Raw genomic sequence first — 288,358 nt, 5'->3', positions numbered from 1 at the left:
CACCAACGCTCATTCCAACGGCAGGCTGCTGGGTTGAAGGGGCCTCTGGTTCACACAAAATTTGCATCAGAGAAAGATTTCCACGCAAAGTAAGGAAAACTACTGCAAATCCACAAAGCTGCACACCTGGTTTCACAGCAGTTCTTCTATACTCACAAAGTACGGAAATCGCACTGTCTGCTCTAGCCGTAAGTTTTGACTCTAAGAGACCAAGGGGAATCTTGTATCCACATGCAAATACTTACGGCCCCAATCCTACAATTTATAATGCTCAGGCAGACTGCTGTGCTCAAGTGGAACACCATTAACTTTAATGTGGATTCCAGCCATGCATTTTAAATTGCTAGATCAGAGGCTGAAATTATATGCACTTGGGGGCAGGTGTTGTCTACTGCATCTTCTACAATGCTGAGCAGATTGTGAGCATTTAACGAAGGATAGTAAAAACATTCAGATACCACAATAACAACAATAACAACAGCAATAATAATTACGATGAAAAAAAGAAAAGATTATAATGATGTCTACAACAATCAGTTTCATTTTTTTTCAAGAACAAGAATCATACCAGCTTGCATTGGAGTAAACTAAGATTTGTGAGCCATGATGCAGCAAGTTGAGCCCAGTTTGAGAAAATTCTTCCTGGAATATTGAACTATTTTAGCAATTATGAAGCAATTTTGCACAGAGTTCTTTAAATAAGAATTTTTTCTATCCTTCATGCAGCTGTCAAATTGCAATTCATAGATAAGCAATGGCCTTTTTCGGGGCTGGAGAGAGTCTGCTCAGATTCACCTGATTCACAGCTCCTAAGCCTGGCCCGTTCACTTTCCCTGGGGCTCTGGATCGGCTTTGACCAAACTCCAGGGGCACGTGGGCAGCGCCGGGCCAAATCCCTCCCCTCCTCTAAACAATTGAGAAGCAAGAATTTGTAGTCATTCCCTCTTGTTTTAACCAACCTCACTATTAAAATCAGGGTAATTTTAATTCAATTGATTTCAGCATAACTGTATCTTTTTATCAGGTCTTTCTCTGGGAAACTCAAGGGGCCTATAATATTCTACAGTTTCTCCCCTGTAGGCATCTATACATTAAACCCAAGTAATTTTTCAGTTATTAATTTTGGTAAGCTCAAAGCTTACCAGATAGCTCAAGTTCTTGAGGTACAACATTTGCTCTAAGCATCTTCTGGATCTATTCCTGATTCCGTTTACCAATGCTCTTCTCAAATGGATGCAGCCAGACCACGACGCAGCCCCAGTGCCACACTTCCAGTTAGGTTTATCCTCTTGTTCCAATCTGATACTCCTATGCTTGCATATAAGGAACAGCTCAGAGTAAGACGTCTCTTTTTGTGACTGTCCTGGCCACAGTTTTATTTATTACTAATCATCTTTCCTTCCACAAATTCTAGATCATTGTAATGCTACACTTACCCTCAGTGCGCTGAGGAAAACTTCCAATACATCAGGTATGACTCTCATTCCTGCACAATTACCCCAGAAACTTCCATGAAGGAAGTATCCAGAAACTTGTAGAGTATCTTTCTGAAATAACTGTGTCCTTAAGAGAAGAACTGATGTTTTTCAAAGCTGGTGTTAAACTAATAGATTTTGATAAAGATCTTGGGAAAGATCTGTAAATTTGTGACCTCCAGTCTGGATGAATGTCATGTACTCAACTTTGGGCTTCAGGAGAATATTGCTTAGAAATATAATCTAAGACAAAATAGAGAAATCCCGTTTGGCCTGTTCTAGAGTTTAAATCCAGAGAAACCTTTTCTTCTCCACCAATACCTTTTAGCTTATACATTTACTGGAACTACTAATATGGATTACATCAAGTCTTCCAGAACAATTAAAATTTGAAATCCTGGAAGACCGGTTTTCTAACCACATCCAGCCACAGCAGACTGTGATACCTTACAGACATTTTAGGTATGATTGCATTAGGTCTTTCTCAAGTGTGGGATGTAAAAGGTTTCATAAGTCATTATGAAATACTAGAAATTACTTAAATCTCTTAATATTTGACCTGGAGTTTGTATTCCCCATTTGAGCCCTGGGAATAGGCATGAGGACTTACATGGAGAGGAATAAGCCCAAATGGTAGCGAGCTATAATTTAAAGCAAACCAAAACAAAACAAAGCAACAGGACATGCTGCTAAACTTCATATTCTTGGCAAGGACCATGACTCAGGAAGCCACTTCCCCGAGGATGACAGGTGCTAGCACTGCTCACTCTGTAGCAGCCCTCTCCAGCCACTCAGACTTTTGCTTCAGTGGTGTCTGGGCTTGCGTTTATTCTAGCTGAAAGCTGTAACGTCAGGTTGCCCACCAGTTCATGGGTTTGGGATTTTCAGAAAAGCCAAGTGTATTCTGTGAAGATGTTAATTGCAGGCTGGTTAGTATTACTGTGTTTACTGCATATCAGTTGTTATAAATGTGAGAAAGAACAAATTTTTACTTAACTATCTGTAAATAGGGATAGATTATAGTTCATAGATTATCTATGGGAGTAAATTCCTTGAGGACTATTTTTGAATAATGTAGAGTATTTCCATAGGAACAAGTCTTTCTTTAAAAGCCATAATGTTGCTACCTCAAAAAGCCAGCCTAACTCCAGCATACATCCTAACCTTTGAAGAGAGCAGCATGACCTTAAAGGACTGAAATTATGTCTGCCTGCCATTAAACAGACTTCCATAAAAAAGCTAGTTTGATAAGGGCAAGCTACAAAGAAGGCTGCATTTCTATAAGCACAAGAGCAGTACAATACAGAAAAAGAAATTTCAAAAACAGTCAGACAGTGAAAGAAGAAGAGAGACACCCCTCTCAGTTACCAACTTGGTCCATCTAGTAAGTGCTATAGATTTAGCTACATTCCAGTGTTTATTGCATACTTTCACTGTAAGTATAGTTAGCTGTAAATTTTCTCCTTTATTTAATGACAGCACTAATTTACAGAAGGTGGGTCAGTATTTGGATTACTCCCTCCAAAACACTCAGAATCAATTACCATCTGAACTACAGACTCTTCCCTCCCTCTCTACAGAACTACATGTTCTTTCCTCCAGATTACTAATGTAAAAGGAAAACAACATAGTCTCATACTGATGTGATAGTTGTTTACTAGTAACGTTCAGCTACGTTATTTTCTTAATATTTAAAATCTTTTTACATTTTCTGTCTTCAAGAATTATTTAATGAGGTATGCAGCTATATTGCCCTGCAATATATTGCCCTGCAATATATTGCCTTGGTGAGGTCATGTACGTTAAGTATTGGGAAAGATATATCCATTGTTTCCACTTAAATAGCTTGCAAATAGCTCGTGAAGGATACTGCTCTGTTCAGATGGTTGTCCAATATTAAGGTTATAAACAGTTTGGAGAAGGTTTCATCTTTCCTTTCATGTCTCTGTGTTGCTTCAGTCTACTAGAAACTTGAAGTGACTGCATTAATGCAAATGAGGGTGCTTATTTACTTCAATGTGTTTATTCAGAAAATAGTAATTGAGCTATAATGTCCTTGACATACTTTTAACTGTATGTGAACAGGAGGGATACAAAATAAAAGCTAACTAAAGCAGTAACACTTCATCCTCAGCCCCCACCACTTCACTCATGTAATGGTGAATAGGAGAGTAAGGAAAAGATTCACAGCAGGTGAAGAAAACGAGTGCATCTGTTCTTTGAATGCTGAAGGATGATTCCATAAGTTTGGGAAAGGCCAGAAGGAGAGTAATGTATCCAAGATGCATCCAGGTGATGATCTGGCTGGAATTGTTAAATAAGAAGAGCAGGCAGGAAGGACTACAGTCTAGAAAATACTGGGAAGATAAACATGGCAAAAGGGGGGTATACAGGGCAAGGGAGAAAGAAGTGTTAAAACTTGCAGTCAGACTGTGAACCAGTGACAGAAAATGAAGTACTTGTGTGATCAGTGATTGAGAATAGCATGCAAATTGGCAAGGGATTGAAAGGAGCTCAGTTTTGGCCAAGTTAAGTTTAAGCTGCTGATCAGATATCTGAAGAAAAGAAGAAATAAATACTATGTGTGATCAAAGAAGACTACTCGTGGGTAATGGAATACTTTGAAAGAACTGCAGGTTTGTTTAAGGTTAAATACGGTAGTTGAAGCATATTAGGCAGATTATATCATTCAAAGAAAGGTCACAGAGTGAGAGTACTCAGGGACCAAGGATCGTTCCCCAGAGGGGAAAAGGGGGTATACCTAAAAGAAATCTGAAGGTGGTGCTTGGAAGGAGGAATAGACACAAGAGAAGACAGCACCAGAGAAAGAAGAGTCAGCAAGAGCTTCAGATGTGGAGCATATTCAGCAGCATCAGAAGGAACAGAGACATACAGGTAGGGGACAAGGCATTTATCTCAGTGAGGTGGTTGTTAGAGATCCTGGTCAGAGGCAGGAGGGGCTTGAGTTGAATCTAGGGCATCTGGAGAGGAGAACACTTCACAGCCCCAGGCAGGAAGCATGTGCTCAGCAAGGTGGCAGGCAGTGGCCAGGAGACTGCAAAGTACTGAGCAAGCAGCTTCTAGAGCTAGCCTTCTGCTGACATCCTACTCTTCACGTTTCTCCATTTTTAAAGCATGAAGTATTGCACACAGGTTCTGTACTCATACTTTCAAAGTGCCTTTATAAATGCATTTCCAGATGTGTTTTCTGACTGTACTCTCTGTGCTCTTCTTCCTGCTGGCAGAACCATGGACTGAACCCACCTGGTCCAGAGCCCTCATGGCCTGACAGGTCCTCCTCTGCCCAACATGGTCTTGTGGCAGTATCTTAACCATTTCTTGCTACTGACTTACTCTAAAAGTCACTCAAAGACCAATGTTGTGTTTCGCTGGTTTCTTGATCGTATTTTGAAACATCCTGGGATGCTCACTCAGTCAGAACATTTAATTAATTATACACAATTTGGCAACTTGGATAAGAAATATTGTAACCTACATTATTTGAGTTTACAGTTTGGTGGGAAGTGTCCTCATTCTTTTAATCTCTGTATTATAATTTCCATTGTATGAAATAATTGGGGTAACCGTATTTATACACTAAGGAGTGTTTCTACAGAAGACATTCAGCCTATGAAGGTGTCGTCACGCTGTCCATTTGAAAATTTTTGTTCCACAGGTTTGCTCATGAGCTGTTAATTGCAAACAGGGTTAATTTGCTTTTAAACTCTGTTGTGTCACAGCGCCCTTTCTTTCCATTATTGCCTCTGTCATCAGCTAGTCTGCCTCACATTCCCCCCAGTTTTGCCCTTCTGCAAAAGGGAATGTCAAGTGAATCAGATGTGTCACTTCCAAATTGAACAACTTTGTGAGAAGATTACTCATGTGAAGTGCAGGACATCTAACACACAAAACCACCTGTCCATCTGTGGCTACAGAAACAGTGAGTGAACAGCTAAAGCTGGTGCTGAAGAGATCCAGCCATGCCATGGAAAGGACAAAGACTAAACTTGGAACAAGTGGTGTTTCTGAAATGCTCAGAAACCCCTGACACTGAGAGGCTTGAAATTTAACACTCCAGAACACATTTTGTTAAAGCAGAAGATTCCTCAGCTATGTACATATGGCTCTGCTCTCTGGGTTGTCCTCTGCTCAGAACAATAATTCAGAATATGGGACAGAGAAAATGTAGAACTAAACAATGGAACTTGCTGAAACTGACAGCAAAACACCTGTTCAGTTACAGAGAAAAGGAGCTGCCTTTCCAAACACATGTATTGCTGACATCAGCAGTGGCATAAGGGAGAAAACGAATATAACCTGGGAACAGCGTTCCACTAATCTGCTATCCTGTGGAAGGGAGCACTTGTGTATCTATGTATGAAAGAGAAGTGGTGGTGACCTAAAAAGTAACTAGCAGGAAAAAGTAGGATATAGCAGAGTTTGCTTTCTTTCACTGCTTCCTTCCTGCAATTTCTCCTTCTGTTCACTCAACAAATAAATTTCAAAACAATAATAATGTATTTCAAATACAAATTAAGCTGAAGAAGGAATTATGGGATAGTATCAATGAAAACAAGCCTCACAGAGGAATAACACTTAAGAAATAGGAAAAAAGTCACAAAAGCCAAGCATTTTGAAACCTGAATTTTGCCAAGAGATGTTGTTCTCTGTAATAAGAAATACTATCATATAAATATTTTGTAAAGAAACAAAGTAATTTACTACTATGTACTTCTAGAATTATTTTTTAATGTTCATAACGCTCCTGTAGAAACACAGGATCCAAGATATCAAAAGAATATGTGAGATATGGATTGAGCCTACACCTGAGTATTCAGAAGACTTATGGCAGATTTACTACTGCAAAACAAATTGCAAAATCACTTCCTCTATTACATAAAAACCATTACTGTATGTGAATTATCAGAATAATGATCAGTGGGAAAATCTCTGACTTAATTAGTTGCATTTATGTTTGACCCAGCTTTCACTGTGAAATTGTCTGAATCCAAGCTTTGTGTTTTACAGACTTGAAGGCTATGACAAATTATCACTGTGATTCTTTTATATAGCAATCTGCACTTCATTTCAAAACATGAGGTATTTTAAAATAAAGCCAATGCCTAACATTATGCTAGCTTTCATGCAACATCAAAATCACACCATGCTCACAAATAACATTGATTTTTCTGCTACCAAGTTATTATGTCATACTGTGAGTGAGGGAGGCATCCTTATTCTGTAGAAGGCAGTGGAAGCATTCAGGTGGATTTGCACTGGACCCTCTCTCAGCTCCTCCCCTTGGTATGCATGTGTTTAGCTACCTGCAGGCTTTACACTGTCACCCACCACCTTTGTTTCCCAGTGCCTTCCAAATCAAATTTCAAACAATGGTGAAATTCCTAAAGGAAACTTTGGAAACCTTGGCTTCAGTAAGACAACAGTTAAGTCAAATGTCTGTTTCTGAATATCTTGATCTTATTAAAATTTACTGACTTACTGTCATTTAGGAATATTTTTGTCCATGGCTGTTACTCTGTTGTGAGACAGTGTGAATTTGACCACTGCTAAGGTTGATTAGAATTACTTGAAGTTCTCACACATGAGGAAGAAAATAAGGTTCCTTTCTCATTTTATTATTCCTTGAGCTCTTTAAACAGTGTAAAAGATACATGTGGAATTAAATTCTCATTAGGTAAAAAATGATGCATTCCCATAGCACTGTTTTCTGGCTGCTGGATTAACAGAGACAGCTAGATGAGCTGCCTGCATCCCACATCTGGAATTCAGCAGCAACATTTCATTCAGTGCAACCAGCTGCTTTCTGTCTGTCCTGAAGGTCACTGCAAATGCCTTAAAAATAAAGCTTACCATTACTATCCAAGGTATAATATTTATAGCAAGAAATACCTTGACTAAAGGCATTTAGTTTAGAAGAGGGCATTTCATCTTTGTCCAAACACTAGCTTGTGAGCTTACATTGAGAGCTTCAGAGCTTTTAGTCTTTTACATCCATCTCCTGTTACCCGCCTTTTTAATATCAGGTGCTTATATCCTGAAAAATATTCTGTTGAAACAAATTTGCACTAGGACCCACAAAGGTACAAATGTTGCATTCTTGAACTGTCACCAAACTGTCACTTGAATCTTTATTATGTAATCCTACAGGAATACCATGTTTTTACAGCTTATCTCTTTGCCGAACCAAATTAATGAAAAGATTACCCTAAACTCCAAATATCTGGAAACATCACTGAAGAAATTTCATTTCCTCAGCATTTCATTTCTAGTAAAATTGGCTTGGTTGTACCACTCCGCAGCTGTGATTTGTGAAGTAAATGGCAAGGCTAAATGTGCTGAAAATCTGACATGTTCCCTGAGCAACAAAGGGGCTGAAGGCAAATGTTACAGTATTACTGACAACACCAGTAGTGCTTGTTTAAGCATTTGCTTTATAAACAATAAAAAGCAGCATTAAAAAAAAAAAAATGAAGCAGGCCCCTCCGCTTTTTTTTTCTCCATTGATCAGCTTTCTTCTGCTCTTTTTCTTTATTCTCCTTTTAATTAAAAGCTCATATGCAGTAGCTGCTTATTAAGCTGGATACTCCCTTCACTTCCTTCCAGAACACCCTTGCCCTTGAAGGCTTTCTCCTTGATATGTGGGAGATTTTTATTATTACTTACCTTGAAATATCACCTCCAGCTCCCAGAACTGCACAAAGAACAAACCAGAGGCAAGTTTCTACCCTGAGGACCATACAGGCTGGCCTGTAGCACCACAGAAGAGGTACATTGTTGGTAGGGGAGGGTGCTGGGTTGGTTCGTTCATAGGGTTTTGTGTGGGTTTGTATTTTGCCCCGTTCACTGGCAAACTCAGGCTAAGGGACCCATGAGACCTGAAGACCCATTGCCAAAATGACTTGATGTACAGCTCACCTGGCTTCAGAAAGTTTGGGAAGGACCTCAGATACCCAAAGCCTTTGTCTCCTGGTCTAACCCCAGAGATTTCTTTTCAGATTAAATACTTCTCTGATTTCTCATTTTCCTCACTTTATATTTTCCACTTAATTGCATTGCTTCCACAAATAAAATATTTTCACTTTAAACTGTCTTCCTTCTTACATATTTTGATAAGGAGATGCTCTCCACTTCTACATAACATAGTTATCTGTAATAAGTTGCAGGTCCTGCCCTCTGAATTCCTGCAGTGAGAGCACCAGGCACCGCTCAGCCAAATCTTCTTGCAACTCCTTTGGTTCTAAATTAGGTTCTCTCTCCTTCTCTCTATCTCTTGTCTATTGTCTTTCCTGCAGTCCTTGATAGCAGCTAAATCAAAGCAGCTGTAACTGTATCTTCAGACCCTGCATAAACCCCCTATCTTCCAGTTTCTGTCCTGTGCTGGTGATTCTGCTTGCAGAGGCTGCTGAAATCCTCAGGCTTCACAGTGTGACTCTGGACTAGCTCAAACACCAGTAAACTTACAGTGTTGTGTTATGAAAATGTAGAAAAGTGAGAGACTGATCTGCATCAAGCATCCTCTGTTAGTTTTTATCCTGCTTCCATCTCCCATCACTTCTGTCAATATTCTGTCTCCATATCCTTACAGATTTTATCCAGCTGGCAGTCATGCCGGAGGACAAGGGGGAAAGCCTGTTGTCTTTCTCCTAAAGAGATATAAGCCTGGCAAATTCTGGGGAGTTTTCCAAAGATAACTGACAACAGAGTTTTGAACATCATTTGAAATTACAGAAGGTAGACTTAGTCATTACAAAGTAGCTATAGTGGCTAAACTTCAGACTGTCCAGACTTCGTAAAGAAAGTATGACTACTTTTTCCCGTGTGAGTTTTTAAAAAACTTTCTTTCTCTTAAAAAAATACTTTCTCTTGATTTCACAATCAAGAGAAAGTAGTGGCAGCCAAATGTCCATTGGTGGCAACTGCATACCTGCCTATTTGTACTCACGGGAATAATTAGATTAAGCTGGAATGGTAAATGTCAGGAGTGGGGAGAGGTGTACAGAATTTTAGCTGGAAATCCTAAGGATAAAAATATGCTTGCTGCCATGAGATAGATTTTTAATGCCCTGAAGGCTTCACAACCATAATGCCCATTTGAAGCAGCTGAAATTAAAAAATAAATAAAGCTTATGTTTTAAAGCGCAAGAATATAAGGTGAAGGATAAGATATACAGTCCTTGAGATGCACCAAGTCTTCAGGCTGAAGAGCTGCATTAAGAAGCAGCTGCCCTGCTCAGGGTTGGAGCCATGGCCCTGCAGAGGAGCCACCCCAGGGACTCGCAGCACCAGGCGGCGTGGCTCACCCCATGCAACGCTCTGCACCGGAGGCACCTGTAACAGCTCACAGCTGGTGGGAAAGTGATTTCTTATTCTTTATTTTTTTTAAGAATAAAAGTGAGGGCTTCTTTTCTTTTCTACCCAGTGGGAGGATGTTTGAGCAAAAGGTTTTGAAGGGCAATGTTAAAAAAGATAAGAGGAAGCAAAGAGCAAAATGTTGGCTTCTCCCATTCTGGAATGTCCTGTCACAGCATCTCACATTCTCTACCAATGGAGAAGTAGCTACAGCACTAATGCAAACAGTAATTGGAGTGGTAAGGAAAGCACAGACCTGACCAAATTAGCTTTTACCCCAAAAATGTTAAACCCTAGAAAATCAGACAGCTGACAGGTATAAAAGGGCTAAATCTCAACAGCAAATCACTACCAAGCATGCTGTGTGCATGTGGGATTAGCAAATGGCAAAGTAAGGAAGAGCTTCCAACACTCCCAGTTGTAGAACACAAGAGCAAAATCAGGAAGAAAGAGGAGAAAGGCAGCTAGAAAAGTAGCAGCTGCTGTGTATTTCTGAGCATGCACTCCAAGACCCTCCTGGCCCATCTCAGTTATTTGACTCACTAGTTATTAGTGTCCAGAGACATCAAAAGACTATCTGTTTTTGATATAAGTGATAGTCTCTTCACCTCCAAGGACGTGGCTGGTGTGATGTTTAGGATGACATACTGACAGCTCAGCAAGCATGGCACTCGTTCTGGTGTGTGACAGGAATTGCCTAATACCGGTAACAATAATATGTTCCATCAACTTATATATCCCATAAACGTAGTTCAACTTCTGACTGGTGCTGTTTGTGTGTGAGGTCTGACAGTGAGCTGCAGTTCTCCTCCCTTCACAAAGGATCCCTGGATTCTTATTCAGCAATGATGAACTAGAAATCCCAGAAATGATGAGAAAGGAGGGGGGACCAAACCGCAGGAATTCATGTAGCAACCCAAGTAGTAAGACAGCAAACAGGAGTCCTTTGTGAATCTCTAAATGTAGCATTTTTTTTCTTGTGTGCTTAGTGAACATCAAATATGATGATCTCAACTTGAAGCAATCTCTATTTAAAAATACATGTATGAAATACATGTATTAATTTGGATTAATGAGTGGAAAACCTACTGGGAGGTACAGAATTCGTAAACAACATGACAGCAAAAAAAAACCCCAGGGTTTTTAGTAGAATCTGAACAGTTAGAGAAAGATAATACCTGTGTGCAGTCATCTTTCTCACTAGCACTTTCTTACTGAGGCACTGAAGGGTGACAGAAACAGACTGGTTTACACTGGGCTGCCAGCATATCCTGATGGAGACTACTTAATAATACTACATGTTCACAAGGGCGGGGTCTTTCTAATATTAGCCCACTTCTAGTTCTGATTCTCACCATCACTCCCTGTTTACGTGTGTGTAACATGCTAAATTATTGTCACTGTTCCCGATGACTGTGCTTTTCTCAGGTTCTCATTTGTAATGATTGCCAAAGCGAACCACACTTGTTAAGCTCTACTAATCTTGCCTGAAAATCTCCACAACCTTTGCCTTCATTTCTTTACTACTCAGGTCAGCCCTAATGATTTCAACTATTTGAAAGTGTACAGTAATATTCTACAACACATTTCTGTCTGTGGGAGTCCTAGTAATATAAAATCACTGTGCTGTCTTTGGTTTTGCATTGGTTTCTGCAAACTGAGAGATATTTATTTTTATTTTGTGTGCCATGCAAAAGTGGAGGCTATAGTCCAGTTGAGACCTTGCTAGAAAAGGATTGCTTTAAGTATCTGACATAGTCCTGGTTTTATATATCACACTGTGAGGTTTGCTCTTTTTTACAGCATCATGGCACTGTAAATTTGTGTTCAACTTGTGACCTGCTAAAAGCTGCTGATCCTTACCTGTGGTACCACTGCCTGTCTCACTGCCTGCTCCCCTCCCCCCAGCTGACAGCATTGCAGTTCATTTCTTCAGTCAATGGGCAGAGACTTCCACTTATCCTCATGAATGGCAGCCTATTTATTTCAGTCCATTTATCTCTGTTCACTGAGATCCTTTTTGAGTTCTAGCTCTGCCATCTAAAATATTTGCAATCCTTCCCAGCTTAGACTTATATGAAAACAGAGCAGGCATCATCTCTTGTTTATCAACCAAGCCTTTATTCAATAGTAGCCAACACAAGACCGATGCCCATAAAATCCCACATGATATGTGTGGCCGAGCTGATGGTGAACCAGCGATCACTGTCCCTAAGGATGGCAAGACCTGAATCCTGGCTTTGAGCAGTTTCCCCAGACAACACTGCCAGTAGTCTGCTTATGAGCATGCCATGGGGGACAGTGCAAAAAGACACTCTAAAGTCAAGATACATCACATCTCTGCTTTCTCTTTTTACCACAAAGCCACTTATACTGTCACTGAAGGAAATTAGACTGGTTTGACATGATCTTTCTTGATAAATCAAATTGGCAGTTACTTACAACTTTGTGATCTTCTTGGCATTTTCCTAGAGTTTGTACATTAGCAAAATGCAGATAGTGCAGTTTGGCTATATCTCAGCAGGAGTGAGTCAAGGGACAACTTCCAGCATCCTTCTGTTTTTCCTGCACTTACCTTCTCTGTCAATATTATCACTCAAAAAGGCCCTTTTACTGCATCCCTCCTCTCTGTTTGAAGAGGCCCAGACAAAGGTGTGTGGCCAAAAATCGTAGTGTGACTCCTTGCTTCTTTTAGCTGAATGTGCTCACCCACATGAGGGGCACTTGTACCACTAAGGGCATCGCTGTTCTGCATGGAGAGGCTTTTGTGTGTCACTACTTTAGAAAAATGGCAGCCCACACTCTGATCCTTTACAGTGTTAATAGTTTGACTGATGACTTCATGTAGGTTGGGATTGAACCAGCTGTGCAAATTCTTTTCTGATGGCCTGGGGGTACATGCGGGAATGAGGGAACAGAACATGAGGAGAAAGAATAGGGTAATGAAATGTTTAGGCACATGAATGTGACAGCTAAACATGTGGGTAATATAGTGCGCCATTAACAGAGAGATTACAAATGCCTATGCAGGGCAAATGACAAGATAAAAATGGCCAGATCTGTATGTGAAATCTAGAAGTGCATTGACTGCACACAGCCATAACTCATACCCATATAACTCATGTTCATTTCTTTGTCTATTTAAAAAGAGTTGGCCTCAAATGCACAGCCTTTATCTTTCTGAAGAGAGGAGAAGAGAAAAAACTCCTTCCAAACCCTTGTGGTCTTGTGTTCTACCTGTAATGGCAGATAAACCAAAGTGGGCCAGGAGATGCTTGATCTGGCTTCTTTGTTAAACAGAGGTCTGATCCCAACAGCATAAATGCTAACATGTCAATGGCAGATTACATTTACACTGCAACTGGTCAGTGAAAGGCCATGGGCACAACCTGCAGGGTTGTGGGCTTCCCAGACACACCTCGTGTCTTCTTCCAAAGGATCACAGCACCAGAGCCACTGTTGGTACCACCACACCAACAAGAACAAAACAGCATGGCATGCTCCCTGCTGTCATTCCTTTCTTTAAAACTTACTCTTGAAAGAGATCATTAAAATGTGATCCTACTCCCTTAAATGAACATTCTGGTTGTCTTGTCATACTACAGTGCTTTCAACTTCTTCCCATCATTAAACCATTTGCATGAAATACTGAACTGATTAATGTGGCATTTTCCACTAAACTGTTTCAGGAAATGCTGCACCTTACCAGTGGGATGCTTTTGAATAATGTAATCTCCTTACTATAATTAAAACTAAGTTCTGAAGTTAGTACCTTTTTTCCCTGGAGACGCTCATCAAAATGTCAAGTGTTCTTTCCAGTGGAACTGCAACCCTGTAGTATAAACAAATATATTTATCCACTGTTCCTTGCAAGCAGGAAACCTTTGTGTCTATTCTTTGTCACTTCATTTTTTAACATGATTAAATAGTGCCTGAAATAATAAACAGTCTCTATGCACAGAATGGCACAGTATTTTAAAAAGCTTGAAGAAAACAAATGAGATACCATAGGTAACAATAGTAAGAAATCCTTTTGTTTTACTAATGATTCCTTTCAAGTGTGACTCTTAAAATGAAGTTTAAAATGCTTATTTACAAATGGAACAAATGGTGTGAAACGAAACATTTGCTTCCCTTAGACTTCTCAGGGCACGTTTTTTGCCTTAGAGAAAGACAGGGCTGGGGTGCCACCGCCTGGAGAGCTACAGCAATATTATTTGAAGATTTCAAGTTTCTGAGAGCTGCTGGGACTTCACAGATTTACAGCTGAGTCTTGGGCAAAACTCAAGTTAAAAGGGTGGAAAATCAGTTCAAATTATGTTTGAGAAACTCCAAGGTGGGAAGACAGATTTTAGAAATTGGTCACTTGTATTGTTATATTCACCCCCAAAAATCCTATGTCCATCATATGTGTAGCAGGTCAATGTATTTGCTTGCTTTCCTTTCTCGCATGGCTGAGATGTTCTGAAAGTAAGGTCTGGCCAGTTGCTGACCCACAGCTCTGACTCACTTGGCTGTAATAACCTGTCCTGAAATGAGAAAGTACCAGGTACAACAGAAGTTCACAACCACATTACTTTGGATAGCCCGCCAGATTTTACCAAACCTATTTGAGATTGTACTTTTTTTACTTCCTTTTCTTCATTTAAATGAAAGTGCAGCTAAAAGTTACCTTATGCATTTAGGAAACTGGATAAATTCCAGCTAAAACCTACTTATATATGTAGGACTGGCTTCTCTTCAGCATTTTATGATTTATAATTGCTCTTATTAAAGTTGGATGTACAGTACAATGTTAGGTAAAATAAAGATAGGACAGTTAAATATCTGTTGTTAATTAGCTTCCTCCTCCTACACTGTCATATGTAAGTCACTGAAGTTATTGTGGGAAACGGTGTATACTTGTGCAATAAGCACAAGACCACAGCTTGATAGTTTCATATCTAACTTACGCCATCTGGGAGGTAGGTGTTTACTCTAAGCTACTCAGGTAAGTTCCCTCCATGATCACTGTGGGCAGGGGGACACTGCTGGGGTCCTTACCTCTGCAACAATTTCCTAAACCTGTTGTAAGGTGTTTTACCTTCTGGAAAAGCCCATCTGTCCCCACCAATCCTAATGACAGCCTCAACATCCAGCTCACAGTAGATACTTCAACTTGTAGGTGGCCAAATGCATGGGTGTGGTACATCACACTGTTTCTAAGGTCATAAAAGGACTCACATAAGCCTAGTGGAAGTAATGTCTGGGTTATATGTTGTTTAACATAACTAAATGAATATGAGCTATAAAACTTTGCAGGAAAACAGTTCTCCAACCAAATCCATAAACATGTTGCCTTCCTGCAGTAGTGGCATTTACGTGTGTATGTATTAGCCACAACTGCTCTGCACTGCCTACAGCTAACCCTCCTGTTTATCACTTCACTTGCAACACTTGTCTTAAAAGATCACCAGATACTGGGGGAATTAATGTCTGCCAACACTGATTAGCTTAAATCATAACATAACTTCATTAGTGTCTTGTAAGGACACTTGATGTTTAGAGAGTCCCATTTCCTAGTTTGCAAACATTTCAAACCTGGCACATCAATGACATATATGACTAATTGTGGATAACTGGCTAGCTGAAAAAGTTCATATAGACATAGTCCAGCTGGCTGGACAAAAATGCACATCGCTCTCAGCTTACCTGAAGTAAAGCAAAATACACTATCCTTGGCTGTTCTTGTTACACAGTAACAGGAAGATCGCGGTGGGAAAAGAATGTTGCAGGTGGGAACAGATAACTACAGAAGAGAAACTAGGGGCGGGCTTGGTATTTAGGCAACTAACCAATAATGAGCTTAACTTTTGTAATATGTATGAGCTAATTATAAGAAGGCATAAAAGGTGACTGTAAGGCACAATAAACGAAGTCTGCTGATCACTCATATTGAGTGACTGTGTCTTCCCTCCATCGCGACAACTAATTTCTCCTACTAATCCACTAATGGAAACTAATTCCTTTTGTATATAATAGTAAACCACAATAAGCTAATTTCTTTCATTTTTTGGACCATAATATTAGGTGTGCATAGTCTTCAATCTGTTCAGAAAATTTTAAGCTGAGTCTCCTTAAACCCTAAATGCTCTTACTTTGTATATGTCCATTATCTATGAGGATTCAAAGCCACAGCATTCAACAGCTGCATATATGCACAGGCAGGCAGACAGCAATGCAGCCACCATGTCATGCCAAGATTGCCTTTGGGGTACTGTGCCACCAACACACACAAACTTTCTGTCTTCCAGGAAAGCCCAATTTGTCAACAATCATTTTGCTGGGGTTTTTTACCCTTTTTCTTGCTAGAAAAAATAAACTTCTATGGTTTTAATTGTTTGGATAATCTGGAGGATGCCAGTCACCATATCATCAACCATTATGGCGTCCAGGTGCCTATAGATGGGACGGTTCTGAGAGGTAAGTGACATGGTTACATCTGAATTCAGAACTGCCACAAAACACCCCCTAAAGGGGAACATGGTTGGTCATCTGCAGTCATGAGCTCTTGCAAGAGTCTCCTTGTTGTGCTTCTGGCCTGGACCTGCCTGGACCCTCCTAAAGGGCTCCTGGGCAGATTCAGGAGTTCCTGCAGCCATCCTATTGAGCCCCTCGACCGCTCCTGCCCACCCACACCTGAGCCAGCCCAGTGAGCCAGCCCTGGGCTAAGGCACCACTGTCCCACACCTCTTCCCACCCAGAGTGTGGGGGTATCCAGGCTGGCATGGCCTTTAGGACCAGCCAAGCCAACCTGCCACCATGGGCAAATCACAAGAGAACAGCCCAAACTGGGTAGTCCACTGAAGTACAGACAAATGCAGGAGAGGCTCTTAACAGTGAACCTTTTCACTACGCAGCTTCATCATATGAGTTTTATAGCCTTTCTTTAGCTGTAGAATGAGGATTACAGTACATCATACTTAACACAGTTTATGTAGAGAGCCAAGATGGTTAAATAGTGGACATTTGTAAAAGTATGGTATAGAAATAATTAAGCTGAATTCTAGGGTAGGGAACTAGTTAGTAAGTGGAATATTTTCCTCTTTTTGTCTTTCAGCAGTTCAGTGATAGCTGCTGGGAACACTAATCTGTAGCAGGGAGGTTGAAAATCCCTTGTTCCCCTTTACTATAAAATGAGTCTTAAGTTTAGAAAAACCCCAAATAACTAACATCACCATCACTGCAAATTTATAAGGATGTCACTGAAGTAATCATTTAACCGTGATGGAAAAGAGCCATTTTGCAGTGTGTAGGAATGGAAATATTAATCACTGCAATAGTTACACTACTTTTTCCAGAAGAAGAGACCTGCTTGATTAAATTATGTCTACCATACTAATGTAAGTGAATCTCATCCTTGGCTCTGTGGGGGAGCCTATAACAGCTGATTCTGCCTATTTTTTTTACAGGACAGTACAAAAGCTGTTAGACTTCTCAATAGGTCACACATACAGGCTCACAGTATGTGAAAAAAATTGCTCAGATTGCGAAACATAACACCAAATCTTCAAGACAGAGGAAAGACATACCAAAACGAACTAATCATAATTAATTTAATAAATGGGCAGTGTTTAAAGCACACCTGGATGCTCTTAGAGCTGTTGCTAATATATATTTATAATTACTTCAGTGACAATATAGAATGAGGAATAATACATAAATAGAAGGAATAATAATCTAGAAATGTTGAAGGTAAATATTATTTCTGCAGATGCTGTGGCAAATATACCTTTAGCTTTCCTGTTATAATCAACAAGAACATTTTCAACAAGATATGATAATGTTCTTCAGAAAGGACACAGAGGAAGAGCTCATCTTGACCTCTTCATTTTGAGGGAAAGAAAAGAAGAATTATATTTTTATTAGAAGCATTGAAATATATTTCCTCTAGAATCAGATGAGTGTCTATTAGCATTGCACAAAATTATTTTTTCATGTTTAAAATTCTGCTTAGCTTTCACCTGTTGAGTGGCATTTTTTCCTTACTGGTATTATTAATTTTTAAGCTTTTAATCTTCTGAGGCTAATTAACAGCCAATTTCCACAGCCTAGTGGAATAAGCCATGCTGGGGAGCAGCAGGAATGGTGGCTGTGCTCTTGCAGCTGTGAAAGAGGAACATCACCATAGACAGTCCTACCCATGGCCAGACCAGGGAGATGGATTATCACAAAATCTGTACTGGCCAGTTAGGGAATCACTTTTTGTAGACCTTTCCTCACCACTTTGGCACTCAGCAGCTGATGTATGTTTTGGAGAATGAGTATTTATATCTCATCCAATTTTGAAACTTCTCTAATGCAGCAATAGATGCTCCCATCTATGGAAATCATTAATACTTCCTAACTATCATATTACTCTCTTCACTGCAGTGCATGTCTGTGTTAAAACGGGGTCTTTTAAGATGGATAGAGGAAAGCAGAGACTTTTACCTCAGAAAGTTCAAACATAATATATGAAATGGCACTGTACATTTTTGACATTTTCCCCCTCCTTGTATGCTATCCTGATTGCTTCAAAAAGATGCTTCCTTTGATACCACAGCAATGCCTGCCGTGTTGTTTCCTCCCTCCCAAAACACCTCCTATGGCTTTGTACTGAGCACGGATAAAGAGTTCAGTATCCCCTGTTCAGAGGATGCTAACTTAGACTAGTGGAATCCCTCTCCCTGTCATGGCACCCGCACATTGCTTCATCTGCCCAGGCCTCCTCATGTTCTTCTCCCCATCCTGGGCAGCTCTCACTCACTGAGTCACCCGCACAATTAGACTTTCACCTGTGCTTAATCATTGCTTAAAGCCCTTTAATTTGAACTGGCTGCCCTTTGCACTGACAGGCACAGATTTATGGCAGCACAGCCAACGCCAGGCAGCCGGGCTCCTGCACCAGCTGCAGGCAGGGTTGCTTGTCTGCCTCTGTTTAAATCAGCATTTGCCTTTACGTGCATGCCACAGTCTCCCTGCACTGGCTGCCCCCCCTCCACACACACACAGGGAAGTCTGCAGTCTTTCCATGATATTAGGTTCTGACTACAGCTGGTGGTATAGCTTTGGTTTGTCGCAGAAAATTTTTTACTGTGAAGTCCCATATGGTATAAATCAGTGCTTAGGTACCGCGGGGGTGAACACCATGAATAAATCCCCAAATTAGCATTGATTTTGACCCATTATTTTTACATACGATCTGTTGGAGACTCAAAGCTTAAATCTATTCCTTCACTGCTATTCCTTCACTCCAAGCTGCAAATGTCTGCAGCATGTTGAAGTACTGGTTTATTACAGCACTGCTCATAATGTTTAAGCTACTGATATTTTGAAATATTCTTTAATTTATTTTAGGAAGAAAACTCTCTGAATTTGAGAAATGAACCTCTAAAAATGAAATTAATTTAACACTAATGTATTCACATAAACAATGTCTTTGTCTTTAATGAAATTATTTTATAAGGACATGTACAATTAGGTCATATATCCAGAAAAGAAAGCCAAATTGCTTAATTAGCCTCTGAAACAACAAATTTTAAGTCCTGAAATACTTAAGTTCCCCCTGTGTCACTGTTCTAAGATATAGCTAAAGCAATGCTTTCAGCTGTCTATAAAGCTAGTCTTCCTAATGCTGAATTTAGCTGTGAACAGCTTTTTCTGAAAGGTCTGTGGAAGAGTTTCTGAGAGCTAAAATGAGTACCTCTCTCAGCTCGCAGTATACAATACCACAAGCAAGGACATGCTTGCTTGAGTGCTTAATGACAGCCACCCCGTCCCAAAAAATAAAGCTGAAGCAAGAGAGGTCTGCTTTGACCTCTGCTTTGACATCAGGTCTGTACAAAGCAACTCAAACGGCTCTGAAGTACACCCATTTCCACTCACAGGAGTTTTCACTGGTTTGCCATGGCTATGTACCAGCATAACCAAAAATAGATCTTAGCCCCATAACGTCTATTTTAATTGCAAGTACCATCCTGTAAGAGGAAACAACTTGAAGTGCCTTTTGAATGAAATCTTTTGCTCTATTTATGAAAAGATTGTCAGATCTTGAGTTTAATTAGCATCATTCAATCTCTCTATGGCCCTATAACTCATTGGTTTAGAGTGGGGAGAAAAATGACAGAAAGGGTTTAAACAAGTAGTTCTTGGGAAATTTATTTAAAGCGACACAAATCTACTTAACTTACCAAGCTTGGACTGGCAGGATTCGTTCAAATCAGAAGGTAACACAGAACTACAGAAATCAAAAATGTCTATCTTGATATTTTGTCTTTTTAACCATAAATAGGGTTACACTAATAAAGACTAATAATTTTCATAAGAAAATACTATTAATAGGGTTAACAACAAGAGATACAGGTGAATTCTGACATAGGGGCTATTTTTAGCCTGGGCCAGAGAATGCCATCTTCCTTCTCACAAAGAGGAGCCTACATGGTGGGTGACACGTCAAACCCAGTACCAGTCTGGTCGTGTGCTCTCGGTCCCCTGGTGCCAGCCCTTGCTTGGTACCCAACCTAGCCTCTGTGGCGCGGCACTCGCACACACAGGCAGAGCTGGAGACCGCCTGCCTGCCTGGCAGCATCCCTAGCACTGCGTGCATCAACGCAACCTGTCACACGCTGCACAGTTTCTCTGATGCTGGTGAGAAATTCTGTCACCAGACAGAGTGCTCATGAATCTGTCTTGAAACCATCACTACAGACGTCAGGGCTTCTGTGAGGGAAGACCATGCTTGGGACTAGCTCTGTTTCCACTGGCCAGTGGCAAAGTGCATGACTTTTCAGCCTACACAGCACAAGCGTTCTTCCTCTGGATGTGTCTGCTCAAGCACCACATGCTTCTCTCTCCCACTATCTGTCCCTTTCCCTACTTTCAAAAGTTGTGCAATCTCACAGATCCACAGGCAGTTTCTCTTCTTTCCTATACCTCACACTACTTATGTACTTTACTACTGTACATCTGGCTTCTGGGGTCCTTCCGTAGGACAGCAAGACTGGTGGTGAGGGAAAAGGCCCCAGTAGGTCTTTGAGGGGCAAGAAGTCACAGACAATTCTGACAAGACAAAACTAATAATTCCTTCAAGAACATTAAAAAACTGGCCATTTTTGGCCTACACTAAGAGACAAGCAATCAAGAAACCTTAAGGCAACGGACATGTTACAAGAAAGTCATCATGGCTAAGTAACAGCAAGAAGATAAGGTCAGAAGAAGCCAATGCCATCCTCTTTGGAATTTAGGAAATAAATGTTTTCTAGGTCAATAAACCCCACCACCTTTCCCCGAGGAGTCTAGCATATAGAATGAAATGTTTTCAGAGCTAGGAGAGGATGTAAATTGTCCACGAAAGCAGAACAAGTCAATAACCTGAACTTACGTGAGCAGTGTCAACTTGCCTTTAATAAGACAGATAAAAACAAACAGAGACTCCTCACCTTTATCCAAGGTCAAACGAATAAGATAGAGGGCTCTTAGCCCTTGTTTAAATCCAAAGGAATCAAACCGAACAGGTTCCCAGCCTTCTTCAGTTTGCAGATCCCTCTACAATTTTCCCATGGCTCTGCATAACATCAGATGCCGGCAATAGCACCGCTTCTCTTAGCTACCTACCAAAGACATACTGAAGTTACCCAGGGACCACAGACCCCCATCACTGGCAGGTGTCACCCTTGTCCAAGACTGCAGAAATCAGAGGATCAGCCCACTGAGCCTTGCTCCAATGCTGCTGATGTGATGTTAGACAAGGCTCATCCTCCTTGGATGTCAGCCAGTTCCCTCAGTGTTGGATGCTAGAGATCACCCCACTCAATCAGAAAAAGGCCTACAGCCAGCAAGCACAGATACAATTCTCCACCTTAAAGTGAATACCTGTGGATAACTGGCTAGCTGAAAAGGGTCACATAGACATAGTCCAGCTGGCTGGACAAAAATGCACATCGCTCTCAGCTCATCTGAAGTAAAGCAAAATACACTGTCTTTGGCTGTCCTTGTTACACAGTAACAGGAAGATTTTGGTGGGAAAAGAATGTTGCAGGTGGGAACAGGTAACTACAGAAGAGAAACAAGGGGCGGGCTTGGTATTTAGGCAACTAACCAATAATGAGCTTAACTTTTGTAATATGTATGAGCTAATTATAAGAAGGCATAAAAGGTGACTGTAAGGGACAATAAACGAAGTCTGCTGATCACTCATATTGAGCGACTGTGTCTTCCCTCCGTCGCGACAAATGGCGCCCGAACAGGGACCCTAGAGAGGGCTGAACCTGCGAGCCACGGCTCGACGGGGATTCGGGTACCGGTGCTGAAAGCAGCGCAGGAGGCGGAAGGGCACAGTCCCCGCGCCCGGGGGCACCTACAGAGGGTCCCGCCGGCCACGCGTCGCCGAAGTCTCGCAAAGGCTGCAACGGCGCTGACGAAGCGGAGCATCCGGGACATAGATTGTAACAAGGCATTACCCGGGTTATTAGCGTATGGGATAGTGTCCGGGACCCCCGCGGCAGCGGCGAGCGGCGGCGCAGCCCGGCAGGCCCCGTCCCGGCCGCGGTTTCTCTCCGAGGCGGCACCCCTCCCCCTCCGATCGGCGCCACGGCGGTGCAAGCGGCCAAGCGAGCTAACATCTGGCTGCCCCCAGAGGTCAATCGGACCCTTTATATTCGGAACCTGCCGTATAAAATCACAGCGGAGGAAATGTATGATATCTTTGGGAAATACGGACCTATTCGACACATCAGAGTTGGAAACACTCCTGAAACAAGAGGAACAGCTTAAGCTTCTCAAGGAAAAATACGGAATTGATTACAAACCCACCAAAAAAAACCCCAAAAAAACCACCCCACCTGCTTCAGATGTCCCCTACAAGAAATGGGTTTCTGCCTTGAACTAGCAAACATCTCTGTGCTTAAAGAGAAGCCTTTTTGCCTTGATGGAGATAATTTATGCTGTATTCTGTATTTATGCTGTATTCTGAATGTGGAAATTGGTTGGGACTAGGAGGCTGGTTTAAAGGCATTTTGCAAACGGGATTATTATTTTTGGTCATTATTGTAATTATAGTTTTTTGATCAAAACCAGCCCAAATTATTTGTAAGCATTAGGCATATCTGAAGAGAATGCCTTTATTTGAATCAGCAGTTAAGGTGTAGTTTAGTCTGATGCTGTGGTTTCATCTGCTTCTGGTGAATTTTTGAAGCGATGAAATCAGAGATACAAGGTATACTAAGAGTTATGAGGTAATAAGGTAATAATCTAAGTAAGGGTGCTGTCTTTTATATCTACAAGTGCAATATGCTTTTACGTAGCAGAGAGAAACTTTAACAATACTGTTGCTTGAGCGAGATGTGCATGTGACAACTTGGGAAAAGGGATAACACAACTGGAGTGCAACAGTGTTTCTATGTCTCGCAGAGTGAAATCTTTCAAGCCCTGAGTTTAGACAGTCTAAAATAAGTTGTTAGTATTCAGAAAACCCATCTTAGGCCTCTTTTGCTTACATAGTGTTATGGAAGTCAACTGCTATTGTAGAGAATTAATGATTTTTTAATACATATTAACAAATACTACTATTTTAACTTGAGGCAGTTGAGTGAGAAATACTCACGTGTAGCATTTGAGGGAATGTCAGCGTAAATCGCACTTACAGTAAGACTGCATTTTTAATTACTGTACTCGTTAAGATTCGATGATGCCATAAGGCTAAGGCCTTTTATCACAGATTGGTTCTGAACTAAAAGGTGTGTGCACATGTAGATATGCACATTTGTGTTATTTTCCTTAATTGGCTACAAAATACTATAATTAGGTTGGGGGCTAGATCTTGGGAATTTGTCTATTATACTTCTGTTTGTTAATGAACGTGCATAACATACAGCACCCATGTAGGCTTGGCTTGTGGCATAGCTGTCAAATTTAGCATAGACATTCAGACAGATAAGCAACGTACTCTTCTTGTGTGTATCACCCACAAGCCATTATGGCTTAGTGTGTAAATCTGTATGTAACTATTGAAAAATCCCCTTATGAATGTATATAGCTTAGAACTAATTTTCCCCCTTTGTTAATTCTTTGATATCAATGAGGTATTCTTCAGAAAAGGTATGGACTGCTTGGTTGCATAAGGGCAGTTGTTATTTGGACAGAAAATTGTTAATGGTCAGGGATTTTCCACTAAAATATTTGCAAACAGTCCTAGTCAAACATCAGTTTGGTTTCTTTTTGGGGTTTGAGCTTGCATTAGTCCATGTTCAGAACTTTAAAATTACCTTTGAATTTTTTAAACTTTTTATATCACTGGAACAGAAAGAGCATCTAAATTAAAGCTTCAAGCTAACTTTATTTTTCAAGTATTTCAGGAATTATACTTCTGAACTGAGATTTTATAAGTTGGCTGTGTATTTTCCTGTGTTAAAACGCTGTTATTGAAAATGGTCAACCAGGCCTATGTCGCCCAAAATAAAAACGGGGGAATTGTGGATAACTGGCTAGCTGAAAAGGGTCACATAGACATAGTCCAGCTGGCTGGACAAAAATGCACATCGCTCTCAGCTCATCTGAAGTAAAGCAAAAGTTACAAAACAACAGGAAGATTTCAGTGGGAAAAGAATGTTGCAGGTGGGAACAGATAACTACAGAAGAGAAACTAGGGGCGGGCTTGGTATTTAGGCAACTAACCAATAATGAGCTTAACTTTTGTAATATGTATGAGCTAATTATAAGAAGGCATAAAAGGTGACTGTAAGGCACAATAAAGGAAGTCTGCTGATCACTCATATTGAGTGACTGTGTCTTCCCTCCGTCGCGACAAATACCCTCATGCTTTCTTAGTGTTTTCTTGCCCTAGTCAGCCACTGCTGCTAGCCACAACCCTTAAGTTTCTACATCACAGTGCCTGATCAAGTGGCTAACCCCCAGGCGTAACCAGCATGTTGGTCTCCCACCGCTTGAAGAGCTCACCCATACACCAGGCAGGGTGACAGAATTTCCCTCTTATGAGAAGACTGTTCTGTGCAATGGTAAGGATTTCAGCCCCGAAGAATGATAAATGTAGGGGCATATGGGAGGGTGGAGGAGGTTAGAAAGCCAGGTTTCTTCAGTGAGGGAGTCAGTTGGCTTGTGGTGGATGAGCTAAAATAACAGACACGTAAAACAATCATTTTTTAAATGATTAGGAATTTGATGCAAGTGAAGATGTGTTAATTGAAGATGTGTACTAAAACTGTGACCTCCTCCAAGTGCAGATCTGTTTGCCAGGCACAGCAACAGGTACATTTCCCAAGCACCAAGAAGGTTGTTTCACTGTCGAGCATTGCAGCAGGTCTTGTCATGCCCTCGGAGTGTCTAGCTGTGGATCCCTGGGTCCTGGATAGAAAATCATCCAGCATTTATTCTCCTGATTAGAAGGAAATAAATCTTTGTCAGGGACATGGACAGTGGGATCAAGTGCACCCTTAGCAAGTATGTCGATGATAACCAGCTGTGTGGTGTGGTCAACACGCTGGAGGGAAGGGATGCCATCCAGAGGGACCTGGACAGGCTTGAGTGGTAGGCCTGTGCAAACCTCTTGAAGTTCAACACAGACAAGTGCAATGTCCTGCACCTGGAACAGGCAACCTCCAGTTTCAGTACAGGATGGGCAGAGAATGGACTGAGAGCAGCCCTAAAGAGGAGGACTTGAGGGTGCTGGTGGACAAAAAGTTCAACATGGCCGGGCAATTGTAGGGCAAGACCTCAAGGACAAGAGTCCGAGCACTGTTAGCCTGATGAATGGAGACATGTTAGAACTTGTAGGGCATAAGCCCTGGGAACAAAGGAACAAGTTAACAGCAGACTCTTGAGCCATAGCAGTTGAGATGACAACCGGATGACAAAGAGGGACATACAGCAAGATAAGGGAATGGATAGTGCTGATGAGGAACTTTGTTATTCACCAAAGTCAAGTAGAAAAAAAACCCCTAATCTTAGAATAGAAATTGTTGCTAAGACAAGATAGACTAATCGGTACCTATTGTTTAAATGATGTTTCTTAGAAGATAACCAATCGGTGTAGTTCATGCTTAAGATTTAACCAATCAGTGTGTAACATGCAGAAGGTAGAAACATATATGAATGTAAAAGAATCACTAATTAAGTCGACATCTTGCTTGCATCAAGCTGCATCCCGTCTCTTCATTCGCCGCAGGCAATGTGCACTTGCAGCCCAGAAAGCCAAATGTATCCTGGGCTGCATCAAAAGAAGCGTGGCCAGCAGGTCGAGGGAGGTGAGTCTGCCCCTCTACTCCGCTCTGGTGAGACCCCACCTGGAGCACTGTGTTCAGCTCTGGGGCCCCCAACATAAGAAGGACATGGACCTGTTGGAGTGAGTCCAGAGGAGAGCCATGAAGATGATGACAGGGCTGGAGCACCTTCCTGTGAGGAAAAGCTGAGGGAGGTGGGGTTGTTCAGACTGGAGAACAGAAGGCTCCAGGGAGACCTTATAGTGTCCTTTCAATACCTGAAGGGGGCTTATAAGAAGTATGGGGACAGACATTTTAGTGGGGCCTGTAGTGATAGGGCAAGGGGTAATGTTTTAAACTAAAAGAGGGTAGATTTAGATTAGATAGTAGGGAGACATTCGTTACTATGAGGGTGGTGAGATGCTGGAACAGGTTGTCCAGAGAAGGTGTGGATGTCCCATCCCTGGAAGTGTTCAAGGCCAGTTGGATGGGACTTTGAGCAACCTGATTTAGTGAAAGTTGTTCCTGCCCAGGGCAGGGCGGGGTTGGAACTAGATGATTTTTAATGTCACTTTCCATCCAAACCATTCTACGAATCTATGAAATAATTTCAATTTCTCTTAAGGAGATCTGCCAATATAAATGGGGCATTACCACATTATTACTAAGCCTTAGGTGTGATAGGGAAGAAAGGAGTGACCTTCTTGGTCATTCTCTGAAGAGACATGTCACTGTGGGAAGGACAGGTTCTCCAAGCAGAAGCAATTCATAAATGCTGGAGTTGCTTTTAAGTATCCATTAGTGATCTACTTTCTTTCTCCCTCAGTTGTAGTATTCATTATAATTCACAGATCATTTTTTTCCCCAGCAGCAATAGAGAGTGGATTTAAAGCACTAGGGCTTCTCTTCAAAGCACCGGGATACATCTGGTTGATGTGATGATATACTTTATTAAAAAATTTAAATCAAAACAGAACTGTAAATTTTACTTTAAAGTGTATGACTTGGAGAAATCTTATTCTAGGAGGTGATTTGATTTGACTTTTTGTCTCATACAAGATGAATTTATTTTGGATATGTCTGCAGTTTGCAATCCACAAAATACAGACATCCAAGGCTTGGGTTCTCCGGCCCAGAACTGCTGTGGCCTCTGCTCACCGTAAGATGGCAGTAGATAGTCACTGACACGGCACCAAGCTGGGAGGCTTACGTACGGAACGCTTAAACGTGAACAATAGCTTACAATAGTAAATTACTTCCTAATCTCTCTCTGATGAACATGAACAATAAAAATTCTACTTCACCCTATCCAGCTTTACAGATATTTTCTTGATGCCGATAGAGAACAAGCCCTAGAAATAAGCTTGCCTTTGTGTACTTGTATTTAAGCAACTTTCCATTAAAGTAGTTCAGTTGACAAGTGGAATAGTAGGTCTAATACAAGTGACACTCAAATCAAACCTTTTGGTTGTAATCAACAGCTCTTTTGGATTAATACTTTGCAAATGTTTTTTCTGCTTGAAAGATCTTTCCTTGTTTATTTAAAATTCTTTGCTTAAACCAAAAGAAAAATATATGCAGGTTTTTTAGACAGCAGCAGCCACCACTACAGGTCCTATAGAAACAGCTTCGAAAGCAACAGAGAACAACAGGGTTGATAGCTGTACTGACAGCTCAGTGAAATTATTAATGTGTCCTTGTGAGAAGAAATACAAACCTAGTAATAGAGTCAGTTATTTCTTGGAAGTAGGATTGTCCAAAAAACATTAGCCTGAATGTATCACCAAAACATGAACTGCTGCTGGAGTGATGGTCACCTTCACAAGCTAGTTTTACAGCAGCAGCTATGAGGTTGGGCTGACCAAGCTATCTATACCTGGATCCAAGAAGAGCAGAAAGTCTTCTGTTCCAGATTTTGCTAGTTTAAAGTCCTTCAGATCAGTGATTTCCAGCTTTTCTCAAGCTATGGAGCACTGCCAACACTCGGCAATTCTCAGGGAGCTACTGAACCTGAGAACTGAACTTCAGCTGTAGTCTGTTTTCTACTGCCTCCTGGCTGCCACCCTGGCAGCCACCCTCTAAGCCCTTGGTATCCATTACAAAAGTGCCAGAGAGGAGAGAACTCTGTTTTCTGTCAGGCTAGCCAATTGTCTCTATAAGGGTTCGAAAATGACCAAAGCATAAAGCTAAACAATAAAAAGGCATTCTCACAGATGTATGAAAGGCTAACGTATGCTGGCTGGGAGTGAAGCACCGATAAGCTGAGACAACATTTTCTGAAAAACTTCTTGCTCTTCCTATTTCACACACATCTGGGACTCATCTCAATGAGTGTACCAGAACATTTTATTTGTTTTTAAAAATGAGTTTAGTTTAAAAAAAAAATAAATGGGGATGGACCTCTGGTTGTCCCAGTGAGTGCATGAGGAAAATGATGGGCAGTTTTAAAAGCCATGAAGAGAAAGCTGGGCTTGCAGGATTTTCCTGTTAGTCACGCATCTGTTTTTACCAATCCCGTGATATTTCCAGGTGTTTGGCTGAGTTGTTTGCTTGGCCATACAGTATCAAACATATGTCACTGACCTGATTACACTTCTTTAAGGAATCCTGCCTGCACAGCCACGGACACAGCTATTCATGCCCTGCTGCTGCTGCATGGGATTACAGACATCTCTTTATAAACTGTGACTCACATTGTGATAGGCTAATTGTACAACCGAAGCCAGTGTATTGTGTAGCACATGTGGATCCAGCTCAAAGCTCCTTTGTTCTGTGCTCACTGCCAGGGCTGTTGTCCCATCTCTTGGGTGGTCAGCACTGCATACAAATACCTTGCTTTTTGCCACAAACTCTGCAGTTGAGTTGCTAAATGTAAGTGCTCAAATCTCAGTTGCCTACAAGTCAATGGGGCTTTTGTTATGGCTTTCAATGGGGTCAGGTGCTTGTGCACTGCTGGATACTTGTTCCCTGTTGGGCAATAGTAGATTTGCAAATGTTGCTCTTTCTCAGCTTCGGTTTCTCAAAGTAGCAGTCTTTGTATTTCTGTAACCTTAAGCATAATTTCTCTGCTTCAGAGACCTGCAGGTTGGGAGACTTCAGAGCATTTGAGAGAACAGGAATGGATTTTTACCAGCAGCTGTGCACCTGAGAGGCTTGGGAGGGGAAACACAGATAGAGGGAACAGGAATAGACTTAATTTATTAATGGGTAATGTGCTTTGTCCACTGCCTGATGGCCTTTAACGGAGTTGCTGGAGTCACAGACAGTCTCTGGAGTAAGGCACCATTTATTTTCAGTAAAGCTATAAAGAGTTGTGGTAGGTCCTCTGGGTCACAACACAACAAGGTCCTTTCACAACAAGAAGGAAAAAGCAAGCATCTTGGAGACTTACAGCCTCAAAACTCAGACAGAAATAAACCTCCATGAGAAAATCTCAGAAAACTTCAAATTGAAGATTCCACTTTAGGCATTAAAAAAATCTGACAACCTACTGGGAGTTGCACTGCACGTTTTGTTTTTATGCTTCTGCAGAATACCTGTTAAGGTTTTATCAAGGGACTAGACCCTTCTGAAAGGAATGAACCATCTTTGAAGTGTTAGGCAGCACACCAGAAAACCCAGGGTTTGACATCAGTAAAGGAGTAAAATGAGATGGATTCCAGTCACTAGGTCCTCAAGCCTTACACCTTGAAGTATGACTATTTACTGCTTGCAAAACAGCGGAGGACCTCACTGTGGCTTTTCACATGGTTATCAAGCACTGGGGAGCGAGGTAGGGGAACAGCCTTCTCTGTCAGCTGCTAAAGATGGTTCAAGGAAGGTGCCTGCAATCCATCCTACAGCTGCTTAACTCCAGCAGTGACCAAGTACAGCTCCGCTCTTGCATCTGTTTTCATCAGGAAATAGACAGGAGAACTAACAGTTCTGTTGTTTTGTGTAGCTGTTTCGGTCCCTTGCAAGAAGGCATAACCCAACAGGCAGAGCTTTCTGCCCCAGACACCCAAACCCAAAGACTGCTTCAGTTAGGGAGTAGCTAGGGAGTAGCCTTCTACTGACTAGGGTGAGTGCTGAATCACAGGCAGGTGTGCTCTGGCACTAGGATTCACCTCTTCTGGCCAGGACTGAATCTATGAAAAGTAAACTGAACATCTGCCTTTCTTAATGACTGGTTCTCTCCCAGCTGATGTACAGAACAACACAGCAGCCTTATACTGTTACTGCCAACAGAGGGAATACAGTAATGAACGGGGTGGGGGGTGGGGTGGGGGGTGAATAGTGAATGCTGTACCACTTATCTAAAGGATGTTTAGTTAAAGTCGGGAAATGTCCAAGGACCCTTACTGCCACATGACGGATGCACAGACTGCTAAGTCCTTGGGTTGGTTATCTTTAGAAGGGACATTTTGTCTTAGATTCCTGTTGTACATGCAACATGGCGAAGATGGAGACTTAAACATGGCAGCTGAGGAATAGAGTCTGCACAGAGACAACTCCTCAAGGACAGGCACAAGATATGCTCATGTTGTTTACTTGAAGATATACTAGGTCCTTGAATGGAGTGTGCAGGTGTGAGATATGTTAGCGAGTTCCCAGGAAGTTAATGAATAAACAAGAGTATTTTGTATAAAGAGGGGGCTGAAGGGTTCCCTCGGTGTGCATGACTTTGGTGGAGCGATCCCCCATGCACCCAGCGCTGCCAAATAAAAGATAACCTCCGCTCGCCTGAATATTGCTGACTGATTCTTTAAATCAGGGGAAGGAATGGGTTAAACCATTTTTCCACATAGATTAAAAATTCAAGTGGTAAACTCATAGCTTAATCCTCTCTACCACAAAACCTGTCTGTCAGCCACAGTTTTGGAATCCTTTTACCTTTGGTTGCAAAACAACAGTTGTTTTCTTAGCATTTGGCAAAAAGATATTGCTATACTCTACCCCTTCTTCAGAAATTCAGTCTTCGTTTACAACAAAAAAGACTCTGATTATGCCTGTGGTAATAAACAGGGTTTCCTGCATCATTAATGTCTCCTTCTAACAGATTGCCTCAACTACCAGGTAACAGCTCAGGCCAGGAGAGGCAACAGTAGTACTCATACAGATTAAGCATCAAATTTCTTCTTCATTCCCTTATATTTATTTATGATTGTGGAGTTTTTCCATATTAATCCCAAATCTGTACATGTTTTACTTTGACCTTTGTCATAAAAATGACAGCATATCAGGAAAGAGAATAAAAGACATAAGCAAATAATCAGCATCATTAAAAAATAAAAAAAAAGAACTGAGGCAAGCTGGAAATAAAACTGTGTGCTGGACCATATTATTTGAAAAGTCCTAAGAGAGTGAAAACTGTTAATTTGGCAGCAAATTTCAGAGAATCTGAATAGTAAATAAGCCTTAGATAATTATGAAGATGCTTTGAATACTACTGCTGCAGCTGCCAAGACACCTTCTATAGCTCTATTCTGCGACAATATTTTTATCAAGTATTTGAAATGAATAGCATCATTTCAACCAATGATGACTAAGGCTGACTTCAGTGTTCATATGGGTATATTTAAACAGATTTTGTCAAGCTTCATTTCTATAGAAAGTCAAGAATACTACAGATTTCTGAGTGAAAAAATGAAAAGCATAACAAAAATCATAATCACAGTAGAAAATAAAAACCTTTTTTTTAAAAGATACTTGGTCACCAAAGATCCACTGAGATATGAGCACACAGGCATATTTTTGTAATTTTTTGTCTTAAAATGTTTGCCAGGTTAAAATATTCTAACTGAATGCACATGAAACAGAAAGGTCATTGTAAAATCTATCCAGGCAACTGGGGCCAATTCTATGCTCCATCCACACAGAGGTTAAATTACCTCTTTATGCAGGTGCTTAACAACTAAGCATGTGAGCAATCTGTACTTAGGATGTAATGCCCTCTCATTATATAGAATACGAACATTTATCATTTCTTGCAGTACTCTCTTTCTTGCCACATACCATGTGATGCAGAAATCACATGTATTGAGAACAATGACAGTGAATTGCAAGTTCTTTCTGTCTCAACAGTATCTGACCAGCTACAGGGAGGTCCTAGTTCTTTGGTGCATATGGCTTGAAGGTTTTAGATTTGATATTTTAAAATAATAAAATATAATTTCCAAAGTTGAGAATTATGTAGCAGCTTTTTTTAAAAAAATGAATTAATTATCAAAAGTTATGGATCATCAACACTAATCTGTCACTGTAGTGTCTTTCACTAAGCAGTTACTTGCATCAAAACATATTGGAATAACTCAGTGGTGCCTACCATTTACTGCATGGACCCCTGCATGGTCTAAAGAGAATGCTCTCACCATAAAAGGCTCCAAAATAATGGCAGCACATCCATCTTTCTCCAATCATCCCTGGATGTTTCAAAATCTAGGGACTGACATTGTGTAACTGCTAATCAGCTCTGATAAGGGTAAGTGTTCATATGTTTTTCATATCCTACAAAAAGATTGGGTTTTGACTAATATTAGACCTCTTGTAACATAGGAAAACTAACTCAACCATAGCAACATTTTAATTAGACTGAATCTTGGTTTGGGTGTTTTATTCACCTACTATGAAATTGCTGTGCCACTGAGTTGTTATCTACAAAGCTTTAGAAAAGAAGGGACCTGAAGCTTTCAAAGTGTTCTTGCTCTACTTTCATAGGCTCCTTATTCGGTTTTCCTCATTCATCCTAAGTGAAGAAAGTCATAAAATCAAGCATCTCAAAAAATTCTTTATTACACTTAAACAAAGCATAAATTCTGGAATGTGAATTCATGGTATATTGGGAAGCTAGTTGTTTAACCACAAGTTTTCTTAATTACTATGAGACAGCTAACTAAAGGCAGAAGCAGGAAATGGAATTTTCCAGGCTTCACTTTGAAGATTTTTCTCCTAATATTGTACAAAACAATTAGTTTCATTCTAAAAGAAACAGAAATAGACTCTTGACTGTAGCAACCTCATTGTGTTGTGCTTTCAGGGAAGCTTGTCAGCAGCTTCAACTCTGATCTTGCTTCCCGCTGTAAACATCAAAGATGCTTTTTGTGGCTTACCATAAAAATAAATGACAGACTCCACCATGGGCTCTTTTTGGTTGTCTTCTTCTGGGGACAACAAACTGCAGAAATGCTGCCTGCAGAAGTGCTAGAAGAGATCCAAACAGTTTCTGCAGTTTCTGCTTGCCCTGTTCCAACAACCCTACTTTGCTCCTCTTGTTTCCCTCACCAAAGTTGTACCATTTAGTCTTTTACAAAACAATTTTATCTTAAAATCTGTATGGTGGCTCAAGTACCAAATCTCAAAAGTTTAATAATAGACATGTCAGCATCAGTCCACCTTTGTTTTTACATACAGTAGACCATATCTTCAATGGACCTCAACAACGCAATGGCTAAGGATTTTGGATCAAATTCTGTATTCAGTTACACTGGTAATGTTCATGATGCTACTTCACCAACATTATGAAGTAAGTTTTGCGCTGATGAAAGCAGAATACTTTCCACAACAAAACACCATTTTTAGAATTTCTGAAAGCCTCTCAGCTTCCTTGAACATCTCTTTAGTGAAGAATAATTTTACTCCTATACTTGATTTAGGCAATAGTCCCAGTCCCCACTGTTAACATTTGATTCAGCCCTCAGAGAAGTCAATTAGAAACCTACTTTAGCTACAGTAGAATTGTATCTCTGTTGAAAGAATGATCTGCAAATAATTGTCTAGGATGGGATGTGACTTGCCCTCTCTGCAGGCACCATGAAGACATGAAGGCCCATTACCTATATGCAGAACCTTTAGAACAATAGAAAACTTAGTATCATTAGGTTGTTCTCAAAGTAATAGGAACACTGTCAGCATCACAGAACACCAGAAGCTTTATAAAAGATAAATGGGATGTGTACTCCAAAGTTCTGCTCCAAACTTTTTAAAGGCCAGTAATAGGGAATTTAAGAAGGGATTATGCTGTTGTTTCTAATGTGCACTTATGTGTAACCAATTTATTATTGTGATGTAATTCTAACTGGATTAAAAAATCATGTTCTGTGTAAAACAACTGAAATATTATATATTACACATTTTTGTGCAAATCTGTTGAAAAAGTAGTGACTGGCATTTGGCTGATATTTGGTGGGTTGTGACAATGACATACAAATATGAGTGCATTTTACACACCCAGTGAGTTTGTCAAGTTAATTTGTATTCTTACAAAACATTTAAAAATTAAGATCATATAAATAAAACGAATTACATAGATTTTAGGTACTAAAGAGCATAAAGGTCTTTAAAATAGAATTCACATGTAAAGTGGATAGGCTAGTCAGTGCTCATTTTGGTGTTGTCCTTGTTTTGACTGGGATAGAGCTTGTTTCCTTCTTAGTAGCTGCGATGTTTTGGATTTGGTATGAGAATAATGTTGATAACACACTAATGTTTAAATTTTTGCTAAGTAGTGCTTTCTCCAAATACAGGACTTTTCAGTTTCCCATGCTTTGCCAGTGAGCAGGTGCACAAGGAGCTGGGAGGGAGCAAGGCCAGGACAGCTGGCCCAAGCTAACCGAAGAGATATTCCATATCATTGAACATCATGCTCAGTATATAAACTGGAGGGAGTTTGCCAGGAGGGGCTGATAACTGCCTGGGAACTGGCTGGGTGTTGGGCATTGGGTAGTGAGAAATTTTCTTGTGCATCACTTGTCTTTGTGGGTTTTATAGCTCGCTTTCTTTTTGTTGTCTCCTTGTTCATTACTATAATTATCATAATCATATTTTATTTCAATTATTAAACTGTTCTCATCTCAATCCATGGGTTTTACCTTTTTTTCTGATTCTCTTCCCCACCCCACAGGGAGCAGGGAGGGCAGTGAGTGAGCAGCTGCATGGCACTGAATTGCTGGCTGGGTTAAACCACAACAGCCAGATTCCCTGCTAAACCCCAGAGTAATGGGTGCTCTCTGGCATACCTGCCAGAAACACTGCTGGCGTAGCCACCTAGCCCAGGAGGCTCCTGGCTCAGCGTACTGTCCTGAGCTGGAAACCTTGTGATGACTTTCTGAGGCAAGCAGGAAAAATGGGTGGCTAGCACAGAATTCTAGGTGCCATCGTTCTGTCAAGTCCCTCACAGACTGATACAGCAGTGACTAATTTCCAGGCACCGATAATTATGCCTTGTATCCACATACTATGCTTGTAGGGAAGTAAACATAATCAAGCCAGTGCAGCCCATTATCAGGTATATAGTTAGGCAAAATGCAAAGGGACAAAAGGCACCTTCTTCTAAACCCTTCACGGTATTTTTTCCTGTACTTTTAAAATAGTTTTTGACATTTGGAGTTCTGAAGTACTACTGAAACTAGTACAATTACATTGTATGAGGCTACTGCAGTTACATTCATTATTTCTGATTATCAAAAAGAACAACTTTAGTCTCAAAACATGTACTGACTGTTGAGGCAAAATCTAGGACACAAGAATATTCAGAACAAGTTTAAGCTATGAGGCAGTGACAGTTTCTTCTTCATCTGTGAAAGAGGATTTCTTTTCATGTATCCAAGATGACACCATACTGTTCAGTTTTAAAATTCAACAGCTTTTTCTTCTCAAAAAAGAATAACTCTCAAATCATTCCCTAAAATATTAACTAGTAAATGGACTGGTTTAAGGTTCTTTAAATCATCTCTCAGGTGATGCCATGACTTCCTAAGATACACTGGTTCCAAATATGTTTGCCAAATGAAAGGACAACTGGCACTCACACCCACTAGTGGCATTTCATCAAACTTTATCACAGCAGTGGTAAATCTTACCACTTTGGTCAAGCCAGTTTATTGCAATTTAAACTTTTAAAATATTAAAAATCAATAATTTTTTAAAGAGAATTAATTTTTATTTCTTTCCTTAGATTACTTAGAAATACATTCTCTGAACGCTTCTACATCTCTCACCTATTTATGCCACTTATATTAAAGCCATTGCCATATTACTTCTCTACTAAACAAAATTATCTGCCATAGATTATAAGAACAAGGACACTAATTCTGCTGTACTTGCTACAAATTATTTTCTTCCTCTTCCAGTCACTGTCATGTTCCTTTCCTGATTCTTGCCTGTTTGTGACACCAAAATGCTATGCAACACAGAGATAAGTTGTCCTTAATGACTGTGATTAAATATTTTATAGTATTCAGAAGCCAAATCTAAACACTTCTTTTCAGTGTAAAAACGTGATGCTTAGGGAATGCTGATTGCATATATGTTATGGTTTTAAATTGGGCACACAGAGAACAGCACCAACTTATCTTTCATCTCCCCTTATGTATGTAAATCACTGATTTTAAACATGAAACTATACATACGATTTGAATTTAACTCTATACTAGAGTAAAAGATGCTACTCTGCTTGCCAAAATTCCTGTAATTTTTGTATTAAGGGATATGTTTGCTTTTTTTAATTCAGATACTTTTTTGCTTTAATAGTGTTTAGACTTTGCCTTGCAAGTACTATCAAATTCTTTAAAAGACAGAATTAGCACACTTGCAGGATTAAGTTTGAATTTAAATATTTAACACTTCTCATAAAGGTGACCCAGTTTTATTACTGGTATTCAATAGAACATCTGTTCTCCTATCCAATACCAGTGGCTTTGTAAGGGTTGATGAATGTTTGTACTGTACTTTGGATATTTATGAACCTACACAAATACTAAGTACTAGTATAAATATAAAAGCAAGGGAGCAACCTGTTATTGTAAAATTATTTTTCCTTTAAATACTTAAGTCCAGGAAATGAGTTTATAAGGAAAAGGCTATATATGATAGCAGTCACAATTAAAAGAAATACAGAACATTGACAGCCTTGAAGTTATTTACTTGTGAGACTCTTTCAACAGAAAACATAAAGAAACATGTGAGAAGAAAGATGGGGTTCCTTCAAGATTATTTTAGAACATTTCCTAGAAAAGAATACAGTCCATTTTAGGAGTAAACCAGGCATACATCATACATAAAGACAGAGTAGTAGCAAAGATAATACCATTCTGTTAAGTCCCTTTTTTTCACTTGGGGGGGGGAGTCAAGCTTGGGGTTCTTTATTCTTCAGATGACAATAGCTCCTTCTGTTAACTGCCTTGTGGTGCTCTTATGTACTTCCGTGCAATTTCCTCAATGATTTTTACAAATCTGTTCCTGAGCCAGTGTGCAGGGAGTTCCTGTCCTCTACACCTCCTGTTGTGTTAGTTAACTGAGCAATGGAGTAAAGAAGAGGCTTACAGAGCAAGTCCAGAGCTTCTTTCAAGGGAGGAGTCACTATTTTTTTTTTCCTGTCTGGTTGAAATCTACATCTTCTACAGAAAAGTGACATCATTTGGAAATGCATTCCTGCTGATGCACTCTAGTAGCAGTGAGAGAAATGAAAGCCACAAAGAAAAAGCTCTGATGAGTATTAGGAGAAGGTTTATATCCACTAAGAGACTGAGAAAGAATATCAGAAAATGCCATTTGCCTGACAGAAAAATGTTTTTCAGAGAAATCTCTGAAAGTTGATAGAATTTCAATTAAAAAGATGGATCCTATCTTACCTAAGTAATATAATATGGCAATGCTCAGTACAAACTGCTGAGCTTGGAAAATGGCATCTCTTGCTAAGGAAGAGCCAGAAAATGTGAAAAAGCTCTCAGATAATAATCCCATCCTTGAACCAATAGAGTTACCATGTTTATCAAACAGGGCTAGTGAGATTCCATAGTAAAACACAAGACTGTGATATGTCATATTTATCTGAGCAGTGTTGCACTATACTATTTCTGTTACTGACTGTGCAACAATACTAGGCTGTATCATCACTAGGAGAACCACAGTCTTTAGCATACAACTTGTTATGCAACAACAATTCTACACTGAAAGACTTACCAACTGGTAGATGAAATGCTACGGTTGTTTAGTCGTCAGGACAAACCCATGTAACGTAAGGAATATGTGAAATGCTGGCCTTCTGCATGTACTTATAGCTTCTTATTTGGCGTAATTACATTGGAGGACACCTCCTGCTGCAGGTTGCCTGGGATACAAGAAACAAATTTGGACCACAGAAACAAGTGTAATAATTAGCACCATTTTTCCAAATGCCAGTCTAGATTAGAAAGGCAAGTTTCTTCTAACAGAAATAGGACAGAAGAGGTAACACTAGTGTTAATGGCCTTGTTTTATCTGGCTCTGTGGAGGTCTGCTAAATGCTAATGTTATAGGTGGGGGGTATAACTCTGCACAGCCTTGATGTCCTAACGCCAGTCAGGATCACTAGTTTAAGTGTCACTGGTCTGAGTAAAAATCAACTTGTAGAAGGTGTCTTAATTTTGTATTTTATTCAGGACTAGTAAGCACTTTCTTTCTGCACATAAACAATATCTAACTAGGCTTATCTACCAGGCAGCTTCCTGGATCTAGTGATGCTGAGCCATCCACTTGGTACAATTTGCTTCAAGCTGCCGTTTTGTGGTTTATTCGAAAAAGCTTTTCCCATCCTACACTGTTATCACAGTCTTCCAGCGTGGCAGGTACTTTGCAGTGACCCAAGTTTTCTTTACAATTTATTCCAATGCCAGTGCTTCATGTTTGTGTGTGCAATGACAGGTCATTAGAGGATTATTACAAATAAAATAATTTCTGTGAAGACACTGAAACTTTATGCAAAAAAGCTGTACATTGTTAAACATGGATTTAATAAGTGCTACCATAATCCAGAGTCATTCTGTTTGCCTCTTGTTTGGTGAACAACAGGGCAGTGTGGAAAAATGGCTTAATAAAGATGTGACAAGCTACAAGATAGTAACAAAATGAAGTAATGAGATGATTTTGTTAACTCTGAGGAAAAGAAAATTAAATATCTAACTACAGCCTCTCATTCTCTGAGTGCTTAGTGCCCACAGTTGCCCTCATCAGAACTAAAAGAATTAAATAATTCAAAGATATTTTTCTTTTTTAAGAAGGATTTTTGTAATAAGTAATCACAGCTAGGAACAAATAGTTACAGTTCCTGTAAGCTAACACCTGGGAATTAAACACTGTTTTTATAAAATGTGTGGTAACTTCATGGGTTGTAACCTGTGGAGTGGAAGCCTGTATGACCCCGTTTCATCATTTCCCAGTACGTTGTGTTTTTTCACTAATTCTTTCTTCTCTGAGAATGAATAATTTGTGAAAAAAATCACCTCTTTGTGTAATACTCTTTTAGAAGGAAGTTAATATAAGTTATGAAGGGAGGAAAGTTACAGGATAGGGTAGGGATTTTATTCTCATTATAACAGGGTCTTGTTGGTTTTTCCTGTTTGCTTTGTATTGATGGATGCTGTCCTGTAAGCAACAGAAAACAACTTGTCAGGAAGGTTTCTGATGTAAGTGCACATGTACTGCATATGCTCGCATTGCCTGAATTTGCCTGGGTTTGTCTGTTATTTGTTGTTTCCTTATTTGAGGTTATAACCTTAGCATTGCAAACAAAAAGTGACAGTAATTGTTAACAATCTCAGTAATTACTAAGTAACCAAATTTTAATGCCCCTGAAGGGCATTTCAGCAATTTTATATACAATTATTCAGAAAAAAGCCTCCACCTTTTCCGCCAACATATTGAAAGGCAGGGATTCTTTCTTCAGGTGCCTTAGTTCAGGCACACCCAAGTTATCCGGTAAATCACATGCGTGGTGGTTGAACACAATGTATTAAACTCCTTGCTAAGATTAGAACAGCCATGAAGTTCAAACAAAATCTGTTAATCCAGGTGAGGGAGAGGGTTTGGGTCATAAAAAGGGATTTGTCATAAATATGATAGAAATGTAAGGTTGTGAGGATCCAAAAGAGCCCATCCTCCTGCGCAGAGACAGGGTATACACCATGTCTAAGAGATACTTAATCTCTTCTTGAATCACCTTCACCTGAGAATTATGACAAATGCCCTGTATAATATGATCCAGGGCTTAACTAGGCTTAAACTATGCTTAAACAGAAATATTTTTCCTATACTGGACCCTACAGTACTCTTCATGTACATGTCCAGTCCGCACTGGCTGTTGCTTCTGCAAGAGCATTACACGGGTTGTGTTCAGCGTGGTTAGGGTACACACCAGGGGACCTTTCAAAGCATTATTAATGCATCCTAGGGCAGTACATTTGAATATGTCACTTCTCATTTGTGAGTCTAACACTGTCATTATCACATTTAAACCTGTAGCTGTACTAATTTTTGGGAATTGTACCTTTCTTCCACATGCCCAGTATGTCAAGAGGCTGCTTGTGCTGGACCAGCCTGCCTGCTAGGCCTGCTGATGCCATCCACGTGCACTCTTCCCAGCTCCTATAAGAAACTGTGTATGACAAAGTTCCTCAAGTTTGGACAAAGCTGCTCTTTGAGGTTGCATTTTTGAGCTAATCACAACACTACCAACACTTGTGTGTCTCTCTGAGCTGCTCCCTCTCTTCTAACTGCATGTTAAGAAGACAAAAAAAGACCACTTTTTAAAAGAAACCTGGGGGAAGTTTTGTGGATGGGCTCTTCAAGGCACTCTACAGAGTATTGTTATGAGCAAGTCCAAAGGGGATAAAATGAAACTTGCTCATCTTTCACAAGTCTTTCTACCATTTGCTTGAATTTCATCAATGTTACACTAAGAAAAATTAAGTTATACTTTTGCCAGAGGAAATAAGAAAAGTAAGAAATGATCTTCCTTAGGGAAGGCTCTGGGACTTAGATGATACTCTACAGCACTCCACAAGTATAGATCCAGAGGTTTAGTAACCAGAAATTAATATGAATATATTTCTTTAAGCTAAAAGAACAACCTCAAAACACTGCCTACCCACTCTCAGAGCTAAACATAAAAAGCAGTTTTCTTCCCAGTATACTTTCGCTATGTGTGTACTACTTAGTACAAGTGTAAAAAGCTTAAGTACATTTAAATATATTCCAGTAGCTGGATCCAAAATACTCTAGTCTCATTTCTTCCTTTATGCACTTGATCTAGTGAGCCTGGAAGCATTTGAATTCAATTACGAACATGCAGATGAAAGAGCTTTTAACACTAGATTCACAGTGTATCAAGGTGTGCTGCTATTTCCAAGTAACTCCTCTCCTTTTCCACCAAAAACCTGTCTTTGACTGTAGCCATGCCATGCATGCCTTTCAGTCAGACACTGCATCTTCTTTGAAGGTCCACATTTCAGTTTTACAGCTCTTGTGCCTCCACCTTCAGAGAGACCTAGAACTCCTGCCACCTCCTCTGAGCAGAAAAGGACTTGCCCAAGCACTGCTGCCTGCTGGGGCCCTTCTACACGAACTGCAATCTCTCCTCATATATATTTTGACCCTGATGGAGATCTGTGCTACAGAATCCATCCCAATGCTGTTTATTTCTTAGAAATGGGTAGGATTTCAGTGTTTATCCATGTCACCTGCCATAAAAAGCCTGAGTTCTTTCAATGAGTTGCCCTTCTACTCACTGAATGTAAAGGAAGTCTTGATTTCAAATAATCTTAAAGCAGCAGTTCAGCTGAAACTGTACTGAGGTTAACATAGGTTTTAACAGAAACTACTGCAGTAATTTCTTCCAATCACAATATTTCTTTCTTATTGCTTTAGCAAAGTAAGAAGCAACAAGACATTTGCCTAGGGATTGGAATACAGTAGGGTTAATCAATTATATAGAAATTATATAGAAAAATAATATATGGGCTGGCTTACAACAGAAGACAGGACATTAATAACTTTTAGCTTTTCTGGTTATTACAGTAAGTAATTACAATGTCTGAGATTTTTTTTTTCACAGTAAGGACAAAACATCAAGTTTGTTGTGCTCATAACTCGTAAGAGCTCCCTAAACATAAATAGCCTTTGTTACAATACTTTTTAAAATCTTTATTGTGACAAATGCTAGCAACTTAATTTGTCAAATGCATAACTGATCAGAACAGCCTGCACATATAATTTCTATCTAGTTTCCAAGGTGAATGGATAGGAAATACAGTGAGATTTGCAAGAATATAAAAGCTGATAAATCTTTTATATTCTCTGACATTAATGAAAATAAAAACATACATGAATCCATTTGCAAGGAAATGTCTTATTTTTCCAAGGAATCTGTCAAGAAAGAGTAAACATCTATTTTAATCAAATTATTAGACAACAATTATATTTTAAGAAAATAATTTTATTTAGTAGTTTTTTTTTTAATAAAGCAACTTTTACTATCCCTTTTTGTTTTAGAAGATTTGATGCAAGTTTGTTATATGCGAAAAACCACAGGGAACAAAAATGCACCTGACTGCACCAAATTTTATCTGAAGTAGGGTAGGGATAAAAAATGCAGTTCTGATGACTTTGATAAAAACCCATCAAAAAACTTGCCTCACTATTTTTACTTCATAAAAGTATATACCATTGCAGCCAGAAATGTGCTCCAGTTGCAGAGTCAGGGTACTAGCAGAAGGGTATCTACAGGTCAGAGATCTGTGCTAGTGTTTAGAAGGAAGCTTGGGATTGATCTGTCATCATACTTATTTACATGCTTTCTATCTTCCAGGACTTGTGGAATCAAATCTACTACTAACCTTCCTTTAGAATATCCTTTTAGCTTGAATTTAGGTCCTGACTGCCTCATGATGAGAAATTGCAAATAGCTCTTCTTGCATATTTTTCACCTCCCTGTTGTATGTTGAGGAACAGGCATATTCAGGACTGAGTTCCACATCCTCTGGGTGTGCTACCAAGCCCAGTGCCTGCTTGGGTGTTGCCATGGCATTATGCAGTGTGGCTCTACCTAGTTACATGGACTTTACAATGGATTTATGAAAAGGCATAAAAAAAATCCCACAAAGACATAAAATCATAAACAAGCACATTGACAATCTACATGAATTCAAATGCCAACATAAAAATGTGCTAAAACACTGTGTGTTAAGACAAAAGTACCTCAGGTATGAATATTTGCTAATACTGTGTACCAATGACACAGAAACATGTAGACAGCTATAGAAAAACTTCCAAGAACAAGTAAAGAAACAATTCAATTTTTATAAGGCAGAATGTGTCCACATGAATTGCTGCAGAAGCCTTACTGGTAGTGCAAAGATGAGAAGTAATTATTAGATTATGCTACAAGGTAGATGCATTTGTGCTAAAATTATTTTCACAAGTAATATGAACAGGGTAATTCCTTCTGATAGAAAGGTTACATTGGATAGTAGAAGGCTGTTAGAAATGTGTATTTATCACTCAGTTAAATAATCTGACTGGATCGCTTTCTTACCACAATCCCTCTGAGACTTCCCTTGATGATCTGGGCAGGGGAGAAAAGGGAGAAATGAAAGAAGGAAGAGGAGGATTAAGACTAAATATAAATATCCGCAGTATAGTTGTTCTGGGATTACCTGTAGGCAGCAAGAGGCTTGGACAGAGGTTCATCTTATTTTGCTCATGTTTTTTCTGAAGCAGTTTGTTACCTATCAGGAATTCTGCCTGTGTTTCATACAATCAATAGGAATGCATAATGAAATATGACCTCAGATACATAGCTGCCGTGGGCCAGACACTCAGCAGCAGCATATGGAATGAGTAAGAGAATACATAACATATGTGCGAGAGCCATAATGACCACACTGCTGTCTACTGCAATAAGCACATCCAGCATATTCTTCAGTGCTTCTGTTATTTTGTGACTTTTGAACTAGTGTAGTTTTTCTGGACTGTCATTTTAACCTTAGCTAGATGTTATGACATCCAGCCAATGTGCACAAGTACCTGTGAATACAGGGAAGAGCAAAAGATGTTGTCACCGTCGCTACAAATGTAGAGCTGAAATGAAGGGCACAGTAAGAGAAGGTGTGCTTTTCTCATGTCTTCTGCTTTGAAGAGACTGCAATACATTCACACTCTTCACTTGTTGATTCTTTGTCTAGTATCTAGCAATGCTCCACTTTTCTGCATGCAAAAGTTCTTTAAGAGCAGAACTCGTTCCAGAATAATAAAGCAATAAGTGAAAAAACAATTTTACTTACATACTTGCATTTGATTTAGGAGCAAATTTTCTCAGTAGTTCCTTTTCTCCAAATTTTTGCCTGACCATTGAAACCAGTAGAAGTGTATCAAAACTGCTGTATGTGGAGTGATCCCCTTCACAATAGCAGAGGTCAGCAAGCCTCACATTTTCTTACTATCTTTGGCCGGATCATGCACCTTTGTGCCAGCCCTATGCATGCTGCTAGAAGGATTCTTATAAGAATTACCTTGAGAAGCTGCATAGAAATCAAGTAATAAAAGAAAAGTAGCTAGAATTGCAAAAACATACAAAGAGATCTATTTAGTCCTGTTCATGCAGACGAGAGGCTTTTACAAAACCTGACCTTCTTCGGGAGCATACAGAGAAGTGACCAGAGAAGCCATGTTAGGAGTTATCAGAGTGCTGCAGGATGACATTGGTGACTGACAGAGCAATTATAAACTTTTGCCTAGATTTGCTGTGTTAACAAAACACAGAAGAACAACTTAATTCTTCCAATTCTCATGATTGCAGTAAAATCAGCAGCTCACTGACTGGTTTAAGGTGGGCACAGGACAAGTGTGTTTGAGTTTTATAGCAGTAGTTTCAGCACCTCCATCCATTCTCTAATACAGAGAAGCTATTATGCTTAGACATTATTTGTCTCTGTAAGTAAGGTGGTTCTTCTCTTTTTATCACTTTCTGATGCTATTGGAGTGCTGTGTCCAGCAGGAGCAAGTTTTAAATAGCAATACAATACAGATGAAGAGATGCCTAAAAGGAAAAAAGAGCACTAAGTGATCTGTGGGACAGCTCAGATGTTACTGTTTTCACAGAAGTACTGAACTGGACAAAAAAAGCCTATCAGTCTTAAGTGGGCAGCTAGGATCTCAAACTAATTCAGGCTCTTCTTGCATATTTACTGATTCTTAAGTGGAAGACATTATCTATTAGTAATTTTGCAGTTTTTTTCTGTACTGCAATCGGTTCTCATGATGACCTGAGAAGCTACAGTATTATGGTGCCTCCTTTTTAAAATTGTTTCTATGTAATAAATACGTTGATGACTTTTTTTAATCTTAAAAGTGACCTCATGTTCCTTTAACTTGACTGTTGACTGTCCTGCATACACATTTAATATCAGTTGCATTCAAGCCACAGGCAGCATTGTCCCTCACTAGGTCAGGCTGCTCAGACCTCTGTCCAGTCTGACTTTGGAGGTTTGCAGGGATGGGGCATCTGTTACCTCTCTGGGCAACCTGTTCCTCCAGTATTTCACCACTCTTCTCACAGAACATTTCTTCTTTATATCCGATCTAAACCTACACTTCTGCTTGCAACAATTGCCCCTTGTCCTTTCACTACAGGCCCTGATAAAAAGTCCCTCTCCATCCCTCCTATAAGCCCCCTTGACATATTGAAAGGCTGCAATAAGGTCTCCCTGGAGCCTTCTCTTCTCCAGCCTGAACAACCCCAGCTCTCTCAGCCTGTCCTCATGGGAGAGGTGTTCCACCCCCCTGATCATTTTCATGGCCCTTAGAGGTGAGAAGATGTGAGGCAGGGAGGGTGACAGCTGGCTGGGAAGGCACAGCTCTCAGGAGGGGGGGTGCAGTGTCAGCTGTCATTACATATTACCTGTTCGTATGTGGATTGAGGGATTATTTTTAATAGACTGGCTTTGCTGGGCATGAAGACATTTAACATTGGCCTTGAGAAGGTACATCTCGCAGCCTCATAGTTAACTCTTTTCTCACCAGACAGAACGTTCTCAAATCTGCTGCAGCAAGATCATTTCTTTTGTTAAAAGCCCATTTGATCAGCAAATCACCCTTAGTTACTTATTACAGTGTGTTTTGCTTTTTACTTAAAGCTGTGTGAGGCTCAGGGCAGCCATGAGGCGAGTATGGATGGATGCCGCTGACAGCGCGGCAGGTTGGGGAACATGAACGACGCTTCTAAGCTGCCCTACTTGGCACAGGGGAGCCCTGCGAGCAGGCAGGAGATAGCTGAAGCTACTACACTACAACTTCAGAGCAGCTCAGTCACCACACGGTGCCAAACATGCGCTCGTTCCCAAGCCGGGGACAGGTCGAAGAGGCTGAGGCTGGCACAGGCGGCCCGCGTCTGTGACAAGCGTCTCGCGTCCCGGGCCCGGGGCCAGCCGAGCGCGGAGGTGCGGCACCGCGACCCGGAGCCTGGCTTCCCGCGGGCCGCCCTCCTCAGGGCAGCGGGGGCACCCATCTTGCGCCAGCCCCGCCAAGGTGCCGCGCTGGGCGGTGGCGAGGGAGGAGCCAAGGCGCCACGGCGCAGCGGGGGGGCGAGGCCGAGGTGGGGCGCCCCAAGACCGCCGGGAGGGGACGCCGGGCGCCCCATAACGGCAGGCGCGGCTTGGGGGGACCCGGCAGGGCCGCGCGCCCCCTTCCACCGAGGCAGCAGCAGCAGAAGGAGGGGGAGAAGGGGGAAGAGGGGACAGCGAGCGGCTACCGAAGGCCGCGGCGGCAGCACCTCTACACCCGACTCCACCGTCAGTGGGTCCTTCCGTGACGCCACGCCGCGCAAGCGCAGAAGCGCCCAGCACCTTTTATATTCGGCCGGCGCCGTCTCTATCTCACCACTTTTTCCCCGTTGAGTACCTCCCTCCTTCCCTCCCTCCTTCCCTCCCTCCCTCCTTCCCTCCCTCCCTCGCTCCCTCACAGAGCCGCCGCGGTCGGTGCTACCACAGCGGTACGCGCTTTTCTCGTCCCCGGTGCATCCGGCCTGCAGTGCTTCTGGTTTCCTCGGCTGCCTCATAAAGCGATGGCAACGGCCGACTTCGGCAAGATCCGGATAGGCGTCAACGTGGAGATCAAGCGCAGCGATGGTTAGTATGGCGGCGGCAGGGGCCGGCTCGGCCTGTCGTCTTGGAGCCCTGGCCGGGCGCCGCTGCCGCCCCGGTGCGCGGCCTGCGGGGGGCAGGGAGGGGCTGCGCGCGGGGCCCATTGTGTACGCGGGGCCGGGGAGTGGCCGGGCCTGGCGCGCGCTGCCGTTGTCAGGGGAGCGCTGGCGCTTGGCGGCGCAGGGCGGTTGCGCGGGGCGAGCGGCGGCGGCCGCCGCCGCGGGGGACAGAGAGGCTGCGGTAGCGCGGCGGGGTGGGGGGTGCGGCGCCGGCGGCAAGGCGGGGGGCTGAGGTGGGGCGGGAGGCCGGGAAGGTGCAGCAGGGATGGGGGGGGGGGGCGGTGGCGGCAAGGCGGGGGGCTGAGGTGGGGCGGGAGGCCGGGAGGGTGCAGCAGGGATGGGGGGGGGGGGGGGCGGGGGCTGAGGTGGGGCGGGAGGCCGGGAGGGTGCAGCGGGGATGGGGGGGGGGGGGGCGGGGGCTGAGGTGGGGCGGGAGGCCGGGGGGGTGCAGCGGGGATGGGGGGGGCGCTCGTGGCCGGGGGGTAGCGGGGGAGGTGGGCGGCGAGACGTGCGGGCGGCGTGGCCGTGGATGGGCATCATGAGGGGATCGGGGGGGGGGGGGGAGAGGGGCGTGGGTGGGAAGGGGAGCCCGAGGAGCCCTTGGCCGAGAGATGGGAAGGCCTTGCCCGGAGGATTGGGTGATGGAAGGAGGAAAGGCCTACAGTGTAAAGCAAAAACTTGTTTGCTCTGGTGTACAAGCTGGGCTCTGAATAAACGGCACGGCAGCGTGCCCGGACAGAAATGTCTTTGAACACTTCCATCACTTGATAGAAAGCTTGATGTTATTGTATCAGATGCTCTTTATGATTAAAATGTAACAAGAATGCTTGCTGATAATGCCCATGAGTTATTTCTGTGGGGGATCCAGTGTTTCTCATTTTGGTAAGTATCTCCTGGCGGGAGGATGCATGGTGCTGTCTAGAAATATACATGAATAAAGGAGGCATGTGTGACAGGTTTAGGGTGCTAGCTCTTCAGATTTGTCTGGTAGGAGAGAACTGACATGAGAAGTTCACTGAATTAATGGCAGGTCAGTCATGACCTCAGGTCTTCAATTTGAGTGGGAATATGTCATCTGTTCTTGGCCTTGGTGAGATCTGTGAAGCCTGCTAAACCAGGGTGGGGTTCTGCTGGGATTTTCTGGAAAGTCTTCGTATTTTCTCTTTCCAGGGTTCTGGAGCTTGCTAAAGAATAAGCAGATCTTTCTAAGAGAAGGAAGATCTGGAGGTCAAAGGCATTGAAGTTAGGATGGTTTTGTCAGGAGGCAGGAAACAAGCAGCCAACAAGCTTCATGCAGCTTGTCTTTCTTGTATCCTATACTGCAGTTCAGTCCTGCAATCAAATAGTGGTCAGTGTTGGCCGGACGCTATATTATACCTAGCCTCTCAGGTGGTGCTTAATAACTTCTGTGTCACCTGAAGTAACATAAAGGTGAAATGTATTCAGTTTATTGAACTAGGGGACTTAATGGTGCTGTGTATTAGATGTAGACAGGTGCTTCCTTTGAAGTATCTTTCTGTGACCAAGGTAATGTGCAAAATTTACCCACTCTTAAAAATGGTAGGATGACTGGCATGGTACATCTGAGATAACTTGCGGATAAATACCTGTATGTCAGTGCATCTGTTGGCCATCATGATGTGACACTTATTTATGAATTGAGCCACTTCAGAAACAAGTCCCCTATCTTGCTCTGACACTGATGCCTCCAGAGGCAATATGTAGCTGTAGCTTCTGAATGCTATGGTGGTGAGATGCTCTTGACAACCTTTTTTGAAGCCTGTGGGATGACTGCCATTGATTTCACTGTCACTGTAGCTTCTGAAAGCAAATAAAGGGAAGATGTTTTAGGAGGAGCTCACTAATGTAAAATAATGCCCTTTGAAATACGCTTAAAAGAGTACTAGCTCCCCACTCCCAAAAGAAACTGGACCTGCCTTGAAGGGAAGTAAAAATCCAGTATTCCCCTAACTGGGGAAACCACAGAAAACTTGTTTTGAATGTAAAGGGAAATTTTAGAGATTGGTTTGCAAAATGAAAGGTCAGCAGAAAAAAAAAATGAATCACAATGTGAAGAGATTGCAGATTTAACAATCATTAGAGAAGCAAAAACCATGACAACAGTGCTGTCTGTGTTGTTCCGCCCCACCTCACCCCCCCATCTCATTTGTTAGTGGCCTGCCAGTAAGATCTGTGAACTTTGTTTTTCTAAAGCACTGTCTGTGATTTTTTTTTTTTTTTTTACACAGAAATTGGATACATATCTTAGATGTGTGGGGTTTTTTTTCCTGAAATTGGTACCTTTCTAGATGGGGGAAGAGTGGATTAAGTTGGATTTTAGTTCAAACCTGAAATATACAGGCAGACATGGGAAACTTGATTTGGGTAATAACTTGAAGGACTTGGGTATTGCCGTGGTAATTTAGAGGATAAAACAAAATGAGTTGGTAGCTAGGGATCATTCACAAAAATAAATAAATATTAAAAACCCATATAATTTTAACTAAATACATTTCTAAAGAAAGCTCTTAATAAAATATATATCAGGTGCTGTGCGTGTTTAGTGACCCATTTGGCAGTGTGATAACACTATAAGGTAACAGGTAAGACAATAAGAAAAGCTGGCAAAACCAGAACAAATCTATATGATTAAGTAAAACAAAAATAATATGTACCCGTGGTAGATACAAAAGAGAACAAAAGGCTGCTTGTTTGTGGATAAATTACACTTTGGAACAAAAGAAAATTAAGTATGTTTAGTATTGTGGAGAAAGAAACATCTGCTGGTTTTTCTTTGGGAGATCAGCAGCAGGGCTGTCTGTGTAGTGCAAGCAGGACCATGACAAGCCCTGATTGCCTGAATAGGGATGTCATCACAATTGACATCACTGGAGATACTGAGCCTGGAATTCTCTTTTTCTATGGGATTTTTCCCCTCAAGTTTGGTGTAGGCATTGTTTGGTGAGGAGAGGATTATTTTTCACCTTCCTGGGCTCTGTGAAGAGTGGGAAGACCCATCCACCAGACTTGCCAGGTCTGGACCCCATAGCACAGGAGGCAGTTTTCTGGACCATACTAATTTTGGCAAATGCTGCTTCTGAATTTGCAGCCTCATGTTTCTCCTAAATGTGTTTCTTTTGTATATGTAACTAGGGCATTGTATTATTTTTGAAAGAAAGTGAAGTTTTGCAGTTTTAATTTTTGAAGACCAAGTGGCAGAGGGTGAAGGTCAATCCTATCCAGATGTCTCTAGATGAGATAATGTTCATGCTAGTTCCTCATAAACATGATTAGGAAAATTATGGCTATTTCACAAATGCCTGTTACAATCTTTGAAGGGATGGGTAGCTTGTGTTGCAGTGGTCATCCACAGCAAGCCTCTGTAGCAGATGTTAAGTTGTAGTGTATTTTTGCACTATGCAACATCTACTGTTGAGGCATACAGAAAAGCTAAAGTGCTCAGCTGACAGACCACTGCCTGAACTAATATAACAGATGTGGGCTTCTAAAGAAGTGGTAAGTTCAGAGAATGTAACACAAGCAGTAAGTTTCCTATACTGAATGTCAGGCCCATTAACATTGCAGTAGCCTAGCCCCGCTAAAAATAATTGCCTGGGTTTGAGCCAACAAGGCTTAAACAACTGTGTGATGGTCATAGCATGATGCTGCCGGGCAGAGTCCCGCTATACTGGTTTTGGGGGAGGAATGAGAAGGTCATAGTGGAAGTTGTGAGCCTTTCTTCTCCATAACCTGATCAGAGCCTGTGCTTAAATTTTTCATTATTATGGCTCAAAAGATACTTCACAGAACTGTTGCATGAGATGTGTGAGCACAGTGGCTTTTAGGGCCAGTGCACTTCAATCATGTCAAAGGGTGGGGAAGGCTGAGATTGTCTTCTAGCCTTATTTCTTGAGTCACCTGGGAGAGCGCCAAGGGGTTTGAGTCACATGTCAGCCAGTGCTGTAGCCCGGACTGTAATTTAGAAAACAACCACCCATATTTAACATTGCTAACTTAGGTTTCTGAAAAGTATTAGGAAGGTGAAAAGGCCGTGGCTTTAGTACTGTCATATATCACTGCTTCAGAATTGTGGTGGTTTAGAGAAGTTTTGCTGATAGAAAAAGTTCAGTTTGCTTAGAGGTATGGACCCAAATACAACTTGGTATATGTGATCAACCTAGGTTGAGAGTTAGTTAAATTGTTTGATTTAGCCTTGATTATTTGCTTTTGCTGCTGCCGCTTGAAGCTTTTTCTGCACCCATAGCTACCCTAAAGGACTCTTGCAATAGAGGGGATTTATTTGATATTTCTGCAGATGTTTATAGTTGCTTTCTTCTGTTTGACAAATGTTCATCAGATGACTAGGAAGCGGGAATGGAGAAATTTATGTTCTTGTATTGATTAGGATGAGAACATTATAACGTATGTGTGTTTAAGGTAATTGTAAAGTGTTGGCTTAACATACGTTCCTGTTGAATTACTGTATTTGGAGCAATATTTTCTGCATGCTCTAGTCAGTAGAGATAAGCCAGATGCCACACACTGTGTGACAGAACATATTTATACAAATAATAACCTTCTGAAATAACTTCTACATTACTTTTGAGCTCTACAGCAATGGAACAACTTCTCAGAAAAAGTTTTGCCTCTGATGTGAATTCTGATCATGTGAGGAGAGGCGCTAGAAATTAAAGACATGCTGAGTGAAGAGTCAGTGTATGAGCACTATGAGTCTACTTTTGTTTTCGAGATGTGTGTGAAAAGTCTTTCTTGAATCACTTGTTCATTTTTCAGTTTGCCATAATGCACATTTGTGTTTACGTATACATATTTGCATTTCGCATTTTGATACCAGCCTTAGAAAATGCACCACAAATCAAGGATGTTGCCTTCAGCCACTCTCTACAGATTGATTTGGCTCTTATGCTTTAGGATTTGCAGCTTGGTCTTGCTTTATATGCTAGACGAGGTTTATGCCAGCCTAATTGGTTGCTGGCATTCCTGAATTTCCCAGCTGCTGTATTCAGCTGTGTACTAGAAAACTATAATGGAATACTGTTTGCAGAGAGCAAGAGGCAATTGTAAAGATGTAAATGTGCTTTCTGGCTCTTCAATAACATGTAAAAGTTTTAGTAACAAAGAAATTTTACAAACAAGTTGTATGGGTACATTGCCAGTTTAAACATTATAGTACACATTTTCTATCTAAGTTGAGCATATTCGGAAGGTGGGCATAAAAGCCACTACTAACAAAAATTAAGTGTTTTTTTTTTTAAATTCAGTCCTGACTTTCTTGGCCAGGAAACAGATGAAATCTGGCACAGAGATGGAAGGTCTATTGTGATTCTTTTGTTACAGCATGCTGGCTTACTGTGTTTGTGAGAGTGTTCAGTGTTTTCTATTGATCCATCAGCCTGCTTTGATCTTCTTGGACTTGTTATGGCAAAGGTTAAACCTTTTTAAATTATTATTTGTACTCTGTCAAAAGTAACAGAGGAGCAGGTAAGAGGACTTGCGTGGTGGCTCTGTGACTAATACAGTGTCACAAGTTTCAGCTGTGAATAGTGCTTTTCTTCAAAATTTATAAAATGCAGTAACAAAGTATTATCATAATATTGTTCAGAATGTTTTGCTTAAGTTAGACCTTTTCATATATAATTATTCTCTTGATCCTGCAGATAGCTGGGCCAAGCCTTAAAAGAATAGCAGAAGATTATATCAACGTAAGCTTGAGGAGTCTTCAGTTCCCACAGTTTTTGTGTCCTTGTGGTTCCAGCATGCTGTTTGTGGAAGTGGTGGGAGCAGCACTCTGCAGAAAGGACAGTGGCTTCTGTTGCTATTTTGCTGATGGACCAGATAGCTAATTGAAACAGTTCTACAACAGGGTGTTCTTGCACGAAATTAAGTCCCTAGAGGCTATTCAAAGTGGAAAAAACAATGGAGAGGTGTACTTAGGATCTTGCACAAAGAAAACTTGGACAAAAATGCTTGTCCAAGGAAATACGGTGCAAAAGCATTGTGCTTGGTGAGTCTGCTTCAGCCCTGCAACCAGCAGAATTCAGCAGGGTCCTGAGGGCAGGATGCATGCCTGGACAATGTCCTTTGGGGTGAGGGGAAAGGGAGAAGCATCCATGCAGGGAGGGGAGGGCACAGGTGTGGTCCCTGCCTGCTCATCTGGCAGCACCTGAGTGGCAAATACAGCTGGGGCGCCTGTGAAAATTGTGCTCAGGAAGCATGAATGGAAGAGTTTGTTCAGACAAAACATGGGTGAGGGAAATAAAAGGCAGCAAATGCTAGAAGAAGGAAGCAAAGTGAAGCAAAGGGGGAGGATTAACCTTCTTTAGTGATGGGGTGAATCTTACGCTTTGAGCAAGGACAAGTGTAGAGGTTGTAAAATGTATATGTACTGTATGTTGCTGGGGAGGTGAATGCTGCAGATATGAAAGTAGTGGTGCCCAGGGCTGCTGCCTGCCTTGCGAGTCTCTAGAGTGCTAGGCTTTTCCAGTTAACTAATTCAGTTAGTCTCTTCCCCTGCATGTTATGTTAGAGTACATAGATTTGCCGTTACTGTTCATGACTTCCCCATAGTCTGTTGTCTTGCTTTATTTTAACTAGATGTGAATGTTGAGCAGCCTTTTCAATAAAATAAAGAGTATACATTTGTTACTTGTGCTGTTAGGTGAGGTAGTCCAGGATATTGGTCAAGGTTTTTTTCCTTTCTGTCCCTCAGCAGGTCCTAAGAGGCTTAGACTGTATAAAAACATGAACTTTGGAAATTATGATTGAAATGGCTAAAACAGAAGTTTGAAACAATCAGTGGAGGAGAAAACTGGAATGGATTTATGGAGGCTGTGCGCTTTACAGAAGAAGACAGGTGCAGGGTGGGGGAGACAGACCAGGACAGATGTGTAAGGAACCTTGCTGTGGCTTGCCCCTAGCAAGCGCTGCGACATATACACGGCCTGCTCCAGGACAGTCGCTTGTGCTTTGGGAGCTGCACATGGCTCCTGGGCACCTGGCAGGTGGGTCAGGGCGGGTGGAGTGAGAGGTGGCTTGTCCATGCTGTGGCTTGTTAAAGGAGGGTGTTGCAGGAGCAGTTCCATTGGGCTGTTGTTCTTTAGAAACCCCTGTTCTTGGTACTCAGGGCACAGCACAGATATGAAATCAATGTGACACCTGGGTCTTTGATCCTTTTGTGTCAGTGCATGGCTGTTGTGCTCTTCCAAGTGCTCCTTGCTAGTGTGCATAGGAAATAGGACATAAAAAAGTTGTGGTACTCTACATACTTAAGAAGAAAAATCCATATTCATACTGAAAGTTTACTTGTTTTATTGTACCTGGTGGGATGGGGAGAAGTATCAGAAAAAAGGTAAAACCTGTGGGTTGAGATAAGAGTTTAATAACTTGAAATAAAGTAAAATACGATAATAAATAACAATGGTGGTAGTAATAGTAATAATGAAAAGGGAGGTAACAAAAAGAGAGAGGAGTAAAACCCAACTGGAACATTATTCTCATATGAAATCCAAAACCACAGCACTGTACCAGCTACTAAGAAGAAAAGTAACTATTGCAGCTGAAACCAGGACATTGACTTTGAGTCTTTCAGTGGAGAAATCAAAGCAGTGGCACCTTGTCTCCAGTTCAGCAGTCTGTGTAAGCAGCTGGTTTTGAAATGATGATTTGTATTAGTGTTGCAGGCAGTTTAATTTTAGTTGAATTACTGACTGATTGGATGCCCATAAGAAACAGATATCAGAATACAGTTTCAGCAGGCTTTACTCCCATGTTGGGACACGTGATGTTGTATCAGCCTAGAAGGGGGACAGATGAGCCTTTGTGGAGCACATCTCAGGAGATTTTAGTGCCTGTGGGAGGCTCATGGTGTTGAGTTTTCTTCTCTCAAGAAAAGACAGTCTGAGTGGTGTGGCTTTCATGTGGTGTTTTTGGTTAAATTACCACCCAGTTTTCTGTTCATTGAGCTTTTCACTTGTATGCTGATTGTCCCTTAGAGCCATCACTGGTGGATCAGGTCTTCACACTGTGTGGCCAGGAATCATGTTCTATTTATCACCTTATTTTTGATCCTCTTCTTCCTGCCTCTCTCTGCACCTCTCAGTCGAGGGATGAAAATAACTTCTGGAAAATTCTTCCACCAGTTAATAAATGATCATTTGTGTTTGCTTTCTAGGCCGAATTCACCAAGCCATGGTAACATCTCTAAATGAAGATAGTGAAAGCGTAACTGTTGAATGGATTGAAAATGGAGATACTAAAGGCAAAGAGGTAAACTTAATTATTTTAGAACTTGGTTCTCTTTTAAGCGATGTGTAATATACATGAATATTAGTTTGGAGTTTGGACTGGAGACAAAAACAAGATACAGGCCTTAATTTACTTGATTCTTTGGTTAAAGTCTGTTTTGTCTTGGATCTATTGGGCAAATGCTTGTTTCTGTTGTATTAAATTAGACTTCCTGATCTCTGTGTCATAGCTTTTAAATAGTTTTTTTAATCTACTGATTTTGAACCAGATGACAAAGGCTCACCTTGTTATGCCCTTTTTACAAGTAGAAAAATAAAATTTTTGAGGGGGAGAATGACTTGCAGTTCAGACAGGAAACTAGTGAGAAAGCTAGATTAGAAATCTTTTTGTGTTTATATTATTGAGGACTTGAACTGCTGCTTTGTTTGCTTATTTATTTTTGGCAATTTTCTAGCCTTGCTTTTCCTGAGAAACCGTGTCTTCGTAACACTTTGCTGTCCTCTCTTCCTTTAAATTTTGGACCATGTTAGCCAGTTTCAGCTGAGATTTTGAGAAGCGTCTCAGAAATAATATTTCACTGGTTTTTGTGAAAACACAAGTAAAAGAAAAGTTGTCAGAAAGTCCTGGTGATCTCATCAGCTGAGCTCATCCCTCTGGACATGAAGAATCCATACAGTAGTGCGGTCTTTGAAAGGTCCAGCCAGAGGAAATGATAGTCTGTGGACATCAAAGCTATTTAAGTTTTTTAGGAAACCAGGTTTCAATAGATCTGAAGCCAGTTATTTTTAAGATCCTGTTCCTCTGCCCTTAAATCTTAACAGGATTTTGAATAAGGATCACTTAAAAGAAAAAAAAAAAAAGGCGTGATAAATGTGACATGGTTTCAACTATGCTTTTATTTTTTGGGTGGTTGTAATTCCTCTGTTTCTTTTGCACTGTAAAGGAAATTTCAAATAATTGAGATTGCTTTCTTTTTATGTCACAGAATGTCATATTTAGAAGTAGCTAGTATTACTGTGGTAATTTGCTGCTGTTTTCATTTAATTACTTTAAAAAATTACTTATTGGTCATTTTTTAATTAATCCCTTTTTTGAAGGGTGTATTTGCAACTAATACAAAGACCAAAGCTTGCACTGGTTCTATTGTATATAAAACAAGATTATTCAGGTTTTAGAATTAACAAATGATGGTGTAAAAACACTAAATGTATTTACTGTTTAGTCCCAAACATAACAAGAGACATGGACTGGGTGAATATTGTTTTAGGAATCAAACAAATGTGTTTTATACTCTTTTATACAGATCGAGTTGGATAGTATATTTTCACTTAACCCAGGTCTTGCACCTGATGAAGATGTTGAATCACTTCCAGCTAATACATCAATCAGAGTAACCAGAATGAAGGTTGGTAATTTCTATACAACATGTTCATGTTAAACTTACAGTACTCGTATACATGTAGTTATGCCTCAATTTTTAACTTTAACTTTTGTGTCTGTGGAGCTTTCAATAACTCTGTTCCTTTCTTTTTCCTGTGGTTAATAGGAGTTCCAAAATTTTTTCTAAGAACAGGTTGGGCAGAGAGGGTGTCGGGAACTAATATTTATATAACTAATTGTATGTCAAGGAAAAATATAGAAAAGGTTTTGGAGGTTTTGAAACAGTACGTATAGTTCAAGCAGTCTTCGCCCTGGGCTCTTCAGGGGGGGATTTAGCAGCCATCAACTCTGTACTGCTGATGTTGTTTGCATTCACTGGAAAGCAGTGGGTGGGGGTGCGGGTTGTGTTTTCAATAATATGGTGATTAAATAACAGAGATTGCTTTCTCTGTAGGTTCGACGAACTGCAGGAGCTGTTAAGAATGAGAACACTGCCAGAGACAACAAAGGTAAATGTTACTTATTTCCATTTCAAAGAAGTAAAAAATGTGGAAACTTTTTAACTTCCTGCTCATCTAACATTCCTCAGTAATTCTGCATGTCTCATTTGATATGTATGTGTGTGACATGTAAAAGACACGGTACATCTTTCTTAGAGTAACTCCTATGTATATTTAGGAATTCATACTGTATGAACAGTATTTGTATGCAAGTTTAAGCAGTATAGCGTTAGGAAGGTTAAGCTGAATGAACTGAAGGTGCTGTGCTACGTTAAATCATGTGTGGACTCTTCCAAGTTAAAGCATCCTTAATTTGCTTCAGCTTAATTGAGTGTTCAATATACACTAAGTAGTGTACTTAAATATTGAAAACATGAGAATTTTTAATTTAGTTTTGTGATAGTCTGTGTGTAAACATTCATTCAAAGAGTACTTAAGCCCTACAGGTTATTTCTCGCTCTACAATTAACAGCATTTTTTGTAGATTTTTTGCTGAAATACCAGGGGAACATAGGTGAAAAGTATGTATGGGATGAATGCAGATGTGATGTGTTTATAACATGAGAAGGAATAGTTACCGCTTATTGTTTTAATTTGCTTTCCTGCTTTAGGCTTAACTGACTTGTACTGATGATAGTGGTGGTTATTCTTCCAAACATTAATCTAATGTCATTAGTTCAGGATAGGTTCCGGTCCATCTGTTTAAACTTGAAAAACAAGTGGGCTTGCATATCTTTGCAAGTGTTCAGAGTTTTTTGGTGCATGATTGAGACCACTTGCGCCCTTCTGCCATTTGGCTCTGGGGATGTTAAACAAATCAAAAATCTTATGAGGAGGGGATAATTTTTTCAAACTAATGATTTAGATTTGGTACACCTCACTGATGGACTCTCATCACATCCATACATGATGTCATTTGCAGTAAATGGTCTGTTGGGTATGGAATAACCCTGTAACCTGTATTTTAGTATGTCCTATGCTTCTTACTATTGAGATTTGACCTAAGTATTTGTTCTTTGTTGGCTTTGTGATTAAGCTTTTCTCAGCACACTTGTCTTGTGTAGTCAATTTGTGCTCTAAACTAGATCTCCTACCATATTTGGAAGGATTTGGGCATTTATCTTGGCTGTCCCATTGAATACCTGTTTCCATAGTTGTCTTCATGTTGTAGAGTGACCTGGCCTTTGTTTGGAGTGTCATCTCTGGCTGCTAATCAAAACTGATACCTTCACTTCTGTTGCTGTTCTGGCAGACTCTTAGGAGTGTGTGTAGAAAATGGGTCAACTGAAGCAGAGGTGCTTGAAGCAGCTCTTTGAGAAACAATTTAAAGCATTCAGCTCTGCCAAAGAGGCTTGCATGCTCACCACTCCCACTGCTTTCACTGGGAACAGACATTACTACATCTTCAGAAATTGGTATCCTTAGCACAAGTAGAATCAATGCATACGTTTAGACATATTGATTATATCTGTATCCCAGTATAGTGTCAAAGAAGTTTGTTACTTCCACTCACAGGTAGAGCTGCACTTTGCTGCCTTTCATTTCTATGCCTTTGCTCCTTCAGAGATCGTTGGCTCAATGGGGTGGTACCATTTTGTAACATCTAGAGAACGTGGAACAGAGTGAGGCTTCTTTTGTCACTCGGTTTTTGGGTATAATCACAATATAAGTAAAATTTCAGCACTTCAAGCTTCAGGACTACTTATCTCCCAGTACACCCTTCATTCTGTGCACATAATGAATTGTATTAATTCTGCAGTAGAGTGTTTGAAAATATGCATGTGCAGTGTTAGTACTCAATTATGTTGTGTTGGTTTATGAAAAAGGCTGCATACCAAACGTCTTTATTAATAGATGTTCTACATGGATGGCTCCCCCTCACCCCTAATAAATTGTTGTGTCTGGAAAGGGGCCTTGTTTTATGTCCTCATAACTAAGTGGTTCAGAATTGAGTAGAAATGTTAACTCTTCTATGTCCAGATGAGCTTTGTTCTTTTCCTTTGCAGTGGTTGGTTCTGTACGTGCACGACCTAGTCAGCTTCCTGAGCAGCCTTCCTCCTCTCAACAGAATGGTGGTTTGCCTGGTTTTCCAGATTTATCTCCAGTTCAAGCTACAAAAAAGGAATTTGGACCCCTTTGTATGTAAACCATGTATCAAGGATTCATTCATTCTGGGCATTACATGTACATTCTCTTGGATTATGTTGTTGTCCATAAATGACAGAGGGTCTGTCTACATGTGCAGTTGTCTGTGGGCTTCCTCAAGGAGCTGTCACTAAACAAGTGTTCACTTTTGTCACAGTTGTGCTAGTATTTGGAATTTAGTTTTCCTTGATCTTTTTTAAACTACGGCAGTGCTGGTTTTTTTAATTTGCCTAGACTTTCATTTAATTCGAACCAAGAGATCACATGTATCCCTCCAAATATTTTTTTTGAGGGTCATTGTACTTACATTTTTTTGGTCATGTAATTACTGTCCCATTCCCATAATTTTTTTTTCTAAATGATTTTATGAATTTTAGAAATTAAATTACCATAACTATTCAGTACTAATACTGATCTGCTTGAGTTGACTTAAATGCATTCTAATTATTGACAATATATAATTGAAATGTTACATTGTAAATACTAAATACATGCAACACAATACTCTAAAATTATATCATTTTCTTTAAGCACGCAGAAAATCAAATTGTGTAAAAGAGGTTGAAAAGCTGCAAGAGAAACGTGAAAAAAGAAGGTTACAGCAGCAGGAACTCCGAGAAAAAAAAGCTCAGGTTAGTATTTTTAGTTAGAATGGAAAACGTATGTCAGCAAGAGAAATTTGCAAAATCATTGTGCTTTTTTCAGTCCTTAGTAATTTTTACGAAGTTCAGTAATCTTGAAATTAAATGTTTTCATGCTGTATACAAGTTTGATGAATAATTTTGGTGCTTGGTTGCATTGCTGTCATAGCTATTACTTTAGACAGTTTTCCCCCTCTTTTTCTTTCAACAGAAATAATTGCTTACAATTGCTTGTCTTGCCACGTGGTCTTTAAAGGTCGAGTGCTGATGAGAGCCATTTCTTAGGGAAAATATATTGTTGAAGATAATCAGACCTTTGGCTTTTAGATAGCTCTGTTATTCTACAGGAAGTATTACAACATAATGATAAATTGTTCTTTATGATCTTTGATGCTTTGTAGATCAATTTGAACAGTGATTTTTAACTTTTTTTTTCTTTAACCCAGTATACGCATTTATAATTTAGCTTTGCATCATGCAAGGAGCTTGGCAGCAAGTTGTTAGAAACTTGTATAAAAGAAATGAAGTTGATAATCCTGTGAGAAAAAATCTCTTAATATTAAATTAATTCCTGTCACAGTGGTGTGAAAGGTTTGGCAAAACTAGTAGTGTAATCTTGTTGGTGGCCCTATGTGTATGTGTTAGTCTCTGAACAGATAGTACCAACCCGCTACTGACATGAGAAGTACCACCACCATGTCAATAATTCAGGCAATCTACTTCATGGTTTATTGATGTTTTGAAGCTGACCTAAAATCACCTGTGAATTCATACTCTCTAATCTCCATCCATTTACTCAAATACAAAACATTACTGTGTCTTTATGTGTGAGGAACAAACATTTTTTTTTGCTTTATCTATTAAAATACTTTGTGGTATTACACCTAAAAGGTTCTTTTTCTTTTGTGAAAACTGTCTTTGGATATGAGTCTTAGCTCCAGGAAGCTCTGGTTTTTTTGGTGATCTGTATGTACCTGTGCTTTGTGTTGCTTTGTGTATTCTGTTGTTGTTGTTGCTGCTGTGAAATGCAGCAATAATTAGCCAAGCACTGTCTTCAGGTGGCCAAGACCTTTAAACATGGTTTGAAGAATATTCAAACACTTTTTCCATAAAAAAGCAATGCTTCTTCTAAATGTTAGAAGGAAATGTTTCAGCAGTGGTTTTTTGTGTGGACTTAACTGTCAGCAGTTTTTAGTTCACTGTCATTGGGGTGAACAACATCACAGTACATTCAGCTTCTGATTACCAGGACAGTTTTATCTGTGGTGAGGATTGGCTGTGTCACAGGTGTGGAGTCATGAGCTGGTGCCCTTCCAGCTTGTTAACCCCAGTGCAGTGCTTTCTGAGAGTGCCTATGCTGTTCCACAACCAGCTGTGATTTAGAGTTTTATATCATTTGAGGGGAGCCGTGAAAAACTTAAGGTCTGAGCACCAGAGCTGGCTACATATGGCATCAGCAGCATGTCCTGAAATGGTGTAAAAACTGACAACTGCAGGGAGAAGTGACAGGAAGGACATTTTGTTTATTCTGCAGAGCACCAGCTCAGCTCACAGAAGGCTCAGGCCTAGCAGGACTTGGAGGGGCTCCATGCATGGCCTCTTAAGGTGTCCATTTGCTCTGATACTGATGGCTCCAGGTTTAGGGGTGCAAGGTCTTCTGACCCTGGATGTAGTGTCCTGTGTATCCTTGGGATTGCTTCTGCTTTTTAGGGGGCTCTAGGACTGTTAAATGAGTTTGCAGTGCATTGTAGCAGTTAGCTGGGGACCAGTAGTAGGATCAAGCTCCTTTAACTGACTTGAATTCAGGGTTGTGTTTAGAGCAGCTGGGGTGCCTGCACTGGTCCCCTGGGGGGTGTGTTGTACCTGCGTAATGGAGTGTTACCCACTCATCTGTTGGACTGCCTTACTTTAATTAGCCTAAGTGTTGACTGTGTATGGTGTCTGGTGCTGTGCAGTTGATTGGAGGTGTGTCTTTAGTGTGAAGATTCTGGCGAAGGTGGAAGTAATTTTTCTTTCTTGAATAGGCTGTTAATGAGGCCTCAATTAAAAATTATTTTCTGTTAAATGCCAACCAGAACCATAAAATGGAAAGCATGTAATTGGTTTGCTGTATCATCAGTAAATTAGCTGCAACAGAATGGAAAAAGGCGTTCAACTTGGATTTGAGACACTATTTTTTCTCCCAAAATTTCAGAAATATTTCAGTTAATGTATATTTTTCTTTTAGATAAATACAGAAGATACTGAAATTAGTACATTTTAGGGAAAACAGTGTATTAGAAGTTCTGTTGCTTACTTCCGTAGGAAGTTGATGCTACAAACCCAAATTATGAAATTATGTGTATGATAAGAGATTTCAGGGGAAGTTTGGATTATAGACCACTGACAACTGCAGATCCTGTAAGTAACCCAGCAACATGGAAAATTTTAATCTTTCTGTGGTTTTGCTGTTTTCAGTTTTTTCAATGTATACTTCTGTCTGTAAATACAAAAATAAGTAGTTTATTAATATATATGAGTATCTGTTATAACTTGGGTTTATTTTTTCAGTAATTTGATTATATTAACATTAGTAGGTGTTGTAAGCCCTAGGTTACTAAATTACTGTTAATTATGTTATGCCATTTAAATATCTTTTTACTTTAAAATAATACCAATGTATACTAAGTAGTCACTCAGACTCTGTATTGTAAATTTTCCTGAGACGCCAGGGGATGTGCACACAAAACCATTAAGCTTCTCTGGAAAACCCTGCTGAGTATAAAGATTAATGTTTGATCTTTGAAGCTGATGAAGACCTTTGGTTTGCAGAGAAGTCAGAGAAGCAGAACCCTTAAATGATGGGGATTATCAGATCTCAGAGATTGTGACAAATTCTCTGTGGTGTATACCCTGTTAGAGCTGGATTTGCTTGCAGTATTCCAATATTTCAGTCTTGTACTCTACACTGTCTGCAGGGAGTTTTGTTAATGTATGGTTCTCAGTGTCAGGTTCTTGGCTATTGTGCAGACACAGGGGGCTTTTTGACTCATGGCCTTGGAAAATTCTCTTTGCTTAAATGATTGGTTAATTAATTCAAGAACAGAAGTAAAATAAAATATTACATAACTGGAATTGGGGTGCAGTTCACTGAAAGACCATTTCCTTTGCAGGTTGATGAACACAGGATATGTGTGTGTGTACGGAAACGACCACTCAATAAAAAAGGTATGTCTATTGAAGATTTTGCTGATTTTTTTTTTTCTCTGAAAAGCTATTTTCTGTTAGTAATACTGCTTCTGTTAAAAAGATCTAGATCAAAGGCGAAACAGTTACACTAGACAATACGTGATGGATCCATAGAATTCATAGACTCATCATAACCAGGATAAAGATGGGGAGAAAAGTAGTTTAACTGTCACCATTTGATGGATTGGGAGCTCAGGCACAGAGCGACTGCATTTTTTTTTCCATCTATGGTAATCTAGGATGCATTTGGTTGATCTGGGAATTAATTCTACTGTAATTTCTTCAGTATTCTTATATTATGTTTAGGATCACCATTCTTTTAAACTATCCTTAAGTGATCTCCTGAGCAGAGCGCTACCTGTTAAAAACTTTCACACACACTTTATGTACAAATATTTTTATACTTTGAAGTAGTCTTGTTCAGACATTAAGGGAGCAATTCAGGTGCTTAAATACTAATGTCTTACAACATGATAGGTGCCCAGAGGCATCCAAGACATGCTTTCAAAGCTAGTGCATTACAGACAAACTGGAGACTTTTATCCCCTGGTATTGGTGCTCAGGGCTGGGCAAGATACTCTAGGGCACATGAAATACCACTAAAAAACTGTTAGGCACTGGAATGACTCCCTAATGACTTTTTAAATACATGATTAGTATCACAACTTTTATTCTTCCTTCCTGCTCATCAACCTGGAGTCTTTATTAAAAAAAAAAAGTTCAGGTTTTCAACTCCAGTTAGATCCCAATCTTCCCATTAAATTTTTTACTTTCAGTGGGAAGTTAAGAATGCAAATGCTTCTGGATTGCAGTCTGTTTGAATCCAGCACTTAAGCTGACTTTCATTTTGAAGGAAGTTTCTTTCCTTCTCTTTCTATTATGGTTTGTTTAGCTAAAGGACTCAAAGAGCATCGCTCTGACTCTGAAACAACATGGGATGCATTTATTATTTTTGTACTGTCAGAACTACACATTGAGGATTATCTGGAGCATGTCCAGAGGAAAATGGGAGTATGTATGGGAAAGGAAAAACACGTTGATACCAGTATATAGTTAGTTTTAGCTTATAGTTAGTTAGTATATAGCGTATTTTTTTGCCTCCACATCGCTGCTTCCACTACTTCACTTTTTTCTTCTTTTTGACTTTTACTATTTCTTATTCCCTGATTTTTTTTTCTTTTGGTGATCTGCAAGGAATGCACAATCTCAGAAATTGGTTAACTGAAACTGTTTTGCATGACCTATTAATAAAGATGTTCAACATGCAGGTCCAGTAGCAGTTGAATCTCTGTTTCAACATTGAAGGTTATCTTTAATAAAATATGACTTAGAAACCTGATACATTTGGGGGAAATGTCACCATCTACCTGTGCTGAAGATGAACAAAGTGAAATTGCAGTAAATGAGAGCAGGTTATCATGGGGCATGAGTATTTTGTGAAAGTTACATGTCTTGGGTGTTAATGGTTTAGAGCTATTGAAAAACATAGTTCAGAGGAGTTTGTAGGAAGATGAGTGTCTTAAGTAAAAATGAGATTGGCACCAAAGTTACTTTACATTTTAAAGAATATGCCATTAGATTAATGGCTTATTTAGATGAATGAATTATATTAATGAATTCTATTGATGAAATCTATGCAGCGGATGAACCATGGAGATAATCTAATACCCACGTGATAGAATATTCTGAAAATACACACTTAATAAGAAACAGTATTTCTCATGCCATGTTTTAAAATACAAGATTATAAAAGAATCAATGATACTAATGTGTAACCCCCTGAAGAAGAAAAATAGTTTTTGTCAGTCTCACAAACACTAAAATCTTCAGGTGTTCTCAGCACGAATCATTTTGTGGATTGACTTTGCAGGAAGTAGGTGTTCTGATTGACACTTTAAGGTTTTATTTCAGTGATGTATATTTATAATTGAGAAATGCATAGTGCGTTTCAGAGACACTGTTACAAATTTTCATCAACAAGGAATACAGGTTGTCATAACAAATAGCTGGGAGCAGGTAAATGTCTTATTCCAAACAATTATTTAAGAAAAATCAGTTTTTGACTAAAACTAAAAAGCTTTTCTGCAAAGAATTTACTGTCATACATCTCTTTTCATCACTGTACCTTACTTCTTCTCTGTGGTCACTGCAGAATGATTGCTTTTTATTTCATTGCAGTGCAGCTGAAAAATTGATTATATAGTTACTTGAGTGCATATTTCTGTTGGTGTGTAACGTCTTGCAATGGTAACAATTGTACTGTTTGATCAGTATATTAACCAGTGAAAAGATGTCTATCTGATTCACATCAAATTCTTGAGCTGCATGCCTTAAATTTTACATAGAAATGCAAGTAGGGCACGTTAGTGATCCTGACTGTACATACAAAAGATCTTTATTTTTGTGCATATCATGGTTCACTGGGTTCTGTTTTGCTGATTCATATCTCATACAACAATTAGCAATAAATTGTAGTGCTGTGTGGTAATTATAACCAGGGATCTCATTGTTCAAATCACATTGAGACTGCTTTTGTTCATTCCCAGTGATAGGCAAGATCCTTAGCATTTTCAGCTTTTTCTGCTTACAAGGTAGTTTTTAGAAAGGGTTTTACTTTGAAGAAATTTTATATAAAAGATGTATACTTCAGGTTGCGGTAGGAATACACAAATGAAAATGTCTGTGTAGAATGAAAGGATTTTTTTTTCTTCTTGAAAGATGTGAGCATATGACTAACATTCAGGATTTAGGGGAAAATACAATGATAAAATTTTGAAATAAAGCAGATTATTTTAAGGATATTATTTTCTTTGTATTTTCAGGTTTGTCAGTCCAAGCAGTATAGGGCTTTCAGCGTTTCTCTGGTAGAGAGGTTATTTATGAAAACTCAAAGGTTATGGCAGTAATCTGTAAAACAATATAGAAGTCCCCAGGAAAAAGGACTGATATCCATGGAAAGTGTTATTATAGAATACATAACAAGCTACAATGATAGTGCTGCAATTAATGATCTCAGTTTTTCTAACCAGCTTTGTACAAACTCTTTAATTTCTAACAGTTGGTAGGATAGGACGACTAGACTTCCAAAATGAGATCTCTTACTTAGCAGAATACTACCTAGGCATCAGAAGCCCAGATCCATTGCAGTGTTGTTACTTGGAGGAGCTGTGTTATCTGAGATGTTACAAGAGTGTAAACAGTGAAAAAATGTAAAAAAAAAAAAAAAAAAAGTGTTGCTAGTTAGATATGTATTTCACTTATTTTATAGAAACTTCGTTGAAAGACCTTGACGTAATAACAATTCCTAGTAAAGATGTTGTGATGGTACATGAACCAAAACAAAAGGTGGATTTAACAAGGTACCTAGAAAACCAAACTTTTCGTTTTGACTATGCCTTTGATGACACAGCTTCTAATGAAATGGTTTACAGGTATGTGTATATGCTTTTTTTGGTGAATCTTTTTTCTCCTGTATCTCCAATAACTGTGGGCTTACTTTGGTCATTGTCTTTACTCCTGTTCTCTGTTACCAGATATGTGTATTGCTATCTCCATTCTTTGCCTGTTCACTTTTGGTTTAACTCTTTTATCATGAACTCTTCACCTGCAGTGTCATTTTCACCTCCATTGACCTCAGTCCTGCTCTGTCTGCCACCAAGCCCTGCTGGTTTCCAGGCTCTTTTGTGTATTGCCTGCCTCCTCAGCTACAGAATATTTGAACAGCTTCATGGCTCTCCATTTGCCTCAGGGTTATTGTCTTACTATGTGTGTGCAGCACCTGAGGAACCTGAGTCATGGCTTTTGGTCTTCAGGAAACTTGAAGAAATGGACAGCCCAGGCTCCAAAGAGCTTGCAGTTTGTATACAAGATAATTAAGAGATAGACACAAATCAGGACAGCATAGGGAAAGAGTACAAGGAAGGCAAGACAGGTTATATTGGTGTATTGCTGAGGTACTTGAGCTAACTGGGATACCGAAAGAAGTGTGGCTGATGTAACATGGAGGTGTATGGAGCTAGGTTATCTTGCTCAAAATGCTAAATCTTTCTGATTTAAAAAACAAAGGCAACAGACACATCTGTTTCCAGCCTCAATGTATTTGGATCCCTGTTTTCTCCTTTATGCTTCCTGTCACTTCCACAGCTGGCACAGAATAATACCCATAGTGCCTTTAAAAATGTGTTCAGAAGTAGCTGTTTACCTTGTACAAGTCACTCAGTGGAGTAGACCACAGTAGCAGGCAAGGTTAGACACGACTACAGCTTGTAATATTGGTATGTTTAAATACTTTGGAACTTTTTGCAAGGAATGTTGATATTCAACGTTAATTTGATGAAGATCATTTTCTTTATGCTTGGAACGTGCTTCTCGTAGCCTTAATGAGTAGTGACAGAAATATCTTAATTCTTGTCTTAAATACAGCAACTAGGAGGTGAAAGTTAGGATCATGTCCTGATGTTGGATGCTAACATCCTGTTGGTGGATAACAGAAAATTCATGGTAAAAATTATTAAAAGCCCTTGAAAATTAAAACTTCTGTCTTAATGCTTGATACAATTAGCAGGAGAAGGGTAGCAAAATGAAAATCTGTATAGTTGTTTACACCAACAAAAGAAGACTTACAAACAGCAAAGCTGTGCCCTTGGAGATTTCTGTTTCAAATGGTTGTCTACTGATAACATATTTCCTTTCTCAACACTGAAGAGCTGCAGGGGAGCAAAGCAGCTGGTGATATGTGCCTCTTGCAAGTTTTCCCGCTCGACAATCAGTTCTAATCTTCCTCCTTCCTGTTATTTGTCTTTCTGAGCATAGTGTTTAAATATGAGGGTTGTTTTTGGCATACAGTGTTGCTGTATTTTTGTACTGAGTTTTCTCCAGACAATTTTTATTAGTTAATTAATAAATTCATGACAAAAATGGAAAATACTGAAAAATGATTGTATTCATACTAAAAAAGTAAATCTCTGGTCTGTGTAGCAGTACAGGCTTTCTCCTTCTCCCTTATATGGCACAATAATGATTATTACTTGAAGGGCAATCTGCTTCAAGGCCTTCTGCAGCAGCACAAGTAAGAGCAAGATAGTTATTGTCATCTGCTCTCACCAGAACTGTGGGATCACAGTGGAGAAAATGATAATGTGGCAAGTTACTCCAGTTTTCTCCAACATACTAAAATTGCTTACTTTGTACTGAAAAACATTCTTCAGTTTAAGGGAGAAAGTAACTTTTGTAATTGTTTTTTTTGGTTAAGTTGTAATTTTAAATATTTTTTAATCCATGAGCTGCAGTGCTGGGTTGAAACTTTTTGTTAATATTAAAAAACACACTAGTTTGAATGCTAGTTCAAAAAAGCACTAGTTTGAACGGGTATGCCTTCTGCATTTTAAAGGAGGTCCAGAGTTTACATTTCTGAAGCATCAAGGTTGCAAACTTGTGGTAGTGGCCCCTTAAAGAAACTCAGTTTCTTAGGTACTGTTTTTTGCATTTAAGGTTTACAGCTCTACCATTAGTGGAGACGGTATTTGAAGGGGGAATGGCCACCTGTTTTGCATATGGGCAAACAGGCAGTGGAAAGACCCATGTAAGTATTTCTTATACATGTCAGCAATACACTTTTTATATATAATGGTTGTAGTTTAACCCCAGCTGGCAACTCAGTATCATGCAGTCACTTACTCATGCCCTGCACTCCCCCAACTCTCCCCCCAGCCCCCTGGCTGAGATGGGGAGGAGGATTGGAAAAAGGTAAAACTTACTTGTTGAGATAAGAACAGTTTTAATAATGAAATTTGTTAATAATAATTATTCCTGTCTTTTTTTTTAAATTATAGTAAGAGAGGGGAATAAACCCCAGAGAAAACACGTGATGCACAATACAATGGCTCACCACCCACTCCTGCTGACTGATGCCCAGCCAGTCCCTAAGCAGTGATGGACAGATGCTGGCCAGCTCACCCCCAGTAATATACTGGGCATGATGTTCTATGATATGGAATATTCCTTCAGCTAGTTTGGGCCAGTTTTGAGCTGTGCTCCCTCCCAGCTCGTGCACCTGCTCATGGGCAGCGCATGGGAAACTTGAGAAGTCCTTGATTTAGAGTTCACAGTACTTATCAACAACTAAAACATCTGTGTGTTTATCAACTTTATTCTCATCCCAATTCCAAAACACAGTGCTGTACCAGCTATTAAGAAGAAAATTAACTCTATCCCAGCCAAAATCAAGTCAATGATATACTTAAGTTCTAATAAGTAAAAAATACTGAAGTTATAGTTCTGTGATTTTTGTAGCGTATTTTTGATCTGTTGTTGTTGCTTAAATCTAGACTATGGGTGGTGACTTTTCAGGAAGGAACCAAGATTGTTCTAAAGGAATATATGCACTCGCAGGTGAGACTCTATTGGTCTATTGGATTTTGCAATTAGTTGAGATCAAGAAATTTTCTGCTCTGTCATACAAACATAAAGGTCTACATATTTTGCATTACAGTGGAGCTTTGGTAAGATTAAAAGTAGTTCCTAGATGTGTCCTTACACAGTAAAATAAATGGATGATTAATCAAGTGTATAATTTTGAGGTTTTCTGCATCATCTGTTGTAGTGTGGCAGCTTAAACTTGGTTGACTGACCCTATGTGTTATACTTGAAAAGTATGAGAGATGCTGTTACATAGGCTGTTATGCGTTGAGGGGTCTTCACTAAATAAAAACACATAATGAGGTATCTTTTTATTCTGGAAATGTGTTCATAGCTCGAGATGTCTTTTTGATGCTGAAGAAACCAAGCTATAAGAAGTTAGAACTTGAAGTATATGCAACGTTTTTTGAGATCTACAGTGGTAAGGTAAGTACCTGGTCTTTCTCTGAGGAAGGGGGGAATTTCTTTTTCACAAGTAAGATTTTGAGCTTGTCACTTAAAAGATGGTTTTCCTCTTTGTATTAAAATCTTTATTTCAAATAATTCTTTACAGTTCTCTTCCAATCATGTTTTTTCCATAGAATGCTTTGCATATTTTGATACAGGATTTGAAATACAAATGTCTTTTAAAACTCCCCTTTAACTGTTCTGTTCTGGCCCCCCCCCCCAAGGTTTTCGACTTGTTGAACAGGAAGACAAAATTAAGAGTGTTAGAAGATGGTAAACAGCAAGTCCAGGTGGTGGGATTACAGGAACGGGAAGTCAGAAGTGTTGAAGATGTTCTTAAGCTGATTGAAATGGGCAACAGCTGCAGGTATCTCCCATAGTTCATACCAGTTCTTCATTTGCATTAAGGAATCAGAAACAAGATTTTTTTCAGGTCTTTTCATAGTGATGGCTTTTTAAAATTCAGTGGGTTTTTTGGTGATGTTGTCTGCATGAAAGGAATCTGCCTAACTTTTAAATAAAGATATTTACAGTTCCTCTCTCTCGTAGAGAGAAATAACTGATTTTTCTACAGGATGTGAACTACATGCATTATGTAAGCAGCTTACAGACTTAAATTCACATCATTTATAACCTGGAATACTGCCAGATTCTTCAGCTCTAAAAGGCCTTGATACGTAGTGACAGAGGTTAAGCGTAACTTTTTTTTTAAGAATCTAGCTTCACTGTTTTTAAAATTAGCCTTGTGCTTAGACTACTGCCTGTGCAAATAAAAATGCCATCAGCATTTTACATGCAAACTCTCTGATTCTTTGAAATCTTTGATTATTCTTGCTTTTAAAAGGGAGGTAAAATGTTACTAATCTTCCATTTCTGTTCGAAGAGATGGAAAAAGAGGTATAATTGTAGTGTGTACATCCATTTATTAAGGTTGCATCTCTAGTGTCCACAAGAACGTTAGACATGTGGTCAACAAATGTGGGAAAATACAGGACTCTGCCCTGAAAAAAACTAATGTTCTGAGGTTAGTATGTTTAATGTGTTTGGTCCTTTGCCTGTTCCTATGTCCTTCCCTTCTCTTCTGTTCAAAGGACATCTGGCCAGACATCTGCAAACGCACACTCTTCTCGAAGCCATGCAGTGTTTCAGATCATTCTCAGAAAGAAAGGAAAATTACATGGTAAATTCTCTCTGATTGATCTGGCTGGCAATGAAAGAGGAGCGGATACTTCAAGTGCAGATAGGCAGACACGACTGGAAGGTGCAGAAATTAACAAGAGCCTTTTAGCACTCAAGGTAATTGAACTGTTTCCATCACCTTTGAGTAGGTGGATACCTCTTACATATTACAGCAATGAGTGTTTTTGCAGACTTTGCTTGTCTACATTGTCTGCTGATGCGACAGGTAAAATAATGTATTGATTTTTCCTCTAAATGCCTGAAGAAACACTGCAGAAACATTGTGCTATCGACTTGCATGTAATTCAAAAAAAACCCAACCAAACACAACAAACCCTTCAACAAAAAGACCCCAATGGCTGAATTTGAAGATTTTTATTGATATATATCTAAAATGGGAGGACAGGTGACTGACTTGAGTATTCAAGGTTTGAAATACTAACTGGAAATATTCTTACTGAACTCAGTTGGTTTTTTTATATATATAAAAAAATATATTAAATTATTTACCACTGTTAATTAATTCAGTAAAGCAGCACAACAGCAACTTATCCAGAAAGAAATAACAAATAGATTGAAATAACCCCTGAAAGTTGGAATCCTTTTTTGACTGCTCTTCCTTGTAGCAGATTGTCTGATATGGTTACTTTACCCATTTTCATATATTAATCCAGGACGCATCAAGAGAACTGAGAAATACTATTTAAATATTCATATGCATTTTTTTGTTCTTTGTTTTATAATGCTTGAAAGAGGTTCAGTCTAAATAGGGAATGTAATTTTTTGATCCTAGCTGGGAAAACAACAGTTTTCAATGTCTCAGAACTTACGTCTGTTGTTGTTTGGTTTTGCATATGTTTACCCTCAGCACCACCACTGTGGTTTTGATAAAGAATCTGAACGCCCAAATCACTGTATTTACTTTTTTATCCCCAGTATAAACTTAGGGGAAGGCTTATATCTGACTAAGCAGATCTCACAAAACACCACAACATTGTAACCTATAGTGTGCCATTACAAAATTGTGTGGCACATGGAAGAATTGGAAGCTACAGTTCCAAAACTGTGGCCTGGTTTGATTTAGCACCAAAGTAAATAATGTGATTATGTTGATGTTATCACTGGTTTCCAAATATAATTGAATAAAGCTGCTTGATTTGGTTTGGCTTTTTTTCTTTCTTTTCAGTTTTACTTGTTGATTTTGTACTGGCTAGTGCCTTCAGTGCAATACCCAGACAACATACCTAGTTAATTTTCATAATTACGGTAGAAGGTTCTGCTGCTGCTGTACTAGTGATTGTGGTCTAAATTATACAGGGAAGGGGAAATAAAAATTGGTGGAGGTCTTGCAGAGGTCTAAACAGCAGTACCAGAAGATACAATGATAGGCTAGTCTTTCATTTTTCTTCTATCCCAAAAAATATTAACACAGCTTTTCCCATTTGTATTCAAGATTGAATGTTAATGTCATGTTCAAATTAAATAAGTGTGCTCTGAGTGGTCTTTGGTGCTAATCCAAGATTTGCTGTTTCTATCTGGATATCAGTCCTGTCTTAACCTGTTCAGATTTTTGTTACAGGAAGTTATTTCTGTAATGTCTCTACGTGGAAGTAGTGTTGTCATTTTGTTACCTGGTTGTCTGAGCTGTGATAAAAAGCAAAAGTAGTTAAAAACTCCATTAATATAGAAGCTGGAAGTGTCCTCCTATAATCCTTTTACTAATAAGGAGATAATCCAATTCAGATTTTTCAGGAGTAAGCAAAGTAAAACTTACTACGGTAAATTAAAATATCGTAATTAAACTTGCCGATTGTCATATTAGTAATTCAACACACACTTGATACTTTTTCTAGTTTGTAATGTCACCTGTTGAAAATCTGTTGTCGCTTTTCCTGTCTAATCTGCTTTTCTCCTTATGTAAGTATAATAATGTACAAATCTTAAAAATTCAGAGTGCACTGCCTTGCTCACCTGTAAGTTTTTGAGTCCTTTTGAGCATTTGCATATGAAAAGCACATTCAGCAAGCTTCAGTCTCTTTGTCTGAGCTGTGTCCATTTTATGAAATTCATATTACTGCTGAGTTTTTTCAATATTCACTGTAGTTAAAGCCAACTTGCCCGTGTGTGTGTTATGTTCTCTGTGTCATGGCAGTTTTCTTCTGAGCCCATTTTTAGTTCTGGTCTATGCTGTTTCACAATTGCAATGCATTCTTGGATTATCATCCCACAGTTTCTACCCTGACTTCTAGAGGAAGCCGTTTCTAGGAAATTTCAAAAGGCCACAAGGATATGGCTGCAGCCGGAGGATTAGCTGAACTACTGTAGAACTATTCCTGTAACACAACATCCATTCTGTCCCTTAGTGCTGCTAAAACAAAAGCTCTAATTTTAAAAGCTTTTGAATTATAGTTGTTTGAAGTTGTGTGTACAGACATATTAAAACTGTATGAAGGGAGCCGTGCTTCTAAAGAGATGCCTGTACACAAAGTATTAATGCAAAGGCAGAAACTGGAATTAATAATGAAAATAATGATAACAAAAAAATTTAAATGTAAAGTTCGTTTGTGTAAGTAGTGTTTTATGAGTTGATGTTGGAGCTCTGAGTGGGCAGAAGTGATCTTTGGATTAGTGGAGTCCTGGTTTTGCACTGTTGTATTTAGTTGCTGCTTTTAACTTCTATAGTTACTTTATAGATGTAAATATTATTAAATATTTCTCACTGGAACTCTCCAACCAATCGCAAATACTAGTTTAGTCTCATAGCCTTGTGAGCAGAAGAGGAAACTTTATCCTGTTTTTTTCACAGGAAGAATATTTTAAAGCAAGTGTCTTAACTGTCTTAATACTTCAGCGTCTTCCAATATTGAGTATATCAATAGAGAACTGTGCTTACTAGGTTTGTGAGCTGCGGATGCTTTCAGAAAGTTTGTTTTCTTCTGAGCTATAAATTAAGTCATTGGTAGAGGCAAAGTCAAAGCTACTGCTTTTAGTTGATAGTCAACACATGCCCCAGTCCCCACTGCTTCTGCTGGTGGAGGTTGTTGTTCATTCAGGTTTTTGCAGCTGATAACCAGAAGTAATTGTTAGTCTGGACATTGAACATCCGCACTGATTTTTTGTTGTGGTGGTAGTGGTGGTTACAGTAGTTGTAAACAGTTTGGATGTTTACATTTACATTACATTTACAAACAGATTAAAATTTTTAGATTCCGAACTCCTTTTTAAGTTCCTACCTCTTCTGAACTTAATGAGAGGTAAAAGCCTAACCTGTCTTGAATGCAAGCTTTAATGGTAAATTTTAATGATATTTTAGGGGACAGCAAAATAACTAAGGCTTGTGGCTTCTGATTTTGAATTGAATTTGTATTATATTTATTCATCCCATGTTAAAGAAAAATGCATAAACCTATTTGTTCTTTCAGGAGTGCATTAGAGCCTTAGGCCGAAATAAACCTCATACGCCCTTCAGAGCAAGTAAACTTACTCAGGTACTAAGAGATTCATTCATTGGGGAGAACTCACGTACCTGTATGGTAAGTTGATTTGGTTAACTGTTTGGTCTAATAATTACAAAGAGAAAAGATGCTGGGGATTTAGGCTTTTATGTTTAAAATTGGTCTCGTGCTACTGGCAATGTGTTGGACTTAAGTTTATCCACTAACACTATGTGGATCAAGACTTTCATTGAGACTTTTCAGATAACATGCTCCCTTCTCGCTTTTCCTTGGCCTTTTTTCTTATTTTCTATTTTCTTAATTTTCTTTCTTACTGCTCTTTCTAGTTTCCTAGCTAGGCACCTAGCTAGAAAGACTTCTGCCTTAAGAGGTTTGGTTTTTTGTTTGTTTTTGATAATGTCTTAATTATATGAGAGTATTGTTTGACTCAGAATTTTGGAAAAGGTGGTGTAGACTGGAAGTATGGTGGTGAGTTAAGATCTTAGTGACAAAGACTAAAGTTGGTATCAAAGACAACAGAATATGCTCTGGGTGTTGATGGGGAGATAATTTGGATAGATGGGATGAATGGTTGTATATTGTATAAATGTGCATTTGCATCAGACAGTAAAACAGAATTAATCAGATGGTGGAAAGGACAGATAAAACCACTGATGTCCAGTTGTTTTTATTTATGCATTCTTAACATTTCTCCTTAAAGAAATGCAAGCTCTTTGTAGTGGTCACCCATTGCTAGGCTTGTTTGTGTTGGTTACTTTTGGCAGACTCCTGATTAGTCTAGAAACCAGAGAAGCCTTCAGACCACATGAAAACCATTATGTTGGGGCAGCCTAGTCTTCCCATTAGCTGTTAGGTATGGTTCTAATTAAAAAATGGAGGTGAAATAGCTTTTAAAAAAATCTTTTTTCTCCTTAAGTCTTCTGATGAAAAGACAGGATTGTTTTCTTTCCCACTGAGACATACTTGATCTAGTTGAATATGTCCCTGTTCGCTGCAGCAGGGTTGGACTAGATGACATTTAAAGGTCCCTTCCAACTCAAACGATTCAATGATTCTATAACTTCATAAATCCTGTACAGGATCAGAAAGCTAAGTTGTGCATCTTCAGCTAGTGCATCCAGACAGCTTAAGAAGGTTTGGAAAGGTAGCCTGCTGGATGTTATTCTCTGTATGTAGAATCATTAACATTTGTGAATATTTCTTGATGTTCTCACCATCACCCTTACCCCTCCTTAAAGTGCTAACAAGCTGCCTTTGTTTTGGTGAAGCTTTTTTATTTAATTATTACTCTTCTGATAGTTGTAACATTTTTTACCATTCAGATGTGTAAGAATGCCATTGGGAATAATGCATGATATATGGATGTTCAATTTCTGATAAAGCTTGCATTCTTTTATATTTAATATGGTTCTAAATTAAGCAAAAATATCCCCTCTAAAAGTGAGTAGAAATATGCTTGAAATATTTCTTGTTTTCTTACATTTTCTTATTTTGTCTTAAAATTCTGAAGAATTAAGAAAACCCTTTCATGATGAAATGTTTCAAACTCATTCTTCTGTTACTCCTTCTAATACTGAGAAACTGTAGTTTCTCAGTATTAGACCACTTGTGACATTCTGATTTTAGTCTTTGTTTACATGTAATTTTTGTCAAGGATTTCATCAGCAAAATTTATTCTTAATTTATTTGGTAATTTCTACACTTCATTTTTATTTGACTTTCATCATTAACGGGTTTCCTGTTGCAATTTTGAAAGTTAGACCTTTGAGGATGAAGCATTCCCTTCTGTATTTAAGGTTAAACATGATTTGGAAATATATCTTTTTTAATTTCATAAAAATATTTGGAAAATAGCTTCATAATGTGAACAGTTATGACTAGGATCTGCTTCATTCTAAAGGAATCCAGAGGCATACAGTCAGCATAAAAAACTTGTTTTGGATGTTATTAGTCATTGCAGTTTTACTAAGTTCTTGTCCTTCAGTAGTTTCAAAAACTCTTTAGTTTTGAAAGAGTTTTGTTTTTGAAGAGTTCCACAATAGGATAATGTATCATCATCTGGAATTTGCAAGGTAGCTACATAGAATAGGCTCATTTTTCAACCAGTGCTGCATCTTTGTGTTGCATCCCTGACATGCTGAAGTACTAGACCCCTCAGCCTGCTGGGATGGGAGTGGGAACCTGCAGACTTCAGTGTCCCAAAAGGGCCATTGATCCCACTGTGATGGCTTATAAGCAATGCAGACACATTTGAAATCGGAATAATGGTAATTGTGAGTCTTAAAGATATTCCTGTCCATAAATAGTGCAGTTTTTCCCATCCTCACTTGGAATTGGGAGGGAGGAAGCAAGCAGCAGAGAGGTTGGGGTTCTCCTGTCCCTGCCTGGACTGGGCTTGTTGGAGGAGAACGATGTGTGATGTAGTGGACACTTCTGTTCAGCAGACTGAGTCTTGTGCATGGAGTCTTGTGTGCTGCATTGGGTATCCACACAGCTGATGGCACCTACAGTGGCACTTCCTTACAGCAGCTGTACTTGGAACGCTTCAAAACAGAGCGACTAGTCGCCTGGTGTTAATGGCAGGTGCTGTGTTGGGTATGCTCTGAAACTTGAACTGATGGAAGAGATGCATACTTTCACGTTAAATGAGTTTGGAAGGATTTTAAGAACTTGAGGGTTTTGTTAGCACCCAGAACACTTTATAAAGAGACTTGCAGTCAGATAATCTTTTTAAGGCTACACTTGTTGTTCTCGTTAGTAACCAATGTGTACCAGTATTAGAGGCTTAAACTTAAGTTTGTATGGTAGCAGGCTCTTCAGACTTTCTGACTGACTCCCTCCCACCACATATTTTTCCTTTCTCTCCAGTAGAAAAAATGCCTCTCAGGATGACTACCTGTGCTTTTGTACAGTAATGTCAGCAGCAGGAGGAAAGAGGAGACCAGGATTATCTAGTCTTCATCAGTTTCAGTCTCCTGATGCTGTGCTGCCACAAAAAATATTAGTGTGTAGGATCATAGCAGGAGGAAAGAGGAGACCAGGATTATCTAGTCTTCATCAGTTTCAGTCTCCTGATGCTGTGCTGCCACAAAAAATATTAGTGTGTAGGATCATAGAAGTGTTTGTCCTGAGTAATGTCTGAAAGGAGCACAGTTGAAAAAATTGGACTACTGAGAGAAACTAGGACAAATTATGATGCCACTGCTTCTTGATCAGTTATTTTTGCTGAGTGCTGGAAGGAAGGTGAGATCTTCAGGGTATTTTATTTAAGTGGAAAAGGAAAGACCTATAGATTCCAAATACATCTGATAAGTTAGCTCTCAAGTATTGTTTACAGAGAACTTCGAATAGAGAAAAAAAAATCTTTACTTAAACACATACTTATCTTTAGTATTAAGTACAGTTTTGGACTGTGGCCAAAAAGATCTCAAATCAGTGTGCAGTCTGTTTGAATGGAGAGCAGCCTACAAAGATACATTAAAAAATAATCTGGTAATTGTTTTCAGGATGTATTAGACTTTCTGAGTTACATACTTCCTTTATTGAGGAGTCTTAATTTTTTCAGTTAGTTTTGCATTTACAGATTATGTTACCAAGACAGTGAAAGGGGGGAAGTTTACTGAATTTCTGTGAATTCTTAATATTCCAGGTCTGGTTAAAATACTTAAATTGAAGCTTTTGACTTGACTCTATCTCCTTGAGGTGGCATTGTATAAGTACAGCTGTATATAGTAGATAGTTTTTGTAGAAGATCTCAAGTGAAACTGGAAATTAAAAAAAAAAAAAATGTAGTTACCTTTCATCTGTGCAAAGTGATTTATTAATGTGTGGCTTGTTTTTTCCAGATTGCTACGATTTCCCCGGGGATGGGATCATGTGAAAACACTCTAAATACATTAAGATACGCAAATAGGTATGGAAAATATTATTGCTTATAGCTATATCAGTTGTTGATGACAGATAATTGGAATAGTGTTATTGAATGATGTATAATTCTTTTAGCTACTTGAATAATTTGATCACACTTGCATTTCTTAATAAGCTTAAACCCAAATTACTGATCTGGGCTCACATTTGATTTAAATAGTTGCTTTTTACAATGTAAAATAGAATAAGTAGAAACTGCATTTAAGCCATTATCTAGAGATGGATTGCAAGGAATGTGGGAGGTGCCACAGTTAGTTTTGCCCTGGCTCTGGAGGCACCATCTCTTGCATGAGGGTAGTCAGTATTCATGATGATTCCCTGGGCTGTTAGCTGAAATGCCTTTCTGCAATGTGTTTTTTTTTTTTTTTTTTTAAATCCCCTTGGTGGAATTGCATGCAGTTGCTAGTGTATTTCGTACATAAAATGAAATTTTATACTTCCCAACTCGGGCAAATATCTGAGACCACTGAGTAAAAAGTCTTATTATCCAATGGTCACTTTATAATCAGTGTAGACAAATTTGAACCTCCAGAGGCTAATGCTGCAGTTCTGAGACCTGTACTGCTCTCTCTGGAAGTGTTTGTCTCTCTTCAGTGAGTGGTAAAGAAGCCTTCCCCTGCTGCAGTTCTTCGTTTAATGTCTCTGGAGATGGGGTGATCAGGTCCTGCGAGTCTCTGCAGTCAGACCTGCAACCTAAAGACCCCCTATGCTGCAAAGAACAAAGTAGGCAAACAAGACTCTGGGCCATCAGAAACCCTGGTTTTGCCAGAAGACACTACCATCTAGTGGCCTGCTTGCCCTAGTGAAAGAGCAGAACCACATCTCCTCTTTGGCTGGGCACCCCGGCCAGCCACTAATTTGGCACAAAGGGCTGCTAGAAATGCTTATCACCCACTTCTCTCTGTATCCAAATCTCTCTGTGTCTGAATCAAGGTAGCTAGTAGCAAATCTGCCTCGCTTAGACCAGCTGTGTGATTTTCTTCCTGGTGAGAATGAGGCATCTACTCCTCTTACAGTAACATAATAAAGGATCTTACATATTTGTCAAGACTCGTTGGGTCTTTTACCCCTTAAAGAATACATACTCCAGAAAAAGACACTGCAAAAGCAATTAAACACCTACTTTTTAGTATACTAGTGCTGAAACTGTTTCTCCTCATTGGTGTTAAATTTGTATGCTGTTGTGGAGTAAATGCCTGTCACTGTAAAGTAGCTTCATGTGTTTTGTGTAGTATTTTAGTTTTTTCTAGCAATGTATCATTTTCATAGTACAGTTGGGTTTTAGGTGCTGAACACCAGTGTGTGCGCAGCTTAAGATGGGGCAGAATAAAATGAAAGTTTTGTAGTTGTGGTTGTTTGACATTTTAAAAGGAGCCATTTGGTGAAATATTGAATGTAGAACAAATTTTAACTGCACAAACTGAAATCTGAAATTACTCTTCTGATTACACTGCTATTACAGTCCCCTGCAAATCAGCAGCACTGGGTTTGTTCAGTTTTGTTAGTCATCTGTAACTTTGTTTACAGAAGATTTGAATATGTTGGCACACTTGTGTTTTCATATAAAAATAAACTAGTTAAACTAGCTAAAGAAGCATGCTAAACAAAAGAACTGTCATTTTAACTGTGTTTATGAGAACATTTTTCTTTTAATTTGCTGGTGTATTTTGCTGCTGCAGAGTAAAGGAATTTGGAATTAGTCCTTCGGACATTCCCTTCTCACAGGGTAGTGGCAGTCGCTCTGATCTCTCTCCTTCCTATGAGTATGACGACTTTTCTCCTTCAGTCACCAGGTCTACTTCATTCTATACATGGAATCTTTATTTTTAAGTTTTCTTTTTGGCCATGTAATTTTACAGACCCAACCTTTCATTAGACCCCTTGCCTGAAGTCACACATACTCTTGTTTTTATTTTGTTTGGCAGGTGATGGTTCTGCATGATCTGCAGTCATCTTCCCAGTATTTTGTTCACCCTCCTTAAACATCCACACTCTGTATCCAGGCTTGCTAGTTTCCTTCATACATTTTTTAAAAAAAATGGTGATGTCACCTTTGTACATTTAGTGGACCAAATCTGACAAGTCTGTGTTAAGGGTAATTTGAATATCTCTAAGAAAACAATTTTCATACATACATATTGTTAAAACTTTTCATCACTCTGAAGATGAAAACCTGTTTACATTGTTGTAAATAAGTGCTACTTGAAAAAATATTTTTTCCCTTTAAGAAAACCTATGTTCTAAAACTTGGTATACTTGCAGACTTTGATGTATCTGTTTCATAAACTTGCTTTTAAATGGCCTTTTTTTTTTGACAGTCAGTATCAGTCTTTTAAACAATTTTCATGCTAAAAGAGCATAACATTTTATTAAGATATTTTCACCTTTGAAATTATTTTAATTAAAGGATTGATTTATTCTCTGAGATACTTGGTTGCAGATTATTTTTCCTCACAATGCTTGGTGGATTTGCTTATGACAGCTAGTGGGGTACTGATTGACCAGTTTTTTTAAAGCACACTTGTGTGCATAGAAAAAGACAGGCTTAGGGTGCTGAACAAACTTTTCTTTCAAATATTACTCACTTGTTAAGGAGTTAATATTGAGGGTTTGGAGGTGGTTGCCCTCTTAAAAGTATTTAGATTTTAGTTGGAAAATGCCTCTTGCTAGAAGGTGGACTGTAATGCACCTGTAAGTAGTTGAAATTCAATGGTCCATGCTTTTTAGCAGTTGGTCAAACATCTTTTTGTCACTAAAGGTACATTAAATTTGTGAAGCTGACATCATCCTCCTTATTAAATGAATTAATTGTGCATAAACCCGTAGAGCTTTATTTTTTGTTGTGACTTTTTTACAAGTGAAGTTACTAATTCACAAATGAAACATTTTCTGCTTATAGGGTGAAAGAGCTGATGGTTGAGCCTGGTGCTTCAGGAGAGAGCCGTCCCGTTACACACCATGCTTCCAATCAGGTCGACGACTTGGAGGTGCAGTGGGGTGTGGGGAGCTCTCCTCAGAGAGATGATCTCAAACTGCTTTGTGAACGAAACGTGAGTTATTTACAGCATTAGGTGGAAAGCAATGATGATAAATACAGTGGCAGAACAAATCCAGAGTAACGTGTATTTGTAGTCTGTTAGCAAGATCATTAAGTAAAGACAGCATGCCTCTTCACTCTTTCGCTTTATGGTTTTGTTCATTCCCATAACAGAAAAAGAAACGAAACCAAAAATGTTTCTTCAAGTGTGAGAGGAGAATGTGTTACTTTTATCCCTTGCAGGTTGGTGTTTTTAATGTCTAGGCAGGGTCTGCTCTAGTCTCTGGTGTTCTTTAGTGTGCATTTTTTCCTGTATAGCTTCAGATATTTTTAGGCAGTTAGAAGTATCCTGGGACACTCATCTGAATTTAACACCCTTGTGTTTTTGAGCGTTGTTTCCCCTGAATGCCACACCCATTTCAATCGAGTTTCCCTTTCTTTGCCTTTAGAAATCTAGCTACCCATCATTCCTCTTCCTGGTGTTCAGATTTTCCTGGGGTGAAACCCCAGTGCATTGCTTGGCAGAACACATTATGTTCCCAGCACATCTGTCCGGGCTGCAGGAGTAGGTTGCTGGGACATCTTTTAACAGGCATTTTCCCCTCATTGCCGATTATCGGCTCTAGTCCTGGTTCCTTAAATGTTCAACAGGGATTAAAATTTGATTTGTGAAAATGCTGATGAAAGATAGAAAAGAAAAATTCTTACTAACTATCCTAAGTTACTTTCTGTCTTCTCAGATACTTCATGGTGTCTGCTGTATTTCACATTTTAGTAACTGGCTTTTCTTCCAGGACTCTTTATTTTATAAGAATGTGCTAGTGACTCCTAGAGCTTCCTACTAGACAGTCCTTCCAGGCAGATACCCTTCCATGTCATACTTTTTCATTGTTCGTGTGGAACTAAAAATAAATTTTTACAGTATGTTTTTAAAAAGATTTCAAAGGCATCATATAAGGAACTATACTGACTTGCTGAAACCTTAATTACAGCCTACGTAATGCTTTCCCCTTTGATTGCTAACTCTTCGTTTCTAAAGAAGCCCTATTTGCCCGTTTGTAAATCCATGTTATGCAGTCTTCTAATTTTAGTCACTGTGTACATTTTAGACTTCCCACTTTACATTCATTCCATTTTTTTCCCAAAGGATCAATTTTATTTTGATTTCCTGAAATGTATTGAATACAATTGCTGTTCTCTTTTTTTGAAAATTGTTTTCTGTCTGTTGCAATATACACACAAAAAAAGCCCTGACAGAAAACCAGTGTTCTGTAGGCATTAAAACCTATTAGAAGTTAGCCGCCTTCTTGTGACTTCCTCTATTACCATTTTACCTTGTTTTTGTAATGTGGGATATTCTATTTTCTGGTATTCACTAGGATTAGCGGCTGGAAATTTTTACTGAATATAAATTAAAATTAACTATATGAGTATTTTGAATTTATTGCCCTCTCCACATATCTCTGGAGATTCTCTTGGTAGAAGTATTAAATTCTATTTTTGACAAGTTCTTCCTTCTGCATATTTATTTTATCTTCTGTGGAGAGATGGATCATGTTCAATGTATTTCCTGTAGCCAGTTTTTTCTAGACTAACAAGCTTAACTATTGTTTTTAGGAAGAGGAAGTTTCTCCACAGTTGTTTACTTTCCATGAAGCTGTGTCACAAATGGTAGAAATGGAAGAGCAAGTGGTAGAAGATCACAGGACTGTCTTCCAGGTAAAAGATGGAGCTTTACTTTCTTTTATCCTAATCTAGGAATTCAGGTTTTCCCAGTGAAAGTGCATACTCTTGGGAGATGTAGGATGTCATCTGGTCATTCCATTGCTGTCAGAGATTTCTAAATTGTTTTATTATGCTAAGCCTGTTGTGGCAAACAAACAGGGATAGATCCCATAACCACTTACCTTTTTCCCCATGATGAGAGAGAAGCATATGTCTGTATGATCCCAGAAAATAAGTAAAATGTTCCTTTTCTTCTTAAGAAATATTCCTAACTAGACTGCATTCATTGTAAGAAAAGTTGCTGTTTTCTTTTTACTATTTTTACTGTTCACTGTGTTTTTTGTTGGAGTCTCTTTTTTTTCCAGCATTAGTGACTGTGATGTTTCCTTAGTTACAGGGAGTTTATTCAGATGGGTTTTGACATTTTCAATTTCACTGCCAATATTCCTATGTCAGAGCTGAAAATTAATAGTAATGTTTCTATCACCAGCATTTCTGTTTGGTCATCTCCCTCTAAGATACTGCAGTACTCCCTCCAAGTATCTGATCTGAGTATCCTTTTGTGACATCACCCCCTGCGAGATCCAGAAGAGACACATATGTTTCTAATTGCCTGTTTGCTTCCTTTTTTACAGATAAAGGTTTTCACTTGCCCTTTGGGGTCTTTGGAAGGAATACTGCCCATGCAGTGTAGTGCTGGTCAGCGCCATGGAGCCTGTTATATTCACAAATAAATTGTAGCAATAAGTATGAGTTACTAGTTTTCAGAAGGAAATATTAGTTGCTTCTGTTTGTAACCTTAGAGTCTTCAGGCAGACTGTCTGTTCGGCACATCTGCTGCAAGCAAACAGCAGACTATTAAACCTATAGGGAATACACACTCTTCTCAATTTAGATATCTAACTTGGTGGAACATTGATGTGTGTTCATAATACAGCAGGATGCTAAGTAACACATTTTACAACAGATGTAGAGATTTAGTTATTATGAAACATCAGCCCCGAAGTAAAACATGCACAAGTGTGGAAGTCATATGCCATATGCCTAAGCTGTCTCCTAATGCTTGCAACTTCCGGAGAGACAAGCTGCATTAGTGAAGATGTTACTGCCTCTGTGTGTCCATCTGGCCTTCTGCTGGAGATTACTGCTCCTCCCAGCAGCCACTGGAAGGAAACGTGTTTGAGCTACAGCTCCCTTTGTTTGGAGCGTAGCTTATTCATTCATGCTGTGGGTGGAGGTGGGCTGCACCAATACAAAATCTACCAGCTGTACCAGGTAGAAGTTGTCTTCTGTCAGCTTCCTCCTGGAAGCTCCTCATACAAAACATCTTTCCTAACCAAAAGGTCTAAAATAGGCCAACAGAATGAATCATGCTCTAGAGGTGTTGGTCTTCCCTTGTGTCTAGGATGTACGAGTTTACATTAGATGAGATTAATCCTATCCCGATGTAAATCCCAATCTGTCCTAAAAGCCAGAAAATATACATGGAGCTTGGACCATGCTTTCAATATTGGGCTACTGTGCACAGAGGGAAAGACTTAATTTTAGTATTTCAGGCACAGCATGCCTAGAACTGTCAGCTGCTTGCTTTTTTTTTTAAATCAAAGCATTTCCAATGGGGACAGTTCTCCTGATCGGTTTTGCATGGTTCTGTAACCCTTAAGATGCTGGTTGCATTCTTCTTTGCTGCAAGACTTCCCCCACCCCCCTTCTTTTTTATTTTTTGTAATACTTGCAGTGCAAAGATGCCTAAGAGCTGCTTTAACCAACCTTTACTGTACTTTTAAGTATCTGGGGAGTTAGCTCATGCAATAGTGAGCTTAAAATAGCTGCTCTTTTATACAGCTGCTTTCCAAACTCTCCAAACAGAATTGTCTTGGCTCCTTGACTGTATAATGACACTATGGTTACAGCCAGTGGCAACCAGCCCATACTTAAGACTGAAGTCTGACTTCTAATTTCAATACCTGTTAGAAGGGATATAGTCGTGACGTAAAGTTCTGTTGAGTTTCTTAGGTTTACAACCATGTATGTTCTGGATTTGAAGAGAACTGGTTACCTGTTAGTGGTGTGACTGCTGGCATTAAGAAACAATGTAGAAAACATACAGTATTGCTGAATTAGGAATAAGGTTTCAGTTTTGCCAAATTAACAATAAAGTTTAATATTAGGATTGAAATCTGTTACATTGAGGTGACTAGAAACTAAAAAGTGTGGTCATGTTGAGAAAAGGTCTAATTGAGCTCTTTGTCTTGAAGCTTGTCTTGAAATTTTGCTAATGTATTTAGTTTTTTTAATTTTTATCTAGGAATCTATTAGATGGCTGGAAGAGGAAAAAGCTCTTCTTGCGATGACAGAAGAAGTAGACTATGATGTGGATTCTTACGCTACCCAACTTGAAGCAATTCTAGAACAAAAAATTGATACTCTGACCGAACTTAGAGGTAGATTACTTTTTAATCACTTTTTTTGTGTATTATTAGCATGTGTTTTCATATGGCATGGAGACTCACAGTAATAATGAGGAGGGGGAAAAGAGTGTAGTTACGTTTTAGGGTCTTTTCTCCCTTGTCCTGCCCTGTGCTCAGTTCATCTAGTTTTTAGGAAGAATTATCTGCTTTACCTCTAGGAAGTATAAACTTGATCCTCCAACTTTCCTTTTCTTTTCCTTTGTTCCAAAACAATAGAGGAGAGAAAAAGAAAATCCAAATGAACTCTGTGAAAAAATAAGGTAATGCAATGAGGAAAAAGGAGCAGGAATTTCCAGTTCCTGCTCTGTTGCAGTCTGCAGTGCAGCAGGGAGCTGGCCGTCATTTTAAAGATTTTGCTTAAGAGTAGCATCAAGCTGAGTAGCTTGGTTGTTCGCTTACTTTTTGCTTCAGTAGTCTTTCTGCCTGAATTTTGCCAGCTGCTTTGGTGAAAAACAAACTGGGGGTAATTCTTAGTGCCCAAAATTGACTCTTGCACTTGTCTTCAAAAACCAGCTTGTCAGCTTGGTACCTCATGGGAGCTGAATTTTTAGGTTTAGTTTCTGAAACTCTTTGGACTCCAGGAGATTTGCTATACTGGTAAAAGTTCAAGGGTGAGGTTGGGGGCTGAGGGGTGTGGGTCAGTTTTTTTCATCTGTGTTAAAAAACTCCTTATAAGATAATCTTACTCTTTACTTAGTCTGAGTATGTTCTCTAAGTTAGAAGAATACATCAAGCAAATAAGATGTGGCCTGCTTGCCCTGTAAGCATGCATTGGTGCCAGCATACTTTAGCAAAGCATTGGAGGTACATTCCTTTGCTTTTTATGTATGGATGATGGCCTCTTCTTCAGAAGAAGACCATTTGAGGCACCAGCAGTGATAAACACAGTTTAGGTGACTTCTTGTTCTTTGAGAACGTACTAGATACTGCTTTTGAAACAATGTACTGGAGGTAAAGGCTATCCAAGAGATTATTGCATCTTTACAAGCAGCATGATGCATATATAGCTTTACAGGAAGGAAGAACTGTTAAGTCAAAAATTCATTCTCCCAGTATCTTGTGTGTTCTGCTCATGGCACATAATGATCACAGAGTATTTCAGCTTTTATTCCTGTCACTCTGGAACTGACACCTTTTATGCTGTCATTTTAGTTTCCTTCTTCCCATTCTTGGCAATGTGACTGGGGAATGGAGGGGGACAGGAATAGATATACAAAAGGATGCCACACTTCCTCTCTCAGGTTTCTCCCATTCTTGTTATGGTTACAGTGAAATAAATGAATGATGTATGCATCTATTTTTGTTAAATAACTTCCAGAATTTAATCACAAATGCTTTCCCATTCACAGAAAAACAGGAGGGGGTAGAATTTGCTCCACCTAGTTTTAGAATGTACATAAGTGCCTGATTGTACACTAAATACAGTTGTGTGTGCCTCTAAGGATGGTTTGGAAGGTGCTAGTAAGGAAAAGGATGCATCTGGTGTGTATCTCCCTATACTCTTAAGTCAGAAGCAGAATTTCAGTGTCAACAGGTTACATGCTGGGAATGAAATTGTGCCATTTCCAGACCTATCCTGCCTAGAAACAGGGGTAGCATCTAAAAAGGGACTAAGTTGCTAAGCAGCCTGTTAGCATGGCGAGTATTGAATTGAAGCTTATATTAATCCCCTTGTTTGTGGTGTCAGCTGTTTTGTGTGGAGGAATGTTCTTTGTTGTGCATCAGGGCCGGGCTGTGGAGCATCAGGGCTTTGTTTCAAGATCTGTGCTGGGCACAGGCACTTCATTACTCATTCTCTCTTTTTCATTAAAGACAAAGTGAAATCTTTCCGGGAAGCTCTACAAGAGGAAGAACAGGCCAGTAAACAGATCAACCTGAAAAGACCACGTGCCCCTTGAAGTAGGCCTTTGCTGCTAAAGGAATCCATGAACCTGTACTGCTGTAGCACACATTTAAAAAACCCAGTGGCCGTAAGAACTCGACTACTTGAAAATGTAAAAGCGTTAGAAATGTCTGTGGAAATGTCCTGTTTTAGTCATCTGAATGACATTTTCAGTTTTGTGTGAAATGCTCCTATGATGTCTACAAAATGCTTCTAGACCAGACAGCACAACCATGCAGGGTTTAGATCTGTGCAGCACTTTGTTTAAAATATTTCTTTACGTTTGGGAATATTTGCCATGTTTTTAATAATGAAGTAAAACTGGCCATTGAAAAGTCAAAGAATTTCCTTTTAACAATGGTCAGTTTTGTTACAAAGACCAGCTGTGCAGTTTTAAATTGTGTTTGCATGCATGCACACCTCACTAGTGGCTGTACGTAACTTGTCTGGTACAGACAGCTGTGCTTACCTCTAGCTAGTTCTGTGCCTTGATGAAGGCTACTTAACCCTAAACATCCTCTTTTTAAAGCACAGCCTTAATAAACAACATTCCTTATTTGTCAATATAAATTACTTTAGCGTGTGCACATTTTTAATGTGTTCTCATACTTTTTGGCTTTTTTAGTGGCTAGTTTGATTTCACAAGGATGTGCCATATCATTTGAACAGAAACTGCAAGAGCTGTTGGAGTGGACAAACAGTTGGCCTTTCCATCTTCCTTGCAAAAAATCTGGAATTTAGATTTATTTGAATACCATAAAGAATGGTTATAGAATTCTAACATTTTATCTGTAAAAAAAAAAAAAAAATCAGAACAAAGAAACAAAAATACAAATTAGTTGATGTATAAAAAAGGCTAATGTTTAAGTACTGAGGAGACTTGTATCTTAGGATAATGCAGATATACAGTGTGTGGTATAGTGTGACAATGCTGTCAGATTAAAGGTACGATCTGACTTCTGCATATGGATAGGATAACTGTCAAAGTTCAGGGATCCAGCTAAATACATACATATTGGCCTTTCACATACTGTTAAAATCTGGCTTTTGATGCATGACAAACTTACATGTACATTAACTGTAGTTTGAGTAGCACTGTTGCTTTAAAAACAAGTAGCCAATACCTGTTTTTCCCTTTGTACCATGCCGGCAGCTAAAGTGAGGTGAAATTGCGCCATATGGGGATTATGTACAATACCTCTACCTAGCACCAACAGAAATCTCACAGGCACCTGAATTCTCATGAATCGGTGCCATGTGTATCAGCACTTCTTGGGTGGTGGTACTTTTTATTTTTGCAAAGCAGTATGCAAAAAAGATTGACCTTTCATGTAAGAACTTCTTGTCAGATGAACAATTGTAGACCTTTCTGGGAGTTCTCCCTCTTTCTAGGAGTTCTTATTGGCACTTTCCCTGGAATTGTTTAAAAGTTAACTTTTGGAGTAAGAGCCAGTTTTTCCCTTTCCTTCCCTTTATTCCCATCAAGGCCTGGCACAAAAAGAGAGTTACATGAGCCAGGGATTCTTGTAGCATTTGTTTGTATCTCCCATACAAAGGCAGGCCATCAAGCTCTTACTGCATCATGGTTAAAAAGAAAAAACAAACTCCCATGTGTAAACATGAAAACTGAAACAATGTTGATTTTACATAATGTGTTTGAAAAAAGCTATTAAATAAAGTTAATCAGAATTCACTTCTCTGAAAGTTCTGTCATTCTTTGGGAAGGGTTTTACTTTGTAAGCACGTTGCAGTTACTGCTTTTGAAAGGGTCTGATCTCAGAATGAGTATTTGCTTCTGGAGCCAACTCTTCTGTACAAATTTGCCATACAGAAAGACTTTCCCCAGCACACTGCCCTGACATTAGTTTTTGCAGCAGGTCTGAGAAGAAATGCCACATATCTGAGCATAATTACTTTAAAAAAAAATATGAAAATGGAGCCAATAAATACAAGTCTGCTTGTGTTAGCAGATGATGGTACAGGTTGTGTAATACCTGAGGGTTTCTTTGAAGCCGCTCTAGAGAAATTGTACTTTGTAAAAAGTCTCTGAAGATTGAGACTTCTATGTAGAGGAAAAAAGTGGCTTCCCTGCTATTTGTCCATGGAAGCCACAACCAGGCTGTGGTTTACAGTGGCTTCTAAAGAGGCCAGGAAGGACAATTTCAATTTCAGCAGCTTTTTACCAAGCCTTGTAAATGAAGTGTCCTGTCAGGTAGCAGATGCCACCTTAAAGCTGTGTCTAAGTCATCCTTTGTGACAGAGCCCACAGTAAAGGTCAGATCTACAGATACTGAAGCAGCAAGACTCAAGATAAACTGATACAGCACTGGAGTATATGTGGTCCACTACCACAATGGACTAGAATTACCTGGAACAGGACTCAGACAAGCTTTTTATTCTTGGCTTCCATCCTAGAAAAGCATTTAGGAAGTGTGATGCCAATCTTCAGCATTTGTTCCTTCTGTACTACTCTGAGGATGTTGCCGTGGCTACCTACATCACCCATGTACAGTGAAGCAGCACTAGAATCACTGAATTATTAAATAAGCAATTCAGCCTTCCAAGACAACCTCTTGGGATGCCTGCAAATTCACTTTTCTAAATCAATGGCGCTTAAGGAACTGACGTTAGAGGTGTATAAAATGAAGCTCTATCTGCTTGTTCCCCACATACTGTTGTCTTATGGAAAGAAATAACATTATATACAGTAGTTAATACAGAGTCACACAGTCACCCCTGCACGATACCCCAGGGTTAACAATTACTTACTTGTATGACAAAACAAAGTGGGTTTTTGACAGCTGCTATGCAAAGGTAATGCAGACTTCCTTGGGAAAAAGTCTGCCTTATTAACAAATATATGTAATTCAAACTATATTAAGACACTCACAGAAAGCTTTGATCTATGCTAAAAATCCTCCTTACCTTGAAGGGTGACAGTCTTGCAAAACCAGCTGCTTAAATTTACAGTTGACAAAAAAAGCCGCTTCTATCTATGTTTTTATGAGCAGTGGCCCTTGGGTAGTTTCCTGCTGGTTCCTGCAATGGTTTGATGACAGTAAGGAGGGGTAAAGGAGATGACACTAGTAGTTTCATGTACCTTAAGAAAGATTTCTGTAAATAATACCAAGACCACCACAAGATAAATGCTCATGTTTATGAGAAACAGTTACCAGGATTTCTCCAAGAGAAACAGATTACTAACAGACTTGTAATGCAGGTTAGCTACCAGAAGACAAATGGAAGAGACAAGCATTTCAATCAAAAGGAAGTGTTTAAATGCACTTTAAAACAAAGAACAAAATCCCCCAAAAAATGGAATGACAACTGTTTTTGTTGACCAGACCAGACTGCTGGTCAACTCAGGCTGAGTACTGTGCAAGAATATACTGAGGTGAAGTTTATGATGAGAGAACAGATTTCTCTTATGATGAATTTTAATTCTCATGAATTATGGCAGCATCAATCCACATTATTTGGTATATTTAAAAATACACTCATGTGGATGTCCAGCGCCTCACTTCAGTGATGAAAAAATTTGTTGCTTTTAAAATAGAGAGCAGCAGCTTCTTGCCTACTATCTGTGATAAAATTCCACGTAATGTTTTAGAACTGGAGCATGTACACTGTATTCTGTTTGTTGCTTCTGCAAGAAGAGCTTGTCCTGCAGTCACTCTGCCTTAGGCAAGACTAAAAATACGGAGCATCCTTCATCTTCTAGTAGAATCTATGAGAAATGGATGCCTTCTGAATTGAAGCCATGCAGCAATCTGAAAGAGTGAAATACTTAGGTTAAGATTTCTACGAATTTATACTTCAGCTTAAGGCACTTCTAAAAATGCTGGCTGGCAAAGAACATACGAAACTAGCATGAAAGCTGCCATCACTGTTCAACTGCAATGAAGAACTGTTATAAATCTTAGAACTGGCAATTGGCAATTTTTCCATCTTGGGGATGCAGGTTTATGTTCAGTGCAGTTAGTTATATTGTATCCTATCAAGTTTACTACCTTTCTTTAAAGAGCAGTAGCTGCAGTGTCATGCTGAGAAACAAAGGAATTTTTATCTTAAATTTGGAAAGGATTTGTGTTGCCACTTAAATCAACTGACTAGAAGTCAAAGCAGAATACAGCAATTAATTACTCAAATTTCCAAATTATGCTATAGACTACAGTCTAATCCTGAAGACAGAGACGGGCTGTGTAATTCTCCAGTGAAATTATAACACATTTGTAGGATGGTTAGCGTTGGAAGGGACCTTAAAGATCATCTAGTTCCAGCCCCCCTGCCATGGGCAGGGACACCTTCCACTAGCCCAGGTTGCTCCAAGCCCCATCCAGCCTGGCCTTGAGCACTGCCAGGGATGGGGCACCCACAGCAGCTCTGGGCAACCTGTTCCAGTGTCTCGCCACCCTCACAGTAATGAATTTCTTCCTAACATCTAATGTAAATCTACCCTCTTTCCATTTGAAACCATTACCCCTTGTTCTATCACTTCACACCCTACTAAAAACTCTCTCTCCAGAATTCCTGTAGGCCCCCTTTAGGTACTGGAAGGCCGCTTATAAGGTCTCCCTCCCCAGAGCCTTCCCCTCTCCAGGCTGAACAACCCCAGCTCTCTCAGCCTGTCTTCAGGGGAGAGGTGCTCCAGCCCTCTGATCATCTTAAAGCCACTTTTGAAGGAGACACAGAAGGGTCTAGTACACACATACCAGGAATAGGGATCTTTGTATCTAGTAGTTTCTCAATACTGTAAGCAGCAGCTAAAATACAGTTTAAGTGTTTACTCATGTTCAGAACTGGAAGGAAGGAGCGTCTGGTATTGAGAAGAACACACTAGTACTCCTGCATAACCTAATACTAACCTGTGCTACGCAGGTACAGATGCAGATAAATTTTGAAGAAACTTAAGAGGGAGGCACAAAAAGAAAAAGACAGAAAAATACCTAATGAAATCATCTATATCCATTGAACGGGCTCGTTTTTCAGAGTAACCAGTATTTTTTAGGACTGTCTGTATTTTTTCTGCAATTTTGAAGTTTTCAGGTATTTCCTGTCAATGGAAAAATAGGATACAAATTCATTTTCTATTCATAGCACAGAAAAGTGTTCATTTAAGTCATATATTCTTTCCCTGCTTTTAAAATAGTTCTTCTTTCAAGTCACAGAAATAAGCTGTGTTTTCTTCTTGTATGGATTATTGCATTCTTCTGTTCCTGTATCTGAATTCTTATACTTTAGCTCATTCACTAAAAATGAATGAGAACAGTATTGCTAAGCAGACACAGAAAGCTTCCCTACTAGATTAGTAAAAGTCCTTGAGACATGTATAAGCAATGTATTAATAACATACTCAGCTTTTTCACTGAAATTTAGTGCCCTTTTAGATTTTTCATTAAGAGGTAAGTTCCTCCCTCCCTCAAACCCTCTCAGAAAATGTTTTAACATGTTAAGCTTTTCATTGTTAATTTTTTACTCTTAAAAAAGTCAGTATATAGGTCACAGTACACAGAAATAGAATCTGATATATTTGAAAGGAACTTACTTTATTATGTAAGGAACAATGAATTCGGTAATTATGATCCAGCAATTGCTCTACAGCACCTGACCTGAGAGAAATAAAAAGTTTTCCTTTTAAACTGAGCTTCAGCTAGTTTTTTTTACTCGATTAGTTGTTAATCTTTACTATAAATCTGACAACTACACAGAGCTGTTCTTTTTAAACAGATGCCTAGTCTTCGGAAAGAAAAAGCTTATGATGGCAGCATAAATCCTCCATCATGGTTTACCTCTGATTGTGCTGGCATGCATATAATGCAGCTATTTATTCAGTTGCACAAAAGCAATGGTTAACTGGATAGGTTCTCAAACTTTGAAAAGACTTTAACAGGAGTTACTTACTTAAATGCTGCGGAGAGTGTCTTGTTTTTCCTAACAAAGGCTATCCTTACCAGACCATCCCACTCCTGAAATCAAAAGTTTCAGAATTTACAGAAAGAAACATACAGCTACTACAAACAGGAACAGTCACTACTGACTGTTTCACAGTAATACTGAACACAAAGAAAAATCCTTCAGGAAAACATCTTTCTAAACAATACAAAACCAGTCCTGTCTTGGACGAAGCAATACAGAGGAGGTATTTCACCCTCAAAAACCTCTGAATTGTTCTTTTTTGTACCTAGGCACTACTGGCCAGATCTGATGTGCCAAGAATGGAGATACCTGGAAGAAAATACAGCTAACCTTAGTCAATGGTACTGAAGATCAAAGCGTTTTAAAAGTAAATTTTACTATCCTGTAACATCTGTCTTCTGAGAATATACACACTCATCTGAGAATAAGGCTTCTCACAAATACTCCTTTGATCATAACAAATGAAGCCATCAGCCAGAAGGGTCTCTGGGAGATATAAACCACAATGAAAGGGATGTTATTACTAGCAACTCTTCAACAAGGGGATGGGACCTCAGTCTTGTCAGAAATACTGTAAACAAAGCTGTACCTGAATTGATGGTGGCACATTCAGGTAAGATCCTAACGCAAGCCTGATCAGTAGAGGAATAAGTGTTTTGGATGTAAGTAAATGCCAGTGAGTAACTGGTACTTAGCTTAGTAGTGAAAACAGCAGATGGAACTATATTACATTAATAAGTAGAAAGTAAAATGAAATTAAGTATTACCGCTACTACGTTATACTGTTATTAGAGCATACAGTGCTTTACCTGGAAGTTGATAGGTGGTGGCGGGTTCTTTGGCTCTATTCTGACAACACTGGATTCGACTTTGGGAGGGGGCCTGAAGTTGTTTTTTCCAACCTATTAGTCATAAGTCAGGCAGCTGTATGAATAAGCAGCAAATCCTCACATTCCTAGAAACATTCTTCTACCTTTAATAGCTCTGTTAGCTAACGCAGAATGATGTACCTTCATCAGATGGTCCACTCGAGCTAATAACTGAGTATTAATAGACAGTCTGCAGTACAGTTTAGTTCCTGGTTTTGCAACCAAGCGAAGTGCAAATTCCCTTTGAAACATAAGTATTGCACACCTGAGAAGAACAGAAATGAGAAAATGTATTCTAAGTAATCAACTTTTATGTCAAAAGCCAACAGGATTGTCTCAGTGCTTAGAAGCAATGAAAGTTTGTTATAAATGAACTCTGCCTTAATTAGCTCAAAGTGCATTAAAAAAAACCTGCAAAACTTGGTGAAACCATCTAAATCTCCTTAAAGCTACAACAGACTTTGATTCTTTATACTGCTAAATAGATCAGGATCAAAGAGACAGAGGGTAGTCTCAGAGTTTTGTGCCTGACTGTAACAAATCATTTTGAATAATTCTACCTTAAGTCCTTCAAATCCAGACTCTCTAGCTCTAAAAACTGACCAGTAATGTCACTAGTATTAGTTAGCGCTTCAGTGAGAGAAATCAAGAACTGAACAGACAGAATACCTGGGCAGTTATATTTTCAGACCAGACAAAAGGAATTGTCTCGGTTTTGATGCTACCCTTTCCACTCTTCCTTTCTCACGTAGGACAGCATTTGAAATGCTATGATGCCCTACTTACCCCTGGAACAACAATTAGTTATAATACTAGTGTAAAGAAGTGCAACTCCGGTTTTCATCAGCTGGACACTCACTGATGCCAAGACTGAATCTTCTCCTCATGCTTAATACATTGACATAAACTAATTTCCAGGCACCAGCAGGTTTCACGTTACAGAAATATTTTGGCACAGCTCTGATCCATCAAACTGGTATTTCAGAGAATGAAAAAAATTTTGGGGAGTATTTTTACAACTATTTTTTTTGTCTATCAGGTAATGCAGAGCTCTGTTCTTCCACATACCTGAAAAAAGGTCTATGAAGCAACAACTTGAAAACAAAAGGTGAAGAAATCTGAGGAAAAGAGTAGTAACATTAGTATAATTTCTGGGCAATTATCATTCAAAAAGAAAAAGGTTTTAACCATGTTGTTTAGCCCATACCTGGTAAGGCAGGTTAGCCACACATGCATCAAAGAATGGTAAGTCCGTTTTCAAGATATCTCCAACCTTGATCTCAAGTCTGTTTGCCAGACACCTGGTGGAAAATAAGCTGTAGTTATCCTCAGAGACACCTGTTGCCAAAGTTTTTGCCCAAGCAGCCCTACTGCATTAAATGCTTGCTATTTTCACATTGATACTTACGTGCCCTGGACTCTCTTCTGAAGTTCACCAACAAGTCTAGGGTCAATTTCACAAGCAATAACCTGAAAACAAAGTATATATGTCTGCAACTTCATACAACTCCTCCTAAATGAAACTAAAATTTCAGTTGTAAAAAAATCCTGTATCTCTTGCTAAAGGTTTGAAAAACTCTTAAAAAATCCCTATTAGGCTATGCACCCTCCTGGCTCCTCAGAAACAAGTGAGCCTTACCACATAAACAGGTAACAGCAATATACTTTGACAGAACCGTACAAGAATTACACGAATATTTAAGAACTCAAATGAGTTATGCAAAAGTTAAGAAAAATACCTATCAAGTAAGTCTTTTATTTGAATCAAGCAGATGAACATCCTTATATCTGCCATAGTCTAAGCCACAATGTGGTTAGAGCTTGGGAAGGCGTGGGGGGGAAATTCACACTCACTTTTTTTACTTTCTCCAACATCTTCACTGTCAGGTTACCAGTTCCTGGGCCGACTTCCAGGACGACATCTGTGCGTCGTAGGGCTGCCTAAGGACCAAGAGCATCTCAGTTATTTTTCTAGAACCCGTTTCAAGCAACCATTTAATTTTAAAATGAGAGGTACAAGCAGTGCAGGAAAAAGCTGCAGTCAGCTAGCAGAGGCGCACGAGCATCATCTGGAAAGGGACGCGAGGGAAACGGTGAGAACAAGAATGTCTTAAAGCCAGTTTATGAGAGACCTTTGGAAATGGAGAAAAACAAGCAAACAGCCGCACTAACAAGCCATGCAAAAAAGGCAGTGTCGGTGCGGTACGTGCGGTGAAGGACCCTCCGCAGCGCCCGCTCGGCCACACTCGGGGAAGGCGGCCGTGCCCGGGCCCCGCTCTTCCCTCGCCAGCCCCCGGCCCGTGCTCCCCCCCGGCGCCAGCCCACCGGCCCAGCCCGCCCCCCTCCGGCCCAGCTCCCCCAGCCCCGGCCGCCCCCCGGGCCCTGCCCGCCGCGCACCTTCTCGATGATGCTGTTGACGACGAGCGGGTTCTTGAGGATGTGCTGGCCGGCGCCGGTGTTGAAGAGAACGCCTAGGGCGGAGAGCGGCGTTACTCCCGCTGCCAGCCCGCGCCGCGGGAACGCCACGGCCGAGGCCGAGGCTCCTCCGCCGCCAACACGGACGCGTCTCCCCGCTCAAGCGGCGCTCCCCGCCGGGAGCCTCCCACCCCCACCGCTCCCGGGTCGCCGGCGAGACCGCTCCCAGCACCGCGGCGCCCCCCGGACAGGGCCGAGAGCAGGCCGCGCCGGGCGGCGGGCCCGGTCCTGCCCGCCGTTCCCAGGGGCGCCGCCGCCCAGCCCGTCCCGCACTCACCGGCGGCGCAGCCCTCCCGACGCTCCTGCCGCGCCCGCTTCCCCGCCCGCACCTTAAGCATGGCGGCCCCGGCCCGGCCCCGCTCCCCGCGCACGTGCCGCGCGGCCCCGCGGCTCTCGGGCAGCACCGTGGCGGGGGCGGGGACAGCGCCCCCAGGCGGCCCGGCGGTGTGATCGCGCCGCGCCGTCAGGCCCCGCCGCAGCCCCGCGTGTTTTGGGAGCGGAGCGCGATCTTCCCAGGAAAATCGTAACGACCCCACCCGGAGCGAGCCCCCGCAGCGCGGCGGGCGTGCTCTGCAGCAGCAGCCGCGCTTGCTCAGTTACACCCGCCCGGCCGCCGGTGCAGCACGTGGCCCCCGGTCCCGCGCAGGGGGGGTGCGGCCCGGAGCGCTCCCGGTCCCCGTCAGCTGCGGGTGAGTGGAAGGTAGGAGAAACCGAGGAAGAAGGGGAAAGGCGAAAGAAGCGGTTTATTTCTTTATTTTTTTTTTTAACGGAGGATTGCTTGTACCGCGGCCGTGCGTGCACACCCAGCGCCGCTGCAGCTTCCCGCCGCCCTGGCGGGGCCTCCCTCCGCTCCCTGCCGCCCACCCGCAGCCGCGTTTCTCGACCCTGAAAACACGATTTGAAAGGCTGTTCTCGGTGATTCCTGCCCACGGGGCAGCAGGACCCTCACACGCCCTCTACACGCCGTACGGCGGCGGCACGGCGGCCGGGGGCGGGGGGCGCTGGCTGTCGCCGGGCCCCCGCATGGGTTTGGTCGGGCACGGCGTTTGTGTTCGCTGACCCCGAGCAAGCGAGCAAAACGCGAGTCAGACGCGCGGCTCAGCGCCCAGCTGCGTGCAGCGCTGGTACCGCGCAGTTCCGCCCCCGCCTCGGGTAATCGCGGGAGGCACCCGCAGGCCGCGGCCGCGGGTTCGCCTTCTCCCCAGCCGTGCCCGCCCCCCGGCAGGCGGAACCTGCAGGACCGTCGGGGCGAGGACGGGAACCGTGTCCAGCTCGGCCCGGCTTTAGGGGCCGTGAGCCGCGGCCCCGCCTCTGCCCCGCCCTCCGGCAGTGTCGCCGCGCAGTGACGTCACGGCGGCGCGCTGAGGTAGGCGGGGTGCCGCAGCGGCAGCGCCGCTTCCCGACTTGTGGCGCGAGCTTCGTAAGGGACGCTGGGGTCTCGCGCGCCAGGCCTGCCCCGCCTCCGCGAGCGGTGAGCCGCGCTCTGCGCCCCGCCGCCCGGGGCCCTCCCGCCGCCCGGGGCCCTCCCGCCGCCGCGGGCACCGCTGCTGGGACGCGGGCGGTGGCTGCGAGCTGCGGCCCTGGCGTGGTGGGCGGCCTCCCGCCTCCTCGGCGTGGCGGGCGGGCGGGTGGCGCGACGCGGAGCCGGCTGGTGCTGGGCCCGGGGGGCGGCACCACGCCGGCGGGCGGGGCAGTAGGCCGGGGCGAGGGAGAGCGGGCGGAAGGGGTTCTGGGCCGGGTCCAGGCGGCGCCCGGGGGAGGGAGCCCCGAGCTGCGCTGCGGTGTTCGCGGGCGCTGCCCGGAGCGGTGCCGAGCCGGTGCGGCAGCGGGGCTTTTGCGTTGTGTGTCGTGTTGTGTGCCGGCCCCTGCGGCCCGCCGAGGGTGAGGCAGCGCAGGGTTACGTTTTATGCTGTTTGGCAGTGGCAAAGTGCTGCCTCATAGTCAGAAGAGGAGAAGTTACCCGTTTCCCGGGAGCTGTTTCCTGATTTCTCCTTGGAACAGCTTTCTGTCCGGTTAGAACTGGTGCGAAGGCACCAGAAGAATAGGGTGCATTAAGCTCCAAAGTTTTGTTGACAGAACTTGGGGTTTTGCAGGAAATAGCAAGTATTGGCCTTTATTAAAGGTGATTGTTTTCTTCGTACAGGTTGAAGAACTGTAGTGGAACTTTGCCGTGAAGCTGATTCTCCCTAAAATCAAGGCAGTGTCAGTACAGCACTGGTGAGTTATTTCTCAGTTTGTTAACTTAAGAAGATAACATGTGTAACAACGTAAGAACATGGCTTTAAATATGGTGCTGATACTGCTTCAGGCTTCTGCTTCTATGTACCTTGCTTCCCATGTCTCACAGGTGAAGTAACATCTGTAATGTATTTGACACGGCTTTCAAATTAGTGTTTGTAATTTGTGAGAACTACGCCAGTCTTTACGAATAGTGTGTTCCCTATAGGTTTTGGTTTCTTGAAACTTCCTTTCAACACCAGTTTTTTTCATTACTTTCTACTTTTCTGCCCCCATTCTTTCGTTGCACTATTCTGCAGAAAGGGCATTTATTACTATATGTATAAATGATGTAAAAATGGTTGTTGTTACTAGTGCTTTAAAAATACATAATTATGTTATTATATTATAATGTTATAATATATATATTATACAAACATAAAATTTTAAAACTGTGTTATCAGAAGCAGGCTTCAACTGGGTTAAACTGAAATGTTTTTTGCTGTTTCAGAGCATGAGGGCAGACTGAAACTTGCATTTCTGTTTCAGCTCTTGCACACTGGTGGTTACCAAGTGTTCTGTCGTAACTTTTTGAAGATCTGTTAAAATGAGCTGAACTACAAAGAAACCAAAGGAATGATATTGGTTTTATGAGATTGGTTATCCCTATAAGCTTGCTATTAAACATCAAAAGTATTCTTCTGTTGTCTGTATTGATTCCTCTTTTTCTGTGTCATCGGTACTGAACGCTGTGACAGAGCTTCTTAGGAGTTTTATCCAAGGAAATTCTGAATAGTCCCATTCATTATTTTTTTTTTTACTGCCTGTTTTTTCTGTTAGGAATTTTTCAGGGTGGGTGTTTTTTTTTTTAATATTTTGTTTTTACTGTTCTTCTTAAAAAAAATGTGCTGAGAAAGACAGTCTTAAGTTTCTACTTAAACCTCCCAAGCTGCAGTTTGTAGCTTTATAGTTGTATAATCTGCTGACAGGAAATGTTTGGCTCTGTCCTCATTGTAAGTGTCCTTCAGGAAGTTTTTTGTATCTATGAAGTCTTCCCTCCACTTCCACTAAACAAGTCCTTAGCCTCTCCTTGTATAAGTAGTTTGTTCTACATCCCAGACCATCTTAGTAGCTTTGGTTTCTCTCTGGTTTCTACACTTCTTTCTTGAACTGGGGAAAGGGAGAACTGTGATTACAAAATTGAAGACGGCATTCTAGAAGCAGTCTCAGGTACTGCTGAGTAAAGGATAGTGACATCCCTCCAGCTGCTTGCTATGGTCCTCTTAAAGTAGCCCAGTATGTATTTGCATTACTGCCAGTGGGAACATACTATGTGTTTTGGGTGGTATATTTGCCACTTTTTGTCCTTCTGTTTTCATAGGATCTTAACTGAATCTGTTCTCGCACCTCATTACAGTGTGAAAGAATTTATTCAAGTCTTAGCAAAAGATAACAAGAAATGTATGCAATTAATTGTTCAGATATGAATGAGTTGTTACACTGGGTTCTCTGAAGTCCAGAAAAAGTGACGTATGGAAGTGCTTATGGATAAAATCCTTTGTTTTGTTCCCTTGGAGGTGTACAGCAATCCTTGTTTTGTTTTCATAACTGACATGTGATGTTAATTTGGATGTATTTCAGTGTTATGGGAAGAGTTCTTGGATACTTTTTTTTGCCTGTATCAGAAGGATTGAATACTCAGGGAAAACATTAAACCTGCATGGCAAACCATTTAAAAGACTGAGTATTCTCTGAATAAAAGACTCAGAAGTAAACTGTATGCAGATACTTCCTTAGAAAGGGAATTAAAGAATGAAGAGTAGAACAGAACTTGAGTCCTGGATTTTTGCCAGTGTAAGGAGATGAAGGAGTTTGAGAGTGAGAATGGAAGTGCAGGAGATTGGATGGTAACGATGAGGAGCTGGTATTGGTACTTGTGGTTTCTGAAGACACCGTGTTATTGTGCTGAGGGGTTGTATTTGATGTGTTGCTTATCTTCTAGGTGTGACTGAGTTTGGGTTTTTTTCCTGTCAACTGAGACTCGAGATGATGCTGTTGTCTGTGTTCTGTGTGTATTCAGTGGGATCTTGAAGAGCAGCTTTTCCTTGTTTGTGGTTAAACTCTTTTCCCTTAGACAAGAAAAAATCCCAGCATGATGACAGAGCCATGCGTGGATTTGCAGCTGATGGTATTGAACATTTTCTAATGGAAGAGATTTCTTTTCCTTCCTCACCTGATGGGCGCTACTTAGTTACAATAGCAATGGGTATGAACCACAGAAAAAGCAGCAGAAAGCAAGCAACACTCCTGAAATTCTTCACATTTTATTAGGAAGACAGTCTGAGATTAGTAAATAAAGATGGAAACACTAATCTTACCCAATGATCAAACTTGGAAATTATAGCTGTTGTGACTTGAAGTGCAAACCCTGCCTTTCTTCTATGGAAATGTTGTTTATAAGGTCAACAAACTCTACCAGTATTTCTCTATACATTCCTCATGTATGTGAAGGTACCCAAAGAACATGAGCTACTTAATACTCACCTCCTCTTTTTCATCTCAAGACAGTCTTGTAGAACTTGTTCAACAGTGGGTTAAGCTCTAGAAGTGCCCAACAGACTGGAGAAAATCCTTGTCCTTGTGATGCAACCCATCTATGGTGTAACCCACTTCCTTCGTCCTTCTGACTTCCCTCTGCAACAGCAGTCTGATTTGTAAGAGGTGAAAATTCTCTCTGTCCCACAGTATTAGAGCCAATATTAATGGGCTTTTGCTGTTCTGTGAGGTCTTAGAGCATCTTTATGTCCTCTGTGTAAATTACAATCTGAAGAGGCCCTAACACATTGGTTTGAAGAAAAAAAAAGGGGGGGGGGGGAAGGTCATGGGTGGAGAGAATAAAGGAGGGTAGTGTGTGGAGATCACAACAAATTCAGATTGGAGAGATCTGGGTTTAAATGCCTAAAGTACAGATGTGTTCTATCTGCAGGAAGTGATTTCACAAAGACATCTGTACATGGCAGTAATTAAATTGTGCTTTGGGACGTTGCCATTAACATGAGTTACAAGCTAATGCCCTCATAGAATCAAATATCTTTACAGAATGCATGCAGTTAAGTTTCCAATAGAAATCCCGTTGGAGAAACTTTATCAGAGCTGAAATGGTTTGTTTAGGACCTGAGTCAGTAGTGGCTTGATGCTGTTGGAATTCTTCCTTCTTCCCTTACCCACTTCTGGTGTCTGTGGAATATTGTGCTCAGATGGCTTGACTTCTTGGCTTGGTTTTTTTGTCTGTCTGTGTCATGACACCCCCCACACCTGTCCTTCTGCCCTTTTGGAAGCAGTTACTAAGTTGGCTCTATCATAATATGTAAATTTGCTCTAAGTTCACTTCACATTTTGGTAAGACAGAGGAACAAAAGAAGATCGATATACAGGATTAGATGCTGGGAACTTGTGGTTTTGCTTTTACGAATTAATTTTACTTGAATGTTCTTTAGCTGACAAGAGTTTTGAAGCCATCTTGAATGTATGCTGTTGTTTTGTTTTTCTGTATTTGAGTCTGGTAATTGATTGTTCTTAATTTTTTAAGATTTAAGATTATTGCATTTTTTCCCCTCTAGTGTTAAGGCTGTTTTTTGTGAAGAAGGCGTGGCAAATACCACAGCATTGTACTCATTCACTCTTCCAGCACCCTAGGTAAGCACTGTAGTATAAAGTCGTGGATTTCCCAGTAGTTGTCACAGCCTTTATTAAAATTGCAGTTTGGTGAACACCCTAAGCAGGCATAAGCCAGCACTGCTGCTGAAGAAGCAGCACACCTGTTGCACAGTGAAGAAGCTGCTTATGTCGGTTTTGCTTGTTTTTTTAATGCCTAGCACAATTACCTGTCTAGCAGTGTGGTGTGGAAATGATTGAGGAGCTTGATCCAAACAAAAACCCTATGCATTTTCCCTGCTGGCTTCAGCTGCCAATATTTAAGAGGTGCAGGGACAAGCAGAGGTCATGCAATTTATTTTAATGACCATACCTCTCTTTGTATCAGCTTAACTCATTGGTAGCTAACTGAAACTACAAATCTGAGTTTGGTGTAGGACTGATTTGAAATACTTGGGTATTTTTTTACTTTTATATTTTTTAAAAAAGGAAAGTAATTGTGAAAGTAAGAATCTAGTGACTTACCAGAAGAAAGCAGAAATTGTTCAGAGGAATTTCTTAAGCATAAAAGCAGTGAACAGCTTCTTGTTCTGTTCTGTAGGTTCTGATGATAAGTTTGCAGTGGACTTTGCAGAATTGCAGCCATAATGAAGCATTATTGCCATTTGTGCCTCTTGCTGTTGTATTTGCTGTACGTGTATCAGATGTTTTCCAGTTAATTTTTTGCCATCCAAATCCTACAGAATATACTACTTCCTTAAATATTTTACACCATTTATAGTCTTTATCTAAAAGTTGCACCATCTTCAGGGAGATTATTGTTTTTATTTTCATTTTTGTTATTTTGCTTGTGACAGTCTCATCCAGTGCTGTATGAGGACTGCTGTTCACATGGGGGGTCAAAAAGCAACTGAGGAAATTAATGGAAGACTAAATCTCTTGAAGGCTATTAAATTTAAATTCTGTGCCTCTTACTAGGAAGTGCTTGAGTCACAGTTTTCTGAAGAATTGGAGAGCATTGTTTAGAAATATCATTAGTAGGTTGTCCTGACCTGGGCAGAACACTGGGTTAAGTGAATTTTTGTCCTGACCTGCTAAGGTTGGTTTCATTTTTCTGGGTTTTTTGGAACAGCAATTGCTGCTCCAGTTCTTAAATGAAAACACAAACCTTTTCAAGTATGAGAAGCATTAATAAGAAAGAAACTTTGTGAATATTTTTCTGTAGGTTTTGTTGTTGTTGTTATTTCTAGACTGCCAGACAATTACTTTGAAATAAGAAAATGATAAAAGACCCACTAGGTTTCTGTGTTTGTAATGTAGTAACTTAAGTAAGTAAGTCTTTTGATAAGAACTGTTGTAGGTGAAGTAAATAAATTTATAGTAGAAGCACTGTTCCCTTAGGGGTGGGGAACCCTCCTTTTGTACATTAGATTTGAATGTAGCTGAGAGATAGTTTCATTTAGTATTCATTTATCTTAGATCTGTAGTGCAAAATCAACTGTTAATATGAATGGTCCATATTCTACCTTTTTTCCTTTCAAACATGTCCTTGCAATGATTCTTTAGCAAATGTCTGGGTGCGTGCTGCAGATTCACTGTTGCTACACATGAGGTTTCCCTGTTGCAACTCATTACTTGGAGAACATTGTTCAGCAAAAGGCCTAAAATCACTTTCTCCAAAGTTGAAGTTAATTACCATTTTTTAATGCACACATGCTCTGCCAGCTTGCTGACTTTCAGAAGTTCTCTCTTTTTGGTTTTCCTCTGATAATCAAACTGATGGTCTGCTATTTTTCTAATTGAGTAGCGCTTCAGAATTAATACTTTTATCAGGTCTTGTTTGATAGTGTAAGAGAAGACTGTTTCTTTTGAAAATATATAATTTGGCTTTTGAATGGAAATAAACATAATCACTTCATAATATGAAGTGTAGTTTGGGTCTTGCCAGAACTGAGTTGTGATTTCCTCGTTAGTGCAAATTCTACACCAATTTCTGTTAACTTTTTTTCTCATATCCTTCTTTTCCACTCTCCCTTTCCTTCACTGCCATTTTTAGGTGCTCTGAAATTCTGTTAGCTGTACCAGGTGCCTCAGTGCTACAGTGTTTATTCCAGAAAAATCTGAATCTCTCTTTTATTGCTGCTTTCCTTGTGTGTGCTTACTCTATAAATTTCTTTGTGCTCTGAAATTGAATGTTTAAGTTTCTTATGCAAAGACCTCATAATTGCAGGAAGATTTTTAGAAAATCTTCAAATTGATGAAAATTGAAACAACTTGACACAAGTAGATAGGAAGAAATGGGTAAATTGGTTTTGCAGGGTGAGTTGGGTTGACCTGAGGTGGCTGCCAGGTTCCCATGGAGCTGCTCTATCCCTACTGTCGTCTTTACCTCCTCTAGAGAAGCACAGGGGGATGGGGAGTGGAGTTTGCGCTCAGTCCTTCACACATGCTGTCTTTGCTGCTCTTTCCTTCTCACGCTCTTCCCCCTGCTCTGGTTTGGGGTCCCTCCCGCGGGAGACAGTTCTCCACAAACTTCTCCAATGTGAGTCCTTCCCTGGGGCTGCAGTTCTTCATGAACTGATCCAGCATGGGTCCCCCACGGGTTTGCCAGCAAACCTGCTTCAGCTTGGGCTCCTCTCTCCATGGGGCCACAGGTCCTGCCAGGAGCCTGCTCCAGCGCAGGCTTCCCACAAGGTCACAGCCTCCGTCAGGGCCCATCCACCTGCTCTGGTGTGTGGTCCTCCACGGGCCGCAGGTGGATATCTGCTCCACCATGGACCTCCATGGGCTGCAGGGGACAGCCTGCCTCACCATGGGCTTCACCATGGGCTGCAGGGGAACCTCTGCTCTGGTGCCTGGAGCACCTCCTGCCCTCCTTCACTGGCCTTGGGGTCTGCAGGGTTGTTTCTCACATAGTCTCACTCCTCTCTCTGGCTGCAGCTGCACAGGTTTTTCCCCACCCCGCTTCTTAAGTTATTTGAGAGGCACTACCCCTGTTGCTGACGGGGCTCAGCCTTGCCTAGTGGTGGGTCCATCTCAGAGGTGACTGGCACTCACTCTGTCAGACAGAGGAATCTTCTATCATCTCACAGGAGTCACCCCTGTAGCCCCCTGGCTACCAAAACCTTGCCATGCAAACTCCATACACAGGCTGCCGAAAGCAGAGGGATAAAAATGTGTATCACATGGGAAGTGTAAAGCAGAGATTGAGTTAAGTGTTCTTTTCAATTATTGCTCTGAAGAGAGATCTGATTTTGTGGTTCATAGTTTTTAAAGCATGCTTTCTTTAAGCTTGGAGCCTTATGTTTTTAGTCTGTCTTTGTTGAGCATGATTGGAGACTTATGGATTGAGAGTTCTTAGATTTTTTTTTTTATTAATTGTGCAGGGCTATTACTGGTATAACAGGTCTTTAATCTTGTTCCTAGTTTTATTGTTAAGGTGGTTGTTTTCTCAAAAATACGAAATTTTAAGCCAATGTCAGAAAAAAGTTTCATTTCTCTAGCTTCTCACCATAATAATTTTACACTTCACATTTTTTTTTATGAAGATGGAAAAATAAACTTATTTTAGTGTTAAACAAAAACAAACCCTCAGGCCTGTTTGTTGAAGAGAAACTGCTTATTTTTTTAGAAAATATTCGGTACATATTTAGAAAATTAGGTATATAAATAACATCTATCTGTATGACAAAAAGTTTACATAGGTTATAAACAGAAGGTTTTAAAGACAGAAAAGCAGTTGTCAGACTTCATAGTTGCTTCTATATATGTTGCTTTTTTGTTGTGCTGTTTCTGTGGTTATTACATCTATATAAATGTAGTCTCTGTCATCTGGAGAGCAACCTCTTGTTTTGTCTTTACAGAGTGCAAGCACATATTTATATTGGAAATCAGGCAATTAACATTCTTAGTTCAGCTGATTAGCATTTGGTATGCTAAAAAGATGCAGGAATACAAATATATTGAGGAAGATTCAGTTTCATTTAGGACTCAATTGTGAAATCATACTTCATCGTCTTTTAATTGAGACAAAATGTCTAGGTCAATTTGTATTGTGGAATTTAGCTATCTGAAATGGATCGGTTCCTCTCTGAGGGGAAAAATTATGCAGAAAATACAAAGTTGTTGATACTCTGCATCTTTGCCTCTTTCAGACAACCCCATGGTTTACTCTGCCTACAGCTGAAGTCATTGCTAGTTGCGGTTTTGCTCTTAATTGGCTGTGCTTCACAGGAGAGGTAACAGATTTTAAATCAAAATATTTCCTGTAATTCCTCATATCTAGTAGATGTGCTTGCAATGATAGACTTATTGCTTGCTTCTCCTGCTGAGATTTCTGAAAGCAGAATAGTTTAATCACTGTACCTTGACACTGCCTGTGAGTGGGTGTATTGCTATCTTACTGTAGTTTAATGAAAAGCGTGGGTTGCTTATGTAATATGAATGGAAAATACCTGTCTGTATTTACTGGGGTTTTTTCTTAACTGTTTTTTATCCTTTTCAAATGTTCTCAGATTTTCATGGATCTCAATAGTGCTAGCAGTATTGTGTTGCAAGTCTTGACCCAAGCTACTAGTCAAGATACTGCAGTATTGAAGCCGGCTGAGGAACAACTGAAGCAGTGGGAGACCCAGCCAGGTTTTTATTCAGTCTTGTTGGTAAGATACAGTGGAAAAGTGCTGTTAAGTAAACTTAGAGTAATTTTTAATGTGACTGTCTAAAATATTGTTGAACCATGACCTCTGGCTGAGAGAAGCCTTGAGTCATCATGGTTCAGCTACTAGTATCCTTATACTGTTCTGTGGTAGGCATTGTCATCACTGTGTCTCAAAGCAAGCTCTGTTCTCAGGCATTCAGGAGAAGGAGGAAATCCAATTTCCAGTGGCATGAGCAGGTGGGCTTTACTGCTAAACCTGTTGTTGGCCTGTTGTGAATTTTAGATAGAAGGCCAAGAGGACTCTTGTCAAAGGAATTACCTTTACTACCCTATGAGGCAGGGAAGCTTGTATATACCGAGGCAGTAACCACCTTTTCTTTATTGTGGAGGTGATCTTATGGCTGTTTTCATAGAAGTCCTCCCATGCTTTTCATTGCATTAAGTTTGATACTTAGCTGGGGTTGCTTTCCTTCTTGTCAATGGAGAAGAGACTTGCAGGGAGATTAGCTGACCAGGTTGGTAATAAGGTTCCTGAAGTGGGAAAGGTGAATACTTGCAAAGATACTATGACCATTGATGAAATAGGTGCATCAATGTGGTGCAAACTTATGAAAACTTCGTCAGAGGAGGAGACACAGCTGCTCCAGAGAAGACACTCCAAAGTTAAGTGGTGTTATTCTGTGATTCCTATGTGTATGTTTATAATAGTCTTAAATTAAAACACAGATAGACTGCTCTTCCTACAAACATCTGTCTTCGGTGCACAGGATGAATGATTTGGGGTTGTGTAGTGCCATATTCTGTTTTCTGTGAACTCTGTTTCATTTGTTCAGAGGGTTGAAGGTAAGGGATGTAGGTAAAAGAAAATCTGACTTCTGAGCTGTGAAATGGCATTGTAACCCACTGCCTTTGCCGTAGTGTTTCTGTGGTGATAAACAGTCTTGATACAAAAGAGCAGAAATTGCCACTGACAGTGTTCTTCGTTTTCTGGATGTTTGCTGTGAGAGCTTACAGCTCAGGTTGTAGAGAAGTTGAGCACGCACAGCTGTAGCTGTAGTTGGTGTTAGTTTTAAATATAAGAGCTAAAAACGCAGCGTTTAAAAGGATCAAATGCTGTTAATTCTATTATTGTGGTTAAGTAATCCTGTTTGAGGACACATCAGCCTTTCTTCAAGTGTGAAATATGAATAGTAATCTAAACTAAGTTTAGTTTAGTTAAACTAAACTTCTAAACTTTAACTCGATTATGCTGGGAGAGAAAATAGTTAGCACTGCCTTTGTGGAGCAGAAAAGGGTGGGGGGAAGCAGGTGATCATAGGTGGAGAGTAGAGTTAGTAAGACAGTTTGACGTGCGGAATTAGACTCTATAACTCGAAAGTTATAAAGTAGGTATGTTTATTGCGCGCAGATGCATGGGGGATCGCTCCTCCACAAGCGTGCATGCCCGAAGTGACGAACCATCTCACATTTATACAATAAAACAAATGAACATTTAACGCCTATACATATTCGTTACCTAAACCCGCTTACTCTTGCTTCCTATGTTAATTAGCTTATCAGTCCTTTGCCTGCAATGTGGTGGTCTTGCAGGTTTGTAGGTGATTCATGTCCTTGTGCCCATCCGATCTTCTCCAGCAAGGAGACTTAGCACTCCCTCCCTCTAGATAGCATTGGAATATCTCTCATCCTTTTCTCATTCTTTTTTAAATAGCCCCTTTGTTAGAGGAAGAAGGGCAGGCGTCTCCTCAAAACTGTAGGCGACTCCTCAAGGCTGTGTGCCTATGTGACCAGACACCGCACCCATGACTAGTCACCATACCCACATTCCTGAGCAGACATATACAATCACAATCGATGTCCAGTGTCCCCATTTCACACTATTTCTCCATATCAATCCCCCCTTTTCTATCAAACTAAGTAAATTCTTTTACTTAAGCAGTCTTCCCGAATGATATAAAGCATCATACATAAGTGTTACCCTTTTAAACATTCTCCAAACCCACAAATATAACATAATGGTTAGTATTAAGGAAATTCCTAAACTGATCAAGAAGATCACAATGGGGTGTACCATAGCGTTAAGAATTCCTGTTGCAGAAGGTGACCAGCCAAAGAGAGTATCCCACCAATTATGGTTTCCATCAGGAAATCATTTACATATGCATTACAATTCCGGGAATTCATTTACATATTTTGCTCCTGCGCAATGTCCTTGAGGAGTGGTCGTCTGGGGGTCTTCAGGATGAAGATCAGGAGTCTTCTTCCAGTGAACCTTTTTTACCTTCTTGTTTCTGCACAGACTCTGTTCCTCGATAGACTAATGAGCATGATTCAGTGTCCTTGTTTAGGTAGCGTTATATACACAACAGAAACTTAGGACCAGATGGCCCTTGTAAAGGTAACGAATCCAAGGACCTTGTGTCTAGTACATCCGTGGTGCTGACACTTAAGGGTCTTGGTGTATTCATCATGGTGACAATAAGCGTCCCTGAACACCTGCCAACTTTGGATAATTATATATAATTTTCTAAAAAAGTAGTATACCATTTATCACTCATTGTATGTAGCTCATTATTCAGTCCCCCCTGTTCTAAAAAGTATCATTTTGCTCTCTGATCATTATGCTCTCTGATCATTGTTCGACAGCACCAAACAGAACACTGAAGTAATGAGGAGTATGTAATTGCCAATCTATTCCCAATACTGTACTCACTTGTTTTACTATTTTGGCACAAAAGTGTGAGTCTCTATTGGAAGAGATTGTTGCCGGAACCCCAAAGCGGGGGATAATTTCATTTAACAATCCCTTCGTTACCTCTCTTGCTTTATTTGTTCGACAAGGAAAGGTTTTTGGCCAGCCTGAAAACATATCAGACATAACTAATAAATATTGGTACCCCCCTTTTCTTGGGAGTTCGGAAAATCATCTTGCCACTGTTGTCCTGGATAATTTCCTCTACTAATGTTCCCTAGTTTTATTTTATATGCTGTATTGGGATTATTGTGTAAACACATTTCACATTGTTGAGTCACCTGTTTTATTACAGTATACAAGTTTCCCCCAATCAATTTCTGATTTAGACTTTCATATAAAGTATCAGCTCCCCAATGCGTCTTATTAATAATAGGGCTGTGGTCAATATTGAATTGGATGGTACCACTATACGACCATCCCTTAAATAAGTCCACTTATTTATTTTTATTTTATCATTCATGTCCTGAATTACCTTTAAGTTTTCTTTAGAATAGTTTGGCTCCTGATCTGTACTTACAGTTTGGATTTTATCATCTGGTATTAAGGATAATTCCTCCTTTCCTACCTCCTCTGTTACTTGTCTGGCCTCATGGTTGACCAGGCGGTTTCCAATTTCCAAATCAGTGCCTCAATGGGCCATCTTATGTTCTTCCTTCCTGGATGACCCTCTTATACCAGCGAGGGCCATTCCTCACATCAAGGTCTGGCATGGCACATGTTCCCACCACTCGGCACCTACTGGCTTGCAGCCAACAGCAGAATTCAAGATTCTTCTTGGTGGCAAACACAGAGGCCAACCCAGTCTTGCCCTTGACTACGGTAGGAGGCACTTGACCAACCTTATTCCTTGTACTTTGTTGTCAATGCAGAGTTTCATCTGCGCATCCCATAACAAGTCGCTGCCATGGCAAAACACACAGATTTACATTGGTAGTAGAACCACTACACAGTGCGTTTTATTTCAGTTTTTGTGCCAATATCCCCCACAGCCCTGCTGACCACGGGATATTGTTTTTATCTGAACTGGGCAAGCCTCCCCCTTATCATTTTTACTGTAACAGGTAAAGCATTTTTCACCTTTCCTGGAATTTATTTTCAGATACAGCTGGTTAAAAATTTCTTTTACTTCAGGGAGGTCCTCTTTTCCTCTTTTCTGTTGAATTGAAGATAAACTCAATATTTCAATTACTTGATCATTTTTAACTTTTAGTTTCATTTCTCCTTCTTTAAACGCCTAGATGTTCTAATAAATCTCATCCCAACAAAGATTTTGGTGAATTTGGCATTATTTGTTTTCTTAGTTTGTACTTTAAAGGTTTCAGGATGTTTTCCTGGTGGCCAGCAGCTCCCACAACTGTAACAAATTATTTTTTTTTACTGAAGTTTAACAAATAAGTTGGTTTTGTATTCACTAAAATTCCACCTCATACCCATTCCCTGCCCTAGAGGGGCCGTTACCGGTCCCGTTGTACTGCAAATGCTGCAGCAATTGGGGTGACATTGTCAGGTCCTTCTGCTCAATTGTCAGCAACAGCAACCCCCTCCTCCTCACCACCAGAAGGGTTCGGGGCAGGAGATGCTCTTCCTGCTCTGCAGGTTACACAGGCCTGCCTCTGCAACAGCACTTCTGTTTTAACTCTTTCTTACCCTGAATGCAAATCTGCTACTTGTTGCTCTGTGTTCTTACATATCACGCCTTCGCAGGCAAACAGCAAACACCCTGCCATGCGTCCCAGCATGATTCAGTCGCACCTTCGAGGGGGTACGGGGGTTTGTACAAACTCACCCCAATACTTCAACACTTTCACAAGGTCTTTGATTCTCCACCACCCCCACCCCCCCGCCTCAGGTTTTACATACATTAGTACAAGTTTTTATCTTAACAACGTGTTTCATTCTGGTTGCTCCACAGAAGGAACCACAACCTGGGCTTTTTAATACAAAAATTTCAACAAGAACATCTTTCTAGTTTAGGTCTCAGGTGTTTTTCCTTATCCTTTTCTAGAGCCATAATCAAAGATCAGGTGATGTTAATCCCGCACTCTTTCTAGTGCTAGTACCATAGGATCCCGAGGGGGTACTAATCCACAGTCCTTTTGCCACTCGGGTTTGTCCCGGAGGACGAAGAACATGTCTGCATATGATACTTCGTCCCATTTTCCCTCTCTCCTCAGAAACAACATTAATTGCAGGAGAGTGTTGTAATCTAACGTTCCTCCCTCCTGAGGCCATTTCGCATCACTCTCCAATTTATACAAAGGCCACCACTGATTACAATATTTAATCAACTTCCTTCTATTTTCGGTACCACCCTGTCCTACAATATCCCTCCAATGTTTTAATATACAACCAAAGGGCGATTTTTCACAGGGCTTACTTCTTCCATTTCCCATTTTGCAATTTTAATTACTTTGTTTTTCTCCGGCCGCCTTAGCCACCCAAGGTCGGAAACGTGGATAGAGCTCCTTACTTGTTTTGCACTCAAACACGTGTCTCAACCACTCTTGCACTCACACTCAGTCAAAATAACTAAGCTATACACGGAAAATCAAAATGTGCATCTCAATCACACCATTCACACTCTCCGGGCAGCCCTCAGTCACACAAGCAGTATGTTATACGGTACCGTGCACTTACGTACAACTTTTAGGAACACTGACAGTTCCCAAAGTATGCATTTCAATGAACAATTGCCAAAAAACAAACAACAAGCAAAAAACCAAATTTTTCCTGGTCTTATGCAGAGTTTAAAGTTTTCCGCTATTTGCCTAGAATTACCAGAATATTATTATTTTTCAACATACATTTCATAACTCCAAGTTTTGAACATGTAACAAGACAGCACATAGAAAACTCCAAGTTTTGAACATGTAACAAGACAACACATAGAACAAACAAGACACAGAGCGCTATTTCAGTTGTTACATTCTAGGAATTCCCCAATTCTTAAGACAACCTAAAGGAAGTTTTTAGCTTCCCCCTTTTTCCTCCTTTTTTTTTTCTTTTCTTTTTTTTCTTTTTTTCTTTTTTTTTTTTTCCTACGCCAAAGTTTCCCTTTTGCTGTGAGGTCCCTCTTGTTCCTGTGAGATTCCGCCTTATTCCATCCCGCCCCCCGCTTTCCGTCACGAGGCCTCCGGGCTTTTAGGAATGGCAGTAACCTCGGGTTTGCTCGATCTGCCCTCAGGATCGCTAGCGGCCACCCCTCGGTCAGCAAACCCCCTCCCAAGGTACCTTTCCTCCTGGGGACTACGCTGCGTGCTGGATGTCTCTGTGTGTCTCACCAGCCGCCCCGTTTCTAAACATACCGTTTTACCCGTGGATCCAGGGGTTTCTCTTCTGCTCCCGGGTGAACAGCTGAGAAGAGGAGGCTCCTCCGAGGAGATCTCCCGGGGCGCGCCTAGGAGCGTCCGCTCCGCAGCTGGTCCCTCAGCCGAGCAGAAATCCTCCTGCCTGGCTCGCCAAACTGACGTGCGGAATTAGACTCTATAACTCGAAAGTTATAAAGTAGGTATGTTTATTGCACACAGATGCATGGGGGATCGCTCCTCCACAAGCGTGCATGCCCGAAGTGATGAACCATCTCACATTTATACAATAAAACAAATGAATATTCAATTAACGCCTATACATATTCGTTACCTAAACCCGCTTACTCTTGCTTCCTATGTTAATTAGCTTATCAGTCCTTTGCCTGCAATGTGGTGGTCTTGCAGGTTTGTAGGTGATTCATGTTCTTGTGACCATCTGATCTTCTCCAGCAAGGAGACTTGGCACTCCCTCCCTCTAGATAGCATTGGAATATCTCTCATCCTTTTCTCATTCTTTTTTAAATAGCCCCTTTGTTAGAGGAAGAAGGGCAGGCATCTCCTCAAAACTGTAGGCGACTCCTCAAGGCTGTGTGCCTATGTGACCAGACACCGCACCCATGACTAGTCACCATACCCACATTCCTGAGCAGACATATACAATCACAATTGATGTCCATTGTCCCCATTTCACACTATTTCTCCATATCAGTAAAATGCTTAAGTTGCCTCAGGGAAAATCTTTCAGAGATTCAGTCCTTCTTCCTAGATGAGCTTTGGGAAAGAATGATCTATTATATACATCCTTTTCATGTTGTGTGGTGTTCATCAGTGGGCTACAACATTTTTCATGTTTTTCTAAAGGTTGAGTTGAATACCTTTGTTGATGTCTTTTTGCTTTCTCGTGATTAGAGTTTGTGAGGGCTTTTCTAGTCTTGGTCATTATATCTAAAAGCTGTTTATATTATAGAAACAGAGTTTGAGAGAAGGTTAAGTTTTGAATTCATAGTGAAAATGCTTGATGAGGTCCCAGGTTTTTATAATGCTGAGTTATTTCAGGACTTTATTTATAGTTCTTCAGCTGTGGCACCCAAGAGTAGCAGATGTTCTTGACCTGAATTCCTGCATTTCTCATGTTCTTTCTTAGCGGCCTTCTAAAAGCAATTGATACAAGTGGTGCACTCTTTTTCTCCTGTGTAATATGACCACTGAGCCCACACCTATTTGCTCCCTAAAGGAGGGAGTAATATCTCACCCCCTCAAGAAAGATCCATGTGATGCAGTAGAAAACAGGGAGAGAGCCAGAGTAGTACCTGTAATAAGATTCAGTAGCCTACCTTTATTATAGCTTTTCCTGATTGTCACAATGTCACTATATGAAGTAATTTCTCTGTGTTTGTCTGTATGTACATACAGGTACATAAAAGTATATATAGACAGATGCAATTATACATCTGTGTATAGATATATACATGTACTTGTATAGCTTTTTAGTAGTAGAAACTAATTTCCTAGAATCAGTATAGGCACATTCGAGAGTTGCTGTCCTGCAAGGTCACGGTTTTGCAATCAGCTTTGGTAGTCAGGATGGTTCTCAGCACTTTTCAAGGTAATGAAGAAATCTCTTAAAAGCTGAATTCTGACTAGAATAGAAAAATACTCTGTATTGTGTGTGCCTCAGACTTCTAAGAGCTATGTCATTAAAGAGTATAATAACTAACTAGTGCTAGTATTTGTTACCCCTTTATTGCTTGTTCAACTGCCTGAGATTAGAAATACATTTGTCCTGTATGTTGGGGTTTATTAATAAATCAGGTATTAGGGCGAGTGATAAAGATTTCTTTGGTCTTTAAAAATTGATGTTTAACAGATTGTTTCACTTGTCTGTCAAATGCTAATGCATTTTGTTTATATAGACCTGTACATACAGAGATGTGTGTATTTAAATGTACACCAGCGCATACGTTGATACGATTTCTATCCTGTCTGTGGTGTGGTGAGCAGTTTTAAACTTTTTTAAATCTTTTTTTTTTTAAACAGAATATCTTTACAAATCATACCTTGGATGTGAATGTAAGATGGTTGGCTGTGCTGTACTTTAAAAATGGAATTGATCGCTACTGGAGACGGGTTGCACCACAGTAAGTTCTGATTTTCTTCCACTTAACCTTCTACAGCAGGTTTTGTTATACTTGCCAAACTGGACAACAGCAAACCCTTGGCTGATAGAAGTTACTTTAGAATTAATGGTGAAACTGATAAAATGTTTCACTGTTAGGACTCGCTAATGAGCCATTTTGTTTTCATATTACTTCTTACAACTCATGTTGTTCATGTTTTACTTTGGAAAACTGGATTGGAAGGCTGTTTCATAGGTATCAGATTTTGAAGTGACATTGTAAGTATTATAGTGTTAACACCCGGACTTCCTGATAGTTAGAGATGTGAAACATTAGAAGTTTCTTGGGGAGAGATTATTAGGGAGACATTTAATTTAAGCTGATTCCTAATTCATTCAAAATATGGAATGTGTACATGAGAGAGAGGCAGTAGCTATCATGATAGCAAGTTCTGGTCTTCATTTTTTGTTGTTCTGGTATGTGGGTGCTGATAATACATGTCAAAAAGTTCTCCAAAGAAGCTAAAAATCTAATCTGTATTCTTGAGTACCACATCATTTACTTAATAGTTAGAAACAGTACCATTGTAATTTGTAACACCTACAGAATTATATACTTTTCAGTGTTCTTTGTGAAGTCTTTTTTTTTTTTTGCTTTAAAAAGTGTAATTTCAAAAAGTTTCCATTTTCTTTCACTGTTTTCAGGAACTAAGACTTACCTGGAAGTATTCAGTCTCTCTTGTAGTGCTAGTTATATAAATGGGTGGGATATCACTGTCAGATGGATTTTATGGATCATGAATCTTAGCTAGTTCACAAAGTATGCATGATTTTCATTGTGTTCTTTGTTTGAGATAGTTTAACGTATTTTGCCTTATATAGTAAACTTTTCCAAAGATCTACCAAAAGAGGGAAAAGTGATGAAATTCTATGTCTGCAGGACGTTTTAAATAGTGTAGTGCTCCTTCATTATTACATAAGGCACTAGAGTTTTTGTATATGTGGATTAGTATACAATTGCAAAACATCTGCAAGTGTTTGGGTTCCCTTATGTGAAAGGAAAATGCATGGAAGATAGCATGTATCTTTGACATTTTGGTTGAAGTGATGGGGTAGTACTGCTTACATTACAGGTACCTAGCAAACATTACTTGAAGCAATTAAAATATACTGTTCCAATTTCTTAATACTTTTAGATAGATATTAGTAGCGCTTCCAGTGGAAAAAAAACATGGTTCATTTTCTGCAGAAGTAGTGACTACAATTTTATTGTTTGAACCAAGGTAAAAATTGAGTAACAGTCTTTCATTGTACTTTTCCTGTTGAAAACTTAATGTGATTTTTTAAAAAAACCCACCAGAAAACATGATTATATTGGATCTGGCTGAGCCCCACAGCAGCCCTCACAGTGCTGTGCTTGGTTTGGTAGCTGGAAAGGTGGTGATAACACACCAGGGTTCTGGTGCTGCTGAGCAGGGCTCACCCAGCATCAAGGCTGTCTCTCCAGCCTTTCTCCCCACCCCTTACCACTAGGCTAGATCTTGGGAGGGGACATAGCCAGGACCTTGACCAAAAGTGACTAGTGGGAGTGGGATTTTCTATACCATATGACATCTGCTCAGATGCAAAAGCTAAGAGTAAGGAAGAGGAGGTGGGGGGCATGTATTATTTACATTTGTCTTCTGCTTTCTGGGAAGTGGCCAAATGTAGCCTGCTGCTGGGAAGTAGAAAATAACATATTTTGTTTTCCTTCCCTTCCAAATGTATGACTTTTGCTATTGGTTCATTAAACTGCCTTTATCTTGACTCACAAGGGTTTTTTTAAATCTTAATTTCTCCCCCCTGTTCTGCTGAGGAGGGGAGCGATAGACCAACTTGGTGGGCACCTGGCATCCAGCCAAGTTCAACCCCCACATTTATTAAAGATTCCACAAGGTAAATCTATACTAAATTTCAAATACAACCACAGTTTTTCCCCATTTCTAATTTTTCTGCTCTCAATTTAATGCAATTAAAGCATAAAAAAAGTATTGGCTGCTGTTAAAGATTCCATGTGGTAAATTAAGTACATTTCCACTCTATCCAGTTGTTTCTCCAGTTCTGAATTTTTTTCCCTAGATTTCTTGTGTGACATCTTGTCAGTACTTTGCAGTTACCCAAATAGTTTTGTTTTAGCAGCAGAATATGTTGAGGGCATTTTGAGAAATGCCATAATTAAGCTGTAATTTCTCAGTTGATTGTTTTGTGAACCAGTCATGTTTTGGATTTCATGGTATTTGAAGGGATTGTTGTCCTTGCAAAATTCTTGTCTTTCATCTTGTCTCTCACATCAGCAGCTCTGCTTTGTCTGTACATTGTAGTACCTCAAAGTTTGTTCTGATCTACCCAGCCTGTTCAGAAGAGCAGATGTTTGGGTTGGAGGTGACTGGTTTCTGCTGCCTCTTTGAAGGGAAAGACTGATTCCATACTGGTGTTTTTCTCCATGGGGTGGTAACTTAGGTCTGTCTGCTTTACTCAGCTGTTTACAGTTTTCACAAAATCTAAGGAAAAACATACCATTGACACTTCTGCTCTTTGCCAAATGTATTTGATTGTAATTTGGTAGGTAGTTTGAAGAATTATGAGAATTGAAGGAGGGTTCCTACAGATAGATAATGTTTTCATATAACCTTATTTCCTTAGTAAATCGGAGCCAAATACAGTTTCTTTTGGAACTATATGTCTTAAATATTTATGTACTTGTGAAGAACTTTCAGTCTCCCAAGAATTTTGATGGTAAGTTAAATGCCTCAGTTGTACAGGTGTGCTGGTGTTATTTTTCAGTTGAAGCAAGCAGAACTAGCTTTACCTCTCTGCTGGGCATTTATGGTTTCTCAGCTGCTGCTGCTACAAAGCAGGAAAATGTTGAGATCGTGAATTCTCGGGACAGTGCATTAGTTGACTTAATCATTATACTAAAATACATAGCAACAAACAGTGAATACAAACAACTTTTTTTTTTAAGAAAAAGTGAGCCTTCTGAAATACTTTGCTCTTTGCACCTGTTCACCAATGCTGTCTGTCTTATTCATGCTACTTATTATGCACCTGCCTTGGACTTACAGCCATGTTTTCCAGTGAGCGTGATTTTGGAGATGGGCCTATGAACTTTTTTCCTCCTGCTTTCTCAGGCAGCTTTCCACATTGCCGTGGAGAAAAGCCTAGGGTTGTCATAGCTTCTTTTTGGGCAGTTTGGCCTGGTTTTTTTGGTATTTGTGGTCATCCTCCTCCGAAGGTGGTCTCATTTTATGATGTATGTGTGCTTATAAATGGCTTTTCTTGGAGATTCTGTTTTTCAACGTTTTTGATTTTACAGATAGTTACTGTTACATCCTGGTTTTTGTGGACTTTGTTCTTTGATTTGATTACTGGAAACTGTAATAATGCATTTCAAATCCATGTTCTGATTTGTTTGAATGATAATTATAACTGTTCAGATTTGAATTTCTGGTTTATGAAATAATAGACCTTTTTAAAAATCTCCAAAGTAACATTTTAAATATCTGGATACATGTTTCCCCATACCACAAACACAGGAAAAGATCAGAAACTTTGAAATTGCAAACTGTAAAGGACTACAAGATAAATAAATTTCATCCCTAGAAGACCTTATTTTGATTTTTGATTTGGTGTAATTCAGTGCAGAAGGGAAATAACTTGAGTGATACACATTCTTCCTAATTTCTAGCGTGCCTGTAACTTCTGTATGGAGCTGTGGGCCTTTCTTGCAGTGTATTAAAGGAGGATAAAGGTGTTGCTGTCCGTGGCTGTGTCTGTGACTGCTGCAGGGGTGAGCATGTAGCAGGGGGATCCAGTCCCCGGCAGATGTCACTGTCCTATTACCTAAACGGTAAATCCCTCCCTCCGCTCTCTGGTGAGCTGTTTGCAATCCTGTCATATAATGCAGTATGCTGCTTGCGTCTGCATTGATTTCTTCAATTATTCTTTCTCATTACTCTTTGCTAACTTTGCTTGTCGTAAGCTTCTGTATTTGAGGTGCTCATCCTCATGAGTCTATTTCTTTTCCTTCTTTTGCGTGTAACGGCAAGAGCTTAATTACAGCATTTTTATTCATAGTAACAAATTGAATGGTTACTGCTCTTGGAATATGTGTATGATATGATTAATGTAATGGTAATTACGGAAAAGTAATTAAGGCAAAAGGTCTCATGAGCTCACAAACAAGGTAAAAAATACAGCAGAACAGTCCTTTTCCTGTACAAACCAGGTTTTATATGCTGTTATGCCTGAAGGTGAGGTATTGTACAAGCTACATTTAATTGACATTAGATTTCTTAATTGTATTAGTAAGAGTTTTCAAGTTTTATGAACCTTTCAGAGTATGCCTGTGTGTGCAGAAATTACATACTGCAATCTTAAAAAAAAAAAAAGACCACAGAAATTTATTTCCCTAAAATATCATCTAGTGGCTTTAGATTAATAACTGAAATAGTTCCCTGCAGAAAAAATTTTACTGTTGCAGAAATCTTTGTAAACTTTACCCAGAATGTTTGTAGGCATAATTTAATTTTATGTTAAAATATTTTAAGGCCTAAGTCTTCATAAAAAGCCCTTTAAATCTTGTTCCTGAGTGCTATAAATTACCTTTGAAGATAAGACTTAGTGTGCATTTATGAGTCACCAGTGAAACAGTAAATTGCTCTTCTTGAGTACTATACTTGGAATGGTAGGTTTCTGATTTAGGAAATGGTGAGTACTTGTGTTATATACAGAGGGGAAAACAGTGAAAACTATTAATACTGTTGCAAATGTTTGAGCTTGGGGTAAATCCTCTCTCTTCTGTTATTTTAAGGTGAATATTTGGTATTTGTGTAGAGTAGTGTAAAAACTGTTTTAGTGAGCTTTACGCATCATTTTAAGTCTCACTGTATAAAACTCCAGTAGGTCAGTATTTGCACCTGAGGTGAGGCAACAGAAAGTGGTTGTGTTGCTGTGTTTAATCATCTTTATTTCCAGCCACTAGACCTCATGGAGATGTCATGGTTGCATGCATGCTTTTAAATTGGTGCTATGTTGGGTGAAACAGTTTCATCTAAACAACCTTGTTTGGTAACATAAGTCTTTTTTCTGTAAGAAACACCTTTCTAGGTGCTATCAGCAAATGAAAGTGTATTTTTTTTCTGATTGCATAATCTTCAGGTACCAACAAAGCATTTTTAAAAGCAGTTTTGTTTCCTGTTTGGAACTTAAAATTACGTGGGTCGTATACAGTCTTAAATAGTATAGGAATGATATGATACTGTAACTTGTAATCTTAAACTGATAGACTAGGTCACTTAAAGGGAAGTATAAAGATAGTGTAAAGCTGCACTTGAATGAAAATTAATCTTTAAGGCTTAGAATTTATCCTTCAGATTAGTTTTCCCTGCATTCTTTAAGACTTTATAAACATATTTTTCACTCAAAGCTGTAATTTTCAGAGGATCCATATTTTTAAGTGTAGCTGTATGGCTTGCTTGTAGAATAGGATTATTGCTTTTGCAAAAAGAGCTGTCAGCTTGCAGTCGACTGGCTGGCACATACATTATTAACATAAGGCTAGCCTGTTACTTAGACAGTATATGTAAATGTCTACAGTGAAAAACAAGAATGAATTTGAGAAAAGAGAAGATGTTACAGACTGTAGGTAGAATGGCTTGGGAGAAGGGATAGACTCCTTAATAAATGTCAAGCCTGGGGCATAACAAGATAAACCCTAGGAAAAACCCAATGGTTAATGAGGCCAAACAGAAAATAACTATAGCTATGTGTGAACTATCCTCATTACCATATTAAAAGATCCACCTTCCAGCAAAAAAGGAAGTCTCCTACTAACAAAGCCCGCTTCCCACAGAACTGGTCAGTGGAAAGGTATGCTGTACCTTTAAATGGAATCAAGACTTACAAGAACCATTGAGAATTAAGTGTGGCTAAACTTCATTACAAGCAATTGTTCAAAGTCTATAAAGTGTTTTACTGTGTGTTAAGATGTGTGCTAGCTTTGTGGATTTACCACCTAGCACCCATCTCTGTGCAGGTGTGCAATAAAAAAATTAGTGTGTGAATTGACACTGCTCCCTGGGTAATGAACTCTGTGAGACAACAGTCTGATACCTTATTGCCTTATACTGGACACTTTTGTCATTATGCATTAGTGTGCATGGGCAAAGTCATGCTCAAGTCATCAGTCCCCACAGTAATAACTGTATAATAACAATCAGTTTACAGTTTGTACGTTTTTCCCTTATTTTTGTAATGTATCTGGGTACCTTACTCTCTGAACTTTGTCTTCGGCCATTTGTGTTTACAAAGGTCACGTGAAAACCTGAGGTTGAAAGGCCTCAAATGTTTGTCTGTTTCACTCTTCCCTCTCTTTTTAAGTGTATTTGAGATAGTGGAAAAACAAAGGATATTCTTTCGATAGTGTATCATACTGAAATACATTAGTTTCAAGAAAATGGTGTATAAAAATAATTTTCATCCCGTCAAATGCAGATGCATTAATGGAAATGATCATTCAACTTTTGTGACTAGTAATAGTGACAAAATAATTCTAAATATTACTTAATATTTTTTGTATTGAGAGTCAAATAATATTTTAATAAATATATCCTGACAGCGCTCTTTCTGAAGAAGAAAAAACTTCATTGCGTGCTGGACTTATCAGCAACTTCAATGAGCCAGTGAATCAGGTTAGTGTTGAACGATTATTACTCTCCCAGCAAATACTTGTATTGGTATATAATTGGGTTTCCTTCTTTACAAAATGTTTAATAATAATAATAAAGCTGACAAGTTGCAATTTATGTGTTGCCTTTCAGACAGATCTTTGTGTTGAAGTGAGATCTTTTTCCAAAGGTCATAATTCATAGAATCATTTAGGTTGGAAATAACGTTTTGTCTCTTGGGTTTTTTTTCAGTGGCAGTTGATGCTGTCCCTTGCTGTTTATGCAAACATTTGGTGAAATGGTTCAGGGAACTCATGTAGCTCAAAAATAACCTTTCCCTGAGTGATTTTTCTTTTTTCAGCTGTATCTGTTATCTGATCTGACTCCCAGTATAGCCATACAGGGAAGTGTGGTGGTGGTGTAGCAGGAATAAGCTGTTGAGAATGCTGCTGCATAAACCCACTTAAGCAGTGTTGCTGTCACATGTCTAATTACAGCATTAATTAATTTAAATAGGCATAATAAAGCTTCAGTGTGGTAGTGTCTTGTCTTACATAAAGTGACTAATTATAAGCTACTATTTTGATTAGTGTAAGGTTTTATTGTTAAATTGAGTATAGAGCTAATGTTAGGGCCTCAGAATATCCATAAGCTAGATGAGTCAGTCTTCCTTCTGCTAACTTTTTCTTGCTCATGTGAGTATGAGGTTCTGCAAGGAAGTATTTGCTAATATTTTAAGCTGGGATCTTAAATTTTTTTTTGAAGAAAATACAGTAATGATTTGCATGAGGTAAAACTTAAAAAGTATAGCAAACAAGCTTCTGTTCTGCAGACAGTTCTGTTTCAACTTTTCAGGATTCCTCAGTTGGTTTAATGTTATTTGTAGGATTAGAGCAATGTATCAAAATTAGGGCAATTTAATGTTTGTAGAAGACCTTTGTGCAATTACAATTTTGACTAGAATTTAAAGTTTTTATTTTAAATGCAGGTTTTTTTATTGCAGGTATACATAGGAAATATCTTTAAATTTGTAGTCCACGTATAGTTGCAGCGTAAAAAGTATGACCAAATATTAACTTGTGTCTTTATTTTCAAAATAACTATGAAGTATGTCATGTTGCACCATAAAATGTGTGTCATTTATGCTACTACTAGGTAGTATAAAGTTTATCAAATATTTAATTTTGAAGTGGTTGCATGGTATTTACGTTTCTGAAAACCTAATGTTAACTGCATTGTATGTAAAACAATTCAAACTTTTTATCAATAATTTTTCCATATCTCCATTAGTTTTTAATCAGTTTGCCTGCTAAGGCAATAGTATGGCATGTTTTATAGTTATAAATTTCACTGCTAATGAACAGTTCTGCAGTTTTGAGATTATAGTTACAGGCTGAGATTGGAACATTTTAACTTTCATTTTAAAGACTAGCAGCTTCACGTATTGGTTTGTGTGTCTTTATGATATTTTTGGGATGTAGTCTTTTAGGATATAGAGGACTTTGGTTTGTTTTTATGCTAGCAGCCTGCTCCTAAATAATTGTTCAAACAATTGTTGTGATACTGAAGGATGTTTCAGAATCCATCTCCCCTTCTTGGTCCCTTGTTCCCCAATCTGTATATTACATATATTGAGGTTTCCTTTCAGAGGCACCTTTCATTTAGTCCCCAGTCTGCCTGATACGCCTGATATCTTGTATTCCCAATGAGTGCTCTTTTCTAGTTGCAGATACTTCACAACACAGTTGCTACATGCTTGTGCTTCCTGCATCATCAAAGGCAGAAAAATTATGACCCTTGTGTGTATAAAAAGAAAAAGAAAAAGAAAAAAAAAAAGAAAAAAAACAACCCCAAAATATAAGAAATTAGACAGTATTGAGATGTGAAGATACAAACTGACTTCTAGGTGAGAGAGAGAAGAAAACAGAACATGCCATATGTTGGGAGCATCATTTCCATGCCCTCTGAAGATATTTACCATATGGAGGAAAGAGAGGAGCAAAATATTGCTTGAAATGTGTGACAGCAGATATTTTTTTTTTTTTTCACTTAAAAAGCCAGTCCTCAAGGAGAAAATACTCTTGGCATCCCTGGAGAGGTTTCTTCTTGTATCACGTACAGAGAAGAGTTTATTTGTTCCCTCCTGCCAATCAATAGCACTTGATCTGAAAGATATAGGATATAAGATAAAGAGATTAGACTCCCAGCTGTTCCTTGCAAATGTTGGTGTCAGTTGTCTGAAGCAATTCTTCTTGGTAAGCAAGTAGGTAGGAATGAATGTTGTAGGAAGTTTTGTGGGGTGGTCAGACTTCAGATGAAACAGCTAAGGAAGCAGTAAATAGGTATTCCCTCTTATGCCCTTAAGTTGCTTGGATTCTTTTTGATGGCGTAAGGTGGTAACTTCTTCCCTAGGCTGGAAGTGTGGTGGTAATTGTAAGGGTATGTTGAAGGTGAGAGCGTCTGCTTCATTAATCCAATCAGGGAACCTTTTCAATGTGAACAGGGTAAGAATGGGGAAATATGAACATGAAAATATTTGAACTTCAAAAAATGTTTGAAATGAAGTTATGAGGGACTATACAAAATTTGTTAAGGAATGTTTATGGGAAGGGAGTTGTGGAGCAGCAAAATGGGAAGCAGACAGAGAGAGGGTATGAAAAGGGCCAGCGATGTGTAAACTGTGGCTGGTCAGTACCCATGTCTGAACAAACCTGGTGCCTAATCACCACCATCTGTCCTGTCTCCTGAATAAATCCTTTTAAGTATCTTCCTGTGTAAGCTCAGTCTGTGTGCATGCTGCAAGGACTAGGTGCCAGCTGCTGGCAAGACTGGCATCAGTGCAGTTTGGTGCCAGCAACCAAAGTCAGATGGTGGGGGTGATATGCGTCTGTCTAAAAGCTAAAACTCAGATATAGCAGAAATAAGGGTAATGTGTATTCAGCAATCTAGTTTGTTTGTAGAAAGTGATGGAAAACACTGCAAAGTAGAAAGTGGTTTCCAAATGTCTAATTTACATGATTTCTAGAAAAAAATGCATTTAGTGGTCTTATGTAAAATGTAAACAAAGTAGCCACCTTATGGCTATTTTATGTAAATATTTACAGCATTTTATGTAGATATTTACTATAAACATGAAATAGACCTATTTTTTTCTCCATACTTACTTGCATTCAGCTAATTTAAAAATAGTTTGAGAAAAAACATACAAAAATCTAGCAATCTGTGCTAGGGTATTTTTGTTTCAGGTTTTATTTGGCTGTTAGTTTCTGCATTGTATTTTTCTAAATGAACTTTGACTTTGTGGTATCTGTGTTTTGTTTTCTTTTTTGCAGATAGCAACTCAGATATCTGTACTGATTGCTAAAGTTGCCAGGGTGGACTGCCCAAGGCAGTGGCCAGAACTTATACCCACTCTTGTAGAATCTGTGAAGGTTCAGGACGATCTTCAACAACACAGAGCACTGCTTACCTTTTATCATGTTACAAAGACCCTGGCATCTAAACGGCTTGCTACAGATAGGAAACTTTTCTATGATGTAAGTAATGTGATGCAGTATTGTAGAGCATGCAAACCACAGACTGCATGCTTGCCACTTCCTGTAGTTAGCTGGCAGTGCATTAATGGCAGGTTTTAATGTCTGCATTTGAAACAAAGTGCTTTTACTTTGGGTGTACAGTAAGAAATAACTGGAGGTCAGCTTCTAGGTGAAATGTTTTTGAGAACGTTATTATGCTTGCAGCTTGAGTCTTGTTATAATAACCTGTGTTAAGAAGCAGAGCTTCATCTACAGAACAATATCTGTGTATCAGCCTTATGTCATCATGTCATATAGCCAATCTTATTGTATATGAATTTGTAGTGTTTTTGTAAATGTGCTCTGGATTCATAATTCAGTATAGTCTTTAAAAAATACTGGGGTTTAGGCTTCCATAGCACAATATTTTTGGGTTGTATTGTCAGTGGAAATGTGTTTGGATTTTTTTCCAGATCAGCTTCATTCTCCAGGTTAATTAAAAGGCAAGATGTGAATGCAAATGCCAAATCTTGTCTCATGCAGCCTGCATTCTCCCTTTTAAGAATCCACTGATTAGAACACAGGTTTTTGGCTGTAGGTTGTTGCATCTCAGATCCCATTTGGAGCTAGGCAATGATAGTACAGTTAACTAAATCTGTTGAGTTAAACATCTTTTCCAAACATGTTACATTTGAATGTACAAAATTTTATTTTATTCCTCCATTTTAAAGAAGAGATCATAATGCAGATAATGAAGACTATTTTTGAAGTTTTACTTATTTGTGTAGAAAAAAAATCCTGGCTGTGTAATAGTTAAGGTGAAATTTTAATGGTCAGGAGTCTGAGGCACTGAAGACTGGCTCTTGTAATAGGACAGGATCTGAAACAGTGCTATGTTCCTGTGAGATGTGTATGTAGAGGAACAGTGTTTTCTCTCTGCCATGTGTAGGTACAGATGAATGTAATCTCTGCATAGGAAATACTAGTTTATATTATGAAATTTATTAGGCCATTATATATGATCTGGATAATTGAACAATATAAAGGGTTTGGTAAATTCACAGATATTAATTCCAAAGCAATGAAGAGCAGGTGAGATAATGACTTCTTTTGTAAAACTCTCCTAAATCAAGGTGTTGCTTATACAGCTTGATTATGCAGCTGAAAATACTATTGATGCTCAAGGATACAGCAAAAAAATCAAAATGCAATCCCAAAGCCTCACCTTCATAAAACAGCTAAATACATACTGTCTCAGTGGAGGGACAGAAAGGAATTTATAGGTCCTAAGGTCCAGTATTTGTTGCTAAAGTTGTCATGTCCAGCAGTACCTTTGCTGCATTTCCACCAACTTACCAGGTTCAAAAAAAGCTCAGTTACTTTTATATTTCCAAGAAACTTGGTACGTTTGTATGAGCCTTTTTCCTTATGGAAAGGAAAAATACCATTTTTCCAGTGTGTATATTTTTTTTATTCGTAGAGTGAGGCAACTTCAGACATGCAAAGAAAAGGCATGTGACATTCTTTGTTTGGATTTACAAGGCAGTATTTGTCAAAAGTAACACTGAAATTTCATTTTAACAAGCATACCCTTTTTAAGCAGCCTTTTTATACTTAAATGTTGGTTTCAAACTTGTGGATACGTTCAGTATCCAAAGTTCCTCTATCATCTAATTTGATGTGAGTGAAAATTTTTGGTGCATCCAGTTTCACTGTGTTGGGAATAAAATGTATGTTCACAGTTTTTTGAACTTTAGGTGGGAAAAGGAAACTTTCTGAGTATCTAGCACTATAGGGTTCACATTTCAGGATTTTTTAAATTTAATATTTTTTTAATGACTGCAAAATTGGACAACTTTGAAGTCTGCTGCTTCTGTGTCCTGGTAAGGGGAAATCACATCTGTTGAGTGGGATGTGACTTTTGGAGAGTCAAAAAAACTTTCTTATGGAAGAAGCCATTTGAAGATGGAAGTTCTAAAAGCAAAGTTCTAAAAACTTAAGTAATACTTCAAACTTTCTTGATACCTTCAGATAAATAGTTACAGTGTCAGCTTTTTTTTTTAGTACAGCTTTGGAAACACATGTTAAATTTTTCAGGTAATACGGTACTTGAAGATTACAAGGTCCTGCTTACACGAGGCATCCCTTGCTGAACTCTGTTACTTGATGTTTAAGGAGAAAAATGTTAGATGACATAAATGCAGCTTATTTATAACTTCATCTTTCCTGTGAATAGTACAGTTATAATCATAACTATGTTAAAAATCCTCAAGGTAGAATTGGTTGCTTTAGTACACATAGGAAAATATACCTGCTTATATTGGTGATACTGCTTATAAACTTCTATTTTCTTCTGAGCCTACTTTTCTGGACTTAGTTTATTCAATGAGGATGATGTCTTTTGGAAGTAAAACCAGTGAGTTTTATTTTTCTATCTAATAAAAATGTTCTGCTGCTTTTAGGAAGAAATTGATTTTATGTCTTAAAACCTGCAGTGTTTGGATATATTATTTTTTTTTCTAATAGCACATACTGGAGAAGTGATCCCATGAATTTATTGCAAATCCGCAAAAATAAGTTACAGTGTTTTCCTCTCATTCATTTGATATTAAGCTTTGGAGTCTTCCTGTTGCTTCTTGGCTCTGGTTTTGAAAGAATGCTGTTACATTTTTACAGTTTATCTGAAACTTTTCTTTTTCCTGAAACTGTGAAGCTTTGCACAACTTTCATCTTAAACTAGAAGTGCTTTTCTTTACAGTCCTGCCATAAGGTACAAGAAGGTTTTGGGTACCTCCTCTGCTACTGGATATACAACATTTGGTTTAGTCTCCCCATTGAACTTCGTTGAGGGTTTTTATGATTGTTCACATTTCTTTGCTGCTTTGGAGATTGCTGAATCTTTGAAATATGGTCATAAATAGGAATCCTGAATAGGAATCCTTGTGATCATTGGCAAATTATGAAATCCAGCATTGAACAGGTCTGCCATCTTTGCTTTTACTGTTACTATTCATCATGAACAGTTTTCGTTTATGAAGATAATTTTCTTCTTTAGCTTCAGTATCTTTTTACCCCCATGATTTAAAGAACAAAGTCAAAATTTCTTAGTGACTAAGTATCCTTTATTGGCAGCGCTGGATGCACGGGGGATCCTTCCGCCTAACGTGCATGTCTAAAGTAACTAACTACTTTACATTTATACCATAAACCAATGACTATTCAATTAACGCCTATACATAGTCATTACCTAAACCGGCCTACTCTCACTTCGTATGTTAATTAGCTTATCAGTCTTTTCTGCTTGTGCAAATTCTTCCAAGAACTGTGGGCAGCGGTCCTCGGGACGTGGGCAGTGGTCTTTGGGAGGAAGGCCAAGGGTCTTCCTCAAGGTGTACTTTTCACCTTTTGCCAGAAAATGCTGAGTTGGGTGAGTTACCAGTTTCAACCAGCTCCTTCTATCTGTCTTTCCTCCTTGGGTGTGTTTTAGCTTAGGATGCCGACAGATAATAGGATGTCAACAGCCTCACAAGATGTTGGCTGGGGATGTCATGTATCTTATATTCATTACATTTTAACTACAAAATTCATTCTATCCTAGAGTGAGTTCATACATTATCACCCACCAGCACACTTTGCCTGTTTTAGTGACTAGAGGCATTTAAGGTAGCCATGACAAGGTCTTTAGGTCCTGCAGTATAATAGAAATTACATATGTGTATATATATATATTAAAAATTATAATTATAAAATATATATATAATTGCTAGTTGAATGACTTCAAATGTAAAAATGTGGTGGGTCCTCCTAGTGGATACTGTGTATTTGTCATTCTGTCCCCCCACTTTTTAATAAAGCAATTGTTTTAAATTTTTTTAGTACTAAGGTACACTGAATGGATGACAAACAAATAGGTTAATCTAGAGTATATTCTACTATTAGGACTATTATTGCTGCTTTGAACTGTGTTTTGTTTTTCTTTTTAATCTGAGTTGTTACTGCTTACTATTATGGCTAGTATTAGTGTATTTTATTTAAGAGACATAACCCCCAATACCCAAAGCCAACCCCCAAAACATGAGTAAGTTGAAACTGTTGATAGTTATTTTGTGATGTGTTTTTGCAACTCCATGAACACATCATTGAATAATTATCAAGAGTTTCTACTGTCTCATCTTTACTCAGTCAAAGGAACTGAATAAACAGGTCATCTGTGGTTTTGATTCCATTGATGTAACGCGTATCAGACTAAGTGCAGTTCTTCCTTAACTGTGAAGCTGTCAAGTGCTACCATAACTGAATGAGAAATTTTTTATCTTCTGTTTATACTTCAGATAACTTTATCAGGTAAGCACTGTTTGGAAACTGCAATGTAAATTAAGTTTGAGATTTTCAATGCTAGCTGATTAGAAACTGTTTGTCATTCTGTGTTTTAAGTAAGTTGAAGCAAAATTATTTAATTTTTAAATGATAGTTCGCAGCTATCAACAAAGTTAGTTTCACTGTAGGCATTGTGACGTACCATTTTTATTAGAGATAGTCATGTAACTGCTGTGTCCCAGGGTAAGTAAGCTGAATTAGGTATTAACTGTGCTGTAAGACAGTTTTAAGTCTGGTGGGAGAGGAGGTGATGAGGAGGGCTGACAGGTGTTTTTTTTGAAGCCTCATGCTGTTTTGTAGACCTGTGGCTGTATTTTAACGAAAATCAAGGAGACCTACATAGTTACTTTAAAGTAGTAGAGTCAAAGACCAAGTAGTCAAGGAAGGAGGTGAATCTATCATAACAACTTCAAATTAAGACAAGATATTTTTCTGGAAAACCTCTTTGGATCAGTACAACAACAGTCCTACAAAGAAGCAAGTGAAACACGGTGACCCATGATATAGAAGAAGATGGATTAAATAATTTCACAGTCTAAAATAGCCTTTAAAATTAAGGAATTTATTACGCTGTAGCCAAATTCAGGAAATCAAGTATTATTTATTGTTGGTCTTTCTTCCTTTTGCAGCTTGCATCAGGTATTTATGGCTTTGCATGTTCCTTGTGGAATCATCATACTGATACGTTCCTACAGCACATCTGTGCAGGTGATGAAGCTGGAGCCAGAAATTCACTAGAAAGAACCTTGCTGTCATTGAAAGGTAATAATATAGAATGATGTTAAATAGAATGAATCAAGTTTTTTCCCAGTGGATGAGTAAGATTTCTTTAGTAAACAGTGTGCATTCCCTAATAGAGCTGTGCCCATTGAGAAAACCCGTAATTTTGGTTTATTTTAGCTGTACCTTTAACAAGGCAGAAGGAGGATTGTTCACACAGAAGAGGGAGAAGGTGCTCTTGTTTTTCGGTATTCACCATTCTGATGTTGTAAGAAGCCATAGTCTAGGAGGTGGGAAAGTGGAGGACCTAACGGGATGCTTTTTGATGTATGTGGTAATTTAGGCTTGCATCTGTCTGTCTTTTAGGCACTTAGCTGAAGAAGCTGAGCTATGAATTCTGATGTGTTCAGTTCATCTTACATTCGGTGAAGAGGTAGCTTTAGCTTTTAGGTTGGTGCTCAAGTACTTATCAATGGGATGAATAAATATCCTTACTGTACTTTGTGGCTTTGAATAATCGAGATGTTTGTTTGCAGTGCTTGCAATATAGATGATACCTGCCTTGAGTTGTTTCAGAAGGTGCAGAATGCGCCTTACGTGGCCTACTGGCAGTGACAAACCTGAGAAAATTCATAAGATGGCTTATGGGCCCAAGTTGACTGTACTGGGCACTTTTCCTGCTGCAGAACCTTTCAGAGGTTGAATATTTAAAGCTTTTGCAGAATTCTTGATTCAGTAATTCTTGGAGTTCTCTTCATTATTTTATACATAAGGTACTGAACTTTAAAGTAATTTCAACAAGATCAGATTCATGGTAGGTATGGCTGAGACATCCAAAAGCCAAAAATTAAATGTATTTTTAAATATGGAGAATTGTAAGAAAGACACAGTAGCTCTAATTGTAGTCATGTTATGAAACCTATTGGAACAAGGGTTGAGAAATACTAACACAAATAGCTTTTTCTTTTTAGTGCTTCGTAAACTGACAGTCCATGGTTTTGTAGAGCCTCATTGCAATGTAGAAGTGATGGTAAGTGACATATATCTGTTTCTAGTTCTAGATTAGAAATCTTTTGTGATGATTTCAGGTGTAAGAGGTATGTTGAAAAATTGTTGAAAGGCACACATTTGTGTTATGTAAAGGGAAGATCAAGCAACACAGTCTTAAGTTTTCCTGCCATCACTTAAGAACTGTCAGATCCTAGATACATCCTAAACTGTGACACAAAAGATGTGATGTTTAAAAAAGGAAAAGGTACCCCTTCTGATTTATGTGTCCATGATAGTGACACCCCTGTTGCCTACTGGGAGATGTCATATGTACTCTCCCCCATCATTTGAAAAGGATGTTTTAATTTAAAGACAGATGTAATGGCATATTTTTCCTATCAAATTCCATTGATAGAATTAATCTGAGGTGAAATCTTGAGATGAAAGCTATGTTATGCTAGAAAAATGCTGTGCTGTTTGTGTGGTACTAATAAGGTCAGTTTGGATCATCTATGCAGTGTGCTAGGTAGCTAATTACTTGTTTCATGAGAAAATTGTTTGTACAAGACAATCAACTAGTTCAGTTAAAAGTGATAAGGTGATTGAGCTTGTAACACATCTGAACTGACTTCAGTTTGACTCAGCTTTCTTCTCATAGTACAGTGCAAAATAAGCTTCATTTTTAAAAGAACATATACTTTTGTATTTTTAGGGTTTTCTACATGCAGTGTTTGAACGCCTAAAACAGTTTCTGGAGTGTAGTAAGTATCTGTATATTTTTCCTTGTATTGGTTGTTAAATATTAGAAGCTGGATGAAAACATAATGCAGTTTAGTGCATCATCGATAATCATTTAGGTGCAAAGTATTTTTTATATGCACACAGCTGTTACTTTAAATGCTGCTGAATCAGTCAGAAAAGGCTTCAGTAAAAATCTTTTATATGAACAAACTAGAATTCCACCAAAATTATACTTGGTGTGTTAATGGCAGTGAAAAAAATTATGAAAGATAAGCCATGGATTGTCAGAGTATCCTTATTAAAATATGTATATGCTACTAAAACCCGGGTTATGTTGAACTTTCTTCTTTTGGAATTTTATGTTTTTTCTTCTTTCTGGAGTTTGCTGTATGTTTCGGCGTGTATCAAATGGGAAATAAAGGCCGCATTCAGCTGTGTGTGCTTTATAACTGGAAGAGTAATAGTCTGAGACAGGCAACCACATGTTTACACAGTCAACAGAAATGTTAGCATAATTGGCAGGTGTTAGTGCTTTTGCAGGGAAGTTACCTGAAGCAAGCAAAAAGCAGATGTTTGTCACTGTAGCATCTGAACTCACTCTTTTTGTGCTTTTACACTTGTAGTAGACCTGGTGCAAGCCGTTCATTCATTTGAAGTCTGTCAGGTTCAACAAGCCTGTCGGTTCAATCCTAAAAGCCTTAAGGATTCAACAATTTTTCTGAGAACGTGTCTAAACTAAGTAGAAAGAATATTTTTTATATTAGTGAAGGTTACTGACTCAGGAGTCTGTACTTAGATGAGAGGGGCTGATCTGGGCTCTGAGCCACATTTCTAGTAAAGGTAGAAACTACCACTATGTTCAATGTTTGAATAAACAACATGGTTTATTTACAAAGATATCTAAAATCTAAACAATATTTAAACAAAAATCTATTGCTGTTCTAAATTACAGACTTCTTTGCATGCAACTCTTTGCCCCTTCTACTATACTACAGTCGTGCTCTTTCTGGCCCTTTGATTTTTGGCACGGTAGCTGCCTAGCTTTAGTAGGCTGAATTGGAGGCCATCCCATCCTGAAGCTTGGTGGTTATCATAGTCTCCTAGAATATGAGGACTCCAGGGTTTGAATGTCCTAAGATAAAAACTGAGCTGAACCTGCCTGTTTACACTTCCCTAATTAATAAACTGTTTTGCAAAAGCAGTCATAACTACATTACAAGCTTAGTGTTTACATTTATTATTACATGGTTTTTGCCTCTATGCCTTCATTATTTTACGATGGAGTTTCTAGGAAAGCATGTAGTATTATGTAGTAAGGATATACCATAGTTCTAATAAAAGGGCATTTTTATCTTTTCAGTGCTTTTTTGCTTGTCTATGCTAGCATTTGCCTGCATTATTTTAACTGTCTTTTATCATTGAGTTGTCTGTAATGATGTCCTGATTGTTTTATTCTGATCAGTCACAGTGAATTTCACTGAAAGTGAGAAAATTGTTAAAGGTTACTTTTTGTTTTTCCCCAGTACTTATTACCTTGAATTTGTCTTTGAATATATTCTGCCATAGAACTTTTTTCTAGCTGCCATAATCCCTGAACTACAGATAAAACAACTTGTTCTCCATTGTTAATTTTTTAAAACTTAGCTATCCAGAACGAAAAGTCTGAAAAAATGAGAGTTGTTAAATATCTGATTTACCAGGTAGAAATACAAGAGCAGACAACGTATGCAGAGATCGTCTAGAAAAGACTATAATTCTATTTACTAAAGTGGTAAGTAAATTCTCTGTTCAGTTACTGAATAGTTTATTGTTCTGGAGGAGCCATCCCTATTCAGATACGTATGTGCCTTAAAGCCAATAGTTTTCAGATCTTTTAAAGAAATGCAACTTAAAACATCTTTGTTGTAAAATACATTTTTGAAAGTTTTTTTGAAGAAAAGGGTGTCTCTTTACTGGTGCTGACATAAGTTATGTTTCCTTAGCTCAAACAAAATTAAATGCATTCCATAAGTAAATTATTTAGCTAGGATTTTGCTCAAAAAAGAATTCTGGAAGTTAGGCTAAAATGTTGGTATTTTATCTTTGGTTGTTAGTTTGTTAGATTGCTGTTTCTAAGGCCCTGTTAGTTCTATTAAATAACTGGCCAATTTTAGTTTATTGAAAGAAAATTAACGAAGACTGTCCTAACCTTTGTGACTTTTGTATTACATAATATATATTTGGAGTTGTCAGCCAATTTTGTGCAACCATTAATTACATATATTATCAGAAGGTAATTTTAGCATTGTCACTTGCTCTGTTTTTAAAAGATGTCAAACTTAAAGAATTTCCATTGTTTTCAGATTCTATTCTGGGGCCATGGATCTTATTTAAGTATTCAGCATAATTATCAGAAGTGGGAGGCATCTGTTGGCTTCACAAAAATCAAACAGAAGGCGCTCTGGCCCAACATTTTTGTCTTTGTCATAGTACTTCTTACTGTGAACTAATAAGCAAAGTATGTGAGGCACGTGTATCTTTTTTTGTAAAAGTGTAGGGAAATACACTTTTTTAGTACATAATCTACCACCTGTAGAAATTCAGCTGCAAACATTTAGGCTTAGGCATTTTTGCAGCAGTAGAAGAGATAAAAGGAACTGACCAGTGCGTTCCAGACAGCTAGCTGGAAAAGAAGTTGAAGAAGCAAGTGCTTGTACTGCAGTGGAGGGGGAGAAAAAATGATAAAAAAGTTATTTCCCTCATGCCTCTTTTAGTTAAAATAATTCTAATAGGGATGAGTTGTCTGCTAAAATGTTCAGGGTTTTAAGTGTGGCTGGTATGTTTTATATACTGTGTTGCTAGGAGGCTGGTCTAGTTGAAAATGCATATTGTTCCTTAATCTTAAAAAAGGGTAATTTTTAACATGAATCAAGAGTTGCACGGCAAAATAATGCTTTATTACCATTAATACTGATATCTTCCTAAATTCCTGTCTGTTCAATTTTCTTTTCTGTAATCGTGTAAAAATTATCACTTAGTTTTGATAACTAGTTTATAATAAGACTTGTATGAAAAGAGATTTGATTTCTTTTTCTTGCTGTTCTACTTCCTTAATTTTTAGCTTTTGGACTTCCTGGATCAACATCCTTTTTCATTCACACCTTTGATTCAGAGGTCACTGGAGTTTGCTGTAAGCTATGCTTTCACAGAGGCTGGCGAAGGAATTGTATTTGAGCAATTTATTGTACAGTGCATGAATCTTATTAAGATGATTGTAAAAAATTATGCATACAAGCCATCCAAAAATATTGAAGGTATTGCTGCTATTTACTAAAAACATTTTTATATTTTGAGAAACATTTTGCTAGTTGTTCCCAACATAAAGCTCCTTTAAGACATTCTTTTGAAGCATTGAATGTTTGAATAGTTAGCAATGTAAGCTTTTCTCTATGTAGATAATTCTTATTTTGATGTTTAAAATATTTATATATATATATATGTTGACTTGCTAAAGTAATTTTTAATACACAAGGAGAGTGATGATCTTTGATTTTAAAAAGTGTTGAGGTATGGAATTTGGTTTATTTTCATCAGCTGGTTTGATGCGTCTTTCCATTGAGAAATGTTTGATAAAATGGGTTATTTGGTGTGATTAACTAATACTAGTACTCTGAAATACAGAAACACAGTAAATTTGATGTGTAATCGTATATAAAGGAAATTATATGTTCTGCTTAGTAGGACTGTGTTTCATTCTGAATAATTCATACACTGTTGTATGTATGGATGTGTAACGAAAAATGGAAGTGAACTCTATTAAAAACCCAAAACAACAAACTGATCTTCCGCATTGGTTTACCATTTGGCAATGACTAGATAACAATTAGCATTCTCTTTCGATACTTGGGGGAATAGAAGTTTTGTGAACATACTGATATGTTTCAGAAAGATGACACAAACCCAGCATTTAAAAGTTCTTCAAAGTACTGATATATTTCAGTGTTATTCCTTAATTTTATAATATATTAGATTGTCCTAAATCCACTGATTATTAACAGAAATTTATATGTGCAAAAGTTTGTAATTTTGTTTGAGTTTTTGAAATAGAAATGTGGTCACTTGAGAAGAATATAGCACGTTCTGATAAAAGCTATAGCCCTTGACTCATTGAGAACGAGTTGATTAAAAAAATTAGAAAATTTTTCTTAATTTCTGCCTGACATACAGTGTTCCTGTTGGTTCTGTAGTATACAGTACTTGGTTATATTGCTGCTTTATTTAACCAATATTAACTCTTAAAAAAACCCCAATTTATTTTTAAGATCGAATTTGGATAAACTTTATGAATAAGTATAAATAAATCTTCCTTTGCATTCTGTCTGTTTTTAAATTCAGTAATGCTAAATAAAAAAAACAAAACACCAAAAGCAGCAGGGTAAGTTTTTTCATCTACATATTAGCTGAAGAATGTTATAAATACTTTGTGAAGCCATCACAACCCTTCAGTCAAATTGTGCTGTTAGAGAACTCTCTTAAAAGTAAATGAATTTTGGGTTTTAAGTTGCTTTGAAAAGACCTGAAAGTCTGTTATGAAAGTTTGCCATGAAAATATATATTTTCTTTCTTTTTTTCCTCTGAGGATAAGAACTTCTGTTGATTTCTTTCTAATTTTATTAGATTACTGTTCATTAGATCATTAAGCTGCTTAGTTGTAATTTGGAATTTTCTGTGTCTTATTTCAGATAGCAGTCCTGAAACTCTTGAAGCGCATAAGATAAAGACAGCATTTTTCACATACCCCACACTAATGGAAATATGTAGGAGACTAGTCACTCACTATTTTCTGCTGACAAATGAAGAATTAACCATGTGGGAGGAAGACCCAGAAGGCTTCAGTAAGAAACGTTGTATAGTTGGTTGCAGTTTATTTAGATACTGGTGTAAAAGTTTCATATCCAGGTTGGCTCTGCAAGTTCGTTACTGCCATATTGGCTGTTTTATTTTCTGCAGTCTTGTTACATGTACAGATACTGCCTCTAGAGATTGTTTTTGTTAACAACAGATTTCTCAGTGGTCTGTGATAGCCACATATCTAAATATGAAACGATTTGAACCATAGTGAAGTAATACTTTTTCTCTTTCTTTGTGAAATAATAGCTGTAGAAGAGACAGGAGGAGATTCTTGGAAGTACAGTCTCAGGGTAAGTGTTTCAATTTGAAAACCATTCAGCATTTCTGCGTGCATGTCTTGGTAGCCTTGTTACCAAGAGAAAAGATATTTCGTAGAAAGATAAGCTTATGCTTTTCAAAAAAATACTTAGTTAAAGAATTCATTTTAGAATATTTATTTTTTAGAATTTAAAATAAAGAAATATTATTCAAAAAATACTTAGTTCAAAAAATACTTAAAGAAATTTAACTAGAATTAGTGTAAATTAGCTTTGTTCCTTTATAATGTTCAAACATGCTGAAATACATTGGAATTTTGGGAGGGAGAGAAAAGGAATTTTGTCAGGTGTTTGTACTGTGTAGTATCTGACTGTGATTAAACCCAGTAGAAGTTGTCTCTTCTTCAAACTGGTAACTTACTACCACTTAGGACTTCATTAGTAGGCATGATGAATGAAGAAAGTTTTAGATGCAGCAACAGGCTTCCCAGGGATGTGAAATTGCCATCCCTGAAGTGTTCAAAAAATAGCATAGATGCGGTCCGTAGGGACATGGTTTACTGTTGGGACTTGGCAGTCCTGGATTAATGTTTGGACTTGATGATCTTAAAGGTCTCTTCCAAACTAAATGATTCTATGATTCTCTATTAACGTTTTAGTTCAGATCAAAAGTATGCTGTTGTAGTGAATCTTCCAGCTATCACTGCTGTGGTTTCCTTTGGAGAGAGAGCTCAAGATTTGTTTTCTGGGTTACTTTCATTTTAAAACTAAAAAAAAACCCCCACCCTGTGCATCTATTGTGTTCCAAGTGCAAATGGGTGTTCAGTCCATATGACTCAGCTATTACGTAATCCAGAAAGAAACTATGACATACAGGGTAGTCACTGGCTTCTCAGCACCAGCTGTTTCTCTCCACAGAGCTGTTTTTCTTCTGTGGCAGAGCTGGCTGATATAGATACAGTCGTCAGAGTCTTGCTAGTGTTAGGCATACTGTATACTAGGAAGGGTGGTATTTCATATAATACTAATTTTGCTACAGGGTATTGCGTTTTAAATGGTGACATTTTGTGTAAGATATTCAGCACTTGATTTTAGCATAGTGTATTTTAATTGCCTTTATTTTGATAGATTATAAAAGAGATCTTGTAATTTTTCAGCCGTGCACAGAAGTTCTTTTTATTGATATTTTCCATGAATACAATCAGACGCTTACCCCTGTGCTTTTAGAAATGGTTCAGAGTCTACAAGGTAAGTATTTTAAAAAATAAAGGAACTGTAAAGCATAGAATTCTTTATATTTGCTTTTGTCAACTGTTAAACAATTCTACTTTAGGATATCTAGCTTTACATAGTACATTCACTGTGTATTTTTGGAAGAACATGTTAATATTTCAAAATTAGTTCTAAACCTACCACAAGGAAAATGTAGTGTGTATATAGGAGGAGGGAATCCTAAGGATTCTTTACTTTTTGTCGTAACTATTGTAGATGACTGACAAAGATTGGGGCATTTCTACTGTCATGAGGTTTCAGGCCTTCTTGAGAATGTTCAACAAGCTTAATAAGGTCTGTAGGTTGTTTTGCTGGAAACTTCGTGTTCAAATGTTGCAAGACAGTAAATGGTAGTTCTGCCATGTCTCTGCAAAAATCCTGGGGAACAAAAACCCTTAAAAGAAAGAAAAAGTTCAAGTTAAGCTGTCATTTTGGAGAGTCTAGAGGACTTTCTGAATCTGAAGAATTGGCTTTAAAACTTTGATGTTTTTCTGTATGAAGATTGAAGTCTTTATAGACTGAGATATTATTCAAGTTTTCTTTCTGTTCTCTTCTATGATTGTTTGCCCTCAAACTAAGTTTTATAGTGGCCATGAAAAGTAATGAGCATGGTAGCTCCCACTTAATTTTCCCTGTCATTTCAGCTTAGGTTGCTTCCCCAGGTTGTATCTGACCTGACTGTCAGTATTTTGTATTTGAACTTACCAGAATGGATCTGTATGTTCTATTAAATTGAAATAATAGTAATTTTCTGAGGGTGGCTTCTGACTTCACAGAATTTTTTCATAAAATATTTTATGTACATAAGTTTCAAGATGGCTTGCTGTGCTGTGATACAGGAAATGGTAAAATGTTCCTTACAGCAGGAATGACAGTTTTTTCATTCTTTTCCAAGAATTATGGAAGTTAATACTTCCATGCTGAAAGACACACATGCTTTTTTTTTTCTTTTTGCCCCTAGTAGCCTTTTTTGTGAGAGTTGCTGTTGAATTAATAGATGATATTAAGAATTCATTAATTCTTAGGATTTTGGGAAATCTTTGCTGTAAGCACACATGCACATGTAAGTAAAGTATATAGGGACTATGTCTAGGACTCTGTTGGAAATAGTTCCACGTCATTGACAGTCCAGCAATTTGCAGGTTTTGAGTCTGTTAATTTAAATTAAATGCCTCTGACTTACTTGCATGTTGCTGTTAAAAATGTTCGGTTCTGAAGTCAATCAAAAGTAGGGTATGAAAGCAGAGATTTGATGTTAGTATGTTCACTGAAGAAAATACTGAAACTGAAATAGGTGAATTTGTGAATGAAACAAGAACAGTGAAGCAGTCTTGATTCACAGCATATTTATTTGAAGTGTATAAGTGCAAAGTTGCTTGCATTTTTAGTTATGCTTTTTTCTTTATTTTAACTTTATCTTTTAGGATCTACCAACATGGAAGATACCAATGCTGTACTGATTAAGGATGCGGGTAAATTATGTTTGCTTTACTTTGAAGTAACAGAGCCGCTTTTGTGTATGTGCTCAACTAAAGATTTTGTGAAGAATTTACAAGATATTTTTTTTAAGACATTTGGAAAGTAGGACCTAAATCCTATTTCTCTTTTCACTTGATGTCAGTCTTCACTTTTCAAAATGCTTATGTAAAAATATGGTGCTTTTTTCAGCTTTTTTTGTGAAACAAGCCCTTAGACAATCCCTTTTACTGTCCTATTCTCTCTGCAAATAAATGAGCTACAGTGCTTCCATGGAGATACTCCGTCCATTTTACAAGTAAGGAGATTTTATGCCAAAAGAAAAGAATCGTTTAAGACCTCTGATGGAACCATTTTTGATATTAGAATAAGATCTTAATTGTTCTTATGGCTGTTAACTACTTTCAGGAGTCTGAATTGCCTTGTGTAATACCATTCTTTTACTAAAATGTCCTTCAGAGTTCCCTTCACCATTGTAAAGGTGTTTCTGTAAACAATTATTTTTATAAGGCACACTTTAGTTTACAGTTTTTCGTTATAACTGTTGCAGTATTTTTTTAAACAACCCAAAATGCATTCCATATAAAGAAATGGCAAGTTACTTAGCTACCAAGATTTTACATGTAGTTTTCCTATAATTTTTGTACAATTGCATAGACATGTAGTATCTTTCTTCAGAAAGATGTGCTTTAGTTTTGTTTTTTTATTATGTTCAGGTTATCAAAAATGTTTTTTGAAACTTAAATCAGTCCAATTATTTAGTATTACAAATTAAATGTTGCACATTAAATTAAAAAAGCATAACCTTTTTTCCCCCCAGTGTATAATGCGGTTGGACTGGCTGCTTATGAACTATTTGATAGTGTGGATTTTGATCAGTGGTTTAAAAATCAACTGTTAGCAGAACTACAGGTTTCTCATAACAGGTAAACACCTTGGATTGTTATGCCTTCATCATTTAAATATGAAGTGTTGAAACAAATCTGGTAATGTATAATGTCATAATTGCAAGGCTTGAAAAATACTCAGTATTTAAACATATCTACTAAGTGAGCAGAGGTATGACATAGATAACTGATAGTCACAAAAGTGACAGTGTTCCTGACAGTTTCTGTTTGCTTAAATTGCTGTGTAGTGGATACTTCCAGAGTTCTGTAGAAATATTATGATATTATGTCTGTCCTTTTGGATATATTTGAGTTTGACTAAACTTTCTCAGGACAACCACCTTTGCTCATTTAAAGAAAGGTATTTAGGTCTCCTGAGACCCCGGCGCCTTTTAGGCAGAAAAGTCCAACTGAAACCTGTTGGATAATCTCTGTAAAACCTAGCTTAGCTTTTCTCTCCTAGTTTAAATACAAGCCCTTTGTAGCACTGTTCTGTTAATTTTGCCAGCAGTAAAGTGGGGAAGTAACTATTAGGGTTGTGTTGTAAAGTGTGAATGATTACAGGCTGATTCTACATAAAGAGTGTTATATAGCCCATCTGCTGTGGATTTTCCTTCTTGCCAAGGTCCCTTGCACTTGGATGGCCTTCACATGGGTACCTTTTTTTTGTTTAGCAGATATCATGGGGTGTTCTGAAAGATTTTTTTTTATTTGACATCTGAGTACAGACTGAGCTGTCCATCTCTATAGACTAGAAGACAGTGTCCTCCCTGTTCCTCAAACTGTCACTCTTCCCTCTGCAGAAGGACAGTGACTGCATTTGTACCTGCTAATCCTCATCAGATGAGTTCCAAATCATCCTTTGACTCTGAAGAAATATGTCCCGTTTCTTTCATCAGTCATTAGCAGTGACCCTAGTGTCCTTTGAAGAATTCTACTGGTTTTTTTTTTCTCCTACCTTTGCAGTTTGTCCCAGACATAATTGTTACCTGTTACGTTTGATAATACTCTTCAAATGCTAGTTAAAAATTCCTGATTTACAAATACAGTACGATTTCACGTAGAGTGGAAAATCCTGCTAAACTTAGCAATATCAAAAATGACTATCCATAATGAGTTGGTAGCCAGCTTTCTTATTCCGAAATGCTAGTTAAAAATTCCTGATTTACAAATACAGTATGATTTCATGTAGAGTGGAAAATCCTGCTAAACTTAGTAATATCAAAATGTTTCTTTTCATTACAATGCACTTTTATAAAAAATTAATTACTTTTAGATGTATAACCTTAATTGAGAGTCACAGAATGATTGCCACAGTTGTCTACCTGGTGTCTACTAATGTTCTTACTCGTTCTCTCATTAGTCTTTGATCTCAACTTCACTGTGCTGTCTACCAGTGGCCAAGTAGTTCTAATGGTTAGGTTAAATGTCAGAAGAGCAGGAAAAATGAGAGCACTTTTGTGAATGATTGATCCTTTGTTATTATGCCACACCAGCACTGATCTCTGAACAAAGCCACCATGGTATTTGCAGCACATCCTGGCTTTAGTATTTTCATTATGTCCACAAACAGCATAAGTAAAACTGACAAAAGTCTTCTACAGTTGATACAGTTGTACTTACAGTCAGTCAGACACCTGTCTAACCATTTGGTTGGAGTTTGTGATGTCCCAGGATGAAATTCCTCTGGGAACAGAAGCGTGCAGAAGTTCTATAGTTATCCTTTATCTGAAGCCTTGTTTGCTTCAAGTGCTTCTACTGCCAGCATCATTGGAGGCCACCATGTCAATAAGGGGAGATGGTAATAATAGTTTCAATGGAGTGCTGCTTTATTGACAGCTTCAGGAACACATATGCAGTTCAGATTAAGTGGACTGGGGGGCATGATCTGCTGCCCCACAGAATGCCCCGTGGTGATTAGCATGCATGTTCACAAACTAGTTCATGTTTGGCAGCACAAACCTATGTCTTGTTAGCAGTGACCATAGCATTTGCTGTGTTTTGTTTTCTTTGAATGTTTCATTGTCTGTTGTGAGTTGAAGAATCAGTCAGCAATATTCAGGCGAGCGGAGGCTATCTTTATCCAGCAGTGCTGGGTGCATGGGGGATCACTCCACCCAAGTCATGCACACCGAGGGAACCTTTCAGCCCCCTCTTTATACAAGTCACTCATGTCTATTCATTAACAATCTGGGAAATCATTAACATATCTCGAACCTGGACAATTAACACATTCTCATTCAATGATTTAGTATATCTTCAGGTTAACAATATTAACATATCTTGTGCCTGGACAATTAGCACACTCCCTGTCACCCATTTGGATGTAGTGCATCTTCAAGTTAATTTAAGGATTTAGTACATCCTCAAGTTAACAATAAGGGTCTCCTCAGATAAACATGAGCACACGTTCTTTAAATAAATCATATATGGCCCATTATTCAGTTGATACTGTCAACCATGACTATAGCAGTAGGAGAAAAAGGGGATTAATGAAAAAATATTCTTAAAGATTTTTAGAAACATTGCGTTGCCAAATTTATCACTTGTCATAACATTTAGTTTTGTACTAATTAAGGAGAAACTTTTCTGTAATAGGATAGTAATTTATTGAATACAGTTTTTTGCAGTAATTAAATCTTAAGGCAACTTTTCCTGCTGAGAAAGAAAGTATTGATGTGACAACACTGGAATGTTACTGCTTTTTAGCTTTATGTTCCAGACGAGTGAACTGCTGCATACATGCTACTTCCACAACCTTCTTGTTCTCAGAAGGTGTACTTTGTTAATTATCTCATGGTTATGGAATGTTTAATGAATGACATTTATTAAATGTAAAGAAGCCTCAGTAACTTCAGTTTAAATTGCTGTCTTGATGGCTTACAAGGCAGAAGTTCATCGAATGGAAAATATATTTAGGCAAAAGAATTTTAGTTAAAAATTTTGTATAGGATTCATCTTCCATAGCTTTTTATATGTGCAGGTTAAACATTTAAAGCTGACCTACTGTTCCTGATCAGCAGAGAAAAACAGCAGCTGTAGGGAGTGCTTTTCTCAGTCATTGTTAGGCAATTCAGCTTATTGTTGTCCTGGTTTTTCGTCCTGTTGACTCTCAAGCTAACATCAGTTTTTTCTGAGGATAGTTTTAGACTGATGACATGAAATACTCTGGCTGTTGCTGTAATGCAGTAGTTAAGTTTGCATTTTTAAATTGATCTGACCTAAAATTTTGAGCATAAAAGGAATGTCAAGGAAACTGCTCGAAACTGGTGAAAGCGGTAGGTGCCATGATGGCAGTAATAAATATAAGATTTATTTTTTATTTTATTGGTGTGCTGTTTGAAGAACAAACTGTATTTCTAGTGAGACCTTCAAGATTCAGTCATTTAGGATAAAAATTCTTTTTCAGACTAAGCTGGACTTTACTAAACCTTCTAGTGAAGGATTTTGATGAAAAGGAATTCTGTACTAAAGTTCTAAAGTTGATCTTGACAAACTAAATCTTTTACTCATTGTTTTGAAGAATGCTATTTTCCTAGTGACTCTTAAATTTCTTTTTCATCAAAGTATTCAACAACAGCAAGTATAATGCGTTAATGAGTACAATTTTTTTCCCTGATTTTAAAGATACAAACCAATACGCCGACGAGTAATTTGGCTGATTGGACAGTGGATTTCTGTAAAATTCAAATCAGACTTGAGACCTGTGTTATATGAGGCAATTCGTAACTTGCTTCAAGACCAGGACTTAGTGGTAAGTATAGTAAGTGATGTTTTGGATTACACATTTGTTCTGTAAACACAGGTGAAACTTAAATACCATAACTTGTGTAAACTTGATTTAGAATTTAATGACATCATACCTTAAAGTCTGTTGTGTCTTGCAAAAGATAATCTGTTGGGAATTGAGGGGGTGTTGAACTGGGGAGATGTTGAGCTACAAGGTCAAAAACATGAAACGAGCCCTTAAGGTATTTAGTAGGTGATGTCTTTGGTGGGGAAATGAATGGCAACAGCAACAGTCCGCTTTGTAGGGCGACAGTTGTGAAGTGTCTTGAGATTAATTTATAAACAAATGAACACTTTGTGTAGGTATAACAGGGTTATTCTGTGGCTAGTCTCTGCAGTATACAGTATTATTTAAGCATCAACATAATTATCTGCTGGTAGAATATGATAAATGGCATTGGTTGGTAAGCTGTTGAATAAAATTCTGCGGTTTTAAGCTACAATTTCACTTTACTAGCAGGTGAGGTTGAGTTGAGAAGCTGGTTTCAAGACTGTTTCTTTTGGTTTTATTTTTAAACAAACAGACTTAGCAGCCAACAAATGAACCTAGCTAGTTTGTTATTTAAATGTTAGTAATTGGCAATCATAACAGTTATTTCTGTGATTGCAGACAGCTTTAGTAGAGCAGGATGTGTTTCTGTGTCAACGTTGTGACTGTTTTCACTTAATGCTTTCTGAGCATCTGAACCATCTACCAGGGAAGAACAAGCCCATACATACTTTTTGGGTGACAGCAAGCCATAAGATAATTCCGTACTAAATTCATTTTCTATTGCAGGAGTTTTTATAACAGGCTAGATATCTTCTTTAATTCTTTTGTGACCTTCATGAAGATTTTGCCCTAGTAGTTTCTCCAGGTGGTACCACTATAGCAATGCCAAATAAAAATGTAAAGGATACTAAAAGCAAATTAAAATGTTTTAGTTGAACTAACTACATTTCTTAGAGGAGGACAGAATGCGTAGGGTGATTCAGTTGCCAAAACAGCAGCTGGTTTGATATTGTCAGAGATATCAAAAAGTTTAATGGATGTATGCATGATGCTTCTTTACTTCTGTCTTTCAGGTCCGTATTGAGACAGCTACGACACTGAAGTTAAATATCCTTTTATTGGCAAAAATGTTTGATTAGTTTCCAGAGTTACCAGAAAATAAATAATTTTAAACTTGGTACCAAATTCTTCACATTATAATTTTTCTGTATCTGTGGAATATTTGCTTGAGTCTTGTATCCATCTGCAATCTGTATTTTTCCTCAATGTTTGTTTACCTGTAGATGACTTCGAGTTCAGAACTGACCAGTTCTTACCGGTAAGAGCATTTATATGGGCATATTCTGATAAGCAGACAGATCCATAGAGAAAGCAGGAAAAAAAAATCTCTTTTCATTTTAAAACACACTATTTAGTAATCAGTATGTGTGTATGTCTTTCTTTTGTTTTTTTTTTTCCAGTCTTCATACTGCTGCTGCTAAGGTTGCTAATGTGGAATATACAGAGAGACAATTCAAACCCTTTCAGTGTTATGACTATTACAACTTCCTAGTATTGTGTTTAGTACTATATATACCGTGTGTTATCAGATGCAAGTTTCTTCATGCTAAGACAATATGAATGCTGTATTTTAATAATTACATCTCCATAGTAGTGTGGCTTTCCAGTATGCCTATTTCACACACTACTTTCCAACTTGCTGTTTCATGCAAATATTAAATATAAGCATGTGGTTAAATAGTGCCTTTAAAAAACCCACAGAATTTCTCAGTCTTCTATTGTGTTCTTTACAGTGGTTGTTACTGTTGTCATTAGGTAAACAACGAAATGTTAGCAATAAATACAGCAAAGATTTATTTGGATCACTCAAATTTAGCAGGTGCTTTTTCTTATTTGGTTGACTTCCATGTTCATTGCAACTCACTTAAGAATAAACAAAATAAAAATGCAGAGTGCATCTACACTGTAACCATTGGAATTGTTTAAGATGTCTTTTTGAGTTCACTATATAAATTTTATTTACTGACCCCAAAGCTGGAAGGCTTTCCTTTGCTTTGACTCTTAACAAAGTGCTTCTTCTAGAGAGACAGCCTTCAGCTTTCTTGATTGTATTTTATCTGTGAAGTTGTGTTCACGCTTACCAAAACGTGAAAAGGTTATATGCTCAAACTGATCATGTGTGAACTGTTACATAAGAGCATATCTGAATTTTTTTAATCTTGTTTAGGCAGTGATTGGCTAGCGTGCGTTTTTCCAAATGAGACTAACATTTTGCACACTTTGTACGTGTCTTTTAAAGTTCATGGATGTCTTGAAGTTATAAGCATAAAGGAAAATCACCAATCCATGTCACCAGTTTTATTTTTGGTGGTCTAATCTGTAATTGTTTATTTTTCTTGTAGTATCTGGAATCCATGTTTACACTGCTCTTTCAACTACTTCAGGAAGTAACACAATGTGATACCAAAATGCATGTTCTTCACGTTCTGTCTTGTGTGATTGAAAGAGTCAATACACAGGTATTTTTTTTTAAGATACATTTCAGTGTTTGCTTTGTACTAAGAACACAGAGGAGGACTTGATATTTTTGGCTTTTACAAAAATAGGAGGAAAATGTCATGAATTAATAGACTGGTTATTGTTTTTGGTAGATGCCTGCATTGTTTACATTACTTGGTTCTTTTTTCACTTTTCAGTTCTTGTTTGTCTTTTCTGTAAAATGTTCTTGCTCGGTTACTACTTTATTTACTTCGGATTTTTTTTATCGACTCACCTTTTAGAGCACAGAAAGTCTTTAACTGCTTATCTTACTGCATTTCTTGCAATTTTCTTTTTTTTAAATAGTAATTTATTCTAATTGTATCATCTTGTATCTGAACTAGGGTTTTATTAAATCTTACATATCAGGAGAGACATTTTAGGGAACAGGATGTTCCACACTCTTCCACACTCCTAGGGACTGCACAGTCAAATTTGTAATCTCTCGTTGGCACTGATAGGGATCACGGGTGCCTGTACAGCACTCTCCTTAACTGCATGAAAAGTTTCAAGTTCACATCGGGAATTTTCAGTACTTCCTTCGTAGTGTTAAATTATATTCTTCAGCTTACACATAAAGAAATTGAAGAAGTCTTTGCAAAATTAAAAAAGGATTTGTTGACTGCTTTTGACTCATTTTTTTTTTTCACGGGGTGGCTGTATTAAGGACAGACATAATTGAGTTTACCTCCTTTCTGAAGTAATCCTGTCTGACCACCAAATGAAGCTTTCCTAATTGTCCCTTGTAGAAAAAAAGTCAACATGACAACAGATTTCCCTGCCTTTTTAGATCAGTTAAGAGAAGCAGCAGAAAAAAACAAGTTGAGAAAGAACCTTTAAATCTGTTTAAGTTAATTCCTGATTAAGTACTTTAGAAGACAAATAGATTAACCTTTTAGTATTGTAGAACATCACAGAAAAACTTTAGGCCGGGACATACCTCTGGAGGCATATAGTCCAACCCTTGCTCAAAGGATGGATAACTTCAGAGGTTATTCAGCGTTTTGGGGTTTTTTTTACTGCGTCTTAGGAATTACGCTGAAGTGAAGAATATATTAAGATGAAAATATATCTGGTTATCAAATTAAGTATTTTTTTGTGTGTTCTGTTTACTACTTAGGCCCAATTGACATGCACAAATATTACCCTAAGTAATGTGTTCTTTTCAAAATGCTGTGCAGTCAGAGGTTACTTCAGTCATAGAGTACGGAATACAGGGTTTTAGAAAGAGGAGAGGGAGTAAATTAAAGCGAACTCTCTGTGTTTTTACTATGAAAAAAACAGCCCTTAAATGTTTCAGAAATCATGCTTGGGATAAATTAATGGCCTTGTTCCACACATTAAGAAACAAATTTGTCTTCTGAACTTCAGATACAACCATATGTAGGATGTTTGGTTCAGTATTTACCGCTCCTTTGGAAACAGAGTGAGGAACACAATATGCTACGATGTGCCATTCTAACCACCCTAATCCATCTCGTCCAGGTAAGGTGTCAGAAACACATAAATGTCAGTGTCTCCTACAGTTCTTTCTCAGACATGCCTACATGTTCGGTGTGTGTATATGTATATAGGTAAAATTAAGGTATATTTTGGTTTTATAGGCTATTTCTAAATGCTTTTCGGTCTTACAATAAAGATAAATACTATATCTAACAATAAAGGTTCTCTGATAGTGGAGGTAAGCATGGCTAATGTTAATCACTTAACTACTTTGTTTCCAGGGGCTTGATCAGTAAAAGCAGTTCTTGAGGCAGATTTGCTTGTGTTATGGCAGGGGTTGGTTTTGTAATCATGGAATTGAGTCGTCTTCAGTGACTATGTGAAAGAGCTTGTTCTGGCTCCCTGTATTTCCCAGCTGGCAGTAGGAGTATTGGTCTCTTCTTACAATAGTCGTGTGTGGTTCAGACTTGATTCTGCACTATAGGCACATCTGTTTCCCCATTGCTTTCCATTCAGCTCCCAGGGATGTGGAATTTCTATTTTGATTGCAAACTTTCTGTGAAGATGATCCATGTTTAAATTGCAGGCCAAGGTATGGGTCACCACCGCAAATTTCACTTTGCCTGTTCTTTAGATTTGCATTTTAATTCAGACTAGTGTAAAACATTTCTTGTTTAAATCATAACTGTTAGGTTTAATGTCTCTCAAGGGCATCAACTAATGGGTCATCTAGTTTATTTGAAATTCCAACCTTTTTATTGTTACCATTACATTTTTACTGCATAGCCTCTGATATCTGTTACATCCTTTTACAATGATTTCTGCAACATTTTTTATGTAGCGTATGGGAATATTTCATCCCTTCTTAAATATCCTAGTTTTAAATAGCAGCTCTGAGCTGTCTTTGTTATGTAATTAATTTGTATCACATCCTGTTACTTCTATTTCCATCTCTCTGATCCTTTTTCTTCTTTAGAGAATTTATCTGTGCTCATAATTTTATTTTTAGCTATACTTGAACACTCTTCTTCTTAATGTCCATTTTAAAACTGAATGATCAGAACTATTGAAATGTCTGTGAGCCAGCAGCTAACACCTTACCTTTGTGACTGTGACTTCTAAGTGTAATAAGTGATAGTCATATTAAGAATAGAGGTGAACATAGTGATCCCAGACCATTGTTTTTCTGTAATTCTTTTTTAAATAGATATCTTTTTGTTTTTCTGTAATTTTTTTTTAAATATACATCTGTATGTTGTCGGGAACTTTTCCTTTCCAGAATATATTGATTGCATTTATCAACATTAGATTTCATTTCCCCATAGTTGTTTAGGTAAGTTGTTTAATTCACTTGGTGTCTTATAGTTCTCAAAACTAAGGAAGTCTAGATGAGTTTAGGACCCAGATTTTGCCATATAACATTAATAGCTATGTTGACCCACATTGCATGTAAGTGGAAGTTGCTGGTAATCTGTAGTCAGATAAATAACTATTGCCTTTTTAGAATCATAGAATCCTTTAGGTTGGAAAAGATTAAGATAATTGAATCCAGCTGTTAACCTAGCACTGCCAAGTCTGCCACTAAACCATTCGCTAAGCCACATCTACGCATTTTTTAAGTACCTCCAGGGATGGTGACTCAACCACTTCCCTGGGCAGCCTATTCCAATGTTTGGCAACCTTTACAGTGAAGAAATTTTTCTTGAGGTTCAATCTAAACCTCCCCTGGTGCAGCTGGAGGCCATTTCCTCTTGTCCTATCACATGCTGTTTGGGAGAAGAGATCGACAACCACAGGCAGCTGTAGAGAGCAGTAAGGTCTACTCTGAGCCTCCTTTTCTCCAGGTTAAACCACCCCAGCTCCCTCAGCTGCTTTTCATAAGACTTGTGCTCCAGACCCTTCATCAGCTTTGTTGCCCTTCTCTGGACACGCTCCAGCACCTCAGTGTCCCTCTTGAAGTGAGGGGCCCAACACTGAACCCAGTATTTGAGGTGCGGCCTCACCCCAGTGCCCAGTAGAGGGGCACAACCACTGCCCCAGTCCTGCTGGCCACACAGTTTCTGATACCAGCCAGGGTGCTGCTGGCCTCCTTGGCCACCTGGGCACACTGTTGGCTCATGGCCAGCCAGCTGCCGACCAGCACCCCCAGGCCCTTTCCCACCAGGCCCTTTCCAGCCGCTCTGCCCCAGCCTGTAGTGCTGTGTGGGGCTGGTGTGACCCAGGTGCAGGACCCGGCACGGAGCCTTCTTGAACCTCATCCAGCTGGCCTCGGCCCATCGGTCCGGCATGTCCAGACCCCTCTGCAGAGCCTCCTGCCCTCAAGCAGATCAACACTCCCCGCAGCTTGGTGTCATCTGCAAACCTACTGAGGGTGCATCCGATCCCCTCATCCAGATCATTGATAAAGATATTAAATGGAACTGGCCCCAGTACTGAGCCCTGGGGAACACCACTTGTGACCAGCCACCAGTTGGATTTGACTCCATTCACCACCACCACTCTTTGGACAGAGCCATGCAGCTGTTTTTTTACTCAGTGAAGAGTATGTGCATTCAAGCCATGAGCAGCCAATTTCTTCAGGTGAATGCTGTGGGAGATGGTGTCAAAGGTTTTACTGAAGTCCAAGTAGACAACATCCACAGCCTTTCCCCTGTGCACTAAGTGGGTCACCTTGCCCTAGAAGGAGATCAGGTTCATCAAGCAGGACCTGCCTTTCATAAACCCATGCTGGCTGGGCCTGATCCCCTGCTTCTCCTGGATGTACTGCATGATGTCACTCAAAATGAGCTTCTTGGGTGGTTTTGATTCTTGATGGTAACTTCCCTGTTTTTCTATACATCTACAAAAAATTCCCTAATTCCTCTGTAGGCTTACTGCAATACTTTGGCAGAGAATTTTGAAAGCCTGTAAAAATTACTAGCTGCTTGCTTTATTGAGAGACGATAGTTAAAATTAACTGAATTTCTTATTAGTGAAGGAAAAGATCTTGGTATAATCAATTAATGCTAGCACTTGGAATATCTGTTCTGTAGGTAGTAAAAATGTAAATAAATGTAGTATGCTCCTGAGAAAAGATTTGTCAAATAAACCAGTAAATGGTTAGATTACCTGCAGAATCTGTGCTGTTCAGCATTGCTTTAGTATGGACTATATGCCATCCCACTTTCTCCAACCCTACTACATCTCAAAAAAGAGTAGGAATAGCAAAGATCAAAAGAAGTGCTCCTAGGCTGTAGGGCAGTGTCCATAGAGGAACAGACTGTGAATATGCAGGCAATGTTGAACTTCTGGAAATGCATGATTTTAAAGGAGATAGTATTGTAGAGGTTAACAGTGTAGGGAAAGTGGAAGGGGAATGACTAGTCGTTGCAACTAAAGGGACAATTAGGGTTCCTTTAAAAGTGTAGTTAATTTGAACAAAGATAAAACATATTTCACAATAAACAAATTGTCATGTGGAGAGGCGGAGGGGAAATCCTCTCAACGCCAGGTGTTTGATCTGTCTATCAGTGCCCCAGGAAAGCCCCCTCACTGAACAGCCCCGCTGGATCGGGGGGCAACTCAACTGCCTTGTTCAGGGAAACACGCCAACAGCATCAGGGGGGCCCCTCCTCAGGTCTTCCCACTTTACCTGAGTGTGTTACCCACTGCCGGCAACTGCTGGTGCCCACAAAGGACTCACACTAACGGTTTACAGAATAACACTCTTTATTATAAAATTGTGACAAGATAAGGTTCATGATTGCTGGTGATAGGGACTGTGCAAAAACAAGTTTGAAGTGATATACAACCAAACTATACACAACCAAAACATTAATAACTAATAACAGCTAGCGTAAGTTAGTTATTTAGCATCCATAAGTCAAAGATCTTACCCAATAGGCGTCCCTATGGGGGAGAAGGCGGGTGCAGCCCATTGACTGATCCCAGAAGTTACGATTGAGTCTTCCCTAACTTCTCCCCTCATTCATTCACTTTTTATACTTTACTCTCAGGTGAGCTTGAGTGACTCTAGTCATACATTCTTACATTATTGATTGGTATAAACTTCTCTCACTTTCATTTAAAGACATAGTTGGTAAGAAATAGTGCATGCTCAGTGAGGGGTGGTCATGCCTTGGAGGTGAGTAACTTTGGGGTGGAGATGTGTGTTCGTATTGTAACAAGATTACAATGAGAAAGGTTCATCTAAGAATAGTTTTAACACAGTTGTTGGCTCACCGATGGACATCTCTTACATTTCACATTTGACAGTTGCTGTGCAGCCTATTGGCTGTATGGCACCACCAAGTTCCCAGTCCTGCAGGGAGCACAGCAGAGCCTGGCCAGGGGCTCTCCACTCTGCTCCACCTCCACTGCTCCTCTAGGACAGCAGGTTGTGTTGCCTAGGGAACCATGGTGGAGTAGATTCTGTGCATGCCAACTGTCCGAAAGTGGCTACTGTATTTTTCCCTAAAAAGGTTGTTAGAATACTACACCTTCTGTTAGGTTTATAATTTCCCCTCTCCAAGCAATTTTCCCACACAAATCATGGAGCTTCTTATTACTGGTCCCAGTGGAGGTCAGAAATATAGGTGGACACAAAGACATGAGAGAAATTTGTAGAAGATTCTTTTTCTTTTAAGGCAACTTTGTTTAAATAATTCCGCCTTCACTTAGAAACATCAAATAATTTTAAACTTAGCAGATTCCAAATATAGTATATTATGCAAATGAAGCATTCAACTAGTCTCAGTTCTCTTAAGTAGTAATATTAAAAAATATGCAGATAGTTCCCAATTTAAGAATTCTATTCCTTTTAGGATTAATTTATGATTAGTTTTGACAATAGTTACATTTAGCTTACTTTTAAAAATTGGGTTTTCTTATTAAATGATTGCTGAAAAAATTCTCACCTCTGTGTTCTTGAGGAGACGTCTTTGTGTATGGCTCATGAATCATTTCAAAAAAAGAAATCCCTGGAGTCAGCTCTGAATCTCTGTGTAGCAATGAAAACAAATCCTTCTCCTGATTCTCAGAATATGTCAAAGATGTAGTATGTGGTAAGGTCCAAAGAGTAATTTTTTCTTGATCTTTGTAACATTTTATTCAGCATTTAGCATTTCATATTTGTTAGAGCTGTGACTTCTCCTAGACAGTGAATGACCGGTGAATGTTTTTAGGTTTGTTTGTTTGTATTGGTTTTTTTTTTTTCTTGCAGTCCATTGATAAGCTGCTTGTTTTTAAAAAACTTACGTAATTTTCTCAAGTTCTATTAAGAGAAAGTTCAGGAGTATCGGGACTATTCTGTTGTTCTATGAAGTGGATGCAAGTTCAACATTTGATTTCTTGAATGCACGTTTACAGTATGCAAATAGAACAGCATCACAGATCTTTTTCAATGCTATTCTTGAAATGCTTCAATTGAGGTTTTTAAAGTATTTTATTAACATTTTTTATTTTATAGGGACTGGGAGCAGACAGCAAAAATCTCTATCCTTTCCTGCTTCCTGTTATTCAGCTAAGTACAGATGTTTCTCAGCCTCCCCATGTCTATCTTCTGGAAGATGGTTTGGAGTTGTGGTAAGAATGTTCTTTATTAGTTTCTAATTTTTTAAATGTTGTTTTGATATACCCAGAAGGTGGGCGGAGAAAGAGGTTTAAAAAAACCCTGTGACTGCATTAAGAATTTATATATTATTATTTTACCCTGATATCATCTATATACCTTTTCTCAGAAGAGATGAAGTTATGATGTTAGTAGAAGAAACACATTTTAAAAATAACTTTTTAAAATTTAAAAATAGAAATTATTTTTCAGGCAGTTGATAGTGAACATACAGTTCTGTTGTGAAAATAAACAGCAAGTCAGAAAGTCTAGACTCACTATAATCTGTGTGCTAAACTAAAATTTGAATGTGTTTGACTTTGGGAGCACAATGATCCAGTGATTATCAGGGCTTGTTACTGGAAGAGATGATGAGTTTACAAGGGTAAAATGCAAAAATTATCTTCCAGATCTCAGGCTATTTGGTGACTGAACTAAAAGTGGCACTGTGATCAGTTTGCCGTGAGCCCAATTTGTATGTTTCGGGTGCAGGTGACACCACTGTAGGAGGAGGAAACTGTTCCTGGACCAAGTTCAGCACATCCCTTTCCTACAGAACAGGAATACATTGAGTTTGTCTTGAAATACTGAGCAATTTGTTTGATCTAAATTGTAGATGGGTATTTGAATTACAGATACTTAATCTACAAATGTTCTATGTGCTGCAAAACTAAAATGTATAATGCTGTTAGTGGTGGAGCAGCAAGCCAAAGTGCAATATCTTCACAAAATTTAAGATGGGCCCTTCTAATGTATCGGTTCAGAGCCTTTATATCTTGTTAATAATACTGGTCTTGAGGTTGTTATTCTGATGCTTATGCAGAAGAATGACATTTTAAGGTGTCCTAGAGCATCAGAGGAATCTGGATGGAGTTGGCAGACATGGTTGGGACTCTAATGGCTTCTTGAAACAAAGGCTGTTCTCCTGCTAAGATACTTTACGTAATCAGAAATATTATTTAAATATAGTAATCTCACACCTAAGATCTAGGAACAAATTGGAATGTGATACTCTGGCTTTAAGTATGAATTTGATTTGTAGCCACTGTTTTCAAACCTCAGGAATGTTACAAACAGTGCAGAGCATATAGTTCTGTTTTTATGTATTGTAATCAATGCATCATTGTAGACCTCAAAAAAAGAAAAGAAAAAAGTGTGAGCTGGTTGCCACCACAGCTGCTCCTTTGAGGTATAAAGCACTACACATGCGGTCCTTATACGGTGAATATCCCTCTCTACCCACCTCCTCTGAGTTCCCAGGTTGGGTACTTAAACATTGTCACAGCTGCGTTTTGGAGGTTACATTGTCTTCATAAAAAGACAGTGGCATGTTTTTTCTTTCTTTTCCTACCATAGCAAGACCCATGCCTATACTGATGTGTGTGTTGTGAGGACTACTGCTGCCCTTGAAATATGCTTCAAGTAACTGTTACACATTTTTTAAAGATCATATAGATGGTTACTGGAAGTTACAATGTTTTACATCTGTCAAAATGATTGCTCACTGTTATTCATAGATAATCTTAAATGTTTTGCTTAATCTGTTGGTAGGTTAGTGACATTGGAGAATAGTCCATGTCTTACACCTGAGCTCCTGAGAATATTTCAGAACATGTCTGCCCTTCTTGGTAAGTCTTTTACTAATAAAATTTCTTTGTGATTTTTGTTCTTTTTTTGCTACGCCTTGTGTTGTTCGTGCATTAATTAATGCTGCTGTGGCTAAAGAACTGAGGGGGCTTGCAAAATTGTAACTGTTAAAATATGAAGAACAGCTTTTTATTGTTTGACTTTTCCATCCTCTTGAATATTTATTATCTACTTACCCTCTTTTATTAATAAATTGAGGCTGCTTTGTACCCAGAAAATAAGACAAATTTCAGTTTATCATTTCAGAGTTTTTTTTAAAGAAGTTACAGAAATTTATCATGAAATGTGTGGAGTTTTAGTGATACTGATTATATGGAATCCTTGCCTGTTCTGCTTACAACCACAATGATGATTTCTAGTCTGGAGAATTTAAATTTCCATTATTAGCTTTTCCATTATACAGTTAATAACTACGTACGATGTTTCCAAACTACCTAAATATGTCTGTAACCATATCAGTCAAGCAGCACTGAAAATAAAAGCAGTAGTTGTCGACAAAATATAAACATAGCAATGAGGATTTTTTTTTTTAATTTATTTTTTTTTAATATTAACTAGTCAGAAAGTAACATGTAGTTGTTCCTTTCCAGATATATATGCCTTTCTGAAAAGAGCTTTACATATCCATTTCAGGATACTACTGCTGTTTGAACTTGATGTCAGAGGAGTTGTACAAAATGAGTTAGATTTGCCTTTTAAAGTAATCAATGCTATCCTTAAAGGTATAGGAATAGAATGTTGCATTTGATATGAAGGCTTGATTTCACTTGCATAACTGACCTTCCCTCAAAGGCTGTGGTGCTATTACTGATGTAGAATAATCATTCACAGCATAATTGTCACATTTGATTTTTGTGTCAGCGCTACTGCTAATGTTTAAATTCTGTTGAAATATAATAGCCCTATAGAGGCCTTGCAGAGGCTCCTTAATCCATCTTTCAGTGCAGCAGATTGAATAATGTGGAATGGAGGAATACATTAATTCTCTGAGGATGGATACATTTCTGCACTGAGACCGCTTAAAATGACAGCTAAATCTTATAAAATTTCAGTTTGGGAATGTGGTCAAAGTGAGACATAACCTGTTTCAAGAAGCATCAGATTTAATGTGCCTGTGCTGTACTTTTAAAGGTGTGGCAAAAAGCAGGTTACTGGAACTGGAATAATTCCTCTGATACCCAACAAAACCCAGAGGAGCACATGAGTTAGTTCAGAAAAAGATATGTTTGATTCAGGAAAACCTGGCAAGAGAATTGATGCATAATTGGGTTTTAAATGTAATCAGTTGAAGGTGATCTCTTTCTACAAAAATGCCTTTACTAAACATTGAGCTTTATGCAAAGATGAGTAACTGAAATTCTCTCATTTCCATGACATGTATCTTACCTGTTTTTTCTTTCTGGCCTGAAATAACTAACTTCCTGAAATTTTGCTGCTCATACTTCATTATCTTTGTATCAGTTACCACAGAACGGAAAGTTACGGAAGGCTTGGTAGCACTTCATGTTTGTATGACCATTTCTTTACAATTTGCCTACTGCATCAGTGTTTGAACCTTAAAATATGGTTGCATCCAGTAAGAAGAAAAAAACCTACAGACCTCTAAGGAGAATGCAGTTACTTCAAAGCATGTTTAACACTAGTTAATGTGCTACTGAAGCTAATTTGTAGATGTATTGGAATCTTTTGATGAAGCTATTGGATGGATAGTTGAAAAATTACCTCTTTTCAAGTAAAGATACGCAAATATTCAAACCAAGTGATAACAAGACATGACCTGTCCAAGCACTGAGATATGAAATTAGTCTTGTATTCAAAGCTGTCCAATAGCCTTGTCGAATAATGGGAGCATTAATGTTCTTTCTAATGGAAGGGAAAAGAGGAGAAACTGCTAAAACTCCCCAGAACTTTTCAGATGTTATAATGGAAAACCAGCCGTGCTTTCTGTCATGTGGTATTTTCTGTGGAAGTTTTGCTATGTAAGCCACACATAGGCTGCAATTATGTAAGCCATGGAAGACATACCACATCTTAGCCAGCTGCTGGTAGTTTAATCTGATAAGGAACTTTTAAATGAAGTTATGTAAAAGTATTTTCCTGTTGGCTTCCCCTGATCATTTTAATGGAATATTAATTGAAGGTAGTGATGTAGAAGTCCACTTACTTTACCAAGAACAGTCTGTCTCCCAAACTGGTTTTAAGAAAATTTAGCAAGCCCTTTGAGTTGTTTTAGTTTTCTGTTTTGTTTTCAGACAACGAGGGCTGTTGGCCTTCTGCACTAGTATCAGCCTCCATGTGAAACTTGGAGATCTTTTGTTTTGCTATGGATTGTGTTTATAGATATTCTGGGGTGATTTTCTGTTTATTTATATAGTTTGATAGGTATTGCCTGAGGACGTATCTGTTATTGTCTCTTCAAACTGTTGTTGTATACCATCTTCTGTGTGTATCTGTCTGTTAAATGGATATGCTTTCCTTACTGAAATACTCAAGGTATGGCGTAAAGCTCCGTGTGCTTCAATCCAAAAGCTCAACGCCAATTGATGTGGCACCTGGGTCAGAAGGGCAGAAACGCAATCCTGATTTCACTCTTTCTACTCAGGATTTATTGACTCAAATGTTAGAGGGATCATTTATCAGTAATTGCAGGTCCCTTATGTATCTGTTTCATTTGTTCCATCTTTAATACCTTCTTAGCCCAGCATCACATTTAAAACTTGACTTTTTTTTTAATTAGCATTAGCTTTTGAGGTCATTGGATTTCTTGTGCTTCCATTTGAGGACATGAGAGATCTTGTGCCTCTTGTTACTCTCTGGCAGGGAGACAGAACCAGAATGGTACTGAATAGATGATAATTTTTTTTTTCTATTTGTAGGCATCTGGCACCTAAATGCTTTGTGAGGAAAAACAACTTTTAGAAGCAAATTGTTTTGGTTTTACTTCAGTTTGGTGATGAGGTTCTGAATTGTGATTTCTCTTTTTCCAGAGCTGAGTTCAGAAAATGTCAAAAATTGCTTTAAGATTATCAACGCGTATGTTTTCTTATCATCATCTGAATTTTTACAGGTATGTTACCATTATATAAAGATTCATATTAGCACCTTGGTTCCCTACTGGCAAACTATTTGCTCTCGTGTCGGTTGGAAAATATTGTACATTCAAACACTTACACTTTTATTCATTTATCATTTCGTCCTGATGTTAGCTCTTTATGGCACATGGTGGATGCTTAATCGAATCAGATTTGAGAAAGATTATTATTCAAAATTAATGTTTTGTGGATTGTTTTAGTACTTTGATACCTGAAAAGGTCCTATGCAGGGTAGTAATAGTAAAATCTAATTATCCTACCAGATTAAATTATGATCATAAATTCTAGCAAAACTAGAGATATTATGCCTTGTTCTCACATCTTCATTATAAAATTCATTGAGATAGACAGTTTAAAAAACCTGCAAAGTCACAAAAAACCAGCAAAATGCTTAGGTTAGCTTTTCACGAGTTCAGGAAAGACAAGCATTTTTGCAAATATGATCTTTGAATAGAAGCTGGGTCTTTGGACATATGCGTGTAGATACAAAATGTGTTTGCATAATATCTCCTTTTTCATTTAATTTCAGATGTATGCTGCTGACTTATGCCGATCATTTTGTGAACATTTGAAGGACGTAACTACTGATGGCCAAGTTCAAGTTTTAAAGGTAGAGTGTAATAAAACTAATATCCAGAGCTACATATTTAACATGTGTGTAGAGACTGTATATATACACATATGTATGTATTAAAAATACTACTTTTCCCAAGAGATGGTCAGTATAGCCTTAAATAGAGTACCCTAAAAGATAATGACCTAGTACACTATTCCTGTACCCTCTCTCCAATGCTTTCATTACTTCATGTGATTACAGAGTGTTGTCCTTGGGTAAATGGGTTCTAAGCTAGTTTGAGGCCTCTTTGTACAGATAGATTTAGATTAAGATTCCCTGGTAACTTTCCCACTTGATATTTTTCTAGATTACTAGAGAAAATTGTAGTTGGTGAGGGCTTGGATCTTCATGAAAATAGTTTGTTCTCAGCAAAAGCACACTTAAACAGCCAGATGACCAGTCACTGCATTGTGAAGATGTTATATATAGAAAATCTCGAGAGCATTGAGTTGAAAACAAGGATTGTATTTTGAGTCAGAGTAACATGATTTAATCTTTGGCTTATGGAAGCTAATCAAATTTGTGTATTTCTAGTTGAATTTTAGAATGGAGAAGAGTACTGCAATATAACACAAAAGATACTTACGCTTCTAATAGCAAAATAGAAGGGCAAAATCAATCTGATTAATTAGTTTTGAGAGTTGTCCCAATTTAGTTTTCAGCTTGGTTCACAATTCAGAAAAAATGTCGTTATTAGGACAAAAATGCAACTTCAAGAAATGATTCAACCCTGAAGTAAAAATAGTACTGGTATGTTAAAAACCTAGGTTCATTTTGAGTGTTTCTAATCAAAATGTGCAAAGGTAATAATCTAATTTCTGTATCTAGCCATCCGAATCTGAGTTTTATCTGTACTTTATCAACCAGTATTGATCCTTTTGCTAACACAAACAACAATAATATATAATTTCTTCAATATTAGTTTTCCTTTTCAGTATTCAATACTACTAAGAAAAATAATTATACAGTAACCGCATATTTGAAAAACTGGCAAGATACGGGTTAAGTGAGAAGCCTGCACATGTGTATTATTATAAAAACTGTTCGTGTGATTTTGTGATTAAATAAGCATCACATGATCAAGAAGCATTTTTATTTTTTTCTACATTTCTGTATGACTCTAGCACATAATAGGTCTAGAGCCAAGCTTTTCTGATCTTCACTGAATGCTGAATGTATGTACTCTCACGTTGCTTTGTGTAGCTTTTGTATTTGTACCATGACATAGGGTTCAAACGGTCTTTGCTTTTGGTATATGTTGCTAATGTAATGGCAGCAACTGCTTAAATAGAGTTGCTAGAGGTTCTTCAAAGTACTAAAACCCTAATTTTTTTTGCACAAACTTTAAATAGTATTATGAAAGAGATGTTACAAAAATCATAAGCTCTTGCAATATTAAGCACAATACTTTAAATGTGCCTTTTGAAGAATTTCAGGAAGTAAAGCTGGAGTTTGCAATGCAAGATAATTGAGCAGCAGTTGTAGTGTATTACTACTTAAGTTTCCAGTGGCTGCACTAACGGGGAACTCTGTTGCTTATAAAAACTTCAACTTGAAATCAGCTCATTATATATGCACTAGAGGAAAAAACCTAGATCCTACCTACCTCTTTGGTAGGTTGCACAACTGCTTGCAGAATGCAGGACAGAAGACAGGAGAAGCTGATGGTCCTCCCAACTTGTAGTTCCTTCTGTGAGGAGTTCAAGGACTCTAGTGCTGGAATTTGAAATGTCAATTCCTTTCTATCATTACTGTTATTTAGAGTTTATAGTTCAGCAAACGTTTGATGCAGCAGCTTTTAATCAGATCTCTAAAGTGGTATGCTGCTGCTAATATAGTATTGTTTACGCATTTGGCTCCCAGTGTGGCCTTGCATTAGCTACAGGGCTATTGTCCAGTATGGTACTTACACCTTCTTAACATGCCTGCTTGCTTCCAGAAGGATATCTGAGCCATGTTTTTTCACATGAAGGAAGATGTTTTGCCAGGCGTCACTGTGCTGACTGGTTAAACAAAAAGCCCCTAAGATAAATACTGGGAACAGAAACATCTGGGGATGTTCTCTGAAATATTTTCCTACAAACAGCTTTGGCTGGATTGAAAATACATCAGAACAGTAAATAAATGGATAAGATTGAAAAATACTGATTTAGACTGATAAGACTGTTTATCACGAGATTGCTCACGCTTGATGTGACTTGATTTTCTAATTGAGACAGACAATAAAAGGTTAGAAAAGGCTCTATACAAGGAACAAATGAATTAGCCAAAACTTCCACTGCCTGGAAAAGATGAATGGGGAAAAATTTATGTTCACCTCCATACAACACTATATGTCTACAAAAAATTAACGTTCATCTCCATACAACACTACAAGTCTACAAAACTGAGAGGCATTGAAGGGGGTCAACTGGTTAACATCTCTCTCAAGGCAAGAAGTGGAGGACTTTAAATGAAGCTAGCAGGAGCAAGGTTCAGAAAGAAAAAAAGATTTGGGGGAGACTGGGCAAGAGCATGGAAGAGTAGTTCCTTGTTGAAGTGTCTCTGAGCTGAAAGTAGGTGGTTTAAGGGAAGCACCTTTATATACACATCAGTGTATAGATGCATGGTCTCTGTCTTTACGTACCCGTAGGAGTGAACAGGTATCAGCGCATTGTTCTCACAGCTTTTTCCCCTCTTCATCTTGGTACAAAGGGAGACCCTAAACAGCTGGGGTAAAGAAAGCCTGAAGAACAAGGGGAGGGGGGGAATTTAGTTCAGGTAACAGCTTACAGAGGGGAAAAAAAAGAACTGAGAAGCCAAGGGTAAAGAATATTAAAACTGGGAACCAGAGCAGCATACTTAGAATTAACACATTTGAGAGCACTTGTGGTTACTTGATAGCCAGCAAAGAAATGGTAGGTCCCAATCAATGGTTCTTCAAAAAAGTGTCAGGACAAAGGTATGGAAATAAGCCTTAAACTGCTGGTACTCGCCCCTGCCTGCCAATGCACCTTATCAAACTGCTTTTCCTGGAGCCTTACCAGGGTCCTTCCTTCCAACCCACTTCATAGCTTTGCCAGTGAGAGGAGGGGGCTCTTTGAGGAGGTCCTTGGCTAGGTGAGTTTCACTTGGCATGTTGGTTTTCGTCAGGTCTGTTATGCAGATCAGGTTTGCAGAGTACTTCACTAGAATATAATTTCAGCAATCTGAAATAATATTAAAAAAGCAAACCTGGTATTTATTGGTAAACATCCTACCAGGGCTTTCTATATAGACCAGTATATGTAGTTTTAAAGCTTCAGTTAAGATTTTTAGAAGTACTTCAATTGTCTAATTCAATTTTGTTCTTAAGGTTGTGGAAAATGTCTTAAAAGTGAACCCTGTTTTGGGTCCTCAAGTGTTTCAACCACTTCTGCCATCAGTATTCCGGGGGATTATAGACGGGGAGGTAAGAGTTACTCTTGAACTACTCTCTACTTTTCCTTTTGAGCAGAAAAGTACTTTCTATTTTCTGGCACAGCTTTTTCATATTGATGTTGCATTTTCTCTTATTTTAAAAGCATCTGATAGAGCTTTGACATCTATTTTAAAAGTCTGTAAAAGTCACATAGTAGTGCAAGATTTAAAATGACATATCATTTATTTTGTAATCTAGTATCTATTTTAATAAAATAACACAGATTTTATTTGCTGTCCTTTCATTATTCATGTGACTGTGTTTAATTAGATCCTTTGTAGGTGTTGGGAGGGGTTTTGTTGTAGTTTTTTAAAGACACACACTACTCCTTTTTAAATGTACCTGCACTATAGAAGAACAAACTGGACAAGAAGATTGACTTGACCTTTTTCTTATTTAAATATCTAGTATGTCAGGATTCAAAGGTTGTGAGAATGCTTTGTGTGAGACAGAAGAGGCTTTAAGATTTAGCTTGCTTGAATGTCTTAAGTTCTCCCTTTCCTCTCTCTTTTCCCTTCAAAATTCCATGTTCAGTAAAAAGGAGTAAAATCCAATATGCTTTAACTGTGTTAAACCTTGCAGTGGTAGCAGGAGAAAAAAAAATCTTGAATGAGTGGGTAGAATTCTGTATGCTTTTGACTTTTTTGATCAAATTGGTTTTTTTCAGTTGAAGACTTTCAGATATCAGTATTTGGCTCCCATTGTTACTGAGTTAAATAAGACATTTCCAAGAATAAGCCAGGTAGTATTACTTAACTATGTACTTTTTGCTGTACAGAACACAAAGCAGAGTAGTTTACAGTTTAAGAAGACCCAAAACTAGAGAGTGGATTATTGAAATGTCTTCTGATTTAAGACTAATAAATTGCTTCCTATTCAAAAAGGTATTGATTTGGGTACAGTTTTCAGGTAGATGCTGGCATTTCATTTTTCAAGGAGGCAATTCTATGAAATACTTTTATATTCTTAGATGCTGAATTTAATATGAGGAAATTTGTAGCTTCTTTGAAATTAAAAGTAATAACAACATAATAAACTTATGAGCTTATTACTGTATCCAGTTAATTTTGAGATAACAAACTGGTTACTGGCAAATGTATTACAGTTTCTGTCAGTGAAATAAGTAACAACTTAAAGAAATACTAAGCACTTTTTAATGTTACTACAATTGTAAACAGTGATTTTGAACCATAATCAACTGTGAAAGTAATTTTTAAATGGTACAATATACTGTTCATTCTTTAAGATGCAGGTTTTTAAATTTAAAGCAAAATCACTAAGCAAATTATCATTGCTTTTTGGAGGAAACTGACTTTGAGATTGTTACAGTTTTCATATTGTAAGAATCAAGAGACTGGTAATGATTGTTCAATCAGTCTTGTATTCTTAGAAGCTTTTAAATTACAATTTCTGATTTTAAATTTAATAAAATATGTAAAGGATGCATACAAAGCATTTTTCTCTTAATTAAGCTAAGCCTCCTTTGTTTTGGTTTACTTTTGTTTCAGAGGTACCCAGTGGTGATGTCTACTTATTTGGGGATCATGGGCAGAGTTCTACTACAAAATGCAAGGGTTTTTTCATTACTTCTGAGCCAAATGGCATGTGAATTGGGTCAGGAGGTAAGGTTTTTTGTCTTATTTCAGCTGGATTGCATGTGAAAGTCTTGTGTTTCTTTGACCTGAAAGAACTTTTCCCTCTGTTTTCCATGCTTGTTCCTGCCCAGTCTACCTTGGAAATTGGTCTTTTGCCCTCCTTTGGTCCTTCCTCTAAACATCGTGTAACAAGTTGTACATGTTCTCATGATTACCTTAAAACATCTCCTTAGAAGTTCTATACAATCTCTAAATTCTCTTCCCGGTGCATCCCACAATAAGCCGTGTAAACCCCTTTAGTTTGCATGGTATTGCAGGGTGAGAGTTACTTTCCTTGTGCCACCTTGAGGGGCCTTGCATCCTGGTTAATGGTCTAATCATTCTCCAGTGAGTTTCTAGGAGTATGGGGTTCAGCATGCTCTGGTTCTACTGATGACATTATTGAGGTTCTTTTGCTCCAAGTGTTCTTTCTACTATGTCTTTAAGTGAAATATTACTAGTTTCCTTATCCTTAGGTATAATACATTTCTCAAACAGGTAAAGACAAGCCTTTCTATTTGTTACCAGTGAAGGTGAAACAAAGTTCACATGCTTTGTATGTATTAGACTGTTATAGGAAAACTGAGTAATACACTACTCTGAATAAGTCTCTGTCCATGAATTAAATGCACTTCTAACTTCTAGGTTACAATTATTGGTGAGATGGGGTTCAGGGCCTAGAAGCACTGTCGCAGAAAATTTGAAGAACAGCTGTTGTTCGCAGCTTCGGTCAGGTGTATGTAACTGTACGGTGTCTTTCTGAAGTACTTATAAATGAAAAGGAATGTTCTGTTTCCCATTGCAGTTGGACCAAATTCTTGGGAGCGTGATTGAAATGTGGGTTGATCGGATGGATAACATCAGTCAACCAGAAAGAAGAAAACTTTCTGCTTTGGCATTGCTTTCACTTCTGCCATCATTGAATAGGTAAGTAAATGTACAATGCCTTAAGAATGTTTCAAAGGCCCTTAAGATGGTTTTTGAGGTATTTCACAATTCCACAGGTAAATATTGCAATACAAGTAGTTCTGTTGGCTTTTTTTCTTTTTTTTTTTCCCCCAAGAGAAAATGTAGAATTTTCATGCTACATTATGTTAACTTTTTATTTGGATTCATAGCAATATAGTAACCTTTCTTCTATTTCATGGAAAATGTCAAAGTGAAGAAACAGCACTGCAGATTTTATTTTCCAGTCTCATACTAATACTGAACAAGCTGCTTCTCTCATCTGTGATAAAGTAGTTGATTAGTTGACTTGTTAGCATTTTGGTGTCCCTTACAGGGAACAGTGTTTGTTAGTTTTGTTTCCTGTTGTGGGTATATCTGAACTTTAATAATGGTTTTCCCGTTTATGACATTAAATGGAAGAGTTTCTCTGAAAGACTGTGAAATAGTTTTTGCATTGTAGGTTTCTGTAGCAATCAGCTTTTACTGTTGTCCTTTCTGTAGCCATCACCAGTGCTGAATATACATACAAAAGAAAAGTGTTTAACGAGAATGCTGGATAGTGTTAGACTGACTTCTAAATTGTCACTACTAGAATTCATGTATAACACATGTTCAGTCCATACTTCAGATTATTCCTGTCTGTTTGAAAGGGCAGGAAGACAGGACTGCATGAGGTTACATTTAGTCTGCTGGATTTCCTGAAAAGTTTTAAGTATTGTCTAACAGGAATTCACATGTCGCTCACAAATCCTAAAGCTATGGTTATCCATAAAGCTATAGAATATGTAGTCACTACCTAAAAATAAGGGAACTCCTACATGTAAAACTCAAGAGGCTTCATTCCTTTTTATTGTGCCCAGAAGCTTTCTTTTTTTGTCCTGGATCATCAGGACAACCATCCAGCCAAGGGTGAGCCAAGCAGCTGCTTTACAAGAAAGCTTCTGTTTCTTTCAGAAGATGTAGCAATGTTATGTTACTTATGAGTGTATTCAAAGTGTTCTTGAAGAGGTGTTATCTAAAATTTCAGGTGCAGAACTACAGGTCTGTCTTCCTGTGAAGTTTCTTTTAAAGAGAGGAAGGAAAAAAGAAATTGCTTTATCAAACTGTGTTGCTTTGAACTACATTCAGCTGCTCCAAGCTTCCTTCTGGAAAGTCTTTCCTAGCAGTCCTTAAGATAATAAAACCTTCAGCAAATGACAGCTTTATTTTTCAGATACTCAAATCATTTAAACAAGCCACTTCTCAAATAAAAAGTCTCTCTCCAGTGGACATATTTATGCCAAAGCTACGAAAATTTTACTGTACAACTGGTAGACTGCCAGAGCCGAACATACTTTCAGATAAATTGATTGTCAAGTGATTGTTCCTTCTGCTTTTGAACAATGTGAGTCACTCTGGTTTTGCCATTTTGTAGGGAGTACATATGTTTTAAATATAATACAGTATTTAAACAAAACATTTTAATTCATATAAACCTTTTCAAGAAAAGCTTCAGTAATTTTTCCTTTTGGAGTACCTCACTAACCGAGATTACTTTGGACATCCAAAGCCAGTTCAAGATTTCTCAGCTGCAGAGACAACAGAACTTTGTCTCCTGACAATGGCTGTGAGACAAGCTTACTTGGGAATGCAAAGCTGAGGGTGAGGTTCTACCCTCAGTTTGCTCCTGTACGATCATCAGGTGTGGTACCAGTAGCAAGCTCAGACTTTCAAGACTGCTGTAGGGGAGTACAGGTAATCTGTGCTGTGTCTAGCACTTCCTGAGGATTGTGCTCTTGCCAGTTGCTACCTCTAGCCTATGATGGGAACTGTCACAAGAGGATCAGGTTATTTTAAGGGGAAAGGGAGGGAATAGACAAAAGAACTGGGGAAAAATTAAGATAATGTGTATTTGCATTCTTCCCTCAGAGTTGCTTTATGGATAAAACGTTGGGGAATATATTAGGGAGTGACATTTTTTATTCTGCCTCTAAACTCCATTGTACTACTTCATTGCTTTTAGGTACTCGTGTAGTTAGTAGTCCTGTTTATGACTATATGTATGTGTACTTGTGACTTTCTGCTTTTTAGGGGAAGCTAAAGTTTCCATCATTATGCATTTCAAACCAGTATGGCAAAAGTAATTTCCTATTTCAAATATAGCACCTTTGACAGCTTAGAGCGAAGGATTTTGGAGCAGTTAAGATGGGAATCCCTGCAGAGCAGTCGTAGTTCACAGTGATTCTTCAGCCAATTATTTGGACTATGCAGGTTATGAAGTGACAGTTTATTAGCCAAACGATAGCTTTCTTGTCTAGTAATATCTTTGAGAGATACATGCAATGAAATGTCTTTAGTATAAACAGTACCGTTGCATTTTTATCATGTATGCATATAAGTCCTTCAATCCAGCATCCTGTTTATCTTCCTACACACAGCTGCACATTGTGTTAGTATTTAGAAGTTTGTATTTAAAAGAAAGAACAATAACTGCTTCTTTCCTGATTAGTGTTGTGACACCTTTTCACTTAGCAGTAATTTCCTGGTATCACTTGGGGGTTTCGCATAAACTAAATACTACCTAATCTGCACTTGCTATCTGAGTCTGGTCATTCAATGTTAGCATTTTTTGTGTCTGATACATGCATCTGTATTATTTTAGACATTTTGTACTCTTACTGCCTGTTTGCCACTCATACCTACCCATGTGCATTTTCATTCATTTATTAGAAGCTCTTCATACTTCATAAAATAAAGACCTTTGTCTTCAAACTGGTGTATGTACCATAGGGTCCAGTAAGAAGATATAGGCAGCAGTTCTGTATTTACAGAGTACTGTTGTCTCCGTGTTCAGCATGAGGGAAGTATGCATAGACATATAGTAGTTAGAACAGCGAGGGTCTTTTAGAAAAAAACAAACCATACAAAATAACAAGAAACCCCCCCAAACCAAAAGAACTTGAAGTTTGGTGGAGGAGAATAATCTGAGCTACTGTGAGATGTGAGAGGTGACAGACAGCAACCTGGATGAGTACATTCACAAATGTCATGATTCCTGGTCTAGTTCAGTTATATTCCAGTTTGTCTACAATCTTAGTGGCTTGGTTTTGAACCTACAGCTTTAAGTGTACTCTTCTAGTACAGTACAGCAGATGTAGTTGGGGTTTACTAGATGTGCCCTTGGTCCCCAAAATCGTGCCTAGTGACCCCAGTCAGGAGCAGCAGCCTAACATTTTAGGCCATGGCAGAAAGGAGCAGGGCCCCCAGCACTATTTCAGGTGCTACATTTTGAGATACACTTCTTCAGCATTCTTTGTATTTCCTGAGACCAAAGTGATAAAAATTGTACCTCTTCTCCTTCTTGTACCTATGTATGTCTGGAAATAACCTCAATCATCTTGCTTACTGCACTTCTGTCACTTTGTACAATGTCAGCAGCACAGCATTTTGAAATGTTCTTATTTTGGGATATCGAAAGCTTTTAATGATTTATTTGGCAAAATAGATTTCTTTTTTATTCTTCCAGTTATTATCTCTGTATCTGTGTAGAATGCAAACAGTACTGGAAGATGCTTAATAGCTATAGGAATATTTTAGTGCCTAATAGGAAATGTAAAGAAAATTTGGCAAGATGTCTGGCAATAATTAGCTTCATCTGGTACCTAACTGTAAGTATAGGTAGCATTTGACACCATGCTGGAAGCAAAACTCTTCCCCTTTGGTGTTAAGTGTTGTTAATGCTGCATCTATCAGTCTTGAATGGGAGGCTGCCCAGTTTGCTTTTGCTTGAAGTCAGTGCTTTCCGAAACAGTCCCTTTAGTTCTGGTGCTTAAGGATGGGTTCATTCTTTGTGGACCTAACAGCGTAGAATAGTACCGCTTGAAAGGAGAGGAGACTTCTCCGCTTGCAACATGAAACATTTTAACGGATCTTGTCTTTTTCCTGTTTAGTTTGTGGTACATGAGTAGTATTTCCAGATGCCACTTAATTTTTTCCCCTTTGAGTCAAATGTGTTGTCTAGAAAACCTATTGTGAGGATAAAGGCTAAGAGCCTGAGAGGTTCTCCAGGTTGCTTTACTCATTTCTAATCGTTATGTAAATGAATGGCGGCTTTTTCTTACTGTGTATCAAATCTGATGTCAGTCAGTATGAGTTCTGCTGATTAGATAATTGGCGTTCTGCAAGTATTAAGTACTTACAGTAGGCTATTATAATTCCTCATTAGGTTATTACAGAAGTTATTCCTCTGTCATTTAAGTTACTTTGTTAGAAATTTAATTTTTATCTCAAGAAGTTGTCTATATATAATGTTAGGAAATGGCAAGAAAGTGCCTAATAAATGCCAAGTTCTCCTTCAGGGTACTTATGTCCACATTTGTAAAGTCAGAATTTGTTACATAACTAACTTGTACATCGTCCTTTCTTTATAGGAATGATACTCTGAAGCTATTTCCCTGTCTTCCCCTCCTTTTTCCTTTTTAATTCCTCTAGTCACAGGTGTGCTCACCCACACATCTAATAGACTATTGGTATTATAAGGAGTTCTTAAATTACGATTTTGCACTTGTCATCCATATTTGGCCTTGGATTTGGTTTGTTTGCCTGCAAGGTAATGGTGCAGTTTTAATGATATAAGTGAAAAATGTGGCTTTTCTCTTAGTCTGAGTTTGCACCTTTCCGAGTGTTATATATAGTATCGTGACTTCCTTAATTGTATGCCACATCATAGCATTGGCAAGAGGATGCACTCTGGCAACTTACCGTCTTCACAATCTCCTTTACTTTTTCTTGTACAGCTCATTGTTAGTATGAAACCTGATGAAGTTCAGCAGAGGCAAGTGTAGGGTCCTGTACCTGGGGAGGGACAACCCCACGCACCAGCACAGGCTGGGGCTGACCTGCTGGAAGGCAGCTCTGCGGAGAAGGGCCTGGGAGTGCTGGAGCACAGCAAGGTGCCCATGAGCCAGCAGTGTGCCCTGTGGCCAAGGTGGCCAGTGGGATCGTGGGGGGATCAGGATTAGCGTGGCCAGCAGATCGAGGGAGGTGATCCTCCCCCTCTGCTCTGCCCTGGTGGGGCTGTAGCTGGAGTGCTGTGTCCAGTTCTGGGCTCCCCAGTTCAAGAGAGACAGGGAACTACTGGAGAGAGTCCATCGAGGGCTACAGAGATGGTGATGGGGCTGGAGCATCTCCCATCTGAGGAAAGGCTGAGGGACCTGGGCCTGCTTCGCCTGGAGAAGACTGGGATGGACTCTTATCAATGTCTACAACTGTCTTAAGGGTGAGTGTGAAGAGGCTGGGGCCAGGCTTTTTTCATTGGTGCCCAGTGACAGGACATGGGGCAATGGGCACAAACTGCCACACAGAAGGTTCCATCTGAGTTGAGAGAGAACTTTACCTTGATGGTGACTGAGCACTGGAACAGGCTGCCCAGAGAGGCTGTGGAGTCTCCTTCTCTGGTATCTCCAGATGCTTCAAGACCTGCCTGGATGCGACTCTGTGCAACCTGGTCTAGGTGAACCTGCTGTAGCAGGGGTTTGGAGGAGGTGATCTCCAGAGGTCCCTTCCAACCTTGACCATTCTGTGATTCCGTGAAAACTCTTCTAAATATAATCTACCCTAGAATTTGATGTTTTAATTATGTAAGAGACAGCAAAGGATGACAATGGAGTAAATAGCTTTCATCAAACTTTTTATCTCTGTCCATTGTACTCTGTAGTTTGCATGTTTGCAGATTAGTTATTAAATAAGCTCTGACTGAAGTATAGCATATTATTAAAAATGTTTTAAAATCACAAGATTGTAACAAACATTAAAAAAATATAATACAGTTTTGTAGCTCATTTTCCACCCGAGTTTATTCTGATCTTTTTTGGTACACCTGCTTATCTGTCTGCCCTCTACTCTGTTAAATCTGAGACTGCCTGAGAGTAGCTGAGATTTTTGGTGACTTCTTAACAGTGCCCAGACTATTGTGATGAGATACCAAAAGCTGTTAACAGCACAACCCGTGCCACTACAAGAAATTCTGCAAATAAGTACTGTCTTAAAAATTTACATTTCATATTCAAAAATAAGAAAGTGAGGGTTTAAAACAAAGTATCAGGTTTTGATATTATGGAAACGCCTAGTGTAAAGAATGTTTGTATTTTTAAGGAGGGAGGTAGCTTTTATATATTGTGTGTGTTTTCTCTGTAGCAGTTTTCAGGAAATGCAGTCATTTTTTTTTCCTTTTTTGTAAAATTTTTCAAAGTTACCAGTTGCTAATCCAAGTGCATGCCCACCCCAGTGCCTAAACTAGAAGGAAGTGTGCTGCTGCAGGAAGCTGGGCAATTGGATTTAGTTTTGAATCAATTTCTAGAACGTGAATTAATTATTCTGGTTGAAATTTGTGAAATTACTTTTCTTCAAGTTCTTCAAACCTTTTGGTTTGAATTGCACTCATATTGACTGTATTTCTTATTGGTTTTATCATTGTGACAGTTTACTATATATTTCAGTGGATAGTAAAAGCTAAAGCTATAAATACAGTTACTCCAAGCATACCACATCTGTGGATTTCATTGTTGGCCATCTTTATTTGTTGTTGGTTTGTTCACAGACTCACTCCATAGTAGACTGTTTTTTGTCAATTTACATGCAAAAACTATTTACATGCAAAAACTATTTACAACTAAGTGAGAAGTTTACTCTGACAGTTTCTCAAAGTGATTTTGTAGTTTCATAAGAACTTTCTGTCATATTATTTTACTAGATTCTAAAGCCAAATAAGATCTATAGAAGGGAAACTTACTTTCTTATCCTCAATGGGAAAAATAATTGTAGTTTTCACTTCTTACTGTTTCTCAGCATGTTGCAAAACCTGCTTAATAATTCAATCAAAAATAATAAATGCCAATATTAAAAAGGAAAATTAGTTTAAAAGCTTCATATTTTTGAAATAGATTTCTTGATACAAGTTTACATATACAAATGCTTGGGTCATTAAACAGGAATGTTTTTTCTGGGTTATTTATTTGGTATTACAATTTCTGTGCCTGTGTCTCCTTTGTAACTACCATCGTTGCTGTTGCTATTACTAGACTGGAATAGCACTCTGGAACAGAGAAACTTTCGGTAACAGATCAAGATTTTTACTTAAGTGAAAATATGAAATACTAGAAGGATTCTGCAAAATTTGAGATAAGCAGAAATTCTGGGATATTAGGTGTGATAATGAGAAAAACAAAAAGGGGTTTTGAGGTCTGGTAAGTTAACATTAATAAGGTGTCCACAGCAGGTGTTAACTGGATGTAGCTCAGTGAAATGGAATTAAATTATGTGTATGCTACCCAAGCAGTTGGTTAGTAGCTGAAATACTTTGACTTGTGGTCATACCTGGAGAATGATGTGGGCAGAAGGTGGTGGTTATTTGAAAACGAAACAAGAAAGTTGTACATAGCTCACCTGTGGAGAGTAAAAGTAGATGGAAGACCTGCAAGAGGAGGTACTTTGTAAATGCGCAGTGGAAGGGCAACAGATTGTTTCATTCTTAAACTCAAAAGAATAATTACAGTGCTAAAAATTGGTTTTCCTCTGTTTTGTGAGCTTTTAACAATTGCATGGTGATTACAAGAATTAAATCCCACTTTAAAAACTGGCTTTAATACATTTTAAAGGTGAGTAACTTTAGAATCTGTTTTTTAATTTGTTGCATTTTTTCTGCTATACATGAATTGGAATTGAATTACTATTTATGCTAGCTAATATTCATAACCTGGATTATATTTGCTTTATTCTAACATGGGTTAGTGAGAAAATAGAGGAGGTTTGGAAAGGCAGTGTTCATATGTTCTTTCCATTACTTTGACCTGTCATTTTATGCACAATTTCACAAATGGCTGTTGCTCAGAGTTCATGGTTGTATGGACGAGGAGTCATTGTTGAACTAGCTTTTATATATGTCAAAAAGCAATGACATTAGTTAACTTGGCATATTAAAATAAAACTCACTTCAGGATTAAAAATAATTTTCTCTATTGCAATATGAAGCTGTATTGAGATACAAACCTGGTATTTCTATCACTGGAGAACAGAATTTACAGTGAATAAAATATACCACTGTTGGAGCTGCCTATGCCTAAGCTTGTTTGAAAGACATGTTCGGGCTTTCCCTCTTTGGAGTGTTTTCCTGACAGTTTCCAAGTAGTAATTTTATTGTTTTAAATACAAGCCAGTTTGAGAAACGCTGATACAAGTTATATATATCCCCATCTTTTTTATGTTTTTACCCAAAACGGTGTCAGTTATGTGGCATGTTATTTTACGTCTCATTCTTTAACAGGTAGTGTGTACTCTTAATGAAGCAATACCTGGACATTACAATACGGTCAGATCTGCAGGTCTCCAGGTGCCAAATTTACAAAGGGCAAGACAGGACTTTCTCCACATTTCCTAGAGCAAATTGCAAGGAGCCATGACCTGGATTAAGATACTTACTTTTTTATGTGTGCATGGGATCTGAGACTCAGAAAGGTCAGTGATATCCTCAGAATGACAGTGGCAGCTAGGATTTGAGCAACATTTTTGTGAATGTTGAGAAAAGCATGTTTAATACAAGAACACAGAGACATTCGGCCACTTACTGGGCACAGCTTTTTTCTGGCCCCCATTCTATTGGTTTCTCTGTATTTGTGTGCTGATAGCCTATAGAGCTTTAGCAATTCCTGCTCATTTTCTAAATGTTAATTCTGACATTTTGCAGAAAGGGAGATCTTTTTGACATTTGTCTTCTAAAACTTTTCTTTTTAGATTGGAACCACTTTCTTTTAATAGCGCTTCTTCATCTTAGAAGAAATAATTCCTAGTAATTTCTTTACCCATGTAAATATTAGCATAGAATAGGCTATAGGTAGTGAAGCTTAGTTAGGAGGTAATTTCCCTTTTTAAGTAATTTTTCATTTTTGGTCAGTCTCTGTTTTTCTGCTCACCTGACTCTTATTTAAGCTGGATGATCTTTTCCAATTACTCTTGCTGTTCCTTCCCCCGTATCTGGGATAATTCCCTAATCATCCTGGGAGCCGTTCAAGATTATGAAGTGTTTTCCCTTCAAGGAAATGACATACCATTTTATTTTGCTTTCCTCTATATCAACTATTGTATTAAATACCATGAAAAACTAAGATGTGAAAATAAATAGTTAAATCTAAGGAACAATTAGTTTTCCTATTGTTTTAGTGGTCTCAGGAAAAGAAGAGCCAAATGCAGTTCAAATTCTGCGTTGTAACTAATACAGGCTTTGTCTAAAGTGGCCTGTGAATCAGTTGTACTTGTCTTACTGATTTCTTACTTTAAACTAGATTTTATAAGAGGTATTGACTCTGATAGAATTGAAGATCATTAATTTTGGGGTTTTTTGGTTTTTTAAAACATTCCCCTCCATCCCAACTCAAGGTAATTTTTGTCAGCTCAAGCTGAAAAATTGAAGGAATATTTCTCTTTGATATTGAGTATTTCACAGATTTCAAACAAAAAAACCCATTGCGTATGGGCAAAACCTTTTTTTTTCTTAAACTTCAGAAATACAAGTTTCTTTTGGCACCATTTGGAAGAAAGCCTCTTCAAAAGCACACCCATGTCTATTCTGCTTCCTTTGCTCATGTGCTTCATGCATTTCAGATTGGATTATTACAGACAAAGGTATTTGGGAGATACTCCGCCCCTTGTGTGAACTTGTGCTTCCTGTATGAGATCTCTGTGGCAGCAGTGACTTTTGATCTTTTGCTGTTGCGTCTCTTCCTTGACTGTTGCTACCGATAGGCCTTGTCATCTTCATTTTGCTGAGCAGAAGGTCTCATTACAGTATAAATTGTGGTTTTACAGTTACACTGCTATTTGTAGGCTTACTCTCTAATTTGCCATCTCATTTTGTTGTTTCCCCTTTCCTCCTTTGACGTGACTGGACTTTGCAGGTAGTATGACCTTGTGATGGATAAACTGAGGATGTAATCTCCGGTACTTAGGCAAAGGAGGTATTTATAGTGCAGATGTTTGCACGAAGTGTTTTTCTGCACAAAGGACACTGCAGGAAGTGAAAGCTGTGGAGCAGAGGTGTGGCTGTAAGGATATACGTAGTCCTCTGTGGATAAACTGGCTTTACAAAAAGTGGCCTAAAGTGAGACTTAACAAAGGGCCTGGTTCAAGTCTGAAATACAACACATCGCGCAGTTCTCATCTCTGAGATTTCCTGAGCTTCCCTGTGCTGGCTGTCGGTGTGTGCGCCTTGCGGGAGTGCAGGAGGCACTGGGGCTCTGCCCGCCGGACCTTGGATTCTGCCTCCCTGCTGGGCTGCTGGAGAGCGGGGTGTGTGTGTGTGTGTGGTGGCAGGGTGGTTCTGCAGAGTGTCAACAGTGTAAGTGGTGCTGTTAGTTTAATAGCACATTTTGGAGTTCCACTAAGAGATAAAGGGTTTGCAGGTAATGCAATAGTGCTGTTACAAATGTGTATGCTTCATTCTAAAAGTTATACCTAACTTAGATAAAAATATTTTAAGCTCTCCTAGTTAAAAACAGTAGTTTAAAAGAAACCACCACCAAACAGCAGCAGTTACAAACTAAGATAGTTCTTGGTTTTCTAGAAACAAATCATTGAGATTTCCTTTCCAACAATACTTCTGAAGCACAGATAAAATGGCTTCCTGTCCCAGGGTTTCCTGTATCCATGGCAACCTGACTTTAACCACTTCTTTCTTAGTTTCCTGAGCGAACAGTTACAAATCGTGGGGCAAAATGTGAGTGCTCTAGTTCGCAGCTGTTCTGCCTTTACAGAGGTTTCACAGGTAAGTATACTTGGTCAGCTTGTAACTTGGTCCAATGAACTGCAAAACGGCAAGATAACAGAAATTGTGCACTTCAGATTTGGGGTAAGGAATTGGTTTTTGCTTATTTTAATGTAACTTAGCTTTGTAAAAGTAAAATTCAAATTATAAATGAGCCGCCAGTGAAAGGAAGCTCATGTCTACTTCAATGCTATTGAAACATCTCCTAGTTGTTTTTAACTGTAAGGAAACGGCTAATATGAAGTATTTTGAGTTTAATAGAAGCTGTTCTTTTGGCAGCTTAATTGCTTTTATGGTGGAACCAATTAAATATATTCTGTCTAGGTTGGCAGTGCATTTGTTTCATTGTTCGTTTACTTTGAAAATGTTTTCAGTGTAGTTCAATCCTAGTGTGTTTTATTTTTAAACTGCTTATTCCCCTCATCAAAGGGGAATATATAAAATACCAATCTGGAAAGCAATGCTTATATTTTAAAGACTGTAGATGTAGAATCTTTAAACTTTCAAATTAATAATATTTATAAACTTCTTTTTATCTCTACTAGTGAAGTCAGAGATGAGTGAGAAGGCCAAAGACAGGGATATGAGTGGTCTGCAAAGTTCTCCACCCTGCCCAGGAGCATTCCTGTATATCCTTAATTGTTTTCTTGTGTTGCTGCTCCAGAAGGTGGCTCTTGGCTGTCCAGCTGCTTGCCAGCTCTGCACAGGGAGACAAGTTAGCTGTCGTAATTTAGGGCTTTCGAGCATCCCACGGAACTTTCCAAAAACAACAATTCTTGTGTACCTCAGTGGGAATAATATATCGTATGTCACTCCGAATGAACTAAGAGGCCTTCAGAAGCTTGCTGTGCTCTACGTGGATAACTGCAGTATTTCATATATACACCCAAAAGCTTTTGTGGAACTCCCGAAACTGTACTACTTGCACCTAAATAACAATAATATTAAACGCCTGGATCCAGGAATCTTTGAAGGTCTTTCCAGTCTTCATGGTTTATATCTTCAGAATAATCAAATAGCTTTTGTTCCCAGAGGATTATTTAGTGATCTCCTTTCTGTTAGATATTTAACACTTCAAAGAAATCGTCTCAGTGTCCTTGGAAGTGGGACTTTCTTAGGAATGATAAGTCTCCAAACACTTAACCTAGCCAATAATAAGATTTCACGGATATCAGATTCAGCATTTCATCATCTTGAAAACCTCGCATATTTGTTTCTTGAAGGTAATAATTTAACACTTGTGCCATCAAAAGCTATTGGAAGGCTCAGAAATCTTGAAAGACTTTCTTTGTCTCACAATCCCATTGGATCGATAAATCCTTTTGCATTTAAAGGACTTACCAAGCTCAGATATCTCTCTTTAAAAAACATGAAGCTAAACCATATTGCTGTAAATGGATTTTTTGGATTAAGCAACCTTAGTCAATTAATCTTAAGTTATAATGATCTAGAAAATATAAATTCCAGCACTTTTGCTTTATTGAATAATTTAATGTATCTGCAGCTAGACAGAAATAAAATAACCAGCATTGGTGGTGGTACCTTCGAAAAAATGGGGCAGTCACTTAAAATACTCAGCTTAGCGTTCAATAATATTACTGAGTTACACCCTGAAGTGGTCAAGCCCTTAGCATCTTTAACTCATCTACAGGTAAATTATAATCCTTGGAACTGCAGCTGCGAAATGCTTGGGTTACTTAATTGGTTAGCAGCATCTCCTATTTCTGTAAAAATTCATTGTTGGAATCCCCCGAGTATGCGTGGTAGACCTTTGCATTACATTAAGTGGACTCAGTTTGCAAACTGCAGTGACCCTACTGCCAGCCCAGATACAGCCTGGAGTCTGGGGTCGGCAGGTGTCCGTCACAGTGCTACCACATTGCTGATGGCGTGGCATAAGGGAAACAGGCACAACACATTTGAACCGTTTGAGCAGTTTGTCAATGCAGAAACTGAATACGTTGCTTTCTGGGAGGGCATTACAGCTACAGCTGCTAACCCATTGCCCTATGAGGAAAATGCTGCTGAAATTCTATCACGGGCAACTACAGTATTATCAACATTAGCAGTGCAAATGCCAGCACAGATTGTACCTGTTAACAGAACCATAGAAGAAAAAGGGTTACTTCCAACAGATGCTGCTCCTGTATCGTTAAAAACATCCCTGTTTTGTACACAGCAGGTTGAAAAGCTGAATCAGGCTTTTGACATTTTACTAGCCTTTTTCATTCTGGCTTGTGCTGTGATCCTATTCTTAACCTGTAAAATTATTCAGTTTAGGCAGAAACTAAAGGTGCTGGAAAACTCAGGGGAAAAGAGAATAGAATATTATGGTTTTTATCAGCCTGGGAGGTACAACGTAACAGACCCAGTGCAGTCTCTAACTCGGAATTCAATGGGGCATTCAGAACTAGACCAAATTAGGCTGCTCAAGCGAACAGCATCTGAAAGTCAGGCACAGGTCATATTATTTGAACACTCATCATTGTAATTTATCTCACTTCATTTGATGTTAACTTTATTGTGGTCTGAAATGTCAAGAAATCAAGAATTCAGTTTTCTAAAAATACATTCACTGATGAAAATCAGTTGGTCGAATTGTGGAAAATGGTATAATTTGGGTTCTGCATCATCATTTGCTTCCTGCATATTTTGATGTTTATTTTATTAGAAGGAATCATTCATCTATAACTCAAGCATATGTGCAGTATAAAGTACACACATATTTATTTTGCAATACTTAATAGTATAAATTTCTATAGTAATTCCACAGCTAACTTGAAGCTTTGAAACAAGCAAAACCTCAGGTTTTAGCAGGATCAGGAAGCCAAGAAACCTGGGAGAATGGGGGAAAAAACATTAATGCTTCATCTGTTTATTGTAATGTAGTTTCTACTCTGCCTCTGCTAATCATCACAGTGGGGAAAAAAATTAGTATATTTACCTCTAGCATGTTCAAACTCTTGAGGAAAATAGAAATTTAAAATTATAATAATTTTATTCATATGTATGATATCTTAATATACAAATTTGTGTATTCGGTCTGTATAATGAGTATATTAAAATGATTTTTTTGTTTGTATGCATCTGTATCATTTTATGAAAATACCTGAAATTAGAGTTAATAAGAAAACTAGATTTCTATTGGATTGAAAAATTGACCAACTTTATTATATCTAAGGTAATAGATCTGATTAATTATTGTCAATAAAAGAGTTGTTGTCAGGAGTTTTTTGCTAGATAAGAGGTGTACTACGTAAGAAATATACTACACTGTAAATACATAATTTTAGATTAACTGGTGAAGATATTTACATATTTGTGATGTATATTTGGAAGTGTAAGGTCTTAGTGGAGAGCTGATTTTAGGCTTCATCTTTGAAAGATGGATGTTATTTCACTATATAGCTTGCATTTGTTTTAACTTTATATTTCCATTTTGAATATTGATGCTCTATTGCATTATTGTCAGGTGATGTCTGGTGTGGTGTAGCTTTATTGTCAACCTGCATGTCTGTGATACCGTAATTTAAACTTCATTCAGGAAGAAATAGAACATAAAAGTATATTCCAGATAGTCCAATCCTGTAAAATGTTCACCTAGCTGAATGGGACTTTTGGTGATACTGTTTGTCTTCTACAGGCCTGTGCCCTGGAGGCTTAAACCGCTTGGTTTACAGGGAGTACAATTTATCGTTAGGTCATTTTACTCAAGGAAAAATGGAGAATAATGTTTTGATTGTCTGTCCTCCATGGGATCAATTGAAGTAGTGTGGAAGTATCTTGCTGTTCCAGCATCCAGCCTGGAGACCAGGGCATTCTCCAGACAACCAGAACTGCCATCAGGGTTCTTTTTCTAGCCCGCCTGCTTTCTGCTGGTGCAACTCCTGTGCGTGGCTGTGTTGTGCTGCTCCCTATCATGCTGTTTGTCCATCTCCAGCTGCTTTCCAGAAATTACAGATGCTATCTGCTACTAGTACATATGTAGTGCTATGACTGCACTGTGTGCGTGTTGGATGTGCAGGTGTGCCTCTTGGTGCTTGTTAAGTGTCTCAATTGAATGTCATGAAATATTAATTTACTATATTTTAATAGTGCATTTTACTGTATAATAAAATAGTTTTATTTTATGGAACACTTAATTCAGCTACTTAGACAAAAGCTTAAACGATTTTGGATTGCTTGAGTAAAAACTTTTTTATAATTTTCTACTTGGACATCAGATGTTAAATGTAATGGGTAGATGTTTTTGAGGAAAGAAACATTGAGTAGTTCATGCTAAATTTTTTTTAGGTGGCTGATCCATTATGGTCTCTTCCTCTTTAATCCATTTTTGTTGTTTTCCGCCTCTCCTACATAATTCCTCATGATAAGTGTTAGATTTGTTTTCACTTACAACAGCTGCACAGTCAAGTGATTGCAGAGTAGCAGGTTCTGCAGTTTTATGTGCTGTATTTCTAGATTTTCAATTTTATATGGATGTCTTCAGAAATAATGGACTTAAAATTCAGTGGAAGCTAGTTAACTATGTTTTCATTGCTAGAAATGCTGCAGTGCCTTTGTTAGAGAGGAGTTTTGGGAGTGGCAAAGGTTGAGACTGAAGAAAACAAGTTCTCAAAAAAATTTGGTGGGAGACAGCTCTGTTTTAGGCTCTGATTTCCACAGCTCAACAGAAGGGCATGACAAGTTCACTCTGGAAGTGTGTCCCTTCCAGCTGCTGTAGGAGTTGTTTGCCAGGTATGAATCTCACTGTCTGTAGTGATGTAGCATGAAAGGAAGCCGGTACTGTCAGAGCTGTTTTTGCAAGCAAAGAGTTGGAGCAGTTGGAAGCTGTACTTTGGATTGGAGTCATCCTCTAATATCCACCTTGCCAACAATTTGGATTAGACTAGTAAGGAATTGGGAGATTCATTATGCAGTTGTGGGGGATATACCTTTCTTTTGCAGTTAGTAACTTTTGTATTTTAAACGTTCATGCTAGGAAACAGATTCTGTCATTTACAGGTGTGGTTCATGCATCTAACTATTAATCATTAGATTAATTAGTCATTAGCAGATTTTTAAGTCTACCCTTATGAAGCAAAATGGCACTTTATGGTCAGCTGTAGTACTCCCCTGGAAAGTTGTCTTAGTTTAGGAGCTCCTTAGCACTGTGCAGTTCCTAAGAGGGGTGTGTGTATGTGAAATAGTCATTTACATTGCTCACATTTATATGTGCAAAGTAATCTCTGTCCCACTCTGCCTCTTCTCTTGGCTAATGAGATAAGAATAAAGAATCCATCTTTCTCAAATCTACTGTACACTAGTAAGGATACAAAATTAAAGTTTTTCCCTTTTCTGCTGTTGGCTGCTTCACCCTGGTGGAGGTAGAAAAGTGGAAAAGTTTCTTATGTTACTTTTAAACTCTAAAATGAAGTATGTTTTCTCACACAGAATTTTTTCTCCCTTTCTGATAGGCTGAGGAAGATGCATAGCAGACATGGGGACCATTTTATTTAATTACCCCTGAAAATTTATCGTTATATATGTTTTATGATAATAAATATTTACAGTGGTTATTTATATAATGGAAATACAGATTCTGAGTAAAACCTCAGGGTAATAAAGATGTTGAATATATAGCTGAGTGTATTAGAAATGATAGACAGAATGAGAAAACAAAAAGTATTACTTATTTTTAGAACAGATGTGATCTGGCTTTTTTCCCTTGCAAAGGTTTTATCTGACAAATTATGCAAACTTTGAAATAAAAGTTTTGAGATTATTCATGTACAAGCTGCCCTAATATTTGCTACATTTTGTTTTCGTTATAGGCAAGGTGAATTGTATTTACAGACAGCATTAATGTGTGTTAATTGTATCTTTGAAACTGAATTCTGGAGTGGGTTAATCCTAGCAACTTACAGATGTTATAATGCTTTAATTCTGGTTCTGTTTTTTGATATTTTTGCTGCATAACAGATGAGGTTTTGTCCTGATAACTGGGGGAAAGCAGTGGTGGTTGTAAAAAAAAAAAAGTAAAAACATTTATAACTTGACGCTGTTGTTATTATTTTGCTGATCTGGATTATATGCAATTCAAAGGGGGAACTGGTTAAATGGTGCCTTCCTCTGGAGTAAAGATTTTGGTAGGGACAATATTAACTGTTTGATTTCAAACATTCATCTAAATACAGTGTCCCTGTCTTTTCTGAATCTACTCATGTGACTTTCTAAAGTATTTCTTGAAACAAGCAGGCCAATTTTAGTCTTTTTAAAAAGTATTACATTATTTTCCTTGGCTGTCTTTTCTATGAAAATAAGGCCTGATGCATTTTATATTTGCACTGAACTTCAGTTGAGGTTTCTTCTTTCCAAATCACAATGAACCTTTGCTGTCTTTATTTTTCACCAGCATGTGTCTTGTATTCTAAAAATAGTTGCATTGTTAATGATTCTATGCTTGATAAATATTTCAGTGAGTCTTTGGTAAGAAGAAACTTCATGTCTCATTTAAAGGGGAAAAGAAAGGGGAGAAAAGAAAAGGTATTTAGTGAAAGCTGCAGGCAAGTTACCCCACTTTGAAAGGTGTTCTGTCTTCTTTAGCTTTGCTTTCCTAACAAACAAACAAAAAAAAATAAATTACCATGAATTGTCTTTCACTGAAGAGAGAGGTAAAATACCATTCCTCATATTTATGCCATAAAGTAAAAATACTCTCTCCAAGTAAGGAGATCAATGATTTCTCTATGTGCTTTGGAGCTAACTATCAAGAACAGTATTTTGCGTCTTCAGTCGCTGTCCTCAGTTTCTTCAGGAGGTATCACTGATCCTTGGAAACAGAAGTTACTGAAATGACCCTCCTTGTGTGTTCGTCCTAGCAATCTGCAAGCTTGGAAGAAACCCATAAGGTTAATGAGCACTACGCCTACAGAATTTGTTTACATGTTCATTAATTAAAGTAACCTCCCTGAACAGATTGACCATAATTAGCCCTGCAGCTGATGGAAAGGCTATGCCTTCATTGGGTCAAATGCCTTTCTTTTCCCTCCCAACATAAAATTTCTGTGGCAGTTAGGGGTTCCATATGCAGCTTGGAAGGAAGAAACATAACTACCAGGTGACGGATAGCAACCCGTATTATTAATTAAATAGTGCATATGTACAGGGCATAGTTTACTTATATAAGGGTGCAAAGTGTTTGCATTTGTTCTCAGTTGAATGCCCCTTGTCCTCTATTGACATGAGTCTAAGGACATCTGTTTCCTTTCCCATGTTGGAAAAAATTAACCACATCAGTGGCATTTTCCTGGAGCTGTGTTTCAAAAAAAAGTATGAAGAAAAAGAGCTTTAATGGGAGGTGTGCTAGGTAGGAACCTCTGACTCAAGTGAAGAAACCTGCTCTGTCTCTGAGGGCTTGTCCTGCAGGCTGCTGAGTGGGCAGTGCCCGCTTTCTCGGCAGTGCTGTGTGGTCAGTAGGCTGTTCGCTGGCTGTCTGCGGAACCCCCCACAGGTTCAGTCTCACAGCATGTAATACTTTGCTGTTCCAAACGAGGTGGGGAAGCTTTTTGGCAAGGAAGAAGGTTTCTTGTAAAACATATACTTGACAGTGATAGTAAGAATAAGCCAAACAATTAAAATTGTGTCCATTTTCATTTTGTGGGATTGGGGAGTTTCAAGTTTTGTGATATAAAATACAGTTCAGATCATGGTGTTCAACAGTAGCTGAATAAATAAGGGGGAAAAATAATCTTTTGGATACAAAATTGTTGTAAGTTGAGTCATAATATTATCAAAATTAAATTTTAAATAAATACTTTATGTACCTAGTGTTCTACCTTGATACGTGTTTTTTCCAGAGCATCGATTGCTGTATAAAGTCTGTTTGTCATATATGTAAAATTGTTATTTGTCTGACAAGAAGTTTTTCAAATGCAGTAACTAATGTACAAGTTTATGCAGTTTTTCAGTTTTCATCCCAAATAAGAAATGGAAGTGAAAGAATATTAAGAAATATATTTATCTACATTAAAACTACCATTAAACCACAACACATTAACTTAGTATTCAGTACCTTTAAACAAATAGGGGACGTATTGCTGCTGTCTAGTAGGCAGAAGCAGGCATCTGTTGGGGAAAGAGAAGCCAAAAATTCTGAATAAGGGAGTAATAAAATGCTTCAGTCAATGGCAGTTGCAGGAAGAGTTGTGGTTTACCATTACCAGTTAGGCCTTTTCTGTTTCTCAGCTGCTTGTAGCTGGAACCTTAGCAGTCATCCCCCAAGATGAACAGCTTTTCACTTGTTGTATGTCTTCACCCTTTTGTAGCTCACAGAGTGGGAGTCCGTGCACCAGACTCTGAAAATAGCATCCTTGGCATTAGGTCCACAGTAGCAGGAAATTCATCACAAACAGCAGCTGTCCATTGACCAGGAGCTGGTGGTACCAGCTTTACCAATCATGGGGAATTAGTGTTTCTGTGCACTTGCCCTACTGTCACATCTGTTCTTAAAGCTGGAGCAAGTGTATAAATGTAAGTGTTTAGTGTCATTTAGGGTATTGGGGTATATCTAGTCTAGCCTTCAGCTCATGCTGGGGAAAGGTGCTTGTCTCTCTTAGATCCCAAGTGATCCCTACCAGCTCTTTGCAGTTACCTTAAATAGCCTAGTGTTTCAAATAGCCAGAGGTGCCTGTGTTTAAGCAGAGAAATCCCACCCCACCTTTCTTTCTGCAGTTAAGAGAAGTATTCCTGCAGAACTAGGTGTCATTCAGCTGCCTAGGGAAGGTGACGAAATACTCCTGAGGCTGTGGAGAGAAAACAGTAGGGGAGTTTACCGTCTATACAAGTTTGCGTGTAGATTTTGGATTGGATAGCGATGGAAGAAAATGTGTAAATGTGTTAGGAACAGAAGCCAGTTCTGACCTTCATGCTAGCAGGAGCATGCCCTCCCCACTCAGTTCTTCAGTCCTGTGCTAATGTATTTCTTCTTCTATTACATTTGCAGTTATTTCTAGGTTTTCAGTAGGTGCACATGAGATTTTATTCTATTTAAGAATAATGTTTCTTGACTATTTTTGAAGTCATTGTGTAATAAAAAAACTCAACTGAATTAGCTGTTTGATAGCATGTTCGACTAAGCAGTAAGCGATGAAAATACTGCTCAGTAAATGTGCTCTACAGTTACTAAGCAAATTTCCTGTTTAGTTCCTTTAGCTAAGTCACTTTCCTGTTCTTTTCCAATGTTACCCAAGATAAATTTTGTTCTTTTTCAGTGTTATCCAAGATAAATTTTGTGGTATCATCAACATTTCAGTGGAAGGGCTGCATGATGTTATGACTGAAGATCCTGAAACAGGAACATACAAAGAGTAAGTGGAAAATCTAATTAATTTCTGGGGTAGTAGTGCTATTTTATATATAGTGTTTTGATTGGAAAAATCTGTAGGCAGTTAAGTCATGCTTTTTAGAGTTCTGTTTTCACAAGAGTGAGTGTTTTAGTAAGATAGGAAAGTTTTAGTCTTAAGGGAAAGTAGTTGTAATGGGCAGAGGGAGGGCTCAAAATTAGTATAATTTCATATTGTTCATTAAGCTGTCTACTAAATGATGTCTTAAAAATGTTCATATGCTTAGATTAGCTTTTTGCTTACTTAACTATTATATCTAAAATTACAATCCAGCAAGCTTGTATGTTGATGGGGTGGTAACTCAGGAGTTTCTTTGAGTGTGACATCTGCAGTTTAACAAAGATCTTTTTCAAAATGCCTCAGCCTCATTTAGTGGACCTAGTGTGGAATAATTCATGGCCTGGAGAACTTGAACACCTGTCCCACAAAGACTGTTCTCCCCTTCAGTTGCTCCACTTAACACACCTCCTGCTACAGAGCATACCTTAGAAGACAGTTTCCAGAGCTGGGAGCTAGAGTTCATTTGTGGCAGGAAGGTGGTGTCAGGGGTGCTCAGAGTGCACTGCCACCCAGCCCCACACTCATTTATCTCCTCCTGACTTCCAGGTTACTGATGGTATTCCATTGATGTAAAACTTCATGGAAAAGTAAAAAAACACTGAATAGTAAGGATTTTTTAGGACAGAGATTTTTGTTGTCTTAATGCTTACGTAGTTTTAGAATGATGGAGAGTTGTATGACATTAAATACAGGTGTTCTGCAAGATGTCCTTACAGACACACTATTCTAATAACAGTATTTACCGGATTCTAAGAATTAAACATTTTCTTACTTTCAGATAATTACATATAATGGAACAGACTGTAGCAGAACTAATTAATTAATTGCTTAAGGGGATGTTTGCTGACACTGAAGCCAGCTGGCAAGGAATAGCCTGCATAGAATCTATTAAATTTTGCTCCACTTAAAACAGGTGGTATGCACATGAGTGCACACTGAGAATAGTCCACACTAGTGCTGAGCCTGAAATATGCCCAAGAATTGCTTGCAAAAGTACTTTTCCCTCTTCCCCCCCCCCCCCCAACTCTCAGTATAGAAGAGGTAACCCCAAAGTCTGGGAATGTGCTTTGGTGCTGTGTTCTATTTACTATCAGAGACAATGTTATAGTGTCCCTTTGATTTCTCAACATTGCTTTGCCAGCACTTGGTGAAAAGAGTTCTCACTGAGAAATAAGTAAAACTTCGCACTAGTTAATTTCATATTTTAAGCTTGAAGGCTTATAGAACTTGTCATTGTATTTTTCCAAACTCTGGACACAGTGTTTTGCATTATAAAATTATAGTCATGCTGAACCAAAACCATTTCTCTTGACAGACACTGAATGAACTGTTTGAAATATTCTGACATGTGTTATATCTTTTGACATAGTCTGAAAGTAAATGAAGTGAGAGCACTCATCTGGAGTTGTGTGTGCTATTCTGGCTCTCCAGGTTGAAGAAGAATGATTTAAGCCTGAACTTCAGAAAAAAATCGTGTATTCATAATATCTAATTACTGTAGTGCAGACTAAACATTTAGCATAGGAAGATTGAGGCTGAAGCAATATAGAAATGCAGCCACTAAAGAATGAAAGAGGGCGTAAACATGCACAGGGAGTACATTCTACAAATTAAATGACAGTGTTGGCTTAAGTGGAAGTTGACCATTAATACATTTAAACTGGAAATTCTAAGGAAGTGTTTGTGGTTTAACCCCAGCTGGCAGCTAAGTACCATGGAGCTGCTCCCTCACTCCCATGCCCGAGCCCTACCCCCCCACCCCTACCCCCCCCCAGCCCCCTACTGCAGAGGGATGGGGGAGAGAATCAGAAAGGTATGTGTAAAACTCAGGATCTCGTTTCACCTAAATCATTCTTGGTTGGTGTGGCAATTGAAGGGGAGTTGGGTTCAGATCTCCAAATACAAAGTGGTAGAGATGGGTGCCTTGTGGCAGCTGGTGCAATAATGGATATATGGAAGTGACAATACACAATGTCATATAGCAGTTACCATCGCACAATTCAATGCATTGGCTGTTTTCACCCAAAATCAAATCCATTTGAGGCACACATTGAACCTCCTCATCCTTGTGCATTACCCACCAAGTGATCCCAGGCCCTTGAGCAAAAGCAATCCCTTTTTTGCCTTTGCCTGAGGCAGGAATGACTGTGTTTTCCCCAGCGTATTTTAAAGGTGTACTACTGGAACTTTATCACCTTCTAAGTACATAAAAGCTTTGACTGGGCAGGACCAGCTTGGCTGGCAGGTCCTCTAGCACTGACTAATCGGGTGGCTTTTTCTGAATGAGTATCCCAGTGTGTGAAAGTCCCACCACCCATTGCTTTCAGCTTGGTCTTTAATAGTCCATTACATTGTTCAATTTTCCCAGAAGGATTTGGACTATTTTCCTCCGTTTTAAAAAAATTTCTGCTGTATTGCACCATGTTTGGTGCCAAAAAGGACTGTCGTGGTTTAACCTCAGCCAGAAACTGAGTACCATGCACCCACTCACTCACACCCCCCTGCCCCCTCCCCCAGTTTACATACCATGCATAACACCCATGGTATGGAATATCCCTTTGGCCAGTTCAGGTCACCTGTCCTGGCTGTGTCCCCTCCCAGTGTCCCGTGCCCCTCCAGCCCTCTGACTGGCAGGGGCTGAGAAACTGAAAAGCCCTTGACTTAGTGTAAACATCACCCAGTGACAACTAAAAGCATCAGCATGTTACCAACATTGTTCTCACACCAAATTCAAAACACAGCTCTACACAGGCTGCTGGGAACAAAATTAACTCTATCCCAGCAGAAATCAGGACACTTTTAGCTAGAGCAGTGAGATTTTGGAAAAGCCTTTCCAAATACCAGTGCAGAGATAAAAGGTGTCAACAGTCTTTAAACAGTTTTGATCAGGTTATGAAAATTATTGCATGGTGCCCAGGCTTACAGTAAGTACAAGGGATTACGCTCAGCAGGTTTCCTAGTGTTCTGTGTTTTGCCTTGTAGTGATAATTACAGACCTCACATTTGCTGGAAAGAGGAGCGTTATTCCATTGCTCTAGTCTTGTCTCATCAATACTCACGGTTCTGCAGATTATACAAACTCTTTTTTCTTATTCCCTCATCTCGTAGTTTTTTGAATTACTCTTTGTGGTACCTAAAACATACCAAGGACTGGAAAAGTTAATTAAATCTTTTATGCTTTGGCAATTGACGTATTTGTCTCCTTTTACTTTCATATACTGAATTGTGAGAAATCATGGCATTTATAAGGAGACATGAGATTTGATGTGTTATTTTGAAATAACTAATACCTTTTTTGGAAGTGGCTTCTGTGTTTGATCTGACGTTTCTGCCATGCTGTTTAGCAAGGGTTGCATACAGCTCTAAACACATGTTAATAATAAATTGAATATATAAACAGTAAATCTGAACATTTTCACATAGGATCACAACTTTTTCCATTTTAGTAACTGTAAAACAGGTTATTCAATTTAGCTGCAGGAACATTTCACCTGCTAGTGGAATGCAGCAATGAAAAATGCACAGTAGTACAGGGGTGAACATGAGCAATAATGTGCGTCTGTCTCAGTGCTTTGTAATATGTGAGTTATGTGTCCTTCCTGCCATAAAACATACCTAATACACAGTGTCAAGTTGTTGTCACCTGAGACGTTTTTAAATCCTTTTGTTTTTTAAAGCTGATTTTCTAGGAAAAGTTTGGTAAACTGATGGAATATTTCTGTATTCTTTCAATGTAGGGAAGGTAAAGTGAATCTAAAGCATGTTTGCTGTAGATTGCAGCAGTGTCTTTATAAAGTCCATTCAAACTGGTTCAAGAGACAGAAAAACCTCTGGCATTTAAAGTACTTTTTTTTTTCCATTTTTTCCATTTTTTCCTGGTTTTATACTTACTACAAAAATAATAGTTAAAATATGGCTGTTACCTGTGCATGTAGGGAACTACGAGTTGGGGGTGGAGCAAAACAAAAATAGGAAACTTAAAAGCTTTGCTTTACCTGCTTAGAAAAAACTCTAAAGAAATGACTGCAGAAGCTAGCTCATTTCTGTCCACCTAAAACATTATTGTTCAGTGTCTTGCACATGTTAGTGTCCAGAACCAGTAGCAGTTTTAATATTAGTTTTAATAAGTGCACTTAAATGCTTTAAAAAAAATTTTAATCACAATGTATGTTAAAACTATTCTTATTCCCATTCTTAGCTGTATGTTGATGCTTCATTTTGAAGAGCCCAAAGGTACAGAAGATGAGGAACCTCCCACAGAACAAGACAAAAGGAAAAAAATGGTAAGTTTTAGATCTGTTATTCAATTATAGAACTGATTATGGAATTCACTTGTGTCAGACTAAATTCTTTGCCTTTGAGTTTGGTTCATCTGTTGTTCTTGGAAAACTCATCTCTTGAATCAAAGAAGAAAAACGCTTTGATGGCAAACTTTGCAGCCACAACTCTTCTGCTTTCTTTTTCAGTCTTGGAAAATGTTGCCAAAATAAACATCATCTATTCGCAAATTCTGGACTTTTTAATACTAAGATACTGCAAAAAGGGTTTATTGGAAAATGCAGGGAGCTTACCAAAATGTAATGGCAGGCCAAGTTTCTCATACTTAATAATCTTTATTATATTAGATTATGTGTTTTACCTGAACAGTTATTGATCTGCATAGAACCTTTTTTTAATGTAAAGATCTGTTAATAAAAAGCACTGATTCAGATGAAGCTACCTGGATTAGGTATCATGCAGTTGTGCTGTTTTTGTCCAACTTAATCTGTCAGCATCTCATAATTTAACTTATTTTTCTAAGACTTCAGGAAAACTGGTTCCTCACACAGAAAACTGCAGTGTAGAAATTCTGTGGAATAAAATAGTCTGACTGCTTGGCATTGAGTAATTGCAAAATCTAGAGTTGGATGATTGAGTAGATGTGTGTGTCCCTGTCATGCATTTGCTGTCATGCATTTGACCTACATGTAGCCAAAAGGGTATCTGGGAACAGTTCTTTAGTACTTTATTTCTTCTTGTAGGAGCAGAAAAGAGTTTGGATGGATTTTGATAGTTTTAATTTGGGTTTGTTTTTTTTAAGCTGCTGGATGCTTTTGGTTAGATAGTAAGCTTTTCTTTTAAATATTAATCAATATATGGTTCCATTTTTTTTAAAAAAAAAGATGACACATACACTTATGCTTATTCTTCTGCTATTAGTAATGCCTTAAGAGAAATTCCTAGTATCTTGCAATTTCAGATTTAAAAAACCCACGAAACTATTATTTTCAATGGTCCTTAAAAATGTATCAGATAACTCTGTAATTCACTTATTCTTAAAAGCATCTCTAGACTCTGTTAAATTTGGTTAAACTTTCTTCCAGTTTGCAGGTTTAAATTTAATTCTAGGTGTTTGTTGCAAATGGTAATAATTATTCTTCACGGGTTTGGGTAGTCTCTTGACATATATTGATAGGCATATATCTTTTATTGATAGGAATTGATATGTCTATATATCAATAAGGAGAGAGATAAGTTTGGTTTGTTAATCAAATGTAAAAAACAAAGCGAATTTAAATCTACAGTCCTTTCATTTTCTTAGTTTTCTTTGAATATATTAAGATTTTATTTCTGTTTATCTAAAGTTTTAATTACTTTCTTGCAGAAATTATCTTAATTTTTCAGTTACAGGTTAACTTTAATAGTTTGGATACACATTAAGGAATGTAGAGTTGTTAGATTTGCTGTGGACTGCTGTTGTGGTTTAACCCCAGCTGGCAGCCCAGCCCACGCAGCCACTTGCTCACTCCCCCCTCACCCAGAGGGATGGGGAGGAGAATGGGAAAGGAATGTAAAACTCCAGGGTTGAGAGAAGAGCAATTTAATAGGTAAAGCAAAAGCTGCACACAAGCAAAGCAAAGCAAGGAATTCACTCACCACTTCCCACGGGCAGGCAGGGGTTCGGCCATCCCCAGGGAAGCCGGGCTCCATCACACAAACACCGTAAGGCCAAATGTCCCCCCCTGCCTTCTTCTTCCCCCAGTTTATATACTCACATTGACGTCATATGGTATGCAATGTCCCTTTGGCCAGTTTGGGTCACCTGTCCTGGCTGTGTCCCCTCCCAGTTTCCCGTGCCCCTCCAGCCCTCTGGCTGGCAGGGCCCAAGGAACTGAAAAGCCCTTGACTTGCTATAAACATCACCCAGCAACAACTAAAACCATCAGTGTGCCATCATCACTGTTCTCACATCATAGCCAAAACACCGCACCGTACTAACTACCAAGAAGAAACTTAACTCCATCCCAGCTGAAACCAGGACAACTACTGTCATGGTTTAACCCCAGCCAGCAACTAAGTACCACAGAGCTGCTTGTTCACTCTCTCCAGCCCCGCTTCAGCAGGCTGGGGAGAAGAATGGGGGAAAAGGTAAAACTCATGGGCTGAGATAAGAACATTTTCATAATTGAAATAAAATGAAATATCACAACAATGATGACAACTGTAATGAAAAGGAAGGAGATGGGGGAGAGGGGTCAGTGGGGGAATAAAACACAAAGGAAAAAAAATATGTGATGCACAATACAATTGTTCACCACCTGCTGGCTGATGCCCAGCATCCAAGCAGCTCTTGGTTGGTCCTGGCCAGCTCCCCCCCGTTTATATACTGATCATGACATCACATAATATGAAATGTCCCTTTGGCTAGTTTGTTTCATCTGTCCTGGCTGTGTCCCCTCCCAATGTCTGTGCCCCTCCAGCCCTCTCCCTTGCAGGGGCTGAGAAACTGAAAAGTCCTTGATTAAGTATAAACATTACCCAGCAGCAACTAAAACCATCAGTGTGCCATCAGCGTTGTTCTCACACCAAATCCAAAACACAGCACTGCACCAGCTACTAAACAGAAAATTAACTCTATCCCAGCTGAAACCAGGACAACTACCTTCAGTGCAGATATCGGGCAAAATGAAAAGTAGGGCATTGATTTGATTTATGATGTAATACAATGCACCAGTACAGTGTTGATGAACGCAGTCATAATGAGGGAACTGTTCTGGGGTTACATGCAATAGAGACAATGTCCATTGAATAAAGAGAAGTGGCTGTGCTTTGGTAAGTACAAGCCAAAACTGATAAGGAAATGACAAAGCAGGTTTTGATTTACGTGGGAAAAGTATCTTCCCTTGCATGTCACTTTCCTGTTTTCTGTAAGCAGTTGCTTATGATTTAAACACCTTTGTTTCATAGAAGGTTTACACGGAATAAACTGTCATGCACAAACATTGAAGCTTTATTTTTGTTTCAGATTTTATAGTCTAGATGTAACTATCTCCATGGTTACTCTGTTCTCTAGATTCCTAAGCATTATAAGAATCCATTAGTTTTCTCCTCTCAGTCCTCTTTTGTAAGAGTAGCTCACTCTTCTTTTCCCATATTTAGCTGATTATTCCGGATATATTTCAGACTTGAGTCTTCTATACTGTCATTTTTTTTAAAGCTAACTTTAGTATTCACTGTATTCTTATTCCTTTGCAATTTGTCACAGCCATTAAAGCAAGCAAACTCTAGTTGTTAAGAAAGTCTGCTATAAATTTATTTTGAATCCCAGCTGAAATTGCTTGGTATAAATTTTTGTGGATGGTGCAGAAATTGAGACTGGCTACTTCTCATGGCTGTTTATTTCAAAATTATACAGGTCATTTGGGTAGGTCACTAGTAGTAGAAGTGTCAAATAATAACCACGATTGTTAATCATGGCTTTGAAAGTGCAGCTAGCATTTGATTTGAGAAACTGTAAAAACAAAACACCAACCTGGGCCCGCTCCTACCCACCTGTACCAGAGTTTCTTCCTCTCTGTATGAACATCCAGGGCACACACTCAATTCATGTGACATTTAGAACAATTACAGTACCAAGCGGCTTCTGGTATAGAAGTGGGAACAAATATTTGAAATGAGAAGAGGAAGATCAAGAACAACCTAAAGGGAATCTGCAGATGATTTAAGAAAGTTTCTAGTCTTGTCCCACTTAATTGCTGTGAGAGTTTTCTACCCTCTTGTAAATTCCATGGCTGAATCAGCAGTTTGTATCAGGGCTCAGAGTTTAAACCTCATAAAACAATAATGAAAAGATAAATGGCTTCTCTCCTTCAAAATAATACTGCTTTGCAACTTTTAAGGCCATTAATATGAGAAAAAAGGTAAACTGGCATGGTCCATGCCAAGTATCACATTCCGATGTTCACAGAGTCTAGATATTTTTCTTTGATCTGTCTCTTTATCCTGTCATTAGTACCTCTCTTTATTATTATTCATAGCTCATAATTACTAGAGTTTTAGCTACAACAGTGCTTTATAAGTTTATGATAACTTTCTGTAATTGACGTTTTCAGATATTGCTGTATTTTAGCCTCATTGCAATTACAGAGGAAAATGTAACTAGGTGGAGAGTGATTCATGACCTTGCATTGCACATAGTGTATAGACCTCAGGTGACTAATTTTTATGTGCCCTTAATGTATGTTTTGAAGAACTCTGGTATCATTGTTCAAGAAGGGAGTTAAGCTTTCTCAGCTTTTTATTAGAAACTATGGAGAGGATAACTGTTTACCAATAAAAGTCTATTGTATTTAAACTTGAATTATCCATGCTGGTACATGTTTTAGATGATGCTTATATGTATATATAGCAGGTTTGGGAGTTTTTTTAATTCTGTGCTAGTATGGCAAGAAACTAAATTAATTGTAATTTTATATCTTTGGGAAAATAAATAAATAAGTTACAATATAATAAGCCAAATGATTAAGTTTTACATGATAATGTGGTTTACTAGAAGTAATACTTCATCGTTTGGGGTAGAATTTCTCTTTATATACCTAAGTTACAAATTAGGCACAGATTTAATGTGAGTTACACTGTTAAAAAGCTTTGGTGTTAGGAAATTTTCGTATCATCTGTCTCCATTTTATAGTCACTGTTAAAAGTAAAGGATACATTCCCCTCTTAAATGATTTTTCCAGTCTTCCACAGAACATCACAGTCACAAGGTACTAACTGTTGTGATGAATAAGTATTTTATGTCCAGCATTCTTGCTCCCTTTTTAGTATCAATGTGTCCATACTTAAACTGAAGAGATCTCTCAAGTTCTGGAAATCTTTTTAAAAATTTAATTCCAATATTGAGGGAATGATTAAGAGATTTACAATATGAAAGGTGAGATGACCATAATAAGAAAGAAGAACTTGCAAGCACTGATAGAAGAGGCTAAAAAGCAGCCTAGTTTTTCACTGGAGTTGTTCATAAGAAATAAGACTAATTTTTTTTGTAGCAGTAGTTACAGAGGGTTTTGATGTTTTACTCTGTGTTATATTTATGTGTCTGTTTCACTCAGTATCTCCCCCTGTTTTAGGAATAATATTGCTTAATAAATAGGTGAATAATCTTAAGGTTTAATGTCTTCCACTCCATATTAAAATTCAAATACTTTTGATTTTATCATGCCAAAAGAGCAGTTGTGCATGTTTAATATGCCTCATTTCTTTGGAAATAGCACTATAGCAGGGTATTACGAAGTCTGAAGTCTGCTGTTGGAGTGGGCTTTGAGATCTAGCATTACATTTTGTTTCCTGACCTTCCAGCATAAACTGTAGTGTTGTTTGATACCAAGATGAACAGGTCACAGGTCTACAGTAATTGCCCATTTATTTCAAGATCCTACTACTTTAGGATGCTGCAAGCTTCAGGTGTCCCCACCTTTCTCCAGCATGGTGGACTGAGGGATGAATGCTGCAGAACTATCCCTGAACTTAACCTGCCCAACCTGTCTTCTGATACTGAAATTGAATAGGTCCTCTGTCAGTGTAACCCTTTCATTTACTTTTTTTTTTTACTTTCATGAAGAAGCAATTAACTTGTGGAAAATAGTGACAAATACTCTGTCCCTCCCTACCCAAGGGAAAAGTGCATAGTCCAGCTGGACTGATGAGATTGTATAGGTACTACTGCTGAAGAAGTGTGTCTATTCTTTATGCACATGAACAGTTTCTTTTAGCTGTTGTTTGTCATATAATCTAAACTAGTTCAACATTTTCGGTGTTTGGTTTCCTTATTGATAAAGTATAACTGACCATAGTTCACCCCATCTCTAAAGTGCTTATCATGGTAATATCTGGTGTGTTTTTTAGGAGTTATGGGAAACTCATTCAGCAGTAATTAACAAAGCAGCTTTGAAATTTATTTTATCTTATAGAAGAGTGAAATCTTACAGCAGTCTGGGTGCATGATTTGAGACTATTTCCAATAGTTTTAAACTGATACTTGGTTTTGATAATGATTTATTCTTCGTTTTACAGGAGTTTTTCCTCTTGTTTCTCAATTAAGTGTAAAGAAAAGGAGATTTATTTCTTGACCTGAGGTTATAAAACAGATGAGTAACTCAGAGTATTTTTTTAGTGCATTATTATATAATTTTCTCTTACATGTTTTCCACAGCTTGCACTGAAGGACCCTGTACACACTGTCTCATTGCAGCAGTTCGTCTATGAGAAGCTAAAGGCACAGCAGGAATTACTGGGAGAACAAGGTTTTCAGGCACTTATGGAAACAGTGGATACAGAAATAGTTGCACAGCTACAGGAATTTTTACAAGGCTTTTAAATGAGCAGACATAAGATTTTTTTGTGTCCAATTTCCCTTTTAAAAAAATAAAGAACTCTAGCCTTCCATCTTGTATGGAAGAGCCTACTGAAAGCTGAAAATAACTTGTGTTAAAAAATTAGTTTCTGTTGCTATTAAACTAACTTTGGTAATGTTTTATGTTGTTGTTTTTTTAATAATGTAGTTAGCATTATATCATCAGAGTAACACTTCCATGATTCCTAACATTGTATATGCTGTCCTAGGTAGTACTATTTTTTTGGTACCATTACTGGCTTTTTGGTTCACGAAGCTGTCATAAACTGAGAGGTCTGAAGGAATTTAGTAATCTATATTAATGAGAAGTGTGTATTAATCCAGCAGTATAATTCAGTTTCAGGAGGTGCTTGTCTTGATATATATATCAAATGTATCTATAACTTTCTCCCATTCGTATTACTGTTTCTTGACTGTGTGTTCACCATACAAGTAGAAGGAGTTAGGAAGGCAGTAAGACTGTGAGCAGAAATACTCCTTCATGAGAGAATGCTAATTCCCATTTGAATTGTCTCAGAGAGAAAGAAACTTAATTTTAACACTTCCATTGTATTTGAAGTGGTGTTATAGAATATCAGTGTGTATCTCTATCTGGAAATGTGGGTTTGCGGTTTTACCACGTATTTCTTTATTTCTGTTACGAAAGATTTCTTGCTTTCTTGAGCCCCTTCTATCTTACTTTTAGGTGTCATAAGACAGAGGAAATCACCAGAGGTAGATGAGTAATTAATTCCAATTAATTCTTGGCTATACCTGGGCTGCTTAAAATTGCAATTGTTCAGTATCTCAATTCTTGGCTTTTATTCATCAAAGACTTATCATCAGGATACTTCATAATTGTTACTGAGAAGTTTGAGCCTAGGTGGTCACAGTTGACATAATTATTTGCAAATGCGAGGCTCTCTTTGAGTTGTAATTATTTATTACTTACCTGGGTGACTGCAGGAACGACAGGGTAGAGCTGCTCATTTCTGTGTGCCTTTGTCTTCAGCACCTTGTGGGTGGGAGGGCGGAGAGAAGGCCCTTTTCCATTTTGAGATTTTCCTTTGAAGTTCTGATCTTCCACTTTCAAAGTTGAAGTGAACTTTATTTTCTTGGATAATTAAGGTATTAAGGTAGATTTCCTTCCCCGCCCCCTGAGGGGATTAGATGTTAAAAGACACCTACATGCTTTTAATAAACCTACCAGACAACCAGATGCTTTAAAAAAACTGAATCTTTTTCTTTACTGGCCCTTCGGGTAGTAATCGTTTTTGAAACCTTCCTTCTGTTTGCAGAGGAAGCCTGACCGTTCCCTCCTCCTCCTTCGGCTTCAGTGCCAGAGGCTGTTGGGGCTTCTGCACCTCTGAATGCAAAACCTCCCCTGAACCCAGCTGCCGGCATCTCTTTGCAGAAGTTGTTTGATTAGACATTGTTTCCTGCTTTTTACCTTGGTGCAGGGAGGTTTGTTAGAAGAATTGTTACAGTTTGTACATTATCTGCATGTCGCTTCTTCAATCGTACACCAACATCAATTCTCACAATTAAAGAGTTTGGGCTAGTTATCTTTGGTGCTTGGAAGGGACTTGGCGTGCTCACAGTCCCTTTCAGCTGTGAACTATAGTTACCAGAACCGGGTGGCATTTGACTGAAATTGCATTTGTTGCATAGTTAATCTGCAGAGACCCTCAGCTTTTGGCTCAGTGTAAACCTAGCACAGATCTGGTCAGCCTTGTGGGTTTTGACCCTGTACTGCATGAATGCATGACGTACAGAAAACCTCGGTTTGGGAAGCAATACTTTTCTATCACAGTTTGGTATGATCACTTGTGCAGCACTGAATGGTGCTCCCTGATGTTTCAGAGGGAGGTAGGTCCTACCCTCTGTAGTCCAGCCCTGGCCAAAAAGGGCCGCATGCTCTCTGCATTTCTGCTGTGTGCCGGAGCCTCCAAGTGTCTTGCAGCCAGGTCAAACTTGCCAGCACAGCTGCATGCAGCTGAGCCAGACCTGCCTGTCTGCGTTGTTCTCTGAGACATTCTAACCCCCGAACCCCCATTACCTCACGTGGTGGAGTGTTAACTGCAATCTGTTTTAGTGCATGGTAAATAATGTTGACCTAGGCTCTTGTCAGGAATGATGGACATACTTTTGGCTAATAATGGCACGATAACATTGTGATTAACTTTCTGAGTAATGTCTCTGAATAAGTGTATGTATTCATTTTTGTATGTGCTGGGAACAAGTTAAAATTGTCACTAGGTGTTTAGCTTTTCATCTTGGAAGATTGTACTGCAAGGCTTGGACTATAAATGAAAACAACTGTCATCACCATTAACTGCTTATATCACAACCACTGTCAGCTCACTGCAAAACAAGTGTCCCTCTCCTCAGCAGCAGTATAGCACTGAGAAAGTGGGGAAATACCAGCTTAAAACAGCAGAAAATCTCATATATAATATCCTTCTATATTAAATCCTTATATATAGGATTAAATTTTCACTGGAAGGTTGCGGGTTTGGACAGCAGCAAGCTTTAGCCCTTTTTGTTGCTGTTGAAACTTCTGACTTTAGCCTCCTGGGGAAGAAGAGAAACCAAATACAACAAATTGCCTGACACCGAAGCAGTGAAAGCAAGTTTCTGAAGTTCTAGTGAGGGAGGATCTTTGATCCTGTCACACTTTGAGCGTTGTTTTTTGAGGCAAAAAATAATTTAAATCAGGATCCATTTTATTTCCTACAGAACAATTAAACAGTTGAGGCTTACAAGTTCTATCAGTTCACTTTTCAGAAGGGGCGATGACTGTGAGTTGAAGACAAAACTTTTTCTGTCTCTGGTAAGAGTTAGATGCCTTTGAAGATGTGTGCTGAAAGAAACTGAGAGGACTAATTCTGCAGCTTCCTTCTGCAAGAAAAACCCAAAAAACTTTGTATCAGTGAAATGACCATTTTTAGGCATTTGGCCTAACTGAACTTTTAATAACCCATCTAATCTCATCGCATTTCATTGATTTTTTTTTTCCCCAGCTTCTAAAGGTAATTTTGTCAATGCTATAATTTAATCCTGTTTGATAGTCCAGGTGTTTGTCTCATACAAAACTACTACTGGAATAATTTCACTTCTACAAATGCTTTCAGGTTAGATAAGCTGAAGTGTGATAGATAACGTGGAGTACGATAACCTGAAGTATGTTAAAGCTCTAGGTTTGTAAAGTAAAAACCCCCAGCTGTATAGGTATGTATGAAATGTGCACGTAGGTAGATGTTGATCATGCGTACGTGGTGGGGCTGGGGGGTGTGAGGCACCCGTGTGTCCCCACGGGTGCCCTGTGGCGGGGCCGGTGGCGTTGGGGCACAGCTGCCCACTTGTGGACAGTGCCCTGTGCCGTGGCGAGGTGGTCTGACACCCCCGCCATGCTGGGCATGGGCAGGGGTGGTGGTCTGCTGGCACCATGTTCCCTACCTCGTTGGGAAGGAGGCTGCAGCCTTCTGCCTTCAGTGAAGTGATAGAGGGCTTTTTGCATCATTTGTGAACCAGGCCAAGGGCCAGGCCATTTCCCGGTAACCTCCGCCACTCTGGTGGCCCGGGGGGTGCAGGGAGAGCGCGCAGCGTGGTGGGTGCGTGCCCTCCTGAAGGCCCTGGTGAGCAGAGCTGCTGGAGAAAACTGCTTCTTGTCAGGTAAGCAAGTGCTCATGGCATCACTGGCACGTCGGCAGGAGGTGGTTTGCTGGCTGTGCCCCAGCTGAGAAGGGGTTCAGCGGTTTTAGGGAAGCCTCGAGATTTCCAGGAGGGAAACCTGGCTCCTGCAGTGCTCTAGCATGTCGCTGAGGAAGAGCTGTTGCAGTTGCTTTGCAAGTGGCATTATTTGAGCAAATACAGCACTGAGGAAAAGGGTATTGAATTGCTAAGATTTCATCCTTGTGAAGTTGTCCACTTTCCAAGATATGAACCACAATTTTTGTTTGAATATGGGCCACTGTATAGTGTGTACTCCTTAGCAAAGGTGCTCCTGAAGATCCTCTTTGTGTTCTTGTTGGTCCCAACAGGTGGTCAGACATCTTCTCCCAGGGTGCCAGGAGTGATGGCCAAAGTCCTAAGTGGAGTCATAGCTGGTAACTGCAAATTGTAACAGATGGACTCATTTCTCTGGTGGATCAGCAATAATAAAATCACTTCTATAGCTCAGATTGACACACACATGCTATGAGAATTATGGTCAATATAATTCAATAATGTTTAGTAATCTTCACTTCTTTTTTAGATTTTTATTTAGTTCCAAAATCTTGTGATGCTCCTAAATTGTAGTTCATGGTGTTTTTTGAACTGCTGAACATGCAGCATTTTCACTTAGCAAAAGCAGCACCTTTGTAATTAAGGTGCACATTCTGAAGGCTTTCCAAACTCATTTACTTGTCTTGCTTCAATGCTGCTGCTTCAAAAAATCACTAATCCTAAAATGTTAACAATTTCTGTCTTGCTGCTAGCTGTGATTAGTAACGATGACTGATCATCAGATAATCAGATTTGAATAGTTCTGTAGAATTATTTCATAAGGTACAATAGCTTGTTCATACCAGATTTTGCTGACTGTGGGGAAAATGAAATCAAATTAACTGGAGTCAGCGCCCTTTAAAAATGTACTGGGGATTCATAAGGAGTGCTTAAAAGTGTTACATCCTCCATTCCCCACTGGCTAGGCACCATTTTGTTAGGCTGAGTGCACACTACTGCACTGACCAGTATATACTACTTGCTCAAAAATACTGATCATGAAATAATTTGTTTTCAAGTCTACACAAAATGGGTGATCAGTTTCCAAAGAGTGATCTAAAGTGAAGTAAGAAGGAGCAAAAGTAAATTTTCCGCAATCAAGGGAGTTCCACCACCAATACCTAAGTGTAACTAAAGCATGCCACTTAAAAGTTGACTATACAGAATAAAATCCCACATTGGAGGTACATGTCACTTCTGAAGTCAGCAGCAGCTGTTGGCAGGTGGCAAAGCATGTCTTCTGGGCTGGAGCTGTGCAAGTAATTGACTTTTTCATTCTCTTTCTGAAGAAGATGAAAAAATGTTGGGTTGGCAAAAGTATTTTACTCTACGCAGGGTTTAATTTCTTAGCCTGCTTTTAATAAAACAAACATATTTTGAAGTCAAGCTGTCACTTCTAAACATGTCAAAAGCCTAGAACGTGTACAATAAATATTCTTAGGTAAAACAATTCGCTGAAGTTGCATCTTGCTTGAGGTGGTAAGAAACTAGTTTTCAGTTTCTGCATCTTATTAACCTCTAGAAAGTTTATCCAATTCTATTATGGAATGTAGTGCTAATAAGGTGACACACTGATGTTTAAAACAAATTAGTCATGTTGACTGTGATTGTGGGTTGTCATCACTTCCCACAGCAATTTTAACTGCTTCCTAGCAAGAAGGATTATTAAAGCAGCATTTAAAAATAGAAAATGTTTAAATGAAGTGAATGTTTGACCCAAAAGTTACATTTGTTTTTCCAGTATTTACACCAGCAAAATCTTTGGTGTTACTCAAGGAAAGGAGCAGAATTCTGTAGGGCCTGTCTAGTCGTCAGTGAATGTTCTTTAAGCTAAGAATGTTTCATAAGTTTTTCAGGAAATCAACTGAATAAATCGTACTGTGTCGACATGTATTGTCCAGTAACTTACCAACCTGAGAAAATTGGAATTGCTATATGAAAACTATGAGCTGAGAAAGTGTAAATCTGGTTATTTTACTGCATGGTAGTGTTTCAAAAATATGCCATGAATCATTCCTGAATTTGTTCTTCAGGTGTTTTGCACCAAATAGTCTTTTTTGCAATGGGAAATATTCTGTTTATTGTAGTTATCTTTTGATTTCCTTACCTTTTTTTTTTTAACAAACTTGACACAGGTATCTTGCAGTTACTTTCCCCCCATTTTTCCGGTATACCAAGGAAAACCAGAAGCTGTCATACAGCAGGAATGTGGGAATTTGTACGTGAATACAGAGCTTATGACTCCTGACTCAGTACCTGAGCTTGCAAAGGAGACATTAGAGACCTAAAAACATCAGCTTCACCCATCCAATCTTTAAACACCGTGTGTGTGTGTGTGTGTGTATGTGTCTGTGTGTGTCTGTGTGTGCGTGTGTCTGTGTCTGTGTGTCTGTCTGTGTCTGTGTGTCTGTCTGTGTCTGTGTGTCTGTGTGTCTGTGTGTCTGTGTCTGTGTGTCTGTGTCTGTGTGTCTGTGTCTGTGTCTGTCTGTCTCTGTCTGTGTGTCTGTGTGTCTGTGTCTGTGTGTCTGTGTCTGTGTGTCTGTGTCTGTGTCTGTCTGTCTCTGTCTGTCTGTCTGTCTGTCTGTGTGTCTGTGTCTGTGTCTGTGTGTGTCTGTGTGTGTGTCTGTGTGTGTGTGTGTCTGTGTCTGTGTGTCTGTGTGTGTGTGTGTGTGTCTGTGTGTGTGTGTGTGTGTGTCTGTGTGTGTGTGTGTGTGTGTGCGCGCGCGCGCAAGGAGGCACACAGGCATAACTGTACATGCCGCAACATGTTTTTGTCTTGGTCAGCTGCAAGACAATGCAAGGCCTTGTATGCAGGCCACCGAGCACTCTGGTCAGGGATAAAACAGGCAGGAGATTCGTTAGTCCTACAGCTGTGGATGTAGGAAGCAATGCATGTCCTATATTCTCTTATTTGCCTTCAAGGCTACTTACGCACTTTAATCAATGGCGCTGTAATGCAGCACGTGTCAATAGTCCCCAGATCCCAAGAGTCCTCTTCTAGCTTTTTGCTACTAGCTGTGCTCATTTGTTGAAGTATTTTGACATACTGTCTGACTTTTGTAATCAGGCCCAGAGCCCTGCAAGCAAAATTGTTCTGCCTTGCAGCAGTTCTTTTCCCTCCTCCACCTCCTGAAATACCTGTGCAGAAATCAACGTGTTTATTTGTGTCTCTTTCGTGAGGTTCTGCAAGCACAATATCAAAGGCATTGCTGAATGAGAGGAGCTCGACTTTCAGAAAGCTGTGGCACAGAAGCTGGTAAGAAGGCTGGGTGGTTGTGCAGTCAGAGATGAAGTTGTCATGTCCAAACAGCGGAGAGTTAGAAAGCAAGAAGGTGAATAAGCAGTTTGCAACCTGGCAAAAGATTCATAGCAAGCTGCCACAAGGTTCTGTATTAGGACTGATTTTTATCACTTTATTAATGGTTTGGAAGTGTTCATGAATAGTGAACTGGCAAAAATTGCCAGTGGAATAGCAACTGCAAGGAATATAACTGAGCAGAGCAGTGTAGCAACGCAAAGGCAGATGAGGCTTCAATGCTGCGAAATGCTGATCAGCTTTACAATAGTTGTTCAGTCAGCCCTCAATGTGTCATGTTCTCCTTAAGGCCATGAAATGGAAACCTAGAGGATCCAATTGCTCAGGGAGAGAGAATTTGAACAAGCTCATGCAGCTGGAAATGAGACTTCACTGAATTGTTTTGGTTGGAAGGGATGTCTTGAGATCATCTAGTCCACCCCCCTGCTCAAGCACAGTAAGCTGCAGCAGGTTGCCCAGGAGCGTGTCTGGTTGGGGTTTGAGTGTCTGCACAGATGAAAACTCCGTAGCCTCTCTAAGCAAGTTGTTTGACCACCCTCATAATGAAAGAGTGGGGTTTTTTTTTTGTGTTCAGAAAGAATTGTATGTTTCAGTGGGCACCACTGAGAAGTCCAGCTCCCTCTTCTTCATTCCCTCCCGTCAGGTATTTATACATCTTGCCAAGATCCCTCCAACATTTGTCTCTTACTGTGGCGAGGTTTCAGCAGGAAAATTGCAGAGTAAATGGCAGAATGGAAAAAGCCTCCCTCTAAGGAAGATGAACTTTCCTACAGCGTTCTCCTGGAGAAACTGGCGGCTCATGGCTTGGGTGGCTGTGCTCTACACAGGGTTAAAAGCTGGCTGGGTGGCTAAGACCGAAGAGTGAAAGCAAATGCAGTTACATCTACCTGTCGACTGGTCACAAGTAGTGTCCCCCAGGGCTCAGTATTGGGGCCAGTCCTGCTTAGTGTCTGTCGATGATCTGGACTCAAGTGCACCCTCAGTAAGTTTGCAGACAACACCAAGCTGCGGGGAGTGTTGATCTGCTTGAGGGCAGGAGGCTCTGCAGAGGGATCTGGACATGCCAGACCGATGGACCAAGGCTAGTTACATGAGGTTCAACAAGGCTCCGTGCCGGGTCCTGCACCTGGGTCACACCAGCCCCACACAGCGCTACAGGCTGGGGCAGAGCGGCTGGAAAGGGCCTGGTGGGAAAGGGCCTGGGGGTGCTGGTCGGCAGCCGGCTGGGCATGAGCCAGCAGTGTGCCCAGGTGGCCGAGGAGGCCAGCAGCACCCTGGCTGGTATCAGAAACTGTGTGGCCAGCAGGGCTGGGGCAGAGATTGTCCACCTGTACTGGGCACTGGTGGGGCTGCACCTTGAATACTGTGTTCAGTTTTGGGCCTCTCACTTTAGGAGCAGCACTTAGGTGCTGGAGCGTGTCCAGAGAAGGGCAACGAGACTGGTGAAGGGTCTGGAGAACAAGTCTTATGAGGAGCGGTTGAAGGAACTGGGTTTGTTTAGCCTGGAGAGGAGTAGACTCGGGGGAGGGATGTTATTGCTCTCTACAGCTGCCTTGAAAGAAGGGTGTAGGCAGGTGAAAGTTGGTCTCTTCCCCCAGATAACTGGCGACAGGGACAAGAGGAAATGGCCTCAGGTTATGCCAGGGGAGGTTTAGATTGGATATTAGGAAAAACTTCACTGAAAATTGAAGCATTGGAACAAGCTGCCTGGGGAAGTGTTGAAATCATCATCCATGAAGGTCTTTAAAAAACATGTCAATGTGGTGCTTTCTGACACAGTTTAGTGTTGGACTTGGCAGTCGTGGGTTAGTGGTTGGACTTGATTTCAAAGGTGTTTTCCAACCTTCACAATTCTATGTTGCTATGAAATTTTGAAACTCGGTGAATCTTAAGGTTACTTGGTGTGGAAAATAAACAGGATTGATTGTGAGTCAGAACAGAGAACCACTCGGTTCTAGGTTATGGAGACTGGATGGGACTCTAGTAACAAGAGGATATGGATTTCCACAGACTGGAGGGGTCTTAGAGAAATCCTGTATTGAGGGAGTAGAAATATCTGAACCTTGATAAAGACAGTATTTCAGGAGCAAGACTAGAAGGGGGTAAGAACCTCTTCAGGAAAGGTGTGATGGTATTTTCTTCTGATTCCTTGTAAAGAGAGGACTTCTGATTTGGGGAAGGTCAGAACAGGATTTGAAGAAGGCTTTCTGCCTGGAGGGCCTACACCTGGCAAATTGATTGTGGAAGAAATTATTTGATGTCATAGTATTTAAGTTTGCATTTGTTCACAAAGTCTGTTCTGAGGTTGAAGAGTGGAAGACAGAATCATTTTGTCCTGTTTTCTTAGGTCAACTTACACAACTGGAGACAGATGAGCCCTGAATCTGTTGTTTAGTTTGGAGACATCTCATATGCACGCAGCCATACACATACTTGCATCTCCACACAAAACCAGCAGTATTGGCTTGGACCATTTGTAGAACAGTAAGGAAGATATTTACCTTAATTTGAGATGGGGATATTAACTATTTTTTTTCATCACAGCATGAGAATCCCCATGGATCTCACTGTCTCTGGAGTTCAAGGCACTTGTTTTAATATAAAAGGCTGTAAGAGTGAGTTAATCACCAAAGACATCATGACATGTTTAATGTCTTCCTGCCTACAGACAATGAGTAGAATAATCTGGTTTAATTTGCACTTTGTGTAAAATCTCTTTGTAAATAGTAAAACAATGACATAAAGCAGCTTTAGAAACTTACCAATGTTATGCTGTTCTGTCACTTTCTCAATATTTTCAAGTAACATTAGAGTGGTACAGAACACTTAACCTAGCAGACCATATCAGAGGGTGTTCTATTTTTATATTTTATCTTGAACCTCTTTTATCTATTGTAAAGGATACCAGGATGCTGCTTCTGATTGACTAGTTAGTGTTAGGTTGGCATTTTCCTATTCCGTTTACCAGATTCAAAAAGAGGAAATAAAGATCTTATTCTTTTCAATGCATATTTCTTTAGGCCACTGTTACTATGCTTCATTACCTTTACAGATATATATAGAATAAGAAGGTTAACTAAAAGCTACACATAAATAATAAAAAAAACCCCAGTGGCTTTAGAGAATCCTGCTGGACTGGTAGAAATAAAGGAGAATATTTTCTCGGGCTTTCAGAAATATTCAATGTTTGCTTCCATGGGCACTTGAGAATGATTCCCAGTTTGCCTTTTTTATTTACTGTATTTTTAAACTAGTTCTCTCTGGCCTGAAGACTGGGATGGTAGCATGGACATAACAGTGTCACTCCTGCAGATTAATTTTGTCTGAATTGCGCATTACCGCCAGTGACTCCTCAGCAGACTTTGAACACAGCCGGGTTATATTCTCTGCTGTGTGGTTTCTCTGCACAGCTCAGGGTAGGACAATTTCAACTGCCTGCTTACAGAAGGCAGGTGAGTACAAGATACCATCAGTAGGAGCTGAAGAGAAATGGACTGCCTTAGGAAGGAAAAGCATAGAAAAAGTGAGTTCTGGAGGAAAAGTAGAGTGCAAAAGAAAAGGAAAGAGGAAGGTGATGAGAGCTGATATGGGAACAGAGGCAATAAGTGAATGATACCAAACTGTGAAAATGATCAATATAAAAGAATGGAAAGCAATAGTGTCAGGGTAATTATGTTCTGTTCAGTACATGTTGGCACACCTACATGCACTCACCTGTGTTTTTATGACCGTTACCAGGATTGCTATATTTTTCAGAGATCCCCCAGTGAGGTAAGCGCTTGAAGCTTGCATGTGAGTGTATTCAGAAGGACATTTGCCAGGACTTTGGAGTGAGAAGCTATTTAGTGCGTAGAGCCATATTCATACAGTATCAATAGATATCATGTCATATTGAGTTACTACATGGCAGAGTCAGTATGCTGTCTGTATATGATCCCCTCCTGTTTTATATAGCAAGTACAATGCATTTTTTCAAACCACCATGAACTCACACCGAAGGTAGGTAGGACTGGGGCTTCAGAGCTCAAGAGCAGCAAATCAGTGGTAAGTCACCAAGTGACAATACAATTGTTCTTGATCATTTTTGCACACCCCAAATGGAGATGTAAAGCCTTACTGTAAGCATCACCAGTGGAAAAAGTGGTTTTGAATTATGGGTTTGATTAAGAAGAAACAAACCACAAAAAAAATACCATTAAGATATTTGCCTCCTGCTTCAGAAAGTGTTTTGCATGATCCTATCTCTGGAGTTGCCAGCCTACCAAGTACTAAATTCACTCAAAGTTACTTTAACACTTCTTTCAGTAGAAATCATACTGAAATCTGTATTATTTCCCCTTGCCCACAGTTATGTTTGTTTTTCAAAGTCAATAAAATCTTACAGTAATAAAATCCAAACCTAAATCCAGGAAAGTACAAGGTGTGCATCTTCCAGATTAAATTGAAGTTCTAACTCATCTTTGTTTTGCAGTAAATTGTTAATACAAACTGTAGAGCCCATAAATAGGACACATTTTAGTTGAGGCTCTACCCAAGAGACAGGCACAGTTTAAAGTGAAAAAGCTGTGATAGTCATAAGCTAATAGGCACTATCACTGCAGGAAACTGTTAAGAACTGTAGTAGAGGTAAATGACACCTAAGCCAGGGCATCCATTTCTCTGCAGTCTGTCTTTCATGATAATGAAATTGCAACATGTAGGTCAAGAATAGACAAATTATTTGTGCTTGGGGTAAGGAATAGGTTGATTTAGGTTTTCTCTATTGAGTTGCTTTGGGGTCCCTACAGCAGAATAATTACAGTTTACTGCATGGATGTCCTGTTGATTTTCTTCTTGGTGGTGTTGTGTTTTGGATTTGGTGTGGGAAGAGTGTGGTTGAGGACTTCTTGATTGATTCAGGCCTTGCCAGTGGGAGGGCTGGAGGGGCACAAGAAATGGGGAGGCAGACACAGGGAACTGGCCGAAGAGGAGGGGTTTGACGAGGGCTGCTGATCATTGCTCCAGGACTGGCTGGGCATCAGTCAGCAGGTGGTGAGCAGTTCTGTTGTGCATCATGTGTTTTCTTTTCTCCTTTCCCTTTGGTTTTCATTTCTCTCCCCTTCACCCTTCTTTTCATTATATCTGTTACTGTTATTATTGTTCTCTTGGTCTTATTTTATCTCAATTGTTAATCTGTTCTTCTCTCAACCCTTGAGTTCTACCTTCCTTTCCAGTTCTCCTCCCCACCCCTCTGGGTGAGAGGGGAATGAGCGAGCAGCTGCGTGGTGCTCAGCTACCGGCTGAGGCTAAACCACAGCAACAGATAGTGTCAGTATTGGAGAACACAGTGAGAAATGGTGCAGAGATCTCTGTCACACCATGTGGACTCTTAAGCAGGGGTCTAAGACTGGTTCGGAGCTGGCTGTCCTTGCTCCAACAGAGCTACTTAATGTACTGTGTTTCCAGGACTTCAGTTCTGGGGTTCTGCTGCCTCCATGCTGGTGCTGGACACAGCCTGCTGCTTAATACTTTCCCAGAACCTAGCTCACGGGTAACAGGCTCTGCAAGAATCACCTTAGCTCTGGTGAAGTCCATGCAAAGCCAAAACTGATGACCTTTGTTGCACCAGAGCTGGTGTTGCTACAGATATCCATGTGCTATTGTATCTAGAATTCCTAAGTCAAGCAAAGTGGCCAGAAGCATCATGTTTGGATCTGCATGTGTAGGTTCAGACAAAGCCTGTTATGGGCCCTCACAGCACTGAAGTAGCTGTATTGCTTATCTGTCTGAATGAGCCTGGAATTTACAAATTATGCTCAACTTACTTCATATCTGAGCTAATAAATATTGCCAGACCAAGCTCAATCAACAGCATGGCAATTCAGATGTTTTTACACCTGCCGCCCTCTTAATCTGCAGCCTGGATGTTCTGATGCGTCACTGAAAACGGTGTCTCAGCAACACTACTGCCTATTTAAAAATACCTTGATGGGTCTAACTTGTTCACAGTTGGCCTTCACTAGTAAAAGTGCAAAGGAAACAGGAGTCTAGATAACATAAAGTGTGGTCCCTTCATTTTTAGTACAGTCAATTCTATTTAGGCTCATCTTGTTTTCAGATAATGTACTGAAATTTAGAAATCCAGCTCTGTACTGTGGCTGCTTGAGTGTATGTGAGCTGGATGGGAGGTGTTTGAAGAGCAACCACGATTCAGCTTCTAAGGTGGGAGGCTCTTATGGGAGCAACGCAAGCCCTATGGATTGGATGAACAGTGGAAAGAATTAGAAAACTGCTTCAAGCTTACTCATACTGGCTTTGTGTGGAGTTCTGACTATATGCATTACTTATATAGCTGCAGTCTCAGTATTTTACTCATTGTTTCTGCCTTCAGGACAGGCAGGTGCTGGGCATCGTGGGCTCCCATTAGGTGGCATCAAGGGCTTGATGTTGTATCGCACCATGTGGTACACTCTCACTGCGGTGACAGAGGTGGTGATTAAGGCACTGCAGACTGAAGTACTGCTCTTGTATCTTTTTTCTTTGGCTCCAGATTCTTCTTGGAACTTGTGGCTGTTCCTAGGCATAGTATGTTGTGTTTCTCTGTGTGTCACACTTCACAAGTAAGGGCTGTTGCTGTTGTAGTAAAATAGCCTAGCTAAAACTCTAAGACTCTTTTTCATTTGATGATGTTTCTTGCTTTATTTCACATTAAATTGAAAAAAAGAAAAATTAATAGGTTTTTGCTAACTCAAGAGCTAATAAATGATGTGGCATTAAATGATTTCTACCAAAAATACCAGAAGTATGAAGACAAATTCCTCTGTTGGTTAAATCAGTATAATCTGGAGCAGACTGCAAATTACAGTGCGTCTAAGTTAACGGTGACATATGCATTAGTCCTGGGACTAATAAGCAGAGAACAACCTATCTGTAGCAGGAGAGTCCCACTGGAACAAAGCTTCCTGATTAGGGACGTGAAGGAAAGGAAGAACAAAAGCAATATAAATGGGATAATGGCAATTTTTAATGGTAATACACAGGAGGAGGTATAATCCTGTATTGAGTATAATTATCATGGCAGAACACATCCTAACAGCATGATATGGTTGTCTGTCCCTGTAACTGATAAATGGAAAGTAGTTCTCTTCTGGGGTGAAATGTTTCTGAATACAGAATGACAATTATACCTGAGGGGTTATTGCTTTTGATGTTCAGGAAGGGTAAATTAGGATAAATTTATTGGACTTGCTTACATTAGCAGGCTTTACCCTGGACCTCTTTATTCAACTCTACAGCTGAATATGGGCAATGCCATTAACCCCAGGTATTGCCAATCCATCAGATCATGTGTTCTGTTGCACTACTGCTGTGATGCTTCTGTACTAATATTAAAATAAAGGCTGTTAGCAGAGCTTAAGTTCTCCAAAACACACGCCACCAGTTCCTGCAAAATAGCAGTGTATAAACCTATACATACTTTCCTCTAATACTTTGTTGCACAAATTAGTAATTTTTTCATATACGGGAAAAGTATGTGATGGCAAATCGTCTCATGAAGATTTAACACATAGGAATTTGGGTTGGCTCAGTCGTTTATAAATAAGGAAACTGCTTTTCCTGAGATTATTTTTTTGAAACAGGCTAGTAGGATGCAGTATATATGCAATTAATTTTTTTTTTTTTTTACTTTTATTGAGGTCAGGTATATTCATTGCTATAATTTCAGCTATCCAGAATGTATAATACTTTTTGTTTTAAAGTTCTGCAATTGGCTTTTAACTCCTTTTCTTTCTATAGTGGTGTAATGACCCCAGGAATTGGTATTTCAGAACAAAAAGCAAGTTCTGTGTTTCACATGACAAATCATATTTTGGGTTTTTACTTCTGAACAAATTGCAAGGCACTGAATTTTCTATCTGTCTCTCTTTTAAGTCTAAATTGTGTGACTTCCGTGTACATCCTTAGTCTAGAAGTATATGCAATAACACCTGCTGTGAGCAATGAGAGGGATTGCAGAGATACAGAGCCGTAACATATATGTGCTTGCAACACCATTGTGTTACCTGAGGTAGGACGAGCCATGTAATCTGAAAACCAACAAATGCAACCTAAGTTTCTAAGTGTAATGCTACCCTTGCTCCAGCCCTCCTCCAGTGTGCAGAGTGAATCCCAAATTATTGAAGCATCACTGTGCAGTTTGTGGATCCCAGAACATATACAAAGGATATAAGAGGTTTCCTATCTCACCCAGTTGCACAGACTCTTTGCATGCAGTGTGGAAAATCACTGAAACCTGTGTAAAAGATACTGAGCCATGCTGTCTAGTGATATGGTTCAGCACACAATGAAAATGTGGGTCTTGATTTTTTTCAAAGCAGTATTTCAGCAGTTTGGTTACTGGACTGCTTGCAAATGTCAGTCCACTGAGCATTAATGAGGCAGCAAGTAGGCTGAGAACGAGCTTCTGATAATTCTGATGTTATATTTGAGGTAAATATGAGGGCTGTGATGGGTAGAAGTAAGAGGGTTTTTTCTCTGAGGAAAATGTTTGTGTCAGAAAAATCATCAGGCAGTGTGAAGTAAGCTGTTCACCAGCTGCATGTGCTTTTGAGAAACTTGCTTAAAACCAATCACCTGAAAACAGAAGATAGTATCCCGCAGGATACAGTGGGCATTTTGCGAGCCTCTGAAATGTTCAGGGGCATCTGTTTTGTGCAGTCTTCTTGATAAAGCCTAGATGAATGCCGGATGCCTGTTGAGTCTACAGCTGTCGCAGATGAAATAGATGGTGTTTACTTGGCAAAACATTTAAAACAAGTTGTCAGGGTTTTGTTTGTTTTTTTTTTTTCCCCCTGTGCACTCAGGAGTTCGTGAAGACTGGGGAGAAGAGAAGGTTGCTTCAGTGAAAACTGAGTTGTTTTGCATTTTTAGAGAATCACTACGCAGAAACCTGGGACAATGTGTGTGTATTCGTACAGCTTTAGAACCAGTATGTGGTGTGTCTGAAAACAGTTTTTCTTTGCATAGGTTTTTTTTTCCAGCATAAGCTTAACAGTATGCAGTATTCAAACAAGAACTATCACAGTTTACTTGACTTTTGGCAATTATGCATCTGGCCAGCCTTTTAAAGGGCATTAATGGTTTTCACGTATGCGAATACCTGTGAAGTTGTGTAATTTTTAATATGGCACAAAGAGCCTTGTGAAGTATAAATACCCTAGAGTAGGTGTGCATACATCAGAGTTGGTCATCTTAGGTCCCCAAACAGGGACAGTCTGAAATAATTCAGATAAATCAGATGCAAAAGTAGTGGTTTCTCTGCATTAGCAGTACAGCAGCCCTAGGTAGATACATTTACTCCATGGGGGAATGGACTATTTGTACTTACGGGAATGCCAACTAGCCTTTTGCACATTGTAAAAATGCATGAAAAGGTTACAACAGCCTTCTTTGGAGTTTATTATTGCTGATGTCTCTCCTGAAGCAGTTTAAACTGTTCTTTCACATTCACCTATACCTGCTGAACTTTCTGAAAGGAAGGATAAAACCAGGTAGCTTTAGACCCTATTGACTGTATGCCACTGATTTGTGCTCTGGCCCTTGAAATGTATGGATGTAGTTTTTCATATCCATTTTACTTGTAAGGCTAATTATACATTTGCAAATCTCTTGTTGTTGTTTAGGCAGAAGCAGAACTTGTAATCATTTTTATCTGCCATGCCTGAAACTAAAAATTAGGCCTCCAAACATTTGTCAATAAGGGGAAATGGATAATTCATTTGTTCCAAGTATATCTTTTGCTAAACAGTCTTCTTAAATCTTTCCTTGCTGTGTGTGAATCTTGGTGGTGTTCTTCATAACTGTGTCTTACTTCAGAGCACCTCAGTCAGTTTTGGGTTGACCTGCAGTTTTTGCCATGCAGATACTGAGATTTCCTGGGGCCGGTGCTCTGGAACCTGTATGGATCTTAAGGTACTAATCTAGTAACAGCAGGCATTCACACTGATGAAGCGTATTTGACTGCTGAGCCAAACATGAGGATCAAATAAAATCAGCTTCTATTAGTATTGAGAGACTTCTGCAGCAACTTTACCGTACTTCAGTTGCTTCATCTGTTTTTCTTTTCCGTTTCTGTTGCTTTGAGTCTTCTTCTTTGCAAGGCTTTTTGCTGGTAAAAGGAGAGAAATAATCTTCATGCTGATAACATGAAAGGTTTTAGGAGATTTTTAATCTTCTTCAGTGAACAAAAGCTGACCTTCATGCATAATAACAGGTTTTCTTGATAGGCTTTTAGCAAGAATACAGTAATATTACAGAGGATTGTGTAATGATGACAAACCTTAATATCAAGTGCTCATGGAGATAAGATGATGCAATGGTTTGTTGAGAATGCTGTGGTTTGAGTGTGCTTGTGAACAAAGTCAAGACAGAAATAAAATGTCCTTTTTTAAAAAAAAATAATTTACTAACAACTGAAAAATTTCACTGGAGATAGTGGAATTTTTCATCAGTTATTTATTTGGGCCACTGTATTAATATAATTATTTAAAAAGGATAAGCAGGAGGATTTTTGAAGGCTTGAAAGTTTAGCTCTTGTCATACTCTAGAACCCGTTGATAGGATGATTCTTGTCAAGGGCTAATCCTTTAAAAATAAAAAACGGTAAACACTTTGGACCTCTTACCATTTGCAGCTTTTCTGTAATAATTGCAGTGTGTGTATGTGCATATGTTGAGTGGGAGGTTCACAGCTGTTCCTCGGTTGCCTGTTACGGACACTCCTATTTTTAAAGTATTGTGTTTATCTGAAGGAGATAGCTCTGCAAGTTTCTAAACCATTGTTGCTGCCTTCCTTTATTCTGATGCGGTTTATGTTATGCAGGTGAGAACAGGAGGCAGAGAGCCTTAATAAACTGGATTTTGGTCTCATTTTTGGTTATCAAATCTTAGGAAAATCCTGTTCATAATCTGCAGTGTCTAGTGAACAGCATTAACAGCTGCATAGGTTATATCATGTTCTGATCTTAGTTTAATTAGTGGCGATGATGATGTTTAAGATGAGAATAACTTCATTTTGACTAAAGGGTTGAAGGGATTGCTAAATTTCAAAAGGCAATACAAGGTCGGATGGAACCAGAATCAGCTTTGTTGTTGTTGAACTTAATGTTCACACTGAGCAAAGGTTGGGATGGGCTGGTCAAATAGTAAGTTATATATAGATAAAATAAGTAATGGTGCACTACTGTGTTCTTTTTGTAAGGTGAGGTTTCTGGAGTAAGCAAAAGGATGTTAAAATGTGGAGAATAAAATGTAGGTGTGATGCTTTGGCCCAGTTAATGTGGAATAGAAGTCATGCTGTGTCTGGATCATGACACAAAAAAATTTTGTTACGACAAATTCTGGTGGGATTTGAGGCCTGTTTTGCAAGCCAGTTTGGTTGTGTTGAATTTTGGTTAAGCATTCAGACTTTGGGGTCTTTGTCTGGGCACATTTCCTAAACCACTTAAAACCCACAAAGTAAAACCTTGTGCTTTTTTGAAATATGGGAGCTGATTGATGAAAGTTTGTCTCTTTGACAGACCAGTTTGGGTCAGCAGGACTCAGGATTTAGCCCCAAAACTTTATGGGAAAGCCACAAGGGATGCACAAGTGCTGTTTCTTATAATTTTTTCTGAAGCAGGAACTACTTTCACAGCCTCTTATTTTATGATGTGGGGTAACTTTCCTTCATGTTATTTCTACTATCTGCAATGCTTTTGCTTTGGTAAGATACTATTTTCATAAAATGCTTTCTCATACCAAATAATGCCTTGAAGGTTAAAGCTTCAAGAAATTGTTGTTATGCTGTCCAGAGCCAGAGGAAGAAACATTTCAGCTGCTTGAGTTATATATATATATAGATATATACATGCATGTATATATAGAGATATATACAATTTTCTTGATTTTTAAAAACAATATTCTGTGACTCAAAGGTGTATATATATGAAAAAAATCCTTACAGAGATCAAATCCTTTTCTGCTGTTTTATTTGAAGTCAGAATATGATACAGGAGGAATTTTAAGAATAAGAGTTGTATGGGCCAGAGGTGAATACTCTGTGTTTCCCTTGTATTCATTTGGGCTGCTGAGCTCTGGTCATACTCTGTCAAATCTATTCTGGTTTGCAGCTGGCAAAGAATCAGTAGGTGTGAGACTGTCAAACTAAATCTAGATGTTACAGAAATTAACACTGCAGATGGTACACCTCCTTACAAATACTTTGGCTCTGTATGTTGAAGACAGGGCTGTGCATGGGGGAATAGAGTCGAAAGTGTGAGGGTGCCAGTGCAGTTGTCTAGGAAACAGAGGTCATAAAGCTGAAAAGCATGGGGAAAGAGCCAGGCTGATCCTGCCTTACTGTCTGTGTATCCATACTGTCACCTGCTTCAGCTGAAAGCTTATTTAATTGGTCTGTGGTTTTGTTGCAAATGGCTTTGCTCCTGCAGTGCTGCTGGTCCAAGGGAGGGAGCAGGAAGGTCTGGGGTGGGACAGACCCCAGCTGGGGTTTTGTTGTCCCTGTGCTTTCAATGCTCCTTCTAAATTTTCCTCTCTGGATTAGTATGGTTTAAGGTGCAATCCCAAATCTTGGGAAACATTCCTGCCCCCACTGAGACAGCTAACATCCCAGACTGTGTTGCCATCCGTTGGAGCAGTGAAGGCTGATGACTTTGGTGCCAGGGAGAGTTCCTGGAGCAACCAGCCCAGAAGTGGAGGAGTGTGACTTTGGCTCTTGGGTGGGGTGTGCTGTCAGCACAGGAGCTTCCTCTGGTCTGAAACTACATCTGGGAGCCAGTGCTTGTCCAAAAATACCGAGTAAATGGGACTTTTCCTGCCTTTCTGTTACCATGCACTAGGTGTTTGGGAAGCCAATGTGCCGAGTACATAGAGAGAGAAATATTGCTCACAGTTAGGTTTCCTGTTTGCTTCCTTACTTCTCAAAGGCGATATCTCTTCTGGGGCCAAATCTGCCTCTGTTCCTCTATCCAGGAGTCACTCACTTTCCCTATTCCCCTTTTATTCCCAAATAGTCTGGTAGTAGGAAGTTGTCTGTTGCAAAGATTGGTGCTTTCTCCATGTGTGTCTGACCATCAACACATTGAAGCTTATGTCATGCTGGAAGAATTTATTTGCAACAAAACTTAAATTCTTTTCCTGAAAAAATAAACCTGGAAAACACCAGTTCTCATTCCTTCTTATCATTGCTTTGAGAGAGAGCTAACCAGCAGCTCTTGTTAGACAGGAATTATTTTTGTTGTTAATGTGAAACTAGTAACATGTTGTATTCAGCAGTTTGCTTATGGGTTAATTGATCCTGTATTTCAATTCAAGAAGTGGTGGTTCTTTGTTGTGCCTCTGGAGATACCATTCCTAACTTTCTTGCTTTCAGAAATCAAGCATCTGCATTTGTTAGACATTTTCAAATGTTATACTAACTTTTCAGAAGACTGTTTTGAAATGCAATATTATGTTAGAATTGTCTTTTGTTTTGTCTGAAACTTATGTCTTTGGTTTTATGAGGATTGACTCAGATCAAAGTTGGAATTTTCCCACTAGGTATTTCTTACATTTGTGATGATTACCTTAACTTACTCTGTTCAGTTTAGTTTTCTGTAACTTTAATGTATCTACATTGTCTGAATAACAAATTTGTTAGATGTTCTAGGTCACTGGGTCCCCCACTTTGAAGGTACATTTCTGCTGACATACCTCACCATTTTGTTTCCTATCATATATATGCAGATTAAGTTATTACAGGTGAAAACAAAATTATAGACCACAAACCTGAACAAAATACAGAAAAATCGGAAGTGTTTGAAACCGTTACACCTCATGTCTTTTCCAAATGGCTTGTTTAAAGGGTAGAAAGCATCAGCAGAGAAGAATTCCAGTTCACTAAAAATAACTTTTTTTTGTTCAGCTCAGAAACATAAATTGTAGCAATCATTTTAAAATATGAAGATATTGAGACAATCCTTTGTCCTTTCCTTACCTTTTTTTCTCATAAACTGAGATTAAGATTATGAGAGAGATCAGAAAGTTTTCCACAGATAGACAGGTTTTACTGTTCCAAGCTATTTTTCCTCAGTGTGTTTCTAACCCTAAAGGTGAAGAAAAAAGCTGCAACAATAAAAATAATGAGAGAGAACTGTGCAAACCACTGGCAAGGATATTGAGTTTTTGGAGGAATTAGCTGGGATGAATTAATAGGGCATTATTGTTCTAATCTCTATGATTGTGCGCTTCTGGCTGCTGTTGCTTTGCTAGCAGACTCTGGATGAGCTGTTTGGTTCAGAGGTCTAGCATTTCTTGACACTTCATTGCTCACAGACAAATGTATTATTTACCCACCTGTCTCGGCAGGGAGAGGAAGGGTACTTTAAACTGCCAGCTGCAAGCACTGCAGACAGATGTCACATTATTGGTGACTCTGGACTGGAGAGTCTGCTCCAAGACTGGACAGCTTGGAGAGCCAGTATGATTGGAAGGTATGTCTGCAATAACATTTGTTTGTTATCCAGCTATTACATTTGCATACCCATTTTTCACATATGCTGATGAATTTGCAGTTTGCTTTGGGGTGATCAGTTTTCAGTTGTGAGAGCTAGATTAAGATGAATTTTATGTTTAGTTAAGCATGATTTGCTGACATTAATATCTAACTTCTTGCAAGTGCTGTACTGGAATCAATTTATGTTTTGACCACCTTTTGCAGGCAACATATATATATATATTTACAGTGTTACCTGTGTGCATGTATGCACATACAGATTTCTCAGTTTTCTGTGAATTTTTTTTGCTTTTAGTCAATGTTGTTGTTTCATCATGGTTATTACTCTTTATGGCATGTGTGGCTAATGGTCTTTTTCCTGGCAAAGTGAAGTAGAGGTGTGAGATTCTTTGGTTTATTTTCATTGCCCGGTGGCCTTGAAATATCTCTGGTCAACACTTTCGAATCTTGTCATTCAGCTAACTTTTTCTCTTGGCCTGCAGATCTAGAAAAATAATTACTGCAAGCTTCAGAAACAGAACACTGAATTTAAAATATCAAATAGATATGATCAGTGGTTAATTTTGTACACCTTATGTTAGTGTTTTCTCCTATTAACTCTAGGTTATTCTTTCTTGCCAATGTCAATACTGAGTGATATCTAGCCTTCACTGTGTGGTACTTTTTCTGTTAGTGTTGGTTAAGGATGGATTAATTGTGTAAGGCAGAACTGCTGTTGCTTTCTCATCTGCAGCATGTTCTGTCTTGTACAGTGAGGGAGAAGCGGTGTAGCTTTATCCCGCTGAGGGAGCAAAAGCACTGCACACCCTTTTCCAGGTGCATCCTTAGAGTGATGGCAGCATCACTGCTGCTGCAGTGATCATCTTCACTGAGAGTAGCAGCTTAGGCCCTGGGCACCTTGCTCTTGCTCTGCAACAACAGAAATGTGATGCTAAGATTTATCAAGTAAATGTTACCCTGGAGACTGCCAGTACTTAGCACAGGTCTGCATTCCTGCTGGCTGCTCTGGAGCTGCTCTTCAGGAAGACACAATGGTGTCCTACAGATACAAGGACCTACTTGCAAACCTACTCTATGGCTGCAGGGAGTGACTGTATGTTTTTCAGAGGCTGATTTGGGGTCAGTTCAGTGTGGAGGGCAATAATTTTTCACAAGGTTTTGATGAGGATTGTGTTCCAGTGAGTCTGCCAGTTGTCCTCATATTACCCTCTACAAAAGCATCATTGACCCAGCCAATACTTCCTTGCCATGATGCCGTTCTCTCCCTTAAATAATTTGATGTGAAAAAAAAAATGTTGACTTGTTAGTCTGTGTTTTTAAGAGTGCTCTTAAGTTTAGAGTGCATCCTGGAGCAGCACAGCCCTGAGCTCCTGGAAAATTTACCTCTGTGGTGAGGAACCCATTTCCCCAAACCATCCCAGTATGTGCTGTGGGTTTAAAGACTGTAGTATATGTCACTGGGCAGCACTTATTGGCATAAGTTCATTTGCATTAGCAGGATTGATTGTGTGTTTGCCACTGCAAAACACAAACATGAATCAGACTTGATGCAAGTGAACTGAAGTAGTTAATTAGGCTGAGTGGATGAGATGGTGGCTTATCAGAAATATTTTAGTTTAGAAAGTATTTTTTTATTTGCAGTTATACAATCCATTTTGCTGATATGGGAAAAAATTATAACTTAATAAAATGGATAATGTACTTGAAAGTTAATCCATACTGTATATCTAAGGAGATAAATCTGTCCTGACAATTGTCAGAATTACTTCAGCTGTGATGAAGAAAAGGGTACTTAAAAGTTCTCTCACCATTTACTAAAACTATTGACCTAAATATTCCTGTCATAATTCTGGGTTTTTATTAATAATGCTTCATTATGTTTCAGCTGTGTTTGGAGAGTTTTCTCCAAGGTTTGATCCAACAATCTTACTTTCCTGCTTTAAGGCAGGACCCAGCTTAGGCTTTGCTCTGTTGGGGAAAATGCAATAAAGAAAGGGAGGAGATGATGGTCAGGAGTGGGTGGCACTGGGGACTAACCCTGCTTCCCTGAGGGAGAAGGCAGGAGGAGGTGGAAGGAGAGCCTATAGCCAGAGAAGATGGTGTTAGCTCCACCCTGGCTACTGCTGCTCCTGGAAGCATCCACGTAATAATTTAAATTTATTTGCATTCAGGGCAGGGTTAATGGAGCATGCAAAAGAAAGTTTTTAATTAGCTGCTTGCTAAGCTTTTTACACTTTACCCTCAAATCTATCTCAAATGAACAATAACATATTCCACACTCTGCACTTAAATCCTCAGTATTACCAAAATATAAATGTTTTCCTTTAGGATTTTCTCTCCAAAGGCTGTGACGGTTGTGAATTGAGCAAGCTTATCTGAGGAAGAGAAAAAACCCCATATATCTAATATGACACAACCAGGAGTTATTCAGCTGTGAGACATTAAGCCCATTTCCAACATCATTGTTCAGATATTCATGGAACAAGCTCTATAGATATACAAACTGGAAAAATTTTAATGCTGTTAACTTCTTAGATTTTGAGCTGCTTATTTTTACAACTTCTGCAAACTGCATCTTCTTTGACTCCTGTCAAGGAAAGTCAGCTGTCCCCTGTTCTTCAGCTGATTTCAAACCTACCAGCCCCATTTCTTCCTGTTTATAACCTTTAGAAACTTAAAGATGTAGAATTAATGCTTAGAAATATCAGTGTTTGGACGTGTAGGGCAGAAGCTTATCTAACTTATGATAACAAAGACCAAAATCTAAAGAACAGTGCTTCCAAATAGGAAGATCATAAATTGTGCAACTCTTCAGTAAATATTATGATGCATGAACATTTGTTCAGGGATTTAAAATTTATTATAACCATGTAATAATTTCTAGAAACACAATGGACTGTCAAAAGGATCAGGGATATTTGTGTAGAGTTATTCTGATCTTAATTGTAATAATTGTAGAGATTTTAGAAACTGAAGCATGGATAAACAATACCTGTCTTCAAACACTGCAAAGAATTGTTAATGCCATGAAAGCTAAGGAATGCTGGATATGTACCTCTCTTCCTCAGGGAGGCCCGATAACACCCCTGTATGGGGTGGCCTCCCAAAACTGGAATTATCTAGATGGCAAACGACCTACATGGCCAGACTTTTGGAAAAGGCCAAATGATGGTGGAGGATATTGCCTATTTGATAATAAAACATATGAGCTGGGTCCCAGATTTGATTTACAAATATTAAACCTAACCACCACAGTAGTTATGAAAAGTGATAATGACTGTCATTGGAAAGCTCGAAACAAGACAGGAGGAGCATGTCCTGGAAACCCAGGGCAAAATACTTGTTCCCAATCTGATGAATGGGAAATTGGAATGTGGATCAAATTGGAAATACAACAGTAATAGATTTTTGTAATAGCACCCAATTACAAGGTTATAGCATGATAATAAATCAAAGTTGTTGTGTATACATAGACCAAAGTAATCAAAATGAAACAGACATCCATAAGATATGGAACAAGGTTCAGATTTTACATGATATTACTAATTATAATACTTATTGTAATAGTTTTAGGATTAATATGTATATTACTTCAATGTTTTGTTTGGTGCTGTCGAAGAATGATCATAAGATATGATGATTTTCTGATGTTGTAAAAGAATTTACAATAGCTGTTAGAAAAGGGGGGAATGAATAGTGAATGCTGTACCACTTATCTAAAGGATGATGCACCTATGTTTAGCTAAAACTTGGGAAATGTCCAAGGACCCTTATTGTCAATGTGACAGAGGTACAGACTGCTAAGTCCTTGGGTTGGTTATCTTTAGAAGGGACATTTTGTCTTAGATCCCTGTTGTACATGCAGCATGGTGAAGATGAAGACTTTAAACATGGCAGCTGAGGAATAGAGTCTGCGCAGAGACAACTCCTCAAGGACATTGCGCAGGCTCGAGATATGTAAATGAATTCTCAGAATTGTAATGAATATGTAAACGATTTCCTGGAAAGTTAATGAATAGGTATGAGTTGCTTGTATAAAGGAAGGACTGAAAAGTCCCCTCGGTGTGCATGACTTTGGTGGAGCGATCCCCCATGCACCCAGTGCTGCTGAATAAAGATAGCCTCCGCTCACTTGAATATTGGTGACTGATTCTTTAAATCAACCAAAAAAAAAAAAAAAGGAAAAAAGAGAGGAAAAAAAATAGAAAGCTTTCAGACCAGGACAAAGGAATTTGTGCAAAAAAAAAGAAGTAAAACTGATGCTTTCATCATGGCCTGAAGGGTACGCAGATAATCTGCCAGGAGGTTCTGGTCGTAAGCTGCTGCAGTAACAAATGAAAATACGGCCTGACAGTCTTCTTATTTTCAAAATGCCAGGTTTTATTCTCCAACTTCCTTCTAAAGCCACCCAGGGGACTGCAGATTTACTGTTTCTCTTATAATCCTACTTGCTCGTACACCCTTATAGTGAATAACACCTATGTATTATACTCCTCTGTTATTGACCCCTTGCTAATTGTAGATAATAAAAGTGGTGCTGAGCAGTGTTGGGCTAGGGGATGACTGAGCTTCACATCTCCCTACATACAGCCAGTATAGGTCTTCTTCCTCGCCTTTTTTGCTCACTTTCATGAGATGAATTCCTTTATACAGCTGCTGCTAGAGCCATGGCTGGCAACCATCACAGCATTGTTAATGAGGCACAGCACCTGAAGTGCTGAAGTCCTGTCCTTAGCATAGATAACTTGACCATACAGATCAAGGTGATTGTAGTTGTGATTGTGCTTAGAATGAACACTAAAGTGTTTTGTATGTCTGTTTGCCTTGAGTTACTCTGCATAGGTGTCTTCTCACAGACTGAGCAGCCTTCTACTTCAAAACTGTGCTCTGTGGAAACTGATTAAGAATGTCACTGGTTCATATGTTTAATTTGAAGTTTTTACTAATCACACTGGACCTTCATTACCTATTGAGTTTTTGAAATGCAGCACTTGTCTTCCTTGTCTTGAACTTCCATCAAACACACAGTGTCTGGTATAAGTAGATTTATTAGCAGTTGTCAAGATTTCACCTTTAATAGAGATAAAACTATCAGTAGGTAAATTAATTTTCATAGCTTCTGTCGTTGACTTATTAATAGAAAGACCTGTTGGCTTTGCAGAGCTTGCAAGACCATCTGTCTTCTTATGATGTCTTCAGCTAAACGCTTTTCTGTAGTAAGAAATCAGGTTTGGTCAAGTGAGCCAGCTGTACCAATATGTGCTTTAATTTTTGTTTGAATACTGAATAGAATAAGTCAGTTGTGGATAGAGGTAACGTTCACCTAGCTTTTGTAATGTTTAGTTTATAAGAAGGAGTGATGTCAGAGCTGTCTTCAGAAATCATCCACTGGTTATGTGCTTGCTTACTGTACCTGTTGGCCAGCTTTCCATGTCAGCAATGCCATCTCAAGCTACATATGTGTTGAAGGTAAAACATCATGGCCAAGTTATTAGCTATGATGTAGGTACAAGCAACATTATTAACCTATAGCATTGTGAAACCAAGTGCTGCCTACACTGGACAGAAACACCTAAAGAAGAATTTAATGATAAATACCCCTTTTCCAGTTTTAGATCCAGGAAAGACCCAGTATGCACAGAATTAAGTGTGTTATAAGTCCTGCTGGCCTAAAAAGGGGGTTTGTTGGAGGATTCTCAACAGGAAATCAGCATAGATGACTTCTAAAATTTCTTTTTGTTTTATGTTACATATAAATTACACCTGAATAATATATATATATAATAACTCAGCTCCTTCCCCTGTGTTTTCACCTTTGTAAACATTGAGCAAAAAGCTGTTTTTCCCAGGAACTGAAGCACTCCTAGTAATCATGCCATCAGTCATCATCATGGCTCAGGATAATAAGCAAGGAGGCAGATGAGCTGGCAAAACAAAGTAAGTAAATGATCCATATTTTGTACCTCCACCTCCAGAGCCCCGTGCAAAATGAAACAAATCAGATAAATTTATGTATACACATAAAACTCTGTATGAGGCGGTTATGAACAATGTGTTCTGTGCTTCAGTTTTATATGGCAGTAGTGGCACTTGAAATGAAAGCATGTTCTAAAAATAAATGTCAGTGAGACGTTGAAATAAAAATTAAATCACAAGGGTGCGACTCAGTCACTTTGCTATTATTGGAGAATTTTTCCTACGTGGAAACTCATGGATTTCATAGACTTGTCTTAAAATACAACCAATTTGCATTACCTGATCCCAGCTGATTTCATATAATTTGTTTTGAATGCAGACTTTGGATGTCCCTAAGTGAGCAGAATGCAAGAACTGTCCTTTAACAGCCCGTAAGATGTCACAGACAGGCAGGCATTATTAGCGCATCAGTCTGAACTTAACTATCTTGGAGCAATGAAGTGGGCCTGACATTCCTACCAGCAGTATTTTGTAAGATTGGTGATCCAGGGTGAGTTACTGAGAACCATAAAATGTGCCCCATATTCTGCATATGAAAATGAGCTGAGACAGAGTAGATGCCACACAGAAATCTCCACGTTTCATTTTTATCTGTTCATGAAACCTGCAGGAGGGCAGTCACATGTAGGAGATGAAAATGATTTCACAATTTGTGAGGAAGGAGAACATCCATTTCCAACTATACAACTGCTTCTGTCCTTCCAACTGCTGTTTGGCTGGTCAGTGAGAGGATCTGTGGCAGAACAATCCACTGCAGCATGTTCTTCACAGTGTCACAGTGCTTAGCACATAATTATTATTGCTGTAACCTCATGTAGTTAACTGGTTCAACCCTTCCTTAATGGGGAAAGGGTGCCAACTTGTGCTGGAGCAGTGCAGGGTAACTTATGTCCCAGCTATTCTGCTGCTAGTGCCGGGGTGGGAGGAAGGCCAGGAGCAGCAGCGGTGGATGTAGCTGCAGTGATTCCTGTCTCTGGATGGACCTGTGCATTTCTGTTCCAGCAGATTCATCATGTGTCTGAAAATGCCCTCATCCTGGTGATTGTGCATGTCTTGCTTTGGATGCCTTCTGTTTCTCCTGAGAGCACCTTTTGGAAGACAGGCATGATGACTTTCCCCTCGTGAAGCTGAAAAGCTGTAGTCCAGCCACTGAGAGGAGACAGCAACAAAGCACTAGGACACAGACCAGGGTACTGTGTGCTTCTTCATGGGAAAAAAGGCAAGCCCATATACTGACCCATTTTCTTGCACCTGTAGTACATGCAATGCATAACTTGAAATATTATATGATCAGTGTCCTGGTTTCAGCTGGGATGGAGTTAATTTTCTTCTTGGTAGTTAGTACAGTGCCGTGTTTTGGCTATGATGTGAGAACATGTGGATAATGCACTGATGGTTTTAGTTGTTGCTGGGTGATGTTTATACCGAGTCAAGGACTTTTTGGTTCCTTGGGCCCTGCCAGTGAGAGGGCTGGAGGGGCACGGGAAACTGGGAGGGGACACAGCCGGGACAGGTGACCTGAACTGGCCAGAGAGGTGTTCCATACCATGGGACATCATGCTTGGTACATAAGCTTGGGGGGTGAGCTGGGAGATGGGGGGATCATAGCTCAGGGACCGGCTGGGCATCAGTCAGTGGGTGGTGAGCAGCTGTACTGTGCATCTCTTGTTTTCCTTTCTCCCTTTTCCTTTGGATTTTATCCTTTTCCCCACTTTTCCATTATAACTGTTATTATTGTTATTATGGTTTTATTCTGTTTAAATTATTAAATTGTTCTTATTTCAACCCTTGAGTTTTACATTCCTTTCCAATTCTCCTCCCTGCCCCTCCGGGTGCACGTGAGTGAGCAAGCAGCTGCATGGTGCTTGGTTGCTGGCTGGGGTTAAACCATGACAATCAGTCATTCAAAAATAGCTTATAAATGTACTATTTATTCAACTTGGGGTACATTGCAGAAAAAGACAAGATAAAACTATAAAATTAATTTTATTTCCTGTTTTGTAATACTACTTTATTTCATGTTGTGATAAACATTTGCTGTGGAAGTTTCTGTCAATGTCAACCTGATCTTACTTTCCTGAACTAAACTCACCTCTCTACCTGCTTACATTTTATTTATTTATTTATTTATTTTTTGGTCAGGCTCTAAAGCTTAGCAAATCAGTCTGTTACTCTCTCTGGCACCTGGAAAATATTGGTTTTCCTAGCCACTAAGTTCTGACTTTTCTGAAGCTATGAAACAGGTGTCTTACTTCTAGCAGTGGTATCCTTTCCTTTTTTGTTGCTTTTCAACATGCTTCTTGAATGCAGTCAAATAGGATGGCATTATATTGGTTATAGATAAAATACATTTGATAACAAAAAATTCTCCCATTTTCTCCATGTGTATCCTTTAATCATAGATTAAAATGCCAAGGATGGAGGCTTGGCCCTCCGGAGTGGTGGTCCAAAGACTGGAGCTCTGAAGAGGTAGAAGGAAAATGTTTTTCTCTGATTTTGGTTTCAATGTGGGTGTACCTTTCTACTGTTGTTATTTTTTTATTAATGGGTTTTAAGGCGTGCATACCTGCATGTGGGTTTATGACATCAGAAATCTCAGTTACAGATCTATGTTGACTGAACCTATCAACAAAAAGTTGTAGAATCACTTATGAAAAATTCAGTGTGGGAGTTATGGGTAAAATGTCTACTTTGAAGGAGAACTAACCTTATAAATCACTCAGTAAGTAGCACCTTTGATGGGCTTGGCCACTTCTTTAAAGGTGAGTCAAAGGAGAAACTATTTTTCTGTCTTCATGTGTGCACTGGGAGAAGATTGAAAATCAGAATGGAAAATAGTTTGAAAGTGCAAGTATTTTCCAATTAAGCATTCAGAATTAGAAACTACTAATGACGTAAAATTCTCAGAAGCTAAAATTTCTAGATCTTTGAGAACTAGAGTAACGTATGAGGGGGGCAGCTTAAGGAATATTGGCTTCTCTGAAAAGACTTTCATGCTGTTTTAAAGCCAGATGTTTTAAAGTTTTAAGGGATTAGTACCTCAGAAATCATCTTTAAACCGAGTTTGTCTTGTAGCACAAGTATGTATTCCTGCACATGTTCCTCAACCTTTGCAGAAAAGCAGCAGACCTTTACATTTTAAACAGCTGTTTTGCTTGGGTACTTGTAGATTTGCCTGTAGATTTATGAGTATTTGTTGTTTATAATGTTGTTTATAACTCCTGTGGTTTTGTTCTGTTACTGTGGGTTTCAGAGCCGAGGCTGCTTTTATAATGTACAAGGAACATGTTTCTTCTAGTTTTTCAAAACATGTTTTTGTAGGAAAAAACTGCATTTTGGAGATTGCTTCCTCATTTAAGACCTTTCTTACCAAAAATGTGTTATGAAAATAAATTTATATCAAATAGTTACCCTTATTATGTTACTATGTCCAGTAATATTTTTATTATTAAGACATCCCTCTTGTTGCTGAACAGCAATACTGTAAACAGGGACTAGTTCCTACAAGCTCGTATTTTCAAAATATGTTGTCTTTTGTAATAGAGTCTGAGATAAGCAGAGGCCATGAGATATCAAAAGTTACTGGTAGTTTTCAAGAAATCCTCTGACATTTCCTTTTAAGAGACATTTTTAAATTTCCTTTGTGTCCGCTTCAGAACTTTATATTACTGTCTGGATTCTACGAAGAAGCTGATTCTAGATACAAGTTCTCTAGGCCCACTTTGCACTTAGTTTTCCAGCAACAGATGGGTGACTGGCAGGCAGATAGAAAAACAGTAATGGAAGTGTAGCTGGCTGAGGCACAACAAAGGCAGCTTTTAGCAGAAGGAACCCTGAATCTGACCTTCCTCATCAAAAAAATGAGATATTTCATGAGGGCAAAGAAGATTGAAGGGAAAATTGAAGAGTACAGAATTCTTATTCGGATCCTTATTACAGACTTCATGAAGTCAATTAGATCATTTTAAAAAAAACAACAAACAAACAAAACCAAAACGGGGGCAGAGCTGTGACCTGGGATAAGTCATCTTACACCAATGGGTTGCCTTATTAGTTTTAACAGAGGTGTTTTGGACTTTGCAAGATTAACATGTGCAACTTTTAAAAGCTGAACACCACAAAGCAGGCTGATTTTCAGCTGGAAAGTTTCTGTGTTACTGGAAAAATCCAGATGTATCATTTTATATACAAGGTAAGTACATTTTTCTTCCAAAGTCTCCTTTCCTGCCTGCTCTTTGCATTTGCATTACTGGCACCATTAGCCCCAGGTGTTCTCACCTGCTACTCCCTTTGTTTCAGTTTTGGTTTCTATGCAATGAAAGCTTACTCTCCTACTTCTGGCTTCCTCAATTCTAAAGACTTGTGTAAGAATTATAAAGAGCTACATTTCCCTTACGTAAGACTTATAAAGAATTATGAAGAATTTATAGACTTGTCGGAACAGGGTTACAGAGGGAATTAGCTGTTACTGGGCCTTTTGTGGTACTACTGGACTATGAACACAGAAATATGGAGGGATTCTTAAGGCTAAATATAGATTGCTTGAAGTGCTATGATTTAGTTTTTTCTTTAGTGCTAATACAAAGGCAAAGTCCAAGGGCTTAAAGGCTACCATCAGAGAGAAGCATACAGATTTGACATCATTTCCATTGACTGTTGCCCCAAGGCCTTCTTTTTCAAAAATATATTTCAGATTCCCAGGACAGGAACTTCACAGCCATTTGATTTGGATACTGGTTATCAAATAATTTATTTCCAATTACCCATTTATTCCCACCATAGAACTCTCCATATCAGTCATTGTAGTGGGGTAAATTGTTTTTATTACAGATGGCTATACCATATGTCCAGGGAGTCAGATGAGGGTGGTTGGATATTTATTGGAAACGAAACAAAATTACACAGCTGCACTATTTATAAAGCCCTTTAAAAGTTTGGTCTCAGTAGAGGCTGTTCAGAAAAAGTATACATCTACAGAGATGTTTAACATAGTAATCAGAGATTGATGGCGGCTGAGACTGTGAACAAAGAAAGATTTATTGCTTTTGGTTTTGTGTTTTGCCAGAAATATAGATGCCTTTTCCACAGTGATATTTCTCTAGGTATTTGACCTCTCCGAATTTAAAGAAAAAAATAGAGAAAGTAGGAAAACTTACAGTCACTAAGAACTGAGCTAAATAATTCAAGTTTAAAAGGTTTATTGCAGAAAAGAATGTTAAGTAATGTCAACATTCAGGATTAATGAATTGTGTCAATGTTATGGTACTCAATTAAAGCTGAAATGCTTTCATCATTGCTCAATTTCCAGATTATAAATGCTCTAAATCTGCAAATGGAAGTTTACATCTAAGTAGGTCTCATCTTGGTTCTCATTTTTCCAGTTCTTCCTAGTCAGTCCAGCCATCATTTTGATTCTTGCACTTTTGTATTAGTAGAAAAGAAAAAAAGATTCTTGATCTTTTTTATTAGTAAAAAAGAAAAATTTTGGAGCCATTGTATTCATTGTCACCTGTATCAAACTCTGGTGTGCACAATACTTCTTTGTCATACCGTTTCATTTTTGGAGAGTTTGGGATCTTTTTTCATGATTTGGAGTAGCAATTTTTTTTGTCTTATTCCACCTTTGACTTTTCTTTATAACAAAAAATGAATTAAAACAAATACATACTTAATTAGATGGAAAAATTAGCAAAATACAGTTCTCTTTTTTTTGTGGGAATATTGCTTTTGTTCAGAAACATACATTTCCTCTTCAGTTGAGAAACCTTATTTGTAGAAATAAGCTGATCATTTTCACCTGGATGCCTAAAGCAAGGGATTGTCATTGATAAAATAGTGGTGAAATTTTCTAAGATGCTCAGCTCTTCAGAATCTTGATTGCTAATGGCCAGTGAGTGCTTAGGACTCTGAAAACAAGTGTGTCTTATTTAAATTACTATATAATATGTTTTAATGAGGGATTTATGTTTGATAATAAGTAATAAAGCTTATTGTGATGTCCTGTGACATCCTGGAGCATTTGGCAAATATTAGCTTTTTCTTATGTATCTGCTTTCAGAGGAACGTAGTAAGGTGACTTATTTGAGTAAGTAGGTCTGTCAGTGTAAGCAGAAATTCATGCAGTGTATTAAAGTATCTATGTACTTTGGCAGCTCTCTTCTGAAAATGTTAGTAAAAATCTGATGTTTGCATCACTGCTTGAGTTCTGCAAGAGTGGACATATAATGCTGTAACTTATGTCACAACATCTGGTTGGGGTTCTTGGCCTCTGACACCACCACTGAGGTGCTTTGTGGTTTTCTTCCAGTGGTACCATAAAGGCATTTGCTTCTGTCCAGAGGAGCAAGCCAGTGCCAGTATATTGTTCAAATTCCACTCCAGTCTTTCAGAATGGATGTATTAGTGGCATTGTAACACATAATCATAAAATCATTTAGGATGGAAATGATCTTTGAGATCATCAAGTCCAACCATTAACCCAGGACTGCCAAGTCCAACACCAAACCATGTCATTAAGCACCACATCTCCATGTTTTTTAAATACCTTCAGGGATGGTGATTCCACCACCTCCCCAGGCAGCCTGTTCCAGTGCTTGACCACCCTTTCAGTGAAGAAGTTTTTCTAAATATCCAATCTAAACCTCTCCTGGCCTAACTTGAGGCTGTTTCTTGTCCTGTTGCTAGCTATCTGGGAGAAGGGACCTACCCCCACCTGCCTACAACCTTCTTTCAGGTAGCTGTAAAGAGCAACAGCATCCCCCCCATGTCTCCTCTTCAGACTAAACAACCCCAGTTCCATCAGCCATTCCTTGTAAAACTTCTCTAGACCTTTCATCAGCTTCATTGCCCTTCTCTGGTACCTCAACGTCCCTCTTGGAGTGAGTAATGATTCTCTGAACTTCCTTACTACCAGACTTTGTCTCAAGCCAAGTAAAGTTGGGTTTATTTGAGTGCAAAATCAAATGAATAGTGATATCTAAACCTGCCTGGAACCAAGCCAGATGTCAGAGCCACTGCAGAGCCTATAATCCATACTGCTCTTCTCCTACCTATTTAAATTGTGTAAATAACTGGTCTTCTTAAGAGGCAAAAAAAGATATTTTACATTTACAAAATAAAATGTAAAAATTTAGTTTGAGCCAAACCTTCTGATATAGATTGTGGTATTCTGTGTGTAAAGTGTACCCTGGCAAAGGTCCACAGCAACCTCTGAGACAATGTATAGTGAATGGTACCGCCACACGGGCATGTACTGTGCTGTTCAGCATTTCAAATGAGTGTCCAAGCCTTTCTGATTATTCTTTCGCATGTAAGAGGTGGATAATGAATAAAAACTTGCAGCTAGGTAGCATTTCACAGGTTTGGAATCATGGTTCTTCCCCACAGCTTATCTAAAGCATCTTTTCAGTTGCATGTTCTTCAAGCTTCCTCTTGAATTAAACATAATGGCATGCATTTCTAATGTGCATACCACAACCCAGAGCACATTCCTAGTTTAAGTTACATCCAGATGTAGGCAAGACACATTTGACAGAACTTTTTTTCATTGGTTCATATGCCCTCCATGCTGGTATGAAGAAATCTTTACACCTTTTCTCTATGTAAGTGAAACAAATCCACTTGATGTGCAGAGGTTGTTTAAAGTGCTGAATATGAGTTATCATGGGGTATACTCAGTACTCCACCAATATGTATTATTGATAGATTTATATTAAGCACATCACAACGACAGTTTTGGGGTCCATCATGCTATCAACAATGCAGACACAGGGTGTTTGTGGGAACAACCAAAAAACTCCCCCCAAAGCCCCCAACCCTTCTGCTTAAAAATACTGCTTTTGTGTACGATATACTTTTGTATAACAGGGATTGAATAATAAATACTTCAAATGTGAGGTTTTTTTGGCGGAGTGCTAAGAAACTAGGTCATGTCTACTCTGTAGATCTGACTAGTAATACTATTTTAAAAAAATACACATTTAAATTTTGCTTTGTGTGGGAGAATTTCACAAGTATTTCCCAAGAAAATAGCTACCCTAGCTTGAGAAGGAGAATGGAGTGAGTGAGCATAGTTGGAATTGTCAAGTTTTCAAATCTTTAAAAAGGAATCAAAATCCATGTAAGTATCTTTTGCCAGTGTGTTTTTCCTATTTATGGAGAAGTAAAAGCTTAGGGTATAAACTGCCTTGGACAGGGTGCATAGATAGTAACACTTGGTTTGGTGTTCTTTCTCTTGCATTTGTGACACCTGGTTGTTGGACATTGTCTTTTGATGGTGCTGGCCTGTAGTGAACACAGTGTAGCTGAGTGAAACACCTAAGAAATATGGTTTGCCTGGATGACAAAATCCCCTCCAGGGACGTCCAGAAGAAAGTCTTCAGAGCATGCAACCTGCTTCCAGATAGGTGTCTGCATAAACTGAGGGCAGAGTTCTTTCTTTCCCAGATGGCATTATGGTGGAGTAATCCCTTTATTTCCCCAGAGGGTATACAAAGCTGTGCAGTGGTCTCACTGGCTTTCTGTCTTTGTTCACAGCTCAAGGCATGAACCCTTGCCATAGTAGTCTTATGCAAAAATAGGTATTTTGTTGCTGGCTTTTTTTTTTTTTTTCCTTATATTCCTGGAAAAATGTTCTCTATTTTCCTGTGTGATATTTTGACATGGCTTGCTTTATGTCTGTGTGTTACACTGCTGGAAAGTATTTTAAATTTTATTTTCATTACTACACAAATCTCAGCTTTCATGATTAATTAGTGTAAAGTGGGCAATGAAATAACATGCCAGAGGTTAGGAAAACCTTAAATAATTTGCAGTTGTGAGCAACTACTTCCATTGTGTATCATCTTTGCAAACTAATCATCTCTAAGTTACAGAACAAGTTTGGATCTTAAGGAACCAAGATGCCACTTGGCACCTGCAGTCAAATTTTGAATAGTTCTGTTATTGCAGTTGATCCAATACAATTAAAATGACCACCCTTTGCAGTAAGAATGTCTGCAAAATGTCAGCACAGACCATAGAATACTGTATAAAAGGAGATATAAAATACTGCAGCTTAAAGGTAATTCTGAAATATAACAGGGACTATATCTGAAAAGTATACTGGCTAATGTTTACAAGAATGATAGAACATACAGTAAAGATCAAAGCTTTTTGAAAATGAATATGTTTCTTCATAATTTAATACCATTTTTGCATTGAAAGGGTCCTCCATATCCAGTTCATCTATGAACATTAATGCTTCTACTTTGTTGCTGTAGCACTACAAAAGCTGATAGCAGGAAGCAGCTGAGTCTATGGAAATGTATCAGCTCTGTGATGAACTCTCACTGCTTTTCAAGGTGATACGGACAACTGGTAGAATAAAATGCAATTATTCTAGGGGTTTATTTATTTGCTTGCTTTTCTTGTATCATGCTCTATCCTTCTTCATTTCAAGGATGATCTGCAAGGAAATAAGTAATTGGTGTGATATTATTTTCAACTTCTTCTTGATTTGCAGAGGAAAAATAGCTGTTCTTGATAATAAAAGTTTTGAGCTATTATATGCTTGGTCTGAAATTCAGATTTTGCCTGGATGAAAGATGCAGATACTTGAAGAATACTTGAAATTATGACAAGAATGAAACAAAACTTGAACAATTTCTAGGCTAAAGATAAAAGATCTAGCAGTTTCTTCACAAGGGAAACTAATACTGCCAGCTGAAAACTGTCAAGAAGAAAGAAAGTAACTAAAGAACCCAAACCAACCAATCAAAAAAAAAAAAAAAAAAAGCACCCCAAACCACAACTCCCCAAACAAAAACAAACAAAGGTCCCCTAAGGCATTCCATAATTGTATAAAACCTCTCCCCATACCTAACTGAAACATCATTCTGGGGAGCCTTCCAAGATTTAGAGGGTCTTATTGAAATCATTGGGCCAAGGTGCAAGTCGGTGCAAAAGAAGAGGGCGCAGCTGAAAAATTTGCAAATCATTTGGACATCTAAATGTTTTGTTGTAGGAAAAAAGCTCCATAACAAGTGACTTCCAGCTCAGAAGGAAAGACAGGAGAATAAAAATTAATTTATTAATATGTAGTTTTTATTTGTAATACAGACTCTTCAGAAAATGTTGTGTAATTATTTTAAACCTTTTAAAGGTTTGCTTCTGGTTCCAGTTTCACAAGTGCAGCGCTCACTCTTAAGAGAGGGCAAAATTATCTGCATTGTTCCAAATCAGGGATTTGATTGCAAGTGCAGGGAATGTTTGGGTTGGTTCATTGAATTTAAGTGAGATTATTCACATACATAATTGTAATACATAGTATAACTATGCCAAATGAAACACAAGCCAAACATACAGAATGGAGCTTAAAAGGAAGTGCTTCATCAAAGGATGATTATATGTAAGAAAGTTTTTAGATATTTTTTTTTTTTTTTAATGTCAGGATTCAACGAGTAAAATGAGAAGATGTCAGTATCCTTCATACAAAGATAATGAAAAGATTATTCCATTGTGTATGGAACACTGTTTGGCTGTATTATAAAAGACTTCACCTTTCTTGAAAAACGATCACTGACATTTCATTGTTTTATGATCTATGCATTGAACAGAAATCTCTTTATGGACTAGTACTCTTCATAAAGGTCATACATATATGGTAGATGATTATATTAAAGAAGATTATCTTAACAATGGGACATTAAAAAAATAAGACCTTTTTGAAACTTGAATTGATACATGACCTCTTGGTGGGAAAAGCACTGCTAGGTAAGTGATTTTCCACCAATGAAATATAACACAGGAAAACACAAAAAGTAAAAATCCAGCATTTCTTCATACTGGAGATCTGTGTGATTAAATCCTCAAAGACCTGAGCCTCCTCAACATCACCAATTTTTAGTGCAAATTATGTCAGTTTTCTCTGTTGAGGAGAAGTTCCTTTGCACTGTGTAAGTTCAAGAAGTTGAAGCCCAAAGCTGTTTACATCTAGGTCACTAAACCTTAATTTTTCTTGGTAACAGCTGGGGGGTGGGGAGGTGGCAGTAGCATAGAGGTTCTGTTTTCTAATGGAGAACTGCAGAACTGATTGAGTAAATTCCATAAAGCCTAGAAATCAGTTCTTACACTAGCATTCTCCCCATAAAAATAAAACCATGAACCTGGTATCATAAACATCCTTGTCTGATACTTTTTCAGGATGTTTTCTTGGTGCTGAATGACTACACTCTTCCTGACTTCGAGTTTTGTGCTTCACACCTCTGAATACCATGCCTGCCATGCTAAATAAAACCTCATTTACAGAGGCAAAGTTACTTCTTGTCTGATCTTTGTCATATCTGAGGTGAAAAGAAATATTTCCTGTTTACAAAATGAAATATTCTTAAAGCTGGTTTTCCATGTTGATCATCTTGCCTTGAATTCTCTTTTCATCAGCTTCTAAGATGAAAAGAAGTGAATTGATATTTTGATTGCTTTCTGGCTTTCATACACTTGCAATCCAGCAGTGCTGTGAAGCTGGTGTATTGATGGGACTCTGATATGAGCCATACTTAGAGGAAGATGAGGCTTCTTCAGCTCTCTTCCCTCTGGCACTGCTGAATCAGCACAAGCCAGCTCACCTGTGGCTTTTCTGACTGGCCTCCTTATTCCTAAAGCATCCAGCCAGCAAAATGGCATGGCTGCTACCTGTTTGTATCAGGCTGGTTTTACCCAATGAGGAAAATTTTTAAATCCAGTTGTGTAGTGGCTAGCTGGCAACTTTGGTTTCCAAGGACTGCAAAATCATTCTCTTTGAAAGTAATTGCTGAGGAATAAAAAATCATGATGCAATATTAAAGTATTGTTCAGTTTCCTGTAATTCATTACAAATTATGTGTAATTATATCCCTCCAGGATTTACTTGAAAAGGAGATTAAATCTTTTCCCTGTTGGGCCAGGAACAGGTACAGCCAACTTTAAGAAATATGCTTTGTACTTCTCTTTCCAGTTTCACAATTTTATTTATACTTGATTTAATCTACTTAATTTGAAACTGAATGCTAAATCAGACACTGCCTGCAGAACATAATATGATAGCAGCCTAGGGAAGCATTGCTCTGTTGTAGGACTGGTGGAACAGTCATTTCTGTTGTGTTTTGCCTGACCTTTGTAAAATGTATGCTGAAAAGGTGCACATTTTATTTTATGCAGTAGCTGCATACACAGTATGTATTGTTAAATCTGAGACACAGAGCAGCGTGATGGGATGGGATTCTGCTCAGTGGAAGGAACCTTCTACAGGCCTGAAGGAAGGTGCCTAGAGCTAGTCATTACCTTGGGGTATGCATAAACTCAGTCATTGATTCTTGGGGGATTTTTTTTTTAAAGGCTAATAATTATTACTAGTCTTTAAATATTATAATAATAATAATAATAATTCCTAAATAGTCCATTTTCACTAATGTGAGGGATGGAATTACTTTAACTCCGTTTTGCATTTAGGTACCTGAAAAGTTTTTTGTAAGGAGAGGGTATGGACTCTGTACTGAGGAAGCAAGAGGGCTGTCTCTGTGGTGGAGAGCAGGCACTGCTAGCTGAAGGGCTGCTGAGATCAGTGGAGAGCTGAAGTCGTCAGAGAGACGGGAATAATTTGCACTCCAGAAAACAATTTGCCTCTAATTTTTTCTGAAAAAAAGTTAAAAAGCCTCATTTAATGTATCTTAAGTGATGTAAATATACAGAAGTATTAAACAAACTTCTACTTTTCCATGGGATCTCCACATGTTTGCTTTTAAAACAAATTACTACTATAGCTTTCAATGAAGGTCCCCAGGAGAAGAAAAACATAATTAGGTTCCAAAAATTTTTACCCCAAAACCCCTCTAAAATCCAAGTGATAACTGCCTTGAAATTTCTCTCCTAAATGCTGAATATGGTCTAGCTGTTCCTGCAGTCATGATGCTTAAGGGACTTGTACTTACGAATTCTTAAAGAAATTGAAAACATGTTGACGCCTACTCTTTGGTGAATAAACGTACAGAAAGTCTTTGCAGAGTTTCAGGATGCATGTTGTCATTAGAAGACCACAGATACGAATCACTATACAAAAGCAAGATGCATTTAGAGGCAAGTAAAAGGTGAGTTTGGGTGCAATCTAATGACATTTCATAGTAATGCCATTGCTTAGCACAGGCACTGCACTGGTTATCCAGAAATGCTTCTTAGCTGCCAGGACTTTATTGTATCTCACCAGTGATCAGACTATTAGATTACAAACTTTGTGTTAGAGAGTATGTCTCATTATATACTTGCATGGTATTCAGCACACTAGGACTTGAGCCCACATACTTTCTTGGAGGGCTGGGAACTTTTCACATTATGATTCAGGAGTACAAAAGTTTAGTAAAAGTAGCTTTGTTTTCAAGAATTAAGAATCACCATGTATAAATGTGGTTTGGGCAGATTCTGGTTGGTCAGAAACAGTTTAGGAGGGCAGGGAGTCCTCTGTACCTACTAAATGTAAACATGCATATAGAATATAACCTCTGAAATAAGACTGAGCTAGCTAGGTTACAGTTCATACAGAGTATTGCTTTTTGACTTTATGTCAAATTTTTGTTCAAATTCTCACAGCTGAGCTTTAAATTCCTGGAAATTCCCATGAACAGTTATCAGAAGAACACTATGGGTGTTGCTGTACTTATACTGATGTCAAGATTGCATTAAATCCATATAGAGAGGTATTACAATCCTGAAATAGTTGATGTTAAATCCCTCAGCTGTCAGCACCAGTCCTGCCTTACCCAAAAGAACACTTGGGATGATGGCTAATATCTTTGAAGGGCACATGGCGTGAATAGTAATGAACCCACCTTAAAAACGCAGGCAATCTTGTAGCAAGTAATACTGGAGGTTCTGGTGTCCTCTAAACTGTCACCTTGGTACGTGATTACTATTCATTTTTACCTGGTTTGGCATGAACAGTAAGTGTATGGTGCTCACGATGATTTTTTTTTTTTTTTTTTTATAAACGCAGTGCAGCACAGAAGGAGGACATGCAGTTTCTGTTTCAGTGTCCTGTCAGTATGGCTCATTTATTTTCAAGGTATTAAAGTAATAACTACCAAGGGTAGGTTCTAAAGCCTGTTTCTGTAGAGGGAATGTTGGAGATAAAGGACAACTGAGTGTGCTCAAGTTAAGGACCAGTAGTTTTCAAGGGTTTTTTTGAGTCAACCTATCTTGTGATGTCTGTTTTAACATTGTTTTTAAGGGGAAAAAAGGGTAAGAGCTATGTAGAGATTTCAGGTTGTCACTATGCTGATCTCTTCGTGTTCCTAAAAAAGGGATGTTAATGGTTCTCAACCCTATCATAGAGCAAAATAATGTTTTAAAATTTCATTATGGGTTCAAGTTTCTTAAGATCTTTATTTTAAATTTTATTGGAATATTTAACATTATATATTACCATTATTTATCATATATTATAAAAGTTACCATATTCTTATTCTAGTAGTGCAGATGACTGTTCCTATATAGTGGTGACAGTTTAGATTGAAATATCATCTAGCAGTGGAATATTGCAGGTCTCTCAACTCCTGCTTTTTCCAGTGTGCCCCTTTAAAGGAATGCCTTGAAGTTAATTCAGTTCACATTCACCTGTGGCTGTGTTTATATCTACTAATAGAAAATATTGTACAGCTCTCTATACTGTCTTTTAAGAGTTTCTTGATGTTACTGTGTACTGTTGGGAAGGACTCATTTCAGATCAGAGATTTATCCAGATCCTTCCTCTCAACAACAGTATCTGCTTTGAGTTACTCTATTACAATTCCTGCTAAACTGAGATACTGAGATTTGATACAGCTACTGTTCAGCTGATGTATGCCAGAGAAAACTACTAACTTGTTTCTGTGTTCAGCATAAATGTGGTCTAGGATTAAAAGATTGGGATAAAGATTTGAGAACAAGCTTTAAGGAGCTGTTGGGAATTAAGTTCAGTATTTGATCTGTGTTCTCCTTTTTAGTGTGGAAATTAAAAGACACTATTAAAAAAAAGATTATAATTTATTTAATGAAATAAATCCATGGGTTATAGGTGAATGAAATGCTGCCATCTTAAAGTATCACTTCTCAATTTATTTGTCTTGTTTTGTTCACAAATCTATTATTCTACATGCATATTAGAAATGTTAATGATTTGGGGTATTTTGTTTTTTTTAAATGTTGGTAGAAAAGTATTCTGCTGAGAAAGAATCTTTGATGCTTGAGCTGTATTTCTCTGGGAGTGCAGACCTGAAGGAGGCAAAATTCGGTGTCTGGGAGAAAGACTGATAATGTAACTACAGTGAAAGGAAGGCTCAGGGCACGCTTGCTGCTGGGTCTTGCTGCTGCTGGAGCTATGCCTTTAGCATTTAGCAGAGGTCCAAGGGCAATGGAAAATGAGAGAGAGAGCCTGAGAGGCAGTCATATGGTGCCCAGCAGTCCTGGCCTCCTCCTGTTCTTGCTTTTTGTATTAACTTCTCCTGAAATCCAGCCTGCCTCCCACTGCAATCCCTGGGCACCCTGGTACTGTTTGCCATCCCAGGCTGACACCTTTGGCCTCCTGGGGCAGGGGCAGATGCTGTAATATTAATGGAAAGCACTTTACATGCTTGGTTTTTCACATTAGGGAAGAGACATGTATATGTAGAATCTTCCTTTACCAGATGCTAATGTCTCCTTAATTTTGTTTTGTCCCAAAGGATGGTCACTATTAACTTTGTGTTGATTATCAGGAAATGAAGTACTAGCCCTGATGAAGGCAACAGTCATTATTTTAAATGTGGGTTTGTGTTTAATTTATAAACCCCAATGAAAGTCACATAAGAAAGTGATCAAGCATTTACAAATAAAAATATTCTCTTGAAAAAAATGGCTGATCAGTGAAATTAGAGCACTAGGGTCTCCCTTTACCAATAAACCCAGAAGCCCAAACCATTATGACAGTATCAGCAATAGTAAAAATGCAGCACCATGCCCCCACACCTGTTTTTGGCAATGTTCTGCTAGTAAATTTTCAAGTAAAGCCCTTGAGTATCTAAGTACAGAATTAGCCATAACCAATTCCTGGTTTGACTTATAATAGTTGTATGTAAATTTCTGAATGTTTTACTAAGGGCTTTTGTTCTTGTTTTATAAACATTGGGACTTGATACCAGGAAAAAATGGCAAAGGAACAAGTCAGAGATGGAGTTGTAATGCCCTCACATGTAAAACTTGATACAATCAGACAAATATGGGTTCTGAAACAGAGGCTATTATATGTGCCAAATTGGAAGCTGATTAACCTGTTGCTGATGATGACCTTGTGAGCAACATATCACTGGGCTTTCCATACTGATGTTATTCAAATATTAACATGGGGAATGAGTTGCTATGGAATAGTGATACGTGCTTCAAAAAAGTAAAGCAGAATGTTTATTCTGATTCTTTGTTGATGCACAGAGTGAAATAGCTATGTAATTTTGTAGAAAACAGTGTGCTTACAGATGTTTTGGAGGAAGGAAAAATAGAATAAGAAAATGCAGATAGTTTTCACTTGAGAGTATAGGAACATGGAGGAGTGACTGGGTAGAACGCTGCCGTTTGAATTTCTGGATTTGTGCCAATGCCAACATAGAGCTGTGTTTATCATTGTAGGAGTTTCATAGTTCAGATGCAAATATTTTAACAATCCACTGCAAAGATTACTGGATTTAGTGATGTTTTTCCAGATAAAGATCAGTATGCATGTTGAGAAAAGCAACAAAAAAAATTATCAAATTATTATGAAGAAACTTCAGGCAAAGTGTTCTGTAGAACACTAGACCGTCCTTCACAGATTTTTTTCCTGCACCATGGATACTTTTTTCTGTTTGTTGTGGTAGGATTTTTTCCAAGGCTCAAGCCCTCCTTGAAACTTCACTTTTATGAAAGCATGTGCAAATAATTCTGAAGTTTCAGTGAGGCTACTGAAATTTATCATCATGTGGTATAAAACCTGAAGTCTGTGATGGAGTGTTTGCATTGACAAAGCTCCTATTGACACCCAAGAGAGTTTTGTCTGACTTAACACTATAGGGTCTGGTTTGAGAAAATGAAGAAAAACCACCAAAACACAAGAAATAAGCAAGATTTTAAAAAGAGTGGTATTATAGACAAAAATGAAAATCTGCATATTCCACAGCAAAGAACTAGATTGTACCAGGCTTCCTGCGAATAAGATAGAAGAAAGGGATGCCAAGACCATCTGGTTTAGTCATCCCTGTCCAAAGCTGTGCAGGAGTGTTTCTGTAATGTTGGTGCTGCTTGAAAAACCTGAGCTCTCAAATATGTTAGTTCGTCCTTTTGCATAGCATTTTAACACAATCATAGGAGTGGTAATGCTGTAGTCTTTCAACACACAGGCAGCACATACAGCAGCTCTCCATGTAGGAGTATTTCTCTTCTGCTTTTGGCTGAGAGGCAACAGCTTGGTCTTACTTCTAACATTTTTTTATTTTTAAAGAGCGAACACAAATAGTGCACAGAACCCATGTGTATTTTGAGCTGAATGCTTGGATGTGTTCTGGTGATGTGCACCCAATTAATATTCCCTGGAGAAGACACTTTAGACTGTTATGGTGCCAGCTAAAAGGGAGGAATCAAAGGTTTTTTTCCCCATACAGATAAATCCTTACTGGCAAAAAATGTTACATGTTTTGCTGCATAACCCCCTCTTCTGCAATTAAATCAAGAGTGAAAAAAATCTTCAAAAGTTTTCAATTGTTCACTTACAAAATAATAAATCTTTCTGGTAGTGTCTAAGACAGTCTGGTAAGCCTAAAAATTAGGTTTGTGTCCATTCAGGATACGATATGATAAGCTATTGAATTAATGTGTGTGAATGAAAGGCTTGGGATCTTCAAAGCTTTGTTAGCATGTCATTAATGCATAGAAATCTGCCCAGTAGAATGTAGAATTGTAGAAGGCATGTAGTATCTTCTAGAAATTTCTTTACATTTTGTGCATTATTTATTTTTCCTTTTTTTCCAGTTGGAAAATCATAAACCTGAAATCTTCTTGGACTTCTCTTGTTCCTGATTATATACATATTGTATATGAGGATATCAGAAAAGAACCATTGCTGTCAGGCTGAGCAGCAGCAGTAGAACAGGTGGATAAAGGAACAAATTGAATTCTGTCCTCTGTGTCCCTCTGCAGTGACTATGTAACATTCAGGTCTGTCAACTCAATGGGTCTGGCAGTGCATAGTATGGAGTGAGATGGTGGGAAAAGGTGTTTTCAGGAGTATATGTTGTCTGTGTTGCAGAACGTGGAACCATTCACTATTCCATAATGAATGGATGTGCAGGCATGTATGGGATATGCAGTCAAGCCCTCTGACTTTAACATGCAAAAATATTCAGGTAGACTACAGTTAGGTGTAACATACATCCATTAAAACTTTTAAAGTAAGCTTAACTTTACAGAAAGTAGGTAACTATAGAGTACCCTCTGTGTAAAATTAATAGGGGTGATGAAATCTCAAATAGATCTGGATTGCATTTGCCCTCTTCCTTGCATGGGAGAACTTAGCATACCGTTTGGACAACAGGGTGAGAGGAGGAGCTTGAGCATTACTACTGGTGGAAAACCTTTCTTGCAACATTACCTGAAGATGCCCAGAGTTTTCAATTAATTTCAATGGTAATCCCTAGCCTAATCTCCTTAGTGTGAATATCTTCTTGCCCTTCTCTCATAAAATATAAAGCTAGAAAAGATTTTGTTCAAGTGATTTGATCTCTCGTATCGACAGAGTATCTAGACCTTGCCTAAATTCTTATTTGGCCTGGAGTATTCTTCAGAAAACTAGTGATGAAACATTTTGTTGTTGACAGATTCCACTGCAACCTTTGGTAGGTTTTTGCAGTCTACCACCAGTTGAAATGAAACAAGCTACTTTTGCCTGTGTCAAATGTAACGTGATTTATCTGTGGCTTTATCTTTACTGTTCTTACACAGGGAAGCTGCTGCAGTGTTTCACAGAGCAAAAATGCACTCTCTGATGTTCCTTGGATTTTGTCAATTAATAGCAGTGAAAATGAGAGTTAAAAGCATTTGATGTCATCAGAATGTCCCTGGGGAGCAACATAAGCTCAAGCATATGGTATCCACAGCAGGCTGGGTCATGATGAAGTCAGGTAGCCCCATCAAATTCCAGATGTTACACCAGCCTCATCCTCATGTTCAGCTTCAGGAATGGAGAGTTACTGCAGCCCATGGTGGAGATGGAATTGTACAGTCCCCATCTGAGGGAAGGGGGATAAAACCACAGAAAGTGTGGAAACAAAGTAAACCCCCAGTATTTGGAACTTGATACTATTACTCACAATACAGGCAGAAGTCCCCCAGGTCTTCAGTTTTTTGCACAATGCTGACATGTAGAGTTCCTGCAGTCTTGAAGGCAGTACATTGATCAGGTCTTTCACAGCCATCAGCTTCAGCCTGCTGCTCATCATCCAAAGCCTGATCATTCCAACAAAGAAAATAGTATGAGAATCATCAGCTGGTTAAAAGGAAAGAACAATGATTGCCAACACTGCAAGACTAGTAAAAAAAAGTGCAAGTAGTATAAATAAATAAATAGATAGATAGCACTGGCTCCAGGTGGGACTTAAGTCATCAAGCATTTCCCTCTGCAGTGACTTAGTGGGTGTCTGCTGTTTGGACAGATGCCAGTCAGGTAAGGATATGTCTGTCTTTATCAATCCTGAAACAGGCTGTTCCTCAGTCTTGCTTTTTCCTTCGGGTCTTCATACAGTTCATGTTGTGTTTTTCTCTGAGTTACTATTACTGACCTAAGTTCTGCTCTTTTATTTTATTTTTTCAAAATGTTTCCTGCCTTGTCTGGCTTTAGTTTTATTGTACCCTATCACAGCACAGAAACTGTTGGTGTTTGGGTTTTTTTTGTAAAGCTAAATCAGGGATATACAGCCATGCTGTAGTGATCTGGGCCCTGGGTGACAGTAGCTGAACCCCAGGCTAGGGGTTACAGTGGCACAACGGAAACAAGCAGTTTCTACTTGCTTGAATTCTTTAAGGCACCTTAGGTAAGCCTTCCAGAAAGCTAAGAAAAATAACAAAAAAGTGGCATTCCTTGGTGATTTTGTTGTATGTTATATGCTCAGTAATGCATATGAAGTAATGCATAAAAAAATCCAGATTTTTACATGAACAGTGTTCAAGCAAATGTATCAACTATACAAACATAATGATTTAGGAAAACAGATAAACTCTTTGAGATGGGATTCCACTGCAATTTTAATCTGATTTATTGATGTGTTTGTTTGGGGGGGTTCAGCATTGCACTACTCATGTGATATATGGTATTAGCACTTGGGAACAACATTTTTGAAGATTAGGATTTGAAATTTCAAACCAGAAAAATCAACACTTGAATTGGAAAGGTAGAGCTCAAAACAAAAAGTCTCAAATCCCTCCTTATGCTTGGTGTGATCTCTTGGGGCTTTAGGAATGATTTGTGCACAGAATCTGATCATTGCCAGAATAATGAAACTGAGTTTTCATGATTTTTTTATTTAAATGTTTGCATAATTCATTCCAGGCTTATTCAGTCCTCCTTGTGGTATTTGTGAACCTTTCTGGGAATCAGGAATTTTTGCAGATAGCAAACAATAAATTTTACTACAGACAGTAGAAATGCTTCTAAGCATGTACAATTAGTCAATTTAAATTATGAAATAATTGTCCCAAGTCCTCTATGTAACATGGGGTTCATGGAATATCGGGATCCCATACATATATATACATACATTATTATTATTTTTTTAATATATTTTTTAAAAACATGATATTATTTTTAAAATGTAGAAGAGATAAACGTTTCCATCTTCCATACATTTCCAAGCAAAGACGGTAAGGCCACTGTCTTCAAAAGCAGGGAAGTGCCAGCTTTCAGATGTGTTTGTTAATCTTGCTGGCTAAGTGTATGTTTTTGTAGGATCAGTGTACATTCTTGTCAGATGTATTTACTTGCAGTTGATATGTGATGCTGAGGAATATGCTGGATCTCAGAAAGATGTAGCCAAAGGAAGGAAATCATGCACATTAGCACAAGTCTGAAGAGCAGCAGAACGGAAGACAGTGCAGACATGTGGCTCTGGAGAAAGAATTTGAGTCTATTTCTGAACTTTGATGGGTTCCAAAACCAATGCAGCTGGAATGATTTTCAATGAAATGAAATATGGAGGAAAACTGAATCACTTCTGCTGGCCAAGCTCTCACATGTTACTGATATTTTTACCTTAACTATAATCTGTTCAAATCAGGGCACATTATGTTTCTTATTGTCATGGATGAGTGGAATGCACCTCACTCAAAAGGGAGAAGGAACAGTATGTTTTATTGAGGTAAAATAAAAATTTGGCAGAGTTGAGTAAGTTCAATGGAACTTAACAAAGTTTAACAGTAGTTTAATGGGGTTTAATGAGTTTGACGGCAAGGTTCGCCTGATTAATTACTGCATGGAAGAAACATACAAAAGAAAATTGGAGTTAAAATCAACTTAGAATGATTCATACAGAGACTAGAGATGCAAAGAGTAAAGAGGACTCTTTCACTGAGTCATGAAGTTCAGAGCAGAGCAACCCCCCATGCTTTCTAAACTCCTTTTGGAGCCTCGGCACGGCTGGATCCAATCCCAGTCTTGGACTTGGCCAGTGGTTTACGCCTAGCGGAATTATCCATACAGTGTTTATAATAATAGTGAGTAGCTACACGGGTTAGTAATGCTTCATAGTATTTAGAATACTTTCATATTCATAGGGTAGGGGATCTCTCCACCTTTGATGAGGAAGGGACTCAGTATCAGGTGAGGAATCTCTAACCTTGAGAGGGATCCCTACCTAAGGTCAGAGTCATCTGGCGTGCAGTCCAGCAATTCAGGGAGCGCTCAGATTGGGCCCATCCTGATGGTAATATTCAGAGTGACTATTAGCCAGTAGTACAGAGTGAATACTAGTCAATAGTATAAACAGAACAAATGTCTTTATTTTAGCTCTGGTATCTTCTTCTGTACTTCAGTTATCTTGCCCTTTTGGGTTTCAAAACCACCTTTTGAAATATTTTTTCAAGACACCTTCACTCCCTTGTTCACAAGCCAGGGGCTTTCCAGCTCATAAATTCACCCCAGGGACAGGAGGTCTGTTGCTCCTTAGTCAGCCAGAACCAAAGCACGGCTAGGAGCGAAGTGTATCTGTCACACCTCCATAGAAATGTGTGATCAACATCGGCTGTGCACTAACCATTGCCAAGGGCTAAAGGGTGGAAATGAAACAAGATGGCACATGATACGGAATGTAATAGAAGGTCAACTTTAGGATAGCTTTTCTAGCAAGATAAGTTAATAAAGATGCTGTGGTCATGAATGTAAATGACTTCTTATAGGTTGTCTGAGTCCAGCTCGGACAGAGCTTGATATTCTGACCCTGCATATTGTGCTTGAATCCAGTGGCACTTTGTGCGATAAAGCTTGGTATATACAATCAAATATTTGCCTTCAGTTGCCTCTGCATCTTGTTCACTAAGTAAATTATTGTATTGATACACCCAATACCCTTTAGGGCTGTGCTGATACACATAAGCAAGAGATAAGGTGGGAAATGAGGCTCTTCCATAGAAACTGTTTTGAATAGAAACCCACAGGAGGCCAGAGAGGCCAGTTCTGAAAAGTGAGGAGAGGGAGTTCAGGGGTTATTGAAATTGTCTGTGGTTTCTTCATAATAAGATGTAATTTCAACAAATATAATCTGCTGAGATTTATCAGACGTTGAAGAAGACTGATAATTATTTAAAGTAGAAAGTCTGATTTCTAACTTTGCAGGAATGTTCCTGAAGCAAGGCAGATATTGTTTTGATCAAATTATATGAAACTTCCTTATATGAAATGGCGTTCTTGATATATTGATGTTCATTGTTTGTTAGTTGTTGTATCTCATGGTATTAATGCCTGACATTTTAATAGATTCAGCTGTAAAGAAGACTTCTCCAGTTCCAGAGACTGATAATTACAGTACCATAGATAACTTCAATATAAATAAGGACTTTTTAAATTGACTGTGTAAAAACCATACTTTGCCTGAACATTGACCAAATCTACCTGAATTCCCAGCAAGATCTACATCATTTTTGTATAATCTGGGTATGGAAGTCTTTAATGCCTAGAATTTCAGAGAAATTTAAGCTTTGCATAATTTCCAAGGTTTCCTATATATGACCTGATTTTCAAAGATTAGCATTTCCAAAATCAGTAATTATCCTATTGCATTCATGCTGTTTTACTCATCATATTTTGTATTGGAAGAGATGTTCTTACTGGGATAGTCATGTCATTGAATAAATGTTAGGTTTTGAAAATTTTGTCATATCACTAGAGAGTTTTTGCCAAAGACAGTCCCTGTAGTTTCCATCAAATTAATCTGTGGCAAACTTTTTATAACCCTATTGCTTATAGTTTATGTCTTCATACTCATGATTTTACTGATAAAGTAAATTGTGCATCAGTCTTCCATGTGAGGTTACATCTAATGCAGTGAAACCGCAACTAATTTGCACTTGTGTAGAAAAGCATCAGACACAAGGCCATACAATATCTGTTATTCTCAATAACAGAATGAGCATTGCAGAAATCTTATCATTAGACTGCTGCTTTTCAAAAACTATAATTTTGACCCTTCTCTTTAGAGACATTTTGGCTTTCTGTGTTATATACCCCGTTGATTCTTGGTATAGAGTGCAGACTATAGCTTCCTGCTATACAAAACTGCTTGAACTGAACCAGGAAGAAACTTCCTGATAGTTTCTATGCTTGGACTAAAAGTCCTGGTTTAAATCTGTCATTGGATTATGTGTAAATATGACAAAGTAAATATGGCTACAGCAGGTAGCTGTGCAATCAGGATAAAACAAAGCAACAAGCCCCCCTGTGCTAGCTAGGCAGGATTTTAGCTGCTGTGGTTTGCAGCTCTCGTAGCCCATGCTTTCATAACAAGAGCAAGCTTCATCAATAAAGATGTCCTGATATTTTAACACATTTCCTATTGTTGATGTTATTTAGGCTAAAGCCAGACTGGCCTTTAACAAGAATAAATTTATTCGGCAGGGATAATAAAATCCCTTTAAAGAAAATGTACAGATTTATTCATGTTCATAAAGACTTGCTGCTCCCTGCATGTATCAATGCGAGTGTAGCACCCTCCTCACTGAGCCACATCTCTTCAGAGGTATGTGATGCCATAGGAGGTGTCATATAGCCATATATGTGCTCTGTGCTCCAAAAGAAAAAACAAAATTTGCATAGAATACAGCTGTCTGCCTGCTAGCCATGGGATCTGTGCTTTCCAGAATTAAGGATGATGAGTGAGTGTTTCTGCCTCCTAGGACTTTGTACCACACTTAAGTTCAAGATAATGAATTGCTTTAACTTGTTCATGAACACTGTATACTTACCAGAATTCAAATAAAGCTTAATGCTGAAAGAAGGGAGTTGTCATACTCAGATTTAGCTACCTACAAAACAGCGTAATTTCAGTTTCACAAACACCGAACAACTTGTAACCAATACAGTATCATTCATTTACTATGCATTGAAAAGATTTCAGTCATCCTTCTCTGAGGAGTACTGTTGGTGCAGAGACACAAAATTTAATAGAATTACTGAAGCAGACAGTCTTTAAAGCTCTAGGTAAGTAACCAGATGTATTTTCTGGGAGATTATAGATTGCTAATTGTAAATGCAATGCTATGAAATTAGTGAACCATTATGATTTTCTTAACAATGGGTGACTTAAGTAAATGAAACAAGGTTGCTTTCAATAAAGGTTAAGAGAAGAATCTAAAAAAGGCACCTGTTTTAAAAATTGAAAACCAGGACAAATGTAGAGTTGGTGTGTGAATGAGGAATGTAATGTGGAGGTTAGGAATTGAACCTTAAAATAGCAACCCTTAAACTGTATCAATGTATGCAGGATGCCAAATTACAGAGTTAAAATAATATAGCTTTTATCAGTAGGGTATTCCTCTTTGTGTTGAGAGTTGGCTTAATTTCTGTGGCTGTGGGATAGCACTCAAGACCACTGAGAATGGAAATGGATCAGAATGTGCCAAATGTCTTGAATGGTCATAGGATGTAATTTCAGCTGGACTTAATGTTTTAGTAGTTAATTATTGTAGTTCTTAAAGTAAAGAACTGTCAAATGATTTAATTACAATAATTGTAATTTCATTTTCTAATGAAAAGAATAAGGGCCAGTGGAGAATAAACACATTTGAAACAATGAATAAGAAACAAGTAAAGGAAATTATGCTGAAATTGAACATTGTTTCTTTCCTTATTTGCTGTGACTGCTTAATAATAATAACTCTGAGCTGCAGCCCTGTACACATTAATAATGCCATATGTATCCATTGCCCAGTGCTAATTTACCAGGGAATACTTACAGAATGAACTAATTAAATAAATGATAGTTTAAGTATTTGTTCTTACAATGCACTTCAACTAGATTGACTGCAAGCAGATCTTTGAAGTGCTACTTTACTAAAATGCCGCTACAAAAAGCTGGTGTGTATGAGAAGCACATAATTTTTCTCCCAAAAATAAGTTCAACGTGGAAGGTATTAACATGATTCCTATCTCACCTTAAGCTTGCTGCTGTTCTTGTTCACCTAATGTTTCTGAAGGAACTGGAAAGAAGCAGGTATGCTCTACTGAGTGGTATGTCATGTATTTTTACAACAGTTTGTTCAGAGGTTGCTGGTGCTGTACAGTAATGTGTCTGACTACTCAGCTGCCCTTGGGTATTTAGAGTGACTGTCCAGGGGCATCTTCAGGTGCCAAAGAACATCGTACTATCCGCTGCTCTGATTTTAAGAGGAGTAGGGAAAGTGATTCAGCTTCATAATTAACAATTTCCCTTGCATGCAGGTGTTCATTTTTCATCTGATTTGCTGGCTCTGAGATTTATGAACGTCACTGCACACAGTAGCTGCTGACATGGGCTGCAGACATCAAATTGCTCTGAAAGTCTGTGCAAGGGTACATCAAGAAACAAGAGAGGAAATTGAAATGGCAAGACTTTGGAGATGGTTGATGAGGTTGGCTGATAACTCCCACTGTGGACGAAACTGTAGTGTGTGCATTTGCAGTAGGGAAAAATAGGCAAGCAACTTGGAGAGAATATTGGCGATAGCAAACATTCTTTTACTGCTTATTAATATCGCTCTTGAATGTCTGTGTTGGTGACTTAAGGCATTCCATTTTGCAGAAAATGCAAAAATACCCCTTCTGTTCTAACCAAGGAAATGTATGACTAGGGGATCTCTGAAGTTTCTGGATACTCAGCTGCTGAGAGCGATCCAATTCTTCTTTCAGCTACCTGTCACTCTACGCATTGCAGCAAGGATGCTTATGAGGTGTGGGCTCCATAAATGAGAGGTCTGCTGGCAAACCCCTTGGAGAGCTGCTTCTCCAAATGAGCTTTGTAGGATGCAGATCAGAGGTTTCACGATGCATCAGTTCACCCCTGGGAAGTAGCTGCGACTTGCAGGGACAAGGAGGAGACCTTCCTTTAGCCTTGTGGTCTGACTTCCCAAGTGAGGTTGTCCTGGTTTCAGCTGGGATAGAGTTAATTTTTTTCTTAGTAGCTGGTGCAGTGCTGTGTGTTGGATTTGGTGTGAGAGCAATGTTGGTAACCCACTGATGTTCTTAAGTGGTGCTAGGTAATATTTACACTAAGTCAAGGACTTTTTAGTTTCTCAGACCTTGCTGGCGGGAGGGCTGGAGAGGCACAAGACATTGGGAGGAACACAGCCAGGACAGCTGACCTGAACTAGCCAAAGAGGTATTCCATACCATGGGATGTCATGCTCAGTATATAAATTGGGGAGGGGCAGTTGACCGGGGCTGCTGATCGTTGCTCAGGGACTGGCTGGGCATCGGTCAGTGGGTGTGAGCAGCTGTATTGTGCATCATGAGTTTTCTTTTCTCCCTTCCCTTTGGATTTCATTTCTCTTCCCCGCTCCCTCCTTTTCATTATAACTGTTATTGCTATTATTATTATTGTTGTTCTCTTGTTTTTACTTTATTTCAATTATTAAATTGTTCTTACCTTAACCATCAAGTTTTACCTTCCTTTCCAATTCTCCTCCCTCTGGGTGAGGGGAAGTGATTGAGCAACTCTGTAGTACTTCGTTATTGGCTAGGGCTCAACCACGACACAGGCAAGACCAACCATATCAGGGACCCACCACTGGGAGCTCAGTTGGTAGCCCTTCTAGGTCCTGTTTAGGTGGTTTCTCTCTCAGAAAGTAAGATAAAGATGTAACCTCTCTCCCCAAAGGATATGAATTCAAGATATGCCTGTTTCTCAGCGACCCATACTCAAAGGTCCTGTGAAGGACTTTTGATAAATTTGCTTTAAGGCAAAAAGACCACAGGGTAGCAGGTCCATGTGCAGTGGGTGTGAGGCTTTGGGGAAGGGTTTTCTGATGGAGCAGGTTGGCCATGTGAGTCTCTGATGCTAGTGCTGCAAGGCAGCGGGAAGGATGCTGTGTGGCGTGCCCACGCATTCTGTGATAAGGCAGACATGGTTTCTCCTTACTCTACCTCTGTCCTGTTGAACTGTTCCCCTTTAGCCAACGACATTTTTCTCACTTCCTGCTGATGTGAAGTCCCTCCTCATCCTCTGTGAAAGATGGTACCAGGAAGCAACCAAGTGAATTGCCGCTGCGTAGTAGGATCCTTCCCTTAACACAGTTTTATGCAGTGTGATATTTTTCATTTGAGTTCCAGTATCATTAGTTTAATTTGTAATCTTTTCAGATTTTTTTTCTTCTGTTAAAGGATTGAAAATAATTAGAATGAAGTCATCAATAACAAAATTTTCATTTTGATTCATGAAAAAACATTTTGGGAAATCTGTTTTCATGATTCATTTGGTATGGACAGGATTATTGTATAGCTTTGTACATGAAATACATCCATTTACTGTATAAATGTAGTGGCAAGATGTGATTAAAGACATGGGTGAGAAGCTGCAACCAAGTCAGTTATTTAACCATCCATTTTTAGAAAAAAATTTTGGACATATGGAAAACCACAATATTTCACATATAAATTGAAAGAGAAGTTTATAGGTAAGTGTAGCTGAAGTGGCAGTCTAAGTTTATTTTATCATTACCTAAATCTTAGTGTTGAAAGAGAAAAACCTAGGAAAAAATAAAGCTTCTCTGAGGGTTTTTCCTTTTGTCTTTAGTGCAAATCTTATTATAGAAGTCAGCCATAATGCAGTATTTCATGCTTTCTTCAAGGACTGAAATTTGGCCAGTTTACTTATTGTTATTATGACACTAAAATTGAGTTTATCTGCACCTGCTGTGGTTTCTGTTTTCTTATTGGCAGACTGGAGTTATCCAGATAAATATTTCTCAGTATGCCTTATCTCAAGCAATCAACTAGAAAAAAGTAGTCCAGCTACCATCATAATCTTAAAAAAATAAAAAAGAAAGAAGATCAGATGACTGTATGCAGTGATCTGGCAAAGATGCATATGAGCATCCAGTCTTGTCACCAGTAAAGCTGCAACATGTGACAGCAAAAATAGAATTTTAAACTTGTCCTAAAAATATATCAGCAAGTCCTGTAGCTAAGCATGATTTTTCTATATAATGAGAATAGCAAGGGAAAAAAGTGGATTTGTGATGTCAGGCTGAATAGAGGGAAACTATGATAGAGGAAGCATAATCTTGCAGTTTTAGTCAAGAGGAGAAATAGCAAGACTGCTGCAATTAATGTAAGGTGCCCAGTTTCATGTGCTGTCTTATAGATCATTCTGGTAAATCCTGGCGCTTGGGGAAAAGTCCTACTGTTTCTTATACAGGTCATGGTTATTATTTCTGCTGTCTTAAGCTCTCCTGAAGGTAGGCTGCAAATATAAACACTATCTTCAGCTCTCTAAGTCAGAGAAATAGATTTCAGGTGACAGAAGTCATAAATTCAAGTGATATAGATAAGCTGGTATATCTGGAATAGCAGCTCTTTCAATATTGTCTGCCAGTATATCTGGAATAGCATCTCGTTCAATATTGTCTGTGACATGTCATTAATGTTGAGAAACACTTGCACATTCACATATGTATCTGCTTCCCTAATTTCCAGTTAGAACTGATTGTGTTTAAAAATGTATATTCATTTTCTAAACTAGCAATCATTCTGATATATAATTTTACAATGAATTAAACTTGGTGTATAGTCCCGTCTCCTGGACACCTTAGGGCTAATATTTAATGGAAAAAAATAATGTGGTCTTTTCTTCCAAATGTCTTTACTTTGCATTCCTTAAAAATAAAGAAGAAAATACTGAAGAACAACAGATATTCTTAAATCTTTTAGGTTATTTATAAAGAACTAAAGCTTTTGATTTTGGGTGAGTATGTTACTTTGTTCAAGCTTTAGCTTGTTTGCAAAATTTCTGGGAAAGTCATAAAAAGCTTCCATGCAAAAATATATTAAAATGTAAGAAGTAGTGTTGAAGTTTTCTTCATTTTCTAAAGTGATGATTTTTATTATTGGAAGTAGTTTAAGCCTATAAAAACCTTCTTTCATGATATCACTGCTGCTGGCATGCTATGATTACATGCTCTAATTTTACTCTTGTAAAAGTTACCAAAAGCTGCTGCTACTTAGTAATGGTATATTTTCTCTTCTGGATCAATGTTCTTCCTTTCTTTGCTGTAGTATCCCAAAGTTTTCTAGAAATTAACCTTAAGGTTAAAAATATGATAGCAAACATTCACAGAAAAAACCACAACATTTTAACAACAGTATCACAATATGATGGGCTAAGAAATTATGTAAGAATATGAAAATGGAAATCCTTTAAAATATTTTGAAACTTCCAAACAAATCCTTTTCAAATCAATACAAACAATTTTGTTTCATCAGAAATGCTGAACATTTGTTTTCCATTTCATTCAAAGGTTTTGTGTTTTTTAAATTTAATATGCTAACATTGCCAGTGAAATTAAACTGAAATAGGAACAGTTTAAAGGGCTGGATTTTCCTAACACTTGATTTTAAAACATTTGATTGTGAAAACCTGCCCTGTGCTGTCCGGTTCTGCTGCTGTAGTAGATCTGCTCAAGATCTGAAGCAGGTGAAACATCAGGGATAGCAATATTGCATCTGATATAAGAGCTTGCCAGATCAGATTCTTAATGTATTACAAATAATTATAAAAGCATTTAATAATCTTTTCGCTTTACATGCAGTTAATTTTTCAAGCTGTGAGACTTGTCATTCATCTCTATGAGCAAAATAACAATGTATTTTTCATTTTAGATGAGACTTTTCATTTTTCTGGTCTCCATATTCCAAAAATAGTTAGAAACCCCCAAAGAAGTCCTGCTTGTTATTGGAAAACTGACCCTGTCTCTGAATGCATAGTATAATATTGAAAACAAAGTGATGAAGCATTTTCATCTGTTTGACCTCAGACTGCTTATACTGGTCAGTTAGAACTTTTGTCTTCATCTACAGGAGCTGGATTTTTGTCATATCCCATGCTGTCCTTCTGTATTCTTCATCTGCTAAGTTGCAGGTCCTATGGTTTTTCTGCACTGCCCCACGACTGTGTGGCTATGGTGCTTTGACTACCACTTGCAGTGAGAAAACAAACTTTATACCCTGTATAATTAATTTTCTCCTTTTATTTCCTCTCCTTCTTGTTCAGTAAATGAAACTGCAACTCCAAAAGATAGTAGTGAAAATTTAATATAGATCTGGGTTCTGATATTGCTAAGCAGAGCTGTCATTTATTCAAAACTGCTAAGTGAGAACTGCCTGCTTGTTTAATTTGGGCTGTTCTCTTCCTCATATTATACAGTGTGAGGGTTCGGTAGATGTGAGAAGGAATGTCCTGTAGGTAACACTGTGGATGGAGGTCAGTGCCGCTTTAGTCTTCAAAAAGGGCAAGCAGGAGGGCCCAGGGAGCTACAGGCCAGTCAGCCTCACCTCCATCCCTGGAAAGGTGATGGAACAGCTCATCCTGGAGGTCATCTCAAAGCATGTGGAGGATAAGAATGTTATCAGGAGTCATCAACATGGATTCAGCAAGGGGAAGGCATGCTTGACCAATCTGATAGCCTTCCATAGTGGAATAACTGTCTGACTAGATAAGGGGAGAGCAATGGTTGTTGTCTACCTCGACCTTACCAAGGCTTTTGACACTGTCTCCCATAAGATCCTTGTAGGAAAGCTCAGGAAGTGTGGGTGGGATGCGTGGACAGTGAGGTGGATGGAGAACTGGCTGAACAGCAGAGCTCAGAGGGTTGTGATCAGCGGAGCAGAGTCTGGCTGGAGGCCTGTAGCTCATGGTGTTCCCCAGGGGTCAGTACTGGGTCCAGTCCTGGTCAGCTTACTCATCAGTGAGCTGGATGAAGGGACTGAGTGTCCCCTCGGCAGGTTTGCTGATGATACAGAGCTGGGAGCAGGGGCTGATACCCCAGCAGGCTGCGCTGCCATTCAGCGAGACCTGGACAGGCTGGAGAGTTGGGTGGGGAGGAACCTGATGAAGTTCAGCAGAGGCAAGTGCAGGGTCCTGCACCTGGGGAGGAGCAACCCCACGCACCAGCAGAGGCTGGGGCTGACCTGCTGGAAGGCAGCTCTGCGGAGAAGGGCCTGGGAGTGCTGGAGCACAGCAAGGTGCCCATGAGCCAGCAGTGTGCCCTGTGGCCAAGGCGGCCAGTGGGATCCTGAGGGGCATCAGAAGCAGTGTGGCCAGCAGGTTGAGGGAGGTGATCCTCCCCCTCTGCTCTGCCCTGGTGAGGCTGTAGCTGGAGTGCTGTGTCCAGTTCTGGGCTCCCCAGTTCAAGAGAGACAGGGAACTACTGGAGAGAGTCCATCGAGGGCTACAGAGATGGTGAGGTGGCTGGAGCATCTCCCATCTGAGGAAAGGCTGAGGGACCTGGGCCTGCTTCGCCTGGAGAAGACTGGGATGGGCTCTTATCAATGTCTACAACTGTCTTAAGGGTGAGTGTGAAGAGGCCAGGCTCTTTTCAGTGGTGCCCAGTGACAGGACATGGGGCAACAGGCACAAACTGCAACACAGGAGGTTCCACTTGACTATGAGGCAGAACTTTACCTTGAGGGTGATGGAGCACTGCAACAGGCTGCCCAGAGAGGCTGTGGAGTCTCCTTCTCTGGAGACATTCAGAACTCATATGGATACAATTCTGCTCTAGGAGAACCTGCTTTAGCGGGGGTTAGACTAGATGATCTCCAGGGGTCCCTTCCAACCCTGACCATTCTGTATTCTGTGACAGTTTGCCGTAGCAGCTCTCTCTGGAAAGGTACCTGGCAAATACACAAAAATACACACACAGTGCCTGAGCTCTGCTGAATAGTGAAGCATCCCTCTGTCCCTTCCTTACAGATCCCACATGACATTTGCTAGCTTCAACTTACTCTTGACCCATGGGTTAATGGTCTATGTCCCTCTGGCACCTCTTGGCACCTTTGTGCATAGCCATTGTGTCTCTAGACTGTTTCTTTCTCATTTCCCAAAGTCTCCCCCATCTTTGTGTGTTCTTCATAACTTCAGATTGGGTTTTCTCCTTGTTTTCAGGAGAGATTTCAAAACTGTGAAGCTGAACTTTTTGTTAGGTTTTTAATCTCTGATAACTATTTTTAGCACACTATCAGAAGTGCTGCACTGAGCAATGAAGGTGGGAGAGCAGATGTTTAGAATGGGCTCACTGGAGAGCTGCCTAAGGCTGGTGGGTGCAGGGAGCAGGGCTTGTTGCTGGACCCTGTCAACTGACTGTACAGGCATGACTAGGAATGGGACAAGGCAGATTATGCTTGCTTGCTCTGGGAGTTGTGCTGCACTTTTTTTTTTTTTTTTTTTTTTTTTTTTTTTTTGTCTTGAATTGGCCTGTTCAGGTACCCTGCCACTGCTGCTGGAGGTGACATCTTCTGAGATCCCTTCAAACAGGCATGTTTTTTCATTTACCAGGGGGGTTGAGCTTCTATTACCTCATAATCTCTGAGCACTCAGGTACCTTGTGAAATGCACAGCTTTGACAAAGCTCTTTGTAATTGAGGTTGCTGTGGGCTCCTTTAGGCTTGTAGTGTTCTGACATGAGGGAATACAATGTTGTTTAGCTACTGCTGCATGAAGATTTTCAAAATCCTTTACAAATTAAACTTTTAAATTTTATATTTCAGATTATAAATCCACTTAATGAAGGAAGGGTAGAGTTTAAACAACCTTCAATAGTAGATCTGCAGCATAAATCATAAGTATTTAGCTCTCATACATGAGTGTGATGTTGAGGTTAGCAGAAGTTGCAAGTAAGGTTTCCCTGAAATCTGTTCCCCATGTCTTGATTCTTGAGCGTCTTACTGTGCTTCACGTCTCACTAGTGTCTGCTAGGTGTAACTAGAAGTGTTGGTGACCTGCACCTGAAGAGCTAAAAACTTGCTTTCCCCCGTGTTATTGTGAAATGTAACACAGCCATGTGGTGCTGTTCTGCAGAGGAACTGATTTTTTTGGATCATGCCTGGGTATCTGCTGTCCTGAGAGCACATGGAGCAGTGAGAGGGACCAGAGCAGTACCACCAGACCTAAAGAGGAACATGACTGCTTCATACCACTGCCCATCTGCTACACAACATTGTTACAAACTTTCAGATGGTTAAAAAGGATTCAAATCTTTGGCAGACTTACATATTGGAGACTGCAGCAGGTTGGATGAAAGCAAGGTAAAGTATGTTTTGGGTTTTTTTTAACATTGTTCTTATTATTGGATTAGATTCAGCTGCTGCTAGGACATTTGGTTGCAGCAGGGCTTTATTTTAATTGTTGCTTCACAGGCACTTTGAAAAAATCCAAAATAACTGTTCCAGCCACTCCCTGAAGCCACCTGAAGTTCCAGTATCCACAGGATCCTCTAGCAAGGGGCTCCACATGTCTGTGTGTGACCAGTTTTGTATTACCTTTTACTGTTTTTGAACCTGGCTCCAGCCACCTTCATTTGATGGCCTTTGTTTATTTGCATTAGCAGAGGAAACAGACAGTCCCTGTCCACTCCTTCTATGATAATTACAATCCTGCAAGCCTCTGTCTAAGTGTATTCCTTTTACCAGGCTGTCTAAATTTAGTCTGCTCAACCTCTCATGAAAGCTGCTCCAGAGTTTTGAGTATATTTATTGCCTTGTGTTTGAGAATTTTCCAGTTCTGATGAGTCTCCTTTGAAGCTGGGGTATCAGAAATGCTTGAAGTGTTCAAGGCATTGCAAACAGTGATGCAATTACATTTTATGTTTTGTTCTCTTCTCCTATCTTAATAACTCCCAATGCATGTCTTGGTTTTTTGACTGCTGCTGAACCTGGAGCTTCTGGTTTGTGCAAGAGCCTGTCCCATCTGCAAGGTCTCACTACTGAGTATTAATGCACAGCTCAGGGCCTGTCCTTTCCCTGTGTGCAAACCTAGCATTTTTCTGCACTGAACTTCATCCATTTTCTGCTTTGCCTAATGTTTTGTGGCTTTATTACTCCTTCTGTTTCCTTTTACAAGGATTGTCCTAGCTCAAGAATGAGAGCCAGGCCAGCCCAGGGAAGGTCAAAAGCTTCTTTAGAAGACACACAACCCCATTGGTCACATTTGTGCAAAGCTTGGTTGAGTCAAAGATGCAATTTCCAGTAGTGTCACACCTAACCTCCAGCTTGCTACAAAATTTGTATTCCTTTCTCCCAAAAGGACAATAGGTCTCAGAAGGAATTTCTGCAATTTAGCCACCCTGAGGCTGACTGCAAAGGTGGTGAACATATCCCAAGTGGCACAGACCCAATTAATGGATCAAGCTTCAACTTGCTATTAAAAAAAAAATAAAAATTGGACTGTGAGCCATTGTCACAGGTCAAACAATGGCAGATCATAAAGCCTCAGGGTAAGTTCAGGCAAATTTGTTTGTTGTCAGAGGGGTCCACCTATAGAGAAGTACTATAGAGGGTTGCCTCAATCTGAAATTTTGCACTTTTAGGGGATGCTTCTAAATCTTCCCTTTGGATTAATGCAAGCAAAATACTAATACCACCTCCAGTTCAGGAAACCCAGCTATTTAATAAACGAATGAGTCCACCTTAAAAGCATTTTAATATCAATTAATGTTACATATATTAAGGGACTATGCAGCACAGTATTATTCTGTGTGTACTTGAGTTGTCAGATCCTGGGCATTGAATTGTATTTTCACTTAAAAATAGTCCAATTAAAATGAGAGGCCTTGCTTTGTGGAACCTGCTGCTCTCCATGTCTGGTGAGAACAGTAGAATCTGTTGTGTTTTGTAGCAAGAACCAGCACTGGCCTTTCAAAACCTCAGGTACCCACATGCATCTTTGTCAACTCTACATTCTTGCTTGCCTATAATAAAAAGGCAATGAAGCTTATTACTAGTCATTCACGTGTACATACTCCTGATTTTCCTGTATAAATACAGGCAGAAGACCAGATTTTGGTAAAACCATGCTCTTCATATGTCAGCAGCATTGGTGTTAGAGAAAGAATAGTTATTTTTCCTATTCTGTATTGCAGTTTGGGAGACTGGAGCTCTAGGAATGTTTTCATTGTTTCTGCAGTTAACACATTTTCCGTTACAAAATTGGAGAAGACAATAATCGCTGTCTGGTTTAAAGTGCTCAGTATGTTAAACTGCAGAAAGTGAAATGGCAATGTAAAATGCTCATCAGCTTATTACACAATTTCTCATGTTTTGTGCTAAAGACAGAAAAAGCATATAATGCTTCTTTTGTTTCGCACCTGTATTGGCTCAGGATGGGAAGATTTTAGTCTACAGAGCTTAGGATGTCAATGTTATGTGAGTTTTCCAATAAACTCCTCCTCTCTTTCTGCAGCTAGTTTGCCTATTTTTCTCCCCATTTACGATAGCTTACACTTTTTTAACTGTTCCTTAGAAAGACTATTGCACCCTTTTTCCTTTTGGTAGGCAGATTTTGTTCTGATTTTGTTAATTATGTAAACTTTTCACCTGTTTTCCACTTGTGTTTTTCCTCCTGTGTGTCTTTCTCAGTTTTACAAGTACTTTTTCTTCATCTTCCTCTTTCAAGGCTTTTCCTACACAGACAGACACATAAGATCTCTGATAATTAATGGCAGCTCATCATTCATTTTCATTACTCTACTCTACAAATCTTGTGAGAAAACTCAGAGAAACCATAAAGTTACTCACCTTATAAACTTTGCGGCATGTCTGGTGGTTGATATATCCCTTTGTCATTAATGATGCCTGAGGGTGTAATACAAAAATTGACCTAAAATAACCTACCAAGGTGTAGGGAAGAGAAGTTTATTTTATATTAACCCAGTCAGAAAGCTCGCAGAGCTAACAGACTGAGCTGCTTGGGATAATAGCCTTGGAGACCTGTCCTGTCTCTTGGTAAAAGCTGAATTGTTTGTCTAGGGTTAGACAATGTTGCAGAAGGCAATGAAGTGGAGGGGCCTCATGTGATGCTCTGGGTAGTGCAGGTGTGCATTTCATACGCAGCCTGTATCTGTGCAGAAATAACTTCTGTGTGAAGCAGGGAGATGGGTGAAAGTTGTTAATTTTGAATCATATGCAGAACAGACAATTTTGCAATGTGTTAATACGCTTTAGTTTATAACATTGCAGCATGCATGTGATTCTCAATATAAAAATAGCCAGTAGAAAAGTACTCATGAACTGCATAGCTTCCCTTATGTTGAGCTGTAGCTTGACATAACTGTATCTTTGCTATACTGCATATACTGGATTCTGACTCAGCAAAATGAGGATCAATTACAATTTCCATACTACGAAGCACAGTAAGTCATTCTCAATGCACACCTCAGTTTTTACACCTATAGCAGTGCAGTTTTTCTGACTTTCCTTGATTTTCAGTTCAAATAAAAGTTTAAAACCTGGGACTTTCCTAGGGAAACAGAGCCAACAGCAGTTGTGTGATGCAGCTGTGAATTCTGGGCACTGGATTAATAGGAACCTGAGCAAGTGCGGAGTCCCCAGAGGAACAGAACTTGGTTGCTGTTGGACCATGTGATACATTAAAAGTGCTATGAGACAGAACAGATTATGATTTAACATTCTCTCTCTTATAAATGGCTACATCTTTTGGAACGTAAGTGTATGTGATAAATGGAGGACTTCAAAGGGCATTGTAACTGGAATTTCTGACACATTTTGGCATGCTGTTTGCGAAGCGCAGTCCGAAAGAAGTGCATCAGTACCCTTGCTGTACAGTGGACATCTGCAGATAGACAGGTTAAAGGACACATTGATCTGGAGGGACCTTGGCTAAGTGTTTTTCTCCCTGCTAATCACAACTTTACAAAATAAAGATATGTTTCATTTTAAAGTAGTTTCTGTGTCTTGTCTGCATTGAGTTATAAGGAACACAATTAAAGTTTGTAGCTGGGAAGTGCTTTGAACTTTAGATGGAGATGAGGGGAAGATTGTTACAATACTTTGAACTGTCTCCTCTGTGCTATTGCTCTGTTAAGAATCATGCCTACCTTATAAAAATCTTTTACATCTCATGAAGGTATGTATGTGTAAATTCTCCCTAAACATGTCCTTTGCAGCAAGGAAGGGAGGAAATCCTGTATGGGGTCCTCCTGCATCTTATATTACACGTGCAATATTATGAAAAGTGTATGTGTTAGATGACCTTTACTGGCAAAGAGAGTCACCTCAGTATAAACTATGTTGGATCCTGCTTCGTTTAGCCTCCTGGAAACTAGTCTCCAACTAAACCATATGTTCTAGTTTATTACATGAGAACAGGACAAGGTTTCTGGCACTACACAAGGTTTGTGTGAATCCTTGAATGTATCAGATGAGCATATCTACTGCTGAATTCAAAAGTTGTTGAGTCAATGCCTTCCTCTGAGGTAACTTATGTAGCAGCTCCACTTAGGTGGTGCTCAGAGATGAGGAGGCCATAGCCATGTTTATTCTTCCCAGTTCTTTGGAGTGGCTGGTGTGGATGTTTTGCCTTCTGTGGAAATGTGACATGCCTGTACAGGAACAGATTGTACATGGGTATGGATTATTAAATACAGATAAATCTATTAAGATAGCACAAAATACTTAAAAGGTCAGGAACAGCAGCAGTGTTTGCATAGGGACATTGTACAGCATGCAGTAAGCAGCAGAGTTATTCAGCTGCCAACTTGACTAAAGAACAGAAAATGCTTATGCAGCATGGTTAAGATTTCTATGGAAGTAATCTTTTAATCTTATGTTTTTTCTTATTTATTTAAAAATGTTGGTTTTTTTGAAGTTAAGCTTGCAGTCTTGCACCAGTGCTGTGATAAGGGTATGAGAAAAGCAGGGCTGCTGGAAGAGGGAATATCCTTTGTAGATTGATGATCATGCTGGAAAAATTGGCTAAACTGTTTTCCCTGCAGGGCCCCTTCTGATCCGAAACAAGCAACAAATTTCAAATAGCTCTGATGAACAAGTACACAAATGTGGTTTTTTTGTAGACTAGAAATCATAATATTGCAAATCTTTATCTTTAAAAACCCCTTTTATTCTATTATTCTTTCAGAAAAAGGCACTATTTTATTCAGGTCTCATACAAAACCCATGTTTGGTACCAGAAAACACTCTTTCAGATAATTAAACTTTACTGAACTGCATCCCATAGTAAAAGCGAGCTGAAAACTGAAAGCATTAAAAATACTTTGAAATCTACTAGCATATGAGAAAAATGACCATGATCAACTTCAGAATGCAGCATAGGTGAGTGATGCATAACTTATGAGTTCAACAAAAATATAAATTGTTATACCATATCTCAATGAGGCAGACTGGCATTTTCAGGTCTGATGAAGAGCATTTTGAAGAGGGGTTTAAAAGAAGAGAGGATAGATGATGGCAGATGGGGTTTCTAAAACAAGGAATTGCTTGGAGGAAAATCTGGAAAGGTACGTGAAGCAAGGAAATGTAAATTGGTTGGCTAGATTTATAGAATAGCCTTCTATAATAATGTTATGGCAGATGGCATGTACAGACTAGTTATCTAAGAAGCCCAAGAAGAACTCAATATTATCTTTAGTTTAGCTTATATGAAATCTTGTATTTATGATATGAAAAACAGCCAGGTAGGAAAGACACTCCATAAACTCCTGGAGCATTGTAAGGGTTGTTTTGATTTGAAAATCATCAAAGCTGTAGGGTGCTTTCCTTCTAAAAATGCAGTTTGTATTAAGAATCTAAAGTTAATCTTTCAAAGGGAATGTAATCAAAACAGTGTAATTTAACATCTCTCTTTTAAGCTTAGGAAGGTGTGGAATTATCTTTAAATTAGGAATTAAGCTTGCTGTTAACCAGCTATGTAGTGGCAGTGCATAAATATTTGAGAAGTAATCCTGTTCTTAAAAGAAGTAAGATTTACCCCTAGTTAATCCAGAATGTAAATGTTTTAAAATGCCTATTTCTCTTCTGAATACTCAAGGTTTGAAAAGTATTATATGGGAGGCTTTTAATTCTCTTAGTCTATATTTAAAAACCAAGGCAAGCAAACAAGAATAAAATCCTTTGTAATGACTAGTGAGGGGGCATTTGTGTATGCAACATACCGGTTCTGGGATGGGATTCCTAATTCAGCAGGCATTAAGCACTTGCTTGATTTTGCAAGATTACAGAATCCTGTGCAATGCAGTAAGTATTGCATTACAAAAGTGTTCATGTACAATGAGAGCAATTTATTTAGAAATGCGTAAGAGAAGTAAAACAGTATCTGCAGACTTTTTTTCCAGTAACACTGTATGCACATTAGTATTACCCTAGTACAAACACCAAGAGAACAGTATAAACATCACACATACTCTGAACTTTTTGAGAGAACATTTAATACTATTTTATGGCAGCTCTAGAGAAGTGGAGTGGCAACGGTGACATTTTAACACAATCTCAACTGAGTACAGCAGTACCACTGGCATTGCTCAGGGACTAATCTAAGCTACAGACTTAAGTTATGTCAGACAGCAAGTAAAGCAGAGGATACAGCTCATTGCTGTTTATTCAAACTACAAGAGGGTGCAAATTCTCTTTTGATCCCTTGGTGAGCAATCATGATGTCCGTGGTGGCTCAGAGGTAGCCTTTGACACCAGCCCAGATAAACCACCCTTCTACCGCAGCTGCTGAGGGTTGCCAGCACCAGTGCCTGCTGGCTGAAGTGCCTTCACCATGTCCATTCTCTGCATGCTGCACAGGGCACTTTCTTTGCAATTAAGACAGGTTTGTGCTGAAGCACAGAGCTTTGTAAGTGCTGAGATGAGTAGAGGAATTGCCATTTGTCATGTTTCATAATCTTGTCACTTTATGACCCACTTGTGGGTCCTGCTGCGTGTAGTTCTAAAGAAAAGAAGTGGTCTCTTTCAGTACCCACAAGCCAATTATTCTACTGGATCCCACAGATCTCTGTTTGCAGCAGTAAGTGTGGGTGGATAATATTTCCAGATTACAGACATTAACGGGGAATAGGAAAGAGGATTGACCTTTTTAGAGGCATTCATTTTTTCTGACTTCTCAAGGATTTTCAGAGTAGGAGGCTGAAAAACTGTGTATTTCTGGCAGTATTGATAATCGTATGTGTACAAACCTGTCTGGTCCCTTGCAATAGTACTGGTCTTGAAGGCACTCCTGGCAATGCTACTGCCTGCTGCCAGCTGTTCATTGCTGCACGGTGCTGGCAGCTATAAAGAGTCCTCATCAGGTGAAGTTGCACAGTAAAAGGGTGGTCATTCTCTAGGAGCTGAGAAGTAACTGATTTTTACTTGTTTCAGAAAGTAAGAGTTTCTTTTTCTTGATTTGAATAAATAGGGAGATTTTGTAGGGAGTTATTACAGAGATGCACAGTAACATGCACATGCAATTTTTAAGTAGAGAGTGTTTTTAGTCATTGCAGTCGCTTTTATATATTGCTTCATCCTCTTTATTTTTGTTTCTTAGAATGAATTTAATTGTGTGTGATGAGTCAAAACTGTGAAGTTATCCACTGAGTAGCGCTGTAGATAATATTATATTTGATAGATAATATTTCAAACCTATATTGCATTATTATTATGTTTCTGCAAAAGGAGTGCTTGAGAAGAACAATTAAAATGAATGCTATTCTGTGCTCTAAACTGCACCTGTGCATGTATTTGGGATGGTGTTTTTTTATGGGTTGAAATGATGTACTAAAGAGATGCAGATGTGTCTTGATTTTGCTGCTGCTGGCATGTTTTCTGTCTTGTACTCTGCTGTAATACAGATGTAAGTCTTCAACATCTTCCATAAAGTTCAGATACAGAATCCAGGAATAAAGCGATCTCCTTGCTAAAGATGAAACTATCTTTTTGGCATTGTAGAAGCAAGAAGCTTCATGACCTAAGGTAATCATCAGGTAGGGTCAGGAAGACATTTTTTTCTTTTGTCGTAAAATATCCTCCTCTTGACAGGGTTGTAGGAGTATCCTGCCTTCCACTGAAGCATCTGACATAAGTCACTCTAGGGGAAAAAAAGCATGAGAAGGTTGTGTTAGGTGACCTCTCCTGTAAGAAAGCCTATGATGTAATCCTGAAAAAGTCCTTTCTATCAATGAGGGTGCAATTTCAGCTTTAAGGAGTAAGCCTTTGAAAGGCTTGAGGAGAGTCTTGTAATTTAACGGGGTACATTCACAGAAAATACTGTATTGACAGCACTAGCAATCAATTCAAATGGAAAATTAAAGGCTCTATTATGTTTTCATTTGAGAGTATCAAATTCTATTTACTTTCTATAAGAACAGGACTAGGTTTTAACTGTCTTTACACTGACCATTACAGAATATGTTAACTCTGTGCTTTTGCTCTTCAAATTTGTGCTAAACTGACTGTTTCAATTGTAGAAATATTTATCAAACCATTGGTGTATTTATGTTGCATTTAAGAACTGAGATTAATAATTTACCAATACTTCTCTAAGTTTTCTAAGTTAAAATATTACTGATGAGGCATCCTTTAGACACTCATCTAATTTTACTGCATAGTTACAAAATAGAGGCAGTAATGAGTCTCCAACCTTAGGCATACATGCTTTTTAGCCTTAAACGAGTCTTTATTTTGTGTGCAGAGTTGACTTATCAATTAACATGTACCTTGTCAGAGGCAAGGATTCTGAATAAACCTTTCCAATCTAAAAAGCTATGACTGTTGAGCTCCTGGTAGATATTATGCTCTTTGTTGTGCCTCATTAGGGAATTTACACATTCAAACTCTGAGACCCATTTATGGAGCAGAAGGGAATACATCTGTGATCTTGTATTTTATAGTGAAGTAGCTGATGGGAAAATCTGATCTTCAGGAGGCAGTATGTTGTAAAAATTATCTAACTGGATTTCTACTTCTGTTTCTACCATTGACTTATTGGGTCACTTTGGCAAAAGTTGTCTTAAAACTTAGACAATCGCTCAAGGTAACATCACATGATTCTAGCTTACTGTGTGCTTTTTCATGTGCTTTGTTGTTTGTGTGGAGGTATTTTCCAGGTCTAATAACTATACATTATATGTCCGTATGAAAGCATTTCTTGCATGTTTTGTACAAACAGTGCTAGTTAGGCTATTTTGCGAAGGTCTGTCATAACAAAATACCTTTACCTGTTGCATAAGGGGGCTAGTGCAGGCCCTGCAATTTGTTGCCATGCCATGTAGAGAAGTGGTAATAACAGTCTGTGTCCCTAGTAAGTGCATATTGCATCTTTTTGTGTACTGCACTGAAGAAAGTACATGGAACTTTCTAAAGAGCTAAAGAGCTCTCAGATTTCTCAGCCATCATTGTACCTGGCAGTAGGATTCTCAAGTAACTTCAGTGTCAAGAGGTATTGAGTGCATGAACAATTTGGGAGTAATAGTATGGATTTTTTCATAGATGGCTCCCTAAGAAAGCTGTACTGTTTTTGTGGTAGGCTGTATATCTGCAGAGGGAAAGCATTAAAAACAGTATTTCTTCAGCATTTTGATCTGAATGCTATGTAAAGTTTTTTCTTCACTTTATGCCAGGGAGGGAGCAGACCCACAATGAAAACAGCAATGTGTCAGTGCAGAAAGAGACATCATCCTTTGGCAACAGGGCTTTCACTCCTACTTAAAACAAATGAGTAGTTCTTCTCCCTAAAAGATACACACTTCTATGGCTGGAAGACACCGTAAGATTAAAAAAAAACCCAGCTAAATAAAGAAATCTTATGGACTGAACAGAAAAAATATGTTCCTGCAGTTGTGAACTGTAAAGCATAAACACTTTTTGAGGTCACACAGCCAAGGACAAATTGCTAGAAATAACTAACAAGCAAGCAAAACCCACACTGAAAGTCTCCAGTTTGCTTCATCTTCCTTTTCTGCTGGGTTGAGTTTTATCTTCATTTTCTGCTTATTGAGAAACTTTTATGGATTACAACCATTTGGGCACTGTTGGATATGTAATACATTTCAAAAATATTTGGAATCTATTTTCCCTTTTATGTCCTGTAACTCTGTTGCAAAAGGCTGATAGAAGTGGTCAGCTTGTTCATTCACTACAGAGCAAGCTTTAAAAACTTCAGAGTTTTAAAAACTTGTTGTCAGAGTTTCTTCACACAAGAAGCAAGCCACCAAGACTAAACAGTGAGGGAAATCACCCCAGCTGCAAAACTCTGAATGACAGCTGGCTGGTACGCCTAACAGAAACATTTTTTTCAGACAAACTACAAAGATTTCTCTTGTCTCCACTTGTCACGGAAGATGAATATTCAGAAGCATTTCCTGATGATTTACATGCAAACAAAGGGTACAAGCACAGTTCCTTCAGGTACACCTCGTAAGACGTGTTCTCTAGACCCTTCACCAGCTTTGTTGCCCTTCTCTGAACATGCTGCAGCACCTCAGTGTCTTTGTTATAGTGAGGGGTCCAAAACTGAACACAGTATTCAAGGTGCGGCCTCACCAGTGCCAAACACAGGGGGATGATCACTTCCCCAGCCCTGCTGGCCACACAGTTTCTGGCACAAGGCAGGATGCTGTTGGCCTTCTTGGCCACCTGGGCACACTGCTGGCTCATGTTCAGGTGGCCACCAACCAACACCCCCAGGCCCTTTCCCACCAGGCCCTTTCCAGCCACTCTGCCCCAGCCTGTAGTGCTGTGTGGGGCTGGTGTGACCCAAGTGCAGGACCTGTCACTGAGCCTTGTTGAACCTCATCCAGCTGGCCTCAGCCCATCGGTCCAGCCTGACCAGATCCCTCTGCAGAGCCTCCTGCCCTCCCGCAGATCAGCGCTGCTGCCCAGCTTGGTGTCATCTGCAAACTTACTGAGGGTGCACTTGATCCTCTAATGCAGATCATCAATAAAGATATTAAACAGAACTGGCCCCAATACTAAGCCCTGGAGAACACCACTTGTGACTGACCACCAGTTGGATTTGACTCCATTCACCACCACTCTTTGGACAGACTCAGGCAACCAGGTGGTTTTTTTTCCAGCACAGTGTATATCCATACAAGTCATGAGCAGCCAGTTTCTCCAAGCAAGTGCTGTGGGAGATGATGTAAAAAAATGGGTCATCGTGTCATAGAAGGAAATCAGGTTGGTCAAGCAGGACCTGCCTTTTATAAACCATGCCAGCTGGTTGTCCTGTATGTGCTGTGTGTTGGCACTCAGGATGATCTGGTCCTTCCCAGGCACCAAGGTCAGGCTGATAGGCCTGTTATTCCTGGGATCCTCCTTCCTGCCCTTCTTGTAGATGGGCATCACATTTGCTAACCTCCAGTCAACTGGAACCATCTTGGTTAGCCAGCACTGCTGATAACTGATTGAAAGTGGCTTGGTAGGCACTGCCATCAGCTCCCTGAAACCTGATCTAGTGAAGTGTATACATCTATTTTATTTAATATTCTTTTTTTTTTTTTAATTGAGCAAAAGATTTCCCTGAGATCTATGAGGTGTGTCCTATAGCAGTGTTGCAAACCACTGTATGGGCTGGCTGCCACTCTGGGGTCTATGAGGTAGTTTCCATCATTTTACCAAGGCAGGTGTGCCTTGATGACCATCTGCCACACTGACTGTGGTGACTGTAGTGGCAATTGCTGTGCCCACCAGCCCCTATAGACCTGCTGCAGCAACCACCTGGGCCCAAGCTCCCTGTAGCTCTTGCACTACTGTTTTATCACCTTGCTGTCTGCTTTCTGACTTCCCCACAATTCTCCACCATAGGGCTTAGGTATGTGGATCATTTTCTGGTACTCTTCCAGCAGTCTGTGTTCATTCCTTGGCCCTTGTTTCACTGAGGTAATTTTATTCAGTGTTTTGTATGATATTGGCAAAATGCTTTTCTGACTCTGGGGCAGTGGGGTGTTACCACAATAGAGATATTTCTGAGGGGCATGCAGAAAACATGCAAGATTTCAAGTGTGCTTTAAATGCCTTTCTCATTTATAAAACAGTGACTTGAAAGTACTGGTCCCGGTCCCTGTGAGTATTATGAAATGGTGTGTTCATTCCTCTTTTACTCCACTACTGGAGTAACTTAGAAATAGTTTCACCTTTTCACTTTGCTCAAGTAAATTAGGCCATATGCAGCATAAGAACCCATAAGCAGGCTACAGAGACTCATGATAGGTCTCTGCTACAGGTAGAACGGGTTGTACTTCAAAATCAATAAAACTGCTTATAGGCTAAATACTATTTGTTTGAAAGCTAGAGTATTTAATTCCATGCTCACTGAATGGCAAAGGGAGAAAACAATTTCTTAAGAGAACATTGACTCTCCTGATTTTTAAGCTATACTTATGATATACATTATGTACATGATATACATATTTATTTCACCCCTTTGAAGGGAAGCAAGATGGAGATCGTACACTGTTTGAAGCATTGTCTTTTTTCAGCATCTGTCACAGACATCACCTGCCTGCCCTGAAGAGCTCTTGTTGCCACATTTAAAGCCTTGCAGTGTTTCTATCACACTTTTATTTTATGCTGTAGCTTAATAATGCCCAAAATTCTTGGTTTGAGATTAGCAATGAACATGATCTCACCAGTTACTTAATAACCAGGTGTACTGCTCTAGTATGTCTTTCCTGATCACGTGATTCATGAAAAGCAGAATCTAACTTTATTACTTGTTTAAAATTTCTTGTTTTTCCCTGTCCTGCTGTCTGTCTTGGCTGTTCCAGTGTAGCCTGCTTTTTTGTCTGTTGGTGGCTCTTTTTTTTAAAACTATTATTCCCTTGATTAAATTGATTAGTATTTTTTTTTCCTTACTAAGTTTTTAGCAAACCAGGCATGTTGTAGTCTCTTACTTAGATGTTTCTTTAAGGCTCTTTATTTTGAAAGACTCTAGATTGCCATGCATTACTGCTTCCCAGTCTCTCCCTAACAGTAGCAGTCTTTTTATCATACTCAGTAAGGTTCATTTCAGCTCATGGCCTTCATCATTGCTTTAGGCTTACAGCCAAAAGCATGCATGTATCTAAAGAGTAAGGTATGCAACACATATGAAGCAGCATCCTGTTGAAGATCTCCAGTTCTAACCATCTCCCACAGCAAATGCAATCCTAAGATCATCCATGGGTGTGCTGGTTTTGGCTGGGATAGAGTTAATTTTCTTCATAGTATCTAGTATGGCGCTATGTATGGGATTTGTACTGGAAATAGTGTTGATAATACAGGGAAGGTTTTGTTTTTGCTGAGAAGTGTTTGCACAGTCAAGACCTTTTCGGCTTCTCCCACCACCCCACCAGCGAGAAGGCTGGAGGAGGCACAGTCAGGACAGCTGACCCCAACTGACCAAACATGTATTCCATATCATATGATATCAGGCTTAATAGAAAGCTGGGAGAAGAAGGAAGGGGGGGACTTTCATATGATGACATTTGTCTTCCCAAGTAACCAACACACATGATGGCTCTCTGCTTTCCTGGGGATGGCTGAACACCTGCCTGCCCATGGGAAGCAGTGAATGAATTCCTTGTTTGGCTTTGCTTGTGTGTGCGGCTTTTGCTTTAGCTATTAAACTGTCTTTACTTCAATCCACGATTTTTTCCTACTTTTACCCTTCTGATTCTTTCCCCCATCCCACCACGGGGGGAGCGAGTGAGAATCTGTGTGGGGCTTAGTTGCCAGCCAGGGTTAAATCATAACAATGAGGAAAGAGTTTGAGGCTTTAACATAGAGTTATGGCCGAAAGGAGAAAACAGCAAGTTTGATTCTCCAGTTTGCAACTGGTTAAATCAAACCCAGAATGTGCAACATAAGGCTGCCCTTGTAGTCTGTGCGCTCTGCTGTGTGTTGCAGTAACACCAAACTGAAGCAACTTGGCACAAAGAACCCCAGAGTGTGACACTCCTCCTTGGAGGAGATGATGGACAACAGGAATATTTTTTATAAAGCATTCAATATAGTTTCCAGGATAGTGGCATAACTGACCATGTGCCAGTTAACACAGAGATTACAGGGGTCTTTGTGATTCTGCTGTACTAGTCTGCCTGCCTTTCCCAGTCTTGTGTCCTGAACTGCTTAATGTTTGTGTGCTGCTTTCCGGTTGTCAGAGAGAAAAAGTTAATATAACAATTATTAGTATTATAAATAATAAAAACACACTGTGTGTCTATGGTATATCCACTTGTGCCACATTGCTTCTGAAGAAGCATGTAATTGCCACTGAATAAGGTCTCATGCACTGTTATGTACATTCGAGATTCAGCCACATAATGAATTAGTATAGGTGCCTGTATGATTTACAGATTGTATACATTTAGGCAAAATGATGGTGCTTTATTACTCCCTCATACTGAGTTGTTATTCTCTGTGTTGTTGTATACTTGTCTAGTCTTGGCTTTCATTGCTTCAAGATGAAGCAAATAGTGAAAATTAGTTTCTCAATCGATAACTTTTATTTGTGAACCAGCCCTCAGCTGTTATGTGCTGGTACATCATCTTTTGATAATTCCTTCCATGCTTATTCAAGCCATCTGACAGTAATGGCTGCAACACTGCCTTTGATCTCATCAGTGATGTAATATTAAATATTCATCAGTACTTGTTACCACCACACCTACATTTCTGGTGTGACAAGGAGATGGAAGGTTTAATACCTATTCCTTAATTTTAGCACATTGTTTGAAAGATAGCCCTCTACCTGCTGCACTCTGTGAAAGGGGATGATCTCATTATTTTAATGCCATTTGACACTACTTCCAGTTTGCTGCGCTCCAGTGATCACAAAACTTTCTCTCCAGATGCAACCTGTCCACACTTCCATTAATTTTAAAATCCACTGTCTTTTTAAGTAAGAAGGGCTTGCTTTTAAAATGCCCTCCATTTGTCTCCATCCATATGGTGAAGGCTACCCCTGTCGATGCAGATGAAGCATTTCAGAACTGCTGGGTTTTCCTTGTGCTTCCCCTCATCCCCTCTTCAGTTAGAAATTGCAGGGATGTTCAGTTATAGGATAAAATGTACCAGTTAAGTCAATAAACATCTGATATGAAATGCCAGTCACAAAAGTGTATCAGACCTTTGCTGTTACAGTCTGTGCCCCTACTGCATGCAATCCAATTCCTAACTACTTGCTCTCTACCTTGAACGAGGATGTGTTTTCCACACATCCATTTGTGCTAGGGTTCACCCTGACTTTCTCACTTTATTTGGGTTGATTTTGGTTTATTCTGCAGGACCCAGACAAGCCCTCTTTATCTCTCAGTGTTCAACCAGAAGAGGAGAGGACACCAAGCATCACCTTACCCAAAGAAGCCTGCCATGGTCTTAAGGTGAAGAATTCTGAGGAAGATGGGAATACATGAAAACTACGCAGGGAAGTATGTTTATTAGTAAATTAACTTGCCTTTCTCACGTTTAAGAAATCAGTCAACATTAACATTTCTGTAATGTGTGCTTTAAACAGTGCTCACACAGCCATATTTAGGTGGGTGTCTGAGTCCTTCACACAAACAAGGGCTGCAAAGCCCAAGTGCTGCATCAGCTGCATGTGCTGCTGCTGTGGTACATGGCTTCAGTGTGGTGGTGATGTAGCTGGAGCTCTAGATGGCCACTCAGCATCTGTCAGAAACAGACGCATTTCTCAGAGGTGTCACTAATGTCCTGCAAGTGTGCCCTGATCACAGTGTGGAGGTTCCATAATGGCAGCAGATTTTGGTACTACCTGCTCTGCCTTTTGACACCTGCTGGTGGGAGGTCATTACTCCACTAGATCTGTCAGGACAAGGGGAGTCAGGAATGAACTGAAGGATGTGGTCATTTTCCTTAAATAAAAAATAAAATAAAATAAAATAAAATAAAATAAAATAAAATAAAATAAAATAAAATAAAATAAAAGAGAGTTTATGTCAAGAGATTAAATGTAATAGTGCTGCTAGGAAAGACTTGGAGTAAGGGATAAGATGAAATTGAGGTTATAACCTGGGAGAAATTAGGCCATCACACAGGAATTTGCCATCCTGAAAGGGTAAATGCTTTTGGCCACTCATCCTTTGGTGACATACCCTTCCCATTCACACCACAGAAACTATCAGTGCTAAAGAACAGTGCAGCTGTAAGGAAGTGTAATGATCTGTGTGTACGTACCTGTAGGGATCCTGAGAAATAGATATGGAATTAGTCATAGACTGGCTTTTTTACAGGTAAGAACAACTTAAACGTCCCTTTGTGAGGTATTTTAGCATTGTATCATTGGAAAGCACTGAAATGCGGTGAGCAGAAATGGCTGCTAGTTTGATAAAGCTGAAGGGCATACTAGATTTCTTCAGATCCAGCAGACAAGTTAATAAATGGTATTGAGGACTCTTTTGTAAAGGTCTCTTTGTTCTGTTTTTTCCAGGCAAGTACACCCTCTGAAGCTGTTGTTTCTGGTGCTTGATGCAGCCATACCGAAGATTCCTAAAAAGAGACAATGATTTCTCACAAATAAGAAGGTGCAAAGTATGTGGGGATGATGGTCTGTCATCACATAGAAGTGCAAATGAAAAATATTGCGTAGGAGCTACTCTTAATTTTTCTTGACATGACAGCTGTGTTCCTCTGGCATGCAATGCTGGTGAGTGGCCAGGTCCTCCAAACAGACCTCCATCTCTCTACTGAAGTATCCTCAAAACAGTTGGAGGACTGGACCTAGAGGTGCATGCCTGTGCACAGGACAGCCCACCCTCAGAAGGAGGGATGTCTCCAGGCAGTGGCACTCCAGCAGCCACCCTGAGAAGCCAGGTCTGTAAGTCTGAACAGTGTTATCTCTCAGAAGGTGTCAAGAGGTTTAGACCATGGAGGAAACCAAATGATCTAAAAGCACTGCAGAGTTTATTCTCTGCTGGCCCTTTTCCAGCCAGTCGCTGGGATGTCCTTTGCATGCAAGATGTCCACTATAACATCTGTATCATTGCAAAGCCATCTATCCTTAGACAGCCTGAATAGCAAAGCTATGTATGGATTGGCTCCCGTGTGGGTTTCTCATGTATTTCTAGGATGTGAAAATAGAATAGCAATACAAATGTCTGAGGAATAATGGGCATCAACTCTTTAATCTTCAAAAGAAAAGCTTTTAGTTTCCCTGTATCTAGGATAGGCTGCCATCCTTCTTTTGATTTTGGAAACCATGCATTCCTCCACATAGCATCTAAAATGCCATTTTATAGCCTCCTGTGTTCAGGAGAATGTCCACCTCCTATTAAAACAAATTCTACATATGCTTATGTGGGGGTGTCTAAAAAGTACGTTGAATGTTAAACTCCCACTTGGACACTAACATAACTGCTCTGAATCTTGCCAGAGACTTGAGTTTGTAATTTATACTGTGAAATTTCATTGTATACCAAGTTCAACTAGTTCCAGTTGTGTGTCTTCAATTAATGTCATTTGTATGTGTCTGTGAAACAGCTCACCAGCACTGACCTCTCCCAGGGCTAATAGAATTGTAGAATTACAGAATGGTTTGAGTTGGAAGGGACCTTAAAGATCATCTAGTTCCAACCCCCTGCCATGGACAGGGACACCTTCCACTAGACCAGGTTGCTCCAAGCCCCATCCAGCCTGGCCTCGAACACTTCCAGGGATGGGGCACCCACAGCTGCTCTGGGCAACCTGTTCCAGTGTCTCACCACCCTCACAGTAAAGAACGTCTTCCTAACATCTAATCTAAATCTACCCTTTTTCAGTTTAAAGCCATCAACCCTTGTCTTATCGCTACAGGCCCTATTAAGAAGTCTGTCTCCATCTTTCTTATAAGTCCCCTTCCAGTATTGAAAGGTGGCAGCAAGGTCTCACTGGAGACTTCTTTCCTTCAGGTTGAACAACCCCAACTCCCTCAGCCTCTCTTCATACGAGAGGTGCTCCAGCCCCTCTGCACTTGATCCAACAGGTCCATGTCTCAGACGTGTTGAGGGCTCCAAAGCTGGATGCAATGCTCCAGGTGGGGTTTCACAAGAGTGAGGTAAAAGGGCAGAATCACCTCCCTCGACCTGCTGGCCATGCTTCTTTTGATGCAGCCCTGGATACATTTGGCTTTCTGGCCTGCAAGCACACATTGCTGGGCCATGTTGAGCTTCTTGTCTACCAGCACCCTCAAGTCCCTTTCCTCAGGGCTGCTCCCAATCCATTGTCTGCCCAGCCTGTACTGATCCTGATGACTGCCCCGACCCAGGTGCAGGACCTTACACTTGGCTTTGCTGAACTCCGTGAGGTTCGCTTGGACTGGCCTGCCAAGGTCCCTCTGGATGGCATCCCCTCCTCCAGCATGTGGACTGCACCACTCGACATGGTGTCATTGGCAAACTTGCTGATCTTTGAAGAAATCCAGAGGTGATGTGTTAAGGACAGTGCTTCCCATTCTGTAAGTTCAGTCACATTTAGACAGTTCTCACATTGCAGTTTTTGATACTACTAATCTCCTTCAGTTGAATAGTTTCTCTCTGTTGTATTGTACAAAATGCAATCATTAAATCCTTGGATACATAGCAGAAAATTATAGAATCGTAAAACTGTTAACATAAATGGAATTGAGGAAAGTACTAAATCAGATAGGCACACTGGCATTGCAGCTAATTATCACACACTAAATTATTTTGCTGTGAAAAATGACTGTTGAATGACGTATTTTGCATTTTTTAATACCTAAACATATCTTTCTCAGTCAAATGACAAAACACAAAACTAATTATAATTAAAAAATAGGACATGAAGTTTTTAGGTAAAGAAGTGATTTAGTGAAACAGCTTTAATAATCCAGTTATCTGTTATTTTTTATTCTGTAAAAGGAATTATTTCTAAGGAGATCCAAAAGTTCCTTGCCAGAGTGCAATCTGCTTTTCAGTGAATGTGGAATACCATAAAGCTAAAACAAAATGCCTTTCTAATTCATACCGCTTGTCCCTTGGACACAATGTCATGATACTAAAGTTAGTTCAGCGTGGTATGCTTAGTTTCTTGAACAAAGATAGTGTGTAATTTCATTAGGAAGAAAGAGTTTTATGAGCGCTTAATAATTGCTGCAGTTATATATTTGATAGTAAGTCCAAATTCTGTTGTTTCCACATGAGAATCTTGATGGGATTTGATCTCAGTAGTGAGATGGAGCAGCCTGTGACTGTGGGTCTTTCTGAAATTATTCCTCTCCTGCTCCTAAGCTGTGGGAGCTCTAAATGGTTGGAACTGTAACTGTCTGGATAGCGTAAGAAACAGCTTATTTGTCAATATCTGTCCAAATTCTGAATAGTTGCAAAGTTTGCCACTGGCTCATGTTGATGCTCAATGCTTGTACTGCAGTGAAATAGCAAAGACATTGGTTGAATTGTCTGAAATTTCCATTTCTAGGTATATAGTCCAATAATACATACATGTTATTTCAGGCAGCAAAAAAGGGATCTCCAGTGAAGAGATTATGTTGGCTTTTATAAAGCTTATGTTCTAAACCCAAGCTTTTCTTCAATAAGGGCAGGATGAGAGTACAACCTTTCCAATGTTATAGATTAATGCTTCTCTCCTACACATTAAATAACTTCCATTTATATTATTTTATATATAATATATAGATATTTAAGCTAAGATACTGAAGTGTAAGTATTTCCAGGAGAGTAGAGTTTGCAGCAAATTTACTTTGTGACAGGGTTTTCCCCCTCAGCTTTGCTCTGCTAGCAACACTAGCTCTCTAAACCAGTAAAGAATTAAAATTACTAAATCTACTTAAATTATTCCAGATTAATCAAGGTTCACCATGATACTTATTTTAATTTCCATCTGTTGCCTAACCATATGCTGGAGCAATGTACAAATAAACTAATCCATGGGATACTCATACTCTTATCTAAGTTGATAAAAGCCAGGATAAACTAGACAGGAAAATGGTCTGACCGTTTTCCCTTTTGATGGACATGGTTCAGCAGACTGGGTTTTCTTTTCTTGTCCCCGATTTCTTTCTTAATTGTGGCTTTCAGCTGGAAGATTTCTTCATAACCTCAATTCTATAATAAAAACCACAAAAAACCAGTAAAGCCCCTGACTCTAACCCTAGGGCAATTGAGAAATGCCAGTTTTGTGGTGTTCCCATGTGAAATACTGTCCCTGTAAATCTGTTTGCAAAATCAGAGCTTGAAAGGATAGGAATAGTCTCTAAAAATTGTTCCTCATTTTCTAGATCCTTTTCCTTGCTGATATAAATTTATGAATGCTGTTGTTTATAAACTTGATTACCCATTGTTTTATATAAGCTAATTATATCATACTTTGTTAATTCCAAGCTTTGTTTATCCATTTACTATGTGTCATTGTGGAAGGTCTTTGGTGTTTAATACTGACAGCTAGAGAGGGAGATCTATTTGAGCCCAGTCGAGCTGGGATAAGTTAAGCAACGGAAAGCCCACCCTGCTCCTCTTTCCTTCAGCTTTTGAGAGTGGTGGTTTTGTGACACTGTTGTACAGCCATGAGCTTGCAGTGGGGGAAAATAACTCTTTTTCTCTGATTTCTCATTATGTAAAAGACAATCAATTTAAAGTTAAAAAAACCCAAATAACCTTTGCAAGTCTAGTTCATTCTCTATTTTTGTTGTTGCTGTTGTTGGGTTTGGTTTTTTTCCATCGGGGAAAAAGGCTTTTATCAGTGCCTATTTGCACACAGGTCTTGAAAGTGAAGAACTTTCTCTGTCCACCACATACCTCATTTACTCTTTTTTAAAAGAACCAAAGTAGAAGGGTAAAAGAAGACAGAGAGGCCAGGCTGATTTGCTGGGACTGAAGCATGAAACAGAAATAGTGTAACTTTTCTTTACATATCAGTATTCATGCTGCAGGGGTAAGTGCAGTAAAAGGTTATGGTTACCTATTATTAAACTGAATAAATGCAGAAGTTGCACACTCGATATGTTTATGTCACAGAAAAATACCATTTGTATTTAAAATTAAAAGTACTTGCATACATGAAGGATCATTTAAGATAAATAGATTTAATATTTATGCAAATACACTTCAAATGCTGCTGGTGATACATGATAAATACCTTTAATACAAAAAAGCATTTTGTTTTGTAGCCACTCTAAGGCAAAAAAAGCCTTTCACAATTTTTATTTTTCTTCTAGGATCGAAGAATGATGACTATGCTAAACCTGGATACTACTAATAAGCCAAGAGCAGGCAAAATTAAGTATGTCTGCCAAAAAACACTTTCTGGGGAATATTTTGTACTGTAGCCAAATTCCCCTCCCCTTTTTTCCTTGCCCTTCAGTTTCTGCCTCAGTTCATGTCTGAGCTCCTACAGGCAGCTATGTTCATTTCAGCTGGGTATTCAGACTCCTGTATTTCCTTTTTTTTTTTTCTTTTTTTTCTTTTTTTTTCCCTTGGTATAGTTTCCTTAGGCCAGAAGGTAAGCACAAGAATAAAGCAAGATGAAAAATCAGTTGTGGGTTAAACAAAAAGGGAAGACTTCTAAGCTAGAATAGGCAAGCAGAGATAAAAAGGTGAAAAGACTGCAAAAAAGCATGGAGAGCAGCACTGGATGGGCAGCAAGCAGGGTGTCACCAAGGGGTAGACTTTTGGACGCCTCCCATCTCACCAGCCTGAGGAGGAATCACTAATCCTTATGTTAATCCTAAACATGTTACACCACTGGGTGCTCCCCTGAATAAAGGGATATGTCCTGTGAGGAAAACTGTCCTTTTCAGCTGTATCTGACTGAACTGAAATCGAGTGCCCATCTAGATGCTGTTGCTCCTTTTATACCACAAACAAACTCAAGATGCAAATGGGAATGTCAGTAATGAAAATTACACATTTCTTGTGACCATAAAAATGAAGCAATGGCAAAATCTAAAAGGACAGAGGAAGAAGAGAAGATAAGGGCCGTGGAAAGGAGAGAGAAATAAAATAATAGTCTTGGAAGTGGGTTATTTACCAGGGACTGTGGGGCACACTGACAGAAAGATAGTAGCACACTACTTACGCGATCCTTGCTTTTCATTTCTGTATTTATTGCAAACAAGTATGTTATTTGGTTAAATGTTTATTTTATGAGCTCTTTCTTTCTTTAGAAAAAGGTGGATAAAGGCACATCTACTGTAATTATGTGCCATTAAATGATTTTACAGCGGTCAAAGTAATACCACCTTGTGTTGTGAAAGAAGAGCTTCCCTAATAATGAAACTTTTTCATTACATCTATTTTTTTACAGAAAAAGAAACACATGTTGCTTTTAGTGCACTTTACATTAATGTGTAGACTGACTTTAGCTTTGTAACTATTTTTTTAAACAGTTCTGTTGTGAACAAATGTAGTTACTTGCCCACAAAAGTGGTTTGCTCCTCGTGCCCAAGAACATGTTTTTTTGGCATTATTTGTGCTCTATAGTGCCACAAAAAGAAAAGAGACTTGTGGCAAACCATGGTGTTCAGCAGAGATGTGCTAGCTTGCTGAAGCTGCTTGTCATTTTAGAAGATTATAATGCGGTAATATTTGAGGTAGGAGAACTTGTATCTGTGAGAACTATTGTAAGTCACACTCCTTACCACAAAAGAAAAATAAAAAAAGAGGTCACTGTTACTGATTCAAGATGCTGCTGTTCTCAGAACAAGGCATAATTGTCTTGGGATTTGCTGACTTTGCTGGTCAGCCCTGGCTCTGTATGAGTGCTGTGAACCACAGAGCAGTCTTGTCAGGAGTCTTTTCCTCCTCTGCTTGTTTAGGATTTATGTAGTCTTCACATTAGAAGCCTGTAGTGCCTTATAGTGTCTGTAAGGTTGAAATGGTGCTCCCATTTCAAACTGAATTTATGATAAAAATGTTTATAGAATTCTAGGAGAAACTGCAAATATCTACAGTTGCCTATTAATTTACTGAGTGTACTCAACTTGGCACGTGACACAAATACTTAACATAAATCAGTATCTTCTAAACTTCATCCCATGCAGCACAAGGGGAGAAACAGTGAGAAAGTTTCTTGTAAGCCAAGTAGAAGAATTGCTAAACAGAAAAGCTGTTGGTTGTCCACAGTTTCCCAAGTGTAGGGCTGTGAATGGGCTTCTTTGTTTAGCATGGAAGGGTGTCCTGCAGCTAAGCTTCTTTCTCCAAGTTGAGCAGACCACAGCCTTGTAAAACCACTGGCATTGCCTCTCTGTCACAGTGCATAGTCCTTGCAATATGCTCCAGTTCAGCCATAGGGCCTCCCCAGTTCTGCTGATAGATGGCAATATGGACCCCCTTTTTGCAGTCATTATGTCAATACTATAACTAAGATTAAACCATGCTTAACAAACACATTGTCCTATTTGCTGAAGAATACTAGATGTGACTTTTTTTTTTTTCTTTTTTAAGTCTGTGCCCAGCAGCCTGTGCAATCTGTGACAGATACATTCATCAGAAATAGGAAAGCATGGCAGCTAATTTGCAGAGAAACAACCTGCTGGAAATGCATTTCCTCTTCTGGATTTCTGTATTTTTGATATATTTGTGCCTTTTGGATTTTTGCATGCTTCGCTTGTATATTTTTAGAAGTTATTGGAATCCCTGGTTGGCTCTCCAAAAAAGTTATGAGAATAATTTGACTGCTGGGACCTATCCAGAGTAAAAAAGCAATGGAGAAACAAGCATTAAAAGCCACATCTAGAGCTTTGTTCTCTACCCTGCTCCACAAAGGTCAATGTTTCCCTTTGAGCTGCTACGAATTTTTACCCAAGTTTAGACTGAGCAGAAACTGAGTGAAGGCCTTCTTGTACTGCAGTCACAGAGTAATGGAACAATTCTTTGGGGTCATCAACAGCATAATATATATATATATATATTTTAGTCAAGTTTTATTTTCTCTGAGGTTAACATCAGTGCAGTCTAACAAGTAAAGCCATAGCATTACAAGACCACAGATCACTTATGTTTTGAAATGTGCAAGTGTCTTGGGTGTTAGACATAAGTGGAGCCATTCCTCTGCTCTGCACACCAGCTGTTACCTTCTGCTGTCTTTGAGTCTCATTTGAGTGCATCTGCATCCTGAATTGAATAATTTTCAGTCATCAGTACATTTATCTAAAGCAAAATACATAAAGAACCCCCACAAAGCAAAGATTTTACAAGAGGTCAAATTCTGCAATCTTTATCTGTGCTTCAGCCAGGGAGGTTTCCACATCAGCTAGAGAACACTTTCAGAATAAATCACCTGGTAGCAGTTTGTGCCTATATACAGCAACAATCCCATATCCAAATTTTCATTAGTTTTTAGATTTAATGAAAAGATTGAGAGGGTTACTGCAGCAAGGACCTAGAGATATTTCTTTTATTCTTCTTTTGTGCTTCTCCCGAGGAATTCACAAACTAAAAAGCAATATTCTTTGGCTCTATGTGCCTGCATTTATGCAATACTTACATTCAGAATACCATTAATTGTCTGGGAAATATTTATAGAAGGAACGCTGATTATCAGGTAGAAAGGAAGATATTAATGCAATCAGACTGTTGATTCTGTGGCTCCATCATGTTCCTAATCCTTGTGCAGAATTGTCACTGAGGCTAATGGCAGTTAGGTGTGGGAGGTGGCATGGAGGGCTCTCCCCATGGGGGGCGAGGTTCACTGTAGCAGCCATCCCAGACCCTCTGCGCCTTTGCCTTCACTTGTGATGGTGATTAAGGGTTCAGATACAGAAAGTAAATGTTACAGGTTTCAGTATACAAAGGAAACACGATCTGCATGAATGTTTCTGCAGAAAGCATATTAATAGAAGAAAAAAGTAATTATAAAAATAATGTAGCAGTTTGGAAAGAGACAGTAGCAGATGGAACTTGGAAGAGGAACGAATAAACCATGGTGCAACTGAATCCTAAAATCCAGTCACATCCAAAGAAACACCACGTAGCAAATTATAGATGGGCCTTATAGTATGCAAGAAAGTGTGAAAACTCCAAGATGCACTGAAATGGAGAAAACGTGATGACACTGTGAGGGATCCCAGTGTCTTCTGTTATGGAGAGCAGTGCCTACAGGTAAGGCACGTGGTGACTGAAGGTGTAGCACATGGGTGTGATCAGAAGATGCAGTTAAATACAATGTGGAATGGGCATAAATGATGATAAGAAATAATCTGCTGTAATAAACATGAGGGTCCATTGGATGTCTCCATTGTTCTGTTTCAATGAAGCAGCCACTCTATCTCACAGACTCAGCTTTGTAACTCTGGGACGTAGTTTTCAGGTTGTTCAGAGTTCTGCAGGAAATAACTTATTTTATGGAATAGCAGCAATGAGCACTGCACTGAAAACTGCCTGAATGGCTGCTATAGGATTTGCTATTTTGGTCACTGAAGTGAAAGGATTCTGGGATCCCATCCAACCTTAATGATTCTGGGGTAATAAATATCACAATAACATTGAAATATCATTAAAACTAGAGGTTCACAATTTTCTAAACAAACACCATTTTATAATGAAAAAATCTTTGCTGAAAAAAGGTCTCAGCTGCTTAACTTACTTGAAATGGTTTTGGTTCTCAAGAGTTTGGCTTTCTAAAAGTTATTTATGAAAAAAAAAATAATATTTGGGCAATCCCCCCATGTACAGAACTCCAGCATGATGTTCTAGTGTGCTTCAGCTCCTGTAATTATTTATGGAAGCATTGGAGAGAGAATCAGATATTCAGCTGCCATAGGGTCTAGCTATTATTTCTGCCAGAAGTACCAGTGAATAATGGTTTCCTTTGCCTTAGTACTATGAATTAGAAAACACCTTTATACAATATAGTAGTGTTGTGTACCACTCCAGCTGAGGGAAGGACAGTTATACATATCTGCATCTTTGCTGCAGAAAAAAGACCCCAGAAGGAGGAGGTAAAGACCAAGTTTGATTTATCCAGGCTGTGTTAGAAATTGGATCTTCAGTCTGTAATCTTATGTCATCGTTTAGTATTATAATTTCACTGATTCCTTTTTATCCTGATCTTAAATACTGTGTGTGGTAGTCACTGTTTCTGCATGTTTTGGCAGGAAGCATCAGATCTGGTTCAAACAGGAACTTGCTTTAAACCTCCAGGACTTATCTCAGAGAGACTGTTCTCCTGTGCAGGGTAGGAATTGTTGGAAGGTGCAGCTGTGCCTTTGGGATGTGCCCTTGCTTTAGTCTATTGTCCTCCCAGATTTACTTTTGATCCTCAGGGAACACTGAAATGCTACAGGTACAAACAGGCACTTGAGAAGCTGCAAAAAATGGGGAAAAGAGAAAGACTTACATAATGTGAGCTGGGTGTGAGTTGGATTGTAATTTATTTTAAAGATGAACATTGTATTTTTAATCAAATGTAAATGGCCCAGAGCTTAAAATAGGTGTCTGATCTATTACAGTAAAACAAAATAAGTAATCCTTTTGAAAAACTTGCATCTAAATTGCATGTCACCAGGGATCTGGAGCTCTTTTCTTGCTTCCATTTATTGTTTTAAACAAAAGGCTTCAATTTATTTTTTTAAAGACTTTTCCCCCACATTTGGAGGGGTGTGTGTGTGTGGTGTGTGTGTTTAAAAAAAAAAAGAAAAAAGAAAACAAAGCAACTCTGATCCTGAGTTGTCCATTTGTTCTCATTATAGAGAGAAAACAGAGAGATCATCAGTCTGGCCTGGATAAGCAGCACTGTTGTAGGCAGATATTTCTAAAAACACTGAATTACAGAAACAACAAAACGATTAGAAGCTTGTGGGTGGTAATTTATTTAAAGCAACTATAACTGTTCTTATTATGGCAGAAGAATATAAGAAATGTTTTTGCATCACTTCTATTACTCTTACAACCATGACAGTCTCTTAAAGAGTGTTGGGAGATTTGAATTCCCAAATCCAATTGAAATTAAAGAATTGGCAGTTTAAAAATCTCAGCACTCTTTAACAGGTACCAAAATCCCAAAGGAAATGATTAGTGAGAAGAAGCTTACTTGTTTTGAGAACAATTGAGAAAGAAGAGCATTTGTAGGAGCCACTGCTCTTAACAATTGATCAGTCTCTGTCTTTCCTGTTTGGCTGCAGTTTTTTCCATAAGAAATTTCAACTTTGAAATAAGTGGCAGGCCTTGTCCAATATTTCCCACCAATAGTTTTAAAATAGGAAGAGGGTTTATAACAGTGTTCAGCATTTCAGGCCTGTGCTGTCTGGGTAACTGCTGACAGTGCCAACCCCAGAGGACATAATTTGTTTAGACAGTGGCTTTGTGTAACCCCTAGAGAGCTGCAAGTTCTTCTGAACTTCCTCTTTTGATTAGAAAAACGTCTCTATACAGGTCAGGTGCTTAGTTATTAATGATAGTATGTTACAAAAAATCAAAACCAAAGAAACCATAGATTGTAAATGTTATATTAAGGTGGCTAGGTTCTTGAAGGCATCCACTGCATGATTTTGATAGAGAAATAAAATATAGATTATCTTTTACCCGTGAGTCGTTCATTGCTGTTTCAAACACATATAAAGAAAGGGTAGGGTTGCCATGTTTCCAGTGACTCTACCACCAAGAAATTCTGGGCAGAAAGGTAGGTGTAAACCTCTTTGTACATTCAAGAGTAAGTCAAATACATCCAGAACCTGCCTAGTCATGAGCTGCCGGTGTGTGACCTTGCAACAAAAAGATCCTCCTTTCTTTCCCACAGACTTTCTGCTGGGAAGGCTCTTACATCTGGATTTACTGCAATAGAAACCAGGCAAATGCAATGCAACCTCTGCTGACAGGCTTTGTGCACCACAAAGCAGGTGGAGGTATTTGGAGGATCCAAAATGAGAGATAAACCAAACTCTCAATTTAACCACGAAGATGATGTATCACCAGGTGCTACAGGTATTTCTGACTATGTCATGAGTCTCTTTCTAATACCACCCTCCCTACCAGCCAAGCAGTTTTTGATGTATTTTCCTTTCACCTTGTATCCCCCATATTTTTGGTCATGTAAACTAAACAGCTCTAAGTCCAGACAGATTGCAGTCACTTCACATATTCCTAACACTTCATGTAGATTTTATGTTATTTAAATTAATTCCCTGGGCCTAAAATCGTGAACACTAGCAGAGCCTAGTAAAATCTTCGTAAGAACCTGTTAAGAGCTCTGGGTATATAGTTACATGTTTGTACATTTCTAGGAGCAAAAAAATAAATTCCTATAAAGCTCTAGGAAAATGGAAATTCTGAGGGCAAGTAGAGGTAGAACAACATCCACTTTTCCTGTCTTCTCTGGATGTAAGTCTTTAGTAACATAGGACAGAATGGTTTGCGCTTCCTATTATTTCTGTGGATGAACTTAGCCATTTGTCTTTTGTCTATGAAGTACGGTGCAGTTCCCATAATAGGAAAGAATGATTTAAAGTAATATGCATTTCCAAGGCAGTATGGAGTACAGCCAGTTGCCTTAACAAGCACAAAAGGAAAGAAAATCCTCTAATGCTGAAACAACACTGCTGATTCAATACTGAACAAAGAGGAGATGAGCAGGAAATTTGCTCATGGACTTTATTTGAGAAGGCAGATGAACAAATTTCTACTTTACATTGCAAATCATCTTTAATAAAGAAATAGAGGATTTCATAAATGTATGTGAACTCATCTGCCAAAAAAATGTCATTGCAACATGGAGAAGTAAGTGAATGATACAGAGAGAGAAGATGAAGGGTAAATATTACCATAATTTATTGCCTAAAGAATGATTTTTAATCCTTCCCTTGAAATCCACCAGAACTGAGCCTGCTTCTTATAAGGGTCCAAAGAGCATGTTATCCCTGTTTCCAAGCTGCCATCAAATCTCAGTGTCTATCTCCCAAATATTTAACACTAGAAAAAGAACTTACTTCTTTTTAGCTTTTTTTTGGGGGGGAGGTTGGCCAAAGTAGTTTATGTAAGCAGTTATTTTGTTTAGTCTGTGAAACTTCACTGATAGCAGACCAAGTCAAGGCCTGTGCATTTGCTTCCAAATACAAACCCCATCCTGCTGCCTGGCTGATAGTTATTACCATGGAAATACAGTGATGTAGCATCGCCTTTCCTTTTCACAGCAGAAAGTTTAAACCCAGGCTTCTGGTGAAAGTTCAGAAAGAGAAACAAAATGCAACTGAACAGTTGGATATTAGTGGTTAACTGTTTTAAGTAGCTGGGGTTTTATTCTGCCAGAGGTTTTTTTCAATGGAAAAGAACTCATTTCTACAGGAGTTACTCAGCGTGGAGATCAGAACTGTGACCAGTTGCCACATGGCCTGTCTTCTTACAGCACTAAGGAACAATACTGCCAGAGGTTGCAGTAGGCTGTATTTTGGTAGTCTGTCTACATTGCTGAGCAGTTTTAAGCTATGTCTTGTTGCTGGCAGTGTTAGCCTGTGGAGGGTACCATACTGTAGCTGGACCGTATGCAGGTGCTCAGCTATCACCCTGCTTAGAGATTAAGGAGAGCAATATTTCCCTGTACACACAATCCACCATATGCATCTATATATAAATCTGTGTCTATGTATCTCCAAGATAAACCTTTGTGTTTCCAAACTGAATCGACTGACTTAACAGCATGTGGGCAAATGCTGTCTGTAGTGGAACCTGTAAGGGTGTTTGGGTATTTAAGGTTTGGGCAGAATTATGATGCCTCTAGAGTACCCTGGCTGGATGAGTTTCTCAAGTGTAAGAAGATCCACAGTTTCCTTTGCCTCCCTGCTCCACCCCCCAACCACCCCTTTTCCTATAGTGTTTATGTACCTGTTTTCATATTAATTCTCCCTTCACCTGTAATCTCTGCTGCAGACTTTACATTAAACTCCAAAACAACAAGGCATTTAATAAGTTTTGCTCTTTGATCCCTCTTTTTGCCAGAAGGACATCTCTCTTACCCATGTCCAGAATCAGCCAGATGGTTGTGATCCACCAGCTAAGTTATCTGTGAAATTGCAGTGGTGTGGCTTGGACTGTCTAACTTTCTCTCCCAGTTATTCAAGACATAACAACTACAAGGAGTGAGAGGCTGGAGTCTGAAGACATCCTGCAAAGGACAAGTTTAGAGAAGAAGAAACAGCAGGCTGCCATGCCCCC

The 288,358-nt window shown here is 39.0% G+C and overlaps 4 protein-coding genes across 14 annotated transcripts; 3 read left to right on the top strand and 1 right to left on the bottom strand.

Annotated features, from left to right (window-relative positions):
* The first annotated feature begins 46,503 nt into the window (after positions 1 to 46,503).
* Positions 46,504 to 88,629, top strand: KIF2A (kinesin family member 2A). 4 transcript variants are annotated; one of them, XM_037373987.1, is made up of 22 exons: positions 46,762 to 46,771; positions 46,804 to 46,989; positions 55,255 to 55,349; positions 56,632 to 56,733; positions 57,163 to 57,217; positions 59,215 to 59,346; positions 59,885 to 59,985; positions 62,299 to 62,394; positions 63,147 to 63,201; positions 66,491 to 66,653; positions 68,713 to 68,803; positions 69,549 to 69,612; positions 69,974 to 70,065; positions 70,311 to 70,453; positions 71,178 to 71,382; positions 74,688 to 74,798; positions 78,566 to 78,633; positions 80,327 to 80,440; positions 81,547 to 81,697; positions 83,302 to 83,403; positions 85,718 to 85,853; positions 87,693 to 88,629. In XM_037373987.1, exons 2-22 carry the CDS (start codon positions 46,926 to 46,928, stop codon positions 87,776 to 87,778), a joined length of 2,226 nt encoding a protein of 741 aa, XP_037229884.1. In that variant the 5' UTR covers positions 46,762 to 46,771; positions 46,804 to 46,925; the 3' UTR covers positions 87,779 to 88,629. The 4 variants fall into 4 exon arrangements, with proteins under 4 accessions (XP_037229881.1, XP_037229880.1, XP_037229882.1 ...); XM_037373983.1 differs by having other exon boundaries at positions 46,506 to 46,989; XM_037373984.1 differs by lacking the exon at positions 62,299 to 62,394 and having other exon boundaries at positions 46,504 to 46,989.
* Positions 88,630 to 90,905: 2,276 nt separating this feature from the next.
* Positions 90,906 to 97,443, bottom strand: DIMT1 (DIMT1 rRNA methyltransferase and ribosome maturation factor). 2 transcript variants are annotated; one of them, XM_037373992.1, is made up of 12 exons: positions 97,352 to 97,443; positions 96,945 to 97,018; positions 96,402 to 96,488; positions 95,956 to 96,017; positions 95,755 to 95,848; positions 95,616 to 95,665; positions 94,689 to 94,812; positions 94,488 to 94,580; positions 93,664 to 93,728; positions 93,308 to 93,371; positions 92,709 to 92,815; positions 90,906 to 91,532 (listed from the first exon to the last, which is right to left on the bottom strand). In XM_037373992.1, the coding sequence occupies exons 3-12, from the start codon at positions 96,420 to 96,422 to the stop codon at positions 91,490 to 91,492; spliced, it is 723 nt and encodes a 240-aa protein (XP_037229889.1). In that variant the 5' UTR covers positions 96,423 to 96,488; positions 96,945 to 97,018; positions 97,352 to 97,443; the 3' UTR covers positions 90,906 to 91,489. The 2 variants fall into 2 exon arrangements, with proteins under 2 accessions (XP_037229889.1, XP_037229888.1); XM_037373991.1 differs by having other exon boundaries at positions 97,300 to 97,430.
* Positions 97,444 to 97,501: 58 nt separating this feature from the next.
* Positions 97,502 to 197,316, top strand: IPO11 (importin 11). Of its 5 annotated transcripts, none has more exons than XM_037373979.1 (33): positions 97,550 to 97,711; positions 99,166 to 99,239; positions 102,860 to 102,935; positions 107,048 to 107,131; positions 107,408 to 107,551; positions 115,651 to 115,751; positions 122,388 to 122,460; positions 125,769 to 125,972; positions 130,958 to 131,090; positions 132,020 to 132,078; positions 132,751 to 132,799; positions 134,480 to 134,550; positions 135,880 to 136,072; positions 137,501 to 137,653; positions 137,916 to 137,959; positions 139,084 to 139,174; positions 140,623 to 140,670; positions 141,495 to 141,600; positions 145,189 to 145,315; positions 146,416 to 146,449; positions 146,620 to 146,660; positions 147,745 to 147,861; positions 149,252 to 149,365; positions 154,770 to 154,885; positions 156,462 to 156,538; positions 159,545 to 159,624; positions 160,179 to 160,259; positions 163,600 to 163,695; positions 165,213 to 165,326; positions 166,144 to 166,265; positions 186,330 to 186,425; positions 190,720 to 190,804; positions 196,993 to 197,316. In XM_037373979.1, the coding sequence occupies exons 5-33, from the start codon at positions 107,414 to 107,416 to the stop codon at positions 197,155 to 197,157; spliced, it is 2,928 nt and encodes a 975-aa protein (XP_037229876.1). In that variant the 5' UTR covers positions 97,550 to 97,711; positions 99,166 to 99,239; positions 102,860 to 102,935; positions 107,048 to 107,131; positions 107,408 to 107,413; the 3' UTR covers positions 197,158 to 197,316. The 5 variants fall into 5 exon arrangements, with proteins under 5 accessions (XP_037229879.1, XP_037229876.1, XP_037229874.1 ...); XM_037373977.1 differs by having other exon boundaries at positions 97,550 to 97,722; XM_037373978.1 differs by lacking the exon at positions 97,550 to 97,711 and adding an exon at positions 98,395 to 98,493.
* On the top strand, positions 166,177 to 183,689 carry LRRC70 (leucine rich repeat containing 70). 3 transcript variants are annotated; one of them, XM_037373990.1, is made up of 2 exons: positions 166,177 to 166,265; positions 177,624 to 183,689. In XM_037373990.1, exon 2 carries the CDS (start codon positions 177,635 to 177,637, stop codon positions 179,567 to 179,569), a length of 1,935 nt encoding a protein of 644 aa, XP_037229887.1. In that variant the 5' UTR covers positions 166,177 to 166,265; positions 177,624 to 177,634; the 3' UTR covers positions 179,570 to 183,689. The 3 variants fall into 3 exon arrangements, with proteins under 3 accessions (XP_037229887.1, XP_037229885.1, XP_037229886.1); XM_037373988.1 differs by lacking the exon at positions 166,177 to 166,265 and adding an exon at positions 171,209 to 177,078; XM_037373989.1 differs by lacking the exon at positions 166,177 to 166,265 and adding an exon at positions 177,074 to 177,162.
* Positions 197,317 to 288,358: the final 91,042 nt, after the last annotated feature.

This window comes from Falco rusticolus, chromosome Z, assembly GCF_015220075.1.
Source record: "Falco rusticolus isolate bFalRus1 chromosome Z, bFalRus1.pri, whole genome shotgun sequence".
NCBI classification, from domain to species: Eukaryota; Metazoa; Chordata; class Aves; order Falconiformes; family Falconidae; genus Falco; species Falco rusticolus.
Note: the sequence above shows the minus strand (reverse complement) of the source record. Positions and strands in the feature narration are given on the sequence as shown.

Bases quoted from the DNA above. Each gene is read 5' to 3' on its own strand.
- KIF2A (XM_037373983.1), top strand. From the start codon at position 46,926: ATGGCAACGGCCGACTTCGGCAAGATCCGGATAGGCGTCAACGTGGAG. The intron at 46,990-55,254 runs GTTAGTATGGCG...TTTGCTTTCTAG, and splicing joins GGAGATCAAGCGCAGCGATG to GCCGAATTCACCAAGCCATG. The intron at 68,804-69,548 runs GTAAGTATTTCT...GCTTAAATCTAG, and splicing joins CAGGCAGTGGAAAGACCCAT to ACTATGGGTGGTGACTTTTC.
- DIMT1 (XM_037373991.1), bottom strand. From the start codon at position 97,360: ATGCTTAAGGTGCGGGCGGGGAAGCGGGCGCGGCAGGAGCGTCGGGAG. The intron at 96,489-96,944 runs GTGCGCGGCGGG...CTTGGTCCTTAG, and splicing joins TCAACAGCATCATCGAGAAG to GCAGCCCTACGACGCACAGA. The intron at 95,666-95,754 runs GTATGGGCTAAA...TCTTTTCCTCAG, and splicing joins TGGCTAACCTGCCTTACCAG to ATTTCTTCACCTTTTGTTTT.
- LRRC70 (XM_037373990.1), top strand. From the start codon at position 177,635: ATGAGTGAGAAGGCCAAAGACAGGGATATGAGTGGTCTGCAAAGTTCT.
- IPO11 (XM_037373979.1), top strand. From the start codon at position 107,414: ATGGATCTCAATAGTGCTAGCAGTATTGTGTTGCAAGTCTTGACCCAA. The intron at 140,671-141,494 runs GTAAATTATGTT...TTTTCCCCCCAG, and splicing joins TGTACTGATTAAGGATGCGG to TGTATAATGCGGTTGGACTG. The intron at 154,886-156,461 runs GTAAGAATGTTC...ATCTGTTGGTAG, and splicing joins GAAGATGGTTTGGAGTTGTG to GTTAGTGACATTGGAGAATA.